The following is a 288,358-nucleotide window of genomic DNA, read 5'->3' as shown; positions in this document are numbered from 1 at the left end:
CACATTGCAGGATTACGTCTCCATTAATGAAGCACCAGTCTCCAATTGCTTGGTGGTCTGGGAGGCACATAAGTCATTCGGGGCACGGTGATCAGAATCGGCTCCCATCTTAAACGGGAGAGAATCCGTCACATGGAAGAACTCCTCGCTCAGATGTGTAGCCTGGAGAGCTCCCATAGCTCCCTTAAGGCCAACCTTGCCTGTTCAACATATCAGGATCTCCTTAGAGTTCGTGAAGAACTCCACTCGCTCTTGTTCCACAAGATGAAGCAAAAACGTACGATGTATGAAACTTCTACCAAACCAGGTACACTGTTGGCTCAGGCATTGCAAGGTCCAGGAGGGTGCAAAAGAAAGCCTGGGGAGAACAACCGGGCCTAAAAGTAAAGTAACAGAGAGCATACAAAAGAACGGATTGAGGAAACAATTAGAAGAAACAGATAACCTCGCAGGAGGAAAGGAGGCACCAGAGGAAGAACCCATAATGGATACTAGGCAAAAAAAAACAGTTACCAACAAAGGATGAAATGGTGGAAATGTTTGCGAAACTGGAAGCGACAATAAAAGGAGAAATAGCAACTCTACATGAAGGTATGAATTATATATTGAAAAGGGTAGAGGACATGGAAGAAAGGTTGGTCACACAGGGGGACGAGATAAAAATGCTTAAGGTACAGATGGCTGAGATGCAAAGAGATCAAAGGAATATACTATATAAAATTGAGGACCAAGTAAATCAAAAAAAGAAAAAACCTTCGGATTAGAGGTCTACCAGAGATAAGAGGGGAAAACGATGACTTACAAGAAAAAATGGACAAAATTTTTGATCATATGGTAAATGTACCGGGAGTAAACACTAAAATTAAGTTCGAAAGAATCCATAGGATTAGGAAGCCCGCTGAAATGACAGGAGATGTCCCAAGAGACATCATTGCAAGATTCCATAATTTCCAAGATAAAGAACAGATAAGGGCATTTATGAAAACTAACCAACCCGCTAAATATGGAGAGACCACCTTACAAATTTTTCCAGACCTGGCCGCGGAGACCTTAGCTAGGAAAACAACTCTAAAACCCCTGTTGGAACAGCTGAAGGTGCACAATATCCAATATACGTGGGGATTTCCTGCCTGCTTAATAGGACGTAAAGAGGGTAGATCGGCAATTTTAAGATTCCCAGAAAACACGCCTAAATTCTGTAAATCACTTAGAGGTCCCAATGTTGGAAATACCGGGATGGTGGGAAAAACGGGAAAACAGAGAAAACGCAGACAAACAGCAGCTGTGGCAACCAGTCACTAAACCTAAACGGCGAGAACTGAAAAACAAATAAGACTTAGAAGAAGAAGAAAAATGAATACTGAAAGTTGATCGAGAACAAAAGGATTAGAGGGGACGGATCAGGAATGGGGGGGAGAGGAGGGAGACGGGGGGAGTTGAGCAGGGGCGGGCACCCCCAAAACAATCTGGGGGGAGCACGGGTGCTGCCTAACAATCACATCTTGAGCTCAACCTCTAGGGGGTGAACCGTAGGGCCGGGAGGAGATCAGAGGGCCACGGTCTTAGGGGCCATGGGGAGGCCAGTTCCCCCAGAGGGAGTAGGATGGGGGGGGAGGGCTCAGGGGGGTGGGGGAGGAGGGGGTGGTAGGGACAGGGTGGGTGGGAGAAATAGGGGTAATAAGGAATATCTACCGGGTACTGTTCAATTGGAGGTACAGAATCCTTCTTCCACTAGTTGTAGGGTGTGAAAACTCTCGCTCCTTTGTTTGCCCGCTACATGCCATAAGAAACCTTATAAACAAAATGGGTAATGGTACCTAGCATAAAAATTATTTCCTATAATGTAAGAGGTCTGAACGCGCCTATAAAAAGGGCGAATATATTAAGTGAATTAAAACATCTTAAAGCAGACGTGGTTCTCTTACAGGAGATTCATCTCTCCCAGGGCTCGAATACTAGAATATTCTCTAAGGACTTTGAAGGATAGAAAGATGGACCCAAAAGGGCGCTATTTGTTCCTTAGAGGTAAATTAAATGGAGTTGAGTACTCCCTGGCGAACATCTATGGCCCTAATAAAAACCCCATTGGTTATCTAATGGGAGTATTAGCTGAGTTCATGGAATTTAAGATGGGGGGGCCATTATGGCAGGAGACTTTAACTTCTGGATGGAACCTAGGAAGGACAGTACGTTGCAGGTACGGGAGACTGGAATGCGTTTGAGGAATAAATTAAAAAAGAAATTGCATCAATATCAAATGGTTGATGTGTGGAGGTCGCAGCACTCTAAAACAAGAGATTACTCATTCCAATCCCTCGTACATGGGACATATTCTAGACTGGATTTTTTTTTGATTGAGCATAGGCTGTTGGAGGCAGTGGTCAGTACGAACATAGGAATAATGACCTTCTCGGACCATGCGCCTGTGACATTACAGCTAAAGTCAGGAGAAGCCCAAGTAAGGAGTAATACGTGGAGGTTAAAAGAAGAGCCATTACAAGATAAAGTAATTGAAGCACGAATTAAAGAAGAACTAGTGCAGTTTTTTGAGATTAATTACACGGAGGGTATCTCAGAAGCCCTAGTGTGGGAAGCCCATAAGACTTATATCAGGGGTATCCCAGAGAAGAAGAAGAAAACTAAAGAGAACAAACTAGCCTTAATGGAAGAAATCCACAACTTAGAACAGTTACATAAAACCACGAGAGACACTGAGCTGTTACTGAAACTCAGTCGCAAAAGAGAGGCTATGAGAGACTTAATAGAACAGGAAACGCCAACGGCCTACAAGTTAGTTAAGAGAGAAAGGTATCAATATGGAAATAAGCCTGGGAAACATCTGGCAAGAATCCTAGGGGGAAAAAAAGCTGCTAACTACATCGAGAAAATAAGTTAAGTACAGGGGAACTGATATATAGGACAGCAGAAATTGCCAGGACCTTTCAGGAATATTATAGCAGACTTTACTCAGTAAACAAGCAGGGCACCAAAGAAACGTTAGAACAAAAACAGGAGAAAATCAAAACATTTCTTAAAGAAACCCGACTCAAGAAAATAACTGAGGAACAACTTAGATTATTAGAGGCCCCCATAAAAGAGGAGGAGATAATAAAAACTTTAAAAGAGTCCCCGTCAGGGAAAAGTCCCGGACCTGATGGCCTTACGACTTTTTACTATAAAAAATTCAGGGACTTCTTATTTCCTAAAATGTGTTCCTACATGAACATGATAGGGGACAAATGGGAAATGCGTAAAGAGGCATTGTAAGTGGTTTTTGCTGTCATCCCAAAAGAGGGGAAAGACAGCATGTTATGCTCCAGCTATAGACCTATCTCCCTCCTAAACTCGGACACTAAGATTTTTGCGAAAATTCTTGCAGGTAGGATGAAAACAATTATGCAGGACATAATACACCCAGACCAAGTAGGTTTTGTCCCAGGAAGGGAGGCGAGGGACAACGGAATTAGAACATTACTGGCAATACAGAAAATCAAAGATAGTGAGGCCCCAGGACTACTCCTGTCAATCGACACCGAGAAAACCTTTGACAGGGTAGACTGGGGCTTCATGCAGAGCACATGGGAAGGAACGGGACTGGGAACGAAAATGATCAGATGGATAAAGGCACTGTATAACAGACCCCCAGCAGGGGTAAAGGTAAACGGGACAGTCTCAGGATTGTTCGAAATGCACAAAGGCACCAGGCAGGGGTGTCCATTGTCCCCCCTACTGTTCGTGATGGCATTGGAACCACTCCTGACTAGGATAAGGCAGAATATAGATATCAGGGGGATAAAAGTCGGTGAGGAAATCCATAAAATTGTGGCCTACGCAGACGACATTTTATTTTACATAACACAGAAAATAAAAATGCAGCGCTAAATATAAATCAAACTGATATGATACACACATGTGTGACTATCAAGCGTGCAACGTGATAGTGTAATAACAATATATAAAAAGAAAATGATTTTCATGAAATAATAACTTAGTCCATGTCCATATAAATGTCCAACTGAGTGAACGTTATGATCGTGTAAGTGTCCAACAATGTGAAACAGTATGTGTATTTTTAGGTTAACAAGAAGATTCTCTTGGGTGCCATATAAGTCACAAAGATGGTGTTCCAGTACTCGGTATCCACAAAAGGGAATAGAAGGAGCAAATACCCTTACTGGAATAGGTGGACACGTTTGCCATACGGCTAGGTGTCATACGGGCTTGTGGATCAACCGATCCAAATGGATGCTCAATGGAAAGGCGTGTACAGGAGGTTCCCCTGGTTCCTTTATGGCAATCGTGGATGGCCTGGAGGAAACGGATGTTCCAAGTCTAGGTGTGGATACCTCACCAGCCGATGTGTAATAGGAGAGTACATCCTTCATTCAGCCAGCCTGGGGACATGTAAAAGGAGAAAAGGACCCCACATGGTGCTTGAATCCACATAAAATAGGCTTATTTTAAACCAAACCAAATAAAATCCAAATGACAGCGGTCAAAGTTAAAAGTGATCACAATGAAAATGGTAAAAATATTACACATCGGCCGGTGAGGTATCCACACCTAGACTTGGAACATCCGTTTCCTCCAGGTCATCCACGATTGCCATAAAGGAACCAGGGGAACCTGCTGTACAAGCCTTTCCATTGAGCATCCATTTGGATCGGTTGATCCACAAGCTCGTATGACACCTAGCCGTATGGCAAACGTGTCCACCTATTCCAGTAAGGGTATTTGCTCCTTCTATTCCCTTTTGTGGATATCGAGTACTGGAACACCATCTTTGTGACTTATATGGCACCCAAGAGAATCTTCTTGTTAACCTAAAAATACACATACTGTTTCACATTGTTGGACACTTACACGATCATAACGTTCACTCGGTTGGACATTTATATGGACATGGACTAAGTTATTATTTCATGAAAATAATTTTCTTTTTATATATTGTTATTACACTATCACGTTGCACGCTTGATAGTCACACATGTGTGTATCATTCTAGTTTGATTTTTATTTAGCGCTGCATTTTTATTTTCTATTCTTTCACATTGTCACTACATTGTTGATGTTGGCTGCTGCATGCGTCATCTTATAATTTTTTTTGAGTGAGAGTAGCGCAACATTACTGCATGTTCCTTATTTTACATAACACGCCTGTAACCTGGGGGACAGGTAGCAGGTACAAAGCTCCCTGGGATGAGCAGTCTTTCAGGCACAGATACCAAATCCAGTGAAATAGTGACAAACAGTGCGGTGTTTATTTGTGATATATACAAGTCTATATACAGGTGCTGTACAATGTTCCAAAAAACAAATAGGAACAAAAATAGCCAAAACAAAACCTCGGCACTAACTAAACAATATTTACAGATCCTAACTACCAGGCTGAGCAAGCCTACAGCTTGTCAGCTTCCACATACCTTTTTGCACTCCTACACAGAAGTTGTCTGAGTATCCCAGGCCAAGAGCAAAGGCTGTCTGCTCAGGTGAGCTTAAATTAGCCTGGGGGAGAGGACCAAGACCTGAACTGGACCCTGGATCAGAGATCCCTGAACGTGTATGAGAGGAGCCTGGGAGATGTATAAACCCCGAACAGGACTTTTCCTGGCTCTCTCTGGGACGCTCTGCTACATATCCCCCCCTTGTTTCAACCCCAGGGTTGGAACACCTGTAGCCCAACAGAAGTGAACACGGGACAGGGCATCTACATTTCCCATCTCAACACCTGGCCTGTGTTTTACAGTGAAGGAGTAATCCTGTAGAGCCAAAAACCACCGGTTTACCCGTCTATTAGTCTCCTTCTTTTGGGCCATCCATTTCAGAGGAGCATGGTCAGTTATTAACTCAAACTGGCGCCCTAACAAATAGTACCTGATTGCGTCCATGGCCCACTTTATGGCTAAACACTCCTTTTCAATGACTGCATACCTTTGCTCATGGTCATTGAGCTTTCTGCTTAGGTACACCACAGGGTGTTCTTCCCCATTGTGTACCTGTCCCTGAATGTGTATGAGAGGAGCCTGGGAGATGTATAAACCCCAAACAGAACTTTTCCTGGCTCTCTCTGGGACGCTCTGCTACACGACCCATGATAACTCTCCCAGACTTAATGAAAATTTTGAAAGAGTAAGGGGAGATTTCTAACGTTAAGATGAACTCGGCCAAGTCAGAAACCTTAACTTTTAATATACCAAAAAAAGAGGTGGTCACCTATCAAAAAGATTTTCCATTTGTCTGGGGAAAAAAAGAAATGAAATACTTAGGCGTCAAGATAACAACCTCTAGCGAGACACTATATCAAGTTAACTTTATCCCATTATTCAACAATATCAAAATAGAGTTAAATAAAATCACACCAGGACAATTATCTTGGGGGGGGGGAGAATTAATATCTTTTAAATGGTTATTCTGCCTAAAATCATGTACAAGATGCAGACGCTCCTGATCCCTCTCCCACTGGCTTTTTTTAAAATAATACAAACAATGTTCCTAAGGTTTATATGAAGAGGGAAAAAATCACGAATAAAATTGACACAGTTAACTAAGGATAAGGTGAGAGGAGGGTGGGGGGCACCGGATATCAGGAAATATTATAATGCAATTATAGTATCACGAATAGTAGAATGGGTAAAAAATAATCAGGAAAAGAGATGGGTTAAGATGGAAGTACAATAAGTATGGTCACATTGGGTAAAATTATATGGATCCCGCCACAATATAGGAATCTTAGTAAAGATACACACACTATCACGAGTAATGCACTAAAAACATGGGATAATATATATAAAAAGGAGAAGTGGGAATATATATATAATTCACCTTTAATACCTCTGAAAAACACAGATTACTTCACACTGGGAATAGCAACACTGTTTGGTAATTGGATAATACAGGAGAATGCACAAATAAAAGACATAAGGCAAAAAGGTAAAATACTCACTTCTCAGGAACTAAGAAATAAAAGGGAGTTTATGGTGATAGATGTATGGCGGTATAGCCAACTGAAACACTTCATCGAGACCCTGCCCCAGCTCATCAGACCAGTAGAAAATCTCCTCCCCTTGGAGAAGATCTGTGTAGGTAAAGAGAGGAGGAGGGTCATTTCTAGGATTTACAGAGTGCTGAACGATGGAACAGGGCCGGAGTTACCGCCATACATCGAGAAGTGGGAGAGGGAACTGGGAATACCAGTAAATAAGGTGGAGATCAGGCAATTACTGAGACGGGCACATATTACTTCAGTTAATAGCAATATAATAGAGTTAAACTATAAGTGCTTGGCCAGATGGTACATCACCCCCGATAAGGCACACAAATGTCAAAGTGAAAAATCACAGTTTTGCCGGCGAGGGTGCAAAGAAATAGGGACCATGGCTCACATTTGGTGGCACTGCCCTGAAATTAAAAAATTCTGGGGGAAGATTAGGCAATTAATCAAAGTGATAACCAACATAGAGGTCCCCGATGACCCGTGGGGGTGCCTATTCCATGGGATAAGAATGCCAACTAAACAATATATAAGAACGTTACTTACTATACTTACTTATATATAAGAATATATAAGAACACAGCTTTTAAATGCAGCCTTATACCTAGACATTGGCATGAACCAAAATAAATGACATTAAAAACTTAGAATATCTAAGGTTTAGTGAAGGAGAGGGAATAGAGGAATTTGAAGAGAAATGGCGGGATTGGGTAGATTTTAAGCTAACAATGAGATTTTCAGAAATAATGAAAATGCTTGCCATCTGGTAAGCAGGCTCTACTATTAGGGTGGATTGTCACTACTGCTTAGAAGTGCACGGTGGTGGTGTTTTCACTTTGAAATAAGGACTTGGAGAAATCCCCTTGATGTCATTTATATGAACTTTTAATAATTTTAGCGCAGCTTTTTACAGGACTCTAGATTTTGGTGTGATCGCACTATATGCTGCTGCTTATATGTTTTTGTGTTAGCGCGGTTCTTCCTATTTTACATTATATAATATATAGCAGAGGGAGTATATGACAGACACACAGTGGGAGAGGAGGAATAGTGGAAAAGATTAGGATTAAGCTGAAATGAGAACGGTAGATGGGGAGAGAGGGGGATGGTGTGGGGGGGTAGTATTTGGGTGGGGGAGGTTCTGGGTTGGGAGAGGGGGTTTGTGTCAAGAATGAATCAAGAAACTGTGTATATTGATGTTACAGCGGGGTTGCATCCACGCAACGTGTTTATTTTTTGATACAGAAAAAAACTAATAAAGAAAATAAAGAAATTGAAATTAAAAAGATTCTATGTTCCCATGATTTCATCTGGTCCCACCGCAGGCCATGCATTAGGCTTCAACTTCTCCATCTCTCGAAGTATAGGGGAGGGGTGGGTCTCCCAGACGTTAGAGCCTATTACAGAGATGCCCACCTCACCAGGCTGGTGGACTGGCATTGCCATGCAGAGGCAAAACAATGGGTGGCAATGGAAGACTCTAGAAGACCAAGAGCTGGCCATGGATCACCTCATCTCTGCCAAAAAACCTCACTGATCACCCTACACTGGGCAGTACACTATTGGTGGCCAGAGACGCCTTTCAACATTCCTCAGTGGCACCACTATCCTCACCTATGGTGCCAGTTCTGAGCAATCCTGAATTCGCACCTGGCCTTCAGAATCCTCAATTTAAGCGACTGGCTGTGTGTCCGTCTCCATCTATGTGACTTTGTGGGATCCTATGGCCAACTCTCATCAGCTGCTGGGGTATTTGCTACAGACCCCCCTCTGGACTTCTGGAGTGGCCTACAGCTGCGTAATTTCCTTTGCAGCTGTTCGCAGATCCCAGGCATATCTCGTCAGCTCACGGAACTGGAACATATCTGTCACCGGTTCTGCCACAGTTTTTCATCTTTGACTCAAGAGGCTGAAGATTATGTACCTCCATTCCTCTCTAAGTGGGAATCGGATCTTGGCACCCAATTCACTCACTCCCAGAAGGAGAAGATCCTCCGCTTTGCTCAGAGGTCCTCCATAGCTACCAGAGTTCAAGAGACGTGTTACAAAATCTTGCCCTGATGGTATAGAGTACCCACTACTCTGCATCATTTCTTCCGCAAGTCCCTAGTCTGTGTTGGCGATGTGGCAATGTGGAGGGAACTGTATAAGGATTATAAGATGATCTTTACAGGATCATTGTCAGAAACCATGAACCAGACCGAGACAGAAGTACAGTAAAATCACACTTGTTTATTAATAAAAATAAAAAGGTAAATAGAGTAAGCGTAGTCAAAGCATAGCCAGAGTCTAGTAAGCAGATTGGGTAGTCATCCAAGCCAGAGTTCAGTAACCATATTGGGTAATCAGCCAAGCCAGAGTTCAGTAACCAGATCGGGTAATCAGCTAAGCCAGAGTTCAGTAACCAGATCGGGTAATCAGCCAGGCCAGAAGTCAGGGATCCAAGTAGAGGAACAGCAAGCAGGATAAGGAGCCAAAAGGGTTGTCAGCAAAGCCAGTCTTTAAACAGGAACACAGGAGATGGTTTCTTGTGATGTGACCAAGGCGAAGGTAGGAATGAAGTGAGCTGGAGATCTTTAAGTAGGCGGGACTGATGAGCAGATCCACAACAGTTGGTTAACTGTGGAGAGAGATGAGAGCTGGCAATTAGCCGACAGCTGAGCGGCCAGCTCAGAGAAGGAAGGGCAGAGCCAGCCCTGACAATCATACATCTTTGTGCAAAGCATGTTTATAGTCAGCTTTATATGCAAAACACACAATAATAATGCTTGTTATGAACATTATATAAACTGTGGTTAAGCAAGATAGAAACTAAGATGGCGATTATGAATTTGGTTGAGAGTGCCATGTTGCCATGTACTTATCTCAAGAAAATATGTTTGTAAAAACATACCAAAGAGCGCGGACGAGCATGGTACTTTCACTCTGCAGCTTCTGCAGCTGGGCTTGGGTGACTTGCTGATAACACAACCTATAAAGGGGATATCAAGCTGTATTGAATTCAGAGCATACTGTGATGGCCTTATGTGTGTATGCTCTCCGTTAGGGATGGGCCGAATACCCCCCGTTCGGTTCGCATCCGGAACATGCGCACAGGCAAAAACTTAGTTCGAACACACGAACACCGTTGAAGTCTATGGAACATGAAAAATCAAAAGTGCTAATCTTAAAGGCTTATATGCAAGTTATTGTCATAAAAAGTGTTTGGGGACCTGTATCAGTGCAAAAAAAAGTTTTAAAAACGGACAGTTTTTCGGCAGCAGTGATTTTAATAATGCTTAAAGTGAAACAATAAAAGTGTAATATTCCTTTAAATTTTGTACCTGGGGGGTGTCTATAGTATGCCTGTAAAGTGGCACATGTTTCCCATGTTTAGAACAGTCCGAGTGCAAAATGACATTTCTAAAGGAAAAAAAAAAGTCATTTAAAAGTACAAGCGCTATAATGAATTGTCGGTCCAGCAATACACATAAAAATTCATTGATAAAAATGGCATGGGATTTCCCCACAGAGGAGCCCCGAACCAAAATTAAAAAAAAAAAATGCGTGGGGGTCCCCCCAAATTCCATACCAGGCCCTTCGGGTCTGGTATGGATTTTAAGGGGCACTCCGCACCAAAATTAAAAAAAAAATGCGTGGGGGTCCCCCTTAAAAGGAAAGGACCCCACATGGTGCTTGAATCCACATAAAATAGGTTTATTTTAATCCAAACCAAATAAAATCCAAATGACAGCGGTCAAAGTTAAAAGTGATCACAATGAAAATGGTAAAAATATTACACATCGGCCGGTGAGGTATCCACACCTAGACTTGGAACATCCGTTTCCTCCAGGTCATCCACGATTGCCATAAAGGAACCAGGGGAACCTGCTGTACAAGCCTTTCCATTGAGCATCCATTTGGATCGGTTGATCCACAAGCTCGTATGACACCTAGCCGTATGGCAAACGTGTCCACCTATTCCAGTAAGGGTATTTGCTCCTTCTATTCCCTTTTGTGGATATCGAGTACTGGAACACCATCTTTGTGACTTATATGGCACCCAAGAGAATCTTCTTGTTAACCTAAAAATACACATACTGTTTCACATTGTTGGACACTTACACGATCATAACGTTCACTCGGTTGGACATTTATATGGACATGGACTAAGTTATTATTTCATGAAAATAATTTTCTTTTTATATATTGTTATTACACTATCACGTTGCACGCTTGATAGTCACACATGTGTGTATCATTCTAGTTTGATTTTTATTTAGCGCTGCATTTTTATTTTCTATTCTTTCACATTGTCACTACATTGTTGATGTTGGCTGCTGCATGCGTCATCTTATAATTTTTTTTGAGTGAGAGTAGCGCAACATTACTGCATGTTCCTTATTTTACATAACACGCTGTAACCTGGGGAACATGAAAAATCAAAAGTGCTAATTTTAAAGGCTTATATGCAAGTTATTGTCATAAAAAGTGTTTGGGGACCTGTATCAGTGCAAAAAAAAGTTTTAAAAATGGACAGTTTTTCGGCAGCAGTGATTTTAATAATGCTTAAAGTGAAACAATAAAAGTGTAATATTCCTTTAAATTTCGTACCTGGGGGGTGTCTATAGTATGCACATGTTTCCCATGTTTAGAACAGTCCGAGTGCAAAATGACATTTCTAAAGGAAAAGAAAAAGTCATTTAAAAGTACAAGCGCTAGCGCCGGCTATAATGAATTGTCGGTCCAGCAATACACATAAAAATTCATTGATAAAAATGGCATGGGATTTCCCCACAGAGGAGCCCCGAACCAAAATTTAAAAAAAAAATGCGTGGGGGTCCCCCCAAATTCCATACCAGGCCCTTCGGGTCTGGTATGGATTTTAAGGGGCACTCCGCACCAAAATTTAAAAAAAAAATGCGTGGGGGTCCCCCCAAATTCCATACCAGGCCCTTCGGGTCTGGTATGGATTTTAAGGGGCACTCCGCACCAAAATTAAAAAAAAAATGCATGGGGGTCCCCCTTAAACCCCACGCCAAATTTTTTTAAAAATGGTGTGGGGTCCCCCCAAAAATCCATACTAGACCCTTATCTGAGCACGCAACCTGGCAGGCTGCAGGAAAAGAGTGGGGGCCAAGGCATGTATCCCCCTCTGCTGGAGATCGGAGAACCCGCCATCGAAATCCCTGTGGTTTTCTAAGGTGAACGAGCTGAGAGATATGAAGGATCTCACTGCAACCCTGCACAACTGGGAGGAGATCTTTTAAATACTGTGTTTCCATTCATGCCATCCATGCTGTGTAATGCCAGGACAGTTGATATGTTGAACACATTATGTGATCCTTCCTGCTATCTGGTTTTATTATATATAATTTTTACTTACTTTGGCTGTGAAATGCACTTTCTATGAAAATAAAGGAATTACAAAAAAAAACTCAATACACAGCCATTAATTTCTAAACCGCTGGCAACAAAAGTGAGTACACCCCTAAGTAAAAATGTCCAAATTGGGCCCAAAGTGTCAATATTTTGTGTGGCCACCATTATTTTCCAGCACTGCCTTAACCCTCTTGGGCATGGAGCTCACCAGAGCTTCACAGGTTGCCACTGGAGTCCTCTTCCACTTATCCATGATGGCATCACGGAGCTGGTGAATGTTAGACCCCTTTCACACTAAGGTGTTTTTCAGGCGCTTTTGGGCTAAAAATAGCGCCTCTAAAGCACCTGAAAAACGCCTCCTCTGCATTCCCAGTGTGAAAGCACTCAGGCTTGGTGGGCTGGCAGGATGTTAAAAAAGTCCTGCAAGCAGCATCTTTGGGGCGGTGAAGGAGCAGTGTATACACCGCTCCTCCACCACTCCTGCCCATTGAAATTAATGGGCACTGCTGCCGAAGCGCCTGCAAAGCCCTTTTAACCCATTATTTGGCCGCTAGTGGGTGTTAAAAGGGCCCCGCTAGCGGCTGAATAGCACTGCTAAAACTACGGTAAAGCGCCGCTAAAACTAGCGGCGTTTTACACAGTCAACGCCCGGCCGCCCTGCGTGAAAGCAGCCTTAGAGACCTTGCGCTTCTTCACCATTCAGCTCCGTGGACAGGTAATAAAGTTCAAATCTGCTATTAATACAGCCCAGGCCATGGTGTCTGGCCTGGTTTAAATTGTTTTAGGTGGTTTTGAAGTTTGCAATCCGTTGATCCTAATACATTTTTTTTCAAATATTTTATTTAACCAGAAGAAGGCAGTACAGGAAGTCCCCGAGTTATGAACACAATAAGGACTGTAGGTTCATTCATAAGTCGAAGTTGTTCGTAAGTTGCAACACTGCATTTGTAAGTGTAACTTTCGGTCGGAACACTGCATTCGTAAGTGTATGGATGTGGGATGTTCTGGGCGCTTGTTATGTTATCTGGGGCTCTTCTGGCCATGCAGTACATGTAAAACTGCGGTATGGGATGTGTCCGGAGGTATCCAGGACCAGCGTGGAGCACAAGTGGCCGACATTTGAGGCCGTCCGTAAGTAGGAGTCGTTCGTAACTCGGGGACTGCCTGTATCCATGTCAACAAGATAACATACATAGTGAGTCATACACCATAATACAATCCAAAGATGGCAAGAGAACAGCTAATGATGGAAATAGAAGGTCAGCATAAAACACTCCGGTACCTTCATGAGAACCCTATATGGTACAAGTCTGACAACGAAAAATAAAAACCAACTGCCTAAGCTTATTTATTGTTTTTGAGAGGAAAGTGGAAGAACAGACAAGGAGGAGGGGCATAAAACAGAGACACAGAAGAGAAGGGAGATACAGTGTTTGGGGGGGAGGGGGGTGAAAGGGGTTATTGAATAAACAACCCCTATGCTGTAGCTGTTGTCCCAAAACATTCACCTGGGAGCTTGTGGCGGCCAGTAGCTTACGTCAAAAAGAGCTTTCCCCTCTTCAGAAAAGAAAAACATGTTCCACAATGTCCAGGTTGATCCTAATACATTTTAGATCTCATTTTAAACCAATAATAAAGGGTAGCGGATGAGTTTTTTTCAGCATTTTGTCTGTCTGCATTTATTTATTGCATGATTTTTGCCTACTGCCTGCAATCCCATAAAGACTTCTCATGGATTTTTCTCCACACTACTTCTTCATAGTTTTCCCTTTAGAATGTCTTGCAGTTCAGGTATAATCATCTTGTTGATTAGCTGTTGGTTCAGCACTTTATTAACAGCTCTGAGCATTGTCTGTAATATTTTAAATGTTGAGAGACATTAGGCCTGAGCTTTACAGTAATACAGTGGCAACAGGGATCACAACCAACATCAGGGAGACAAACTATTACCCAATTATGCTGAGAGCAAAGACCAAAATGGGTAAATAAAATTCATACAGTCTTCAACAAACAAGCAAATCTGACCTTTTCATATAACTTTCAAGTTGAATATAAACACCTGAAGTTTGTTTGATGGTACATGAAGTAGCTTTATAATGATTCTGAAACCATTTATGTCTGCTGCAATGACAAGCAGCTATTTAAATGAATGAATGAAGCGCTATGGCTTCTTGTTATGATCTATAAAAAGCAATGAATAAACTGCTATAATGAAATCTGTGCTGGAACACACTGTTACCATACTTAAGGGAATTTCTAAATGCCTAACATATTTATTTTGCAGTCTGCCTGGTTATTAACTTGCCCTTAATAAATAACTGTTTTGTTTATGTTTTAGGTACCCATATATTATGTCAACCTATATATTCCCATCCTACAGGTAGAAAATATCTATAATTATGAGTCTAGCCAAAAATGTTATTAGAAAAAAAAGTACATATTTTATATGCCTGTCTTTATATAATGTTTTCTCTTTGAACAATTGAACTGTTTTTCATTCAGCTATTGGTTATTTTACTACTTACCAGGAATGCTGGTTTGTAAAAGAAAAAAAAGGTCTATGGTATTGATTTACTGAAACTGGAGTACTCGGAATCTGGTTCAGCTGTGCATGGTAGCCAATCGGCTTCTAACATCACCTCGTTCAATTAAGCTTTGACAAAAAAACCTGGAAGCTGATTGGTTTCTATGCAGAGCTGCACCCTCCTGTTTTAGTAAATCAACCCCATGGGCCAGTTTAAGACCATATAGGCAACCCCACTTCAGTGTTCAAACACAGAAGCATATTTTATTACAGGGTATATCTGTCTTATATTTCATGCTCTGCACGCCAATGGTTATTAAATTTATAGCTAACAAACAAATCGATGCAGACCAAGATCTAAGCTACATTGGAATAAATAATGGAAAGGTTAATAATAAATAAACAAAACTTAACACCACATAAATGAGGCTGCATCTATTTATTGAAGTCTAAAGCTATATTTGTTAAATCAAATCACAAAATAACATTTACCAAAAACCTAAAAGCTAAACCTCCTGCTCCATAAACTCCAGATACCATATTTCTTTGACCTTAAATTTATTGGAACAAGCCAGATGAAATTACAAATTGATAAAATAAACATCAATAAGTACAAATTTGCATACAATAAAGAAACAATGCTCTATAACACAGAATAGGATAACAAAAACTCACTTTTTAAGCTCGCTAAGGGGTGATGGCGAGAGATTGAAGAAACATGCCTTGCTGCCTTGCTGTAGATTCTTAAAATGGTGACTCACCTCCTGTAGAGAATTCTCCCAGAATGCACTGGTTCCTAACAACTTTATTAACACATTCTAATGTCCTGTACACACGGTCGGATTTTCTGACAGAAAATGTGTGATAGGACGTTGTTGTCGGAAATTCCGACCGCGTGTGGGCTCCATCACACATTTTCCATTGGAATTTCCGACATACAAAGTTTGAGAGCTTGCTATAAATTTTCTGACAACAAAATCCGTTGTCGGAAATTCCAATCGTCTGTGGACAATTCCGACGCACAAAATGCCACGCATGCTCAAAATAAATTAAGAGACAAAAGCTATTGGCTACTGCCCCGTTTATAGTCCCGACGTATGTGTTTTACGTCACCGCATTTAGAACGATCGGATTTTCCAACAACTTTGTGTGACCGTGTGTATGCAAGACAAGTTTGAGCCAACATCCGTCGGAAAAAATCCATGGATTTTGTTGTCGGAATGTCCGATCAATGTCCGACCGTGTGTACAGGGCATTAGAGATTACAATTCGAAACTTCTACAAACAGCAAAGCTATAACAGAAAGGGAACAGTAGGTGGCACCTGTGCTCTGCATATAACTAGCTGGTGTAAATCAAAAAAACCCAACATGTTATTTTAGGCAACATAAACACAAGTAAACTGAATAGAAGCCCGGTGGGCAGATCACTCCCCATCCGAGGTCATGTGACGTCACTAACAGAGTCTTCTGTAGAAAGCAACATAACAATTTTGGAATACTTTAGGAATACTTTGGCCTCCTTCTACTGGAAGATCTTGACTTCAACTTTACGGACATGCTTGTCCTCACTTGGCAGTACTCTGGTGACCAGAAGGTATTGGCAAGGGTTTGTACTTGTCTTCACTGATGTTTTTAAAGGTACTTTTCACACAACTCTATAGCTGGAGAACCAACAAGGCCAGTGTTCTGAGTGAGTAATATAGCAGATGTGAGAATCACTGGATCCTCAGAGTCACTTGAAATTGATGTCAAAGGTCTAGCATTAATGATGGCTGTGACCTCTGCCATAAAGGTCACTAGGCAGGCATGGGTAAGCCTTGCAGTTCCTATTTGCAAAAAGATGGAGTCCAGAATTCTGCGGGCTATGCCTTTCATACTTTCCCAAACACCTCCCATGTGAGAAGAGTGAGGTGGGTTGAAAGTCCATGTGCAGCCTTGCTTACTCAAGTATCTTTCTACACTGGGAGTGTCCAAGTTGGAAGGAATTTGCAGTTCCATTGCTGCTCCTAAAAAGTTAGAACCTCTGTCAGAGCGAATGAGTTTCACTGGGCCTCTGATTGCAATGAAACGTCTAAGAGCATTAATGAAACTTGAAGTGTCCATTGATTCAATCACTTCAATATAGACAGCTCGGATGGACATGCAGGTGAATATGACTGCCCAGCGTTTTCTGTTTGAATGTCCCCCTTTGGTGTACCGGTTGGTGACAGACCAGGGACCAAAAACATTAAGTCCAACATTAGTGAAAGGCAGATCCATGCTAAGTCTGTCAGATGATAAATTGGCCATCTTTTGTGTCTGTAACATTCCACAAAGTTTACGGCAGATACAGAGGCGTAACTAGAAACTTCAGGGCCCTGGTGCAAGAAATCATGAAGGCCCCCCCCCCGAAAAGCATGATTTTGATACTATATTTTTTTCCACTGTACAACAAAGTAAAACATTTCTGTTTCTGATTTCAACTGGAGGGGAGGGGTGGTAGCGGTTGTACTGTGGTACTCGAGGGGGGTGGCAGCATTGGCAGTGGTGGTGCCATTCTCTCCCACCACCACCTCTGCCCCTTACTGATCCCATCCCCCCACCACTGATCTCATCCCTATCCCCCCATCATCACCTCTGTTTTAGTGGTGATGGATGGGGGATAGGGATGAGACCTGCGGTGGTGGGGGGGGATGGGATCAGTAAGAGGCAGAGGTGGTTGAGGTTGGGATCGATTGCAGTGCAAAATGTCACTTGACTTACTGCTAATCAATCAATTCCCCCTCAGAAATGATCCTTCAGCGTGCCTCCTCAGGAATGCCTTGCCTCATGGGTAGACCATAGACAGGACAGCAGGTACGCCACGCAGTCGCAGAGGGGAGAGCTCCTCCCCCACCTTCACTCAATTGGTCTGTGCTGACTTTATTTTTCAGTGTCCGCCTGCCTCCCTACATTCTCTCTGTCTCTGGATAGGCGGGGGCGGGGCGGTCCACACACAGTCTCTCAGTGCTGCGCTGCCTCTGCCTCCTCTCTCTCTCCCCTCAGTGGGCGAAAGCCCCCCTCCCCGCAGCATGGAATGAACCACCACCAACACATGAGGAATCATCACACACTCACACTGGACAGTCAGGTGAGCCCCTCAAGTGGGCGGGCCCCTCACACTGACGAACAGGAGGTTGGCGGGCCCCCCCTGAAGTGGCAGAGAACAAGCAAGTGCAACTGTTGCGACCCTGATAACTCCACCACTGGGCAAATAACACACTTGAAAAGGAACCTTCTCACATATCTCTTAGCTCCAACTATCCACAGTCCAGCAGCTCGTAAAGCTCCTTCAGTAAACAGTCGGCCCTGGTGTTTTGTTTGGTCATGGTAGTGTTGAATGAGTAAGAAGGCAATATGATGGTGACCTGGAATCACTAAAGGATGTTTCTCTGAAATCTCTAACTTGCCTTCTTTTAAACAGCCTCTTACTCTCAGCAGGCCATTTAAATCAAGGATTGGATCAAGCTTCTTTAAAACACTGTCTTTAGGAACAGGTTTCCGGTTGGCAATGCAGTTAATTTATTTGGCAAAGACTTCTCTTTGTACAGCAGATATTATCCTGTTTTTAGATTGTTCTAGGTCAGCTACTGTGTAGACCAGTGGTTCTCAACTCCAGTCCTCAGGGCCCCCCAACAGGCCAGGTTTGCAAGATAGCTGAAATACATCACAGGTGATATCACTTGCTGCTCAGTGATTGCAGTATTCTAGTCTGCAACTCCCCAAGGTAATACTTAAAATCTGGCCTGTTGGTGGGTCCCGAGGACTGGAGTTGAGAACCACTGGTGTAGACCTTTTTACAGAGGTGCCAACCTCTAGAGTTGTCATGAGTTAGTTCAATCCTACAAAAGTGACCCACTATGTGGATTATGCAAGTGATAGCCCGAACAAGTGACTTCCAAGTGAGAAAAGTTGATGGAACTGAGGTAGAGACCTGAGGGCAGATTTCCTGATCCTTGTCTACATCTATTAAATCAAATGTGGCAAAGTAATTAGTGTTGCAGTCTGGACTCTGCAGAAAAGTGGGACCTGTAAACTATGAAGTACTTCCAAAACGAGTGGCTGCAACAGATCTGGTTGCTAAGTCTGCAGGATTGCAGTCTGCAAGCACAAAATGCCATTGTTGTGGGTGGGTGGACCTCCTTATCCTCAACACTCTGTTATTGACATAGACATAGAAACGTCTAGTTTCATTGTAGATGTAAACTAGAACTACTTTACTGTCTGTGTAAAACTCAGCTTATTAAATCTGTATGTTTGTCTGCGCTGCAATTAGTTCAGCTAGCGCTACAGTCAATACTGCAGCTTAAAGTTCCAATCTAGGTATGGTGTGTTCAGGGAGTGGTGCAAGTTTTGCTTTACCCATTACAAATCCTGTATGGCATTGCTCTTTAGTGTCTATGGTCTTGAGGTAGGCTACAGCAGCAACTGCCTTAACAGAAGCATCAGAAAACACACAAAATCTTTGCATCTGAACTTCTGTAGATGGCACGGGGGCATATGCGGGTGGAACTTTGAGGCTAGATAGAGCTGTTAATGAGTCCTTCCACTCTAGCTATAGGTTCTTCCTGTCAGTAGGGAGAGGGTTGTTCCAGTCTAATGTCTCACAGGTTAAGTCTCTAAGTAGTGCTGTAACCCGGATGGTAACAGGTGCTGCAAAACCTATGGAACAGAAGGCAGCAGACATCTATTAAAGTTTATATATAATAAATTCAGTCCAGACAAGCAATTTTAATTTTGAAATAAATAATTTTTTGGCCGTGGCTGTTTTTTTTATTGGTTAAATAAATTTCTAAAATATTTATAAATAACGTTATTATGACATTAACTTAAAATATAAATAAATAAAATCAACCTAGCCACTACGGCTCAGGCTGAATAAATTCTCACTTCTGAGTAACCAAAAACAATTTACCCCATGGAAAGGATTGCACACCACATAAAAAAGCCGCAACAAGGGAGAGGGGGGTGGGGAGCTGTCCTCTTCAATTTCTTCTGGCAATTGCCAACTGTCATAAATAGTAGCCCGTATTTATAGGGGGACCTTTGCTGTATTTAAACATTCATTGGTGGGTTAAATTGACCTATCTTTTGTTAACTTTGAAATTGTATAATATGTTATTGGATAATTCATGCTATCCTATGAAATTGTCTTAATTTCAAAATGATTTAAATAACATGTTGCTGCCTCAGATCCCATAAGGAAAGGGGGGGCCTATAAAATAGGCATATTTCCCCCCTTTTTCCTTTACATGGGATAGAAGGCAGCAGACATCTTTTAAATTTATATATAATAAATTCAGTCCAGACAAGCAATTTTAATTTTGAAATAAATATATTTTATTGGATAAAATATTTCGGCCGTGGGTGTTTTTATTGGTGTAATACATTTCTAAAGTATTTATAAATAACTTTATTATAACATCAACTTAAAATATAAATAAATAGGGCATGGCTTGGACATGGCGGAGTGAAGAAGCTCATGGCTAGAGCTCCCGATACCCGACCCGCCAAAATCAGCTATTAAACCGGTACTTCACCCTCTTTAACTGGCAATGACATACCGGAGAAGAGGAAGGACCAGGGGAACAACTAGAGCGAGTCCGGCAGCCTCAATCAGCCGCTATCTCCAATATCCAAATCAAACGGCGGCAACACCCGCAGCTACACGTGGTGGAAGAGGGACAGAGGACTCACCTTCCACATCCATGGCAGCTTCTAGGAGCCAGGCATCAAGCTCACTGAAGGGGGTGCCCTCACTTCTGGCACCGCCGCCTGGTAGCCCGAGCGGATCGGAAGATTCAGCGGGGTCGAGACGGACTGACGCTGACATCAGGACTTTGCTACTCACACTACCAACTAAAGCTGACATCGAGGCACTGGTAAGACGGATGGAGGAGAAACACAGTCATGACATCCAGGAAATCCGTAATGAGGTCCACACAATCAATGATAGACTTTGCACGGAAGAATCAGAGGTGAGCTCACTGGGGCTGCGGGTCACTCAGCTGGAGAGGGGACAGACAGCCCTCCAGGAGCACATGACGGATCTCCAGCTACAGGCTGAAGATTTTGAAAACCGCAGCCGCCGCAACAATTTGCGGATCAGGGGACTACCCGAGGCGACTGGCCCTGAAAACCTCCAGGAATCTATCACGGCAATTTTCCAACAGGTTCTAAGTCCAGACCCCCTCGCCAACATGGAGTTCGATCGGGTCCACTGAGCGTTAGGGCCTCGATCACAGGACCCAGATCGCCCCAGAGACGTGATCTGCCGTGTCCACCTCTACTCGCAGAAAGAGCGAGTGCTACGAGCAGCCCGATCCAGAGACCAAATTGATTTTGATGGAGCCAGCATTACCATCTTCCCCGACATCTCACGGGCAACATTAATAAGACGGGCTATGTTAAAGCCTCTGCTTGAGAAGCTGAGGAGAGCTGAGCTGCCTTATCGTTGGGGGTTCCCGCTACAACTTACAGTGCGCAAAGGCAGTTCTTCCTTCACAGTGCGGCGTCACACAGATCTCCCAGATCTTTTCTCGTTCCTGGACATGGATCCTTTCCCCCTACCTTACTGGTTGCAACCACTACCGCCCAGGGACGCTCGCTCAACACCTTCAGCCCCTGGACCAGGCTTACCCCGGCGCTCTGCAAGATGGAGGAGAGGAGACCACCGGCCAGTTGGTGTACAAGATCCTGAGCTATAACTACCAGTATCTGTGAGTGCTTGATTATGTTCTAGGTTAACACAAAGTTTGCAAAGTTGCTTGTCCCCGTTGTCGCCCCGGTCCCACAAGGAACAGACGTGAGAAGAAACCTAGTGAGCATTGTTGATCAATTGCACAGTACCCTGACGTGATTCTATATGCTGGCCGTGTGTTGGGGGAGGAGGGGGGGCCCTTTTCTTTTATGCATCAGCCTGAAGTAACCCGAAATCTATCCCTGCAAGGATTGCAAGTGGACTCCCCCCCTCGGCCCCTGATCTGTGAAAAATGGTTTGGTCTCGTGCTAACTGGACATCTGTGAATCCCACCCAGAGGGGGTTCGCAAAGCCTTCACCTTCTGCTGAACTCCGGTGCTTGGGGGGGGGGAGATCAGTCTCAACGGGACTAACGCCACATTTGCAGGCATAGGAAACTAATAATGGTGATCATTCTATAAGTAAAACAGTGACTCAATCCTGCTTTCTGAAGCAACATGAGCTGGGGGCTGTGTCAATTTGCTATTATACATGGGTGGGACAGGAACCCCAAAGTGGTCATCTACAATAGAGAGGGCAGTGAATGATGGTTCTGTCGTCTCCCTTCATTTTCCGATCCTCCCCTCCCCTGTGCTGGTCCCCCCCTTCCTCCTCCTTCCCTGTCCCCCCCCTTCTCCTCCCTCCCCCTTCCTCCTCCTTTTCCCTCCCTCCTCCCCCCCTCTTTCCCTCCCCCCCCTTTCCTTTCTCCCCCCCTCCTCTTTCCCTCCTCCCCCCTCCCTCTTCTCCCTTCCTCCTCCCCTCCTCCTCTTTCCCTCCTCCCCCCCTCCGGCCCACCTTCTTCTTCCCTCTCCCCTACTGCCTCCTTCTCCCCCCCGGCCTTCCTGTGTTCCCCTCCCCCATCTGGGAGTGGTCCTGCATAAGTCTGGTGATTCATTCCTCTGGACTTTCCCAGCACCCCCCTTCATTACTGCAGATATGTGTGTGGAGGGGGAGGGTCTGGGTTGATTGTGGTCCAGACCACGGTCTGGGTCACACCGAAGTGTGGGGAGGGTTTGCAGGGACTAGGGTCTCCGCCCCCCCCTTGCCTGCAGAGGGGGGATGTGTGGGGGTTGGGAGCCGTGTGAAACCATGACAAATCATCTCCGTCTGGGGCTGGGGGGCTGGGGCTATGTTCAAGCCTATGTTTATATGCAATGTGTTATAATTGGTTCGACTTTACCGATTTGTGTTTTTCTTTTCTCTTTGTTTTTCTTTTTGCTCTGCTATGTCATGTTAAAGTGCTTCGTTATTTGGTTTGATGGCTATGTTTCTAGATTCGGAGCGGGCGTTATCTTTGTGCCTGAATTACCACTCACTAACAGAGTCTTACTTATGGGGGCGGGTCGCGCCTGAATCTGGGTGGACATGGTGGTCACGCCCGTGTGGGCGGGGCTGGTCTTCCATTTGGCCCGTAACGAGGAACTCCCGCACGCATGGTAACGTTTAGCTCCAGGAATACTGCAAGGTGGGTCGGGAAAGGGAGCCTCCGACCCCTGCTGTGTCCGACTACTCCCCACACTTAGGACTGCTCCCGTAAAGTGGCCTTCTCTTCTGGGAGGCTACTGGGGTGCATTGAGACTAGGTCTCATATACGCCCTTGGCGTATTAGAACCCTTCTCCATCTTATACTTACCCTTCCTCTCTGACTTCACTTTCTTTTCACTTTCTTACTACTACTTTCTACTATCTCCTCTCCCCCCCTCCTTTTTTTTTTTCCCCCCTCTTCTATCTCCCCTTGCCTCCTACTCCGGCCGCTGCCATGCCTAAAGACAAATCGAAACCTGTCCGCCTGGTCTCTATTAATGTGAGAGGACTAAATACTCCCGAGAAGCGCACCATGGTACTTAATAACTTAAAACATATGAAAGCCCAAGTATGCTTCCTCCAGGAGACGCATTTCCGTGGAGACAAACCACCAAGACTCCATGACCGCTTATTCCCAACAGCATACCACGGTTGCTCTTCTGATTCCAAGTCAAAAGGAGTGAGTATCCTTATTCGTAGCAATACCCCTTGGATTATGAAGGATCACTGGGATGATGCAGAGGGCAGAGCACTTTTCGTAAAGGGGACGACTGGAACAACTCTGGTGACCCTGGTAAACCTATACCTCCCCAACTCTAACCAGATAACATTTCCGGAGAGGACAATGTCCACCTTGGAAGATTTTGCTGAGGGGGAGATAATTCTGGGGGGAGACCTGAATTTTACATTGGACCCGACTATAGATTCCTCCAAAAACACATCTCAGATCTCATACGCGGCACTGAGGCGTCTCAAGAGAAACCTACATGCTTTCCACTTGATAGACGTGTGGCAGGTCCTCCACCCCAACCATAGGGACTACACATTCTATTCGCATCCCCATGATTCTTACACGAGAATCGATATGTTCATGATACCACAGTCGCTCTTATCCAGGGTCACTTCGGCCTCAATTGGCTCTATTACGTTTTCAGACCATGCACCAATCTTCATGGAGTTGGACTTGATTCAACCTACCACGAAACGATGGACATGGAGAATCAATGACATGCTGATACAGACCCCAGAGATAGTTGCGGAAGTATCAAAAGAATTGGAACAATATTTCTCCACCAATGTAAACCCAGAGGTACACCCAACGATTGTTTGGGAAGCCCACAAAAGCTATATAAGAGGTCTCCTGATCAAAATAGGATCCCGTGTAAAGAAAGAAAGAGCTACACAAATAGTGGACCTTCTGAGAAAAATCAGAATCCTAGAGAGTACCCATAAGCAATCGCTGGCATCCCAGGCCCTAGCAGAACTGACAATCCTGCTAAATCAGCTTCGAGCCTTGACACTAGTTAAAGCTAAGGAGATGATATCTAAATGTCACCGTTCGTTCTACGAACACGGTAATAAATGTGGAAAGACTCTGGCAAGAGCGCTGAGAGTCCAGAAAGCACGCACATTTATCCCTGAAATGCTGAATAAAACACAAAATAAGGTTCATACTACAGAGGGAATAGCAGCTCTTTTCCAGGAATATTATAAAGACTTATATAATCTACCATCCCCACAATCGGATAAAGATAAAGCCACCGAAAAAAAAACAATTCAGATATATCTTCGCAACTCAGGCCTCCCGCAAATTCCAGAAGATGACTTGAGCGAACTGGAAAAGCCGATCTCCGCAGCTGAAATGCATACGGCAATGGCACAAATGCAGCTGGGTAAGGCTCCGGGCCCAGACGGGTACCCCCTACTGTATTATAGGACTTTTGGAGGCCTGCTGACTCCTCACTTTATGTCGCCCTATAATGCAACGGGGGAAGGAAGGATCCTTCCTAGAGACACACTGAGAGCCCACATTTCAGTTATTCCTAAAGAAGGAAAAGACCCACTACATTGTCAAAACTACAGACCAATATCCCTATTGAATGTAGACTTAAAAATTTTCACTAAAATCCTCTCCATGCGCATGATTAACCTAATCCCATTATTAATCCACTCTGACCAGGTAGGATTCATCCCAACAAGAGAGGCGCGTGATAACACGACAAAGGCAATTAACTTGGTCCAAGCAGCTAGAATGAGGAAAATCCCTATGCTGCTGCTCTCAATGGACGCCGAAAAGGCGTTCGACCGAGTAAGTTGGCCTTTTCTATTCGAAACACTAAGATACATTGGACTGAGAGATAGAATGATGAATTTGATTCGTGCTATCTATTCATGTCCATCAGCCCAGGTTAAAGTCAATGGACACCTATCTTCCACTTTTAACATATCAAATGGGACGAGACAGGGGTGTCCTCTATCACCTCTGATTTTCGTACTCACCCTTGAACCTTTCCTGCGAACCATCCGGAACAACCCAGATATTGAAGGCATTAGCCTAGACGCCACCCTATCCCCGAAAGTAGCAGCCTTCGCCGGCGATCTTCTATTCTTCCTGACTAAACCTTTGCTGTCCATCCCAAACCTACTCAAGGAACTAAAGACATACGAGGGTCTAGCACATTATCGTATTAACTATCAGAAATCGGAAGCACTAGATGTGAACCTACCAACCTCCCTAACTTCCCTACTCAGATCGGACTTCCCCTTTAAATGGGCCAATTCACATATTAAATACTTAGGAATACTATTACCTAGCAAGACGGAGGACATTTTTCGTCTCAATTTCCCCCGCTCTTGACAGAGATTAAAAAAGATTTGCAGGAATGGCACCGTGGCCTCTTTACCTGGTTTGGACGCTGCAGCATAATCAAAATGAATATTATGCTCAGACTTTTATACTACTTCCAGGCACTCCCGATACAAATTCCTATGGCCTTTTTGAAAACGGTCAATAGAGTGATAACGCAATTCGTCTGGGCCAGTAAACCTCCTCGATTGGCACAAACAATACTCCGACTCCCAAAAATGAAGGGTGGCATTGCCCTCCCAGACGCAACCTTATACCACACAGCGTGCCATTTGACCCGAATACTAGATTGGAGCAGACATGAGACCTTGAAACAGTGGGTAAAAATAGAAAACTCCATGACGGGGGTTCAGTTAGACCAAATACCCTGGTGCCAGCAACCTCTACCGAAGCAGATTTTGTCCCACCCCACAGTGGGAGTGACAATCTGGGCCGCGTGGAGGGTTTTTAGAGACTTACCTCTCGCACCTCTCCCGTCCCCGATCACCCCTGTAATAGGTAACCTGGCTTTCACTCCGGGACTTAGAGATCCTAGATTCTGAGAACTAAAGGGAACAGAGAAATCGCAAGCCAGACATTTTCTCATAGACGGCCATTGGCAAAGTAGACAACAAATTATAGAGGATCCAGCACTGCAGGGGCTCTCTTTCTGGAAAAGGGTTCAGCTCTCCCATTTCATTAGCTCATTACCACCACCGTCCGCATTCAGGAGACAACTAACTCCCTTTGAAATGCTATGTTTAGACCGGACTCCACTGAAACGCACGATTTCCATAACATACCAGCTATTGGTGTCCCCGCAACCAGGAGTAAAACCTAAATACATAGACAAATGGGAGCGAGACTTAGGACTAAAATTTACAGATAAACAGATTGACCTTATAATCCTTTTCTCCCAAAAGACTTCCATCTGTGCAAGACACTTAGAAGCAGGATACAAAGTGTTGTCCCGCTGGTATTGCACGCCAGATAAGATACACAAAATGTTCCCCCGGTCCTCGGACCAGTGCTGGAGGTGTGGGGAGGAAGTTGGAACATTCCTACACGTTTTTTGGTCTTGCAGGTTGATACGGCCCTTTTGGACAGAGGTACACAGGATCGTCCAGAGATTCACGGATCGGGACCTGCCGGACTCCCCTGAGTTCTTCCTTCTGCATCATCATAAGATCCCAACTAAGAGCTACAAGAAATCAATACTACCATTTTTGCTCACCGCAGCAAAAAGTTGCATCCCACTGTATTGGAAGCAGACCCAACCACCGACGGTAGCTGTATGGCTGAACAGAGTAGCTGACATACATGCAATGGAGGACTTGGTGGCCACGGAAAAAGGTCTAAGGTCTTTTTTTTTTTTTCTCCCCTACCCTCTAAGCTCCCACCTTGTCTTCTTTCATCCTCTTCCCCTTATTCTAACCTCCCATTTTCTATTTTTCAACATTTCCCTTTTCTATTTCTTGTGCTACCCGATGTTTTTACATCGGTCGTAGACTTAAGGGGTTGGTGTGTATTCACGCCGGCCCCTTAACTAAATCCTTAAAACACAGCTCATGCCGGGAAAAAATTACAAGGGTCATGCGGGATACGGAGGCCTCCTCTCTGCTAGGCATACATCCAGCCTCTATTCAGATGGGAAAAATTTTTTTGTAACAAAACCTTAGGTATATACATAATGGAGCTACTGGGATGTATATCAGATATTGTCTTTGTAACATACTTTGTTGAGTGTTCTGTATTACCGCGTGATATACCCTGATAAATAAAGAATTTACAAAAAAATATATAAATAAATAAATAAAATCAACCTAGCCACTACGGCTCAGGCTGAATAAATGCTCACTTCTGAGTAAACAAAAACAATTTACCCCAACAGACAGGAAGTATGATAAACATACTGACTGTCACCTAACCCCAGCCCGCGGCTTTTTCTATGCATGTCTGGAAATCATTGTTTATAATATCAAGTCCAATATCAGATAAATGGACACCGTCTCCACAGTATAAACCACAAATACCACCCTCCAATTCTAAGTGCCTAAAACTAAATCCCAAAGGATGCAATCGGAACTTATTAATAGATCTATTCACTCTGTTTCAAATTTTCTCGAAAGGACGTAAATATAAAGAATCAAGACATCAGAGACGTGGTATAATTTCTGAAAATACAACTTTTAAATCAGGAAAAAACAAATTAATGAGATTAATAGTCTGTTGAATATCAAAAATTGAATATAAAATCTTCATCTGACCTATGTCATTACCTCCTAAATGAATAAGTAAAATATCAGGCTTAGGCCAACAGTCGAACAATCTATAGAACTCTGATTGCAAGTCATTCCATCGCATACCTCTCCAGCCACTCCAGTATACTTTAAAAGAAGAATCAAGACCCAAATCAGAGAAATAAGATCTCACTGATGCTCTCTTCTGAGCCCAATAAATAAAGGAGTGGCTGAGAATCCAAACCACAGTCACTTGACCTGTAATAAATTAAACCAAAGAACCAGGACCTATATATAACTGGTAAAAATCAAATCAAATCTCCACCTACCCAATTTTTTAATAAAATTCTCTTGTAAACCAATTTTTTTTTTGTATCCATTTAATGGAGAAATATCAACAGGGACAAACAAGTTATTATTAAAAACCGGATGTACCAGAAAATATTGTCTCAAAAGTCCAATAGGACAAATGTCACGCAAAGGACACTGATTCAAGAGCTTCAACCAGCTATTCCAATTGAAAGAATGGAATTTGACAGAATCGACATAGCCCTTACAGCCAAAAAAATTGATGGACCCCCACGCGATATAATCGTAAAATTCTATTGCTATCGTACAAAGGAACAAATTTTGACAACCGCAAGAGACAAAAAAGATTTAAGTTTTCAAGGATACAAATACCAATTGTTTGCCGATGTGTCCCAACTAACCATCACTAAGTGGTGAGCAATGAAACCGCTACTAATGGAACTACAGCGCCACAATATCATCTATCAGTGGGGTTTTCCATTCTCCATTCACTTTACCCACAATGGCTCTAAATACACCTGCAGATCTCCTGGAGAGCTTCAACAAACCCTTCTAAACCTATGCTTGATTGAACCTTCTTCAAAATCTGCCTCCACTCGTAGAAGATCAGAATCACCATCACCCACTAACAATTCCACCCACATCACGATGAAAAATGGCATCCACCAATCCCACAAGAGAGGTCGACTTGCCTCTCTTCCACAAGACCAAGAAGACCCTATGGACTGATGATAATCATCAATAAGGAATTCCTAACTACTCTTTTATCCTTCTTGTAGCCTTTATTGAGTCTTTATAGTTCCCTGATTGGCTACTTTATCCATTATTATATTCCCTAAGACGTCTTGCACTTCCTAACCTATCTCTATATGTTTTGAATTTCACTGATTCACATAACCTCAAATTATCAATATACGGTATATTCAAGAATATCTTTGGCCTCAGACCAGGTGTATAATGTTAATTAATTTTAGTTCATCATTTATTGTCAACCGACATACTATCATTAAATATGAAGATAGTATATTATTTTCTTGAGTAAGTAATTCATTTATTAGTTACCTTAAGTTGTTTTGAAGGTTCTTATGTTATTACTTCATTAATTAATTCCTTTTTGGCTATTAGGATGAAGTAATCCTCAATTCTTAGCCACACTTTCAGGATTGTTCAACCACCCCTTTATCTATTTCCTCTCCCATTTTCCTTTTAGGCTATTAGGATGAAGTAATCCTCAATTCTTAGCCACACTTTCAGGATTGTTCAACCACCCCCTTACCTATATCCTCTTGACCCTTTTCCCAATCCTTCCATCTACAATCCTGTCATGTCTATTCTCATATAGACCATATTTAATAATATTTCTTCCCTGGAACATCTGGGACTGTTTATCAGATATCATGGCACCATTAAACATTATTTCCCTGAATGTTCAGGGTATTAATATTCCTCAGAAACACACTAAAGCGTTCTGAACCTTTCATGCTCAGAAAGCACACATAGTGTGCCTACAAGAAACACACTTTACTAATAGCTCCACTCCCAAATGTATGTCTCACTTCTATCTACAAGTTTTTACAGCCTCAGCTACCACCAAACAAAGGGGCACTCTTGTAGCTTTTCATCACTCCACCCCATTTACTCTTCAATCACAAATTAAAAACCCAGAGGGACGTTATATAATCCTTACTGGACATATAATGGATACTCCAATCACTATTATCTCATACTATGCACCAAATAAACAACCAACAGCATTTTTATCACACCTTTTACATGTAATACACAACCACAAATTAGGAACAATTGTAATGTGTGTTGATTCCAAGTCCTCCTTCCATTTCTAGACAAATCTCCATACACCTCTCCCAGAAACCCACCTAAATTATCCTTCTCCCAACTCATGTCTAAACATAACCTTGTCGATTCTTGGAGAGAAAATAATCCAACAAAACGAAGATATACTTATTATTCACATCCTCACCAAACATTCTGTCGAATCGATCACATATTTTTAACTACTGGCATGCTGCCAGAAATACTCACAGCTGACATAATTCCAATCTCATGGTCGGATCACGATGCAGTGTTCACCACCATTGCTTCCACTATACCTAAAGGACATGATACCACTTGGTATCTTCCAGATATTATGCTTAAACATCCAAACCATCACAAACTTATTGATCAAGCTTTAAAAGAATATCTATCAATCAACAATAGCCCAGATATCCCATCACTAACGCTCTGGGAAGCTCACAAACCTGTGCTGTGTGGTATAATTCAGAGGCAATTTGCATTATTTAAACGTGAACGCAAAATTCTTGCTCGTAAATTAGAATCTGAATTCAATACTACTTTTACATCTTTTCAAGATAATCCATCCTCAATAACAAAAACTCGACTAGATAAAGCCCACATAGCGTATGATCTATTCCACAGAATCTGTGGATAAATCTTTTAAACGATCTAGACATAACTTTTTCATGAATTCTAACAAACCAGGGACACACCTGTCGCGCACTCTTAACTCATTAAATAAATTGTTCAAACCAATCCGCTTGAAACTGTCAAAAGATGTATTCACTAGTAATTCTATCAAAATAGTTCACAAATTCCACTTTCATTTAGCATCTTTGTATGCGTCCACAAACGATTTTGATTCAAACGCAGCAGACACCTTTTTCTCATAAATAAACCTACCAGAACTTTCCCAAGACCAAAAAAGTTTACTTGAAGAACCTATTACGCCAGTAGATATAGCCAACACTATTAAAGAATTCAAAATGAACAAAAGACCAGGTCCTGATGGATATTCGACTTTATACTATCGAACATTTACAGAAACCCTTTCTCCCATCTTAGCCGAAGCCTTTAATGTAATATTAGACGGACATTCCTTTAGGCAAGAATCATTAACGGCCATCATTTGCATGATCCCTAAGCCCTCCACTGATGACACATCTTGTACAAACTATCGCCCCATCTCCCCTCTAAATTTAGATATTAAAATTTTAGCAAAAATCCTAGCAAAACGCCTTAATAGAATTATAGGTAGCCTGATCCATAGAAATCAAGTGGGCTTCATACCAACCCGCCAAGCTGGTGATAATGTACAACGGGCAGTCCTCTAAGCACATATTGCTAAAACTCGACACATCCCCACATGCTTCCTTTCCCTTGATATCAGAAAAGCTTTTGATTCTGTATCCTGGCCATACCTACAATATCCTTTACAGAAATGGGGTTTTGGGCCATATTTTATAAAATGAATCACAGCACTTTATAACAACCCCAAAGCATACATAAAATATGCAGGATATAGATCTGATTCTTTTGATGTCAAGAGGGGTACGCGTCAAGGATTTCCACTCTCCCCCCTGTTATTCGCCCTTTTAATAGAACCCATAGCCCATCATATTAGAACAAATCCAACGATAACCGGTATAGAGACAGGGGGACATCAATACAAGATTTGTATATTTGCAGATGATATTTTGTTATTCCTGTCATCACCACAAGTATCAGGTCCTAATCTCTTGCCCATTCTCAATAAATTTGCAACATTTTCTGGCCTCTCAATCAATCCTAAGAAATGCCTGGCCCTTAATATATCCCTCTCTAAGATGGAAATAAATACCTTACCCTGGTATCCATTTGACAGCCTTTTATTCTGACCTCTTCTCGACTAATTACCCCCCTATATTGAAACAGATAACAACCTTACTAGGACAGTGGTCTAACCTCCCATTGTCGTGGTTAGGTAAAATCAATGCAATAAAAATGACAATTTTACCAAAACTGTTATACCTGTTTAGAGTCCTACCAATCCAAATTCCTTCCTACTATCTAAGAATAATCCAGAAAAGAACAACAACATTTGTTTGGGGTTCCTCCAAACCACGTATTCCCCTACATACTTTATATCTCCCTAAAATAAGAGGAGGCCTTGGCTTCCCCAATTTTGCTAATTATTATAAAGCAGCACATATTGCCAGTCTTGCCAAATACCACGCAGCACAGGAAATCCCTTTATGGGTGATCATAGAAGCATCAGAGTGTGACCCTCTCTCAATCTCAAACCTGTTATGGCTTCACCCCAAAGACAGACAGGGTTTGCACAATTCTATCACCAAATATCATATAGCCTTATGGGATAAACTTAAATTTAAACATAACTTACAATCTCCACATAATTCTTTACTATCATTCCTTAAAAATCCAGCTTTTTATCCAGCATGGGTCGCCCCTAAATCATTCAAAGCCCGGAAGCCTGGATACATTTTTAGGTTACATAAATATGTCACTTCCAACTCTTTTCTCCCTTTCCCAACTTTATGTGATAAATATAACTTACCACATTCTGAATTGTTTAGATATCTCCAAATAAAAAACTTCTACATGTCCCTTTACTAATACCAATACCTCTATATCCCTATTTACCAACTTTGAATCTATATGTATGAAAGATCCCCACTCTAGAGGAATGATCTCAACCCTATACATCCAACTTTCTATCAATCCTGAAATGGAAAAACCATCCTATGCACAGAAATGGGAGGAAGACCTAGGACGAACTCTTGATATTGTCGATTGGTTGGAAATCTGGTCTAAAACCAAATCACTTTCACCTAATGTCCTAGCAATAGAAGCTAACTATAAAGTGTTAACTCATTGGTACCTGGTACCACCTAGAGTAGCCGAATTCGCACCTAACCATTCAGCTCAATGCTTCCGAGGTTGCTCTGATCCGGGTACACATCTACACATATGGTGGTCCTGTCCAATAGCTCAAACCTATTGGATAGAAATTTTTGAAATTGCATCCAGAATGTTTAAACAAAAAATACAACCAGATTCAACCACGGCAATACTCAATCTGAAACCAAATTTTATAACACACAATCAATTCAAACTATTTGTTCAACTTCTCACAGCTGCAAAACAAACGATTGCAAAGGGCATGGAGGTCCCCTGTCCTGGTGATGGCCAACTCCCCATATTTAAAAAAAATATGGTACCCCTGGATAAAATATCACTTCCCACCAACATTTAATGAATCCGTTTTTTGCCATGGTAGCTGATTTACGTATTAGATACTTGTATACTTAGTTATTTGAGTGTCTAATTGCTTAACTATAATATATATAAAGGGTTTTACTCAATACTACAATATGTATTTAAACCCATACTAAACCCCCAGACTTTTTCAAATAATCAAATGTTTGTATAATTATTACATACATATCTTTATATTCACAGTTTATATATTAATCAGCTTTCTTATGTTGTTAATATTCTCTACTATATACTGTTATTATTCTTGTCATTGAACATACAATTAATAAAAACTTTTGACAAAGAAAATCAAATTGACAAATGGCTTTACCATTAAAATGACACAAAAATTGTATCCAGATCAACATATCCTCTTTAACGTCTCCTGACAATCGGACATGAGATGAAGGATTCTTCAATCCAGAAATAACAGAATAAAAACGTCTAGAAAAAATTCTACCTATCGGAAGAATTCTAGTCGCAAACGCCAACAATCCGAGTAAAGAGTGCATTTATTTCAAAGTCACTATTTTACGTCTAATAAATGTAAGCAATAGTTGAGATTTTTTTTTTCCAATTTATCTAACGTAAGTCTAAATTCCATATTCAATGAATCAATAGTTACTCCCAGAGAATCCAAACAAGCAACAGGGCCGACAGTTTTTTCTTCAGCTAAAGGAACATTAAAATACTTACAAATACCAAAAATTAATTCAACAAATTACTACAATCCTCAGAACCACATTTACCTAAAAATAAAAAATTATCCAAATAATGTATTACGCAATTTGAACCACAGATCGTTTTTACAACCCATTCCAAAAATGTAAAAAACGCCTCGTAATAATAACATGCCAAAGAGCACCCCATGGGTAGACATTTATCAATATAATATTCACCTTAAAAATAAATACCCAAGGAGCAAAAAGAATCAGGATGTATAGGAAGAATCCTAAAAGCGGACTTAACATCTGCTTTCGCCAACAAAGCACCCTCACCCAACGAACGAAGGTGCGAAATAGCAAATTCAAAAGATGCATAAGTAACAGAAGACAAAGAAGTGTCAATTTGATCATTAAATGAATCATCATAAGGATACGACAAATGGTAAATAAGTCTATACGAATTGGGTTCCTTCTTAGGGATAATTCCTAAAGGAGAAATTCTCAAATTAGTTAACGGAGGATCCGAAAAAGGGGGCCGCCATGCTCCCCTCATTAATTTCTTTCAGTAATTTTGTTTTAACAATAGATGCCAACGAGTAAACAGAAGGCAAATTACGCACCAACTTACAACCAAATCCATTAAACTTAGGAAGATGAAAAGCTTGTGAAAAACCTTCAATTAAAAGCATTGCCTTCTGTTTGGGTAAACCAGAAGCCAAGGCAGCATGTTTTCCATGTTCGCCAGCGTTCTGGCTTTTACTATTAATGTCTCTAGGTTGTTGTGCAGACTGTGTTGATAATTTACGAAAACATTTTACTACCGGGTGCGCACCAGAGCAAACTGCACATTCGTGCTTATACCTGCAGGAATTAAGCCATTTACAATGGCTATCATTATAAGCGAAACAAATCCCTTTTTTATAAGGCGTGTTATAAGCACTAGAAGAAACAGCGGAAGGGCAAGGTGGAACCGGACGAGGAGGGAGAAATAAATTCAACCAAAGTCCCACATCTTTTACACCCCACTGTAAAGTAGGGTGAATACTTAATTTATGTCGGAATGCCTCATCATAATTAAACCAAAAATAATCACCAAAATTACGATAAGCTTCAAGTATAATGTCCATATGTTGGAAAAGTCCAGTACTTGCGGTGGGAAATTTTTCACAAAGAACACGAAAAAAGCCTGAAGCCAATTAAAAATAGACTTAATAACAAGCTTTTTTCTGTCATTTTCCTCAAGTCTATCCTCTTTTTTTATCCAATTTAGACAGATAGTCTTTAGAAGATGGCAATAAAGACAATAAGTCAATATATTCCCCATTCCAAATGTTTTCTTTGACACCCATAGGTAAATACAAACCTAACAGGGAAAGTATACAAGGCATCACTTCTTTTCCATACAAATCTGACCTTCATGAAGAGGAGTTAGTAATTTGAACAGATGAATCTGAACAATGAAGCACAGTTTGAAGCACAGACTATGACCAACAACATTAGCAGCACTGATTGAATGCAAAGGTTGTGCAGGGGCATCAATAGCAGACCAAACTAAAGCTGCAGGATCATAAACACCTGCGCTAGAAGCCGAGGAATCTGCGGGCACAGAAATACTAGCAATAATATTTTTCAAAGAGAAAGACAAATCAGTTAACAAATGTGAAGTTTGAGACCCACCTCTTAAAGGAACTTGAGGATTTAATGCTGGTGTAAACTGATGCTGTGACAGTAGCACAGGAATCTGCTGAGAGGACGGTCCAGGGGCTGAAGGAGAGGGAAAAATGACTGTAGAAACATTGCTGGCTGAAGCAATAGGAGAAGATATGGCGACAATATTTTCTAGCAAGCCTAGAGGATGCTCTGCTAATTGCGTCAGACACTGTTAGACGATCCCGCACCGTTGATTTCTTCGACACCGCAGCTGAGCTGGCAGGCACTCTCTTACCTTTCAAGGAGGCCAGCCCAGCTGATTGGTGTGACATAGATCTGTTCAGGGACGGACTGTAGCTCCGTCTCTGGAAACGTCCCCTCTTACTCAGACTTCCGTTGTCAGTCTCGCAGATGGAGACTGACGGAACTGAATTAGCATACGCTGGGTCAGCTGGTATGTTTTCGGCAATCTCCGGAATTAGAACGCTGTCATGATGACACTGCACAGAAACAGAAACGGAGGGGACGCTGTTACTGGAGCCGACAACTTCACTAGACATCGAAGTAGAAGGTAGGGAAAGACAGTTCCTCAACCAATGTACATCGTCATAATCTGCCTTTTCAAGAAGTTGAGATAGCAGAGACCATATAGTGCCAGACGAGCCCTCGGAAGCCATGGAAACGGTAGCAGAGTTGAAAGGAGCATAGAGCTGTCCTCTTCAGTTTCTTCTGGCAACTGCCAACTGTCATAAATAATAGTCCCTATTTATAGGGGGACCTTTGCTGTATTTAAACATTCATTGGTGGGTTAAACTGACCTATCTTTAGTTAAATTTGAAATTGTATAAGATGTTATTGGATAATTCATGCTATCCTATGAAATTGTCTTAATTTCAAAACTATTTAAATAACATGTCGCTGCCTCAGATCCCATGAGGAAAGGTGGGCCTATAAAACAGGCATATTTCCCCCCTTTTTCCTTTACATTAGATCATACAGGCTGTTTATGGTAGACAGGACACCTCTATGGGTAAAGGGCTTTTCCTATGCATTTACTTGAAAGGTAAAAGTGTCCAATTTTAAATCCCAAAGCAAACCAAGGCTGCGTTGTATGGGAAGTGAGTCTGCGCCCAAATCAAAGTCTTTTACTCGCTAGAATGATCTTGGGCAGGAAAGCCTTCTATAACTTCCCTACTGTTGGAAGCAATTCTATGGAATCTTAAGTTAGAGCAAGCAAGCATTGCCTGAGCTCTTTTGAGGAGACTGATTGCAGCTTCATTTGTGGGTAGTGATTTCAAACAGTCATCTACATAAAAATCATTGTCCACAAATTGTCTGACATCTGACCCATACTCAGTAGAGGCAGTCCCCTAGTTACAAACATCCTACTTACAAACGACTCCTACTTACAAACGAAGGGAGACAACAGGAAGTGAGAGGAAATCTACTCCATGGAAGGGAAATTCACTCCTGTAAGAGTTATTATGGGAAAAGGTACCTCAACTGATGCTTTATCACAAAGGCTTGTTTTCACAACAACCCAAAATTTTCAAAATACAATTGTCATTGGGACAGAAAGTGAGGTGAAATCTTCTGAACAGGGGCACAGACAGCAAAACAAATATTACAGGGGTGTTAACCCTTCCCTATGCTATCCAAAAAGTAAAAAAATTGTTACTTATTGTATTTTGGCTGAAGCTACACTTAAAAAATGTACCTATTCCGACTTACAAACAGATTCATCTTAAGAACAAACCTACAGACCCTATCTTGTTTGTAACCCGGGGACCGCCTGTACATGACCTGGAGCTGAGTGAAACTAGGAGGAGGGCCAGCATGACTGGGGCCTGCAGAAGAGGCGGAGTATTAGTGGGTGATTTTGATATGCTTCAGTCTGCTTAGCAGATTGAAGAGTTCAAGGCAGAGGGTGTGTCCTGTAGTGGGTAGAAAGGAGGTGGTGCTGGAAAAGTACAACAGAAAAGTTGTTTATAAACTGACTATATACTGCATATGCATTATGCCTGTCTAAGCAGCAGGTGGCGCTGTAGTATTATAGTGTATAGTTATGTTATCTATGGTATAACAGGATGTTTGCCTATCCTCTCTCTGTGTACTTGGATGCTCCTTGTTCCTGTGTTCATGTTTCTCCATTCTGTAAAGACATTGATAAGCCGTATTACCGCATACAACAAACTTCCAGCATGATTTCAATACTCACAGCTCAGTCAGAGCTCATCACAGCATCAGAGAGTTTTTTCCCACCCTTTGTTTTGGTTTGGGGGAGCCTCCTACTTTCTCAAGGTGCTGGGGTATCTGTAGTGGGTTTTTGGGTTTTATGTTAGCTTGCCATTCAATTTCTTGGTCCTTTTATTTTCTCGTCATAGCAGCAGGCATGGGGTCTATTGGGTATTTGAAAGGCGGTGCTGGTTAAATATCGGTGGAAAAATGTGGGTTGGGCCCATGTGAGGTATGGGTGTCCCTTCCCAACTGTGGAAAACTGTGGGTTGGGCCCATCTGTGGTATGTGTGTCCCTTCCTAAGTGTGGAAAACTGTGGGTTGGGCCCATCAGAGGTATGGGTGTCCCTTCCTAACTATGGAAAATTTTGGGTTGGGCCCATTTGTGGAATGGGTGTCCCTTCCTAGCAATATCTTGGTAACATCAGGGTGCTTGGGGGGTGTCCTAAGTTAGCCTGTAAAGTAGCACATTTTCCTTGTGTTTAGAACAATACCACAGCAAAATGACATTTCTAAAGGAAAAAATGTCATTTAAAACTACTCCCGGCTGTTATGAATTATCGGGTCCCGGCAATATAGATGAAAATCATTGAAAAAAACGGCATGAGTTTCCCCACCCTCCCCCCAGTCCATTACCAGGCCTTTTGGGTCTGCTATGGATATTAAGGGGAACCACGCACCCAAATTTTTAAAAAATGGCGTGGGGGGCCCCCCAGGCACTATATACTCTGAACAGCAGTATAAATACTATACGGCCTGCCCTATATACTCTACAGAAAATTGGGCCTTAGGTGTTGGTGGTATCAGAACACTGTAAGCCCTTACAGTTAGTCTTGGTGGGAGCAGGAACGGGCCCTGCTGTGAAATACTACATCAAAAATTGTGATTACATGCCCCTGTTAAACAGGGGCAGAAAAATTAGGCCTTGGGTGGTGGTGCCACAACACTGTAACCCCTCACAGATACTTTTGTTGGGCACAGGAACGGGCCCTGCATTGAAATATTATATCAAAAATTGAAATTACATGCCCCTGTTAAACAGGGCCAGAAAAATTGGGCCTTGGGTGGTGGTGGTGCCACAGCACTGTAACCCCTCACAGATACTCTTGTTGGGTGCAGGAACGGGCTCTGCTGTGAAATATTAGATCAAAAATTGTAATTACATGCCCCTGTTAAACAGGGGCAGAAAAATTGGGCCTTGGGTGGTAGTGGTGCCACAGCACTGTAACCCCTCACAGATACTCTTGTTGGGTGCAGGAACGGGCCCTGCTGTGAAATATTAGTTCGAAAATTGTAATTACATGCCCCTGTTAAACAGGGGCAGAAAAATTGGGCCTTGGGTGGTGGTGCCCTAAACTAAAAATATTGTTGGAAGCTAGCATCATCAAGATTGAGGAGGAATAGGATAGTCAACATAGGCAGTCTTCAAGAGATCCCACATCCATAGCAAATTCAATCAGTTACATCAACATCAGGTGCTTGACAGCTGCTGATCCAAGACTGATTCATTTTTATGAATATAAGCCTATTACATGCAACCTATGATCACTTGATCTGTAACTTCCTCCTCCCATCCACGTACAACTCCTTGGGTTTCTGGGGACTGAAAGCCATTCATTGAAGACTGTTGCTGAGTGTTATTCTCTACATCCATGTGGACACAATCCTCCTCCTTCTCCTCCTCCTCTTCTTCCTGTGTGTTTGGCAGGCCCTCAGGAATGCTATCTGGATAAAGGGGGCCTTAAGAGGTAAGGAAGTCCTCCTCTTCTTCCTGCTGTTCTGCCTCAAGTGCCCTGTCCATGATTCCACGAAGCGTGTGCTCCAACAGGAAGACTAGAGGGACAGTGTCACTGATGCATAAATTGTCGCTGCTCACCATCCTTGTGGCCTCCTTAAATGGTGACGGGACAGTGAATGCATCCTTGATCAGTAGCCACTGCCATGGTGAAAAGAAGCCAAGCTCCCATGACCCTGTCCTGGTGCCATACTCGCACAGGTACTCATTGATGGCCCTATGCTGTGTGTGCAGCCACTGCAGCATTGCCAATGTTGAGTTCCACCTGGTGGGCATGTCACAAAGGAAGCAGTTGGTGGGCAGGTTGCATTCCCTGAATGTCAGCCAGCCGAGCACTGGCATTGTATGACCGGCGGAAATGACCTCAGACTTTTCTAGCCTGCCTCAGGAGATCCTGTAAGCCTGGGTACTTGCTCAAGAACCACTGCACCACCAAATTCATTACGTGTGCCAAACTTGGAACATGGGTCAAGTGTCCCTGTCGGAGGGTGGAGAGAAGGTTGGTGGCATTGTCGCATAGAACCATTCCTGGCTGAAGCTGGTGCGGCGTCAACCAACTCTGAGACTGCCCCTGCAGAGCTGACAGAATCTCTACCCCAGTGTGGCTCCTGTCCCCTAGGCAGACCAACTTAAGCACCCCATGGCATCTTTTAGCCTGACTGCTTGCGTAGCCCCTTGAACGCTTATGGAGCACCGCTGGTTCAGAGGACAAATCTGCAGAAGAGGCCATAGAGGAAGAAGAAGAGGAGGGGAGCTGTGGCAGAATCACCACTAGCATTTTGGAGGTGTGGTGGCGGAACAAGCTCCAACAGCACTGAACCCTGTCCTGCATCCTTACCAGCTGCCAGCAGAGTTACCCAGTGCGCCGTGAAGGAAAGGTAACATCCCTGCCCATGCCTGCTGAACCATAAGTCAGCAGTAATATGCACCTTACTGCTGACCTCCCTGTCCAACGAAGCCAAAAAATTGCCTTCCACATGCCGGTAGAGAGCCGGAATGGCCTTCCGTGAAAAGAAATGGCATTTTGGAACCTGCCACTGAGGTACAGCACATTCCACAAATTCATTTTCCTGCTAAAATCAGATGGTGGTGTACTGCTAGCAGATTGGCTGCAAGTACTTGGGACACCTATTGCTATACCTTCATTCCTCTCAGTGCAGGTTTTTGAGAGGACTGGAGGTATAGTAGGGTTGGGGATCCCAGATGAGGAGCAAGGAGAAGTCCGCCTTTTTCTTTGATGTTGGTCTTTAAAGTGCTGTTGCCAATGGACTGCATGGCAGGTCGTCATATGTCTGGTCAAGCAGTTGGTGCCCAAGTGGCTGCTGTTCTGGCCATGCTTGATCCGCTTCAGACATAGGTTGCAAACAGCAATGGTGCGATCTGCTGTACACGTATCGAAAAAGGCCCACACCAAGGAACTTTTAAAAGTCAGCGGGGAGTCAGCAGTGACCTGCACCTGCGGAGCTCTGTAGTGTGATACAATAGGGTGGCTGCCCTTAAGCTGCACCCTAGAGGACATCCTGCCTCATTGGAGTTGTGCCTCCTCCTCCTCTCTTTTCTCAAAAACCCAAGTACAGTCAGTGACCTCATCATCCCCTCCCTCCTCATCACTGGAGAAAACTTGCCAGTATGTTGCAGCTGGGGGAACATGACTGAAAGTTTCTTGTCCTTCTTGGGCACCCCCTCTCTCTAGGCTCACGTTACTCCCATCCTCAAACTGGGAACCAACATCGGAGTCTTCAAATCGCTGAGCATCCTCCAGCAGCATGTACCCAACACTGGTCAAATAATTCTGGGAAGTCCTCCGTGCATGATGGTGGGGCTACGGAAGGAGTGACTGTGGACAAGGAGCCAGTGGAATAGGCCGCTTTGGCAGCTGCGTTGGAAGGCAAACTACTCTGAGACTCGGTGACAGACGATGAGGAGGATGAGGACGGCTTTGTTATCCACTCCACCAACTCTTCTGCGTGTTCTGACTCAATACCACGGCCAGCAGCAGAACAAAAGGACAAGCGTGCCCCACAGCCACCTGCAGAGGATGCACCATGTCCACGACCAGCACTGTTGACTGTAGACACAGAGGCTGCTTGCCCTCTTTTAGTGGCCTGTGAGGGTCTGCCTCTCCTTGGTGGCCTTCCGGACATGATGTATATTTTGTTTTGCAACACCACACTACTCTGTATTAGGTAAAATGTACACCGCCTGCACTGTATTAGCAACTGTACTATAGCTGCACTGTATTGTGTACTGTGTACACCACCAGAAGTGTAGTAGAAACTCTACACACTGTATTAGATACTGTGTACACCGCCTGCACTGTATTAGCAACTGTACTATGGCTGCCTTGTATTGTGTACTGTGTACACCACTAGAAGTGTAGTAGAAACTGTATACACTGTATTAGATACTGTGTACACCGCCTGCACTGTATTAGAAACTGTACAACGCCCGCACTGTATTTTATACTGTGCACACCACCAGAAGTGTAGTAGACACTGTACACACTGTATTACATACTGTGTACACCGCCTGAAGTGTATTAGAAACAGTACACCGCAGAATGCACTGTAGATCTAGGCTACACTGGATGCAGAATATACAGTATATATATATATATATATATATATATATATATATAGATAGATATATATACACACACACACACACACACACACAAGACTGTATATTTATGTGTATTTATTAATACACTGCCTGCACTGACTAAATATAGAGTAAACACTGTAGTCTATATAAATATATATAAATATATATATATATATATCTATATATATATATATATATATATATATAGATATATATATATATATAGTGGCATGGGGGATTGTTCAGCTCAAGTGGATAGATGCATTTTTGTGCAGTGAGTCCACATCAGGCAGGCATGTATAGTTAAGGGCCTGGTAGCCCACGTTTATTAAAGGGAAAAAACAAAAGTCTATCCAGAAATCCTACGCAGGGGTTTATCTTCATAAAGCACTCATAAATGAAAACATACTAAGCCACCTGGCTCTCTCTTGTCAGCAGTTCCTCTGCTTGCTCTCAACAGAGTTGATTCTTTCCAGCCCCCTGGACTCACTGGCTTCAGTAGTCTTCCAGACTCTCAAGGCTGGCCAGTCTTTCCCAGTCCCTGGGCAAAGAATCCCCCTTACATGGGCTACAGTCTCCCACAGGGCAGACCACTCTCCAAACACAGGTTTGTCTTCACACAGGAGCAGCAAATTGCTCACACTCCACCATCCTCCCAACTTCTGCTCTCACCAGCCCCTCGTTATATGGGCTGTTTGCTATCCTCAAGACCAGGGTTGGAGATCCCGTCCCACCCATGACTCTCAGGGATCTCCAAACTACAGAATCCAATCTGGAACTAGCAAAATCTGGAGAAAACTGACAGAGCAGTTTTCTCCATTTAAACTGTACATTCTGTACACTTGCAGTCCGCAGATATGCAAACTCTGTGTCTCTTTTACCTCCAATTTCATAGGAACAGAGCCTTGCTCTGCTACAATATATATATATATATATATATATATATCTCAAATACACTGCCACTAACTGAATAACCTGCCTGCTTAATCTAAATCAAGCTATCTCTCTGTCCACACCAACAATACTACACACGGCCGCCGTGTAAGCACCCTTATATAGTGTGGGACATGGACTTAGTCCCCCTGAGCCATGATTGGCCAAAGGCACCCTGCCTTTGGCTAATTATGGCTCTCTTAGCAGAGGGTTGTGATTGTCCAAAGCATGCAGGTCAGGTGCATGCTTTGACCAATCATCATACAGAAATGCACTGCGATCTCACAGTGCATTATCGGGCACTCCGCGATGCTCGAATTTGCCCCAAATGCCCCATAATGTTCGCTCTTCGGCGAACATTCGACCTGAACATTAAGCTCATCCCTACTGTCTGCTAGGCATCTTGAGGCTTTTTCCAATTTGCAAAAGAAAACATCTCTCATCATTAAGCCTGCCGACAAGGGTGGTAACACTGTTGTGATGGATCAGAGCGATTATATTAGGATGTGCCTGAACATTCTGGATAATAGAGACTGGTATCGTCCAGTCCCTGAAACACAGCTGGAGCTTTTGGGCCATAATTGCACAGGCATGCAGCTTTGGGATTATTTCGTCCAACACTTGTGATTGTCTACACAATAAATTTCCTAGGGTTCCTGCGTTTTACGCACTCCCTAAAATCCATAAGGGTCATGCACGTCCTAGACCAATCATTTCCGGCAATCCTACAGAAAATGCCGGTTGGTGGGTGGACTCCTTTCTTCAACCTTTTGTTTTGAGCTTATCATCATATGTAAAGGATACTATGCACTTTTTGCAAATTATAGATGATCTCATTGTCCCCCCGTATGTGGTGCCAGTCACGACAGACGTGGAAACCCTGTATTGTTCCATTTCTCATTTCATAGGCATCCAAGTAGTAGAGAGGTTTTTTGATCAAAGCAGTGCACACCCTAATGCCCTGTACACATGATAGGATTTTCCGACAACAAAATCCACATTTTTTTTCCGACGGATGTTGGCTCAAACTTGTCTTGCATACACACGGTCACACAAAGTTGGTCGGAAATTCAGAACGTCAAGAACGCGGTAATATACAACACGTACGATGAGCCGAGAAAAATGAAGTTCAATAGCCAGTGCTGCTCTTCTGCTTGATTCCGAGCATGCGCGGCACTTTGTGCGTCGGAATTGTGTACACACGATTGGAATTTCTGACAACAGATTTTGTTGCCGGAAAATTTGAGAACCAGCTCTAAAATTTTGTGTGTTGGAAATTCCTATGGAAAATGTGTGATGGAGCCTACACACGGTCGGATCACACATTTTTCGTAGGAAAATCCTAACGTGTGTACGGGGCATTAGGCTTTATTTGACTTTGTGCTGTGGGTCTTGGATTTTATTCTAAGACACAATATTTTCATCTTTAATGGTTCCCATGTCCTCAAGGTGCAAGGCATAGCAATGGGGACCCGCTGTGCACCATCCTACACCAGTTTGTGTCTGGGGGAGTGGGAACGTTTCTTTCTGCTTTCAGACAGTACATCTAGGTATTCCATGTGTATCTTGACATGGTTAGGATACATAGATGATGTCTATTTGATCTGGGATGGCTCCCTTGAACTATTGCAGGAATGTCCAGCAGCAATGAATGCAAATAACTACAACTTGACATTTACAATTTCTTACAATCGACATAAGGTTACAGTTTTAGACCTGAAGATTGAGGTTAATGATGATAGAACACTTAGTAGTAATCTATATTGCAAGCCGACTGCGAGCAATACTATTCTTCAAGCACAGAGCTTTCACCCTAAGCCTCTTGTGCAATCCATACCCTACTCGCAGTATTTGCGCCTACGATGCAATTGCTGCGATGAGGCCAAGTTCAGGAAGGCTGCAGATGAATTTAAATGACGCCTGCTGGAGAGAAGCTACTCCAAATCTTGGAGGGCATATAATCGTACAATTATGTGACCATGATCACAAATGCTATTTGGGCCTCGTCCTCCTCGAAAGGAGGAAGCCACCTTACATATTATAACTCCCTATTGTGAGCAAAATTCTGTTATTCGCAAATATACCCATAAGTATTGGCACTTGTTGACCTCTGATCCAAAAATAGCCAAGATTGTTTCTCCGCATCCTCAAATTACCTTTAAGTGGGCCTCATCACTTCGCGACAAGTTGGTTTTTAGCAGCTTCATGGCTGGGACAGGGTTGCCTGCTACGCACACTATGGCAGCCACTTTTCTCTGTGGCTCATGCAATTATTGCAAATACATTTGTCCAAACCCAACTCCTCCCCTCCCAAATGGACACACATTTATCCCCAAAAGGCATGTGGATTGTCAAAATATACATCATGACCTGCCCTTGTGGCGCTTTTTATATTGGCAAGACCATTCACGAGAGTTGGAGGAACATATACGATCACACCCATGCTGCGGAAATTGGGAATATTTATTCCCCCATCGGTCGTCACGTGGTCAACACACATGACTAGTATGTACCTGAGCTCCAATTTTGGGCTTTGGGACGCGTGGATCCAGACATCAGAGGTGGTGACTGGAACAGGCGGGTCCTGCAGAAGGAATTTCATTGGATTTTTGGCCTCAAAGCCAATAGCCCTCCAGGCCTGAATGAAGTTCTCAGCTATTGCCCCTTTCTTCAGGGCTTTAGCTCTGGTAGAACAGAACATCTTATGTAATTAGATTATTGTACATTTATATACTGGTGCATTATTTTTGGGCTTTTTCATTGGGCCTGTTGTGTGCATTGAGACATTTTCTCTTTTCTCTTATTTCCTTTCACCAGTCAGGCTAATTTTTCGGTAATATAATTCAAAATAATTGATTATTGGTAGTTTGATGCAGTAATAGCTGGGTTTGTAATAAACACGTTTGATCTAGTCTCATAATAATAATGATAACTCTGGACATAGTAAATATCCAAGTTGGCAAACAATTGGATAAAATTTGATATTAGCAGTTTAATGGGGTAATAGCTGGGTTTGCAGAGCCCCCTTTTTTTCTTTTTCCTTCCCCCCTCTCCCCTCAGTATTCATTAGGCATAGGTATAATTAATATTTCATTTATGTTTTAATAACGTTAATAACATGCTTGAAATTGTACATCTATGTTATGCATTTAGGCAGTGTTGGCAACAATACAAAAGTGGGTAGTGCACACATGCTTTGGCGTGGGACGCATGCGTGTGATGGCTTCCGGGCTCTCCCTTACTGCCCCCCCTGTAGGAATCCATTCCCAGCACTCATCTGGAACAGGGGCTTTCTCCCTATCCACTTGCCAGTCCGTCTGGTTGGTTTTCTACCCTGGTTGATTGGTATGGCCACCAGATGGCCGTGGAGATGTTGTGCAGCCTCGGACCTTCAGTGATGCACTTCCTGTGCGCCTCCTGGTTCTGAGCCTGCGCATTATGTATGCATCCTTTGATGCACTCGCCGCAGATTCGTCGCCTCTGGAAGTGACGGCTTCACTGCAACCGTCGACCGGAAATTACGTTACTTCTGCGGCATGAGGTGGGGGACTCTACGGCGGCTCTTTTACATGCCACATGCGGACACTAGCAGGATTTGTTCCTGCTTTGAGTGCCGCATTAGTCCAATTAGGCTGTTTATCACCTTGTTTGTGCAGCATGCAATTGGGTGGGGTGATTTCTCATTGGTGCATGACACCGCTCCTCCCTTTTCACCATGCCTTATTAAGGTGTTCTGGTCAGTTAGAGACAGGTTGCTGAACCCTTCACTACGCTTTTAGTCCAGGAGTTTGCTTTCTACTCCTTGGAAAGCCGTTCATTTATTTTCTATTTGCTACTCCAGTGGATTTATGCTTATAGGTTTTGACATTCATATGCCCTTATTTTGGGTTATTCATTAAGGTGTTATAGACATTTCTTGGAGTATCTTTTGGCTACTCTACAAGTGGATACAATACAATACTATATCTGGGATGAGCATCAACAACTTTACCAGGGAGGTTGTGAGGAGTTTCCCCTATGGCCATGTGCTCTTGATTCATCTCCCCACCCTATGCTGCACAATGGTGGTAATTTCTATTATCCACGTGACTACAGGGGCACAAATGTGAAATTTAGGTAAGTATCTTCAGCTTTTTTGCTATGTTTGTGCCAATATACATTTGCATGCAACATACAACTCGACTCCATTTGTTCATTAAGCCCTTATTATTCATTAGGTTTAATGTCCTTGACTTTTTTTCTACTTGTGGAGGCTTTGGAGGGATCCTGGTGCTTTTGCATGCATGTGTTCTCTGCCATATGTAGTAAGTTAGTAGAAGAAAAAAGAGTAAAGGAGCGCCCAATATACAATAAGGTTAGTATATTTGTATTTTATTTGGAGTGTCAGCAATAAAAAAAATGCCAAGGCGTTTCGGGGAACTAGAGACTCCTCCTTCATCAGGGCTGCTAGTAGAAATGGTCTTGTTGGAGGGTGCCTTTGGAATATAAATCTGGACTGTCCATAGCACTGGCTGTGCATTCAGAGGCAGCAACATATGTAGTAAGTTGCCTTACTTGATATATTTTCCTATATACATGTTATTATGCACATTTTATAGGGATACTCACTTTTATTTTGGGATCTAGAGCTTTAACTTGTATGAAGAAAGTCCTATCATCCTGTGCAAATTTTGCATTTACTGTTGCATGTATTTTATTAGTGTCTTAAGATTGTATTTGATAAAATTATATTTGTATTAGTGGTGCCTTTCCAAAAAGTCCCTTCTATACACCTCCTTTCTGTTTTTAATTCTCCTTCTGCTTTAGCAACTTGTAGCTCCATATACAGGTCACTGAATTCTCTGAGTCTCTGGTAGCCCCTGCTAGGTATTTTTGGGAAGTCCTCTATCCTTTTAAATAATGTACTCTCTATAGCCTTTTGGACCATAACATCTATCCAGCCTGTTCCAGATGTTTGTAAGGCCTATTTCAGGGTGGTTTATATTAATGTCTCTGATTCTCTTGGCATGCTCAGCAGAATCGTTGCCAAGCCACTTTACAAGGAGATCTATCTGTCACCCGCAGGATAGATCTAGACCTTTGATGGCACTCTGGAAAGAAGATCGTCATGCCCTGTAATGCTTGGGGCGATCACTGAATTTGACAAGTCCTTGGGTAACTAATTCATGTTTAGCAAGGAACTTGCAGGCTGGGGTCATACCTGCATAAGGTTGGCAGCTTGTACCAGCTTGTTTCACACTCCCTTGGAGTGAAAGCAGGTGTTCGATTCTTGTAGGAAGGCTGAGTATCTTGCTGAGTAGAAGGTTTGGTTGGAGCTGGATAACCTGGATCTCGGTCAGATTTTTCTTGCTTGTAGCACTGAGGTTTGAGGTCAGCCTCCTGCTGCTTTGCTTGATGTGACTCAACAACATCATATTTCATTTCTTGCTGTGGAGTACTACTTGGGTTAGGGTGCTGATAGACATAATCTGAAATGCGCTGTATAGAATCTTGGTGGCCCTCCTCTGGACCCAGTATGCTACTACCTACTCTTGACTCACTGTAGGCAGTTGCTTCTAATGCTTCTGCAATGGCGGTGGGAGTTTCTCTGTCCACTGCCAGCCTCTCCATGTCAGTTTCTAGGATAAAATATAAAAATATAGTGTGGCGCTAGAAGTGATATTCCATAGAAAGTAGTATTAACCCTATTGGGTGCATATACATAAGAAAGAAATAGAGGGGTTCGGAGGGAGGGAGATATCACCTTCCCTACCCACACTTCCCCATAAGTGAATGCAACCTGAAAGGAAAAAGTGCAACAATATATCTATGTCCGTGTACTAAATAAAAAATATGGAGAGTAAGTGTTATATATCGTGAGAAGATAGGGAACACTTATCAGGCTGGTATCTGGAGGTTAAGCTCAAGATTCTAGTTTTACATCAAGAAAAATATAAAAGAACAAGTTATTATCAAGGTTGGTACAGTGATGTGTCCCAAATAATAGATTATTTAAGGGGGACTGAAATAAATGCATATAATAATAAAAAGTCCATCAAAATCATAAATGTATATATATTTGGAGTCCACTATCTTAGGTATAGGGTTGCCAAATATCGATCATGGTGTAAGAAATCAACAGGCAGTGGTAAACCGGAGCTGTTGGACGTGTCTGTACTCAGAAACTGGGTTCTTCCCTTGGAGTGGTGACTTTGGCCCAAAAAGAACAGGTATATAATGCCCTTACCGGATCAGGTGGACTCACAGGCCCTTGGCGGTGAGTCTAACGAGCTTTATACCGTCAAGCGGTGTGGAGCTGTGAAGCCGTATGTTGTTCCCGGGTGGGGGATCCCTGGAAGGCACGTCTCTGGCTCAGTCGGTTGTCCCAGAAGTCATCTGCTGGTACGTCCTTGGTAGGAGGCAGCTGGGAGCCGGGGTCATCCGAAGCTTTCAAGTAAAGGGAGCCTGTTTCTCAGTAGCCAACACCATTTAGGTAGGTGGAACCAGAAAAAAAGAGAAACTTCCACATGGTGTAAATCTTTCACAAATGTGGCGACATTTATTAAATAAAATTTTTTGCGGCAAGATACAAAAAATTATTTGGGCAGTAAAAACTAGGCTCAAAAAAATAAAAGTCACAAGGTTAAAAAGTATGCGCAGTAGGTGATGGTAGGGGTAAAATCCACAGGATATAGAAGGCTAAATGAGTCCTATCAATATATCCAGTTAATTAGAGGGAAATCTCAATGACTAATCAGGTGTGAGGAATAGAAATCTGGAGAAACGGGGTAATTATATTCAATCTCACTTAAATAAGAGGTGTTTTGACAAGCTTAAACGGTTTACAAAACTGACAGTGTTATATCAGGATAGACTTCACTGGCTTCACTATAAGTAAAGTGGGGGGAGGTGGAATTCTGTGGTGAACGGACCACGTGACCATGACGCGATCACGTGTGCCGACGTCCTATTGGTGATTGGAGATTACAAATGAGGTCTGGTCTTAACCACAAAAAATATGATACTATTGGCCACCTCAGCTACACATGACCTTTTGGTCACTGCTAACGCCGCCCAACCCGGAAGTCATGCCCGGCCCTGCTACCAATCGGAATTTCCACATTATTTATTCCTACATATATAAGCGCAGTAGATGGGGGGCTATTCCATACCCCAGCAGAAGCCTTTGGAGGCGAAACGCGTCGGGTTCCTGTGGATTTTACCCCTACCATCACCTACTGCGCATACTTTTTAACCTTGTGACTTTTATTTTTTTGAGCCTAGTTTTTACTGCCCAAATAATTTTTTGTATCTTGCCGCAAAAAATTTTATTTAATAAATGTCGCCACGTTTGTGAAAGATTTACACCATGTGGAAGTTTCTCTTTTTTTCTGGTTCCACCTACCTAAATGGTGTTGGCTACTGAGAAACAGGCTCCCTTTACTTGAAAGCTTCGGATGACCCCGGCTCCCAGCTGCCTCCTACCAAGGACGTACCAGCAGATGACTTCTGGGACAACCGACTGAGCCAGAGACGTGCCTTCCAGGGATCCCCCACCCGGGAACAACATACGGCTTCACAGCTCCACACCGCTTGACGGTATAAAGCTCGTTAGACTCACCGCCAAGGGCCTGTGAGTCCACCTGATCCGGTAAGGGCATTATATACCTGTTCTTTTTGGGCCAAAGTCACCACTCCAAGGGAAGAACCCTGTTTCTGAGTACAGACACGTCCAACAGCTCCGGTTTACCACTGCCTGTTGATTTCTTACACCATGATCGATATTTGGCAACCCTATACCTAAGATAGTGGACTCCAAATATATATACATTTATGATTTTGATGGACTTTTTATTATTATATGCATTTATTTCAGTCCCCCTTAAATAATCTATTATTTGGGACACATCACTGTACCAACCTTGATAATAACTTGTTCTTTTATATTTTTCTTGATGTAAAACTAGAATCTTGAGCTTTACCTCCAGATACCAGCCTGATAAGTGTTCCCTATCTTCTCACGATATATAACACTTACTCTCCATATTTTTTATTTAGTACACGGACATAGATATATTGTTGCACTTTTTCCTTTCAGGTTGCATTCACTTATGGGGAAGTGTGGGTAGGGAAGGTGATATCTCCCTCCCTCCGAACCCCTCTATTTCTTTCTTATGTATATGCACCCAATAGGGTTAATACTACTTTCTATGGAATATCACTTCTAGCGCCACACTATATTTTTATATTTTTTCACATTTACACAGGTCAAGTTGTTGTGTTGGCTGCTTTTTTCTTCTGAGAGTTGGCGCGAATCTCTTTTCTTACAGTTTCTAGGATAGCCTGCTGCATTTTCAGAGATGCCTCTTGCTGAGCTAGTTCAGCCTCCAGGCGCAGTTTTTGTTGTTCTCTCTTGCTCTCTCTCACGCTGCTGCTTCACCTTTTCTGCATCAAGGTGAGCCTTTTCTCTTCTCATCCGCAACTCTTGGTCTGTGAATGCAGCTCTGGCCCTCGCTGCTTCGGCTTTCGAACGGGCAATTGCTGCTGCATTTGAGACAGATGACTTGGATGAGCTTGCTTGCAACTGTGTTTTGTAAGAAGGTGCTTGACTGTGAGACATGGTTTGCAGTGGAGAAGTGGTCCTGCCGTGTAGAGATTGCTGTAATGTCAAGTGTAGTGATGCTGCATGACAGAGCATGCGTAGCCCTGGGCTGTACAACTTCCAAAGTCAGCTTTTCTTCAACTCAGAGGTCAGCAAAAATGTCACTGTTGTCTCTAGGACAGAGAGCTAAACCTCTCTGCTCCATGAACTCCAGATACCATATTTCTTGGATCTTAAATTTATTGGAACAAGCCGCATGAAATTAAATAAACAAAAATACTTTCCAAGGAGGGTCACAAAAGACCAGACCTCCCCAAGAAAGAAAAGACGGCTACCAAGGCGGGCACTAAAGGATCATGGCGAAGTAAAATAACCTCATATTTTATTATGTATCAAAACTACAATAATTAAAAGAATAACTCCGCACATAGAAGCTATGAAAACTGGTCTTGCTGGGTAACAGATTGCTTTGCATCTACAATACATCAAGATGTATAGTGCAAAAAACAAACAAACACTGAGACAAAAACAAACATAAAACAAACAGATAACAAAAACGCTCTGGGAACCTATATCGCCACACATGCAGTGAAACCCTGCAGGCAAACTACCAATATTAAAGTTAACAGAGAATAGTGTTAAATATAAAGGGAATCAGTGCATGTGTGACCCCCAGGGGTGTGGAAGGGTAGCAGATACTGATGTGCATAGCTGACTAATTTTCCAGTGTCCCAGGTAATTTCCAAGCTGGAAAACAATTAGTTCATCCTTAGTTCTAAATAGATGGAACGTATTTGATCAAATACCTATATGGGAATCATTACGCCTGTACTTTATTCACAAATGATGCAAAGCAATCTGTTACCCAGCAAGACCAGCTTTTCATAGCTTCTATGTGCTGAGTTATTCTTTTAATTATTGTAGTTTTGATACATAATAAAATATGAAGTTATTTTACTTCGCCTTGATCCTTTAGTGTCCGCTACAGCCTTGGTAAGGGTCTTGGGGAGGTCTCGCCTTTTGTGACCCTCCTTGGAAAGTATTTTTGTTTATGCTGTTTTTTGGTTACGCAGTAGCCTCTGTAATAAGGGGAGTGGCATCGGATCGGCAACCATCACTACGTAGGCTGACATATGGTGGGAGTTTGGTCTTTTTTTCTTGTTTTGAACACGTATGAAATTAACGATTGATAGAATAAACATCAATCAGTACAAATTTGCATAAAATAAAGAAACAATGCTCTATAACACAGAATAGGACAGCAAGAACTCGCTAAGGGCTGATGGGGAAACATGCCTTGCTGTCTTGCTGTAGATTTTTAAAATGGTGGCTGACTCACCTTCTCTAGAGAATTCTCCCAGAATGCACTGATTCCTAACAACTCTATTAGCACATGCTAAGAGTTTACAATATGTAACTTCTACAAACAGCAAAGCTATACCAGAAAGGGAATAGTAGGTGGCGCCTGCACTCTGCATATAACTAGCTGGTGTAAATCAAGAAAACCCAACATGTTAATTTAAGCAACATAAATGCAAATAAACTGAATAGAAGCCCGGTGGGCAGAACAAAACATAAAATAACTCTATAGGGAATCGCTGCCCTCTACTGTCACTGTCACTTCGCTAGTGTCACAAGTGGGTGGGTTCAGGGCACAGTGCTCTGCGCCCCAAGCCCAACCTTTTTCAAGTCAATTAGAGCCTTAGGCTCTAATCATGTGCTTAAAAAAACCCCTCATAGACAGCTATGAGTCTGGCGCCCTGCATGCAAACTAGGGGGATGGAGCCCCTGCACCCCATTATGGACCAGCCGCTACTGGGAGTGCATCTATATACTTATGGTTAATGTTATATGCTGATTGCAGTAGTTCTTCTGCTTCCCATTACTGTGTTCAGATTACTGTTTTTTTCCCAGGAAGGGAACCCCATCTGTTCAGAGGCCCTTTCCTGTGTGGAGGCACTGACAACTTTATTATCAATCCAATTCTTCCACTTAGCGAATGTTCTAGTTCTCTTATTGACCTACAGGTTTAGCGCAATATCCTATTTGGGGAGGACCATTTCTCATAACCTCTCCAAAAGAGGGCTACAACTGTTAACTAGAAGCTCAGTCACTAAGACTAAATCTGTTTAACATTAGTTTGACAGGTCTTTCCAGCAACAGCTGCTTATACCTTCTTCCTGCCTAGTAACAGCTAAGGAGGAGGCCAAAGGTAGAGCCAGGACACCTTAAAGCAATTTAGTGAATCTATGACTGAATAAAAAAAGAGGTGCAGGCTAGGGTTTGCATCCCCATGGAGGCACTTCATAAATTTTTGTGGCCCTGACATTCTACAACCTGCTGGGCATTTTTTTCAGGTAAATTAAAGTGTATTGTATATAAACCTGAAAAACACAATAATTTCTAAAATCCATGTTAACCCTTATTATTTAGCCATTTTCAAATAATATTTCTGCCATAGATGTTTAAATAACTGATCTGGTCAATCAATATCATGGGTTCCCTAAAAGAAGGTTCCAAAAAAAAGTAATTTTTTCAGAATACCAGACTTTTGCTAATAAGTGTTTTCCTGAGCCCAAAGTAGGCGCATGAACATGGGAAGGGGATTGTTTCTCCTAGGCCTGTGATTTCTTCACATGTTTTGTGCTCATCTTGAGTATCGCCTGCTATTCTGTGGATTTGTATTCCCTTCCATTGCTTCTTGGCCTGCCTCCCAGTTTGCTTGCCTATATATTTACACATGAGTTCAGTCCAACCTGCATATCCTGAGCAACTTCACAGTTCTCTGAGCTCCTGTTTGCTACTACTTGTGTATCCTGTGTCTGACTATCTGTGTACCGATACTGGCTTTGTCTACCATCCATGCTTGTTTGCTGCCCATCGGGACCTTGGCTTGTCTCCTGCTGTTTGTACTCTGCACAGGCAAATGGTTTCTGCATCCTCAGCTAGGCATACCTGGGGGCCGCAACCTGGCTCCAGCTTGCTGCAAGTCCATTCCCACCACCAAGGGCCCTGGTGAAGTCTCTATGCCCCGGAGAACCCTAAGTTGGTGATCCACAAGGGCTCATTACCATGGCTGCTTGAGATTTGTTACCCTTTGTCCCAGAAAAGTAGCATTTTAAATAGCAGATTAACAGGATCTGTCAGGAAACCTAAAGCAATGTTAGACCTTGTTGTAAGACAGCCCAGCAGGCTTTACAAACACAGTGTCCTGAAAACGTGACACTTCTTCAAAAAGAATTAAAATTGAATGAATCAAAAACCATTATAGTTGGGGCGGAGCCAGCAGCCAGAGTGGATGGAGCTGTGAGAGGAGAGCTCTGACACACCGAGTTCTATACAGCTACTCACAGCAGCGTTAGAAAGCCTAATTGCAGCTAGATGAACGACGGAAGGCCAGGGAAGCAGACCACAACCCTCCAAGAGGAAGGAGAGAGAGGGACCAAGAAAACTGACAGACTTCTTCACGACTGTCCTGGCCAGACCGATCCAAGATGGCACTGGCTCTGGGAGCCACGCTTCTCATCCTCACTCTCCTCATAGCAGCATGCCCTGTAATGGAGCTGGTGAGTCGCCTGATACAGGCAACACACACACATCCCCACACTCGGCCTCAAACAGCCCCATTGAGCAAAAAAGGAGGCTGACCTCACCAGATGACACTGACATTGAGAATAACCCCGGGGAAGATGATATGGAGCAGACCTCTGAATACAGACAAAAGCTGGATGCATTTCCCACCTCAGGGCTGCCCATGACAGACATCACCATGAAAGATATGATTCTTACCCTCAGAGGAGCTATCCAGCAAGACATAGCTAACTTTATGTGCTCCACAACCAGAGAAATGTCTGCCCTGGGAAATAGAATTGACTATGTGGAGAATAAAATGGGACATTTCACAGCAGCCCATAATGAGCTTGTGGATGCACATATGGATGTAGAGGATGAGCTTAAATTCCTCAGGCTAAAGGTTACTGACCTCTAGGATAGGTTGCGCAGGAACAACATTAAATTTAGGGGGATCCCTGAATCAGTGAAACCAGCAGACCTGCGCCCCTTCTTCCAGCAGCTCATGGTGAAAGCTCTCCCATCCCTCACGCCTGCAGATGTCACCAGTGATAGGGCCCAAAGGCTGTCCAAACCACCTCACCTGCCTGAGAGAATCCCTAGAGATGTCATTGCTAGAATTCATTTCTAGCACATCAAGGACCAGCTAATGAGAACAATGTGGAAAACAGCGTTGGAAAAAAACTGTGATGTGCTATGTGTGCAGGAGACACACTTCTCCAGCTTGAACCCTCCAAAATGTTCCCACAACAAATTTCCGCATATCTTCACAGCGAATGACTCTGATAAACATAATGGTGTTCTAGTAGCTATTAAGGAGTCTATCATATTTACTTTGCTGGATAAATGTATTGATGGTCGTGGTAGGCATATCATTCTAGTAGCTGAAATCAACAACAGCCTCTATACCTTGGTAAATTTATATGCTCCTAATAAGAGGCCGGCGAAATTTATCCGTAAAACCATACAAAAAGCAAAAAATTGAGGAAGGGCAATTTATTGATTTGTGGGGATTTTAATGTGGTCCTAAATGATGAAGTGGACTCCTTGGTGGGGCGGAGACGACGGCCATCCCTAGGACCTTACTACCTTACTGTAGATATAAATGGCAACATTAATAAGGACATGGCCTGTCGTTGCCCTATTCAGTCCTCTATACAAGCACTTACATTATAGGAATTTGTAATAATCCCCATAATAAACCCTAGAATTTACAAACTCCAGCGAAGTTAGAATAAATGCATGGAGTGCCACCCACCCCCTGATTGAGCCACCAACCCCTGAAAAGGTGCTGGGATCCTTACTGAGAATAACCAAAGGCCCGGGCTGGGTATCAAGCCATAGGCGCATACGATCTCCTGTAATTAAGAGATCCATACGAGCTGGTAAGCGGCAGTCTGTGTGAAGGTGGAAGACAGATCCTAAGGACCAAGGATATCGATTGATAATTTGAATGGACTCTTAACCTTTCATTATTTTGATTAACCACATCTCTATCTTTACATACAAAATAATACAAACTTCGTAGTGCATATGATAAATGTAGCTAAAAGAAAGGAATTTGCGCTAATCAAAAAAAAAGGAAAAAAGAAAAAAAAGGTGCAGCTACTTAGCCTAAATACAAAAAAGCTCGAAACATATATATATTCCAAAAGAAAACAAGCGCGCATCCACTATTATTTCACTAATACTCAAAAACCGTTCCCAGAAATGCCTTTACCATTCCCAGTTGATGCCTTCTATGGGGAAACGCGTCAGTTGGAGCGTAACTTGTGATGTCATCACACTGAACAGCCGGCTGGCTTGAGCCACGGCGGTTTCAATTTGTCTTTTTTTTCGCTTTTATGAATGTAAAGTCTGTGTTATCCTTTCAAAATAAATCTTTTTTTGGAGCATACTACACCATGAAGCCCTCTTCTTTTGTCCTCTACTAAATGAGACTTTTTAGATTCCTCTAAATCTGAGAGCGATCTTTGGAGTGATTTTTTCCTTCTAATGGTTCGTTTGTAGAGGGTGGATTATTCCTTCTTGTAAGAACATCACAGGTGGATTGTGAGCTTGCCAACAGGCTGATGCACAAGCGCTTTTGATCTCTATCATATGAGATCCTACAAATCTGGTAAGCAGTTTGTGATTTTACATCTTGTATCAGAATGTTGGAACACTCTATCTATTGAAGAACAGATGCTTCTTTGGAACTCAGAGATTAACATATTGACTTTTTATTGTTTATGGTTTAATACATCTGTTTATAGATTTTTTATGGTCTAACACATTTTTTTATATATTTTTCAATTTTCACATTGAAGGATTCTTTTTTGATAAGTCTTCACACATTTATCATATGCACTGCAAAGTTTGTATTATTTTGTATGCACAGAATTATTTATATATTTTCATATATGTGTTTTTTTGTTTGTGCACTCTTTTTTTCTTTTTCCATTTATCCTGAGCTTTTAGTATTTAAGCTATCAGAGCTGCTGCATACAGTCATGTCACTTTTTATTTTTTTTAGGTTAGCGCAAATATCCTCTCTTTTATACATCTCGATCTTTGATACATTGAATGGACTCTTAATCCTTCATTATTTAGATTTATCACATTTTTATGCATCAGTTTGCACCAAGTCACATTATTACATGTATTAATTTGCATGGACTTTGAATCCTTTATCATTTTGATCAATCACATTTTTATGCATTAGTTTGCACTAAGTCACTTTATTATATGTATCACTAGTTTAGTTTACAGCGCAACTTATTATTGGTAAATTGTTTGTGTATGCGTGTATCTAGCAGCAAAAGTCGCAGCTGTTCGTGTTTTATCATTTTGTGTATTTAACTATATATATCTGATATCATTTTAAGTATAGGACAGCGCAGTAATTATAAATTATACCTATAATAGTAATGATACCAAAGCCCGGAAAAGACCCCTGACACCCCCAAAACTTCAGACCCAAACACTTACCAAATTCGGTCTGAGGGGATTTGTCCACTCAGCAATAATGTCCCTATATTCCAACCCTACGGCTAAAGTATACACCTCAGGAATGCTATCTGATTCTTTCCGTCTGACAAACGGAACGCGTCAAGGATGCCCACTGTCCCCAATAATCTTCTCTTTAGCCATAGATCCACTAGCAGAACTCGTAAGATCCAATACATGCATTGAGGGAATCAAAATAGGGTCCAAGGACCATAAATTAGAGCTCTTTGCTGATGACATTATAATAACGCTGTCTAACCCTGAATCCTCCATACGTACAGTACAAAAAATACTATATGAATTTGGAAAAATAACCTACTACAAAATTAACACTACTAAATGCTATGGTCTCCCCTTAAACCTATCTATGGACAATATCCGCAAGCTTAAAAAAATATTCCCATGCACATGGGACTCGTCCACCATAACATATCTGGGCATACAACTAACCCATCCATTCTCCAACCCATTATTATCTCAAATAAAGGCAGAATTCTCCAAACTCACCAAAATTCATGTTACATGGGTTAGGTTGAAAAGCAGCTTACCAGATGCCAATTCTCCCTAAATTACTCTACTTTTTCAGGACTCTCCCATACCCCATCACACAAAAGTTATTTTCCGACTTGGCGTCAAGCTTAAATGAATTTATTTGGCAAGACAAAAATCCTGGAGTGGCTCTAGCAAGTCTATATAAACATAGGAAAATAGGAGGGAGTGGACTACCTAACGCCCAAGCCTATTACCAGGCATCTTTGATAGATCAACTGAAATACTGCTTCTCATGCCAAGAGGATAATCTGTGGTCTACCACTGAACAAGAAATCACACTAGGGATGAGCTTTATGTTCGGGTCGAACATGAGTTTGACTCGAACATTGGCTGTCCGCCCGTTCGCCGAATAGCGAACAATTTGGGGTGTTCACAGGAAATTCGAAAGCCGCGGAACACCCTTTAAAAGTCTATGGGAGAAATTAAAAGTGCTAATTTTAAAGGTTAATATGCAAGTTATTGTCATGAAAAAAGGTGTTTGGGGGCCTGTTCCTGCCCCAAGGGACGTGTATCAATGCAAAAAAGTTTTAAAAACAGATGTTTTTTCGGGAGCAGTGATTTTAATGCTAAACAATAAAAGTGAAATATTCCTTTAAATTTCATACCTGGGGGGTGTCTATAGTATGTCTGTAAAGTAGCGCACGTTTCCCATGTTTAGAACAGTCCCTGCACAAAATGGCATTTCTAAAGGAAAAAGTAATTTAAAACTACTTGCGGATATAATGAATTGTCAGGTCTCAGCAACACAGATAGAAGTCATTGAAAAAAACCTCATTGGATTCCCCCACAGTCCATTACCAGGCCCTTTGGGTCTGGTATGAATATTAAGGGTAACCCCGAACCAAAATTAAAAAAAAAATTGCGTGGGGATCCCCCCAAATTTCATACCAGGCCCTTCAGGTCTGGTATGGATATTAAGGGGAACCCCATGTCAAAATTTGTAAAAAAATGGCATGGGGGTCCCCCTCAAAATCCATACCAGACCCTTCAGGTCTGGTATGGATTTTAAGGGGAACCCCACACCAAAATTTTAAAAACATGGCGTGGGGGTCCCCCCAAAAATCCGTACCAGACTTCTCTTGCTCTGCTGAGGGACCGAAAAAGAAAAAAAAAAAGCCGCACGGACCCACCTCCATGGGAGGCACCCGCCATATGACGCGTCCTCGCAGGTGACAGTACTTTTATAACTGAGGGTGGGGCCACCCGGTAATGTAGCCGGGTGACCCCGCCCCCTCTGACGCTACAGGGAAGCCATAGGGATGTCCCCGTGCATCAGAGGGGGGCGGGGTCTCCCGGGGATGTCACCGTGTGGCCCCGCCCTCAGTTATAAAAGAACTGTCACCTGCAAGGATGCGTCATAAGGTGGGTGCCTCCCATGGAGGCGGGTCGGTGTGGCTTTTTTTTTTTTTTTTTCGGTCCGTTGGAGGAGCAAGAGAAGAAGAAGACTTCGTGGGACATTTTTATTTTTTTATTTTTTAATAAAGGACTTGTCCCAAGCCATTCAGGGTTCTCTCATCCCCCCTCTTTTCCTGCGGCCTGCCAGGTTGCGTGCTCGGATAAGGGTCTGGTATGGATTTTTGGGTGGACCCCACGCCATTTTTCCTTTTAAATTTTGCCGCGGGGTTCCCCTTAAAATACATACCATGCCCAAAGGGTCTGGTATGGATTTTGAGGGGGACCCCCACGCCATTTTTTTAAAATTTTGGTGTGGGGTTCCCCTTAATATCCATACCAGACCTGAAGGGCCTGGTATGGAATTTGGGGGTACCCCCATGCAATTTTTTTCTTAAATTTTGGTTCGGGGTTCCCCTTAATATTCATACCAGACCCAAAGGGACTGGTAATGGACTGTGGGGGAATCCCATGCCGTTTTTTTCAATGAATTTTATGTGTATTGCCGGGACCAACAATTCATTATAGTCGCGAGTACTTTTAAATGACTTATTTCCTTTAGAAATGTCATTTGGGCAGGGACTGTTGTAAACATGGGAAACATGCGCCACTTTACAGGCATACTATAGACACCCCCCCAGATACGAAATTTAAAGGAATATTTCACTTTTATTGTTTCACTTTAAGCATTATTAAAATCACTGCTCCCGAAAAAACGGCCTTTTTTAAAACTTTTTTTTTGCATTCATACATGTCCCCTTGGGCAGGACCCAGGTCCCCAAACACTTTTTATGACAATAACTTGCATATAAGCCTTTAAAATGAGCACTTTTGATTATTCATGTTCCTGTCCCATAGAATTTAACGATGTTCACATGTTCGTAGAAATTTTTTGCCTGTTCGCGTGTTCTGCTGCAAACCGAACCGGGGGGTGTTCGGCTCATCCCTAACTGGGACATGACCTTACAGCACTATTAATGGCCTCTACTATACACCACAAACCTTTCACTCCCCCCCTACCTGACTATTCAAGCCACAATCACGGCGTGGTCCTCACCATAAAAGAAAACGTTTCCAGAGGAAAAACTCTTTTGATTAAACATACCTTTAAGAACATATGAATACCTCATACGAACCTTTTCAACTCATCATTGGAATCAGAAGGGTATCCATTTCTCTACTGAAGGACTAGTAAATCCAACTACCCTTGACAACTTTAAAATCCAACAAATTAATCATTACAAGCAGAAAAACCCAACCCCTCCTACGGAGGTACCACTTCCGATATGGAACTTTCTAATGAACAAAACTAATCCCAGCAATAAAGGTATATTCTTATGCTATAAATATTGCACCTATCACACTACTAAAATACCAGTTTATGGGTAAATGGGAAACAGAACTACAAATGTCATTCTCCTTACCACAACAGCAAATCATCAGCGTGCGTGGATCACTGGGATAATACACATAAAATACTTCACATGTGGTACATGACCCCTGTGCGTCTACACACCATGAATCCTACAATATCTCCGTTATGCTGGAGAGAATGCCAACACAATGGCAACCTACTACACATAATGTGGAATTATTAAGCTTGGGTATAGAATCTTTTCCTTATTTATCCAGAAAAGTAGTCGTACACATACTATATACAGTATGCATCTCCATAGCAAAAAAATGGAAATCAAAAACCTCCCCAGAAATTGAAGAAGTAATTGCTAGAATAAACTCACAATGTCTCATGGAGCGAATGCTAGCATACAAAGAAGGCAGAATGTGTATATATACTATAAGTTCTGGGATATATGGTTGTCATCCAAAAAAGCATCTAGTGCTGTTACATGAGTACTTCTAACGTTACACATAGTTGATAAATGTAAATCACATCTAAAGCTGTCAAAAAAGAATATATTGTAGCTTGAACTGAATTAACAAAGATGATCTGTTAGCTCTGAGTATCTGTCTTAGTTCCCTATAGACAGCATCTCATTTCCTTTATACTGTTTGGTTTCAGTATTATTATATTGTTTTCTTTCTTGTTTTTGCTTACCATTTCTGTTTGACAATTCATGTTATCTACTCCAAGCGATCGGTACATGGGTTTCTATAGCAGTTCCTGAATATAAATCTGACTAGCCTGCTCACAGTATTTTTCCAATAGGGGTGACAGGCTTCTCCTTTAACTGAGGATACCCGAACTTATTATATTAGGCACCCTGGAAAAGTATAGGAAAAACAAATGCTGAAATAGTCTATGTATATTCTTTTTACTTTACATGTATTGCTCCTCAAATGTACAATGTATTGGTCTATGAATATTTACCTTTTATTGTACCTGTGCATCTTAATACTTAAAAAAAACCTCAAAGTTAAAAAAGAAAAAATCAAAATGTAACAAAATAAACAAAACAAAAACCCATTATAGTTACTCTTTAAAGAAAACCTATAATGGGTTTGGGTTAGCTATGAATTAGTTTCACTATCTGTTGTGATAAATGGTGGCAGTGGATACCAGTGACAATAGTGGATGGAGTATATGTGCCACCCAGGCTCTGGAGATACTGTAGATTAGTCACCAGAGGGAGAACGACAGCAAAAGGATTTCTTTATTAGGTCTCCAGAGCCTAGCCATGGAAAGAGCGGGTGAGCTTCCTGTCTACCACTTCATTACAGGTATTGCACCTGACTTGTTTTCTAGGCAAACAAGAAAACTAGGCAAACAATGCCATAACAATACGTTTAACCTACATCCCAGACATGGCAGTCCTTATGCTTTTAATTGATACCACTGGCTTTTTCAGCCAATGCATTTTATAGCAGTTTTTGCCTAGAATCTCAAGTTTACCTTCTTAGTAGTATTACATACAGTATCTCACAAAAGTGAGTACACCCCTCACATTTTTGTAAATATTTTATTACACCTTTTCATGTGACAACACTGAAGAAGTGACAGTTTGCTACAATGTAAGGTAGTGAAGGGTAACATCTTGTAGAACAGTGTATATTTGCTGTCCCCTCAAAATAACTCAACACATAGCCATTAATGTCTAAACCACTGGCAAAAAAGTGAGTACACCCCTAAGTGAAAATGTCAACATTTGGCTCAATTAGCCATTTTCACTTTCCAGTGTCATGTAACTCGTTAGTGTTACAAGGTCTCAGGTGTGAATGTAGGTGTGTTCAATTTGGCATTATCGCTCTCACTCTCTCATACTGGTCACTGGAAGATTAACATGGCACCTCATGGCAAAGAACTCTCAGAGGATCTGAAAAAAGAATTGTTGCTCTTCATAAAGATGGCCTAGGCTATAAGAAGATTGCCAAGACCCTTAAACTGAGCTGCAGCACGGTAGCCAAGACCATACAGCGATTTAACAAGACAGGTTCCACTCGGGACAGGCCTCGTCATGGTCGACTGCAGAAGTTGAGTGCACATGCTCAGAGTCATATCCAGAGGTTGTCTTTGGGAAATAGATGTATGAGTGCTGCCAGCATTGCTGCAGAGGTTGCAGGGGTCAGCCTGTCAGTGCTCAGATCATAGGCCACACACTGCATCAAATTGGTTTGCATGGCTGTCGTCCCAGAAGGAAGTCTCTTCTAAAGAAGATGCACAAGAAAGCCCGCAAACAGTTTGCTGAAGGCAAGCAGGCTAAGGAAATGGATTACTTGAACCATGTCCTGTGGTCTGATGAGACCAAGATAAACTTATTTGGTTCAGATGGTGTCAAGCATGTGTGGCAACCAGGTGAGGAGTATAAAGACAAGTGTGTCATGCCTACAGTCAAGCATGGTGGTGGGAGTGTTATGGTCTGGGGCTGCATGAGTGCTGCAGGCAATGGGGAGCTACAGTTCATTAGGGAACCATGAATGCCAACATGTACTGTGACATGCTGGAGCAGAGCATGATCCCCTCCCTTCAGAGACTCGGCCACAGGGTAGTATTCCAACATAATGACCCCAAACACACCTCCAAGACAACCACTGCCTTGCTAAAGAAGCTAAGGGTAAAGGTGATGAACTGGCCAAGCATGTCACCAAATCCAAACCCTATTGAGCATCTGTGGGGCATCCTCAAATGGCAGGTAGAGGAGCGCAAAGTCTCTAACATCCACCAGCTCTGTGTTGTCGTCATGGAGGAGTGGAAGAGGACTCCAGTGGCAACCTTTGAAGCTCTGGTGAACTCAATGCCCAAGAGGGTTAAGGCAGTGCTGGAAAATAATGGTGACCACACTATATAATATTGACAATTTGGGCCCAATTTGGACATTTTCACTTAGGGGTGTACTCACTTTTGTTGCCAGTGGTTTAGACATTAATGGCTGTATGTTGAGTTATTTTGAGGGGGCAGCAAATTTACACTATTATACAAGCTGTACACTCACTACTTTACATTGTAGCAAAGTGTCATTTCTTCAGTGTTGTCACATGAAAAGATATAATAAAATATTTACAAAAATGTGAGAGGTGTACTAATTTTTGTGAGATACTGTAAATCAGGGGTAGGCAACCTTGGAGGGGTCGAGATCTACCTGAACAACATGGGAGAAATCAAGGATCACCAGGCACAGTGACCTACTTTTAGGCACTGTTCATTTTTGGGTGTAGCAGAAACACAGGCAGAAAAGAGTGTTTCTGCAAACGTGAGAATCCCTTGTATTGCTATTATTTAGCAGTGCAATATTTATTATATCACCCCAAATGTGGGTAGCAGCTTTTTAATATATGACAAAACCTGCAAAAATGCGCTATGGAAAATGCGCTTGGCTCTTGTCCAAATTTGGTACATGAACTTCTTTTAGCACGTTTCTTGAGTGGAGGGAGGCCCGTTCAAATGAATGGTGCAACTACAAAAACATGCTAAAAATGTCCAAAAAACCCAACACAGTAGCATTGCTAAATAACATAGCAAGGCCATACATAGCACAGAATTCACAGGTCAGCAGTACACAGTTCAAAGTTCACAGGTGAGCAGTACGCAGTGCAGAGTTCACAGTTCAACAGTATGGTAAGGTAAGCAGTAAGCAGTACAGATTTCACAGGTACGCAGTGCTGAGTTCAGACAGTAGCTGCTAACCTATATAAACCAACGTAGATCCTGATATGTTCCCTTTGCCCAGCTGCCAGTGTCCCCCTTTCATCTGCTCCTGCAGTATAATGATTTTTTTTTAAATTACTGTTTTGATCCTCCCTTAAGTAGCTTGTGAAGCAGCTTACCTGCTTGTTCTGGTATCCTGCTTTCTTTGTTATCCATCACATCTATCATGCGTGCCTGTATAGCACCCTCTAGTGTGCTAGGTTTGTTAGGAAAATCTAGTTTAACTCAGGGCTAAGCCTGAGCTGTGAATCTGAGTCAGGATTCAGTGATTTAGGGCTGGATGACTGGATCTTAGCAGCCTCTCTGGTGCCTCCCCTTGTTTTCTGGGACACTGGAGAATGTTCTAGACATAGTGGGTGGAGGCTGGGAGGAGCTGCTTGGAATATTTATGAGGGCCTCGGACAATCCCCAGTAAAGGACTGGCAGGGGGCAGGCAACCTCATAAATAGGCATGAATCATGCCAGCGGGTGGAAGTTGGGTGGAAGATGGAGTGCTGGGGAGGCTGTCAGTGGCCCTTAAGAGTGGGTGACCTTGGGCCAGGGCTCAGGTGCTGAAAGGATCCTGCCAAAACACACACAGAGCAAGCCCTTCCTGGAGGTATGGGAGCAAGGAGAGAGGACAGCAGGTCAGCACTACTGGGAGATCCCCTGATAGTCAGACAGGTGGCTGGGAAGTTTCAGCCTGGAGGACTGTGTGTTGAAGTTAGTCTGGAGAGCTAGTGAAAGAGGCATCTGCAGCCAGGTGGGTTGAAAGAGGTGGGGCTGGTGACTGAAATCCTTTGCTACACAACCAAGGCTCATTACGGGTTCTTGCCCATAATGGGCTAATGTCTTTAGTCTGACTGAGTGACTGTCAGATCTTCATACAGTGATCCAGTTGGGTTCTGCAAGCAAGTGTGTGATGGAGGAAGAAGTGGAGTTGTATATAGAGACTGTATATGGGAAGTTGTCCCTGAAGTTGTTGAAGTCAAGTGGGCATCCCATAACCTCCCATCCCTATCCAAGTTTATAAAAAAACAAAAACAAAGTCACGGACTGTTCTCTGACTCTGAAGTGCCAGTAAAAATTTGGTGTGCCTGGCTATGCAGGGTGGGGGATCCCAGTTCATCTGCAGCCCTTAAGGGGGTGTGCTACACCTGTGTGGTGACCTAGAAAATGGATGGGATGGATGTGAGTAAAGGATTGCAGGAGCCAATGTACATGTGCAGCCACGCAGCTCAGGCAGCTGCTTGTGTGTGTTATGTGGGGAAAAGTTCTGACAGCAGGTCGGCACTGCAAGGACACAATCTACCCTACACACTAGCGATCGACAAGTAGATCGTGATCGACGGGTTGCTGACACCCAACACAAATTATTTTTACATCACTTTTATATTGTATACCAGGTGCAACAGTTCTTCAAGCATTCATATATTATATCCACAATGATCATTTTAATCAAGTTGTAGCAGTTTTTATCAAATTTTATTTTTTTTAATTTTTTTTTTTACTAAAAGCACAAACATTTTTTGTTTGTTTTTGATGTTCAAAGCCCTTCCATGTGCACCTTACTGCAAAGGCTAGTTATAAATTGGGGTGGTTGCCATCTTTTTATATAGCTTGTTCGCTGCATTGGGCATGGGGACATATTGGATGTCTTCAGCTGCCATTATGCTCATGCTGGGAATCTAATGTGTCCCTTTGCCTTTAAGGATGAATGAGCTAACCTTAGGCATAACTGCCCTTTATTTATCCACTGCTATATATGCTCCAACGTGGAGACTCTCAAATTTGGGGTTAAGACCACAGAATACAGAGAAGCCTTGGCGAGGCATTGCGGCTTCCACAGATATTTGCCAATGTATGCAACAAAACCCACTGTTTTTAATGTAAAGTGATATGCTCACAAAATAATTTGGTATCTATATCACCTCCGCTGGCCGGGTCCCTGATTTAACACCTGCTGAAGTTTCTAAATTCTTCACCGTCCCCGGTTGGTAAGAATACTGCTCCGGTACTTGCTTCAGCTACTCACAGTGGTCCCTGGTAAAAAGGTGGATGGTCCCTTAGCTTCCCCTCTACCTCCAACCACGACAGGTTCTCCGGCGGGCAGAACCATCACTTCTGTTTGAACTGCAAACCACAGTCCCAACCCTATACTGCTCTCTCTTGCTTATGGATTGGCCCTCAGACAGACTAGCAGCCAGATGTCCCCGGGATAGGCCTCAAGCTCTGGACTAGCAGCCCTGCACAGCACAACACATGTCCACCCAGACAGCCATCCAGGTGGCACAGATCCCCGATCACCTGACCTCACCCAAATAAATGGGCTCTCCCAGCAGGCCAAGGGACCCAAGAAGATCCCTGCCCATTGGCTGAGATACCCCATCTATTCCTAATGATACCCGGCCACCTAGTGACAGAAGGGAGAAGTGCAGCAATTCCAGAATTCCAGAATTAGGGTGGAATCACTTGATCCCCTATCAATTGGCCAAGGCAACTATACCTGGCAGGTAAATGTACTAGCAACCCTGCCTAAACATCAGGGTGCTACAATTGGAAAAATAAAATAAAAATGAATGGAATTTAAAAAAAAAAACGTGCAAGCATTTTCTTACTTGAAGAGCTCCAGTGAAGCGCTGCCAAAATGTACATTGGGAGCTGCAATTCTGGCTGTCGTATCAAAATGGTGTCTATAAAAGACACTAGCTCTTGTATTTCGCTTCCATCCCTTCCCTTTTCTTTTCCATTCACAAAGCACAATGCTGCTATGATTTGTAAATGGCAAAGCAGCTGAAGGGAATTGAGGAATAGACAGAACACCAGAAGCACAGCAGCCTAAAAAATAGGCAGCTATGCTCACTAGTCCCTGAATGCTTCACTATGAGAACCTCTTGAAACAGCTGCAAATGTGTTAGGGTGGTAGGGCCAGGTGGGCAGAGTGAGCGAATAGCAGGGTCCAGAAAAGTCTCAGGTCCTGAAAGAAGTAATCTGTGTCAATGCAAATGTTTAAAACTAGATTAATCTGATATATTTCCTCTTAATCAGTAGGTATGCTAAAAAAAAAATGGTACTGAATCAGTGCTGCTGGAAGGGCTGAAACATTGGTGCTTACATGTACTGTATGCATTCCTGTGCATTTTGTGATCAACAACCATCCTATGTTCACACAAACTCACCTAAGTCACGTCCTAATGAATAAAAAGGAAACATTGCACATTATGTTCATTAAACATTGCTTTCCTTTCTTCCAAGATAGCAGAGAATACAGGATACATTTCCGAGGTGTTACTTGCTGTGCTCAGCACTTTGACACCTATGCAGTGATTCTATTAAAAATGTGTGTAATTAATTTTTTTAATTGATTGATGATAATAAACTCTGGATTAGACTAACTCCCTTACAGTCAATTAATTTAAGATTCTAGACAAAGCATTGTTCTTTTGGAAGCACTGCAACACAAATAAACATCTCTTAGCATTGTTTAGCTCTCATGTTTGGGAGACAGAAATAATGAGTGACTGCCAACAATAAAGGCTATAGAATGTAGCATTCATTTGCAAAATAATTTTCGTAAATTTGTGTTTTGGTAGGCACACATTTTACTGATAAGTGCAACCTTTTCTGCCATACAGGTTATTTATGTTAATAAAATTAAGAAATGGTCGCACTCTGAATTTCCAAAAAACTTGCTTGATGTACCTTTATTGTCACAAGTGTATCAGACAAACACAGGACAAGCAGTTGACATGTTTCACAAGCGATAGCTTGCTTGTTCACAAAAAGCTTGTGAACAAGTTGTGAACAAGCAAGCTATCGCTTGCGAAACATGTCAACTGCTTGTCCTGTGTTTGTCTGATACACTTGTGACAATAAAGGTACATCAAGCAAGTTTTTTGGAAATTCAGAGTGCGACCATTTCTTCACTTTATTTGCATTGGACGGTGGTAAGCCGGGGTCTGCACCTGTCATCCATTTGCACCTGAAGATTTGCCTGGAATGGTGTGTGCTCTTCTTTTGGTTCCTGCCGAGGTTATTTATGTTTATTGTTATGTACAGAATCTTGTAGAACAATACATGATATAGCAGTTCTGTCAGGGCCGTCTTTAATATGGTTTGGACCCCGGGCAAACATTTTTTTTGCCCCCCCCCCCCCCCCCCCAATTCAATTTTGCTCTTCACCCCAACATCTCAAAAAACAGACACACACATAGATTTATATTTTAAAAAAAACTTTAATAATGTAAACATAAAAGAACTGGTCCACAAACGTATTCTTAGCGTGATCTGTAACAGTACGTACTCACCAACTGTAGTAGCACTTATATGTTAATATATCTTAATAACTTTCAGTAATAAAGTGCAAATCAACATTATGTTTTGTGTGTAAAACAAAGAGCCATGTTGTCTAGTAACACAAACATAAATATTCATAAATAATAGAACAATTATCAACAACACATAGCAATTAAACAAACAGTATTAAAACTTACAACCCGTAGAATCCAAAATCAAACATTCAAAACAAAGTGCGTATGCTCCACTCCAATTTAGAGAATAGGTAATCAGGTAGCAGAGTTACATAATATACTACACTAAATCTGGAAGCTATGTGCTTCTGTGCTAAATGGGTGATAAAACCACCCTTTCATCAGCTTTCGGTCCACAAAAAAGCCAACCACTATTATAAAAGTGCAGATAACTTTTTACATAAAGTCAAGAAATACTTTAATTCAATTTATACCACCAGTCTACGTGCTTTTTGAGCAGCAAATGTCTTTGTAATGTTGGTGAAGTCAAGACTGCGAAGTATATCTGATTCAGCAGACATTATAGACAGTTTGGTGAGACGACTTTGGCTCATGGTTGTGCGTTGTAGATTTTTGATCCGTTTCATTTTTGAAAAAGATCGTTCACCTGAACAGTTAGTGATCATTAAAGTGAGATACATTTTTAAAGCAATTTCTGTGTTGGGAAAGGTATCTTTTACATCCTTGTCAAATATGGTATTGTACATAAATTGCTCTATGCTGCAGTCATCTGTTTTTTTATCGAGAAACAAAGAAATGAATGACTGAAACTGAATTAGCTCGTCACCAAAGGTTGTGCCCAGATCATGCTTGTAGAAAGCGGACAACTTTTCTGCTGCAATTTTAATGGAATCAAAGTCCATCACTGGAAAGTTTATAAAGAATCCAAATAAATCACACACTTCACTGTAAGCTCCTAGTCGATGCTCCAGACACACTAAAAGTTTGTCAACACATGGGAGAAAGGCCTTAATATAAAAGGTCTCCTTGGGTGTTAAGTGTGCTTCTTCACTGTGTCCATAGTCAAGTGGCTGCTGACGGACATTCCGGCGTTGAAGTCGACGATGTTGCACAGTATATTCTTCAGTATCTGGGAGACGCTTGCCAGCTTCTTCAAATGCATCAAATTTAGTACGTTGTTCATTCATAAAATCTTTTAATGATTTCAAAACGGCAATTGCTGAATTTAGGTTGAGTTGAACGGACTGCAAAGTTTTGCTGCTGCTGTTAAAGCGCTGTAAAACAGTGTTCCAGAATTCTGCAAAAATCCGGTCTCAAGTTTGCTCATCTGATCAAACAGTCCTTTTGCCATATTACGGCACTCTGACCTTTCTTCACAGTCAGCTGAATTTCCAACAAAATGTCCATTATATTTTGATAGCCATGGACTAATGCCTGACAAGCATCAGTACGACATGACCAACGTGTGTCACTTAGCTTTTTCGGCATGGACACAGAGAGGTCATTCTCATCAAGCTTGTCTTTAAGCTTCTTGTAGCGCATGGTTGAGCCAGTAAAGAATGCATACAGAGCTTGTATGAAATCAAAAAACTTGACAGCCTCACTACACGAATTTGCAGCATCCTTTCCAACAAGGTTTAGTGAGTGTCCAAAACAAGGTATTTACATTGCATATTTATTCAGGGTAACAATTTTTGCTTGCATACCCTTGTAGTGACCAGACATGTTGCTTGCATTGTCGTAACTCTGTCCACGGCATTCTTGTATGGAAAGTCCAACATTATTAAGGAATTTTAGAAGCGCATTCGCCATCTCTTCTCCTTTGTGCCCCGTTGAGGGTAAGAAGGTTAGAAAACGCTCCACGGGTTGATTTCCTTCTAAGTATCGTAAAATCACTGTGAGCTGATCAGTATGGGAATAATCTTCAGATGAATCTACAGATACTGAGTAGTACTTTGCCATTTTAACCCGGTTGATGACATCTTCCAAAATTTTTTCCCCTGTAATCTGTATAAGTTCTTCACAGACATTTGCTGATAGATAACTTGTAAATCCTTTGCCCTTGTTTGCCTTGGTTTGGATGTGTTGTGCTAGGAAAGCATCATACTCCGACAGTAATTCCAAAATTCCAAGATAGTTGCCATTGTGTTTGGATCCAATAACTTGGTCATCTCCTCTAAAAGCCAATCCTCTTTCGGCAAGAAAAATTATGACACTAAGCAACCGATTTACTAGATTTTGACCATAGCTTGTCAGCTCTTCAATCTCTTGTTGCATTTTATGGTCAATCCGACCCTCCAGTTTTGGAATATTTGGCTGTATCAATCACAGCATGAATATGGTTTTGAGACTGTTCATGTGATGAAATTCGTTCACTGGCATGTTTCCAGTCGCTGAAACCATCATTGGAAAATGCATTTCGTGATGCACTAAACAATTTGCAGTCAAAACAGTAGATTCTGCCCATGTTTTTTGAGTAGCAAAGCCACTTTCTTTCAACCTTGTCTCCATTGGGACAGTTACGCATAAACATGTCGATAGTACAGCAACGTCCGTCTTTAAATGACGTTGCAAAACCTTCTTTCTTCAGTTGTTCCAGAGGCTTTCTCACTGACACATTTCCATTTTTTGACCAGTACTCCCGCATCTCAATAGTAGATATGTTGGGCCACAAACCAATGTCAGTCATGAAACCTGACCACAAATTCAGGCACTATATCAAATGCTTCCACAGTAGGCTCCACAGTATGGAGGCTAGGCAGCAAACCAGTATTTTGGAAAAGGCCTGGTTTCTCCATCTCCATGGGCACTGGTGTTGTTTCTAGTGGTGTTAATGGATCAGAAGACACTACTGCATCAGATTCAGAGACTATGTCAGAGGTACTTTGAGCAGGAATCACTTCCTGAGAAGATGTACCAGCAGGTTCCTCAGAAGATCCACTTCTAGGTATAAGAAAACCAGTAATTCTTGGTATTCTGCATAGTTTTTCCTCCAACTCCTGCTTCTTCTTTCGCTTCTGTGCACCACTCAGAGATTTTGACATATTGAGGGCTTATAGGCTCTTCAAAAAATAGATGTGACTGACACCTGCATTATAAAAATAAATTATGCTCTGTGCAGTCTCTTATTACCTTATAATAAATGCTTATATGTTGTAGCGTTCAGTAGTAAAATGCTAGACTCCCAAACCACTTTTTTCCCCCCATGTTCAAGTCATGTACACTGCTCTATGCACATTACCCATCCAATAGTCCATCTTAGGAGTGAGCAAAAGAGGGTGGCTACATTCCTTCACATAGTACAGTAGGACCATGAAGAAGGAACTCATACATCCTCTAACAGAAAGTCAGATCATAGCATCCACAAAAGGGAGATTTGGAGGAAGCTGAGAGCAAGAGAATGATTTTTTTTTTTTTTTTGGTTCAGAATATAATGTATATACCAGGGGTCTTGAATTAAAATTTATGGAGGTCCAGTTGTTAAAATATTCATTAGTCAGAGATCTGAATATCATGTTTGTACTATAACATCTCAGCAGTGCTTACATCACATTCGCAGACCCTCTTCACAGCAGTCCCAAGGTGTCCTCAGTTCCTTTTCATGTCACAGCACCCCATTACATTGCAGCCTCTTCACATCACAGCACCCCATTACATTGCAGCCTCTTCACATCACAGCGCCCCATTACATTACAGCCTCGTCATATCACAGCCCCCATTACATTACAGCCTCTTCACATCACAGCGCCCCATTACATTACAGCCTCTTCACATCACAGCGCCCCATTACATTACAGCCTCGTCATATCACAGCCCCCATTACATTACAGCCTCGTCATATCACAGCCCCCATTACATTACAGCCTCTTCACATCACAGCGCCCCATTACATTACAGCCTCGTCATATCACAGCCCCCATTACATTGCAGCCTCTTCACATCACAGCGCCCCATTACATTACAGACTCGTCATATCACAGCGCCCCATTACATTACAGCCTCTTCACATCACAGCGCCCCATTACATTACAGCCTCTTCACATCACAGCGCCCCATTACATTACAGCCTGACCATATCACAGCCCCCATTACATTACAGCCTCGTCATATCACAGCGCCCCATTACATTACAGCCTCTTCACATCACAGCGCCCCATTACATTACAGCCTCTTCACATCACAGCGCCCCATTACATTACAGCCTCGTCATATCACAGCCCCCATTACATTACAGCCTCGTCATATCACAGCCCCCATTACATTACAGCCTCTTCACATCACAGTGCCCCATTACATTACAGCCTCGTCATATCACAGCGCCCCATTACATTACAGCCTCGTCATATCACAGCCCCCATTACATTACAGCCTCTTCACATCACAGCGCCCCATTACATTACAGCCTCTTCACATCACAGCACCCCATTACATTACAATCTCGTCATATCACAGCCCCCATTACATTGCAGCCTTGTCATATCACAGCCCCCATTACATTACAGCCTCTTCACATCACAGCGCCCCATTACATTACAGCCTCGTCATATCACAGCCCCCATTACATTACAGCCTCTTCACATCACAGCGCCCCATTACATTACAGCCTCGTCATATCACAGCGCCCATTACATTACAGCCTCATCACATCACAGCGCCCCATTACATTACAGCCTCATCACATCACAGCCCCCATTACATTACAGCCTCTTCACATCACAGCGCCCCATTACATTACAGCCTCGTCATATCACAGCCCCCATTATATTACAGCCTCTTCACATCACAGCGCCCCATTACATTACAGCCTCGTCATATCACAGCCCCCATTACATTACAGCCTCTTCACATCACAGCCCCCATTACATTACAGCCTCGTCATATCACAGCACCCATTACATTAAAGCCTCGTCATATCACAGCCCCCATTACATTACAGCCTCATCACATCACAGCCCCCCATTACATTACAGCCTCATCACATCACAGCCCCCCATTACATTACAGCCTCGTCATATCACAGCCCCCATTACATTACAGCTTCGTCATATCACAGCGCCCCATTACATTACAGCCTCTTCACATCACAGCCCCCCATTACATTACAGCCTCGTCATATCACAGCCCCCCATTACATTACAGCCTCGTCATATCACAGCCCCCATTACATTACAGCCTCTTCACATCACAGCCCCCCATTACATTACAGCCTCATCACATCACAGCCCCCATTACATTACAGCCTCTTCACATCACAGCCCCCCATTACATTACAGCCTCGTCATATCACAGCGCCCATTACATTACAGCCTGTTCACATCACAGCCCCCCATTACATTACAGCCTCGTCATATCACAGCGCCCATTACATTACAGCCTCTTCACATCACAGCGCCCCATTACATTACAGCCTCGTCATATCACAGCCCCCCATTACATTACAGCCTCGTCATATCACAGCGCCCATTACATTACAGCCTCTTCACATCACAGCGCCCCATTACATTACAGCCTCTTCACATCACAGCGCCCCATTACATTACAGCCTCGTCATATCACAGCGCCCATTACATTACAGCCTCTTCACATCACAGCGCCCCATTACATTACAGCCTCGTCATATCACAGCGCCCCATTACATTACAGCCTCATCACATCACAGCCCCCCATTACATTACAGCCTCATTACATTACAGCCTCATCATATCACAGCCCCCATTACATTACAGCCTCGTCATATCACAGCGCCCCATTACATTACAGCCTCATCACATCACAGCGCCCCATTACATTACAGCCTCTTCACATCACAGCCCCCCATTACATTACAGCCTCGTCATATCACAGCCCCCATTACATTACAGCCTCGTCATATCACAGCCCCCCATTACATTACAGCCTCTTCACATCACAGCGCCCCATTACATTACAGCCTCGTCATATCACAGCCCCCCATTACATTACAGCCTCGTCATATCACAGCGCCCATTACATTACAGCCTCTTCACATCACAGCGCCCCATTACATTACAGCCTCTTCACATCACAGCGCCCCATTACATTACAGCCTCGTCATATCACAGCGCCCATTACATTACAGCCTCTTCACATCACAGCGCCCCATTACATTACAGCCTCGTCATATCACAGCGCCCCATTACATTACAGCCTCATCACATCACAGCCCCCCATTACATTACAGCCTCATTACATTACAGCCTCATCATATCACAGCCCCCATTACATTACAGCCTCGTCATATCACAGCGCCCCATTACATTACAGCCTCATCACATCACAGCGCCCCATTACATTACAGCCTCTTCACATCACAGCCCCCCATTACATTACAGCCTCGTCATATCACAGCCCCCATTACATTACAGCCTCGTCATATCACAGCCCCCCATTACATTACAGCCTCTTCACATCACAGCGCCCCATTACATTACAGCCTCGTCATATCACAGCCCCCATTACATTGCAGCCTCGTCATATCACAGCGCCCCATTACATTACAGCCTCGTCATATCACAGCCCCCATTACATTGCAGCCTCGTCATATCACAGCGCCCCATTACATTACAGCCTCTTCACATCACAGCGCCCCATTACATTACAGCCTCTTCACATCACAGCCCCCCATTACATTACAGCCTCTTCACATCACAGCGCCCCATTACATTACAGCCTCTTCACATCACAGCGCCCCATTACATTACAGCCTCTTCACATCACAGCGCCCCATTACATTGCAGCCTCGTCATATCACAGCCCCCATTACATTACAGCCTCTTCACATCACAGCGCCCCATTACATTACAGCCTCTTCACATCACAGCGCCCCATTACATTACAGCCTCGTCATATCACAGCCCCCATTACATTGCAGCCTTGTCATATCACAGCCCCCATTACATTACAGCCTCTTCACATCACAGCGCCCCATTACATTACAGCCTCGTCATATCACAGCCCCCATTACATTACAGCCTCTTCACATCACAGCGCACCATTACATTACAGCCTCGTCATATCACAGCGCCCATTACATTACAGCCTCATCACATCACAGCACCCCATTACATTGCAGCCTCTTCACATCACAGCGCCCCATTACATTACAGCCTCTTCACATCACAGCGCCCCATTACATTACAGCCTCTTCACATCACAGCGCCCCATTACATTACAGCCTCGTCATATCACAGCCCCCATTACATTGCAGCCTTGTCATATCACAGCCCCCATTACATTACAGCCTCTTCACATCACAGCGCCCCATTACATTACAGCCTCGTCATATCACAGCCCCCATTACATTACAGCCTCTTCACATTACAGCGCCCCATTACATTACAGCCTCGTCATATCACAGCGCCCATTACATTACAGCCTCATCACATCACAGCGCCCCATTACATTACAGCCTCGTCATATCACAGCGCCCATTACATTACAGCCTCATCACATCACAGCCCCCATTACATTACAGCCTCTTCACATCACAGCGCCCCATTACATTACAGCCTCATCACATCACAGCCCCCCATTACATTACAGCCTCGTCATATCACACCCCCATTACATTACAGCCTCTTCACGTCACAGCGCCCCATTACATTACAGCCTCGTCATATCACAGCGCCCATTACATTACAGCCTCATCACATCACAGCCCCCATTACATTACAGCCTCTTCACATCACAGCGCCCCATTACATTACAGCCTCTTCACATCACAGCGCCCCATTACATTACAGCCTCGTCATATCACAGCCCCCATTACATTACAGCCTCTTCACATCACAGCCCCCATTACATTACAGCCTCGTCATATCACAGCGCCCCATTACATTACAGCCTCATCACATCACAGCGCCCCATTACATTACAGCCTCTTCACATCACAGCCCCCCATTACATTACAGCCTCGTCAAATCACAGCGCCCAATTACATTACAGCCTCGTCATATCACAGCCCCCATTACATTACAGCCTCTTCACATCACAGCCCCCCATTACATTACAGCCTCATCACATCACAGCCCCCATTACATTACAGCCTCTTCACATCACAGCCCCCCATTACATTACAGCCTCGTCATATCACAGCCCCCATTACATTACAGCCTCTTCACATCACAGCCCCCCATTACATTACAGCCTCGTCATATCACAGCGCCCCATTACATTACAGCCTCTTCACATCACAGCGCCCCATTACATTACAGCCTCGTCATATCACAGCCCCCCATTACATTACAGCCTCGTCATATCACAGCGCCCATTACATTACAGCCTCTTCACATCACAGCGCCCATTACATTACAGCCTCTTCACATCACAGTGCCCCATTACATTACAGCCTCTTCACATCACAGCGCCCCATTACATTACAGCCTCTTCACATCACAGCGCCCCATTACATTACAGCCTCATCACATCACAGCGCCCCATTACATTACAGCCTCTTCACATCACAGCGCCCCATTACATTACAGCCTCTTCACATCACAGCGCCCCATTACATTACAGCCTCTTCACATCACAGCGCCCCATTACATTACAGCCTCGTCATATCACAGCGCCCATTACATTACAGCCTCTTCACATCACAGCGCCCCATTACATTACAGCCTCGTCATATCACAGCGCCCCATTACATTACAGCCTCATCACATCACAGCCCCCCCATTACATTACAGCCTCATTACATTACAGCCTCGTCATATCACAGCCCCCATTACATTACAGCCTCGTCATATCACAGCGCCCCATTACATTACAGCCTCATCACATCACAGCGCCCCATTACATTACAGCCTCTTCACATCACAGCCCCCCATTACATTACAGCCTCGTCATATCACAGCCCCCATTACATTACAGCCTCGTCATATCACAGCCCCCCATTACATTACAGCCTCTTCACATCACAGCCCCCATTACATTACAGCCTCTTCACATCACAGCGCCCCATTACATTACAGCCTCTTCACATCACAGCGCCCCATTACATTACAGCCTCATCACATCACAGCGCCCCATTACATTACAGCCTCTTCATATCACAGCCCCCATTACATTGCAGCCTCGTCATATCACAGCCCCCATTACATTGCAGCCTCGTCATATCACAGCGCCCCATTACATTACAGCCTCTTCACATCACAGTGCCCCATTACATTACAGCCTCTTCACATCACAGCCCCCCATTACATTACAGCCTCTTCACATCACAGCGCCCCATTACATTACAGCCTCTTCACATCACAGCACCCCATTACATTACAGCCTCTTCACATCACAGCGCCCCATTACATTGCAGCCTCGTCATATCACAGCCCCCATTACATTACAGCCTCTTCACATCACAGCGCCCCATTACATTACCGCCTCTTCACATCACAGCGCCCCATTACATTACAGCCTCTTCACATCACAGCGCCCCATTACATTGCAGCCTCACCATATCACAGCCCCCATTACATTGCAGACATTTCCACATTATAGTGCCCCTTTACACATCACAGCGCCCCTGTTACATTAGAGTCCCCTTCATATCCAGGGCTGGACTGGGACAAAAATGTGGCCCTGGACTTCATCCAGACCGGCCCAGGGCATAAAACATCAGGGGACAGCACATCAGGGCACAGGACACAGAACATCATGACACAGCACATCAGGGCACATCATGGAACAGCACATCAGGGTACAGAGCCCAGCACATCAGGGCACAGGGTACAGCACATCAGGGTACAGAACCCAGCCCATCAGGGCACAGGGTACAGCACATCAGGGTACAGAACCCAGCACATCAGGGCACAGGGTACAGCACATCAGGGTACAGAGCCCAGCACATCAGGGTACAGGGTACAGCACATCAGGGTATAGCACATCAGGGCACAGCGCATCAGGGTACAGGGTACAGCACATCAGGGTACAGCACATCAGAGTATAGCACATCAGAGTATAGCACATCAGGGTACAGGGCACATCAGGACACAGCACATCATGGCACAGTACATCAGGGCACAGTACATCAGGGTACAGTACATCAGGGCACAGTATATCAGGGCACAGTACATCAGGGCACAGTACATCAGGGTACAGTACATCAGGGCACAGTAGATCAGGGCACAGTAGATCAGGGCATAGTACATCAGGGCACAGTACATCAGGGTACAGTACATCAAGGCACAGTACATCAAGGCACAGTACATCAGGGTACAGTACATCAGGGTACAGTACATCAAGGCACAGTACATCAAGGCACAGTACATCAGGGCACAGTACATCAGGGCACAGTACATCAGGGCACAGTACATCAAGGCACAGTACATCAAGGCACAGTACATCAGGGTACAGTACACCAGGGTACAGTACATCAAGGCACAGTACATCAGGGCACAGTACATCAGGGCACAGTACATCAAGGCACAGTACATCAGGGTAGGGCTGGGAAAAAAATCGATTTAAATCTTGAATTGAGTTGAGAGGTCAAATCGATTCAAAATTTAAGCAAATCGATTTTTTTAGATTTTTTTTTTTTCACTGCGCCAGTCCAGAGGCGCTGCGGACATGAGTTTTTTGGCGAGGCCGCGGCTTCGGCCTAGTCCGCGGCTACGGCCGGACGCCGCGGACTAGGCCGAAGCCGTGGCCTCGCCTTAAAACTCATGCCCGCAGCGCCTCCGGACCGGCGCGGACACCGCGCCGGGCCTGAAGAGCTGCGGGCAAGGAGTTTTTAGGTGAGGCCGCGGCTTCGGCCTAGTCCACGAGGCCTGACGCCACGGACTAGGCCGAAGCTGCGGCCTCGCCTAAAAGCTCATGCCCGCAGCGCCTCGGGACCGGCGCGGTTCCCAAAAAAAAAAAAACTTGAATCGTGAATCGAGTTTTTTTTAAGAGAATCGAAGATTTTTTTTTTTAAGAAAATCTCCCAGCCCTACATCAGGGCACAGTACATCAGGGCACAGGACATCAGGGTACAGGACATCAGGGCACAGGCCACAGTACATCAGGGCACACAACATTGGGGCACAGCACATGAGGGCATGGGGCACAAAGCACATCAGGGCATGGGGCACATCAGGGCATGGGGCACATCAGGGCATGGGGCACATAGCACATCAGGACACATCAGTGTACATTGGGGCACATCAAAGCACATGGGGCACATTAGAGTACATTGGGGTACATCGCCGCGGACCTCACCGCAGAACTGGGAAACCCCAGTTAAGAAACGATGTAATAGGCAAATGTATGTGTTTTGGCGGCCCACATTTGCGCAGCCACAGCAGCCCATTCATTAGAATGGGCTGCCATGCCTGCGTTTCCTGCAGAAAAAAAAGGTGCATGCAGCATTTTAATAATGCATTGGCCTTGAAATTCATTCGGCTTTTGCACCATGCGACTTACCTGCAGTTCCTGCGCACACAAACATACTGTGTTTTTAAAAGCGTGGCCTAAACATCTAAAAATGCAGCAAGTTTGCCTGAGCAGGAACAGCAGGTAAGTCACATGGTGCAAAAGTAAAATGAACAGACAGTGCTGTATTTCATTGCTTGATGTGCATAGGTGTGTGCAGCCTATTAAATGCTGCATGCACCTTTTTTTTGCAGGAAACGCAGACATGGCAGTCCATTCAAATGAATGGGCACTGTGCCTGCGCAAATGTGGGCCACCAAAATACATACATGTGAACCAGCTAGGCCCAAAATAAGCCCATCAAGCAGTTCACACTGAGGCGCTTTGCAGGCGCTATAGCGCTAAAAATAGTGCCTGCAAAGTGCCCTGAAACAGCGGCTCCATTCACATCAGAAAAAGTCCTGCCAGCGGCTTCTTTGGAGCGCATTAGGAGCGGCGAACTCACCGCTCCTAAAGCGCCCTTGCCCATTGAAATCAATGGGCAGCGCCGCTGAACCACCTGCAAAGCGCCGCTACGGCAGCGCTTTGCCGGCGGTTCAGCAGTGCTGCCCATTGATTTCAATGGGCAAGGGCGCTTTAGGAGCGGTGAGTTCTTTTAACCCTTTTTCGGCCGCTAGCAGGGGTTTAAAGTGCCCCGCTAGGGGCCGAAAAGCGCCACAAAAACGACGGTAAATCGCCACTAAAAATAGTGGCGTTTTACCACCAATGCCTGGGCGCTTTCAGTGTGAAAGCAGCCTAAATACAGTATGCCATGTTACTGTAAATCATGCTGTGTGCTCTCCTCTGAGGCCTCACTCAGCCTGGACAGTGGACTGCAGATCTGCTCATTTTTTTTTTACTTTCCTTTAATACACAAGACATGGCATGGGGATAGGGGGAGCGGGAGCCAGGGGAGGAGAAAAGACCTTACCTGGTCGTGAACGGTGGAAAGCTCTGCTAAATTCTCCACACTGCTGCTCCACACAGGCTTCAGTGCACTCTCCACTCTGCGCTGCCCAGGGCCCTGTCTCACTCCTCCTCCGCTTCACCGCTCCTCCGAGTCCGATCACTGGTGCACAGCACTGTCCCTGCACACATAGCAAGGGGCGGGGCCAGAGCATCAGTGGAGCTCAAGGCCCCGCCCACCCGCGTCCCGCTCCCCAAATTAAGAAAAAAAAAAAAAGGCACTGGCACTGTGGGCGCCGTGCGAGCCGCCGCGGCTGACATTATTCAGCGCCGATTTGCGGGCAGCACGCAGGGTTAACGGGCAGCTCTGCTTTGGGCCCCAAGAAATGACAGGGCCCTGGGCAGCTGCCCCGTTTGCCCTGCGCTAAAGACGGCCCTGAGTTCTGTATCTTCAGAATTGACTAAAGAGCTTTATAGTTTGGCTCAACAAGGAAAACTGGTATATTTTCACCTAATATGTAAATTAAAGCGGAGGTTTGCTGAAAAAAAAATATTAAAAGATAGCAGCTACAAATACTGCAGCTGCTGACTTTTAATATATCCGTCCTTCGGCTCTCGGCTGCTGCCGCTGCCATCCTCGGTAAAGGAATAAGGAAGTGAAGCCGTGCGGCTTCACTTTCTGGTTCCCTACTGCACATGCGTGAGTCACGCTGCGCGTCCTCTCAGGTCCCTGCTGTATTCCGTACCTCACAGAATACAGCGGGGAAGGACAGGGTAGGCGGCGGAAGTGGCGTAGGTCACCGCAATCTATGCCAGGAAGTGGGAGCAAATACCTGTATTAGACAGGTATCTGCTCCCTCCTCCCCCCTGAAAGGTGCCAAATGTGACACCGGAGGGGGGGAGGAATCCAAAAAGTGGAAGCTCCATTTTTGGGTGGAACTCCACTTTAATGCATTATAAATTGTATGTTGATCCAGTAAGAATTTAAATACCTATTAACTAAGACAAGATGAGACGTCTTTAATTCCTCATTAAAGTCGGGACAGCTACCTACAACTATGTCCAGGGAAAATATTATACTGTTACTCAAACCAGGAAAGGACCCAGTGGATCCGAGCTCTTACAGGCCCACCCCCTTGCTTCAAAGTGACGTAAAAATACTAGCCAAAGTTCTAGCCTTAAGGGTTAACAAGGTTATTTTGTCAATCATTCACCCAGACCAGGCAGGCTTCATGCCACGAAAATCCACTGCGACTAACCTTAGAAGACATTTTTTGAACATGCAGACCCCAGCAGATGAAGTGGGCCATAGGGCACTGTTGTCTCTTGACGCCAATAAAGCATTCGACAGTGTCGGCTGGTGTTATCTCTGGGCTGTATTGTCCAAATTAGGGCTTGGTCCTAGATTTATCTCATGGACACGGTTACTGTATAGTTCTCCACAGGCCGCCATACGCATGTCAGACAGAATGTTTCCTGTCTTTGCACTGGGCAGGGGGACTAGGCAGGGCTGCCCCCTGTCTCCCCTGCTCTTTGCACTGGCCATTGAGCCTCTCGCTGCCCAGGTGCAGGATTGTCCACAAATCAGAGGATTTCGCTATGGTGACCTAAATGAGAAAATAATGATCTACGCCGGCGATATGTTCCTCTATATGGAGTACGTGGACAACTAATTGTCTCATGCAGTGCCCCTCATCGCTGATTTTGGCCACTATTCAGGCCTTACCCTTAATTGGTCTAAATCCGCATTGATGTTTCTGGATGAGGCACCTGGGTTGAGTGCAGAGCTTCCTTGCCCTATCCCTATAGTGACTTCCTTTAAATACTTAAGCATTTACATATCCCCCAAACTGACTGATTATTATTGTCTAAATATATACCCCTCACTGACTCGTTTCAGAGACAAAATAAATATATGGAACCGACTTAAAATGTCCTTAGCAGGGAAAACAAACCTTATTAAGATAATTCTTAACTTCTATACCTGCTCCACAACACACCGGTGTTTATTCCAATGAAAATATTTTGAGTGGTCTCTTGTTTGCCCAGGTGGAGTTTGTACCGGAGGGCCTGGAAGCTGTTTCAACGGCCCAACAAACAAATGCTCACTTACACACTTCTTCAGAAGGTGTGGAATAAGGTCAAACAATTGCAGCAAGTAATGCGGTATACAGCTTATAGCCCACTTTGGGGGAATAAATCATATGAGGAACTGGCCAAACTCTAACAGGGACCAAGGTGGCGCTCCATGGGAATAACTCACCTCAGGCATGTCTTTCACAATGAGAGACTGCTCTTTTTCGCAGACCTGCAATCTAAGTATGCACTGCCTTCCAGATTGCTATTGTTCTACTTACAACTAAAGCATGAGGTTAAAGCGCAAGGTAGCGCAGTAGAATGGGTACAATCCCCCACCCCTGTTTTCCACATACTGCAAAACGCAAAGGACACAAAGGGTATAATATCCCAATGCTATCTTATGCTCCTATCTGCACTATTGGAGGGATACCCCATGAAAGCAGTGACCTAGTGAGAGGCAGACTTAGGCCCTATTACAGGAGAGCTGTGGGAAGAGGTCCTTCAGGCTGTTAACACTTGTTCGCTGAATGTATCACAAAAAGTATCCCAATTGTATATCCTGTTGAGAGCACACTATACCCCAGAAAAACTCTATAAAATAGGCAAATTACCTGACTCGTTGTGTGGCAAGTGTAAAATAGTGCCAGGTGACCTGATACATCTCCTCTGGTATTGCCCCAAACTCCATAGATATTAGACAGGGGTCCTGGCTGCACTTAACCAGGTATTCCAAACAAATGTCCCTCCTGATCCACTATGTTGCCTTCTAGGTGTACTGGAGGGGGCAATCGCAGAGGAAATGACAAGGATGGCCTTTGCCAGAGCCTTATTTCAAGCTAGGAAAATAATACTTATGAGCTGGAAATCTGCCATCCCACCGTTGGTTAAATCCTGGATTCAGTACATAGGTAATACTCTTATCATAGAAAAATACATATATTAACATAGGGGGAATCCTGGAAAATTTGACAGATTATGGGCAGCATGGCTTGATACACCAGGTATTAGTCCCAGAGAAATGGTGCAGATGAAGCTGCTCAGATGCCCATAGACATAATAGATGCCCGGGGAAATGCTTGCTTGAGAAATATGTAACATTGTAGGGAAAAAGTGGGGATGTTATGGCTGTGAGTACAATTGCAAGGGTTTGCAGTGTATCACCATATGGAATTAAATACGGTATGTGCCATACAATGACTACTCACAGTTACCTGTTTATTGAAGGGTATGCCTAATGGTTATGTAACTGATTCTTCACTGACAAATTGAAGTGTAATGGGAGATTTGTTTGGATTTGCTTTGTCTTTCTTGTGCAATAAAAACCTTTTGATATAAAAACAAAAAACTAAGACAAGGTGTTGCATCAGACCTAGTCAAGTTTCCGAAAAGATCATATACCACCATATAACTGCCCTGGTAATTACATAACTAAAGTGATAGTGCCAAATCATGAACAAAGTAAAATTAGTAAAATCTGCTTCAAAGTGTAATTGCACTTTCAATGTAGGTACAATTATTTGGTAACCTCAACCCCTCAGTAGATCCAGAGGAAGGCAAAAAACCATATAAAGCCTGGTCCAATATTCACCAAGAGGAAACCTTTTTGATCCCCTAAAACAGTCAGAAGTCCCATGGATCAGCAATGTATAGTATTATTTATGACTTCTAAATATTATGTCAGTTATTTTCTTTACCTTCAGACACACATTAAGATTTTTTACTGGGCTGGCTAGAACTAGCTCTTGAGGAAGTCTATTACACATTTTCATAGTTCTTACTGTGAAGGAGCTTTTCCATAAGTGGAGATTAAATGTATTTTCCTCCCAGCTGCAAAGAGAGCCCCCTTTTTAATGAAAGTCTTGAAATTACCTTAAAGTGAACAACTTTGCACCAAGTTCAATGCATTGACTATTTATGTGTTTATACAAGGTGATCATACTGTATGCCCCCTAATAACCTGTTCTCAAGAAAGAATCAATTAAAGTGTAACTCCACTTTTGTTGAGAAAAAAACATTCCCCTCTGGGTGATCAGTGTACATTGCAAGGAGTATAACCAACCTAGTTGCAGATTCCTACCTTTTGTTATTCTGAAGAAATACATGTGTGTTTTACATAGTTACATAGTAGGTGAGGTTGAAAAAAGACACAAGTCCATCAAGTCCAACCTATGTGTGTGATTATGTCAGTATTACATTGTATATCCCTGTATGTTGCGGTCATTGAGGTGCTTAGCTAATAGTTTTTGAAACGATTGATGCCCACCGCTGAAACCACCGCCTATGGAAGGGAATTCCACATGCTTGCCGCTGTTGCAGTAAAGAACCCTCTACGCAGTTTAAGGTTAAACCTCTATTCATCTAATTTTTTTTGAGTGGCCATGTGTCTTATTAAACTCCCTTCCACAAAAAAGTTTTATCCCTATTGTGGGGTTACCAGTATAGTATTTGTAAATTGAAATCATATCTCCTCTCAAGCGCCTCTTCTCCAGAGAAAATAAGTTCAATGCTTGCAACCTTTCTTCATAACTAATATCCTCCAGACCCTTTATTAGCTTTGTTGCCCTTCTTTGCACTCGCTCCATTTCGAGTACATCCTTCCTGAAGACTGGTGCCCAGAACTGGACAACGCACTCCAGGTGAGGCTGGACCAAAGTCTTGTAGAGTGGGAGAATTATCGCTTTATTCCTGGAGTTAATCCCCTTTTTAATGCATGCCAAGATTCTGTTTACATTGCATGCCATTGCTGAGCCTTTCATCTACTAGGACCCCCAGGTCCTTTTCCATCCTAGATTCCCCCAGAGGTTCACCCCCTAGTGAGTAGATTGCATTCATATTTTTGCCACCCAAATGCATTATTTTACATTTTTCTACATTACATTAAACCTCATTTGCCATGTAGTTGCCCACCCCATTAGTTTGTTCAGATCTTCTTGCAAGGTTTCCACATCCTGCTGAGAAGTTATTGCCCTGCTTAGCTTAGTGTCATCTGCAAATACAGAGATTGAGCTGTTTACCCCATCCTCCAGGTCGTGTATGAACGAATTAAACAGGATTGGTCCCAGCACAGAACCCCACTTACCATCCCTGACCATTCCAAGTATTCCCCATATATCACCACCCTCTGAACTCACCCTTGTAGCCAGTTTTCAATCCATGTACTCACCCTATGGTCCATGCCAACGGACCTTACTTTGTACAGTAAACGTTTATGAGGAACTGTGTCAAATGCTTTTGCAAAATCCAGATGCACCACATCTATGGGCCTTCCTTTATCTAGATGGTAGCTCGCCTATTCATAGAAGGTTAATAGATTGGTTTGGCAAGAACTATTCTTTATGAATAAGAAAAGAAAAAACTGCGCTGAAATCAATAAAATAAATAAAAGAAAAGAAAATAGAGCAGCGGCTATCAGTGGGGTAAACACCAAAAACCAATATACATGGAAAAGCCGCGCTTGAATACTAAATAAATGCACAAATGAATAAATAAAAAATAAAAGAATTAAACTGGTGAGAAAAATTGGTGAGAAAAATTAGTGAGAAAAATTCTTATCAAAACAAAACTAATGAAAGTCCAAAAAAAGGAAAAATCCAAAACAATTCAACTGTCCAATTGATAACAATCAGTGATTGATTGAAGCAATATAATTTTTCAACTGATGAGTGGCATGCTTACCAGATAGCAAGCCAAATCGAGCAGGTGGCTTAAACCCAGCCTAGACCTTTAAGGGGACCAGTCACAGTGGGATATGGCAATATTCACTCGCGTGGAATAGGCATGAAATCCACGAAAAATTAACCCAAAAAATAAAATAACAACATAGCCTAATACTGACATACACAAAAAGAAGAGAAGAGTGACACTCACATAGTGGTGGTGTTGGCTTTTCTTCAATCATCTGGTACCATTCCAGTCAGTAGACTGTCAGTAAAAATTAGGAACAATGGTCTGGCAATTACTTGACTGAGTTCCCTAAGTATTCTCAGGTGCAAGCCATCTGGTCCCGGTGATTTATTAATGTTAAGTTTCCCAAGTCTATTTCTAATTCTGTCCTCGGTTGAGGGTACTTCCTGTGCTGTGTCATGAGAAAAAAACACTGCAGTTTTGGTTACTGTACTGTACTGTTCAGAACTGCTGAATAATAAAGAAAGATTTTTAACACAATCTGTACTTTTCAAAGGGTGTAGAGAGGGGAAGACTGCAGATATACAGTATCTCACAAAAGTGAGTACACCCCTCACATTTTTGTAAATATTTTATTATATCTTTTCATGTGACAATACTGAAAAAATTACACTTTGCTACAATGTAAAGTAGTGAGTGTACAGCTTGTATAACAGTATAAATTTGCTGTCCCCTCAAAATAACTCAACACACAGCCATTAATGTCTAAACCACTGGCAACAAAAGTGAGTACACCCCTAAGTGAAAATGTCCAAATTGGGTCCAAACTGTCAATATTTAGTGTCGCCACAAGTAAGTCCCTATGCGTGACGTCACACCACACATGACTTCATCAGGGGATGGTCACGTGTGGTGTGACGTCACGCGTAGGGACGGGACAGGCTGCATTTCACTGCTAGAGGCTTACGAGCTCGCTGCTCGTCGGATTGTATTGCTATTGATTCGTTTTTAATGTGAGTACCTGATTTTTCTCTAATAAAAACTAATATTTTAAAAAACAGAATTACACTATAGGGATCCTACCTGCTTTATTATTTTATATACCTCCTTGCACTACATCTGAGGGATTTCATCCCGGATCTAGGATGATGAGGGATGCGCAGGAGCCCCTAGGTGGACACCCCCAAAAGCTTTCTTTGGTCATATGCTTTTGCCCTATTACCCTAAGGCAAGGGGCCATTACCCACTTATGTGTATGAACACGAAGATGCACCTGATGTCACTCACTTTGAGCACCTTATCTGCAACGATTGCATGTTAGGACGTTGCTGTCACGTATTTCATTCATATAAGGACATTGTTTGTGAAGCATTTTTTATAGGTGTATTTTTTTCCTATATTTCTTGGACACTTAGGTTGTATCCATTTTGACGGATTTGTTGCACTTTTGTCACTTTATGTGAAGCATGGTGTGCTGATTTTTATATCTGATTGATTTGTATACACCATTGCACATTGTCACTTTTCGATTTGTCTTTTTGCACACAATTTGTACTTGCTTTTTTATATTTATTCACTTGCACATACTAATGAACGTTATATATAGACTATGAGTTAATTATATGTTACGGTGGTAATTTGTAAATATGTGTGTTCTTATGAATATGGGCTCGCGCTTATGATATATGATTATTATTTTTGGTTAGTACCACGTACCACTGTATTTTTTAATCAATTTATGGTGATGTAATTTTGATTTCAAGTTTCCCACTTAGTTTCTTCCTGTATGCTTTTAGTCCTAATTAGGATCAGCGCAGCACCACCCTTTTACATTTATTTATCCCCAAGGTCAGGTGTGTACCGATTTGGTGTTAGCAGCTTTTCCACTCTTAGCCGTTTCCATATCAGATAGCGCGGGAATAATCTCATTATTACTGTACAAGTAAAACTTACGTAGGAGGGTTTGTTTCATCTCTGTGTATCATCTGAGGCTGTTCACTTCACTGGGTATAGGAAAGGGTTTGCAGCTATTTTAAATGTGTGTGTGTGTGTGTTTTAGTAGTAGTAATACTTACTCCAGTTGTCAAAAGAATCCTGTGCACAAATGGAATCTTCTTCTCTCAAAAGAACATCCTGCAAGAGATATAGTCGTAAACATTGTTACTACTTGATTATGAGAGATCCTGAAGCCTAACCATATTTTACTAAGACAAGAAACAATTGTATTTAATACAAATTGATTTGCTGAAATAGAAATATTAATATCTATTATCCAAAATTTTTACACCTATTTTGCACAGACCCATAAAAATTAACTAAATTAATACACGCCAACAATTTTACAGTACATAGAAAATCACTGCAGCTGCCTTCAATAATTGGCAGTCTACCAAACTTAAAAAAGGAAAGTGCAACCCACTGCTCCTCTAATTTTCAAGCAGTCCACTTTTGTTGCACAGCTTGGCTTGTTAAAGGAAGATGAAAATAACAGCAGGATCAGCAGGTAAAAAATTAAGTTACATGGAGTATTTAGAAAAACAGTCTGCTTTGTTATTGCTAGTGACAGACTGCATCATATACAGTGCCTTGAAAAAGTATTCATACCCCTTGAAATTCTCCACATTTTGTCATGTTACAACCAGAAACTTAAATGTATTTTATTTGATAGACCAATACAAAGTTGCACATAATTGTGAAGTGGAAGGAAATGATAAATGGTTTTCCAATTTTTTTCCAAATAAATATCTAAAAATGTGGGATGCATTTGTATTCAGCCCCCTTGAGTCAATACTTTGTAGAACCACCTTTCACTGTAATTACAGCCGCAAATCTTTTTGGGGATGTCTTTACCAGCTTTGCACATCTAGAGTGAAATTGTTGCCCATTCTTATTTGCGAAATAGTTCAAGCTCAGTCGTCAGATTGGATGGAGAGCATCTTTGAACAGCAATTTTCAAGTCTTGCCACAGATTCTCAATTGGATTTAGGTCTGTCCTGCTAGAAGTTGACACTAATGCCGCGTACACACGATCGGACTTTCTGGCATACTTGGTCCGGCACACTTTCTGACGGACTTTGTCCGCCAGGTGCGCCGGACTTTAAATTGGACGGACTTGCCCACACACGACCAGACTTTCCGGCGGGCTAAGTTCGCCCGTCTTTCCGACGGACTTTCGCCGGAGTTACGGCGGACTTTCAGATTGAACGGACTTGCCCACACATGGACAAGTCCGTTCATTTTGAACGTGACTCAGGTGAGACGGGACTAGAAAAGGAAGTCAATCTTGCCACTTTTATCGGCGAGATTGACACCTTGCGAGCCCCGTCACGGGTCCTACCAGGCCCTTAGGTCTAGTATGGATTTTAAAGGGAAGCCCCTACGCCAAAAAAACAGCGTGGGGTCCCCCCTAAAATCCATACCAGACCCCGATCCAAGCACGCAGCCCGGCCGGTCAGGAAAGGGGGTGGGGACGAGCGAGCGCCCCCCCCTCCTGAACCGTACCAGGCCGCATGCCCTCAACATGGGGGAGTGCCTTGGGGGAGGGGGCGCCCTGCGGGGCCCCCCCCACCCCAAAGCACCTTGTCCCCATGTTGATGAGGACAAGGGCCTCTTCCCGACAACCCTGGCCGTTGGTTGTCGGGGTCTGCGGGCAGGGGGCTTATCGGAATCCAGGAGCCCCCTATAATAAGAGGGCCCCCAGATCCCGGCCCCCCACCCTATGTGAATGAGTATGGGGTACCCCTACCCATTCACCTAGGGAAAAAGTGTCAATAATAAACAGCTCCGGGGGGGTCTTCCTCCGGCTTCGGGGGTCTTCTTCCGGCTTCGGGGGTCCCTCCGGTTCCTCTTCTCCCGGTGTTCCAGTTCTTCAGCCGGCTCCTCCGCTGTCTTCAGGCTGCTCTCTTGCCAGCGGAGGTCCGGACTTCTGGGCTTCTTGGCTTCTTGTCTTCTTCCCTCTTCTCTTCTCCAGATGTTGACACGACGCTCTCTCCGGCTGGACTGCTCTCTGAGGGCTCCGTTGTGACTTATATAGGCGGAGACCCCACCCCCTTATGATGTCACAGTCCCTGGGCATGCTGGGACTGTGACGTGTTTAGGGGGGGTGGTCAACATCACCGCCCCTTTAAATTATTTTAAAAATCTTTTTTTAAAAATCTGTGTAGTGTGTTTTATTATTGACACTTTTTCCCTAGGTGAATGGGTAGGGGTACCATGTACCCCATACTCATTCACATAGAGTGGGGGGCCGGGATCTGGGAGCCCTCTTATTATAGGGGGCTCCCGGATTCCGATAAGCCCCCCGCACGCAGACTCCGACAACCAATGGCCAGGGTTGTCAGGAAGAGGCCCTTGTCCTCATCAACATGGGGACAAGGTGCTTTGGGGTGGGGGGGCCCCGCAGGCACTCCCCCATGTTGAGGGCATGCGGCCTGTTACAGTTCGGGGGGGGCGCTCGCTTGTCCCCACCCCCTTTCTTGACCGGCCGGGCTGCGTGCTCGGATCGGGGTCTGGTATGGATTTTAGGGGGGGCCCCACGCCGTTTTTTCGGCGTAGGGGCTTCCCTTTATAATCCATACCAGACCTAAGGGCCTGGTATGCCCCGCGCTCGCCGCAATAGGAATTTTTTTTTTCCTATTGCAACGAGCGCGAAATGCAATACCCTGCCCTCGCGTCGTATCTGGTCCGTTGGACCAGCATACACACGAGCGGGCTTTCCGTCGGACCAGCACACAGACGAGCGGACTTTCCGCCAGAAACTGAGTCCGACGGAAAGGTTTAAAACTTGTTTCAAATCTAGGCTTTTGGGAAAATGTCCGCCGGAGCCTACACACGGTCGGATTGTTCGGCGGACTCTGGTCCGCCGGACCAAGTATGCCAGAAAGTCCGACCGTGTGTACGCGGCATAACAGGTTTTCTTCTAAGATTACCCTGTATTTGGCTCCATCCATCTTCTCATCAACTCTGACCAGGTTCCCTGTCCCTGCTGAAGAAAAGCATCCCCACAACATGATGCTGCCACCACCATGTTTCACAGTGGGGATGGTGTGCAGGGTGATGTGCAGTGTTAGTTTTCCGCCACACATAGCATTTTGCTTTTAGGCCAAAAAGTTTAATTTTGGTCTCATCTGACCAGAGCACCCTCTTCCACGTTTGCTGTGTCCCCTACATGGATTCTCACAAACCGCAAACGGGACTTCTTATGGCTTTCTTTCAACAATGTCTTTCTTTTTGCTACTCTTCCATAAAGGCCAGATTTGTGGAGTACACAGCTAATAGTTGTCCTGTGGACAGATTCTCCCACCTGAGCTGTGGATATCTGCAGCTCCTCCAGAACTACCATGGGCCTCTTGGCTTCTTCTCTGATTAATGCTCTCCTTGCCCAGCCTGTATGTTTAGGTGGACGGCTATGTCTCGGTAGGTTTGCAGTTGTGCCATACTCCTTTCCATTTTCAGATGATAAATTAGACAGTGCTCCGTGAGATGTTCAAAGCTTGGGATATTTTTTATAACCTAACCCTGCTTTGAACTTCTCCACATCTATCACTGAACTGTCTGGTGTGTTCCTTGGCCTTCATGATGTTTGTTCAATAATGTTCTATAACAAACCTCTGAGGGCTTCACAGAACAGCTGTATTTATACTGAGATTAAATTACACACAGGTGGACCCTATTTACCAATTAGGTGACTTCTGAAGGCAATTGGTTCCACTAGATCCATTAGATTTTAGTTAGGAGTATCAGAGTAAAGGGGGCTGAATACAAATGCATGGCACACTTTTCAGATATTTATTATTTATTTATTTATTATTTTCCTTCGACTTCACAATTATGTGCCACTTTGTGTTGGTCTATCACATAAAATCCCAATAAAATACATTTACGTTTTTGGTTATAACATGACGAAATGTGGAAAATTTCAACGGGTATAAATACTTTTTCAAGGCACTGTATGTCATTTTTTATTTTGTCTTTAGTACCACTTTATGCCACTTCATATATTCCTAATTTACAGCTAGATACTAATATCTACCAAACTAAAAGAATGAACACCATTTCGGGTACTGTCAATTCTGGTCTTCCAGCTTGCAAACCACAGGGGCCGGCAGAGTACATGCACTGCAGACATGGCTTAATGTTCCTCCTGTCCCCTATTCACCCCAGGCTGTTTCTGTACTTCACCACTCCTTCTCGATTGATCACGAGTATTGGGTATTGTAGAGTCGCCATATAAACACCATATCACATTGCTGCTGTGTAGTGATGTGGGAGAGACCTCCATATTCTTGAGTGAACTTTGATTACATGGATTTATGCTTCTTAATAAAGTGAACTATATTATTTTATTCAATTCAACTCCATTTTGGGTGGTTTATACTGTGTGCACATTGCCCGGTGGTCACCCTTTTTAATGAATGGACACAAACCTTTTTTTTTAACAGAATACACACTTATCCAGACTTATTTTTGGGTATGCCAGAACAATTAATCAATACAGCCATACATCATTGTGTGCTGCTCTTTTTGTGTTTTGTTTATTTATAACCACCAACAGGGTTCGGTTGTTAGTGACAGCTGCATGAGGGAATGAAATTCTGTTACCGTGGCTGGAGTGGATAGCTTCCTGACACACAGACTGGAGTTTTTTTTTGTTTTTGTTTTTTTTTTAACAATTTTTATTACATTTTAAAATATTACAAAGTTTAACATTTTTAGAATCAGTGAAGACTTTTTGACACTGGGCAATTTGCTTCACAATTCCCTCATAGTATTGAGATTTCCACAGATTCAAGTGTAGCACCCTCCTAGATAGGTGCTAGGATTAGTTAGATTTAGTGCTGGCTCACTGTGTTCAGTGTTCTCAGCTGCTGCCATTCTGACAGCTTCCTCTGCTTTCCAGAGAGCTGTGAGAATTCTCTGGAACATAGGTGTGGAGCTATGCAGATGGCAGTATGAATATGTATACAATGCCAGGGAACAGGGCCCTAAAGGCTGCTGGGAGTCTGTATATATTCTGTGGGACACTAAGCTCTGAGTCTTTTCCTGGAGTTTCTGACACCATCCGCCAGCGCTTGGATCTATAAAAAAACACCAAAGCTGCAGTATCCAAAATGCAGTACAGTGTAAGCACTTAGTACATATAATAATCAACTCTATACAGCGCTATACGTCAATGTATACAAATCTTTGTGCATTTGGCTCATATATATATCTATATCTATATATCTATAGCTATATCTAGATCTAGATCTAGATCTAGATCTAGATCTAGATCTAGATATATATATATATCTATATCTATATATATATATCTATATATCTATATCTAGATATAGATATATAGATATCTATATCTAGATATAGATATATATATATAGATATCTATATCTAGATATAGATATATATATATTTATATATATATATATATATATATATATATATATATATATATATATAGATAGATAGATAGATAGATAGATAGATAGATAGATAGATAGATAGATAGATAGATAGATAGATAGATAGATAGATATAGATATATATAGATAGATATATATATATATATATATATATATATATATATATATATATATATAGATATATAGATAGATAGATATATAGATAGATAGATAGATAGATAGATAGATAGATAGATAGATAGATAGATAGATAGATAGATAGATAGATAGATAGATAGATAAATATATCTATATATCTATATATATATATATATATATATATATATATATATATATATATATATATATATATATATATAGAGAGAGAGAGATATATCTATCTCTCTGTATATCTATATATATATATATATATATATATATATATATATATATATATATATATAGAGATATATCTATCTATCTGTATATCTATATATAGATATAGATATAATATATATATAGATATATAGTGGGGACAGAAAGTGTTCAGACCCCCTTAAATTTTTCACTCTTTGTTATATTGCAGCCATTTGCTAAAATCATTTACCTTTTTTACATGTACTGTGTCCATTTTTTTCCTCATTAATGTACACACAGCACGCCACATTGACAGAAAAACAGAATTGTTGACATTTTTGCAGATTTATTAAAAAATAAAACTGAAATATCACATGGTCCTTTTGCTCAGTATTTAGTAGAAGCACCCCTTTGATCTAATAAAGCCATGAGTCTTTTTGGGAACGATGCAACAAGTTTTTCACACCTGGATTTGTGGATCCTCTGCCATTCCTCCTTGCAGATCCTCTCCAGTTGGTTGTAAACGTTTGTGGACAGCCATTTTTAGTCTCTCCAGAGATGCTCAATTGGGTTTAAGTCAGGGATCTGGCTCGGCCATTCAAGAACAGTCACGGAGTTGTTGTGAAGCCACTCGTTCGTTATTTTAGCTGTGTGCTTAGGATCATTGTCTTGTTGGAAGGTAAACCTTCGGCCCAGTCTGAGGTCCTGAACACTCTGGAGAAGGTTTTCGTCCAGGATATCCCTTTACTTTGCCGCATTCATCTTTCCCTCGATTGCAACCAGCCGTCCTGTCCCTGCAGCTGAAAAACACCCCACAGCATGATGCTGCCACCACCATGCTTCACTGTTGGGACTGTTGGGACTGTATTGGACAGGTGATGAGCAGTGCCTGGTTTTCTCCACACATACCGCTTAGAATTAAGGGCAAAAAGTTCTATCTTGTTCTCATCAGACCAGAGAATCTTATTTCTCACCATCTTCGAGTCCTTCAGGTGTTTTTTTAGCAAACTCCATGCGGGCTTTCATGTGTCTTGCACTGAGGAGAGGCTTCCGTCAGGCCACTCTGCCATTATGCCCCAACTGGTGGAGGGCTGCAGTGATGGTTGACTTTCTACAACTTTCTCTCATCGCCCGACTGCATCTGGAGCTCAGCCACAGTGATCTTTGGGTTCTTCTTTACCTCTCTCACCAAGGCTCTTCTCCCCCGATAGCTCAGTTTGGCTGGATGGCCAGCTCTAGGAAGGGTTCTGGTCATCCTAAATGTCTTCCATTTAAGGATTATGGAGGCCACTGTGCAATTAGCAACCTAAAGTGCAGCAGAAATTTTTTTGTAACCTTGGCCAGATCTGAGCCTTGCCACAATTCTGTCTCTGAGCTCTTCAGTTAGTTCCTTTGACCTCATGATTCTCATTTGCTCTGACATGCACTGTGAGCTGTAAGGTCTTATATAGACAGGTGTGTGGCTTTCCTAAGCACGTCCAATCAGTATAATCAAACACAGCTGGACTCAAATGAAGGTGTAGAACCATCTCAAGGATGATCAGAAGAAATGGACAGCACCTGAGTTAAATATATGAGTGTCACAGCAAAGGGTCTGAATACTTAGGACCATGTGATATTTCAGTTTTTCTTTTTTAATAAATCTGCAAAAATGTCAACAATTCTGTAAAAAATGTAAGGGGGTCTGAATACTTTCCGAACCCACTGTATATATATATATATATATATATATACGCTGCCACTAACTGAAAAACCTGCCTGCTTAATCTAACTCAAGCTATCTCTCTGTCCACTACACACTTCTATTTACCCAGCCTTATATGGTGTGGGGCGTGGACTTAGCCCCCCTGAGCCCCTGAGGGAGCGCTGTGATTGGCCAAAGCATGCAGGTCAGGTGCATGCTTTGGCCAATCATCATACAGCAATGCACTGCAATCTCACAGTGCATTATGGGGCGTTCCACGGTGCTCAAATTTTCGGTGAATACCCCATATGTTCGGTTCATTTTAGAACAAACACCCGATGTTCGAGTGAAACTTACGTTCGACTCGAACCGCTGGCTCATCCCTATTGTTAAGGATACATACGTACATATGCAGATTATAATTAGTACAATAAACATTGTGAACTCAGGTGGGAGGGGAAGGGGTAGGAATGGGAATTTGTTAGGAAGGGTAGGGGTAGGGAAGGAACAGTCATTACAACATAATTGGTGAACAGGTAACAAATCAAGCACCAATTACCGTTATTATTTTGCTTTCAGAAATGTTGTCATACTAAAACCGTACAGTTAGAACTTTGGAACCATACAGCCCACGTTTTAGTAAATTTAGGAGGGAAGAAGACCTTAGAGTGAACCACCTTTCCATATCACATTGGTAGTTGGGATCTGAGATCATATTGGGGAGTGAGGGGACTTTGTCAGATTTCCAGAGTCTAGTAATATTGATTTTTGCTGCATATAGTAAGTGTATAGTAATCATTCTGGAGTTGGTAGGGAATTGTTCCAAGCCCTGGTGAAGTAATGCTACTTTTGGATCTGGTCGGGTTACTTTACCCGAGATCTCAGAGATTAATGTGAAGATTATTTTCCAGAAAGATTTAATTGTTTTACATGACCATAGGACATGCATTAAGGAGCCTGTTTCACCGCAGGATCTCCAGCAATGAGGTCAGTGAATAGGGTATGTTTTAGAAAGTCTAGTAGGGGTTAGATACCATTGGTGGAGAATTTTCAAGAATGCTTCCCAGTGATTGGCACAGAGAGATGCTTTAAATGATGATATAAAGGCTTTGTGCCACGTTGGTTCTGGGATGGTCTGTTCTAGGGTATTTCCCATTTAAACAAGGAGGGGGTTTTGATCAGAATTGTTTTATGGGCAAAGTGGGAATAGTACTGGGATATCCCTTTCCCTGGGTATTTGTGTGGAAGAATTGGTAGGGTAGTAATGGAAGAGTAGTCTCAGGAGGATTTTTTGATGTTGTAAACAATCATGGATACTTAGATTTGTAAAGTAATCAGAGGGGAGAAGGCTAAACTTGGCTTTGGAGGTAAGGGAACGATGCTAGTTTTATTGTTTATATAGAGGTCTTGTATAAGTCATATTCCTTTGAATTTCCATGAGATTATATTTAAGCCTTGTGTCATACCATATACTATGTCAATGTTTAGTGGTACCCGTCTGTGTTCTGGAGTTTTATAAGAAAGGAGGTTGGACCAAGCTTCAAGAGACGCCTTAATACACGGGTGGTGTATGTTGGGGAGATTGATGTTTAAGGATCTGAGAAGTAGGGTGTCATGAGGTGATAGAGATTTAAATTATAGAGGTTCAATCATGGACCAAATTTTTTCTTTAGTGGGGTGCCACCAGAAGTAAAGTTGGTCTAGAAGGGCAGCTTGGTGGTAATAGCGGATATGGGGGAGACTTGCACCTCCACTGGTTGTGGGGCATAGTAGTAAATGGGTGGCACATCTGGGTCTTTTGAGAGGTTTGTAGTTGTCATCAAAAAGCTGGGTAGTGGTGGGGGTTAAGTTGATTCCTAAGTATGGGATTGAGTGATCAGCCCATTTAAAAGGGAAAGTCTTGGCGAGGGCTTGCTGAGGTTAGGGTTGATTGTATGATGAGGAGAGATTGGGTAGGGTTGGTGACCATTAAGATGATTTCATCTGCGAACAGACTAATTTTATGTTCAATGTCTCCAAACGGGATGCCTGAGATTAAGGGATTTTCTCTAATTTTTGTAGCCAGTGGTTCTATAAGGAGCACAAATATGATGCGGGAAAGCAGGCATCCTTGCCTCGTGCCGTTGGTGATGTCAAAAGGGTTTGACAGTGCACCATCCTATAGTACTCTTGCCGAGGGAGAGGAATGAAGGGAGAGAATGGCTTTTTTTGGAGCCAGTCAGTAATACCTTACTTTTGTAAAACTGCCTGCAGAAACCCCCAATGCACACGATTAAATGCCTTCTCTGCATCTAGAGATAGAAGCAGAGAAGGCATTAGTTGGGATTCTAGGTTATGTACGAGGGAGAGCAATCTTCTAGAGGCATCAGGCACTTAATGGGCAGGTATAAATCCTACCTGGTCGGGGTGTATCAGAGATGGGAGAAGTGGGATCAATCTTTGAGCAATCACTTTAGTGTAGAGTTTTACATCAGTGATTATAAGAGATATCGGTCTGTAATTCTGTACATGCTCTGGGTCCTTACCTCGCTTAGGTATAGTTGTTATCACAGATTGTAACATCTCTTTAGGTATGAAGCCGATGGTCACAACAAAATTGAAGAGGTCGGATAGGAGGGGAGTAAGGATAGTGGCAAATTGTTTCTAGTACTCACTGATATAACCATCACCTCCTGGGGCTTTATTAGAGGGAAAAGTTTGAATAACTTTTTCTATTTCTGCTGATGAGAATGGGTCAGATAGAGTTTGAATTTGGGATGGGGATAGAGTGGGAAGTTGTATGGAATGTAGGAAGGTCTGTATTGAGGCAGGAGTGGTCTGGTGGGTAGATAGGTCATCTTTAAGATTATAGAGGGACTGGCAGTAGCCGCTAAATGCATTAGCTATGTCAAAAGGGTTGCAGACTGGAGATTTGGTGAGAGGGTGATAAACACGGGCTATTTTGGTTTTAAGGTGTTGCTGTTTTTATAGACTTTGCTAGAAGGGATCCTGCTTTGTTCCCTAGGGAATAGTAATTTTCTTTAGATCTTTTCAGGTGACTAGCATATTTTAACGATAGTAGGGAGCGGAGTTTGTTTCTATCACTAAGTATGGAGGAGGAGAGGGATGGGGAGGGAGAATGTTTATTTTTTATCTTCTTTGTTTTTGATGGACTCTAGGACTTCATCAATCTGTCGCGACATCTGTCTCTTAACAAAAGTTTGCAATTTAATTAAGATGCCTCTCATGTAGGCTTTATATGTGGCCCATATAGTTGGGATCGATATGTCAGTGGTGGAGTTTGTCTCAAAGAAGACAGAGTGGGCTTCTTCAATTTTCTTGTGGTGCTTAGGTTCTGTAAGGAGGGTTGGATCAAGCCTCCACAGATGTGGGAGAGAAATATTTGTGCAGGTACCTATCTCGATACTCACGGGGGCATGGTCAGACCATGTTATTGATCCAATCAAAGTCAAAGTTGTAATTTGTTGAATAGTCCACTTGTCCATGAGGAAGAAATTGATTCTGGACTACGAAAGGTGTGAGGGGGGAGAAGTAAGAGTAGTCTTTTTCGACTCCATGTTGACATTTCCAAATGTCGTACAGGTCGTTGGAATGCAAAAGGGTGGCACAGTGGTGTAGTGGTAGCACTCTCGCCTAGCAGTAAGAAGGGTCACTGGTTCGAATCCCAACCACGACACTACCTGCTTGGAGTTTGCATGTTCTCCCTGTGCCTGCGTGGGTTTCCTCCGGGTACTCCGGTTTCCTCCCACACTCCAAAGACACGCTGGTAGGTTCATTGGATCCTGTCTAAATTGTCCCTAGTATGTATGAATGTGAGTTAGGGACCTTAGATTGTAAGCTCCTTGAGGGTAGGGACTGATGTGAATGTACAATGTATATGTAAAGCGCTGCGTAAATTGATGGCGCTATATAAGTACCTGAAATAAATAAATAAATAAAAAGGGAGTTGAGAGTATGATAAGTGGGTCTTCTACTTGATGAGGTGTCAAGTTCTGCATTGCTAATGATGTTAAAATCAACTCAGATGATTAGATGACTGCTTTTGGAGGTCGCTATTTGTGCAAAGAGGTTTCTACAGAAGCGGAATTGTTTGGTGTTTGTGGCCATAAATGTTGACGAGAGTATATCGGGTCTGGTTGATATCACAAACAAGGATGTGGAAGCGTCCATGTGGGTCTATAGTTTCCGAGTGTTTGATGAATTGTACTGAATCGCGGATAGCTGTCAAGATTCCATTTGTTTTTTTGGTGTTCGACGTCATGTAGATATTAGAATATTGTTTCAGATGGAATTAAGGAGTTTTAGATGCAGCAAAATGTGTTTCTTGGACAAAGAGAATGTCCGCTTTAAGTAAACGGGTTAAAAAAAAAATTAAAAATTTTTTTTTTAAAAAAGTAAACGGGTTTCCCTATTGAGTAAGGATCTTTTTTGCAGAGAGTTAGGGCCCCTCATGTTGAGATAAGTGAATTTAACTGTCATGATGAGATAAGTAGATAGCTTTATATAGGCAGTCTGGTGGGTGACTGGTGTTGCTTGGATAGTACAGAGGGGTTTCATAAGGTGGTAATCCATGAGTAGAGTAAACGGTGGGTGGAAGGGGTTTAGTTCTGAGGATGTCGGATGGTACTTTGAAGCGGTAATGACCGGAAGGATGGGAACAAAAAGGGATGGAAACTGAAAATATTAAAGGTATTAGATAAGAAATTGCAAAAAATGCAAGTAAAGCAGGTAGCGAAAAAGGCTCCTGACATAGGAGGGGAGGTTGTTAGCCATATTAACAGGTCAATATGGAAGAAAAACATATTGGTCTTCTAGTACTACTGGTAGGCCAAAGTTCTCCAGCTTATGAGTAGAATTAGGACAAAGTGGTAGGGTCCATGCATAGGACTGAGGGATGGTGTTCATATCTATTGTGTCTCCATTTGGTGGGGCTGGTGAGAGTTTGGAGGGTGAACGTCATCAGGAACAATGCACCACTCTTTAAGTAGGTCAAGGCCTGCTTCCAGGGTTCTGATTGTAAAAGATTTACCCCAAAGTTTAACAGTGAGCTTGGTTGGGAAGCCCCATTTGTATCCTTGCCATTTATAGGTAGGGCTTTGGTAACAGAGACCAGCTTTTTCCTGTTGAGTAAGGTTGCTTTTGATAGGTCGGCGTATAATTTGACACCTGCGTGCAAAGATGGAATTGGTTGTGCGTGTGTTATACTGCAATTTTTTCTTTTATGTGGTAGAAATGCAACCTAGCTAGCACATACCTGAGTACTGAAGCAGAAAGGAAGTCCGGTTTAGGGATTCTATGTGCCCTGTAGATGGCTAGTTCTAGGTCGGAGATTGAGGGAATGAAGTGTTTCATCAGCTGTTGAATATATGGGATTAGTGCATCAGAAGTAATTGATTCAGGAATCCCGCAGAATTTAATATTGTTCCTTCTGGAACGATCTTCTAAATCCCTTATTTTCAATTTAAGTTGTTCTATCTCAGTTTCATGGTGAGTGTGAGCGTCCACTATATTATTATGGGCTTTGCACATTTCACTCATCTTTGTTTCTACATGAGTCAGCCTTTGCTCAAGATCTTGCACTGTTTGGGAAATTGGATTTACAGCTGCTGTGAGATCTGCATGCAGGGATTGGCTTAGAGAGAGAAGCATGTTTTTCATAGCTAGCTTTCATACAGGCTGGTCAGTGACAGGGAAGGCTTCTAAAGCAGATTGTGTATTTACTGCAGACATGGACAGAGAGAGAGCACTGTAGGTGCTGACAGGCAGGAAGGAGGATCATCTATTCATGGTTTGGATTTTACAGGGCTCCGTGTTGATGGAGAGAGAGAGGAGGAGAAGACTCTCCCGGATCGCCCTCATAGAGGGGCATGGAGAGCCTGCGGTCTGGCAGGTATTTTCCTTCCCTGTGCTGTCCGTATAGGAGCCACCACCAGCGTCATCTTGGCCGCATGAGGAGCTCCGGGCTGGATAGAAGTCCTTCAGCTTCTAAAGCTAGAACAGGGATTTTCGGCGTCAGGGCATGCCGCCCTGATGTGGAAGAGGTTGTGCCAGGTTTGTGGGTGAGAGGATGACCCTAAAGTCGGATTGTCACCGCTGGTAAGCTGGAGAGGAGCACTAGGACTGTGCGACCATCAGCTCCGCCGGCCAGACACATCCCCTCTGGCAAGGCTGTTTTAATATGCCTTAAGGCTTCATGCACACGAGACGCCAGTGCAAACTCTGCTGAACACATGTTTTCAAAAGCTGAAACTGCGTTTAGAAACGCCCATTTTGCCGCATTTGCATGCCGCGTTTAGCAGCGTTTTACCGTGTTTGCGTCTAGAAGCGTCTACAGAGCAGAGAATGACATTTTGCGACCCAAATTTGGGGCCCCGTATCTCAGGGCCACTTGGTGCTAAGAACTCCAAATTTGGTGTACTAACACAGTGGAACACTACAACATATCCAAAATTGGGGTTCCTAGCACCAAGTGGCCCCGAGATACGGGGCCCCAAAATCGGGTTGCAAAATGTCATTCTCTGCTGCAGAAAAGTGCTTGACATTTTGTGACCCGACTTTGGGGCCACTTAGTGCTAGGAACCCCAAATTTGGATATGTTGTAGTGTCAGTTCTACTGTGTTTGTACACCACATTTGGGGTTCCTAGCACCAAGTGGCCCCAAGATATGGGGCCCCAAATTTGGGTCGCAAAATGTAATTCTCTGCTGCAGAAAAGTGCTTGACATTTTGTGACCCTGTCATTCTCTGCTGCAGTTTACCATCATATTTCTGTGTTTTCTGGTCCAAAAAATAGGGTTCCTTTAAAAACACTTATAAATGCAAACGCGGCTAAACGCGTTACCGGCGTTTAGCAGCGTTTAGCCGCATTTGGCGTCTGAAACGTGGAAAACTTTTGCGTCTGAACCCATTTTTTGCTTCTGGAAAAAGGAGGTTAAACACAACTGCCTAAAAATGCCAAAAAACGAGACTGTGTACATGAACACATAGGATAACATTGAATGAGTTCACGGGCAGTTGAAAAAAGTGTCCAACTGCCTCTAAATGCTCGTTTAACAGCGTCTCGTGCGCATGAGGCCTAACACCAATCTCTCGAAGCATTTCATTACTACTGAGGTTAATGCTATTGGTAGTCTTTTAGACTATTCACATTTGCTGTTTTTGGGATTGGAGCAATGATGGATGATTTTAAACAAGTTGGTACAACAACTGATGTTAACGATCGATTTGGTATCTTAGTAAAGACACCAGCATGTTGATCTCCACAGGCCCTGATGACCCTCCCCAGGATACCATCAGGACCTGCCGCTTTCCTAATGCTCACAGACTTAAATGCCGGTCGCACCTCATATTCTTGCACAAGGGGTGTAATGTCATTCAGACCCAACTTAGAGTAATACAATTCCTGAGGGCCTGCGACCTCAAAACGTGCAAAGAAACTATTCAGTTCTTCAGCCAACTGAACACTCGGCTTTGCATCTGCATTCATACACTCCCTGCGATTAAGAATATGCTGCAGCCCTTTCCAAACTTCACGCGGATATCTATTAGCCTGAATGATTTTTGGCCCGAAAATTCGATAAGGGGGGGCCAGCCCGTCCATATGTACCACCTAATATCTCTATTTTGATGTGGAATATCTCTGAAATGATGTGAGATCTAACGTTAAAACCACTTGATCTTACCAGATCTAATGAATATCTATTAGCCTGAATTATTTTTGGCCCAAAAATTTGATAAGGGGGGCCAGCCCCCCCTCATTAATCACTTAATAAGTCTCTAATTATGTGAGATCTAACGTTAAAACCACTTGATCTTACCGGATCTAACGAATATCTATTAGCCTGAATGATTTTTGGCCCGAAAATTCGATAAGGGGGGGCCAGCCCGTCCATATGTACCACCTAATATCTCTATTTTGATGTGGAATATCTCTGAAATGATGTGAGATCTAACGTTAAAAACACTTGATCTTACCAGATCTAATGAATATCTATTAGACTGAATGATTTTTGGCACGAAAATTTGATAAGGGGGGCCAGCCCGTCCATATGTACCACCTAATATCTCTATTTTGATGTGGAATATCTCTGAAATGATGTGAGATCTAACATTAAAAACGCTTGATCTTACCGGATCTAATGAATATCTATTAGCCTGAATGATTTTTGGCCCGAAAATTTCATAAGGGGGGGCCAGCCCCCCCTCATTAATCACCTAATAAGTCTCTAATTATGTGAGATCTAACGTTAAAAACACTTGATCATACTGAATCTAACAAATTGCTTCCAAAATAGCTAACTGTTTGGTCAATTTTTTGATAAGGGGGGCTGATGACGGGTTAGCCCCCCCAGCAAATAACTGTTAATATCGCTTCTTCTGTGTGAGATCTAATGCAAACAATGGTTGATCTAACCTGATCTAACAAAGATCTAACAAACTGCATAAGATTTTTTCAAAAATTTTGATATGGGGGGGCTAACCCGGCAGAGGTCCAGTTCTCTTTTCTTTTTTTGGTTTATATACTGAGAGAATGGGGATCTGAGCCTGGAGTGAACGAGATTATCAACTACACAATCACCATCTAAAAGGCCCCGGCTGGGTTGCAAGCCATCTGCTTTTATTGCTTGCTGTTTGGTAAGCTCAATCTACAGCTACGGTGGTCGGGCACTTCATCTTATCTATGTGTGCACATCATGGCGTTTGCAAGATCCTAAATGTTTCTGTTGGATGCTCATAGATAAAGCCTTTTGGACACTTCTTTTCTAGCGCAACGTTCGTTTTATTAATACTTTGTAGAACCACCTTTTCGCTGCAATTACAGCTGCAAGTCTTTTTGGATAAAATATATATAAAACACAAAGCGCTGTGATGCTAAATAGCTGATAATTAAACATAAAACCAAGTGAGGCTGCTATCAAAAGAGAGTGTTTTCAGAGTCACTTAAAAAGAATAAATAATGATATTTGAAGCGCTTCACAATGTAGATGAAAATGAATATATAAGAATAAATATAAATAGTCAAATAAATCCAGCGGTGAGTAAAAATTCCTAAAAAATCCAGCAATCAAAATAGTGTAAGATTATAAAAAATTAGTGACACCAAATGTGTAAAAAAATTCAAATAAAAATAAATATATAGGGATGTATTCAGAAGGTTCAATTATACAGGTGTAGAATCCTGATTGGTATAGAGCTTTTGATCACTAGCAAAGCTGTTTAAAAACACTTGCTTAATTAAGGTGCTCATTGATAGTACCAATGTGTTTTTTGCTTCTATTCACAACCAATGTGAGAATCATAAACAGGCAGATAAGAGAAAAAACCAATCATTGTGCAATAGTTAGGATACCAAGGTACACAGGCAAACTTCAATCCACTCACGTGTGCCTTATAATGATAAGGCGTATGCAGGTTTTACTATAGCAGTCAGCCGCCTTAGACAGGAGCAGATTCAGTGCAGTACACTGTGTGAAACTGCTGATCTGCACAGAGCGTCCTTGGCTCCTCCCACGCGTTACATCACAGTCACGTGACTTTTTCAAGGATCCTTGAAAAAGTCACGTGACTGTGATGTAACGCGTGGGAGGAGCCAAGGACGCTCTGTGCAGATCAGCAGTTTCACACAGTGTACTGCACTGAATCTGCTCCTGTCTAAGGCGGCTGACTGCTATAGTAAAACCTGCATATGCCTTATCATTATAAGGCACACGTGAGTGGATTGAAGTTTGCCTGTGTACCTTGGTATCCTAACTATTGCACAATGATTGGTTTTTTCTCTTATCTGCCTGTTTATGATTCTCACATTGGTTGTGAATAGAAGCAAAAAACACATTGGTACTATCAATGAGCACCTTAATTAAGCAAGTGTTTTTAAACAGCTTTGCTAGTGATCAAAAGCTCTATACCAATCAGGATTCTACACCTGTATAATTGAACCTTCTGAATACATCCCTATATATTTATTTTTATGTGGATTTTTTATGTGAATTTTTTACACATTTGGTGTCACTAATTTTTTATAATTTTACACTATTTTGATTGCTGGATTTTTTAGGAATTTTTACTCACCGCTGGATTTATTTGACTATTTATATTTATTCTTATATATTCATTTTCATGCACATTGTGAAGCGCTTCAAATATCATTATTTAAGTCTTTTTGGATAAGTCTCTACCAACTTTGCACATCTAGAGAGTGACATTTTTGCCCATTCTTCTTTGCAAAATAGCTCAAGCTTTGTCAGATTGGATGGAGAGCGTCTGTGAACAGCAATTTTCAAGTCTTTCCACAGATTCTCAATTGGATTTAGGTCTTGATTTTGACTGGGCCATTCTAACACATGAATATGCTTTGATCTAAACAATTTCATTGTAGCTCTTAGGGTCGTTGTCCTGCTGGAAGGTGAACCTCTGCCCCAGTCTTAAAGCGGGGGTCCACCTATCTATCGTTTTTTTTTTTTGGAGTTCATTCACAAACTTTTCTTCTCATGATTATCTACTCACATGCTCTGTGTAATAAGTCCGCCCGTGTCCAATTTCGTTGTAAAGAATAACTTATAAAATTCACTGAAGGCGGTTTCCATCTTCATTGTGGGCATTTGAAGCCCACAAGCATGTATTTCCTGGATGCAGTGAATGCTGTGCTCCCAGCATTCACCGAGATGTTGTGATGACGCTGTTGCACAATGCATGCTGGGAAGCCTGAGACTAGCTCCCAGGGGACTGTGGGAGGTCTGGGAGAGGCTAGAAACACACCTACTCCCATGGGAGGAAAACCAGGAAGTGCTAAGAAGATTAGAAAAAAAAGGTAATTACGGCGATTTAAATTTTTTTACACAGCATGTCAGCATCTAGGCAAGGAAGAGAATGCATAGGGATAATGTTCAAAATTTGGGTGGAACCCCGCTTTAAGTCTTTTGCAGACTCTATCAGGTTTGTTTCTGAGATTGCCCTGCATTTGGCTACATCTAACTTCCCATCAACTCTGACCAGCTTCCCTGTCCCTACTGAAGAAAAGCACCACCACAACATGATGCTGCCACCACCATGTTTCACGGTGGGTATAGTGTGTTCAGGGTGATGTGCAGTGTTAGTTTTCTGCAATACATAGCGGTTTGCTTTTAGGCCAAAAAGTTCAATTTTGGTTTCATTTGACCAGAGCACCTTCTTCCACATGTTTGCTGTGTCCCCCACATGGCTTCTCGCAAACTGCAAACAGTACTTCTCATGGCCTTCTTTCAACAATGGCTTTCTTCTTGCCACTCTCTCCCATGAAGGCCATAATTGTTGAATGCACAACTAATAGTTGTCCTGTGGACAGATTCTCCCACCTGAGCTGTGGATCTCTACAACTCCTCCAAAGTTACCATGGGACTCTTGGCTGCTTCTCTGATTATTGCTCTTTTCCAGGCCTGTCAGTTTAGGTGGACGGCCATATTTTGGTAAGTTTGCAGTTGTGCCATACTCTTTCTATTTTCAGATGATAGATTGAACAGTGTTCCATGAGATGTTCAAGGCTTGAGATATTTTTTTATAACATAACTCTGCTTTAAACTTCTTACAACTTTATCCCCTTAGCACTGACCGTACGCACATATGGGGTGATGCCTGTAGCTGCACTGTACCGTTTTTTAGAGCGGGCAGTCGGCTCTTTAGCGATAACAAAGCCACTCGGCTGTTATCCTAAAGGAGCCGGAGGGGATGCCCCCCCTCCTGCCGCCTTCTGCCGCTCTTCCCGGCCCTCCTGTGCTACCGGGAGACCCGATCCATGATTCGGCACTTCCGCTGGCTAGAGCGAGACTGGAACAAAGCCAGAAACAGCTACATTCCAATCTCCTATGTAAAAACACGGAAGCGACGTCACAACGTCACTTCTGCTTTACTCAGCTGCCCGGGGGACAAATTTTTTAAAAATGACAGTATTCAGAATCGCCGTTTTTGCTACAAACACTGTAGCTGCTGACTTTTAATATATGGACATTTACCTGTCTAGGGAGCCCGCAATGTCGGCACCCCAGCCAATTTTTGGATCGGCTGTTGGGTGCTGCCACTGCCATTCGTCGTAAGGCAAACCGGCAGTGAAGCCTCTCGGCTTCACAGTTGGTCAACTACTGCGCATGCTCTTGGCACGCTGTGCTTTCAAACTTGCCCCGTGGCGAAGGGATGGCACCGCCTCCTAGAAATGGGGAAGGGTGCCTGTCAAAAACATGTACCCATTCCCCCCCCCCCCCCGAAAGGTGGCAAATGTAGCACCAGAGAGGAGGAGGAAACAGATAAGCAGAGGTTCCACTTTTGGGTGGAATTCCGCATTAAGGAACTTTTGCATATTTTCACTTAAGACTGTCAGTGTCTGGAAGTGAAGAAACTGATCTTCAGTGCTGCAGAGAGAAGGAGAATAATCAATCGGAGTTATACATAGGGAGGAAGTTGTCCCTGGTCTTGTTGCTATCCAGTTGGGCATCTCATAATTCCTATTCCCCATCCAAGGTATTACTGGAACATGACCAAGATGGCAACCTGAGAGGAAGCATATGCTGGAGCTCTGCTGGCTTTCACTGAATCCTCTCTAGTTTCTGAGCTCTTTTCTCCCTGCACATCAGCCTCTGACACCTTGATGTGCCGCTAATCGTCTGGCACATCTTCTGGATGGGGAAAGAAGTTTTGGTTCCCACCACTGACAGAGGAGACTCTCCTGGCCACTGGCAGCCACGTGGAGACCTCCAAAATAGAAACAGTGCAGCTGGATGTGGGGCTACTCCACCAGGACCTTGATAAAGTGCGCTCCTGGCTAGCCTCAGCAGAGCAGCAACTGGGCCAGGCTGAAGATGTGGTCACTGAGCACACTACTGCACTTTGCTCCTTGCAGACAAAGCTTCGGTCACTGGGATAAAAAGCAGACGATGCAAAGGACTGCGGGGCGGGGGTGGGTTGCTCATCCACAGCTGTATTTGTGATGGGGTTTGGGAGGGGTGTTGGGTTTGTTTTTCTTGTTTTTGTATGTGCTTTATTCAGGTTCTTCATTTGTGACATGGAAACTGTCCACTATATGTTTCTACACATTACATACTGTACCTTGGATTCCTGGTCCGTCCTTCTGATTAGTTGCTTCTTGGGCAGCTGCCCCCACGAGCCTGCCCTCTGTATTTCCATATATTTTTGCTCCCTTATGTCTCAATTCATGATCATTTCCTGACAAGTCCGGGGCCTAAATTCCACTGTTAAGCGCTCGCTAGTGTTTCGGTTCCTGCAGCGATACAAACCTCATGTTTGTATCCTGCAGGAAACACACATGCAAGGTTTCAGAATTGTCAATCTTAACCACTTCAGCCCTGGAAGATTTTACCCCCTTCCTGACCAGAGCACTTTTTACAATGTGGTACTGCGTCGATTTAACTGACAATTGCGCGGCCATGCAATGCTGTACCCAAACAAAATTTGTGTCCTTTTTTTCCCACAAATAGAGCTTTTTTTGGTGGTATTTGATCACTTCTGCGGTTTTTCATTTTTTGCAGTGATGGCAATGGCAGTGATCTGCAATTTTTAGCGATATTGCAGTGGACAGATCGGACACTTTTGACACATTTTTGGGACCATTGACATATAAACAGCGATCGGTGCTATAAAAATGCACTTATTACTGTGTAAATGTCAGTGGCAGGGAAGGGGTTAACACTAGAGGGCAATCAAGAGGTTAAATGTGTGTTCCCTCAGTGTGTTCTAACTGTATGGGGATGTGACTTACTAGGGGAGGAGACATATCGTTGTTCCTACTTAGTAGGAACAAACGACATGTTCCCTCTGCCCTGACAGCACAGGGATTTGTGTGTTTATCCCCTTAGCACTGACTGTACGCACATATGCGGCCTCGACATGACGGGGGTAATACCGGGGTGATGCCTGTAGCTGCACCATACCGTTTTTTAGAGTGGGCAGTTGGCTCTTTAGCGATAACAAAGCCACTCGGCTGTTATCCTAAAGGAGCCGGAGGGGATGCCCCCCTCCCGCCGCCTTCTGCCGCTGGCGCTTGTGCACGTGATTGCCGGCCACGCGCATCAGGACCCCCGCCGTGCAGCTGCGCCGCACACGTGCCCTCCAGCAGCCACTAAGGGGAAGTACGTACCCATATGGGATTTCGCCCAGGAGAGCCATTGTGCCGCAGTATATCTGTGTGAGCCAGTCGGGAACTGGTTAAAAAATCATGGGTGGGTATGCATTATCATGCTACTTATTCCACATACATTCATGGGGTCAGCATCCTGGTCCGGAAATCTCTCCCGCTCCAGGCCCTGGACGTTCGAATGGACCCACAAGGTAGATACATTATACTACATGTCCGTATATATGATATAAATGTGGTGATTGTAGGGTTACATGTTAGGCGAGGTTGATAAAAAGACACAAGTCCATCAAGTCCAACCTATGTGTGTGATTTTATGTCAGTATTACATTGTATATCCCTGTATGTTGTGGTCGTTCAGGTGCCTATCTGATAGTTTTTTAAAATGATCGATGCTCCCCGCTGAAACCACTGCCTGTGGAAGAGAATTCCACACGCTCTTACAGTAAAGAACCCTCTACGCAGTTTAAGGTTAAACCGCTTTTCTTCTAATTTTAGTGAATGGCCGTGTGTCTTATTAAATTCCCTTTCGCTGAAAAGTTTTATCCCTATTGTGGGATAACCAGTACAGTATTTGTACATTGAAATCATTTCCCTTCTCCAGAGAGAATAAGTTCAGTGCATCTAACCTTTCCAAATAACTAAGGTCCTCCAGTCCCTTTACTAGTTTTGTTGCCCTTCTGTGGACTTTCTCCAGTTCCACCACATCCTTCCTGAGAACTGGACAGCATACTCCAGGTGCAGCCGGATCAGATTCTTGTAGAGTGGGAGAATTATCTTTTTATCTCTGGAGTTAATCCCCTTTTTAATGCATGCCAATATTCTGTTTGCTTTGCTTGCAGCAGCTTGGCATTGCATGCCATTGATGAGCCTGTCATCTACTTGGACCCCCAGGTCCTTTTCCATCCAAGATTCCCCCAGAGGTTCTCCCCTAGTGAGTAGATTGCATTCATATTTTTGCCACCCAAATGCATTATTTTACATTTTCTACATTAAACCTCATTTGCCATGTGATTGCCCACCCCATTAATTTTTTCAAATCTTCTTGCAAGGTTTCAACATCCTGCGGAGAAGTTATTGCCCTGCTTAGCTTTCCACCCCGGACCATTCCGAGTACTCCCCATTTATCACTACCCTCTGAACTCAGCCCTGTAGCCACTTTTCAATCCATGTACTCATCCTATGGTTCATGCCAACGGACCTTAATTTGTACAGTAAACATTTATGGGGAACTTTATTAAATGCTTCTGCAAAATCCAGATAAACCACGTCTACGGGCCTTCCTTTATCTAGATGGCAGCTCACCTTCTCTTAGAAGGTAATAGATTGGTTTGGCAAGAATGATTCTTCATGAATACATGCTGATTACTGCTAATGATACCGTTGTCATTACTAAAATCTTGTATATAGTCCCTGTAATTCCCAGGGATGTATCTTGGCCCTTTTTTAAATATTGGTGCTACATTGGCTTTTTTCCAATCGGCTGGTACCATTCCAGTCAGTAGACTGTTCATAAAAATTAGGAACAATGGTCTGGCAATTACTTGAGTTCCTTAAGGACCCTTGGGTGCAAGCCATCTGGTCCCAGTGACTTATTAATGTAAAGTTTTTCAAGTCTTTTTCTAATTCTGTCCTTTTTTAGCCATGAGGGTGCTTCCTGTGACGTGTCATGAGGATAAACATTGCAGTTTTGGTTACTGAAGCCCCCCGATTCCCTCGTGAAGACTGAGGAGAAGAATCAATTCAATACCTTCGCCATCTCTCCATCCTTAGTAACCAGATTCCCTTCATCATTCTTTATGGGATCAATATGATCTGACCTCCCTTTCTTACTATTTTTGTACTTAAATAATTTCTTGGGATTTTTTTTACTCTCCTCCGCTATGTGCTTTTCGTGTTCTATCTTAGCCGCCCTGATAGCACCCTTACATTTTTTGTTGCATTCTTTGAAAAGTTGGAATGCTGATGATGATCCCTCAGCCTTGTATTTTTTGAAGGCCTTCTCCTTTGATTTTATATGCATTTTTCGTTGGAGTTAAGCCACCCAGGACTTATATTAGCTCTTTTAAATTTATTTGCTATTGGGATGCACTGGCTATTGCCCTTATTTAATATGCTCTTGTTCATATGTTCATTGTTCCTAAGATTTTATCCCAATTATTATCTTCTAGCAAGGATTGTAGTTTAGGGAAGTTGGCTCTTTTGAAATTCAGTGTCTTTGTATTCCCCTTATGTTTCCTATTTGTGTGATTTATACTCTTTCCAATATTGTCCAGTATTTCCACATCCGTGATCAGGTCTGTATTGTTGGTAATCAATAGTTCTAGTAACGCTTTGTTTCTAGTTGGTGCATTTACAGAATGACCCCTGAAATTGTCCTGCAAGACATTTAGGAACTGGTGAGCCTTAGATGAATGTGCGGTTCCTTCCACTCAGTCTATGTCTGGATAAATAAAATCCCCCATTATAATGACACTTCCCATTCTTGCCTCTAATCCAAATTGTGATAGAAGGTCCGCCTCCACCTCTTACCTCTGGTTAGGGGGCCTATAGCATACTCCCAGTATTACTTTTCCCTTAGTTTCCTCCCTTTGTAGCTCTACCCATTGAAGGGTGAGAAAGAGTTAACAAGACTGAGACATTAAAAATAGCTGATAGACAAATATCTTCTTTTAGGGTCTTGTTTGTCATAATGGCCACAGGTTAAGTGGGTTCCAGTAAGAACTGGTTGTGAAATTATGTTTTCAGACAAAATCAACCGTCAGCATCCCATGACCTATATGATACTAAGTTTAAAGCTAAGATGTCATGTTACATGTTTACATAGGATTTATGTCTCATGTGATGAACTCTTCCTCCCTCCCTCCTTTAAGTTGTGAAATTTTCTTTGTCTTTATCCTGTATAAAGGTAGAGCCCATCCTAACATTAAAGCTAAGCATTCTTTGAAATGGCTATTTTGTCTTGTATGCACTGAATGCTTCCAGAGCGCAGACAGTTTCTCACTGATCGTCCAAACATCTAAGCAGAATTGACCCTTACAACACTGTTGGCAGTGGGTGGAATGTGATGATCATCTGAGGTAAGTGAATCGTGTCTGCTTTGTTGACGCTGTTCTTCTTGCCGTGGCTCTGACAATACCACATCCTTGTATAGTGCAAAATTGTAGAGAGGTTAATTGTAAACTGCTGTGCTTTTGGGAAGCACATTAACCGCTTGCTGACCAGCCGCCGCAGTTGTACTGCGGCAACATGGCTCGGCTGCGCGAATCGCCGTCATGTTACGTTGCTTCCAATTTTGGCCACTGGGGGCGTGCGCACGCCCCCTGCTTGCCCACGAAGCTGATGTGAGTGCCCGGCTCCCGCAACTGCTCGGGGCACACCGAGAACCGGGATCCGCGTGTGTAAACACACAGTTTCCAGTTCTCTGAGGAGAGAAGAGACAGGTCATCTGTTCATACAGAGCATGAACAGCGATCTATCATCTCCCCTACACAGTCTCCTCCCCCTTCAGTTAGAACACACACTAGGGAACATAATTAACCCCTTGATCGCCTGCTAGTGTTAACCCCTTCCCTACCAGTGACATTTTTACAGTAATCAATGCATTTTTATAGCACTGATCGCTGTATAAATGCCAATGGTCCGAAAAATTTGTGAAAATTGTCCGCCATAATGTCGCAGTCCCGATAAAAATCACAGATCGCTGCCATTACTAGCAAAAAAAAATGCCATAAACCTATCCCCTATTTTGTAGACGCTATAACTTTTGCACAAACCAATCAATATACGCTTATTGCGTTTTTTTTTTTACCAAAAATATGTAGAATACATATCGGCCTAAACTGAGGAAAAAAATCGATTTTTTATATATTTTTGGGGGATATTTATTATAGCAAAAAGTAAAAAAGATTGCGTTTTTTTCAAAATTGCTGCTCTTTTTTTGTTTATAGCGCAAAAAATAAAAAACGCAGAGGTGATCAAATACCACCAAAAGAAAGCTCTATTTGTGGGAAAAAAAGAATGTCAATTTTGTTTGGGCGCAATTGTCAGTTAAAGCGATGCAGTGCCGAATCGCAAAAAGAGCTCTGGTCAGGAAGGGGGTAAAATCTTTCGGGGCTGAATCGGTTAAAGTAATAGTCTTTGGGAGACTAATTTGAAAATAGTAAAAGTAGAGGTTCGTAAGGGAGGAGCCGGATGGACAATCAGGGGGATTCTGCCAACCTTTTGCTTCTCTTTCTATCGCTGTATAGAGTATAAGAATATTGTTTACAGCTTATATTATTGTACATTGCAATAGGGTCTTGTAAGGTGAGACAACGACCCTCTGTAAGTTTGTATAAGTTGTTTTGTAACCAAATTAAAAATGGGTAAGGGAGGAAGTAAGGAATACCCCCCACCTAATCCCCTAGAGACATGTAAAGACTGTAGGGGCGTGGCCTGGTAAGCTATGGAGTAGGTCGCAGGCTGTGTGAGCTCCGCTGACCCAAACTCCGTTTTTGTCATCCTGTGGCCATCCTTGCCATCGAGCACTTTGGAACACCCCTGGGGATAAATCCTGCACTACATCTGGAGCTTGCTGACCGGTCAAAACACCGCCCGAGGATCCCAGACCGCTATTAGCCCTAGGAAAGGCCGCGGCTTCGGCCTAGTCCCCGGAGAGGCGGCCATCTTGCTGCACCCGGCGGCGGCCTGGACGAGACTTTCGGGAGACCCTGATAGCCAGGGACTGGCCCCTGTCCTGGGACCACCTCCGGACTGCCTGAGGAGGCTATTAAAGCGCACCCAAGACCGAAATCAATCCCAGGAGGGACCGCGGAACTGGCCTGTGATCCGGACCGGCGGCCATCTTGCTACACCCGGCGCTTCCCTGGTGAGTCTTTCTGGCTTATCTGTATACCCCAGGTCCGAACCCATCTTAGAGGGGACTTTTGGCAGTCTGCCCTTGCCAACAAGATACACCTATAGCCTGAAGCCATCTTGTGAACGGAACGCAGTTCCGAACCCAATTATCCGGATCAGCGTCCATCTTGCTGAGTCTAAAGTAGGCCTGGTGAGAGATATACCGGAGCAGTGGGGGACTATGTCACCGCCGAAGAGGACCTCTGAGGCGGTGGACAAGCTGGCGAAATACCGCCATCAGGACCAAGATCCGCAGGCCAAAGAAGGAGACAGCTCGTGCTCGGCAGAGGTCCATCAGAGCGCAGACACGGCCAAGGTCTTAGATGCCATTGCATCGTTGCAGGGAACACTCACTGCCAAAATAGATGAGGTCAAGATTGACATTTCCCTCCTGCACCAAGACTTATCCAAAGTGAAGGATAGGGTGACTGAAGCTGAGACACGCATTGGAGCGGCAGAGGACATCCTGCACCCCCTAAGCCACACCACGGAGGACCTACAGCGCCAGATTCATCAACTACACGCACACCAGGATGATATGGAGAATTCTTTGCGGCGATGTAACCTCCGGTTCATCGGTTTACCTGAAAAGGCGGAAGGCACCAATCCGGCAGAATACTTGGAATCCCTTCTGATCAAACATTTTGGAAGAGAGGCCTTTTCCGTTATGTTCGCAGTGGAACGGGCGCACAAAATCCCAGCTAAACCTCCACCTGTGGGTGCCCTCCCCAGAACCTTTATTGCCAAATTTCTTAACTTTAAAGACAGAGATAAAATCCTGCGGCTGACCAGAGAGAAAGGCAATATCACCCTGGGCAACAATCAGGTTGCAGTGTTTCCTGATTTCTCCAATGAAGTCCAAAGAAAGCGTGCACAGTTCCAAGATGTTAAGAGGCAGCTTAGGGTGATACATCTAAAATATGTCATGCTGTTTCCGGCCAGGCTGAGAGTGGAGGATGATGGTAAAGTCCTATTTTTTGAAGACCCCAGGGAAGCAGCACAGTGGTTGGATCAACGTGGACATCTGGATGGATGATCGGGCAATCGGCCAGTTAATGTGAGTACTGTTGACATTGACAGGTTGGTGGGCCCCATCTTTGCTTTATCAGTAACTTCCGCTGTGGGGAGATAGTTCTACATCACCGCTCATTTTCTATACAAAGGCCTCACCCCCTTCCCCCCCCCTCCTTGGGAGTCTGAAATCTCCCCCATTTTGAAGTCAAGAGACCCACTGCCTAGGTTGGACACTTTGGGGGGAAGGTGGCGTACAGCGTGTTGATACCCCTGGACACGAGACTTTGGGGATGAGGCCCATAGAATGTACTACCCTGAATACTATAATATCCCCACAGCGTGGCAAAGTTCAGGAGATTTTTATAGGGCTGAGGCCCCACAACACTACTTTACCAGGATGACTGTGTATCCTTGCAGCGCGAGTACCACTCAGAGACATGTAAAGACTATGTGACCAGAGTATTTGGAACGGATTCTTTTTTGATAAATCCTTTTATAGACAATCTGGCCGGATGGGCTGAAAGTATGTACAGTAGCTCACCCTTTCCACGTACATGCGCAAATGACCAATTCCATACGGATATGGTCAGGGGACTCGGTTTGGGGGATAAGAAAGCTTTCCCATGGTACACAGCAGACACCGAGTGGGACATGAAGTACATGAAGGAAGCAGGGGAAAACTGACTAATTTTAGCTCCTCGCTGGTATGACACAGAACCCGAGGATAGGAAGGAGAATGGTACAAAAAGAATAAAATGGATCAGGAAAATGAGAATAAAAAAACGTTTTCCTTGCCTTTTACTGCATAACAACTGCACCTGGTAGAGGTTAAGGTAAAGCGACCCCCATACAATCTAATATTAATGTTTCTGACCTCTCACCTACCAACCCGTTGCTCCCAACAACAGTTAGTGCACCTCCACTTCCTACCACCCGCTTACACACCCCTGTATCCCAGCATACCTGTTTGCAAGGTTGCAGGGGATGACAAGGTAATAATCCAAATAGCCTCCCTTGCTATAGGTAACCCGACACACCCGCCCGCAGCACCGCCTTACCACAACAACAGGCACAGGCAAGTGGTGGCTCAGGCTCCGGAGACTCTGATATAGAAAGCGAGGCAGGTTCAGAAATAATTGTTAAAAAGAAAATGTTAGAAACCCTTATGCAAAAAGTAGAAAATATCTCATTTCAAGTTACTGAATTACAACAGAAACAGAGTGGCCCAGGGAGTAGTATAACCCCAGAGAGAAAGAGTGACATTAGACAGAGCAGTAAAGATTGCAGTAAAGCAAAAACTAACTAAAAGGAAACAGGGACCCCCCACCACTCAAATAGGCCAAGAGGAAGCCACCTCTTCGGCAGACACGATCCTTGATAGTGAGGAACAGGCGGGTTGGAAGCATCTGATACAGATGAGTCAGCACCAGCTAAAACAAGTCTTTCCATGCCATATCTTTTCATGGAAGACCAAATGAGCTTGAAGCCATTCGATTTTGAGGAACTTACCACTATAATAAAAAGAGCACCCAAACCTCAAATCAACCCCATAGCTTGCTTCGCTTTCTTAAAGAGGGCATACAAGGGTAGGAATTACACGCAAGAATATATAAAATGAATAATAGATGGTATCATGGGATATGATCAAGAAAGCAATTGGGATTGGAACAAAGTCACCGGTATACACACTATATAACCTGTCGGCAGCTAGCAACTACAACCTTAACTCAGAGTCAAGTCTTACTACTATGTGGACCCAATTAGAGGCAGAAATGAAGAAGGTTTTCAAAGAACGATCCTCCCTCTCCACAGCCATAGCCTGTAAGCAGAAACCCAAGGAAGAGATAGCAGACTTTCTTAAAAGGTTTATGAAAGTGTGGAAGGAAAAAGCAGGTATAGGAACAGATGATGCAATGGGACCCCTGTTTATCCTAACTTTCATTTCTAGCTTGAGGAATGATGCCGGTCTGGTAGTGAAACAATAAATCTCAGATTGGCCTGGATTGACGGTGAAACAGTTCACTGCGAAAATAACAGAGAAAGACGCAGCAGGTTGTTTTAACTTTAAAGGGGTCACCACAATGCATTACCAAGAAAATTTACAACACTGTAACCCCTCGGATGCTAGACCCCGGGACGACATGAGTGAATTTAGACAGTGGGGCCGTGGGGGGAGAAGTAGAGGCAGGGGCAGGGATCACAGGGCGTTTTCAACAATCGACCCGGACCCCAAAGTTGGAACCACTGTTTTAATTGTGGACAGGAAGGACAATGGAAGAACCAATGCCTTACTCCCCCAATCAGGGAACGCAACCTTGCCCAGCCCAACCTGCCATTCAGCCTGCCCCCACAACACAGCAAACATCACAAGACAGATACCCCTAGCCTGGAACCAACAACAACATTAACATGCATAGGGATGCCCAGAAGGTGGTGTCCTGGCATTCCCACTTCTCCACCAACAATCATACTGAATCTCCTATTATCCCTTTGGAGGTAAACGGGAATATTCTACCATATCTTCTAGATACAGGTGCTTCAAAATCCACTATGTCCGAGGAAATTTATAAAGGTGAGAGAACAGATGCTGAACCTTCTAAGGGAATTAATGGGATACCAAACAAAACTTACAAAACCCCACCACTCTCCATTACTGACTTTGTCACTGGAACTGTACTCTTACATCATTCATTCAGGATAATACCTTCATGCCCAGTAAATCTTTTAGGAAGAGATTTAATAGGAGTCTTAGGAATTGAAATTTTCTTGACTCGAAGAGGGGGAGTAGCCATAAAATCACAGCTGTTCTTTCAAACTGAAGTCCCGCCCCCATTTCCACAGGACCACCCCCTCTGGGCTAAAGACAGTCTTGATGTAGGATACATTTCATGTACCCCTTCCAAGTCCAGACTAAAACAAGGAGTATCCCCAGTTTACCACAAGCAGTACTATCTCTCCAAAGAGAAGGAGTAAGGCATCAAACCCATTATTGAGAAATTCCTGGAACAAGGAATTTTAAGACCCATTATATTGCCTTATAACACTCCTATAAACCCCGTCAAAAAGAGTGATGGATCATACAGGTTTGTGCAGGATCTCCGAGCCATAAATAACCTTGTGATTCCAATTGCCCCTATTGTACCTGATGTGCCATCTCTCATTACCTCCATACCTGCCTCGGCAGTGTGTTTTTCAGTGATTGATTAATGCTTTTTTCTACTACTACTAGCTTTTTCCTACAGAGTGCGCCAGATAACCTGGAATCGATTGCCCCATGGATATGTAGACTCACCTGCAGTCTACTCAATAGCTCTCCAGGCCACCTTACAGTCTCGGGCACCTAGCCATGGTTCCGTCCTTCTTCAGTACCTCAATGACCTACTGTTGTGCAGTCCCTCCCAGGAAGCCTGTCAGAAAGATTCTGTTTTACTGTTAGAACATCTAGCACAGACAGGGCACAAAGTGTCCAAGAAAAAGCTGCAATGGTGTCAGGAAACTGTTGAATATCTTGTTTTACTCTGTCCCATGGTGAAAGGAGAATCGGTCTCCAAAGAGCTGTGGCTCTCATGGGTCTGCCCTGCCCACATACCAAGAAGGAAGGATTGGTTACTGCCACCAATGAATACCTGATTGCTCCTACTATGACAACTTTCTGAGACAAGCTGCTCTACCTGACCTTGTGAAATGGAATGATGAAATGGTTAATGCTTTTGTGTATCTTAAAACTGCTATGGTAATGGCTCCTGGTTTAGGATTACCTGAATATTGTAAAGTGTTTAATTTGTTTGCAAGGGACAACTGTAAAACCATGGCTGGGGTCCTTACACAAGAGCATGGAGGAAAGCCGAGACCTGTAGCCTTTTTTTCTAGAGTAGTACCAGTTCCGGTACAAGGCATGCCGGCGTGTCTGAGGGCTGTAGAAATGGCTACATCATTTACATTAGGTCACCCTATGAAATTACACACCACACACCAGATTGTGTATCTGCTAAAAAATCTTAATACCCAACACATGTCTGCACAGCGACTAAATGGGTATTCATCTCACAGTACCATGGCATAGGACATAAAGGATGGAAAGCTACAGCTGAAATGTTAACAAAAGACTTCTACATTTATTACCCCTATGTAAATCGTTTGTGTCCCGATGCATTGAATAACCCAAACACACCAAACAAGCTCACCCACATCTTCCACCGTTAACTGAAATTGGGATCTGCCTGCTGTCTGTATGTGTGTGTCTCTGGTATGTGTCAGCTCACCCACATCTTCCACCGTTAACTGAAATTGGGATCTGCCTGCTGTCTGTATGTGTGTGTCTCTGGTATGTGTCAGCTCACCCACATCTTCCACCGTTAACTGAAATTGGGATCTGTCTGCTGTCTGTATGTGTGTGTCTCTGGTATGTGGCCTTCTCTATCTGTTGCCCTGTGCGCACAACCATGACATTATTTGTTGCTCTGGACTGTCTTACCTAAGTTTTATGTGTTGATCTTATCTTGGCCTCTTGCTATTCTGACTTTTGAAGCAAAAAGTCCACTTTGATTGTTAGGCATTCTTATAGTCACTCATTATTAATTAACGAACTTCAACCCCACCCTTATAACAGTATATATTTGAGCATCCTTAAGGGGTGAGCACATTGCTCGGGTAGCACATTGCAGGGGCTTCTATCGTTAAGGCTTCTTTCTCTAAGTGATTCTTTCTACAAGTGATATGCACTTCAATCTCTGCACTTCAGCGATTGCACGAAACAAACAAATACAGCAATCTGCACTGGAAAGCAGCTAACAGACTGCAGGTGACCCTGTCTCTCTAATAGGCTCTCCTTCCGCTCTGTAACATGCACTCTCTACCACTGCTTCTGACACTCCTCTCCTCTCTCCTCAAACTCTCTTACCTTCACCCCCCCTCTCCACCCGCCTGCTTATACATATCACCCTGCCTTCTCCCTACTACTGCTCCTACCAACTCTCGCTCATTCTACATCCATACACTGATAAAACCTCCAGTACTCTGAGACATGCCCCTTCACATAAATCACAGTCCCACATTACCTCCCTCACCCTCCTGCTTCTCCTAATCTCTGGTGACATATCCCCAAACCCTGGGCCACCATCATCTGTCTTTGCCCATTGCTCCCATCCCCCTACACCCTCTGGCAGGAGCCGTAACCCACAGAACTTGGTCTCTATTCCTCTTTCCAAAACCAGCCCCCCCTTTTCCTGTGCCCTGTGGAATGCACGTTCTGTCTGCAACAAACTCACCGCCCTTCACGACCTCTTTATCACAAATTCCTTTAACCTACTTGCCATTACTGAAACCTGGCTTCATGAATCGGATACTATTTCTCCTGCTTCCCTCTCCCATGGGGGCCTTCTCTGGACTCACTCCCCCAGACCAAGTGGACGGAAGGGAGGTGGAGTGGGAATCCTTCTAGCCCCATGCAGCACCTATCAGGTTCTTCACCCACCTCCCTCTCTGACACTCTCCTCTTTTGAGGCACATTGCATTCGTCTTTTTTCTCCCATTTCTCTAAGAATTGCTGTCATCTACCGGCCCCCTGGACCAGTATCAGTCTTTCTTGATGACTTCTCTGCCTGGCTACCCTACTTTCTCTCTTCTGAAATCCCCACAATTATTCTAGGGGACTTCAACATCCCTGTCAACACTAACACTACTATTACTTCTAAACTTCTCAGTCTAACCTCATCGCTTGACCTGAAGCAATGGATACAGGCTCCTACCCACTCCAACGGCAACACCCTTGACCTTGCCTTCTCCTATCTGTGCACTCCGTGCAACCTTTCCAACAATCCACTCCCACTCTCTGATCACCACCTTATTAGTTTTGCTCTCTCCTTGTCTTCCACCTCTTCTCCCTCCAACCGCCTAACAATTACACGTAGAAACCTTCGCCACCTCAACCCTTCTCTTCTCTACTCTGCTACTGATCACCTCTATGACAAAATCTCACCTCTGTCCTGCCCCAACCTAGCTACTTTCATCTACAACAGCTCACTGTCTTCCTCCCTAGACAAGCTTGCCCCCCTCACTACACGCAGAATTAGGCCCCGACTGCTACAACCCTGGCAAACAGATGACACCAGAAGTCTCAGAAAACGTAGCCGCGCTCTTGAGCGCCTGTGGCATAAGACTAAGACCCAGGAAGACTTCACACAATATAAATCTGCCCTCCTAAAATACTACTCCTGCCTTCACACTGCCAAACAGACCTACTTTATCACACTCATTAACACCTTCTCATCCAGTCCACGTCAACTCTTCTCTACCTTCAACACTACTCTGTCCTCCACTGCCTCCACCCACCAACTCACTCACTGCCCAGGAGATTGCCAATCACTTCAAAACTAAGATTGATACAATTCATGAGGAGATCACCAATGCGCAAAAACCTCCCCCATGCATCACCCCATGTCCACAGACACAATCATTACTTCCCTCATTCAACCCTGCTACTATTACTGAGGTTGCTAAACTTTTATCTAGCACTCATCTAACCACTTGCCCTCTGGATCCTGTTCCCTCGCAAATGCTACGCTCACCCTCTGACTCGATTCTACACTCTCTAACTCACACTTTCAACCTCTCCCTCTCTTGTGGCATCTTCCCAAACTCTCTAAAACATGCGCTAGTCACCCCCATACTAAAAAAGCCCTCACTGGATCCCACCAATCTCAACAACTTACGTCCCATCTCCTTACTCTCCTTCTCCTCCAAACTTCTTGAAAGACTGGTCTACAACCGACTAAGCGACCATCTGACCATGAATAAACTTCTTGATCCCCTTCAGTCCGGTTTTCGCCCTCAACACTCCACAGAAAACTGTTCTCCTTAAACTCTCAAATGATCTACTAATGGCTAAAGCCAATGGACACTATTCTGTACTACTTCTCCTGGATCTCTCTGCTGCCTTTGACACAGTGGACCACCCCCTCCTCCTCAAAAAACTCCACTCCTTCGGTCTCCGTGACTGTACTCTTCGCTGGTTCTCATCCTACTTATCCCACCGCTCCTTCAGTGTCACTTACAACTCTACTTCCTCCTCTCCTCTTCCTTTTTCCGTTGGGGTCCCCCAAGGTTCTGTTCTTGGACCTCTCCTTTTCTCAATCTACACCACCTCCTTGGGTCAGTTGATTGCCTCCCACGGCTTTAAATATCATCTCTACGCTGATGACACCCAAATCTATCTCTCCACCCCCCAGCTCTCTCCATCTGTCTCCTCACGCATTACCAACTTACTAGCAGACATATCAGCCTGGATGTCACATCACTTTCTCAAACTCAACCTATCCAAAACTGAGCTCATGATATTTCCTCCCTCAGGTGCCACTTCCCCTGATTTCCCTGTCAAGATCAACGGCTCAACTATCAACCCATCTCCCCACGCCAAGGTCCTAGGTGTAATCCTGGACTCTGAACTAACCTTTCGACCCCACATTCTATCACTATCCAAAGCTTGCCGCCTCAGTCTTCGCAACATCTCCAAGATACGCCCCTTCCTAACCAATGGCACCACAAAGCTTCTAATCCACTCCCTGGTCATCTCCCGCCTCGATTACTGCAACTCCCTCCTCATTGGTTTACCTCTAAATAGGCTATCCCCACTTCAGTCCATCATGAACGCTGCTGCCAGGCTCATCCACCACACATACCGCTCAGCGTCTGCCACACCCCTCTGCCAATCTCTCCATTGGCTGCCACTCAGTCACCGAATTAAATTCAAGATACTAACTATAACTTACAAAGCCATCCACAACCTGGCCCCCAGCTACTTCTCTAACCTAGTCACAAAATACCAACCTAATCGTTCTCTTCGCTCCTCCCAAGACCTCCTGCTCTCAAACTCCCTTGTCACCTCATCCCATGCTCACCTTCAGGACTTCTGCAGAGCCTCCCCCATCCTCTGGAATGCTCTACCCCAATCCGTCCGATTTTCTCCTACTTTATCCACTTTCAGACGATCCCTGAAAACTCATCTCTTCAGAGAAGCCTATCTGTCCCCCACCTAACAACTGTAAATTTATCTTCTCAATCAGCACATCACCCATAGTTATTACCTCTTGTATGTCTTGACCTTCCCTCTTAGATTGTAAGCTCTAAGGAGCAGGGCCCTCTGATTCCTACTGTATCAAATTATATTGTATTTGTACTGTTTACCTTCAAGTTGTAAAGCGCTACGTAAACTGTTGGCGCTATATAAATACTGTATAATAATAATATAATAATAATAATCCTACCTCTCTTTTTACACATCTACAAATTGATTTCACTCACATGCCAAAATTTGGCAAGAGACAGGAATATTTGTTAGTGATAGTGGACATGTTCTCCAGGTGCGTAGAAGTTTTTGTATGTACCCGGGAAGATGCAAGGACAGTTGTAAAAATCCTGACACAAGAAATAATACCCAGATGGGGATGTCCATTGCAAGTAAATTCAAATAACGGCCCAGCCTTTGTCTCCAAGGTATGTCAGGAACTAGCTAAAGACTTTACAAATAGAGTGGAAATTCCACATTCCATATCACCCACAGAGTTCAGGTATAGTGGAAAGAATTAAACAAACAATTAAAGACAAAATAAGGAAGGCTACAGGTGGCACATTTGCCAAATGGAAAACTGTGCTGCCTGCGGTTTTAGCAGAAATAAGCATGACCCCTTCCAAGACCAATAACTTGTCCCCTTTTCAGACCCTGATCCGGGTCGACCTTTTCCCACGCCCTGGATTAAGAAACTCTTGGTAATAGAGCAGGGAGATCTGAGTTTGATACAGGAAGAATATTGTAGAAACTTGATTATGAAGCTGAATGGCATCTATGGTAAAGTATTCTCTCCTTTTCCATTACTCTCACAGGAACCAACACACGAGTTCCAACCCAGAGATGTGGTCGTAGTGGAACCGGACCAAGAAGCAAGATTACCCTTTTGGCCCATGCACTAGCGTAGTCACAGTGACCAGAACTGCTGTCCTCACGGAACAATCCAGAACCTGGATCCACGCCTAGAGGATAAAGAAAGTACCACAAAGGCCCCCGAAGCAAGACACAGATAAAGGAGGTGAAGCAAGTGATTCAAATCCTCGAAGAACGAGTGAAACAGGCGAGAAAGTCTCTGAAAAAGATGACCTCACTTCTCTCACCACAGACTTCTGGGAAAGCCTTGTGCCTACTCTGTATGCTGGCACTGATGGTGTTTCTGCCCACATGGATCATCACTAACTGTACCTATCATCCTGAAGACTTGGGTGCGCTAAAGGCCATATGCAGCCCCCCTTCTAATGGAACAGTAACTAGACAAAGAAGGGAATCCAACGTGGAGGGCCCAAAGGACTCATACCCCCCTACTGATAAAATGTTGTTACTTCAGTATAAGTATTCTTATGCTCAGAAGTCAGGTCATGACAAATGCTGGGTGTGCAGTAAATTCCACTCGAGCACACTTCGAATTCCCGTTAGCTGTCCCTGTGAACATAACTCCATTTCTGAATGGTACTCCTCCTGTAACTATAACCAATATATCAGTTATATATGCAAATAACACAATTACCTTCCCAATAATTTGTAGAAGCCACTCTCCAGATTGGTGTGTTAACTTGGGACATTCCTTAAATAAAGGTCAAAAGATATGCTGAAGCTCACAGTTTAATATCTCTTTAAACAGAGATTTGTCCTCCATGTTTCACGCCAATAACTCAGAAATTAATACAAATTTAAAAACCGCCTTGAATCGGGGGGGGGGGGGGGGGGGTTGGGTTGATATCAACAACCCTGTGAGTTTCGTTTTGAACCAGTTGACCCTGGCCGCCTATGATGAAAGTTTTCGGGATGCTATAAGTCAATGACCATTTTCCCTAGAGAATAGTGTATACGTATGTTGCAGCAAGGAATGCTACCCATGGATACCGCTTGGTACCTGTGGGTGGTGTTATTTGGCTTCATTGATTCCAGTGATGGGAATCATAGGGGATGAAAAAGGAAAGCACCAACATCTTTTGAAAGCTAGCGCATACCCCAGGTACCCCTTTAAAAACATAGAGAAAAGAGAGTTGTTTCCTGATAAAGACCAAGCCTGGGCATGGTTTCCCTCGTGGACCGGATAGGGAATATAAATAAGGAAAAGATGAAATAACTACTCCAAAATTATGGATGAAATTATGGAAAAGAATTCTGTAGACATCAAACTGTTAAGTATCGAACAAAGGGCTATTCGTAAACAAATAGATATGCACAAAGTAGCCATTGAATCCATAAGTGCTGCCCTGACTGGACTCTGAAGTATCAGAGGACTATGAGTGCTGCACATGGATTTATAATACCAGTGTTGAAATACCCGATTATTATGATATAATTGATAAACACCAAAAAGAGCTGTCAAACCTTCAAGCTGAAGCCAGAGATATTGCCAAAGATGGGTGGAACCCCTTTAAGGGACTAGGAAGTTTCTGTGATTTTTTTGGTTTCAATTTCTCTTGGTTCCGACAGGTAGGAATGTTAATTTTATTGTGCCTGGTTTTTATCCTTGTTATATATATATATATATATATATATATATATTGTTCAAGCTTATTCAATGTATCTGTAATTATACAACGCAACGAAAGGATCCCACACAGAGAATATTAAATGATCATGGTGAAATCACTTTGTGATTTAAGAGGGGATTGAAGGGTGAGAAATAGTTAACAAGACTGAGACATTAAAAATAGCTGACAGACAAATATCTTCTTTTAGGGTCTTGTTTGTCACAATGGCCACAGGTTAAGTGGTAAGAACTGGTTGTGAAATTATGTTCAGACAAAATGAACTGTCAGCATCCATGTTACATGTTTACATAGGATTTATGTCTCATGTGATAAACTCTATCCTCCCTCCTTGCTTTAAGTTGTGCAATTTTCTTTGTCTTTATCCTGTATAAAGGTACAGTCCATCCTACCATTAAAGCTAAGCATTCTTTGAAACGGCTATTTTGTCTTGCGTGCAAAGAATGCTTCCAGAGCTCTGACAGTTTCTCACTGATCGTCCAGATATCAAAGCAGAATTAACCCTTATACCCATAAGGATTCCACCTCTTCCCTTGTTCCCTTAGTGATGTCATCTCTCACATTCACTTGTACATCAATTTTGATATACAGGCATACCCCTCCCCCTTTTATTACCCTCTCTATCCCTGCGATATAGGGAATACCCTTGAATGGTTGCCAGCTAATCATGAGAACTGTCGAACCAAGTTTCTGTAATTCCTCCAAAATCTAAATCTTCCTTGTACAACAGTAGCTCTAGTTCTCCCATCTTTTCCGCCATTGGTGAACATGCCACATAGTTTGGACTGGTCGCATACTATCTCCTTATTGGGTGCTCTGGGGTTGCAAATAGGACTTGTTACTATACTTACCCCATGTTTAGGTGCTTTAGTCAACCTACCACTAATGGTAAACAATGGATTGTGCCTCATTTAAAGTCCCAAAACTCCCCCCTCTCAAACTACAACTAATGCCCCAAATACTACCCTCTGGAATATGTTCCACACTGACTATCTCAAAGGGTTGTCTATAGCACCACCGGCCTCTACCCAGGTTCTATATACAATTATAAAAACTCTGGTACAATTTGATGATGAAATTGTTTTATTGTTGGGCAATTTCAATATGGTCTTTTGCTTGTCCAAATCTGGACAGATTACATGCTTCTCCTGACCTCTGCCAAGGGGCTTCGACTTTCACCCTAAATGATGTTTGGAGACACGTGAACCCGACTCTAAAAGAATTTACCTGTCATTAAGCCACGTAGAAGACGATTTCCCAGATTGACTTGGCTTTTGCCTCTTCTTCTGCACTCTGTTATGTTAAGGTGTCTATACTCCCTCGCAGAGTGTCTAATCATGCCCCTTTTATGTTTAACTCCTACTATCTCTACACCCCCCGGGTCTCACCTGTGGCATCTTTCCAGATTCTGGGCAATAGATGAGCCATTAACTGCATCTATTTGTAATTATGGTGTGGTAAATGGTGCCTCTGCATCTCCCTTGTTGGTGTGGGACTCCTTTAAGTTATGGGCTAGAGGGGAATATATTTCCCATATCGCACATCTTCAGAAGGAGGCGTCCCACTCATTAGATGAACTGGAGGAGAAGGCAACTAGGCTTGAAACAGCATATGTTTCTAACTGGGATTGGGATCTGGCATGGTGGCATGTTTTGTGTAACCTCTCCACTAGTAGGGTACATCAAACTAACAAGGCCCTCTTATACTCCTCTCAGAAGGTCTTTGAGTACTGGGACAAAAATTGTAGGTTACTGGCCTGGCTAGCTGGGGACAGATCCCAACTACACCTATAAGCTATATCAAGAATAAAGAGGGCCATATGCTCTCATCCCCAGAACACATTAATGCCTGTATTCTCAAGTTTTTCAGTTTTTTCAGGATATCTACTCCTCTTGTGTAAGTTTTTCGTTGGGAAGGATGGATGGAAGGCGCGTGATCAGACACTGGCATAAAATCCTACAGTTTAGTCCACATCTGAGCGCTCTATAGCAGCAAAGGTGTGCGTGCAGGGTTGTCCTTCTTATAGGGATGGGACTGTCCGGTGGACCTGTGACAGGTGAGGAAGCTGCAGCCTGCGGACGTCCTTCGGAGGCCAGAATCACCATATCGTGGGGGATAAGAGGTGTCTCTAAATGTGTCCAGTCATGTACTTGTAAGGCGCTGTGTCCGTCGCTGTCCATGAAGAACATGGATAATGTCACAGGTCCACCGGACAGTCCCATCCCTATAAGAAGGACAACCCTGCACACACACCTTTGCTGCTATAGAGCGCCCAGATGTGGACTTACATGGAGTTAAGCAGAACTAACTATTCTACATTTGATAAGTCTCCCCACTAACCACTCCTCCTTATGCGCAAATGCATTGGTCCATATGTCTATACAGACTGGTTTTCACCCTTCAAAGCTCTGATGAAGAGGTTATCCTCGAAACGCATCAGCCAATTTTTTAGCATTTGCCCCCGTTTGGGCACGGTCCACTTGTAACACTACAAGCGTGTGTATATATATTTTGTAAACCCCTTTTTACAAAATGTAGTATGTTTTTATTATTATTTCTTACATGTATGTATTTTATTATTTATGAATAAACTGTAGGATTTGATGCCAGTGTCTGATCACACGCTTTCCATTCATCCTTCCCATACTATCATCTTCAGAACACCCCGGGTCAGTCAAGGCAGCGGGACATACTGGATCACTTTTTTTCAGTTTGGCCACCATAACAGTACTTCGTACCCATATTAACAACACCCTCACGAGCGCAGGATTATATCTTTCTTTTGTTCACATTGTAAGTTTTTCGTTGCCTGATCTATGCACCTTCCTGGATGATATCCCCTTCCCCACACTAGCCAATTCAGTTAGCGAGCAGTTGGAAGCATATATCACTCTGGAGGAGATTTAGGAGGCACTTGGGCGGTTGCACGGTGGTAATATGCCAGGGGCAGACGGTCTTTTGTCGGAATTCTACTCTAATTTTATAGAATTGTTGGCCCCCAAACTTACAACCCCGATCTCTGATTTTTCTTCCTTGGAGTCACTGCCTGAATCCATGGAAGAGGATATTATTATTGTGTTGGTTCTCATGCCTGGCAAAGATCCTCAGGACTGTGCTTCTTTTCAGCCCATATCCTTATTAAATGTTAATGCAAAGATTTTTGCTAAAGTATTGGCTGGTCGCCTTTCTAAGGTAATTGAGGACCTAATAGATGTGAATCAGACTGGGTTCATGCCAGGCAAGATAACTGACATAATCTTTCCATCCCCCATGATAATTCTGGTACCAGAGTCATTGTTTTGCTGGACGCCGAAAAGGCTTTTTATTCGGTCAAATCTGTGGGAGGGTCCTCTGCCATTTTGGGTGTGGCCGAAGTTCCTTCATGGACTCCAATTGCTCTACAGCAGGGGTCTCAAACTGGCAGTCCTCCAGCTGTTACGAAACTACAAGTCCCATGAGGCATTGCAAGGCTGACAGTTACAAGTATGAGTCCCACAGGCAGAGGCATGATGGGACTTGTAGTTTCGCAACAGCTGGAGGGCCGCCAGTTTGAGACCCCTGCTCTACAGAGCCCGCAGGGCACGGGTTCGCACCGATAACTGGCTCTCTGACTGCTTTCTTCTCTCTCGTGGCACGTGTCAGGGCTGTCCATTGTCCCCTAGTCTGTTTGCCCTGGCTTTGGAACCCCTGGCTATTCTAATCAGGAAATCTCCAGATGTCAAGGGCCTGTGAGTGGGGAATTTAGAGGAGGAGTTGTCCCTATACGTGGACGATGTCTTGTTATACCTTAGTGATGCTGGTCCTTGGAAGTATGACAAAGTTTGGTCCCCCTGGACTTCTAATTGAGGTGGCAATTAGTGTGTTTCCTATTGCTGTGGGGATGTGGTGCATTGGACAGGGTGACGGGCTGGCCAATCTTTGGATCTAATTTCCTTTTCTCTATGCCCCCCCCTGCCCGTTCCCCCTTGACCACCCCCCTTCCCTGCACCTCAACCTAGCTTCAGGGTACATAATACTTGGCTGTTGAATTCTTTATTATCTATACCTTTTGTATGATCCTTGTGTTTTCATTGCAATTGTGTTTTCTTTTTGTGCTATCAGTTGCTGGATATGTCAGGCACTGTACCATGTCATTGTGTACACTCTTATATTGTTATAAAATAATTTTCAATAAAGCACTCATATCTTGTTATAAAAGTTATTACCCCTAATAAAACATAAAAAAAACAAAGCTCAAAGACTGTTCTTTGTCTCTGGATGAAAGCTGGAAAATGCTATTTGCCTGGCTGCGTAAGAGTGGGGAACCCAGTAATCTGCAGCCCCTACGGGGGTAGTGCTACTGTGTGTTAATCAATATGGAAAAAACAAACATACTACTTTTTACACAAATGAACATACCAGGACTGTCTTGCCAAAAAAAAAAGGTTGTATGGCATCTATATAAGGTAGAGGAAAGGGCAGGGAGATTTGTACAACATGCAACTCCAGAGACAGGGTTAAAAAAAAAATAAATAAAACTGGATGACTCCCTGGATTTTATGTTGAGCCTAGGCCAATCCTGTGAAAACTATTCTAGTTGGGGGGGGGGGGGGGGGGAGCTATGTTAGATTCTCAGTCCAGCTCTTAGTACCTACTCAGACTTCTTGTTCTCTGCATTCATACAGCCTCTTGGAGCTCCAATGTTTACGTCCCTTCAGTTAATTCTCACCTTCACAGAGCTCTAAGATCCATTAAACACAACCCCTGCTAAATGCTGTCCCCTTAATAAGCTCCAAGATTCCCCATAGCCCTGGCTTGGTGGTTATGGGAGTTGTGGGGGAGACTTCTCACAATCTGGAAGCCCCCCTTGAACATAAGATGACCCCCAGATACTGGCTCCCTCTACGTGAATGAGTAAGTAGTTACTCATTCAGAAAAAATAATCAAATAGTAAAAAAAAAAAAAAAAACCACACTGAAAGCACAACAAAGTCCTTCATTGGGAAAAAATAACATACAAACCATGTTCTTTATTAACCGCTTCAATACCAGACACTTTTACCCCCTTCCTGTCCTAGCTAGCTTTCAGTGCTGTCACACTTTAAATGACAATTGTGCCGTCATGCATATGTACCCATATAACATTTTTATTATTTTTTTTCTTCACACACATTTATTTTCGGTGGTAATTAATCACCACTGGTTTTTTTTTTACAATTTTTTTGCTAAATATTTGTCAGTGTTAAAAAAAAATATTTATTTTTTTTTCGTTTGTTATAACATTTTGCAAATAAATAATCTTACTTCATACATTTAGGCCAAAATGTATTCTGCTACATTTCTTTGGTGAAAATAACCCAAATCAGTGTATATTATTTAGTCTGTAGGAAAGTTATAGAGTCCATAAACTATGGTAAATATATCTGAAAACCGATCAATTCTAATGCTCTGATTTAATTACCTGAGGCATAAAAATGCCAGGACAGTAAAAATATCCCCCAAATTATCCCTTTTGGAAAGTAGACAGTCCACGGTATTTAGTAAGAGGCATGGCGAGTTTTTTGAAGTTGTAATTTTTTTGGAAAATGAAGAAACTAACAAAAAAAGTTTTCACAATTTTTTTTTTACATACTGTCACCAGTGCAGTACAACATCATCATATAATTGATATGGCGGTGATGAGTGACACTGGCTGGTGACTGACCATAGTAACAGTGTACTACTCTTTTTTTTACACAGTATGATTGCTTATTACTGTGACGTTTACAGTTATAAGCAACCATTTTTTCTGAATGAAAACTATTCATTCAGTGCTTACTAGTGTGATTAGCTGTGATTATTCACAGCTAATCACATGGTATAGATGAGCTGTGGTAGGCCCTTGCTGTACTGGGTGATCAGTGTGACCAATCACAGAGCTCATCACAATAGTACACAATGAAAGGCATGAATCAAAGCCTTTCATTGTGTACAACTGTCATGTCATCTGCTGTGATTGGCCACAGTGATCACTGTCAGCAGGCTGATACAGTGATCTGTCATCAGTCATGTCCATTGGACACAGTGGGTGACAGCCCGTGGCACGAGGGGCGATCATGGGAAGATGTCATATAACATCCTCTCAGGATAATAGGGCAAGCAAGGTGTTAAGAAAAAACCTCCACCCCAAAAAGAAATGTCCCACAATGTAAATCCATAGTCACTCACATTGTCCAGCGATTACAGATCCACGTCAGTCACAATGGTTGGTCATATATGGTTGGGTGGGTCATCAGGATCATTGTTCACTGTGTCGTTTTTATTTACATTATTCCTTCCAACAACCATTAGGTGTTGTGGGGAAGCGGCTCTTGTCCTCATCAACATGGGAGCAAGGTGCTTAGCCCCCCCCTCCAAACAAATCATGTTCTCATGTTGATGAAACAAAGGGCCTCTTTCCTACAACTGATGTTTATGGGGTCTGCAGGGGGGACCTTATAAGAACCTAAAATCCCCCTTGATATCGACCCTCCACATGAATGAATGAAAAGTAAATAAACTTTACTTAATAAAAATGAAAATTAAATAAACATGCCTCACACCAGTGATGCAGAAACACGTCAACCATCATAATAAAAGATGACTGCTCACCTGCATATTACCACTGTTTGCAGTATGACAGCTCTTGGCCCCTTAGTTGAATGTAAAAAAGGGGAAAGCACCCTAGGTGACATTGACCAAAAATGGCCACCACCAAATTTGATCATGTCCATATTTAGTCAATGTCATCAATCGGGATACTCCTTCCCTGTGTTACATTCAGCTAAGGGACTAGTAGCTGTGTATTCAGTGAGCAGTCATTGGGAGAGGACATATTGGTGGATCTGTTTTTTTTTTTTTTTGCCTGGTAGATAGCCAGTGGTCATTGCGATTGACATGGTTCTACATCCATGGACAATGTCATTGACAATGGATTTATCCAAATCCTCTAAACAACATGCTTAAGGGATGCCCTAATTTTTATTTTATTTTTTTACAATTAGCTTGCCTTACAGCAGCATTCCAAACTGGTGCATTTCAGTTTGAAAAATGGCTATTTTCAGGTATTTTTAATAGTCACATACTAAATGGTAAAAGACCTGCTGCAACCACCCAACAGAAAATGGGCATTAACTTACTGTAGCTGTCCCTGTTCTCATTAATGCAAACCTGTTCTGCAACTGGCCAATTTCTGTCAAGCACTTATTAAGTATTAAGAGACTGCAAATAATATAGCAGTTTAAAATTATCCAGCAGGATAGCTTAGGGATGGTAGGCCTATCTTTTATATGTGGATAGAGGCGTGCGGTGAATGTGAGGTGGTTAAGGTGCACACTGCTCCTGCAAATGTTTTTTTTTTTTTTTCTTTCAAACTAATCAGCTACATGCTGCAAACAAAAGGCAGCTACAAGAATAAATGGCCAATAACAAGCGAATGCTCCACTTTGAAAACCTTACACTTAAAGACCCTATCAACATAATATAAAAAAGTTTAGAACAACCCACAAACGAAATTAGAACCCCACATTACCAACCCCTGAACCTCCCATTTTTTAATCAAAGCCTTGCAGCAAAAAAAAAGAAAAGTTTGCTATTGGCATTACAGCTGCTAACAGTGACCTCAAATAAACCCCAGAATTAAATTAAAAAAAAAAAATTAAAAGGTAGTGAATGGGTTGATTGCCTAAAGAGTTAGCAATCACAAATAAAGTGCACTTTCTAACTGACCCCAATTTTTCTGCAGATTGTAAATTACCCTTTCATTTGTCTGAAACAGCTTCCAATTCACTGACATCATGGCTGCTTTGTGACCTCTGCTGGCTAGCCTGGATTAAAGTGATTGTAAACTCACTAAAAAAACTCACCTGAGATCGAAGCCCTTGCTGCGGTGCCCATACACCGCACTGGCTGGCGACATCACTCCTGGGGGTTACTTCCGGGTATTGTGGCTCTGGCGCTGTGATTGGCCGAAGCCACAATGACGTCGCTCCCGCACATGCGCGCGGTAATGGCACACTCACTGAAGCAACGGCACATACGTGCCGTTGCTTCAGTTTGTGTCAGTGCGCATGTGCCGATGACATCGGTACGTGTAAATACAGGGGATATCTCCTAAACCAGGTTTAGGAGATATCCTGGGTAGCTACAGGTAAGCCTTATTATAGGCATACCTGTAGCAAAAAGTGGTCAACCACTTTACAACCACTTTAACTAAAAGCCCTCTGTTTAGCCTTTCTAAACTTGCTGGCCATAGTTCATAAGCCATGTAGTGCATTCAGGTTTGAAAAAAATTCTCCTTGACAAATCTGCACATGAATTCGCATCAGCCTCATTGTAGTGCTGAACCAGCATCTCATCTCTACTATGCACTAAAATAGTATTTTTTAAATGAAAATTATTAATTTTATTACATATCCTTCTATAGCAATTAGTATCTATTAAAAAAATATTATATACATCAAAAATAGGTGAAATAGACACTTTATTAGGTACACCTGTTCAATAGCTTGGTTACACAAATTGCTAATCAGCCAACCACATGGCAGCAACTCAATTCATTTAGGCATCTAGAGGTGGTGAATACAACTTGCTGAAGTTCAAACTGAGCATCAGAATGGGAAGAAAGGGGGATTAAAGTAACTTTGAACTTGACATGGTTGTTGGTGCCAGATGGGCTGGTCAAACTGCTGATCTACTGTGATATTAACACACAACCATCTCTAGGGTTTACAGAGAATGGTCCGAAAAAGACAAAATATCCAGTGAGCGGCAGTTGGGTGGACAAAAATTCTTTGTTGATGTCAGAGGCAAGATGAGAATGGGCAGACTCATCCACTTGTTACAACCAAGGTATGCAAAATACCATCTCTGAACGCACAACACATAGAATCTTAAAGCAGATGGGCTACAGAAGCAGAAAACCACACCAGGTGCCACTCCTGTCAAGAACAGGAGACTGAGGCTACAATTCATACAGGCTCACCAAAATTGGACTGGTCTGATGAGTCTCAATTTCAGCTGCGACATTCAGATGGTAGGTCAGAATTTGGTGTAAACAACGTGAAAGCATGGATCCATCCTGCCTTGTATCAATGGTTCAGGCTGGTGGTTGGTTGTGTAATGGTGTGGGGGAGATTTTGTTTGGGCCCTTAAGTACCAATTAACCACAAGCCGACCGCCGCACGAAGATTTACGTCGGCAGAATGACACGGGCAGGCAAAAGGCCATACCCGTACGTCCCTTTGAAATACCCACCTAGCGAGGGTGCGTGACGTGGAAGTGTGCCCGCGAGTCCCGCCAATCTCGATGTCCACCAGCAGCCTGCGATTGTGGTGAGGAGAGGCAGAGCTGGATGCTTATATAAACAAGGCATTTCCCTGTTCTGCCTAGCAACATGACAGGGATCTACTGCTCTGTCATCGGCAGCAGCGATCTGTCACGTTGTAGGTAGCCCACCCCCCTTACAGTTAGAACAAACTGAGGGAACAAACTTAACCCCTTGATAGCCCCTAGTATTTAACCACTTCCCTGCCAGTGACATTTATACAGTAATCAGTGGCTATTTTTAGCTCTGATCGCTGTATAAATGTCAATGGTCCCAAAAGTGTCCAATCTGTCCTCCGCAATGTCACAGTCACGATAAAAATCGCAGATCGCCGCTATTACTAGTAAAAAAAATAAATAATAAACATGCCATAAATCTGTCCGCTATTTTGTAAACTGTGGAAGAAATTTGTTTTTTTTATATATTTTTTGGAGATATTTATTATTATAGCAAAAAGTAAAAAATATTGCTTTTTTCAAAATTTTCGCTCTTTGTTTATAGCGCAAAAAATACAAACCGCAGAGGTGATCAAATACCACCAAAAGAAATATTTATTTGTGGGAAAAAAAGGGCATCAATTTTGTTTGGGTACAACGTTGCATGACCGCGCAATTGTCAGCTAAAACGACGCAGTGCCAAATCGCAAAAAATGCTCTGGTCAGGAAGGGATTAAATCCTTTCGGGGCTGAAGTGGTTAAGCATTGTTTAAAAGCCACGGCCTACCTGAATATTGATGCTGACCATGTCCATCCCTTTATGACTACATTGCACCCATCTTCTGATGGATACTTCCAGTAGGATAATGCACCATGTCACAAAGCTCAAATCATCTCAAACTGGTTTCTTGAACATGACAATGAGTTCACTGTATGCCAATGGCCTCTACAGTACCCAGATCTCAATCCAATAGAGTAGCTTTGGGATGTGGTGAAATGGGAGATTTGCATCATGGATGTGCAGCCGACAAATCTACAGCAACTGCGTGATGCTATCATGTCAACATGGACCAAAATCTCTGAGGAATGTTTCCAACACCTTGTTGAATCTATGCCTCAAAGAATTAAGGCAGTTCTGAAGGCAAAAGGGGGTCCAACCCGGTATTAGCAAGGTGGGCCTAATAAAGTGGCTGGTGAGTGTATGTTAAGAAAATATATGTAAAACGTACAGAACTGATTTGTACCATTAACTGACTTGGTAAAAATAAATCAGTTTCTATATTTCCTAGCCAAAGATTATTAGACACATTTCTGAATAGGATTGTGCATCAAATCATTATATTCTATGTCGATAAAGAGATAGAAGACTGTAGGCAAGGATAGGTAATGAAAACCTACTACATTTGGGAGTATTTATAATGATTCACTGTACATTCACCCAAACATGCTCCTAGTGTATGTTATACAATTACCAGATTGAGCATTTAATGCCTCAAAAATGTGGTGACTATTGAGAAGTGAACCCATCGAATGATTATAAATATGCCCCAATACATCAGCTGTGCCAGTTAAATGCTTAAATTACTAGATAAACTCTGATTGTAAAGAATTTTTAAAACAGTTTTCAGCACATGCATACATGATTTTTAGTCCTTAGATTATTGATGCTGTTATCTTTTCCACACAGCTATCAGAATTCCATGTTTTCATTTCTGTCTCAAGTTACTGGTGCCCTCTAGGGCCTGCATGATGATGGTGCATGTGTGGAATAAGTGTTTGGAATGCACTGAATGGAAAGGTATAAATAAAAAAAATTGGTTTAACAAGCAACTCCTTGAATATTTTTTTTTTCTGCAGCAACCTTTAAAAAAAAATAAATAAATAAAAAAGTTTATAGTAGCAAGTTCTCATTTTGGAAAAGTGTAAGTCCCCTTGATACTAAGTTATGGCCATTAGTAACTATTGTCAAAAAAGGACCTGAGAAGCTGGCCACTGTCATTTGAAAAGTACCATATAGAGTGGGGGGGAGTGGGGTCCTTTTAATATGACTTCAAGGACGACATGGGGAAAAAAAGCCTATCCATTAAATGTTTATGTGATCAATGTCTTTAGCCGTTCCTGTCCGGCCAGCTGCAGCCATGATCCAGGTATCACTGTATGTACGGTGGTCGGGAACAACATACAACAGTGCCAGCCAGCTTACTGTGTCCTCAAGCACTAACCCTTAGTGTAGTGTGAATAAACAGTGCAGCCAGACACCTATCACACCTGCCCCAGTGTCACCAGTAACACTGTAAACCTTATCACAGGCTACACCAATGTCCTTGATTGCAGTGACACCAGACCAATATACACCAGTGTAGGCAGGTGTAGTCCATTTTCTTCACTATGTGGCACTCGACCACAGCAGCATTGCAGTTGAAGGGACGTTTCCTCTATGGTTTCCTGGGTCACTGAGGAAGCCATAGGTTGGATTCTGCTGCCCCATGTGGTTCTGGCAGCCATCTTGGGTCAGGCAGAGCCTATTTAAAGCCCTGGCTCCCAAGCTTGGTGCACATTTTGCGTATTGGTAGTGTAGGGACAGGTCAGGCACAGTAATTTGTGGCAGGGAGAAGTTCCAGACAAGTAGGGAAAGGATAGGGACACACCATTATATATGGACACCTCTCCATTTGGATATAGGCCAGCCAGGTTCCATTCTGCCCCTCGAGAGAGATACTATAGGCACGCATGAGACCCGCTCTGCTACACATCGCTGTTGCATTCTGACAGTGAATGAATGACAGAAATTCCGCGCTTAGGAATGTGGAAAGAAAGGACTGCTGCCCCCCTTATAAGTGAAAATCACCAAAGTGAGATCCAAAAAATTAAAGTGGTTCTGAGAAGGGGAATTGGCGCTGTCCAACTGAGTGTGTATGATGTTACTACCAAAAATAACAAATGTGTCAAAGATCACTAAATTGTGGATGTGAATGAGTCACCTGTGAAGTAAAAATTTACATTAATTAGTTTACATTAAGATTTTTTTCTCTCAGGTCTCCACTTTTCATATGTTTTTATGTATTTTAACCACTGTTTATGCGGATCACCATAATTGTTTTCACGATTGTTTACATATTAGGTTGGTTCCCTAGCTATATACATATTTTTTAAGACATAGGGATCACTTTCAAGATACAGATATTTATTTCACTGTATATGAGGTTTTTTCACATGCGTTTTAGAGCACTTTGCATTTTTTATTTTTACTTCACAGGTGACTCATTCACATCCACAATTTAGTGATCTTTGACACATTTGTTATTTTTGGTAGTAACATCATACACACTCAGTTGGACAGCGCCAATTCCCCTTCTCAGAACCACTTGCATTCTGACAGTGTTCCCAGTCAGGCACCTTCCAGCTGGGCTTGTTGAATTGCTGAACTTTAATATAAGTTCTGTTCTCGGCAACTGGACTCGTGTTTACTGCCGCCACACCACACTGCACCTCCCCACACCAGCACCAGTGTCCTGATCACTGCCATACTAGAGCCAGTGTCAACAAAGTCGGTATCCCGAATTGTAGTGAAGTCATAGCAGTATACGCTAGCACCAGTGCTAGTCAGCAGGGCCAGTCAAGCCAGTAACAATGTCCTGATCACCACTACACCACACCTGTGCCAGTGTCAACAGAGCCAGAGTGTCGGAATGCAGTGGTACTAGAACTGTTCACACCAGCACCAATGTCCTGATCACTGCCACACCAGTGCTATTGTCAACAGAGTAGTGACGCCAACAATATTATTCCGATTAATAGCAGAGCCATTTAAGCCAGTAACAGTATTCTGATCGCCATCACACCAGTACAACATCACCCCAGAACCTGAACACCCTTGCTGTTGCATATTCCTTTTTATGTAAGCATATTTTCAACTTTTATTTTATTGGAAAAATTACTACACTATGGATTTGGCATCTTGGTTTTTTTCATAATTTCCTGGAGTGACCTGGGACACAGATGGGTGTTTAGAAGGTCAGTCTGAAAGACAGGAAGTGACATCTAGTGGGCACACTTTTACTTGTATCATACATTATATGACCCACTGGTCTCCAAGTGTCTTATTATCTGGCGAGTCCAATTAGCGAGTCCAAGTGGTGCACTGCATGGAGATGATATCCAATGGTGGGAAGAAATAACTTCATGGAATTGGAAACATTGTTTAAGAGCACTATAATTACGTTTACCTTTGAATGGGATCACGATTTTGACAATAGAGTACTGGTAATTTTTTAATAATGTCTACCTGCCCAGGGGGACAGGGCCATTCCAGCTGGTTGTTGCTATATTATACAATTTATATTTCCCAAAAACATATGGCTAAAAAAAAAAAGATAATTACCAAAAGACTCAGTATGCCTCTAAAAAAATACCTTGGTGCCTTTTCTTTCCAAAAAGTAGTAATTTTTGGGTTGTTTTCACTGTCCTGGTGCTCCAGGGCTTCCAAAAATGTGATAGACAGTCAGGAAATTAGATACATAACTTAAGGCCCCTTTCTAATTGATTAGAAAGCCTGAAGGTGCTTCTGGATTTTTAGCCTCTATGTGGCTAGGCTGTGAAAAAGTCTCACATGTAGTATTCCCATACTCAGGAAGAGTAGCAAAATTTGTTTTGGGGTGTAATTCGAATTATGCCTGTGTGAACGTTTTTAACTTGGCAAACTGAAAATGTTGTGTAGAGAAAAAAAAAAACATTTTATTTACTTTAGCATTTTCCAAATCATTTTGCCAAAAAACTATTAAAAAAAACTGCCAATGCCTCTTACTAAATACCTTGGACTGTCTAGAAAAAGGGGTCATTTTAGATCCTCAAGAAATAATAAGGCAGTAATAACACACACCAGATTTTTTTTTCTCACCAAAGAAATATAGCATTTTGGCCTAAATTTCTGAAGAAATAAAATTATGCAAATAAATAATCTAACATAAACTAAGAAAAAAATGTTTCTTTTTTAATTTTCAGTCTATTTCCTTTATACGGGGGAAAAAAAAAAGAAAAAACCCAGTGGTGACTGAATGTCACCAAAAGCTCTATATTTCTCAAAAAATGCAATAAAATGTGGGTACAGTGTGCTGTGAGTAATTGTCGAAGTATGAAAAATGGCCTGGACTGGAAGAGGGTGCAACAGTACGGTATTCATGTGGTTAAAAAGAGTCACTTATAAGAACTGACATTCCTTCCATTAAAATGTAGAAATAATTTATATAGGAGACCCTTATTGAAAAGTCGAAAGCTTCCAGTTACTATTACCAGATTGTGACAAATACTAATTATCTTGAATTTTTACTATGGTAAGCTTTGGTTAAAAAAAAAAAAAAATAATAAATATATATATATATATATATATATATATATATATATATATATATATATATATATATATATATATATATATATATATATATATATATATATATATATATATATATATATATAAATATAAAAGACAACACAGGTATTGACAAGACCAAATTTATTGCACAAAAGTTGCCCACAAAATTGGGTACAGTTAATATGATACAATGCATATTATGGAAAATATTTACAAAAAACAGGAAGACTGCTCTGTACATTATACACATGGTTCATCTAAATAATTTAAGCAAGGAAATAAAGAACACCACTATTTTACAGCAATCCCTAAGAGAGCATATATTACTCACACACACGCAGACACACATAGGATGAGCCGATGTTTGCTGCCAGGGCGTTAAGACATAAATGAAAAGATTTCATTGCCAAAATTTTGGTCAACAGCAGGAAAATTGTAGAAAACATTTTAAGTACTAGAGAAGGATAAAAAGAACATTGTTAGTTTGCATTGAGTACACTTCAGTGCACAAATGATGTTATTTGCGGCAGTTTCAAAAGCATTATATACAGAGTTTGTTTTTTGTTGTTTGTGTTTTTTTTTTTGTTTTTTTAAGAAAACGATGAGCACATGAATTTCCCAGATACTTCAATTAAAAAGCAATATTATTCTTTTATAAGGTGATCATATATGGTAATAAAGTACCACCATCTCATTACCAGGTGAAATATGCAATTACTGTACACATTACTTTTTTTTTGCTGGTATTCAGAATAGGCGTTAAAACTGTTCTGCAAATGTGCACCAATTTCATGCGCAGTTATGCAAGCACTTCTTTATCTAAAATGTATATTTAAAAGGGGTTGGACTTTTATCAAAGTTGTGATAAGCCTGTTCACTTGTGTCTTCGTCAGGATCCTGATGTCTGCCCTGCTTGAACATAACACAAGTGGTCTTTTTTCCCCACAACTCTCATGACTGGATTCACAGAAATTGAAATTCATTTGCCGACATCCAATATATGGATTTCATTTGTTAGGCGTGTTAGGCATCCAATTATAAAACAAAGGAAAAAAATCTAGCTTTAGCAAAAAGTGAAAATGGTTATAAGGGAACAGTTTAGGAACTCTTATCATCTGGATAATGTGTACCAAGCATGGTTTTCCTACACAGAGATCACATTTCACAAGAACAAAAATATTAGCAAAAAACTAGTGATAACCTTTACCTCAAATGGCTGGTTTCAAAGGCTTGTAAGGACTTTTTTGAGGTCCAAACATGAAGCATGTCACGGATGTCACCGCAAAGTAGTAGCATTTATGGAAAATCCAAGAATCATTGGGTATTAACAGCTGGTGATGCCCACAGGGCTTATCTGCAAATGCAGCTTTGAAAATTTAAATATATAATCTGTTCTCTATCAACCTAAATTTTACTGCTCATTTTTCTGTACCGATAAGCTAAATTTGATGATCTAATAGACATACCGGCAGTCCCGAGTTACAAACAAGGTTCTGTAGGTTTGTAAGTTGAATTGGTATGTAAGTTGGTACATTTTTTTAAGGGCAACACCAGCCAAAATATTTTTATGTACTTTTTTTGGATAGCATTGGGAAGGGTTAGAACACCCCTGTAACATTTGTTTTGCTGTCTGTGCCCCTGTTCAGAAGATTTCACCTCACTTTCTGTCCCAATGACAATTGGTTTTTAAAAAATTTGGGTTGTTGTGGAAACAAGGATTGGTGATAAAGCTTTAGCGGAGACACATTTTCCCACAATAACTCTAACAGGAGTGAATTTCCCTTCCTAGGGGCAGATTTCCTCTCAGTTTCTGTTTTCTCCCTCCATTTATAAGTATGAATCATTTGTAAGTCAGATATTTGTAACTCAGGGACTGCTTGTATCAAGCTATCTGCCCTCAATGTTCTTAATTTGGTTATATACACGTCTCTAAATAGGTTATGCAATAGGTAATGTTATCTCTCTTCAGATCATCTTTTACAGACTGGCATTCCATTTCATAGCTCACTTGACAGAACCAACATATTGGTTAGTAGAATTTGTATGGTTTTTTTTGTTTTTTTTTATAAATCTATGTATGGTTATAACAATAAAAAAGATCAAAATATTAAATATTTAGCATCTTCCATAATGGTAATAAAAGTGAAGACTATCCCAATTATGAGCAATGAAATTTAAAATATAATCGAATTAATGTAAATGTTCGAAAAAGAAATGCTCACTAAATACAAACCATAGTCTGCAATATACTCAAAACAGGATAACAGCATAAACCAAACTGACCCTAATCCAGACATATTAAAAATTTAAAGGGGAATCAAATGCTTTTTCACAAAAATAAGAATTACACTATATTAACCTCTATTGCAGTGTGTGGGTTACATACTAAAAATGGTTTGGTCTACACAAATGTAGCTAAATCTGAGAAAAAAAATAGTTAGAGTATTAATAAGATAATTATGTTGAAATTCAAGAAGTACTGTAAAAATGTTTACAAAATATAGGTCATACTGCTTTCATGCGTGCAGCAGCACGTACACTTGTGCATATATTATATGTCTGTCTATAAATAAAACAGAGGAAAGGATATTGCTATACTAGCACTGGGGAATTATTAACAGTATTATTGCATACATCCTTTCCTTGGAGCAGATCTATATGTAGAAATTGTATATAGTGCACTCATACCCCAGCATAAAGGAGCAGTAATTAAACCAATGTCCCAATTTAATAAGTGGAACTCATTATGGGAGATTTTTACTGAAGGCCACGTATGCAGTACATGAAAAAGGGGATTTCTTTAGTGAGGTGGTCTCCAACCTCTATCTGCGTTTGAGACATGTTCAAATATCTATTAGCCAGGGTCCGAAAAACATTACTCTGCATTATGCTCAAGTCAAGTTTTTCCCGTATGTCAAAGGGAAGCAGTGACATATTCTGATGCATCTCAATAGATCTCACAACAGCTGATTGGAGGAAAGGCACACATCCTCTCTCCTCATAGGTAGAGACTTTCAGCAAGCTACTAATCTATTTATAGCATCCTCTCCAACACAAAACCCGGCTGCTTTTATCATATGTGTCAGAGAACTTGTCAGGAGTTATTATGCTGATAACAGAAGAACGGAGCAGGAGACAGCTATGGGACATAGAGAGATAAAAAAAACACTGCAGAAATATGTGCCCAGCTCAGATTTCATGAATCGGGTTTACATCCACTTTAAATGACTGAGAGGTTTAAATGTTAATCAGTTGTGCACAGAGTTTTGAAATAAGAAAATGCTTCCTTCCTGAGGCTGCCGTGAGCCTGCCAGTTGGCCCTAAGCAGACTTTGTGTACAGATCACAAACAGCAACCTAAAAAAAAGTATTTTGCAATGGCAAGGTGATGAAAATGGCAGAAGAGGTATTTCAATATAAAAGAGAAAATTTACAAAGAATTCTAAAAGTAAACTGAAGCTCAAATTATTCATTGCTGCTTTAGTACACAAGATTATTGCAGACTAGAATAATCCAAAACCTGTTTTCCATAAAATGATACGAAAGCATTGGGGCTATTAATCAAACTGTCTAATAATTCAGAGAGCTAAATCTTTTAAGGAAACAAGTTATAAAAAAATGCAGGTTGCTTGCCTGCCATGCTAACCCTCTTGCTTCAGTATTGGGTCACTCACCTGAAGCAAGTATGCGGATTTCAAACTTTCCTGATGTGCATACTTTTTTTTGACCAGAAAGTGATGAAGTCAGTCAGCTAGCATTTTCTAGACATCAGCAATTGCATCCCCCTGTACCAATCTGACAACAGGTTTGCTTTAACACATTTTAGATTTGTGTAAAAAGTAGGGTTATAGCGGAGTTCCACCCAAAAGTGGAACCTCCGCTTATCTGCTTCCTCCCCCCCTCTGGTGCAACATTTGGCACCTTTCAGGGGGGAGGGGGGAAAGGGTACCCTTTTTGACAAGTACCCTTCCCCACCTTCAGGAGACAGCACCACAGTGCCGTCCCTCGGAGGTCCGGCCCCCTTCCTCCACTGCCGGGCCAGTTAGAAAGCGCAGCACGCTTTGCACAGTAGGGAACCAGCTGTGAAGCCAAAGACTTTACTGCCTGTTTCCCTTAATGGAGATGGCAGGGGCAGCACCCGATAGCCGATCTGAAAATTGGCTGGGGTGCCAACATCACGGGCTCCCTTGACAGGTAAATGTCCATATATTAAAAGTCAGCAGCTGCAGTATTTGTAGCTGCTGACTTAATTTTTTTTTCCCAGGCGGAACACCGTTAATAGCCATAGGCATCCCTTAAAACACTAATGTGATATACCTGTAAAGCAGGGGAGCTTTCCCTTACCAACTATAGTTTACTTGGAAGATATTTATTTTAGTTTATAAAGTGCAGGAATTGTGCAGAGTTGTAAAAATTGGGAAAGCGCAGCAATATTTCAGTAACACTCTTTGAAATAATCTGTGCACGTATAAAATATGAGAAAATATGTGAATTTCGCAAACAAACAAAAAAGTCCCTAAAAAGTTCAAAAATTGCAGAAGGACTTACATGGTGAGGTCCCTCTAGAGTAACATCAGTAAAATAGAAAGGCCCCTAAAGTTAACAAATATGTAAAAATAGGGAGACAAGAAAAGTGGATGAACTACTGAGTTTACGCATTGATAACTGTGTTCCATAACTTTCCTGTATTTTTATGAGAGATTGGCACACTAATGAGGTAGTACAACATGCTAAATTCGATTTCATTAAAATGTTCCTGCTGCCCACAAAAATCATGGCTGTCATTTTGTAGGGTCAGCAAATTTTTTTTAGGAATTTCGGTCTAAGTGAAAAGTGATACACAATAACAAATGGCTGGGTTAATTGTGTGTAAGGGACAGGGGCACTTCAACATTAAAGAGGCACTGTACTTTGCCCATTCAGGTGACCGTGCCTGCAGACAGCTTACCCCGGGCTTATATACATGCTCCCCCAAAACCACTGGAGCTCTGGCTAAGAGAGTGGGACTTCCCACACTGGAACTTGGTCTTGGATGCCACAGCAGGAAGTGGCGAGGGAGCGCACCTCTGATTGGCTTCAGTACACCATTTTTGCTCTTTAATGCCTTCCTTAAGGCCAGCACAGTTCATTAAAGTGACTGAACAGTAACGTGTACGTTTATAAAATGTGCCATTTCAAAGGGTTTGATATGAAATGCATTATACATTGCCAATGGGTACAAAAAATACAGATAAAAAGCACTGCTCTCATAGAAGTCACCTGACAGAATTAGTGATTTTAGATGTTTTTTTAGTATAAAGCAAACATTTAAAGTCATCCTCAACATTTGTTCAATTCCTCTTAGTCTATTTACAATATAATCAATAACCACCCCCCAATCCCCTCAAAAAAAAAAAAAAAAGTCTCCATCATCTTCAAAATTTGGAACAGGAGTCTGAAATGTTGCTGTAAAAAGAACTCAAAATAGTGTTACTCTGAAAATGAGTATACTTTTCTTTTTGAGATTTCTGTTCAACAGTCTTCAATACTTTTGTCTGTATGACTCTCACATATACAGGAGTAAACCTTCTCCTCTGTGATTATCTTCAGGGTTTGACAGATCACAAAGTGAGCTGTCATTGTTACCAGATTCTGAAAAAATGACACTGTCTTTAATTGTACTTCTGGCAATTCAGTCCATCTAATGCAGCTTCCATTACAGAAGGATCTGAGCAACATATGGAGAGTGGGTGCTGGCAACAGCGGCAAGCAAGGGAAGATCACTTGATTCAATTCTGCAAAGAAACAAACAAAAATCACTAAATTAAATCACTGAAGAGAAATCTGACCCCCCAAGCTCCATCTTATATGTAAGGGCTCATGTATATAGACATGATAAAATACAGATATCTAGAGAGGATCTTGCTGGTAGAAATTGCATTTAATGGTCCTTAAACTGTTTCTGCTTAGAGGCCAGTATAGGCAGGGACAGATCTTGGGGATTGGAGCCCTAGAAGGCAGGGAACAGGCAGATCAGTAAGCACACAGAGAGGTTCACTGATAGAGGGCAGAGAGAGCTGTATAGGAGCTGTATAGGAAGGCACAGAAAAGCAAGGGGAGAGCTGCAAGGATGAGAGATAGAGAAGATGGGTGAACGTAGTACAGAAAAGGGCAGGAGGAACACCTGAGGGCATCACATCAGAGGGCACACAGCAGGGGACCTGATCAGCAGCACATACTGAGGTGGAAGAACTGTCACAGGGCACATTTCAGTGTGGCTGGCGACAGTGGAAAGGGTGGGGTGGACACATTTGTAATGACTGATCAGGGGTTTGTCAGCCACCAACAACAGCAATTTAATTAACCAGCAAAGTCATGGGCTTATGGGCAGAAGGAAAATCCGAGGACGCAAGGTTTACTGAGCTGGCAAGCTAGAAGCAGTTTTGCTCCGGCGTAAGCCCTACGTCCTGGGCAGCAAAAGGGTTAATACATTTTTATTACTGTAATCTGATAAGTACAGCATTAAGCAGGTGGATACTTTAGCCAGAAGGTGGCAGTGGTCATCTAAAAGCTGAAGGCTGTAATTCTTTCCAGCTAAGCCTCTTATCTTGCATGTGATCTATACATTATAGCGAACATAGGGATTGCATGATTATGAACAATTCTCATTGGTTTCTGCTTTTCAGTGGGAACTGACCAGTTGGTCAGTTGCAGTCCAGACAGCTTTCGGCTGCACTAAATATAATTTGGCACATCTGCAGCATGGAGGCATCAAGCTGGGGAACTTAAATATGGTAGGCAGAAAGGTGTTATTTATGTACAAGGGTTAAAGTGCAGTCAGATGAGACTATAAGTTTGTTGGTACATGTACAACTTGGTGCACACGATTAGTGGAACTCATCTCACCTTGTGCAAAACCGGTCTTAGACCTTGCAATCTGTTCAGCTACGAGGAACCAATATAAAAGGTTTAGGAGTTTCAGCGCTCTCGCTCTTAGGGCGGCCCCATGCGCATTTGTCGTTCCAAAGAAGCTCAGGGATCAAACTTTGGCCCTGAGCCGGGGGCGTTTTTATACACAAGTTTTGTCACATTCTCACACGTTTCGCTGCATGGCAAAAATCACACTGAGTTTGGGGTGCCATTCGTGACGATTTCACCCACGGTCGGTTCCTAATCACCCAAATGTGAACAAAGACCTTACTGTTCTTAAGCGTTGCTTTTCAGTTGATGAATGAGAATGACTCTAGAGAATCTTACCCTAACACCATGCTTAGCTCCTTTACGTGGACTCTTGTTTGTCCTTTTAGGTATTCAGACAACATTCGACTCTTGAAGTACAGCTCCTGTAACCTGTCCTCCAGGTGCATGATACACTAGAGAAAAACAAACCACTGTAAATATTTTTGACCAAAGCTCTATTACACAGGATATCACAAGACCTGTCAGTTGGGAGGGAAAAGGCAGACTTGGGGAGGTAATCTTGTATGCTATATCTTATGCTGTTTCATTCATACGTTTTCAGGAAGAACATTAGTAAATCATTGTTTTATCAAAACCAGAATACTCAGATAATATTTGCGAAATCATATGACTGAAGAAATCTGTAGCCACAGAAAGAACATTGACATTCAAAGGAAACCAACATCCCAACTAAGTAAATGAAACTTGTTAGCATAAACCTCTGCCCAGACTATGCACACTAATTGATTTACATATTCTAAACAAACAGTAAACCAGGGGTAGGCAACCTCGGCCCTCCAGCTGTTTTGAAACTACAGGTCCCACGAGACATTGCAAGACCCTAACAATGACAGGCATGACTCCTAGAGGCAGAGGCATGAAGGGATTTGTAGTTTCACCACAGCTTGAGGGCCGAGGCTGCCTACCCCTGCAGTAAACAAAGTGCTCATTCACCCCCACAGCTGAAGGGGGTTGTGGAAAAATCTTCAAAGTTCACAACATCGTTTTTTCTGCCACTTATTTTACAAGAAAATCTTGGTAGGTTGTCAAGCCCTCAAATGTAAACACACAGCAGTCGTTTCTAAGCTGCCAATAACTGACTAAAAACGGACTTTAGAGTTGTGATATTTTAGTCCTCAATGAACTACATGTGTGCTGATTATTGCACTCACAGTCCACTGACATGTCCTCCAGCTTTCTAACTGAAAGCCCATATGGAGATACTGGCGGAGAGATGGAGGAAGTGTCTGCAGGTACCCAACACTGCACTCAAGATCCACTTATTGCAAGTGCAATGCTTTGCATGCCTCTTTGGAAAAAATAATAAATGCACATTTTTTTCCTGCAAAAATATGTGCATTTATTATTTTTTCCTCAAATGTGACCCTTAGCCTTTAAAATGATTGTAAGGCTTTGTTTTATTTAAACAAACATGTCATACTTCCCTCCAATGTGCAGTTCGTTTTGGCCCAGATTCTTGTCTCCTGGGGTCCCCTGGCGGCTCTCGCGGCTCCTCCTCGCATCATATAATCCCTAGGAGAAGCGCTCTCCCGGGGGGTTACCTTGCGGACGCGCTCCCGAGTCCAGCATTCAGCGTCCATAATGTACACCGAATGTAGGACTTGGTCATTGTATTTGCTTGACAGCAGCGGGAGCCAATGGCTGCGCTGCTATCAATCTATCCAATCAGGACACAAGCCGGAGCTGGTGTGCTCGTTGTTGTGAATTTCAAGGCTCAGGTAACGAGCCGAGATTAGGAGCACTCTCTTAAAAGGCAGTGCTCCTAATCTCAGCTTGTTATAGTGCCTTGAAAAAGTATTCATACCCCTTGAAATTATTGGTATTTTATGTGATAGACCAAAACAAAGTGGCACATAATTGTGCAGTGAAAGGAAAATGATTAATGGTTTTCATTTTTTTTTACAAATATCTGAAAAGTGTAGCGTGCATTTGTATTCAGCCTCCTTTACTCTGATACCCCTAACTAAACCCCAGTGGAACCAATTGCTATCAGAAGTCACCCAATTAGTAAATAGAGTCCACCTGTGCGTAATTTAATCTCAGCTGTTCTGTGAAGCCCTCAGAGCTTTGTTGGAGAACCTTAATGAACAAACAGCATCACGAAGGCCAAGAAACACACCAGACAGGTCAGGTCAGGTAAAGTTGTGGAGAAGTTTAAAGCAGGGTTATGCCCCGTAGACATGATCGGATTTTCCGACAACAAATGTTGGATGTGAGCTTGTTGGCTGAAAATCCGACTGTGTGTATGCTCCATCGCACATTTGTTGTCAGACTTTACGCCAACAAATGTTGGCTAGCAGGTTCTCAAATTTTCCTCCAACAAAACTTTGTTGTTGGAATTTCTGTTCGTTTGTACACAAGTCCGACGCACAAAAGTTCACGCACGCTCGGAATCAAGCAGAAGGAGCCGCACTGGCTATTGAAGACTATTAAAAGAGTATGGCACAACTGCAAACCTACCAAGAGATGGCCGTCCACCTAAACTGACAGTCCAGGCAAGGAGCACAATAATCAGAGAAGCAGCCAAGAGGCCCATGGTAACTCTGGAGGAGCTGCAGAGATCCACAGCTCAGGTGGGAGAATCTGTCCACAGGACAACAAACAGTCATGCACTTCACAAATCTGGCCTTTATGGAAGAATGGCAAGAAGAAAGCCATTGTTGAAAGAAAGCCATAAGAAGTCCTGTTTGCGAGAAGCCATGTGGGGGACAAACATGTAGAAGAAGCTGCTCTGGTCAGAGGAGGCCAAAATTGAACTTTTTGGCCTAAAAGAAAAATGCTGCATGTGGCAGAAAACTAACACTGTACATCACCCTGAATACACCATCCTCACGTGAAACATGGTGGTGGTAGCATCATGTTGTGGGGATGCTTTTCTTCAGTAGGGACAGGGAAGCTGGTCAGAGTTGATGGGAAGATGAATGGAGCCAAATACAAGGCCATCTTAGAAGAAAACCTGTTAGAGTCTGCAAAAGACTTGAGACTGGGGTGAAGGTTCAACTTCCAGCATGACAATGACCCTAAACATACAGCCAAAGCTACAGTGGAATACAAATGCATGCCACACTTTTCACATATTTATTTGTAAAAACTGTTAAAAACCATTTATCATTTTCCTTCCACTTCACAATTATGTGCCACTTTGTGTTGGTCTGTCACATAAAATCCCAATAAAATACATTTACGTTTTTGCTTGTAACATGACAAAATGTGCAAAATTTCAAGGGGTGTGAATACTTTTTCAAGGCACTTTATCTGTATAAAAGACACCTGTCCACAAAAGCAATCAATCCGATTCCAATCTCTCCACCAAGACTAAAGAGTTGTCCAAGGATGTCAGGGATCAGATTGTAGACCTACACAAGGCTGGAATGAGCTACAAGACCATCGCCAAGCAGCTTGTTAAGAGGGTGACAACAGGTGGTGTGATTATTCGCAAATGAAAGAAACACAAAATAACTCTCAATCTCCCCCGGTCTGGGGCTCAATGTAAGATCTCCCCTCTTGGAGTTTCAATGATCATGAGAACAGTGAGGAATCAGCCAAGAACTACACGGGAGAATCTTGTCCATAATCTCAAGGTAGCTGGGACCATAGTCACCAAGAAAACAATTGGTAACACACTACGCCTTGCAGGACTGAAATCCTCCAGCGCCCACAAGGTCCCCCTGCTCAAGAAAGCACAGGCCCGTCTAAAGTTTACTAATGAACATCTGAATGATTCAGAGGAGAACTGGTTGAAATTGTTGTGGTCAGATGAGACCAAAATCAAGCTCTTTGCCATCAACTCAACTCGCCGTGTTTGGAGGAGAAGGAATGCTGCCTATGACCCCAAGAACACAATCCCCCACCATCAAACATGGAGGTAGAAACATTATGATTTGGGGGTGTTTTTCTGCTAAGGGGACAGGACAACTTCACTGCATCAAAGGGACAATGGACGGGGCCATGTAACATCAAATCTTGGGTGAGAACCTCCTTCCTTCAGCCAGGGCATTGAAAATAGGTCATGGATGGGTATTCCAGCATGACAATAACCCAAAACACACGGCCAAGGCAACAAAAGAGTGGCTCAAGAAGAAGCACATTAAGGTCCTGGAATTGCCTAGCCAGTCTCCAGACCTTAATACCATAGGAAATATGTGGAGGGAGCTGATGGTTCAAGTTACCAAATGTCAGCCTTGAAACCTTAATGACTTGGAGAGGATCTGCAAAGAGGAGTGGGACAAAATCCCTCCTGAGATGTGTGCAAACCTGGTGGCCAACTACAAGAAACGTCTGACCTCTGTGATGGTCAACAAGGGTTTTGCCACCAAGTATTAAATCGTGTTTTGCGAAGGGATCAAATATTAATTTAACTCATTAAATGCAAATCAATTAATAACTTCTTTGAAATGCGTTTTTCTGGATTTTTTTTGTTGTTATTCTGTCTCTCACTGTTAAAATAAACCTACCCTTAAAAATTATAGAATGATCATTTCTTTGTCAGTGTAAAAAAATCAGCAGGGGATTAAATACTTTTTTTCCCCCTCACTGTATGTATATATACATATAGAGATATATCTATCTATATATATCTTGGAGTGCGTCCTGAAAAAAAAAAAAAAAAAAAAAAAATTTATATATATATATATATATATATATATATATATATATATATATATATTTTTTTTTTTTTTTTTTTTTTTTCAGGAGGACACACTCAGATATAATGGTGGGCGGGGATTGGGGGCAGGGATTTGAGACCGAAGGAAAAGTAGAAATACATTTCTAACATATATAGAATAAAATTTATACAAACAAAATACAAAAGATGAAGGCAAGTTTACTTACGAAATTTGCTGACAGATTGTGTTTGTAAAGTTGGAGGGTGGAATGAAGCAGGCCGGAGACCAGGCTGGATACCAGCACTTCCTTGCCTAGCTTATTGTCTGTTGTCCTTCTCTGGCTACTAGCAACTTGTACAGACCACTTGTCTACGTCTGCGATAATGCAGACAGCCTCTGCAATGGGCTCATCCAAAACTGGATGCTACACAATAAATGAGAGAACAAAACACATCAGTAAGTAAATATGACATTTAAAGGACATGAATAATAATGTTTACGGTATTTGACATATGATATGCCTACATACCTGTACAGCATGTGACAGATCTGACATTAGGCACTGCCTCAACTTCTCCTCACTTGGTATTCCTTGCAGAACAAAGTCTGGTACATAAGATGCACAGTAGCCTGCTAATAAGGATCTTCCAAAGTTGGCAATATTAGGCTTCACACAATTGACTTCCACCAGCTTTGACCTAAATGAAGATTAGCATACGGGAAATGTACTTAGAAATATTTTTCTGTGTGAGAGCTTTTATATTATATATATATATATATATATATATATATATTTTTTTTTTTTTTAAATAAGCTGTAAAGCGGGCTACCACCAACAGATAATATCTTAAGGTAACACTAAACTCGGTCTTTAAAAAAAAAAAAAAAAATATTGAATTATTTGTTTTCTTAGTTAAAAAAAAAGTACCTTCTACTGTTCTTTTCACTTTTTTTTTTTCTTCACATCTCTTATCAGACTTCCTGTTATAGGGCGGCTATATTTGTTCTTCATGCTGCCACTGTATGTAGGTGTGTAGTCACCCTTTCTTGCTAGGGACTATGGGGTTTATTTACTAAAGCTGAAGAGTGCAAAATCAGGCTCACGTCTGTATAGAAACCATCAGCTTCTAAACTCAGCATGTTCAGTTAAGCTTTGGCAATAAAACCTGGAAGCTGATTGGTTTCTATGCAGAAGTGAGCTTGATTTTGTACTTTCCAGCTTTAGTAAATAAACCCCTATGTGTAGTATGCCTAGAGCAGTGTAAATGACCGCAACTAACGTCCACTGCTTGTTCCAAACAAATGGAAGTGAGGAGGGAAAAGGAGATGTTTTTGAGCTTGACGTTACAAAGAGGCAGAAAAAATACAGGAAGAAACAATTTCATAAATAATTGTTTACAAGGCAACAAAAAAGAAAATATGTATGGATGAATTTGGGGGAAAAAATTATATTTAGTGTCACTTTAATATGGCAGGGATGCTTGCATGTTAACTTGATCTGTTTGTTTATTTCTGCAATTCAAAATGTGTGAAACCAGAAAATTTCCCTGAATGAAAAGCATAGAAACTACCTGACCAATGAAAATACCCCAACGCATTATCAGCTACTTAAAACTGTCATTATTGCCATGCTCACAAAACAAGAGCTGACATATTATAAGCTTCAAAAAGGTAGTGTACATATCTGCAATAGAAAAATCTGTTTCATCACTGTGTGGCATAAAACAGATCCAAAGGATAAAGCTGGTCATACAGTAGTAGAATTTAATTGAATTTTTTTGTTTCAGGAACACTCGCTCGATTTTTTAATCATCAGTGTGGTCAAAACGTTGTTCATTTTAAACCACAGTGCTGAGAAAATTTGAAGGAGCAGGGTGGATTTTTTTTTTCCAACAAACAAATTTCTAGCAGTGTATGTGTTAACAGTGTAAGCACTTTCGAAGGACATTCGTCAAGCCATCAAATGTACCAAGAATTTTCATACGAATGTTTGTATACTTTGTGAAGTCCATGAAAAACTGTGGGTGGGTGTATGACCCACTTCAGGGATAGAACAATGAAGTAATAATAAATATAGTAAAAACACCAGATATACTGTTTGTACCTGTAAAGCTCAAAAAGCTTTCCATAAAAATGGGCATAGTGGAAAAAATGTCTATTCAAAAGAAACAATTTCACAGGTTATATCTCATATATACTGTATCTGTATTAACCTAGGAGATAGAAAAGGAACTACATGAATGTTAGGTGCTGATATACATACCCCGGGAAAGTAATCTCCTCTTCTTCCATCCAGTCTACTTGTTCTGCCCCGTAGTAGTTAATACTTGGTGCATGAAGCTCGTGACCTGTGTCCTCACTCTCACTGTCACCAAGGGCACTATCTGAACTTTCGTTCCTCGGAATGTCCCAGTCAGCACCCACCACAACCTTATTCTCAGATTTTTCTTTATCCCCATGGGGGACAGATACAGAGACTTTGTCTCTTTGGTCCTGTTCAACGCAGCAGTTTTTGCATAAATTTGGAAGAACAGAAGTGTTTACATTACTAGGTGCTTTATTTGTTTCACACAGTCTTTGTGAGCACCCTGTATTCTTTTGTTTTGCCTGTGGAATATCATCAATTATTTTTGCCTCAATAGAACCATCTTCTGGAAAGTACTCATCAAACATGCTAATGTTCTCTTGATGAAAAGGATTCCAGTTTTGAAGCTTGCTTGCCACCCTGGAAAGCTTCTCACTCGGCATACTACTTTTTTGGTCCTCAGCACTCTGCGTTGCTACACTGACAGAATCAGAAACACGTGTCCTCTGTTCCTGCACCGGTTTCAGATGGTGCTTCTGGATCTGATCCACTACATTTTGGCTTTTTATTTCTATATCAGAGTCTGGTGACATAGAATCCCCTATCTGAAACTTCACCTTGTTGAGAAGCTGACCAGCACCGCACGGCATTGCTGCAGTTGGGATCTTATCTGGAGGTTTCTTCTCTATGCAGATTTCATTAGTTCTCATACCTTTTACTGATAGACTTTCCTCATGCAAGTTCTCATTTTCCACCACTTGAACTGATGGCTCTAGGCATGCAATCGACAAGGAGCATTTCTCTAGTGGAGCTGCTCGAATGTTAATGACAGTCTCTATTTTTGTTTCCAGGCAAGTTCTTGATTTGTCTTTGTAGACTTCAGTATAACCAGCAACTTCTTGGCTGGATGTCTGGCTTACACTGGTATCTGCTTCCAATGATTCTTTCACTGACCTTGGAGGGTCCTCCTTTTCCTCTTGTGATTCCTGCTGGTCAGTAATGGGGCACTGGCAGCAGCAACATTTATTTTCAGAAGTCCTTGTTTCATTTGAATCATTGTTTAGCAGGCAGCCCTTATTCTTGTGCATTGTAATGAGCACATAGTCTGACTCCTCCACTTCACCCTTTTGCAGCATTGTAGTGATCACTGTACCAGGCATAACGATGGCTTCATCCTCGCCATTCTCCAGGAGGTGGGTCTCTTGAAGTTCTGAACACCTTATAAAGTAGGTGAGGAAATAAAGTAGCCTTTGCACAAGATCTTGCCTTTTCCCAACAACAACTGTTCTTGCTAATCGCACTGGTGACCCAATAGCTCCATACAAATCTCCTAAAGAAAACACATATATTTTATTACTCTAAAAGAAAAACTATCATACAAAGTATAGGTTTGACTTATGTTTATTAAATTGCTTTCCAACTGAAGGCCCTCTTGGGTGAGTATTTGGTTGTTTTATATTTTTACAATTTTTGGAGGGTTGGTGCAAATAAAGAGCTGACACAATGCAAATCAAAGCTCTGTGTAACTACTGCTACCATATAATCATTGCCTGTGTTTCTTGAATTCGTAAGAGGAAGGTTAGAGCACCGATGGCATATTTGTAAGCATAAACACTATTGAAAAAAAAAAAAAAAAAAAAAACTAAAAATTGATATATTTTAATTTCCTAAGAAAAAAAAATATTTACTAAAACAAACAATTTAAATGAACAGTGCATTGGAAGATGGCATTTGGGGACTATCACATTTATGATCATTTCTTTCCACTGCTCTTTAAAGAACACATGTTATATGTAGGAAACTTCAGACTAAAATACTGCAAAATGTCTATTTTTTACTACTGAGCACAACCCAATAGATTTATTACATCTAAAAACCAGAAAGTGAGGGTGAGTGTTTTCTTACCGTGTCACTTGTGGATTTTTGAAGAACAGCACCATGACTTGTCAACTGAAAGCCACAAGTCTTTGCAGTGGGGACATGCACATTTGATAGTTTTCTATCAAATCAACTTTTCACAAATATAAGGAAGCATTTCTGGACTGTTCTGGACACACCTCACACCACACCATGCTGTGCATTATATACTCCTTCCTCTGCATTCAGTAAATACTACTAGCACTCTGCATGCCATTCTGTACACACATGTTCTTTGTGCACTGAATTCATCAAGTCCCTCATCCCTCTGATATCAAACTTCTCACTCTACGTGGTGTTTATATTTAAAATGCAAAAAAAAAAAAAAAAAAGGCTATATGCAAGCTCCCCCTCACATGGAGGAAAAGGAAATATTTTTCTATAATACTATTCTATAATACATACACTAACCAAGATAGGATAAATTAACCACTTCAGGATAGAGAGGCTGCTCAAACATAGGCTGTAAGAAACAGGTCAGCAATTTGTCAAGTAGGTTCCTTATCTGACGGCGCTGCAGGTCCTTACGATGATTTCAATTATGTCACAGGAATGCAACTCAATTATACTTTAATTACATTCACTATAGGCTAGTACTTATAAGGTTACATTTTTTGGAAGGATATCTATCTTTCTATATATATATCTATATAGATATATACGCATATTCCTTTACTTGCTTTGAAGGGGGTATTCAGGTGTGGGAGCTGTGGGAATGGATATACGTAAAAAAACACTCAAAAAAGGTAGTTTACTATTTAACAATTTTTCTTTTCTGCCATATTCAAAAACAACCATAGATGGCAGCACAGCTCACAAAATCAATATAACCATGCCACACCCAACAAAGCTGCTAAACTGACAGTACAATCTCCAGCTCTTAGTTGTTTGCTGTAATGCATTCGTGCTATTTGCTTGCTAAAATGTTATATTTTAAATATCTCTCTCAATCATTCATCTCTCTCTCTATATATATTTATATAGCTATTTTACTGGTTGTAAGTGTATACTCACTGTGCTGTAACCCCCTTGTAATTATATATATATATAAAGGAACACCGGTCATGTTAAATGATGTTGCAGGCAGCACAACGTTCTCCGCGGCTTCTCCAGACCCTTTCACATCTGTCACATGTGCTCAGGGTGAACCTGCTCTCATCCGTGAAAAAAAAAAGGGTGCCAGTGGCAGGCCTGCCAATTCTGGTGTTCAATGGCAAATACCAATAGAGCTCCATAGTACTGGGCAGTGAGAACAAGGCCCACTAGAGAAACTTGGACCCTCAGGCCACCCTCATGAAGTCTGTTTCTGATTGTTTGGTCAGAGATATTTACACCAGTGGCCTGCCGGAGGTAATTTTTTAGGGCTCTGGCAGTGCTCATTCTGTTCCACTATGCACAAAGGAGCAGATACCGGTCTTGCTGATGGGTTAACCACTTGTCGACCGGCTCATGCCGATATAGTCGGCAGAATGGCTCTCCTGCGCAAACTGACGTACCTGTACGTCAGTTCGTAAAAGCAGGAAAGCGAGTGTGCGTGTGCCACGGGAGCGTGCCCGAGGGTCCTGCGGATTCAATATCCATCGGCGGCCTGCGAACGCGGAAAAGAGAGGCAGAACTGGGAACTGCCTATGTAAAAAAGGCATTTCCCGTTCTACCTAGTGACATGACAGGGATCTTCTGTTCCCAGTGATTGGGAGCAGTGATCTCGTCATGTTTTAGTAAGCCCACCCCCCCTACAGTTAGAACACGCTGAGGGAACAAACTTGACCCCTTGATTGGCCCCTAGTGTAAACTCCTTCCCTGTCAGTGTCATTTTTACAGCACTGATCAATGTAATAATGTCACTGGTCCCCAAAAAGTGTAATTTGGGGTCAGATTTGTCCGCCAAAATGTCACAGTCCCGCTAAAAATTTGTAGAGCGCCGCCATTACCAGTAAAAACAATAAAAAAAAAATAAAAGTCCCTAAATCAATCCCATAGCTTGTAGATGCAATAACTTTTGCGCAAAACAATCAATATACGCCCATTGCATTTGTTTTTACCAAATATACGTAGAAGAATATATATCAGCCTAAACTGATGAATACATTTGTTTTTTTATATTTTTTTTTGGATATGTATTATAGCAGAAAGTAAAAAAAATAGTTTTTTTTTTTCAAAATTGTCGCTCTTTTTGTTTATAGCACAAAAAATAAAAACCGCAGAGGTGATCAAATACCACCAAAAGAAAACTATTTGTGGGGAAAAAAATTCCGTCAATTTTGTTTGGGTACAGTGTTGCACAGCTGTGCAGCTGTCAGTTAAAGCGACACAGTGTCATATCGCAAAAAATGCTCTGGTCATTAAGGGGGAAAAAAACTTCCAGGGCTGAAGTTGTTAAGGACCTTCTACGGCCCTATCCACCTCTCCTAGAGTAACTACCTGTCTCCTGAAATCTCCTCCATTCTCGAGACTGTGCTGGGAGACACAGCAACCCTTCTGGCAATGGCACAATGTGCCATCCTGGAGGAGTTGCCTGTACAACCTCTATAGGGCCCAGGTATCGCCTCATGCTCAGTAGTGACACTGACCCTAGCCAAATGCAAAACTAGTGAAAAACAGTCAGAAAAGAGGAGTAGAGAAAAAAAAATGTCAGTGGCCTCCACCTGTAAAACCATTCCTGTTTTGGAGGTTGTCTCTTTTGTGTCATCTAGTGTACCTGTTGGTAATGTCATTAACACCAAAGCAACTGAAACAGCCCCCTCTGCTACCTAACTGACCAGATCAATATCCCAGGAGTTTAAATGACTTGATGCTATACTCGGATTAAAAAGTTTTCCTTTTTTTGAGCTCGCCCCCACCCCCTTTACTGACCGGCCAGGCTGCGTGCTTGGATAAGGGTCTGGTATGGATTTTGGGGGGACCCCCACGCCGTTTTTTTTGGCGTAGGGGGTTCCCCTTAAATTCCATATCAGACTGAAGGGCCTGGTATGCTCTTGGAGGGGGAACCCATGCCGATTTTTTATTTAAAATTTGGCATGGAGTTCCCCCTCAAGATTATCAGAGCACAAGTCGCATACCAAAGTCGGATCATGCAAGACGGTGATCCGACTTTGATCCAACTTCAATGATAGTCAATGGGCTGAAGTAGGATCAAAGTCGGACCAAAGTAGTACAGGGAGCATTTTCAAAATCGGACCAACTTGTGTCGGACCAGTTAAGACGGCTCCCGTAGGGAAACATTGATTTTCACACGTCATGCGACACGAGCTCCCAATATCGGAGCATTTGGCGCACCAGTGTAAACCCGGCCTTATACAAGGGTTGTCACATGAAAAGAGATAATAAAATATTTACAAAAATGTGAGGGGTGTAATTTTGTGAGATACTGTACTATACACAAACGTTATTTTCTGTACAACACTAGCATCAAAAGGTAACATTATTTCATTATTTTTTTTTATGTTCTAGCTTATATGCCATATTGAATTTTGCAGTAGTTCCTGATTACTCAGCCTAAAGCTAAAGAGGGGTGCTGAAGATCTTGTCACTGGATGCAGGAGAGTTACACGTGAGAGGCAGCAATACCTGTTCAGGACTTACCTAGCTGTGCCCAAAGAGGGTTGTACGGGTGGGTCTTTGCCAACATATTCACACTTTGTGACGAGTGCTTTTCTAGAAAGATTTTAATTGGTGGTTGCCCGTTGGGCATGACTGTTGGTACCCAGGCAAGATGATTTGTGAGGACAGCTGTAAGGAGCGCTGGAAGGAACCTGTAAGAAGGAAAAGGTCACAAACATCTTTAAACCTCTTTTTTTCCCCCTGATTACCAATTAAAAATATGAAACAGTTAAAGTTATCAAACTTGGGACTGTTTACACACACTCATACACAAAGGTGTTAAATGAATAGCCCAGTGCTCACTAGGTTTCTAAATCAAAATCAAATATCTGCCTTCATTTTCTAGAACCACAACATAAAAACTATAGCTGGAATTTTAATAGTTCATGTGACCAAATCCTCCACTACTCTGATAATCCAGATTTACAGCCTACGCTTTTGTTTATGTTATGATCGGTTACTAGTATATACAGATTTTAATAGGTGTTTTAATATGGTTTACCATACAGTGTGAACCCATTTGTTTCCCCTAAAGGTTAGAAACCCAGCCATTTCTGAGTTTGCCAACTGTATTTAGTAATGCAATCTATGCGCAATGAGTTAATATTTAAAGAAGAAACACCCCAGGGCTTTCATTTAGCGGTGCTAACAACAGGATTATGATCTGAAACTAACTACTATAGAGGAGCAGGGGAATACATGACATGTGGAGAGCAAACTAATGATAAATGTGACCATCGATTTAGCTGATCTAACCATCTATGGAACAATTAATTGCAGTTCAGGAGAAGAAAACACTGACTTATAGGTTTATCAATTGTTACAAGCATTTTTATTTTATGCTTTAACTGCCTCTTTTGGTGGCAGAGTGACAGATCTAACTCAATCCAATTAAAGAGACAGCAAAGTCCATAAAAACAAACATTTCATTCTACCAAAAACTTTTTCATTAAAGATGAGCTGGGCTGGCAGGCAAAGCCTGCTGAATCAGCAAACTGTCACCTTTTGCGGTTTAGACAACCGATAGAAGGGAAGAGGGGTAAGCTGTAGTCAGATCTGCCTACAAACAGATTTATATTCAAAGTAAAAAGTAGATGCTAAAAAAAAAAAAAAAAGCAAAAATAAAGTGCTTATAGTGTTCCTAATTACTCTGGAACATTTTCAAAAATAAACCATATGTAAGCACAGATATACAGAGAGAGGGATGTGACAGTGGAACTGACACTTGGCACACAAAATCTCTCCTAGTGTCACATGATTAGCTAGCCTGCCCTGCCTTGGCTCTACACTGGAAGATAATATGCTTGGTCTAAAAGAGTATACAGGATTTAGTAGCAAAAATAAGCAAGCTTGATTGATAGACTATTTATTATACCCACTTAAATCCTGGATGCCTGTCAAACAAATGGTGCTGAAAAAGTATCACTGTGTAAACATAGCCAGCTTTATTTTTACTGCATCTAAATACTGAAAACATTTTTTTTTGTTTTAGAGTGGGTAAGGATTAGAACTCCTGACAGGTAGTATTGCATTCAGCAGCTCAGTAAAAGAGATTCATTCACATCCTGTCTGGGAGAAAAGTTAGGGAAAGAATCTCTCTAGCAGGAAGTAAACCCATTTCAGCTTTTATTGTTGTCCGTTATTGTTTTTTATTGTTCTCACCCTGTAAAGGTTGACCCCAGAACAGAAAGCAAGGGTAAAATCTGACGGGGGTTCTAACCTTTCCCCATTCTATCCAAAACTAATAAAAAAAAATTTTAAAAATGGGGGGAAGATACCCTTAAATATCCCAGTTGTAATTTTATAAAAATACAACCAACTAAAACGCTCAGATGATCTTGGAAAACATTATAGATTTGGACAATGGTATACAGAATAAATGCCATATTTTAGCCACATATCCTATTTCAAATTTTAATACTATTGCAAAAATTACAAAATCTAGTAAGCGCTAGTTCACACCATAGAAACGCAGTCCGGATGAGATTCAAATGCTTTCCTGTCTTCGTGTTTTTGACGCATTTTTGGTGCGTTTTTTGATGCAGTCCAGTGCATTTTCCCCCCTGTTTTTTCTTAACCTCAGATAATGACATGTGTGCGTTAGGTGTGTTCTGGTGTGTTCAAGTGCTTTTTTGATGCGATTTACACCGTTGCAGTATAGTCCAGTGCAGGAAAAACCGGAACGCACTGGAACCACAAGCACTGGTGTGAACTATGCCATTGAAAACCATATAACCATGCATTTTTAATGCAGAAAAAAAAAAAAGGCACTGGACTGAATGTGGTGTGAACTGGCCCTAAAAGAGCAGTAGTAATATCTCCTGAGCCCTGACCGCCCTTGCATCGCTGTACAGCTGGGAGTCTTAAGCTTACCTTATTTGCAATGTAAGACATTTGTAAAGGTAAATATCCCGTAAAGTATCTATAATAGTTAAAATAAGACAAACAGCAACATGGCAAGTGCTGCAATCAATCATAAAATCTACTCTTCACAGTAGGAATACAATGCACTGCTGAATGCTGAAATTTTCTTGGCTTATAATGGTTTAGTGCACATAAGTGCTCTTTGCAATATGTATTTAAAAAAATGGCCACTCTTTTCCCCCCAGCACTATTTGTCTATTTAGACTGGGCTTGTTGTGCAGGTCACAGTGTAGATTAAAATACTCTGGACTTTAGCTATTTACCACGTGGCATACTTGGAAAACCTTTAGAGCTGGAGCTCTTCCCATGCCTAAAAATAACTACCAAACCGTAATAATGAAAACCCTTTTTTGTTTTGTACCCTCACTCTTTATCTCCCAGAGTAAGAAATTTGACAATTAATCAACTGTAGCTAAACAATGAGGGTCCGTGCACACTAGGTGGCAGAAAAAAATGTCAGAAGTGGCACTTGAAACAGCGTTAGGAGCATCAAGTGTTTTTTCTGTCTGAAAGCTCCTCTCAAAAACGCACTTGCAATGTTTTTTGGGGTTTATTTTCAGCCTGTAACTGCTCATCTACAAATATGCCCATCAATGCCCATATGTGCATGTATGCATAGGCTAACATTGTGTTGCTTCTACAGGCTGAAAAAAATGACAAATACTTGTATAAGCAGCAGTTTTATGCCCAGTGTTCATGAGGCCTAATTCATGACTTCTGTTAGTAGTACTGGAAGTAAAGTTGCCCATACATGTCATTCAACCATCAGAAATCCTCTCGCTGAACTTCCCCGCTGTCAGTATACATTGATCAGTGCTGCAGTCTATAGCCTGCAGTGCTGATCGATCAGCTAAAATCCGACAGGGTGGTTTAACAAGTGTCGATCGGGGGAACAACTTCTGTTCAACCAAGGTGACAATACAAGGATCAAAATTTGGTCCGTCCCTGCTTAAATTGGCAAGATTTTGATTTGTGTATGGCCAGCTTAAAAGAGAAGCTCCAGCCATTTTTGAGTTTATTAAAAGTCAGCAGCTACAAAAACTGTTGCTGCTGACTTATAACTCACCTGTCCCAGAATTCAGCAATTTTCTCACTGGCGTCGTCCCTTCCCTTCATCCTCTTTCCCCGGCGCCGACCTGTCAACTGTGGACACCCGACTGCGACAGTTTGTGGCTTTGCAGCTGGGTGTCCGCCACGCATTGAGAATAGTCCTGCAGTCGTCTGGGACCTGTAACGTGTGCCAGATGAATGCGTGGAAGGGGGTGGGGAAATGGAGAACTTGCCCAGGTGACCTGAGTGGAATTGAGAGTGGGTACCTATCAAAACCAGGTACCTGCTCCCCCAAACAAAAAGTGTCATTGGGAGAAGAGGAGGCCATAAAGCGAAACTTCCCCTTTTGGGTGGAGCTCCACTTTAAAGCACTACAGTAATAAAAGATAAAGCCAAACAGGATTATCAGGTAATATATTCTCTTTAAAAATACTACAGACAGACAAGGAACAAGGTGAATACTTTTCTGCTGCCTGCACAGCCAAACGTCCTCTGTTGAGAAGAATTATCCTCTTATCAGAAAAGAACATCGATTGTTGATCGCCTGATCCCAAGCTGCACTCAGCGGTTCCTGCTGACCCTCCATGTCACTACATTTAAAAGTTCCTAGATACCTTTGTTCTTTTAGGAATTGTACACTTTAATGTTAGCCCTTTAAAGAGTGATCTACAGTGATTTGCTTTTCAGAGGGCACTTTACTGGCAGTGAGGACACATTATGTAATCTCCTCTCCACCTGCTTTAATCCCTAAAACCTGCAGCACTGTGATACAACCGTGTCCATTGCATGTGGTTGCAGTTCGCCCCCATTCAGTAAGATGCGCTGCATCCGATGAATGATACTGCATGTTTTTACCGCTCCTCAACCGTGTAAAAGAAGACTTACATGCACCTTTTAGGATTTTGACATCATCTTTTTCCAGGTCCTGCCTCTGATTACTAGATTACATGGATGGAATCTAGGAACAGAAGAGTTACCTAGTAATAACCTGCACCTTTGGGAATACAGAAGCTGCTTACTAGCCACACAGCACTGCGGAATGTAAACAAAGTGGGTCTAGGCAAAAAGAGCAGCTGCCAAATGCCTATTGTAATTTTTGAACGTAAAAATGTAAATTTGAACACAACTATTTTATATATGCATTTTTGGAACTGTAACAATGAACTGTAAATACGTACTGATTCTTTGATGTGTATTCCATGAGGAAGGCAAACTCCTTCATAAATCGCTGACAAAGGTGATTTTTCTCTGGTGATCCAGACATCATTGTTAGCCAAACAGGTTCCGATATTCTGGGCATGGTGTACAGATTACAGATCGTTGTCCTGTATATGGTAAAAACACAAAAGCAATTAAGATATTTTTTTCTATTAGACTACATAAGAATAGTACATCAACAACTATGTAAATAATTCATTATACAAACTAAAAATACTGGTAATCAAATAGCCATAATCAATTTTTACCACAGGAATTTGCAGAATGTTTGGAATTTACGTGAATTAACTGATTCCTAAAGAGGAAGTAAAGTCTTCCTCTTTAATTGTACCCTACAGGTAAGCCTATAATAAGGTTTACTTGTAGGTACTGTAAATATCTCCTAAACCTGTACAGTTTAGGAGATATTTACTATATATGTTACCGCCGACATAATCAGCGTATACGCACTGACCGGCGGCACCCGCACGCATGCAAGGGAATGACGTCATCGCGGCTCCGGCCAATCACAGCGCCGGAGCCCGGGAGCAACTCCGGGAAATATGTCGGCCGTTGGAGTGGAGTGCGGGCAGCACTGCAGGGCATCGTTCTAAGATAAGTATGTCATAATGAGCTAGTAAGCGATGTATACTAGCATACTAGCTCATTATGCCAAAACTATGTAATATGAGGGCAAACCTAAACAATTCAGACAGGCCCTTGTACTAAATAGTTAATGGTAGATCTAAAAAAGATTGTACAACAAAATTGTATAGTGCATGGTCAGCTTTAGATGGACTTGCCTAACAAATTACAGCAGTTACTGAACCAGTTATTTTTCCTTTTTGGATAACGGTTTTGTTTAAATCCATACAAGCTGATCATTTTAAGCTCCCCTGTCATGGGTAAATGGTTTGTCTTAACCCTCTAACTGCCATATTTACTGGTTAGCTTGGCCTGTTAAAAGTAAAAAAAACAGACTTGCTGGCTGGATGAAAATAAAAGAAGCAAGAGACTAAAACAAATGCAGCCATCGCATCTAAGGATTTGTACTCCACAAGACAAACATTTTTGGGGGTTAGATACACTTTAAGTTAACAAATCAAAGGTATAACCTAAAGCTGAACTTTTGCATTCAAAAGAAAAATTGCTAGCAGAAATCCTTTTATTGCAGAAGAGACTTTTCTGCAATAAAAGCATCTTACCTGCTTGCCAGAAAATCTTCTGAATGTACACTAAACCATGCACAGTCCAAGCATCTTCCAGATGCTAGAATGAACGCACTTCCATGCACATAGACATCACGGGCCTAAATGGTGGCTGAACAAGCCAAACCTGGAAGTAGATCGCAGGAAGGGAGCTTGCATACGTCACACCGCTGTAGAGGAGGCAAGTACCGGTCACTTTAGCTCCCCCTAAACTCCATACTTTCTTTATTAATCAATGGCTAAAGCAGTACAAGACTCTACTACTAAAATAGCAAATCACATCATATGTGCAAGTGCCTGATTTTTTTAAACCTTTTGTCCCCTCATGAAAACTTTTTTTGAACCAAGATGGAAGAAGAAAAAAAAAAATCAACCTGAGCCAGATGCCATAAAATGCTATAATTTACCTTAGTCATGCTTACCCCCCTGCCAGAGCCATCTTAAATTCTTATGCAAGTTCCAACATTCTGACTGCTGCTAAGTCACAGCACTGAGGCCTGACCACAAGTACCCAGTATATAGAAGTTGTGGGTGGGGTGAAGTGTTTTTGTGGACTGGGCAGCAGATTTAGGCAGTAGGAAAATGTAATCTAAGGAACACAATGGTGCCCACTAAGCAACATCCGACTTGCTTCAGGTTTCCTTTCTCCAAAAAAATGACTTGAATACTATTTTAGATGAACTCCAGATCTTCACAACTTCTTGATGTTGTTTTTAAAAATGGAACTGTTGAAATATTTAAACACGGCTGAATAACACTTACCTATTTTCCTGGCTATGGAAAAGCAGTTAAATGTACCCGGGACCCTTAAACTGTGTCTGTGCCCACCCTCAACTATATCCCATTGACAGAGAAAAGAGGAGGAGGAGATATTTTGCCGCATGTCACATCTGGACTTTTTGCTCCCAATTAAAGCCTGGGTTCACACTTGTGCGGTGCAGGATACTGCATGCGATTCACACAAAAATTGCACCACATTTTGTATGACTCAAAACGCCTTCCAAAATGGTGCAAGACTCTTTTTTGCTGCACTTGAATCAGATCGCATGGGTTTTCACACCCATGCAATTCGATTCTGCCAATCGCACTGTGTTTTTTCTTCATTGTGAACCTAGACTAAATGTACTGAATGTTATGGCATGCTGAAAAGGAGAAATTAACAAACGAAAAAACAAAAATGTCATTTTTCTAGGTTTTTCTGTAAACAATAGCTTGGTCTTTTACATAAAGCATTATAGATTTTCTCAAATTTTAGTGTAATCCTGACTTGTGTATACTGGATTCTAGGAGTATTATTCTCCTTCTCATCCATGATTTCAGAAGTATACGATTCATCAGAGAGCTTAAAGTAGAACTATAGGCAAAACTTTTTTATTTTGGATAACATGAAAGAGGGTTGTAACCCCTGAATATTTTTTTTTTCATCCGTGTCCCATTGGGGAAATTTACCTTCACTTCCTGCCCCATAGGCAAAATAAGTAGTAAGAAGAAATCCCTACAAATTATGGGAATCCATTCGGCCCTCCTAGGTCATCAAAACTAGTATCCCCATTGAATATTTCCCCTCTATTACTGTTCTGGGGACAACCCCTACTTTGGGATTTTTTTTTTTTACTTTCATTTTTGATAATGGTAAACAAAACAAACAGAGAAGTCGGATCTCCCTAAAGGGGGCAGAGGTAGAAATAAAAACCCAACCTGTTTTAAATCATCTCCACTCTGTCCAAAACTAAATAAAAAAAAAAAAAAGTTTTGCCTTTAGTTACATTTTAAATGATTTTGGTTCTTGAAGAAGCAAATTAAATCAATATTTATTATAACAAATGGTTAAACAGCAGGTCAGAGCTCCAGAATGATACGACTGCATGACTTGTGAAGCACATGTGAACCGGTGGCAAGGTGGAAAGAAAAAGACTGGGAGATAGCTGTGTGGATTGAGGAAAATTTTTCCATGACACACACATACTCTTTTTGAGCACTTCCTGGTATCATTCCAAGTAAGAGGATATAGTAAGTTCTGGCCAAGCATTCATAGTATGTGTATTGGAAAATTACTCCCCTCAACTGATGACACAAACATGCAACTACAAACCATTTTACTCTGCAACAATAAAGCTCCATTCATACTATAACAGCTCTTGAACTCGCAAAACTACCCATTTATTCACACGTACATAAAATGTGCAAAAAACACAACGCTGAACTTTTTTTTTCACTAGAGCTGAATGAAATGATCAATCTCAGCATAGATCATACCACTATACCATGTTGCTCTGTTGTCTGCAGATTACCTGATATTCTGGGTTTAGTATTGGCTTTGTACCATGTGACACTCTGTATATCCTGACTCTGTCCCTTCCACAGCCACTTCCTGCAGGAGCTAGAGTCTACAGCTCTGATGGTGGGTGGGATTGAATACATCCCAATTAGCATTCAATGCCACACAGTCACACCTACAAAACAAATGGCCAAACTAAGGATGGGCTCAGGCGTGTTCGTAGCTCCACATGCCTGAGCCCACAAGGAAGCTTATGCTGTGCAGCGCTAACTGAGCCCATCCTTAGGCCAAACCTCCCAAGTCCCACATCACAGCATTATTCAAGAAGGAAACTTCTTCATACACAGCCTGTTCTGGGCAGGATTGAATGGATCACAATTAGAATTCAATCCTCCCCAGGTAAATATGCAGAGCAGTGTGAACACAGAGTTTCACCCCTCTGATCCCTCCCTCCCAGAGCCCTGCTTTCTGTGAAGTGATTCATTTACATATGAAGGAAACACCTTCATAATAACCTCCCATAGTCCTTCCTCTGTAGTCTTGCAGTAATCCATTATTCTTTGGCATTATTAAACCTCAGTACACAACACAAGTTATCTTGATGCTATCATCTTATATTGTAATACAACATAAATATTACCAACAAATTAACTGTGAAAAACAAACCTCATCATTTAAATAAAGTGCTCCGGTGCATAAAAATTTTTAAACATCAAAAAAGTGCAAAAATATTAAGTGTTCCATTTCATTATTGAACATAACAGTCCATATAAAAGTGTCTACCATATTTATCGGCGTATAACACGCACTTTTTCCCCCTTAAAAATCAGGGGAAAATCGTGGGTGCGTGTTATACGCCGATCCCTGACGATCTCCACTGATTGTGAGCGGAGCGAGCGCCAGCGATATACACATAGCCGAGTGTACTCGGCTATTCTCGGCTCTACTCACAGTCAGGGGCGGGACTGTGAGAGAAGCCGAAACTAGCTGATTACACTGGGCTATGTGTTTTTTTTCGGCGTCGCTCGTTCCTCTCCTCTCACAATCAGTGGAGATGGGCGGGACTGCGAGAGGAGCCGAAACTAGCAAAGAGACTGGCAAGGCTGCAGAGGCACTGGGCAAGGCTGCAATGATGGACAAGGCCGCAGATGGACACTGATAAGGCTGCATTAATGGGCATTTAAATGTAAGTTTTTTCCTTAAACTTCCCTCCTAAAAGTTTTTTCCTTAAAATTCCCTCCTAAACTTGGGGTGCGTGTTATACGCCGAAAAATACGGTAATTGCTGTCCAATGCTGTTCCTCTGCAAATCAATCAGTGACGTCACTTTACAAAGTGCTCTGTGCTTTAAGTGCAAATATATATATATATATATATATATATATATATATATATATATATATATATATATATATATACACATACACACACACACACACACTCTTCTGTGCTTCTAGTCCTCCACTGTGCTTATGCACCACCACACTTGAAAACTCACCAAATTACATTGGGAGTTATTTACTGAAGGCAAATCCACTTTGCACTACAAGTGCAAAGTGCACTTGAAATTGCACTGAACGTGCAGTCGCTTTAAATCTGACGGGTAGATCTGAAATGAGGGGAAGCTCTGCTGATTTTCTTATCCAATCATGTGCAAGATAAAATGCTGTTTATCATTTTCCTTGCATGTCCCCCTCGGATCTACAGCGACTGCACTTCCAGTGCAATTACAAGTGCACTTTGCACTTGTAGTGCAAAGTGGATTTGCCTTTCGTAACTAACCCCCCCCATGTCATGTTTTGGAGTGGCCAGTCAGTCTAGACCATAGACATGCTGTGGAATGTCCTCAAGTGTGCCCTTCACACCAGACATCCTACAAATGTGTCTGAGCTGAAGCAGTTTTGTAAAGAGGAATGGTCACAAATTCATCCTGAACCTTGTGCAAGTCTGATCCAGAGCTAGCAAAAGTTCTTGCTTAAAATAATAGCTGCCAAAGAAGGTTTGACCAGCTATGAACTCTCCACATATTAGCATTTACATTTCTGTACACCTTTTTCCATCTTAGGTTTAGTAAATACACCCTTTTTGTGTAAATGCATACTTTCTTGCAGATTGCTTATATTACATAGTCCGTGTGACAACTTAACAGCACTGTGTAGTACTTCTCACTAACATGACAAACACTTTAAAGAGGGTCTACACTCAAATTATAAGGCTACTCTGTTCTGTAATTCCTGTACATTGCAGCTAGATAATGGTACAAATTGAGCTCCATGTATGGCTGGCTTATAACAACACATTTTGAAGTAAGGACATGCAATTTCAGCAATTCTTTCTTCAGTTGTCAGTTTAATGGACCAGTATACATTTAAGAAGATTTCCACTATACAACAGAGGGAAATACCGTATTTATCGGCGTATAACGCGCACTTTTTTCTCCTTAAAATCAGGGGGAAATCGCGGGTGCGTGTTATACGCCGATCCCCCGCTGACTGAGCGGAGCGATCGCCGACCACGTTTTGAAAATGGTGCCGCCGGTGCCGAAATACACAGAGCCGGTCCTCGGCTCTTCTCGGCCACTTTCGGCTTCACTCGAGCGCCGCCCGAACCTAGCCGAGTGTACTCGGCTAGGTTCGGCTAGCTCCGCTCACAGTCACGTCCATCCCGGGCGGGACTACGAGTGGAGCCGAAAGTGGCCGAAAGTGAACGAGAGCCGCCGAGAAGAGCCGAGGACCGGCTCTGTGTATTTCGGCGCCGGCAGCGCCATTTTCAAACTGCAGTGACACTGACATGTCACTGCAGTTTAACTGCAGCCTGGGCAAGGCTGCAAAAGGACACAAAAGCTTCAGATCTGCACTGGCAAAGCTGCAAGGCTGCAAATGGACACTGATAAGGCTGCAAATGACACCAAGGCTGCAAATGACACCAAGGCTGCAAATGACACCAAGGCTGCAAATGACACCAAGGCTGCAAATGACACCAAGGCTGCAAATGACACCAAGGCTGCAAATGACACCGGACAAGCATGCAGATGGACGCTGTGCAAGGCTGCATTGATGAGCATTTAAATGTAAGTTTTTTTCCTTAAAACATTTTTTTCCTTATAATTCCCTCCTAAACTTGGGGTGCGTGTTATACGCCGATAAATACGGTATATAATATTAAGCTGACTAAAAACTGTACATTTTTTTAATTTCACATTAAAAAAAAAATGGGAGAAAGGCAAAACCACAATAACATTTTGTCATTAGAAAAGGGCTCATTGTTATTTTTGCAAAGACAGAGCTTACAGGCCGTCAACATAAAACCATCTGAAATTGAAGTAGAGATTCTGAAATGACAGCTGCACATTAACTGCTCTTAATTTTTTATTTAAAATAATTTTAATTGTAATTTTTTATCTAAAATACTTGTTTTAAGCAATTGGCAAAAACAATATAAAACATATTAAAACCCTCCCCTGCGTTTATTTTTATCCTTTCCTATATGGTTAGTCATTACAAAACTGAACAAATGGAAATGCTTTATGTAAACCAACTACTTGTGAAATCCATTACTCTAGAAGCTGTTAAAATGTGTTTGCAACGAGCAAATAGACTGAGTCTTGTGATACATTATTTACTATTCTGGTAACCCTGGCTGAATCTGCTGCTGATAGTGTTGCCTCCAAGACAGATCAGATTGCACTGGCTGCTGTCCAGCAGACATGTGACTGCAATAAAGGGAACCCTCCATAGCAGAAATGAGCGTATTAATGGCTCACAGACCAAGGACACAGCATAGACAGTGTACACAGCACACACCCTATTCCCTATTGATACAGACATCGTTTACCAGTACGTCTGTTTTGCATGAACGAAGCATAGAGTCTTTAATTGTCATTTGAGATGAATTTACTAGTCACTTCTGCTAAATTTGCTAAAACTTTTTCTGTGGGAATTATTATACTGAACAATTCATGAGCTTATATATAAAAAAATAAAAATCGGCCTATAAAATCTCTGTACAATCTTTACATTTACCAACAACTATGTAGTGTAGGAGACCAGATTAGCCTTCCTTAAAGGGGTAGCAAACTCCCTTAAGGTGATTTTTACCTATAGGTAAATCTATAATAAGGCTTACCTATAGGTACAGTAAATATCTCCAAAATGTACACTGTTTTGGAGAGATTTACTTTAGATGCAGCCGGTAACGTCACCAGTGCACGTGCTCAAAAGGATCGGCATAACCGTCCTGTGCCGTAAACTGACTCCCGCACACATGTGCTAATATGCCGTTCATACTAGCACATTATGACTTAAACTGGAGGGCCCAATTTTTTTATTTATTTTTTTGCTGCAGTTTACTACCGCTTTAACCAGGATTCTTTGACACCCTAGGGTTCCTCTAGAGCGGGGGTCAGCAACCTTTAGATCCCAGACAGGTGACTGGTAGATTATGGTCTGGGCTTGCTGACCTGCCATTCCGGAGCATCAAACAGAGTGCAATGCAGAGGGACTACTTGTAAAGCTGGATCTGTAGTAAGGAGCAAGAGCCACATAAGCCGATGCCTCCTCTGTAGTGCTGGCCCCTGTCCCATGCGTAGTGATACCAACTACACTCCACCTCTTATCCTGGCTAGTTGTCTCCAGGTGGGTGCCAGCAGCAGGGAAGAAGAGATCTTCAGGTCAGTGTGAAGCAATACACTGAGCATAATAGTATAGGGCTGCTTTACTATTATGCACTGCCGAATGCCATGAAGGGCTCATTCACAAGTGCTTTTCTGAAAAGAGTGTGTTTGACAGGTGGTGAGGAAGTGATATGTTGACTCCTTACCACCTGAATAATGATTGCTGTGCAATGCATGAGCTTGCGACACGGTAGTACGGCAATTTGAAATTGAAATCGGGAGTCAGGAGGCGACACTGTGTCCAGTGATCTTTGACTTCTCCCATGTTGTTCAGGTAGATCTCCACCTCTCTGCCTACCCCTGATCTAGAGGATGCTCTGAGCAATGATCAATTTCAGACTCTTTGATAACCACTAATGCCAAATTACCTTTTTAGCCATTTGTAAAGAAAGCATTCTTCCCACTTACCACTAGTGTAATGGGGTCCTTCTCCTCTGGCTACCAATATAAGGGTGCACTTCACAACAAACCACCAGTGTAAGGGGACACCTCTAGCACTGATCAACAAAGTAAGGGAGCCCTATATTGACCACAAATGGAATGGGCTCTAATGTGGGGGAACACTACAATTTTCACTGCCTGTATTTCTTTTTTGTCCATATTTATACATTTCATTATAATTACTGAAAATACAGCTCCAGATTTTAAATATGCATTGTCATATTTATTTATTTTTAAATCTCAGTTTAATGATCATACTAATGTCCTGTGAGCTGAAGCTAAAGTATATATTAGCAGGGGCTTCCAAGGCCTGAAAAGTATTGATTTAGTAATATGGAATTGCCTTCTTTCCGGTTAAATAAAATATTTGAAAAAAAAAAAAAAAAGTTAAGAAAGGCTGATGGAACTAAACAATCCATTCAATCTGCATCCAATCAATCAAGCAGGTCTTCACACTACATAGTTGTGATTACATCATACAGTCACACATAAAGCTCACGGATGGCCAGTTTGCAGCTGCATAAACCGTGTAGGTGTGAATGGGGCATTGATGAGCATTATGTGCGACTGTAAACTGCATTAAACTTGCAGGCAGGATTTTTTCCAATTCATCACATGATTTGGGTGCGAAGAGTTAGAAAAAACCCTGCTTGGATGTTTAATGCAGTTTTCAGCAATAGTTGCCCAATACAGGCAGCTGGAAGATCAATAAAATTACGAGAGAGCGCTCGCTAGCGCCCTCACAGTTCATTGAGAAATACAGGTAGTCAACCGCAATGTATGACAGTACTTGTAGTCCATTTACTCACAGGAGACTGTGAATGGGTGGCGCAGTTCTGTGGGTGTTTGAATGCTGATTTCAAATTGTGACAGCTGGTGAGGGGAGAAGATCCCCACCCATTTTCACATAGAAGGGGTGGGGTCAAGTGCCAAATACCCTAAAATACAGGGTACATACATTAACATGTAACACATTCAGGAAAGTGAACTTAGCCTTTAAATGAATGCACTATTTCTTGACATTCCCCTACATCATATACAATGGTATGACTCTACTGCATCTCCAGGCATACGAAAGTAAATGTCTGTTTTCCATTATTGTTTTAACTGTTCTACATAGTGTACATCAATCTGGCGCCAATACCAAGACTGACATGGTATACATATAATATTTAAATCATTACATTAGACTTCTTAATAGCCCACAGTCATTACCAGGTCTTTGACAGACATGGTATATGCAATGTGATGTGTAAGGAATCTGTAAACTCTGACATGGAACAATACTTGTTATGACTGCTTCGCACACGTGTTCTGCCTCATCTAGCCAATGCTTCAGGTTTTCTCCTCTATACGGCCTATGTCTACTTAGGCTACTAATTATTTTTAGCAGAGCTAATTATTTAATCAGTGAATGGTAACAGCGACTGACTCAGCCACATACCAAGACTCCCACATGTCAAAATGGGGCACCTGCTCTACACCAAGATTAGGGCAAGAAACCTGACCACTCATGAAATTAGCTTCTTTTACTCTCATTTAAAGTAGATGTGAACCCTAACGTAATGACAGTTTTCAAAAGAAATGCGTATTAAAACAAATTATATTTTCTAAGTACAGTGGAACCTCGGATTACGAGCATAAGTAGTATGCTCGTAATCCAATGTACTCGCATATCAAAGCGAGTTTTGTCATTGAAGTCAATGGAAATTAAAATAATTTGTTCCGCATTGACTTCAATGGGATGCAAGAGGCGGGGGGGGGGGGGCGCCGGAGAGCTTCGGAAACGGCCAAAAAGGCCCTAGCACACTTCGGCTGACCTTGGAAAGACTCCGTTCACGAGCCTTTCCGAGGTTTGCCGAGGTCAGCCGAACTGTCCTCGGGCCTTTCCGTGCATTTCCGGACGCCGACGATCGGCGCTGTTCGGCTCCGGCGCCCCCCACCTCAGGCCAAAAGCGGTACTGCACACTGCTTTTGGCCTGAATCCTGCTCGTTTTGCGAGACAACACTTGCAAACCAAGTTAGGATTTTTAGAAATACAGTGCTTGTTTTGCGAAACGCTTGTTAACCGTGTTACTCGCAAACCGAGGTTCCACTGTACGGGTTTGTTTTTTTTTTGTTTTTTTTACCTTTATTCCATATTCTGCTACTGCTCATTGTCATTGATCATCTGTAGCCATTCTGCAGCCACTTTGTCTAAATGCAATCTAGCAACGGCTACAGTGGACCACGTCTGCACAATGTGTATTTAAAAACCACTTGTAGTCTTTGAAAGCCTGTGTGACAGGTGACATCACATGAGGACAGAGCATTGTCAACTAAGGCCCCTTTCACACTTGTGCGACCTGAAAGTTGCACAATATTGCAGCGATTTTGATGTGACTTGAAGCAATACCTGTATAATCTTGAGGTCTATGGACCTCAAGTCGCATCAAAGTCAAACCAAATTAGTGCAGGGACTACTTTGAAGCCGCACAGATATGAACGGTATTCAATGGAAATCATGGGGTAAGACTTGTAATGCGACTTTGCAGTCCTAAGCCTGAGGACAAGTAGCACAAGTGTAAAGGGGACCTTATAAAGAGAAGTGTCTGAACTAGGACCTTCCTGGCAGGACACCATGTACTATTTTAATGAAAGAGGCAGGTTTAAAGATTTTGAAAATATTACTTTTGAAGTTGCATCCACATGATTAAAAAAAAAAAGGAAAAGCTTTAGGTAACTGGGATTACATACGCTTGAAGTGAATAGTGATGTCTCTCTTCGTAACCAGACATCTGTCTTGCAAAGTATAGAAAACTAAAGTCACCATTTAACTGCCTGATGTAGTCTAAACAATTTCCTTCAGTCGCTCCAAGATTCATGAACTGGTCATAACATGTTCATATGAAATGGAATACTGTTTTAACATATAGATTTTAAAGCAGTATTAAACCCAAAAGCAAACATGTATTATACTGCAGATTACCAATTCTTAGATGTGATGGCTGCATTTGATTTCTTTTTTAGGCTTTTTCTTTTTTCACCTGATCTGGCCAGCAAGTCTGTTGCTTTACAAAAGAACAAGCTCACCTGCTGATGTAGCAATTAGAGAGATGAAACAAACCATTTAAACACTGACAGGGGTGCTTACAATGACCACTTTTATTTATGTAAAACCTTTTCCCAAAAGGAAAAAAAAAAAAAAAAAACTGTACCTGTAATTGCTTATAAAGAACTAGCTGGAGTTTGGCTTCAATTTGTTAATGCATCTAAATATGCTAGAGCAGTGGTCATCAACCCTGTCCTCGGGCCCACTAACAGGCCAGGTTTGCAAGATAACTGCAATACATCACAGGTGATATCATTTGCTGCTCAGTGATTGCAGTATTCTAGTCTGTATCTCCCCAAGGTAATACATAAAACCTGGCCTGTTAGTCCCTGAGGACAGGGTTGATGACCACTGTGCTAGAGCATTTAACACTCCCCTCCCCAAAATGGATAATCCTGCTTTCCAAAGGTGCCCCTGTTGCTCCTTCAGCCAGTGGGGGGGGGGCACTCTAATACAAGAGGTGGGTTACTGGCTGATCACCAGGTGAACACAGAGGAATAAACAAAGAATACGAATGCAGCTACACAAAAAATGACTGGTGAGCTGCAATAATATTTTATTTTTGGTTTGGGGTTTAATACCGCTTTAAGGGCTTCTGAGGTTAGTGGATGCTTGAAGTTGCCTGATTATTTTGTTGGTAGTGCATTCATACACCTCGTGAGTAGCAGAGCTCAGTTCCTAATAAACAACATGTGATGTGATCTGTGCTAAGGTAAGAAGCAGAATTCTGGGCATCTACCTATCTCCTCTTAAGGGAATTTCTGGTTGTATAGATCAGAGGCCAAGTGCCCTTGACCTTAATAAACACCGCCAGCCAAAACCCAGACCGCCTGAGACCAGGCTTCTGCCACTGATCACAAATGAAACTAGTTTAAATTTAGAGGCAGATTATGGGAAACAGGACTCCAAGCCTAGCTCTTGCCAACACATTGACTGTAAACTTAAGAGGAGGAATTTGTACACCTGCTACCCATATGTTCAATTTCAAAAGTGGAGCAGAGACTTACAAATACAACTCTTCACATACAGGCACTTTTGATTTTATACATTTAAGATAGATACAGCTACATCAGATTTACCTCTAGTCTAAGTGAGTAAATATCATTTTAAAGCAGACCTCTCATTTAACATTTTTTTATCTAAACATACATAAAATGAATCGCTGAGCTGTTATAAAAATAAAATGCAGCCTTTGTTGCAATTCTTGCTTTGTCTCCAGCACAGTTGAATGATTGAATCAAACAAATAGCTGGTCATTTGATAGCTTCTTCATTTAGGAACTTTACTGGTGCACTACAGCAACAGCATAATCCATATGTGCCAACGCATTTCATCCAAAGCCTACCTCATAGCAGGAGTTAAGAAAATACAGCTGCCAGTAAATATTCGTTTTAACCAACTTCACAGTCAAGTAAAAAAGTGGAAGAATGTACAATAGGAGTCGTTTTGGGATGTACTGAGTCTTAGGTTGAGAGGCAAGAACAATAATATGGCCTCGAACAGGGCCGAACTATCTATATTTTACAGATGTGATCTATCACTAGGAGAGGAATGTATAATGGGGGGAGAAGTTAACAGTAGAGGAAAAAAAGAAAAGGTAGGGTAGAAAGGAAAGGACCATTGGGATATGTCATTTAAATTACATTACAGGGAATACAGCAGGACAAGGGGTAAGACCCAAGTGGCAATATGAGCAGAAAATTCAACAAGGAAGCTTCACAAGCAAATATTAGAACCCCCGAACACCAGATAAATCGCAAACATCCACAAACATCCACAAACATGGCAGTCAAAGTCCTCTTTTGGAAAACACTACTAATGCATTTCACAAAGTCAGGGCTTAGTCTTAGAGATCTCTACAATTAAGCATTGATTAGGTGAAATGCATTACAGGGGGCAGTCCTAGGTCACGGACTGTCACTGCTATGTTTGTGGATACTTTACAATAACCTGTGTGGACATTTGTGATTTTATTCGATGTGTGGCGGCTCTGATCTTTTCATCTAGACCAAAGATGGCTTGGCTTGCACTTAGCACCTAGGGTTTGAACAGCAGTGGAGAGAAGCTACCCGGAGTGGAGAGTTTTTTCAGTTTAGAGGGTTTCTTCAATTTAATGTAATCCAAAAGAAAGCTTCACAATTGAGTATTTCAGCCCATCAGCAAATACTAGCAACTAAAATACCTTACTCTAGCTCACTTTTAATATCGCTAAACAGAATGCTGTATACCAGTGGTCATCATCCTGTCCTCAAGGCCCACTAACAGGCCAGATTTGCAAGATAACTAAAATACATCATAATTTGCTGCTCAGTGATTGCAGTATTCTAGTCTGCATCTCCCCAAGGTATTACATAAAACCTGGCCTGTTAGTGGGCCTGAGGATAGGGTTGATGACCACTGCTGTATACTGATGGTGAAAGTTCTAACAGAGCAAAAAGTCCTTTGTAGTCTCAATGACAAAGTAACAGGATTTATGATTAAAGCATATGATCAGACTTCCAATTATAAATATCAATTTTATTTTTTGCTTTTGTGAACCTTGCAGAAAGAGTGCTTAAATAAATCTCTATAGAGGCGAATGTTTCGCTATCACATGTCTGTAAAAAAAATGTGACCAGAACTGCAAATCTATGCATCTCATGACTTAGTCAAGTGCTGATTTTATGCCTTTGAGACAAAAGCATTCAGTGAAAACAAAAGGAAACCAAAATGCTGGTTTAGCTTTCTTCAATCACCAATGGCCAAACTGGCACTTAAACACCATAACTAAAATGTAATTTACTAAACAATTTTTTTTTTTTTTTAAACAAATGTGTTATACTTACCTGCTCTTTGTAATGGTTTTGCACAGAGCAGCACCCATCCTCCTCTTCTCGGGTCTCCAGCCGGCGATCTGGCTCCTCCCCTCTGTCGAGTGACCTCATAGCAAGCTGGTTGCTATGGGGGCACTTGGGCATGCTTCCTTCCGAGCCCCAGTGTGTGTGTGTCCATAAGACACACAGAGCATGGCTCGGCCTTGTGCCCGCTTCTTCCTCACTGGCTACAATTTACAGCAGCAGGAGCCAATGGCTCCCACTGCTGTGTCTGAGCCAATGAGGAGGGAGAGAGCTGGGGGAGCAGCTGCTCTCATGCACATCGCTGGATCGAGATCAGGCTCAGGTAGTTATAAGAGAAGGCTGGAAGGAGAGCTGCACACAGAAGGGTTTTTACATTTAAGCATAGAATGCATGAAGGTAAAAAAGACCTTCAGCCTTTAGAAACACTTTAAGCTTTGGCATTTTAAATGCCAAGTTCACCTTTTTAAAAAAAATGTAAAAAAAATGCACATTTCTTTTGCGGGGGCAATATCAGGCTCCTGCGGTCTCCTAGGATAGCGGTCTGCCTGCACATCATATGGACAGGCAGTTAACTGAAAGCAGCACCCTTGCAGTTCATTAAGGACAACAGACCCACCAACAGAATCTGGAGTTTTGCAGAGCTACAAACAGAAAAAGGGGAGATATTTGACAGGTAAGGAAACATGCAGGAGGCATGTATATCCTTAGAGATAAGCACTATGCCAGTCATTTAGCAATGATGAGTGGGTTTACATCCACTTTAAGGCTCAAGTCTCCTTGTCTTTGAGAAGCAGCGGGAAGTACCAAAGACTCCCAGCCAACAGTTCTCAAGAGAGACAGGGACTGGTTAATATAAAATACTGATCAAGAGGTCTGGTTACACTCCCTAACCTGCCTCTGTAAGTATAAGAAAACATGCTTAGGAAATTTTGGTGTGCTTTTTTACATTTCAGTTAAAGGAGAAGTACAGCCAAAGCTCGTTTAGCTGTACTTCTCCTATTGAACACAGGAGTGCAATTCGTTTTGCACTCCTGCGACCAGTTTTCACAGAAATCAGTCCAGGCACCACGTCATCCCAACAATGGGAGTCTGGATCTGCCAGGTGCCTGGCCTAACACCCGTCTCAGGCTCTTAGCGGGCCACTGAGAGCCTGAGACGGCCGCTCCCCGCCCCTCCACAGCCCAGTGCTCCAATAAGCGAGCAGAGCGGAGAGCTGCTGATTGACAGTAATCAGCTGTCTGCGTGGGGAGCTATGAGAACCGAGCCATCTGTGGTGTTCAATCGCTCGGTTCTCAGTGCAGAGGCACCGAGGGACCAATGCAGCATCCACCTAGGCAAGTAAGATTATGGAAAAACCCCCAAACCCATACTTCTCTTTTAATAGATTATGCCTACACATTTAACCATCCTCCTTGGTCTAAGGCCAGATTTAAATAGAAGACAAGAGATCAGACAAGCAAGTAAAGGAGTGTCTCATAGAAATGTGGTTGGCAGAAACCTCCAATTTGACTTTTCAACAGAATACATAATAGTAAAACTACTTCTATTATTATTTAAAAGTTGGTCATTCCATCACAAGCAACTAGATTATGTGGTAGACAAAGAGGTAATTGTGATGTACTCAAGAGTCCAGAAAACAGTCCCTTCCTTTTCCGATTACCACAGACTAGGATTAAATTATATACAATTACACACAACCACTGTATAACCACTAATGCAGTGTTTGTATTAATTCTCTGTTCACACATCTGGACTACTGATCTCAGATATGTCCACTTGTAGAACTTAAAGTGAATGTAAACTTCACATATACCCAGTGAAGTGAACAGCCTCAGGTGATACACAGAGATTAAACAAATCCTCCTACATAAGTTTACATGTATATCTGCTGTCAACTTGCTATATTCTTTAGAAAGTGCAGATCGTGTTAGAATTTTCTCTTCCTGTTCAGCACTGGAAGTGAAGTCTGGGCATACACTGTGTAACAGCTGATTGGAGGAAAGGCACCCCCCCCCCCCCACACACACACACACACTCTCTCTCTACATAGGCAGAGGCTTGCAGAGCTGTGCTGTGAAAAGACCAGCTCTCTGCTAATCTATTTATAGCAACCTCCCCAGACACAAATTTCAGGCAGGTTTTATCTCCTGTGTCGGAGAGCTTGTCAATACTTATCATGCTGATAACAGAAAAACGGAGCAGCAGAAAGACACAGGACTTAGAGCTTTGGAAAGAGATAAGAAAACACTACAGATATATATGCACGGGTCAAATTTCATGAATCAGGTTTACATCCACTTTAATATGTACTTCCAAGTCACAGCTCCAACCCACAGGGGTGACTTGGTCCCTTATGATTAAGGCTACACTTAAAACACTACACTTACCGAAATTCATTCAAGGCCTCCACAATCCTATTGTAGGCCATGCTTCTCTGGCTGGCATCTGCGGATCTGCGACTCATTTTCATTGCCTTTTAAGGAAAAATATATCATAGATATTAAAAAACTGGATTATATATTTTCTTAAACATGTTTACCCAGGTGAAGGCAAATGTTAATTGAGCTTCTTTAAACACAGCAGCTATTTTATGAATATTCTAAACCATTCTAATTAAAAAACAACTTAAACCAATTGCAGTTTAAAGTAATGAATTTTCTTGTCATCACTTTTAGGCTTCATGTACACAGGATGTTTTTACAACCTCTCCTGAACGATTTAACTTGACAGATAGTAACCCACGTTTAAAATGTCAGTTTTGCTGCATTTACATGCCGTTTTTCTACATTTGCGTTTAGAAGCGTTTTAAAAAATCATTGATCTATTTTTTTTTTTTTTTCAAAATAGCCAAAAATGAAAAAAGCCTGTAAAGGAAACACGGCTAAATGAGAGTAGTCGTGTTTATAAGCGCTTGAAATGCCTCTAAACTCAGTGCCTGAACTCATTTTTTTGCGTTCCAAAAAAAGCCTCTAAACTCAACCGCCTAGAAAGGTCTATAAATGACCCTGTGTACATGTACTGATAAGATAACAGAGGAGAGTTCAGGAGCAGTTGAAAAAAATGCCCAACTGCGCCTAAACATCCGTTTAGCAGCAGCAGTGTACATGAGGCCTTAAGCCTGCAAGGTCCTCCTCTTCTTTTTTTTAAACAGGAATAGAGCTAGATTTTATTTCTAAGCCCAACAGGCCAGTGTCTTCTGGTCTTCATGTACCCCTTTACAAATCACATTTTTCAAAAAGTACCCCATTGTTTTTGTGAGATTTCACTTTGCTTATGCTTCTTGTGGCAGGTGTCACCTGGACAGGAAGTGAAGAAATAGTTGCCCTTATTGGGACAAAAAGCAGCCGGTCGCATCCTGAAATTTTAACAAACTAGGCTCACACCCATGAGGATAATCCACAAATTTAGGCCTGAATAGTAAGTTTTACTGTAGTGAACAAATATTCACATTCGATGAAGGGAGACAATTCTGTTATACTTAGAAACAAGAAACCAAGGGCCTTTAGACATGATCATTTCTCTAACATCTTACATCTTCAAAATATTGCCCTATTCAAAATCAGTATAACCATTTATTGTGCTAATGTTTAGTTAAAAACTAATCTGAAAATAAACTTAAAGGAGAAGTAGGTCCAAAGCTCTTTTGGCCCTGCTTCTCCTGAGAATCACAGGAGCAGTCTTTGGTTACTCCTTTCTAGGTGTAGAGGTATCGTTGACAGATACAAAATCAGACCAACACTGCGTCCACCTAGGTCCGTATGAATTTATTTTTTTATTTTTGAACTTTTTTTTTTTTTTAATTACTGCCCTCTGGACTGCAATTACTTTAAATGTTTAATAAGAAAAAATGGAGATTGTTCCGTGCAGTGCCTGTTTTTATTCCTAAAAGAGCTGCTGCCTCAACTAGGACAACTACCAGGGTAGTCTTAGATATTGAATAGGAAAGAGTGGGTATGGGCGCTGCTCTGCTGAGTATGTTAATTTATGATTTACAGGTATTTTCTATTGTCACAATTTGTATGAATGTCTAATTATAGAGCACTAGGCACTTTTATGTGATTCCATACACATTATCCAAAGGGAACCACACAACTGTATTTAGAACACTCTCAGCAGAGCAATGCCATACCCACTCTTTCCTATTCAACTTTTCATATTTATTAAATAGTAGCAGGGACAAACTAACATGTTTTATACAGAAAATATTTTTTTCAAACAGCCTTTGAAAAACGAATTTTTATCACAAAACGTGTCAGGGTGACACCTGCTGCTATTTAATAAACAAGAAACGTTGTTGCAGCCCAGAGTGCAGAAATGTTCTTTTTTTTTTTTTTCAACCCACTTGCCAGAATGCAACAAATCAGACCAGCACCCAGGTAAAATTACTACTCTGCAACGATTTTTCCAAGAAATAACGTCATAAGTACTTTGTGATTACAACTTTTATAAATTGTGTTTAATGTCAACCCATATATACAAAGACACTGTTTAAGTGTACCTGTTCTATGGCACTCTTCAACTTGTTCATGTGACTCTCAAAGAGAGGAAAGTGAGAGAAGAAAAACTCGTGGAATTTTTCGTTTTCCTCCTCATCAGATGACAAAGAGAAAATTACACCTATGGCGATCTTCTTCTTCCGCACAACACCCAGGCTGGGCCCACAGCTTTCGTCTGACATGTTAAAGCTTTCCTCTACCGACCTGTAAAAAGGAAAAGCCTTGATTTATGCCTATAACCATTTGAATAAATGAAACAGAAGCTCCGTAAAATTAAAACACAAATCCTATAAAACCATTCAAAATAAATTTGTTTTTACAGTGGGGGCGGAAAGTATTCAGACCCCCTTAAATTTTTCACTCTTTGTTATATTGCAGCCATTTGCTAAAATCATTTAAGTTCATTTTTTTCCTCATTAATGTACACACAGCACCCCATATTGACAGAAAAACACAGAATTGTTGACATTTTTGCAGATTTATTAAAAAAGAAAAACTGAAATATCATATGGTCCTAAGTATTCAGACCCTTTGCTGTGACACTCATATATTTAACTCAGGTGCTGTCCATTTCTTCTGATCATCCTTGCGATGTTTCTACACCTTCATTTGAGTCCAGCTGTGTTTGATTATACTGATTGGACTTGATTAGGAAAGCCACACACCTGTCTATATAAGACCTTACAGCTCACAGTGCATGTCAGAGCAAATGAGAATCATGAGGTCAAAGGAACTGCTTGAAGGGCTCAGAGACAGAATTGTGGCAAGGCACAGATCTGGCCAAGGTTACAAAAAAATTTCTGCTGCACTTAAGGTTCCTAAGAGCACAGTGGCCTCCATAATCCTTAAATGGAAGACGTTTTGGACGACCAGAACCCTTCTTAGAGCTGGCCGTCCGGCCAAACTGAGCTATCGGGGGAGAAGAGCCTTGGTGAGAGAGGTAAAGAAGAACCCAAAGATCACTGTGGCTGAGCTCCAGAGATGCAGTCGGGAGATGGGAGAAAGTTGTAGAAAGTCAACCATCACTGCTGCCCTCCACCAGTCGGGGCTTTATGGCAGAGTGGCCCGACGGAAGCCTCTCCTCAGTGCAAGACACATGAAAGCCCACATGGAGTTTGCTAAAAAAACACCTGAAGGACTCCAAGATGGTGAGAAATAAGATTCTCTGGTCTGATGAGACCAAGATAGAACTTTTTGGCCTTAATTCTAAGCGGTATGTGTGGAGAAAACCAGGCACTGCTCATCCCCTGTCCAATACAGTCCCAACAGTGAAGCATGGTGGTGGCAGCATCATGCTGTGGGGGTGTTTTCCAGCTGCAGGGACAGGACGACTGGTTGCAATCAAGGGAAAGATGAATGCGGCCAAGTACAGGGATATCCTGGACGAAAACCTTCTCCAGAGTGCTCAGGACCTCAGACTGGGCCGAAGGTTTACCTTCCAACAAGACAATGACCCTAAGCACACAGCTAAAATAACGAAGGAGTGGCTTCACAACAACTCCGTGACTGTTCTTGAATGGCCCAGCCAGAGCCCTGACTTAAACTCAGTTGAGCATTAGATCAAATTAAATCAAATTAGATCAAAAGGGTGCTTCTACTAAATACTGAGCAAAGGGTCTGAATACTTAGGACCATGTGATATTTCAGTTTTTCTTTTTTAATAAATCTGCAAAAATGTCAACAATTCTGTGTTTTTCTGTCAATATGGGGTGCTGTGTGTACATTAATGAGGAAAAAAATGAACTTAAATGATTTTAGCAAATGGCTGCAATATAACAAAGAGTGAAAAATTTAAGGTGGTCTGAATTACTTTCCGTCTCCACTGTATGTATACCAGAAATCCTATTATGATCATTGTGCACAACAAATTTTACTTTTCAGAAATCTTATTATGCCCATACATACATGGGATAAAACTGGATGATCAATGTCCAATTTGAGAAAATGACCCCAATGAACATGGAGGGAGAAAAAAAAAAAAAAGAAAAAAAAAAAAAAGGCCCAATAAGAGACAAATGGTGATGGTTTTGATCGACCTAAATCGATCATTTGCGGTGGTTAAAAAATAAAAGAAAAATTATATTAAAGATCCAATCGTGTTTTTCGCACCCTTGTGAATCACTTAGGCCCCTTTCATACTGGGGCGGGGGTGGCATCGGTGGTAAAGTGGCGCTATTTTTAGCGTCGTTTTAGCGGCGCTATTTGGCCGCTAGCGGGGCGGTTTTAACCCCCGCTAGTGGCAGAGAAAGGGTTAAAAACCACCACAAAGCCCTGCTACAGCAGCGCTATGCTGGCGGTATAGCCCCGCTGCACCACTGATTACACCGCTCCAAAGATGCTGCTAGCAGGACTTTTTTGAGTGTCCTGCCAGCGCACCGCTTCAGTGTGAAAGCCCTCAGGGCTTTCACATTGGAGAGACAGCAGCAGCTGTTTTAGGGCGCTTTGCAGGCGCTTTTTTTAGGCTATAGCGCACTTGCAAAGCGCCCCAGTGTGAAAAGGGTCTTAGGATCTATTGACTGTGTACAATGATTTCTTTTCCTGCCACAACTGATTGAACTTGATCAATGGAAACCATGCTTGATCATCGTCGGATTCAATCAATTTGTCAAAACGGATGTTGACTGCTCAGTTATCGCACCGTGTATGGCCACCATTACACAAACATTAATTGTCTGGGGTCTGTGGTTGAAGTGGAATTTGCAGGGGGCAATTTTATGAAAGGTAATATTGTTCTTATAAATTAGGACTCCTAGCAACTATGCTATTAAATCTGTACTGTGAAAAATAAGGGGGGGATGTCTTAGCTGGCCTTCTAAAAATGCCAATAACCTGGCAAGCCCCAGCTTCAAAACTTTATGACTCAATGGGGTTGATTTACTAAAACTAGAGAGTGCAAAATCTGGTGAAGCTCTGCATAGAGACCAAATAATGTCCAGGTTTTATTGTTAAAGCTTAATTGAACAAGCTGAAGTTAGAAGCTGATTTGGCTACCATGAACAGCTGCACCAGATTTTGCACTCTCCAGTTTTAGTTAATTAACCCCATTGATTCACAACAACTATATAATAGTGATGTTAGAACTCCCAACCTGAATGGATGTTCAAGGCCAGTATATTGAAGTATTGAAGAAACTGGATAATCATGACAGTTAGGAAACTAACATTTTCATAGAAAAAGATCAGCAGAGGCAGCCCACTTGACTCTCTCAGTACATGTCTGTTTAACCACTTCAGCACCGGAAGATTTTACCCCCTTAATGACCAGAGCATTTTTTACGATACGACACTGCGCCGCTTTAGCTGACAATTGCGTGGTCGTGCGATGTAGTACCCAAACAAAATTGTCCTTTTTTTCCCACAAATAGAGCTTTCTTTTGGTGGTATTTGATCACCTCTGCGGTTTTTATTTTTTGCGCTATCATCAAAAAAAACTCACAATTTTGATAAAAAAGCAATATTTTTACTTTTTGCTATAAAAAATATCCCCCAAAAAATATATAAAAAAATACAAATTTCTTTCTCAGTTTAGGCTGATATGTATTCTTCTACATAATTTTGGTAAAAAAAAAAGAAAAAGTGTATATTGATTGGCTTGCGCAAAAGTTATAGCGTCTACAAAATAGGGGATAGATTTATGGCATTTTTATTTATTTATTTTTTTATTAGTAATGGCGGCGATCTACGATTTTTATTGGGACTGCGATATTGCAGCAGACAGATCGTACACTTTTGATACTATTTTGGGACCATTGACATCTATACAGCAATCAGAGCTAAAAATAGCCACTGATTACTGTGTAAATGTCACTGGCAGAGAAGGGGTTAAACACTAGGGGGCAATCAAAGAGTGAAATGTGTTCCCTCAGCGTGTTCTTACAGTAGGGGGGGATGGGCTACCTAGGACATGACAGAGATCACTGCTTCCGATGACAGGGAACATTAGATCTCTGTCATGTCACTAGGCAGAACAGGGAAATGCCTTGTTTACATTTCCCCGTTCTGCAACTCCTCATTGCGATCGCGGGCCACCGGCGGACATCAAGTCCACAGAACCGTGCCACCAGCGGCGTGCGTGCACCCGGGATTACGAAGGGATGTACGGGTACACCCTTTTGTACACCTGTGCCATTCTGCTGACGTACATCGGCGTTAGCAGCGGTCCGGAAGAGGTTAAAGAAAACCATGTACAACTTTTAGTCACATTCCTACTAAGAGAAATAATGTGCTAAAAATGATTGTAAAGTCTAGTTTTTTTTTAAAATAACAAACATGTTATACTTACCTCCTTGGTTCAGTTGGTTTTGCACACAGCAGCCTGGATCCTCCTCTTCTCAGGTCCCTCTTTGCTGCTCCTGGCCCCTCCCTCCCATCGAGTGCCCCCATAGTCAGCAGCTTCCTATGGGGGCACTGGAGCCAAGTCACGGCTCCATGTGTCCATTCAGACACAGGGCCCCGCACCCTCTCTCCCCTGATTGGCTGACTGACTCCTTTAAACACAAGAAGCAATATGTTTGTTCTTACCATCGAGGAAATACGCCATTCTCCAGGCTGGTAGTTTGACTACGACGCCAGCGTCGCTGGTAGCTACTGGCACAGCTGCTGTTAAGTGATGAGCTTGGAGATGGGAAAGGGGTGATCAGAAGACTACTGAGCGAGGCTGTAGATAGTTAAAATGGACAAACACAGTACAATTCAATGTTTTCAAAATGCATGTCAGTATACATGTTACAGAAATAGTCTTTTAACAAAAAGAGCCTCACCAGATCTTGCAATTCCACTATCTCTGTCATCATTCAACCCCCGGCCAGGCATGTCCATTGGATTGCTATGTACTGTAAAACAAAACCGGTAAGTCATACAAAACAAATGCAGAGACCCTGTGAGCACCAAGCAGATAATTGGGCACCCTTCTAAAGTGAAGTGAACTAAAATTGAAGATAATGTCTAGTGAGGGATTTTGATAACCAAGTGTAGCAGTCATGCAAACCCACCACCAAAAGCCACAGCTCAGCTGAACAAGATTATATCTCACATCAGTCCAATTGAATAGTTGAATATATCAATCCCATTAGCAACAGTGAGTTATCCTAGAAAGCCTTTTATTGGCATTAAAAAAGGTCAGAGTTCTGTATTTGTTGTTTGGATATAATAAAAATGTAGATCCAATTTTTTTTCCAGTACATTATTACACTATGTAATAGTGTATGTGCAGTTCAGAACAATTTACCAAAGCGGTTTGATTAACAACCTCAAATCAGTGTCACCAAATGGCAATATAAAACAATACATCTGACCATGTTCCATTTGTGGAAATGTCCATTAGCACATGAAGGTGACAGTGAAAAAGCTTTACAATACAAAAAGTCATTTTAAAGATCTTTGTGCTGTAATGACTCCTTTGTATAGCTAATATATTGATTTGAAAATGCTGCAATTTTACAAAAATAACTTTGTGGAAATAGTAGCTATACAATTAAGAGGCCTACTTCTGTTCAGCCGGGCTTTTACACACCTGGATTGACAGGCCATGTGTTTGTAAAGGAAACCAGAAACTCAACATTTTAAAACTGACAGAGGCGTGCAAAGGTATGTTGAAAAGAGTGAAAGTCAGCTGTGGAAATAAGGTTTTCCTTTTGCTTTACCTTAAAATGTATGTAAACCAACCTCGTATTTTCCAGTATGTTTGCTATTATGCCTTACTGATTATGGCTTTAAGTAAACCTCAACATTTCTTTCCTGGAGATCCTGCCAGTACCAACACTTCCCATTTCTTGTCTCCCCAGACAGTGCAACACCAAACAGAGAGAATGTGCACAGCAGGCTGATGGCACGTCTGTTAATTGTGAGCCAGTGGCTTAGCTTTGTCAGCCCGCAACAGGAGTGCTCTTACTGGCAGTATCTCCTGGTAAGACATTTTGAAACAGATGGCAAAAACAATTGGTTTAACCACTTGAATTCTGGAAGGTCTTACCCCCTTCATGACCAGGGCATTTTTTTTGCTATTCGGCACTGCACTACTTTATCTGGCATTTGCGCGGTCATGTAACAATGTAAGCAAATTCAATTTATATAATTTTTTTTTCACACAAATAGAGCTTTCTTTTGGTGGCATTTGATCATAAACGAAAAAAAGACCGAAAATTAAAAAAAAATATATATTTTTTTTACTTTCCACTATAAAATATATCCAATTAAAAAGGTTTTCAAAAATCGAATTTCTTCACAAATGTAGGCTAAAATGTATTCTGCTACGTGTCTTCGACCAAAGAAAACCCCAATAGGTGTATAATTGGTTTGTGTGACAGGTATAGCATCCACAAATGATAGTATATATTGCAATTTTTATTTATTCTTTTTATACCAGTAATAGCAGCAATCAGTGTTATAGTGGGACTGTGATAGTGTGGCTGGGAATCTGATGCTGACTGATGCTGGGTGGGAACTGATTAACTGACACTGACATCTCCAGTGACACTAATACAGTGATCAGTGATAATTCTATACATGGTCACTGCACTAAGGACACTGGCCGGGAAGGTGTTAACATCTAGGGACAATCAAAGGGTTAACTGTGTGCCTAACAATGTGTAATGTATGCTGCTTTGACTAAGCGTCATTCAGAGCTGTGTGCTGTTAGTAAACACAGGGCTCTAAACTGTCATTAGTGAAGCCGATCAGCAGGCCCCAACCATGAGTCATAAATGCTGGGACCTGGTAAAAAAAAAAAAGCTTGTGCTGTAGTGAATGATAGCGTGCACCCTCTACCCCAAAATATCCGATCACGTACATTTACGTGATCCAGCACGGCCGCACTGCCATAGTAAATGTGCGCTAGGCGGTGCGCAGATAAAGAAACAATGTCAGCAACTTAAGAAGTTGCAGGTAAAAGCACAAAAATGAAGTATTTTAAATGTTTATTGCTAGTGTTTTTCCTATTCATAAAAGTTGCAATGTGCCTCTGAACTAGAGACTAGTCAATTCCTGAGGCCATCTCCCTCCTTTCTTTCATTTCATAGCCCTGTACTCTTTGAGGAAGATCTAATTACCCTCTGTGCTGACCCAGCTCCTTCATCCATCCTTTCCAGCCAAGTCATCCAAACTATGCTAAATGTTTTTTTTTTTAAATCCTTATTTCCACAGTAGATGCCAAATGTAGCGCATGCAATGGAATACAGAGGCTACACTACACCTCACACAGCACACCTGCAAAAAAAGAAGCACTCCGGATGAGGCGGAGCGGGCCCTGCTCAGAGAATGCCCGCCTGGGGCTGCAGAGCTGAGACAGACCTAAATATTCAAATGCAGAACACATATGGAAGAGAATACAGTTAAAAGGGAAGTATAACAGCATGGAGAGAAAATAAAAAGTACAGGGGAAAAACACAGGCCGTAGACAGTCATTTGATTTAAGTGGAACTCCAGGCAATCTCCTAAGAAGAAACAACTTTGCAGCTTCCGGCATCTCTTATCTGTTTATTGGATAATGAATCGGTAGTGAAAGAATGGTACACAGCAGAAATGGGAAATAACGGTGTCTACTTGCCTGGCTATGTAAAGTGGCAGCGGTATGTGAACTACATGACTGAACATTTTCGCATAGGTTTTGGCAGATAAAACTACATTTAAACTCAAAATTTAGCAGTTCTCCCAAAGATCTGCTTTAAGATGGAAGTGAGCACAAATTTGCTACATAAAACTCCAACTGTATATGATTTTTTTAAAAATGGGGAAGGAAAAAATGAAGTTGCTACCCAAAGCAGCAATGTTCTGTTGTCAGTTCAGATTTAGAATAAAAGCTGAAACTTGATTGGTTGCAGAGAGCAATAACTTTATTGTTCGTTGCACTAGTTTTCATAAATCAAAGTAAAAGATTAAAAAAAAAGTAGTCATTCACAAATCTTTAACAAAAGCATAAGTGTCCCATTGCACTCCTCTAAAAAGAACTGCCACTTTTCTAAAAATATGGATCCTTATCCTGGTATGTTTGTGAATTGAGCATATTGCACCTAGTTCTGCAATAAGACAGGTGAACAATTTCAACATGCATGATGTCAATGTGACGTGCAGAATAAAGTCAGGATGCTGGTGGGACATAAAACTGGGCCATTTTATTGAGATCCTAAAATTAAAGATTTTTGTCTGGAGTTCCACTTTAACAAATTCTGAGAGCTGCTCAAGTTGAGCTTTGCTTTTCCTATGTTAAATGTAAATTGGATAGAAAGAAAGCTCCCCTGTGACAGAAAATACACTCCACTTCTAATAACTCAAATTTCTTTGCTGAAAAAAAACAAAAACTATCACTTTTACAGCTGCGTGAAAATACTCAACATTGTGCTCACTCACATGATTTTAATAATCTGCAAAGAGCAAATAGAGTAGTAACCGGTGACATTTGGATTTTAACATTTAACCATATAATCAGCCAATAGAAAAATGACTGATGGTTAGCACAGGTTACTGCACTGTGCACATTATTGTTTATACTAAATAAATAAGACAACTATTAGACCCCTTTCACACTAAGGCGCTTTCACGCAAAAAAAAAAAAAAGCACCTGAAAAGCTCATGAAAACCAATTTCCATTAAAATAAATTATAAATGATTTCACACTAGGGTGGTGCAGTAAAAAAAATTCCTGCAAGCAGCATCTTTGGAGCATGTTTGAAGCGCTAAAAAAGTGCCTCAAAAGCGCCCCTCTCCATTGATATGAATGGGAAGCGCCTCAAAAGCACCTAAAAAGCGCCTCACAATGGTTCTTTTGAGTCACGTGACCTTCAAAAAAGTGCACCGCTAATGCCTCAACAGCGCCGCAAAAGCACACATGTTTTGTGGGCAGTTTTCAAGCACCTCAGTGTGAAAGCAGCCTTAATATGCTGAATTAAACAAATGGCCAATCCAGATAAACTGCTTTTATACAGATTTATTTTTATATAACTATACACATCAATAAAATAAATATATTTGTATCAGTAAATTGAGTCAGAGGGAGATGTCAGCAAAATAGATACAGTATATTACATTTATCAGGATTAAATATATACTAGAAACAAACATACATTGCTTTCATTACATTACTGGTTAAACTATGCTTTTCTGTAGTAATGGTTATGCTTTCTAAAGGGCTTATTTTGGCTAATAAAAATAAAATATATTTAATTTCTTTAAAAGCCTAAAAAACAGAATGGTCAAGAAATAAGTTTATGTATAACAAGGTTATATATAGTATATACAAATCTGCAACATAAAGCACAAAAAAGCATGTGTAGAATTAAACAGAATTGTAAACCCGAGACTTAAATCTAGTCAAGTAAATCCAGAAAAGCAAATGATTAACACATTATTTATTAGAGCAAGAATGTTTTTTCATATAAATAAAATAATAATGCATAACAAACAGCAGGATTATTGAGGGAAATTGTTATGGGTCAACTTGTTACATTTTTCCCATTGTAAACCAATTTTAGTGTTTTTTTTTTTTTTTTTACTAGATGTATATAATCTGTGCCATATATTAACCGTTTATTTGTAAAACACAGGTTTCCAAAAGAATTGTGGTTTTGCTTAAGACACAAAACAGCAGAAGTAGCTCTTTCTAAGACACATTGAATCATCTCTCATTGAATCTTCCTACTCCGGGGGGGCGCTACTTGTAGGTCGTAGAAATGTTTGTGGGAGACTCTTTCCCATGGCTGCGTGTTACTGTAGCATGAGGTTGTGTCAAAGACTCTTTCGCACTATGTGTTACTGAATGCTGCATGTGATTATAGTGAGTACTATAGTAGGGAAACAAACTATCTAAAAATAAATAAATAAAAATGATAAAGCTAGCCATACTCTAATAGATTTCTAATTAACCGTGTCCTCCATCCGCACAAATGGCATGGGTGGACAAATTCATCCTGCCTCCTCCTGCTGCAAAAATAAATATTTGCTTTTGGATTTAGGGCCCCTTGCACAGGGGCGTCATAATTTACTGATATTTACTCAGGAACTTGTGACATCTTTGTACGAGGGTCCAAAAACTGTGTGTAAAGACCTGAGTAATGTTGAGTATAGACCAGTAACATTTTTCTTCATTGCCAGTATTGTAATAGTCTCATTTATACTTCTGATGCCTGCGTGCAAGTGGCCAAAAACGAGTAAACACGCAAGTAAATTACTGCACACAAATGGAAAATTTTCTATTTTTGTTTTAATGCTTTGTTCTCATTGCTGTATTAGTGATCGTTCCTCAGCTGTGTGCAATGTCCCATAGACTACAATGCATCTCATTTCAGATCAGTAAAAAGATTCCCATGTGCAACAGGCTCAGGACCAAAACTTTCATTTACACCAGTGTGTTTTATTTTATTTTTTTTATAAATGACCAACAATGAAAGTTGTACAAACTGTTTTGGCAACATGAGTTTCTAATTTCCAACTGTCATTGAGAAACGCACTTGAGCAGGCATGAGCAGACTCCTTCTGGAAGTCAGATCATAGGGGAAAGCCCCTCACTCAGGTCAACAGCTTTCTACTTAACCACTTCACACCCAGGCCAATTCTGACATTACTCTCCTACATGTAAAATTCATCAATTTTTTGCTAGAAACTTACATAGAACCCCCAAACATTTTATATGTTTTTTTAGCAAAGGCCCTAGAGAATACAATGGTGGTCGTTGCAACTTTTTATCTTGCACGGTATTTGTGCGGCAATTTTTCAAACACGTTTTTTTTTGGAAAAAAAACAGTTTCAGGCTTTAAAAAAAAACAAAACATTAAAGTTAGCCCAATTTGTTTGCATAATGTGAAAGATGAAGTTATGCCAAGTAAATAGATACCTAACATGTCATGCTTCAAAATTGCACATGCTCGTGGAATGGCGCCAAACTTTGATATTTAAAAATCCCCATAGACGACGTTTTAAAATTTTTTACTGGTTACATGTTTTGAGTTACAGAGAACGTCTAGGGCTAGAATTATTTCTTTCGCTCTAACGTTCGTGGCGATACCCCACATGTGGTTTGAACACCGTTTTCATATGTGGGCGGGACTTACGTATGCATTTGCTTCTGTGTGCGAGCTCACGGAACAGGGGCGCTTTAAATTTTTTTGTTTTTTTTATTGTTAATTTGACACTTTAAAAAAAAGTTAAAAATGTTTTGATCACTTTTATTCCTATTACAAGGAATGTAAACATCCCTTGTAATAGGAATATGGCACGATCTGTTCTTTTTACAGTTAGATATGGGGTCAATAAGACCCCATATCTCACCTCTAGGCTGGTAAAGCCTAAAATCCAAAAAAAAAAAAAAAAAAAACGATCGCGGCTTCCCAGCCGTCACAGTGCCATTTTTTTTTAATGCAGAGACTCCGGCGACCATCTGGTCTGCTGGAAATCTCTATTGTTACCATCCGGGGCCGGCGGATCCGTTCTCCGACTCACCAATGGAAGCGGTGAGTCGGTAAAAGCACCACAGGGCGGCGGGAGGCGTCCCCTCCCTGCTGCCCGTAAGAACGATCAAGCGGCGGAACAGCTGCTATGATCATTCTTATGGTGCAGGGAATCGCCGGCTGAAAATGGCAATATCTGAATGATGTCTGTAGCTGCAGGAATCATTCAGATATCACTGCACACAGTCAAGGATGTTCCTGAACGTCCTATGGGTGCGAAGTGGTTAAATATTACATAAAAAAAAAATATTAAGTAAAACAGACTTACTTTGCCCAAATGTGGACTGTTCCTTTAATGCAACGCTGTCAAGTAAAACATAGGAGCTGCCAATGATCACCTTCTCCATACAGTGCTAATTGGCTCATATATTAATACTTTTTGATTCACTTACCCAGGAACAAGTATGCAGATCAGAAAAATTGAATAAAAAGCAGAAGTCTGCATACTGGCCCTGTGATAAGGCAACCAGAATGACAGCCATCAAACTAGTATTTTCAGGTTTCCAATGGTAGCGTGCCTGTTTCTCTAATGACACGTCAGTCAGATTTTAAGTCACATGTATGTGAAATGTAATTATGACCATTAGATGACATTACTCTATAAATTATTACCTATGTTTCCAAGGAGACCATTCATAATGCTGCTGTTCTCAGCTTTTAGTGTGTTGTTGTCATGGCTTATGTACTCAAGGCTGTCTTGTAATCTGTAGTTGAAAACACATGAAAAACAATTCAAATTACTTTCAAGGTGACACCCACAAAGCTGTCTACAGTGCTACCTTTTGGTAATCTTACCTGCCGATATGCTGAAAGGGCGTGTTTGATACCTAAACTTAACTAACTCACTATAGGTACATATTTTAATGGTTTATGTAGGGTATTGTGCAAAATCTGTGCAACAGCAGATCAGAAAACATTCTGCACAGTTCTGCCTGCTCTACAGTGATAATGGTGAAATCAGACTGAGTGCGCTGGGTTTCCCGTACACGAATACATGTTAAATATACCTGGTAACCTGAGCAATGGTCATATATACTATGGCTTACTAGGTACAACCTGTTTTGTGCCATGCTTTCTATTAACAGAGCAAAACAGCATAAACAGTTAAAAAGCTGATGGCAAAAATGCTTTGGAGATGAAAGCTTGAATCTGTGCCAGTGATACCACAGTGGCTTTCACAATAGATAATGACATAATCCAGCAGCTGTTCTGTTCAAAGCGAACAGTCCAGCAGAGCTAAACTCATGCAATCTTGTTCACGGCATATATAGAATTACTACACCTTCTATTAACTAAGATGCTCCAAGCTAGTCTGTGGATGTGAAAACAAACTCACGTGTTAAGGCTGCCATAGATGCTGCTCCCAGTCCGTGCAGTGAACACTTTGCTCAGCATCAGTTGAGGAGGTGAGCTAGACAAAGATAAAGACTATTAAACTGACTGTTCAAAAGGTTTTACCATAAATGAAGCAAAATGAAACCAGACAGAACATTTACTGTACTATTAATTACAAGCAATTAAGGCAGACAGTATGAATATATACACATTTTCTTAATGAAGGAGCAAGCAAAACAGGAACGATGAACATGAGTAGATGTTTTAAGTTTTACAAATAAACATTTGATACATAACTAAGAACTCTCAGAGCACTGAGTAGAATGATAATTATCTTCTTACAAGCATGAGGTCTCCCACTAAAACCTAAGGGGATTCCGAAGGGAGAGGGAGAGAAGGGTGTCTTTGCTCTTTACTTATAAACGTCACTTTGAGCTACTGAGCTATAAAATCACTTTATAGTAGGGAGTGAGAGAAGGAAAAAATAGAAAACATTTGAAAACAAGTCTAAGTCTCCATTCACACTAACGCAACTCCAAAGTTGCATGATTTCCAGTGCGACTTTGACCTGACTTTACACTCAATGGATCCAAGTCTGATCAAAAGTCGCACCAAAGTGGTGCAGGCACCTTATCAAAATCGCTGCAACTTTAAATTGCATCGATCTGAATGGGTGCCATTGAAAAGAATGGCTGCAACTTGCCATGTCCAAAGTCACATGACAAGTCGCACAAGTGTGAATGGAGCCTTAAACTCCACCCTGTGAAAATAAATGGCAATGCATAATATTGATATCCGCTGTTTTCAAAATGAACTGATTCCCGACCACCGCACGCCAATGTACATCGGCAGAATTGCACGAATGCGCAAAAGGGCATAGCTGTATGTCCCTTTGTAATTCAGGGCTAGTGGGCACGCGTTGGGAGTGTGCCCATGGGTCCCGCGGACTCGACGTCTGCCGGTGGGCCGCAATCGCGTCGAGAAGAGGCAGAACGGGGAAATGCAAACAAGGCATTTCCCTGTTCTGCCTAATGACATGAAAGGGATCTCTACTGCTCCCTCTCATCAGGAGCAGTGATCTCTGTCATGTCCTAGGTAGCCCATCCCCCCCACAGTTAGAACACACCTAGGGAACACAGTTAACCCCTTGATCGCCACCCTAGCGGAATCCCCTTCCCTGCCAGTGACATTTATACAGTAATCAGTGGCTATTTTTAGCTCTGATCGCTGTAAAAATGTCACTGGTCCCAAAATAGTGTCAAAAGTGTCCAATCTGCCGATCTGTCGACGCAATATCGCAGTCTCGATAAAAATTGCAGATCACCGCCAATACTAATAAAAAATAATAAAAATGACATAAATCTAGCCCCTTTTTTGCAGACGCTATAACTTTTGCGCAAACCAATCAATACTTATTGTGATCTTTTTTTACCAACAATATGTACAGGCCAAAACTGAGAAAGAAATTTGTTTTTTTATAGATTTTTGGGGGATATTATAGCAAAAAGTAAAAAATATTGCTTTTTTTCTCAAAATTATCAGTCTTTTTTTGTTTATAGCGCAAAAAATAAAAACCACAGAGGTGATCAAATACCACCAAAAGAAAGCTCTATTTGTGAGAAATAAAGGCCATCTGTTTTGTTCAGGTACAATGTCGCACGACCGCGCAATTGTCAGTTAAAGCGACACAGTGCCGTATCCCAAAAAATGCTCTGGTCATTAAGGAGGTAAAATCTTCCGGGGCTGAAGTGAAGTGGTTAAGCAAAGTAAAAATGCTTGTTACATTTTTAGTCTTTAGCCTTGAGCATAAGGAAAGAAAGAAAAAAAAAAAAAGAAAAAAAAAAAGAAGGAGACACACACACACAAAAACCACTATATTATGTTTTTCATACAAACCCTTTCCTAAAAGAGGTGTGGAAGTTACCATTGCAGAGTTCACCTTACAACTATTTGATTGGCTGTAATGCTGGCACTCTTCTGTCAAAACGTTGTGGCATATTAATAAAGCAGTGAATCGAAAATTTAGCAAAACATTGTCTGCAGCAGAATCTTCCATGTCTATGTGTTCTATTGATTTTCCACTAGGGAATGTTTGGTGAAAGTCACATTCACTGCTTTATAAATGGACCCTCGTGAGCCATTGTCCTGGAACAAGTATACAGACAAGGATTTCTGACATTACTTCAGCTTCCCTCGTCTCCATGCTTGTTCTCCAACACAGACTGGGAAAATACTAGAACCTATTAGTTATCTTATCAGCCAGGAACTAGCATTTTAGGAAGAAATTCAGTAATGGCAGTCCCATATTTCCTCTGGGAAAAGTTCACTTTGAATTGAACCCTCAGTAAAAATATGAACTCCTATTTTGTTGTACACCAACTGCATTCTAATTACATGATCTAAATCAGGGTTCAGCAACCTGTACATCGTGGACAGGTGACTGGTAGATCGCCGTCTGGGCTTACTGACCCACCATTCCAGAGCATCAGAGAGAGTACAATGCAGAGGGACTACTTGTAAATTTGAATCTGTAGTAAGGAGCAAGAGCCACATAAGCCGATGCCTCCTCTGTAGTACTGGCTTCTGTCCCATGCAGAGTGATACCAACTACACTCCACCTCTTATCCTGGCTAGTTGTCTCCAGATGGGTGCCAGTAGAAGGAAAGAAGAGATCTTCAGTGCAGTGTGAAGCAATACATTTAGCATAATAGTATAGGGCTGCTTTGACACTGATGTGCTGTGGTTTACCAACACTGCGGGTGCAGTGCAGTGTACCTGCAGCTTTCCTGCGGGTTTGCTGCGCTTAGCCACAGGTTTCTAATATATCCTGCTGTTTTACCACCCCCCCCAACTTTAAGTGTGAATGAGCCCCAAGGGTGCCACTGCCAAATGCAACTAAGGACTCATTCACAAGTGCAGCAGGCACTGCTGCTACTCTGAAAATCTGAGTGTGTGTTGACAGGTGGTATGTTGCCCTCCTTACCACTCGATTTAAACCCATGATTGCCGTGCAATGCACACGATTGCGACAAGGTAGTATAGCAATTAGAGGTTTAAATCAGGTGTGAGCAGGCGACACTGTACCCGGTGATCTTCGACTTCTCCCATGTTGTTCAGGTAGATTTCAATCTCTTTAAGGTTGCCTACCCCTGATCTGAATACTTCAGAGATATATTACAAGTAGTTACCCAATTTGCACAGAGCAGCCCAGATCCTCCACTTCTCAGGTCCCTAGCTGGGGCTCCTGGCTCCTCCCTCCTGTTGAGTGCCCCCACAGCAAGCAGCTTGCTATGGGGTCATCCAAGCTGAGCTCCAGCTCCGTGTGTCCATTCAGACATCGAGCTGCAGTTCAGCCCCCCCCTCTCTTCTCCTGATTGGCTGAGTTTTATTGACAGCAGTGGGGGCCAATGGCACCACTGTTGTATCTCAGCCAATCAGGAGGGAGAGTCCAGGACTTACAAGGCACTCATGGATATCACTGGATAGAGATGGGGCTCAGGTAAGTATTAGGGGCCCGAAGGGGGGCTGCTGCACACTGAACGCTTTTCATCTTAATGCATAAGGATAAAAAAAACCTTCTGACATTACAACCACTTTAACTCCAACCTATTCCTAAGCCTAAAAGCCCTTTCACACTGGGGCGGGGGCGACGGTAAAACGCCGCTATTATTAGCGGCGTTTTACCGTCGGTATGCGGCCGCTAGCGGGGCGTTTTTACCCCCCGCTAGCGGCCGAGAAGGGGTTAAATACCACCGCAAAGCGCCTCTGCAGAGGCGCTTTGCCGGCGGTATAGCCGCGCCGTCCCATTGATTTCAATGGGCAGGAGCGGTGAAAGAGCGGTATACACTCCGCTACTTCACCGCTCCGAAGATGCTGCTAGCAGGACTTTTTTTACCGTCCTGCCATTGCATCGCTCCAGTGTGAAAGCCCTTTCGGGTCGGTTTGCAGGCGCTATTATTAGCGCAATAGCGCCTGCAAACCGCCCCAGTGTGAAAGGGCTCTAAGCATTAAAGTGTAACTAAAATTATTTCTTTTTTTTTTTTTTTTTTTTAAAGATTTGGATACAGTGGAGATGGATTAGGACACCTGTCAGTTTTTTTATTGCGGTCTGTGCCACCATTAGGGAATTTCATCCTCTCTATTTGTCCTGTTGACTACCATCATCAAAAGTGAAACTGAAAGAAAATCCCAAATTATGAGTTAACACCAGAACAGAATTAGGGGGGGGAAACTTCCACTGGGGACACTAGTACTGGTGACCCCTGTGACACATCGGGGCTCCCTCACTTTGGAGGGATTTTCTCTCACTGTTTTGTCTATAGGACAGGAAGTGAAGGGAAATCTCTCCTTTGGGACACAGATGACAAAAAAAAAAAAACTGACAGGGGTTATAACCATCCTTTACTCTATCCAAAAAAAAAAAATGTTTTGCCTTAAGTTAAACCTGAACTCCAGGCAAGCAGCTAAATAGGTATTATGTCCATCGAGCCCTCGGATTTCCACAACTCTGCCCACCCTTTCTGACACAAAGAGCCTGATTTTTTTTTCACTGCTGCAGCTACAGTAAGTGACACTTACAGATCTTGTCCCTTTTTCAACCTGTGACAGTGAAAATAAAAGCGGAAAACGTAAAGCTCACCTCCCTGTCACTCTGCTCTCTCCTCCTATCAGCATGTTACCTTTTAGCACATTAGCACTGCAACACAACTGGCTGTCTCTTTGTGCGGCTTCTCCCTTCCCTAGTCTAGAATCTGCTGTAAGAGGATTGCAATGAACAGATATCAAATCCATTTGTTGATGTAATACTGAATTCATTTTACTGAACACAATTTTTGTCCTTTATTTTTTTCTGGAGTTCACCCTAAACTCATACATTATCACTTGTGCTATCATGACAATACAAAATTACCAATTTAACTGAAATATTAGGGCCCTTTCACACTGGGGCGGTTTGCAGCCACTATTGCGCTAATAATAGCGCTGCAAACCGACCTGAAACAGCCGCTGCTGTCTCTCCAATGTGAAAGCCCCGAGGGTTTTTAACCCTTTCTCGGCCGCTAGCGGGGGCGGTTTTACCGACAGTAAAGCGGCGCTTTACCGCCGACGCCGCCCCCGCCCCAGTCTGAAAGGGGCCTTATTCACATTTAATATCCAAAATACAAACACAGTGATGCTGAAATTACTTCACATAATACAACTGTCCTCCCACTGGTGCCATTTGTCCTGGCTATGTTTAGCAGTCTATGAAACCACTGCGTAATGTGTATGACTACATCCTGGAAGAATATGCCTAATCTGATTGTCATCTTAACTGATGAATTGGACGTTTCTGCTTCTATGGACTCCAAGAGCCATTCTGGAAAGAACACATTTCTATATGGACGATTGCAGCCTTCATTGTATTCACTATGGCAATTTTAGAAGGGAGTAAGCACATCAGTGCCACAGGGAGGTAAAAGGCAGAGTAGCTTATAAACCATACAGTGTAATGACAGACATTACATATAAACCTATGTCGATGTAGAGGAATAATATATATATGGTCCTTTACAGGCCAGTTATAAAGGTAGCACAGCAAGGTGATGGTGGTACATGGTTAAACAAACTGGAAAATGCTGTTCTAATAATATTCATAACACAAACCTTTTTGAAAAGAATGGTGCAACAGAACACACAATATTTATACAGTAAGCTCTTCTACAACAGATAAAACGAATATAGATCTAAAAGCCTACCGTATCTGATGAATTTTTAGGGTCGAGCCTTTGTAGCTCATGGCCACAGAACCAAACATCATTTCTCCAAGCATGTTGCAATCCGAAGAACATCGAGAACTCTATAAATTGAAGGAGACATAGGATTACAGTTGTATTTTTTTAGTTTTACAAAAAGCAAGCGGTCTTATACAAATAATTTGTACTTTGAAGCCTTGCAAAATGTCCAACTTAATTTCCATGTACAATTAAGTCCAACGTTCCTATTATATTATCTTGATTTATTTCATTTTTTACATATTACAAGTATTTATTTAGCACCATACAGTTATGCTGTAATATATATATATATATATATATATATATATATATATTTATTACATTCACTTTAGTCCCTGTCCTCAAGGAACAATCTAAGGTCCCCAACTCACATTCACAATACTAGGGCCGATTAGACAAGATCCAATTACGGTAACCTACGAGCATATCTATGGAGTGTGGGAGGACACTGGAGTACCAGAAACCCATCCAGGCAATGAGAGAACATGCACACTCAATGCAGGTATTGTCTTAGTAGGGATCAGAACCAATGAACCATTAGATTCAAGTGTTGTGAGCAGAGGTGCTAACCAAAAATAATCTGGTAAGTATTAAACTTTACGAACCCATATAAAACTGTTAAAACAATAGAACAGTAAAATGACAGGTATTTGATAGAAGTGTTAAGAAACCTTATTGAGCAAAATGTAATGGTGCAAAGAAACACATAGCATTAAAGTCTAACTATAGATAAAACACTTTTTTTCATTTTGGATAGAGCGGGGGGGGGGGTCAACAACCTTGTTAGGTTTTTTTATTCTCGTTATTTTCTCTGCACTTCCTGAACCATACCCAAACAGGAAGTCAGAGGAAATCCCAAAAAATTAAGGGAATCTCTTGGGGACCCCCAGGTCAAGAGAACTAATGTCCCTCTGGGAGATTTCCCCTCTATTGCTTTTCTGGGGACAACCAAAATGTGGGATTTTCTTTTACTTTCACTTTCAGTGATAACGGTAAACAGGGCAAATAGAGGGGGTGGATCTCCCTAATGGGGACATAGACCACAATAAATTGACAGGTGTTCTAATATTATTGTTTATTAATTAATATTGTTTGTAATTAATATTTATTGTTTTTAAGGTTGAACTGGATGGACTTGTGTCTTTTTTCAACCTGACTAACTATGTAACACCTCTCCACTCTATTCAAATCTAAAAAAAAAAGTTTTGCCTTTAGTTATACTTTAAACAGAACCTTTTACTGATGTTGTTAAGTTAACAAATGTCACTGACTACACCCAAATTTATAAAAAAACAGGCTTCAGTGTGCTTTGTCTAGCTTTATTAAAGTTGGATGTAATCTGACATCATTCACGTGCAACTTCCTGCTCTCCTGCTGAGTTTGTAAAGCATGTGGGGGATTTTAATGCAGGCTTGGAGGTTTGAAATCTCTCTACATGTCTAAAATATAATTGGCGGTCACAAATGCACCGAGTTCACACTTCCTTTAGTAAGCCTGGTATCTTATTTGGTTACACTTACTGTTTCTTTTTCCCACAACAAAAATAAAGAACAAGCAAATTAGCAGAGCTGCCAGCCACCACTTGATATGCAATATATGACACTTTTACTGCTTTGGGCTAACTAGAAAGAAAGAGTACAGATTGCTTGTGGTTTGCAGCTCACTACTCACATCCCATAACTAAGCTCACAGTTTGCTTTCGGCTGTTTACTGTTCTGATTGTGCTCATTGCTGCACAGTAACAATTTCAAGAGTGGAAAGAAAAATAAAACTGGTATAACTGGAACATTTTCTAATATGTTATGCAGTAAAGACACAAATTGTAACATATTAAATCCAAAAGACATCAGTGAGTGAGAAAACATGCACACCAATCAGCCATACCAGTATGACCAATTTACCTTTTTTCCGAATGATCACACAGGTGACAAAAAGTCCCCTATATGATGATTTTTTGGTGACAGGTTCTCTTTAAAGAGACATCCGGGGCCTAAACTATTGCACTGCATTAGATTCTTCCACGGGCTGTATGGCTGGAAAAGTGAGAGGGGACCCAGAGGTGATGTCATACAAGTCACTTACAGGTCAGAAAGAAGGAGAGGCGAGCAGTCACGTCCACTCAGATCCCTCCCCTCTACCTGATGGCAGCCACCATGCCAGTCCTGAGCACACAGATGAGCAAGCAGAGCTCTGGATACATGGTGGGGGTGCGCGAGGGGGGGGGGGGTAATGTGATCGCTCAATTCTCTGTCTTCGAGCCTAGTCGATGCTGCAGCCACATAGTAGGAGTAAGAATTTTTGTATTTTTTTTTTTTTTAAGAAAAAAAAAAAGCCGCACTTTAAGGTTTCTGGTATCCGTGTTCTCAGAACCCCACAATGTGTATTGTTCAAAGACTCCCAGACACTCCCAAACCTTAATGTTCTGTATACTACTGGCAGCCAATATCACAATCGTGACCTGAAAGAATTCAGTGACCTCTTATTCTATGGTCAAACATAAGGTGTCTTGGATAATGACCCATGAAAGGTTAGCCAGTACATGCCTTGTTTGTTTCCTAATCCAAGACGATATTATTGCCCTTCTTCTTACTGCTTTTTCTCTTCTACTTTTCCTTTGTTCTTTACATGGGCCTCCAGCCAAACTTCAGTTTTACCCATGGTCCTCTTTTGTGACAACCATATTTCCTTTTATTGATCAAAAAGACCTTTATAGCAGCCTTGATATTGCATACTAGCAATCTTTTTGGCTGTACTGTGTAATATTTTATCATATATTTTTGGGTGCCATTGTAATGAGATAATCAATGTTATTCACCGGTCAGTGGTCATAATACAATGGTTGATCGGTGTAAGTCCTCCATTTAAATCTATTAAAGAATACAGAGGTTTTCTGGACTACTATGTCTATATGACTGTGAGGTCCAATCTGTCAACATGTTATCCTTTTCTAATTTTTTTTTTCTTCAAAAAAATGTAAGTGAAAGAAAAAGAATGCGGAGGTGTCGTACACAACAACCAACCAATAAGGTTGGAGGTGTAATCTTCACAGGGATAATTAAAACACAAAACAGAGAATATGACTCTAGAGAATCAATCACTGCTATTTAAGGCCCATTCACAACAGCGACTATATACACCAAAAAGATTTCTAAAAACTTTTTTTCCTTTTAGATAAAAATTCAGCAGACTAAAATGTTTTGGCAATTTTCTTCCCCTTGTAGGTTTTGTTCAAGTAATGAGATTCACCCCAGTTTGACGGAAACAGCCATTTGTGGACTTGTGATACAAAGTATCCCAGAGCAGTGAATAGTTTGAGCCAGCATAAAGCACAAGTCAGGGAATGATGTTGTTACGGATCAGATCATATTCTTAAAGCAGCATAATAATCAATCTTCAGCTTCACTTAAAATAACACAAACCTGAATTGTTACAAAGAGATAGCTGCAGGGTTACTATTTTAGGGACGCTGTAATAAGATGCTTGTGATCTCTGCAGGTTCTCTTGACAGGAAGAATATTTATCTGCATCAGATGACTGCCTTCTCCTCTGGCCAAAACCCCTTCTCTTATGCAAAATATAACTCAAGCCAAGTGAGGAGATCCCAAACCAAGAGCCAGAAGAACAACTCAGCATTCAACAGTCACATGTGCTTGCGGTTTAACTCCTTGCCTGCCGTAAGCATGAAATACCAAATATATTTGGAATGACTGCCAAAGTCAGCATTCCATTGTTGATACTAAACCCTTTAACTAATGCTAGGACATACAGCTTGTTTAACAACATTCAAACTAAACTGTGAACCCGAAAAACACAAATTGCTTAAATATATCCATCTGTAGCTGTCTCCCACCTAAAAAGAACCTCCTCCTAACCATGGGTTTGTATTAATTTCCATTGCACGCCAGATGTCAGCTTTCAGCCTGCAAATTGTAACCCAGTACTGTAGACAGATCGTTTTTAGGTACAAACAATTACGGGATCCAAGATGTGTGTACCTGGAGTCTTTTTTGCTGTAATAGGAAGATGACATTAGTAAAACAAACTGGAATTCACGGGAAAAAAAATATATGGTAAAAAGAGATCTTGTTTCCAACAATAGCCAGATTATTTTATTTTCAAGACTGTACTAAAACTTGGTTGGAATGTGCCTCGTTGTTAAAGAGGAACACTAAAAGCTGCGCCCACCCCCCCCCCCCCCCTCCAAAAAAAGGCAGAAGGCAAAGGACTAGCCAAAAGTAGACAGTGGGGTTGCCCTGCAGCGGATCTTTTCCCCTTTAACCCCTCCATGACCAAGCCCTTTTTCTTTTCCACATTTTCCGTTCAGGTACTCATTACACAAGTCTAAAACTCCCTTTCCATGCTCAGATTGTGCTTCAGAGACCACTGACAGGTGGTGAGGAAGCGATGCGACACCTCCTCACCACCTGCTTTAACCCCATTTTTGCTGACAAACGTTCCACAACCGTGTGCATTGCTCACGGTTGCAGAGCATTTGTGATGCTCCCCTATTTGCTTGAATGTGTAAGTGTTTGGTGGGCATGCCACCCGCCGATTGCTACATGTCGGGTTGCGAGACTTTGCAGCAGTTGCGAAGCATGAACACAGCATGTAAACACCCCCATCTGCTGCCTATTGCAGCATAAAAGGGGAGGGGCAAACATGCAACTTTTGCCGCCCCCCCCCCAACCACATATCTTAATGGAGCCTAACAGATGTGTTTCCTTTGTGCTAGTCTTACATTACGGTATTTAGTATTGAGGTTATAAATTGTATATTAAACTACCATTTCACTAAGATTTTACTGCTGCTGTTTGAATAATTTCTCAACAGAAACAAACAAAATTAACTACCTGGTATTTGGGGCATTGTTCTTTTGTGTCAGAAGAGTTAGCCGAACTATCTAAAGATGAAGAGCTGTCGCCTCCAGGTCTGAGCTGGCAACACTTCCCGAACACCCTCACTGGAGCATCGCTCACAAGTTTCTGTGGAAACAGAATGGAAAAAAAAGAAATGTTAGCTCATTTCTGAAAATCTCTGCACAGAATGAAACAAGACACTCAAACATTCATTTCCCAGAGTCACCCACAGGCCACAATACATTCTATATCTCTATACAGGGCAGAGCAGGTGCAGAATGCCTTTCTAGCTGGGTCTCACGTGCTTCTTTTGTATCTCCTGATCTCAAACTAATTCCACAGTATAACCAGAGGATGAAGAGCATTAGAGGTTTCATCACATGAGGTCTTAGTGGCAGGGATAATGGGAGATACTTCTAAAACTAACACAAGGTACAAATAAAACATTTAGAAAAAAAATACATTGCATAAAATGCTTCTCTAATGGCACCAAATCACTTTTACATCAAATGCATCTGTTCTGATTTCCAGGGGATCAGTGAACAGTTGCCCTGCGGAATTGTTGTTGAACTGTACTTTTGTGACGCCTGTGTCTGTTCAGTTTGCCCTCTAGGAGTTTAAAATGACCCATGTCTACGGGCAGACAAATGTAACAAAAGTGCATCCACTTACATCAGAGTACATCAGAGTACCTCAGATTTATCACCTTTCTGTCCAAAAAAATGGAGAAAGATGCAGATCTTTTCCATTGTTTTCTTTTTTTTTTGTACCTAGATGAACTTGCCTAGAATCTGGTACCTAGAACCTGCATGGGATCAGGTAAGCTACACATAACCTCCCCACTCCTGCATAGCGAAGTACAAGTGATATAGAACTGCCTTTGGCCAGTTCTTACGTTGTGAGGAAGATGCCCAGTTTTTTAGTACCCCTCTTTAAGCATTTCCTTTAGTTTTGGTAAGAAATTAGGTTAATAAAATCCAGTGGCGCTGCTTCTGTATTTGGACATACTAAAGTAAAATGTATAACAATGTTATAAAAATGACTATGCTATATAATATAATGCTACACTATGCTATAATATAAACATACTTAAACGTACGTTCCACTCATCAAGGAAGATTCAAAAGCAAATGAAATTATGAATTAAAATAAAATCTATTCAAGTATGCAAGCTTAACGCAATAAAAAGTGCCTTCTATCGCTCTCAGCCTCCACCACATCTCTCTGTTAGAGGGTGACTACATTCGTTCTCCATGGTTCTACTGTAAGTGGGAATGTGGACTACTCTATTGTTGCTCGCTCTGGAGATGGACTAGGGATCATGGACTATGGGATTTGTAGAGTGAATAGAGCAGTGCACATGACCACAACTAATGCACACTGCTTGTTCCAAATAAACAGAAGTGAGAGGGAAAATGAGACTTTTGGGAGCTCACAGAGATAATTACAAGGAGGTAGAAAAACAAAGACATGACAAAGAATATTAAAGGGCCTTTAACCACTTCGGCCCTGGAAGATTTTACCCCATTCCTGACCAGTGCACTTTATACAATTTGGCACTTTGTCACTTTAACCGACAATTGCGCGGTCGTGCGACACTGTACCCAAACGAAATTTGCGTCCTTTTAATTTCCCACAAATAGAGCTTTCTTTTGGTGGTATTTGATCACCTCTGTGGTTTTTATTTTTTGCGCTATAAACAAAAAAAGACATACAATTTTGAAAAAAAATAAATAAATACATTTTTTTTTACTTTCTGCTATAATAAATATCCCCCCAAAAAATATATAAAAAACAAAATTTCTTCCTCAGTTTAGACTGATATGTATTCTACATATTTTTGGCAAAAAAATAAATCGCAATAAGCGTATATTGATTGGTTTGCGCAAAAGTTATAGCGTCTACAAAATAGGGGATAGAATTATGGAATTTTTATTATTTTTTTTTTAATTAGTAATGGCTGTGATCTGCGATTTTTATTGGGACTGTGACATTATGGCGGACAGATTGGACACTTCTGATACTATTTTGGGACCATTTACTTTTTACAGCGACCAGAGCTAAAAAATAGCCACTGATTACTGTATAAGGGGTTGAGTGTGTTCCTTCAGCGTGTTCTAACTGTAGGGGGGATGGGCTACCACTGACACGGCAGAGATCGATGTTCCCGATGACAGGAAATGGTAGATCTGTCATGTCACTAGGCAGAACAGGGAAATGCCTTGTTTACATAGGCAGTTCCCTGTTCTGCCTCTCCTCGCCGTGATCACGGACCGCCGGTGGACATGAAGTCCACAGGACCCGCGAGCACGCTCCTGCTTTTGCGGACCAACGTACAGGTACGTCAGTTTGCGCAGGCGTGCCATTCTGTCGACGTATATCGGCGTGAGCCGGTCGGCAAGCGGTTAAGTAGTGAATGTGTATAGATTATTTTTGGAGAATACAGATACTATTTAGTGTCACTTTAACTAAAACTGCCAGGGGGGAAAAAAAAAGCAGTGTTCATTTTGTCAACCAAAATATTTTCGTCATAGTTTTCATCAGCTGCATGTTTTTAGTGACAAAAACTAAACGAGAATAAAATTTGAGTCAATTGATGAAAACCATGACGAAAATCTATTCCAATTTTCATTTAGTCACGTTTTAGTTGACTAAAATCTAAAGGGTTTAGTGAAATTGTAATGCATTATTTAAGCATTCCTCTAGAATTTCCAAACTCATATACTTCTGGAGTAAAAATCTAACAAGTTATTATTTATACATGGGTCAGTCCACATACATGGTAAACAGTATATACGAGTTTACCATGTATGTGGACTGACCCATGTTCACATTGTATGCATATTTTATCGGCCTGTATTTATTGCTGTTGTGTCTTACATATGCAGCAAACTGTAATAAATCTACTTTTACACTATCATGATATGTTTTTTGGCTTACCATATTCACCTCATTTAAAGTCCCAGGGCAAACCCCATGTATATATGTATTGTAATATGGATGGAGGTGATGTTGGGGTGACACCAGACCTTATATTATGTTACTAAAATACAACTAAAACAATTCAGGTGACTAAAACTAAAATGGCATTTTAGTCAAAAAGACTGAGTAAAACATAATTAAAATTTGACGTCAAAATTAACATTGGAAAAACAACACCCGATATTTACATTCTTGAACAACACTGACTGGTTCTCTTTAAGAAACTTAACATTAGAAATGTTTTGACACACTATTAACAAGATGCTGTGAAGGCATTTTTGGACAGTCAGTTATCTGTCTGGTGACTTTGCCAGCTTCTGTATCCACATGGAATGCAACTGGACAGGTCTCGCTTTCAAGATATGTATGAGCCTGGTACAAGGTTACAGAACCATCGGCTACATTCCATGTCATTGCCGTCCATCAAAGAGCAATCCTAACTTTCATCCATTCCTTTCAGGACTGCTCGGCAATAAAAATGACACGTACATTGCTGCTGTTGCACAACAACACATCTTCTGTGTCACGTTCCTTCTCAATCCACAACTCGGAATGGAAAATCCCATTGGATAATAACCGCATCAATTTTTGTATGCCTTCATCGTGTGATTGGATTCCTTGTTTTATAATGACCTAGACATTCTGTATGTATAGCACAGATTTTGTGAGCAAACTAAAATCCAATTCACCCTTAGCTTTTGAACCAGCCTGTTAAAAAGTACATAAATGATGCAATGTGAAAATGATCTGATCTTTTACATAATATTTTTGTTCTCTTTCAAGTAAATGCCAACACTGTTTTGCTCACACAGCACCCACATATGTTCCAGAAATAGATGCTGGCTATCAGAATAGTGAATTATGTTTCGGAGCCTGGCACAAGCCAGGAAATCCTGGCCACTACAGCCATGCTTAGTACTACATGGGTATCCTCAAATTCTGGGGATAGGTATCAGGCTTTGCTTTAAACAAATTTTCAGGTCACTGATATTGAAGAACACGAATAAAAAGCATGGTCTTGTTTAACAGGTTAGTATGAATAAACCTAAAAAAGTTGTATTGCCAAATAACACTTTATGTGCTCATTTGGACAATACATTATAAAAACTGTGTGGTCATTTAAGTGCTTGTAACATCCTTCTCACATAGCCCGTGCCCACTGGTCACCATGAAGGTTGACGCTCATACAGAATATTCTTTTTAAGGTCATATGTGCCCAAAATGGTTTGCTTCCAGTCATGTTCTTTCACTGCTTTTTTTTTTTTTTCTTAACTGACCTGCTGCATAATAAGCATTAGAATAAAGGAAAAACAAGTGTACAATATACATTTTTAAACCGTAAAAACCTGTAAAGTGTAAAAAGAAATCTAGTAAATAGATGTCCAAATAATTTCCATGCAAAGTATCTTTTCACAATGTTTAGTACATGTTGTTCAGATGGACCGATATATGAAGTGTGTGTGTCATAATTAGCCAGGCCTGCCTAAGCAATGCCTTGGGTGACTCATAGATAACATCTGCTCCGAACAGCCAAAAGGAGTTTGAAGGGAGTATATGGTGCTGGGGCAGATAGGGTAACATGAACCTGACAGAACACCCCTCCTATATGGGCAAATCACAGGTTCACACCCTTACTTACTTTTCGTCCAAGATAAGTTGCCCTGTAATTAATTCCCCTACCTCTTCGAGTGAAGGCTACCCAGTAACATACTTACCTTCAGCCCTGATCCAACAATATTCACTGTGTAGCTCTGTAAGGTGTACCAAAGCCTTTTCAAACAAACATTGCCTTCCCAGGGGGCATCAGTATGCCCAGGACTACATCAACAGTGCCTTCATGGAAACCAGAAAGTAGACACAGGAGATATTGGTAAATCGAAAAACGTAAAAAAAATTAAAAAAACAACACAGTGATAGAGGATTTCACATCAGTGTGCATGCTGTATTAATTTTAATAAAATAGTGGAAAGCAGCATGGTGAGCCAAGACTGAGTCAAAGTACAAAGTACAAGGTTGGATTTTCCAAAATACAATATATTATACCAAAACATTGGAGGCTGCAAACATCTTGTTTAGCGGTCTTCATTTTCCAGGACCCGAATTATGCTCATTTATGAATCAGTCTTACACATGGGCAGCAGAAAAAAAAAAAGTCTAGTTGGCTACTAAATGAAGCCTTCATTTTCCGTGCATTGTAAGGCTGATTACCAACTAGGAGAGGAATTTAGTACAGTGTAATGAGAAATCCAGACTAGCTGTTATAACAATGGCTCATCTCACATGTTCATGTATGACTCATATTCTCATGTGATTCCACAGATCAATATAGCTTCCTACGCTCCAAAAGCCAGCTAAATCCTTGTGGAAGATTTGGTTGGATGCCCATTAAACTATTATCTAAACATATACAATAACTGCCCTTTAAAGCAAACAGGTTCATTTTAATGGCTACTTATACGAACATTCTTCTGACTTAGTTTGGCTGCCTTGAGTGAACAGAAGATAATGTAATCCCAAAGTGACAGTGAAGGTATCTGAATAGACAGAGAAGAGCTGTTATGTGACAGGAAGGAGAGTATCCTGTGCCAGGTACCTGGAAATAAAAAATGAACCTGCAGTCAACAAAGCAGGGATAAGGGATGGGAAGGTACATATAAGCTGATGGCGGCACCCCAAATAAAATGTATGCCTAGTTTTCTAGTTTTGGAAAAAGTGAGGAAGGATTGAACTATGGTCTTATTTTTTTATTGTTACCCTAGGATTCTGTTAGAGCAGTCTCTCTCAACCAGGGTTTCAAAAAGACCCTAGGGATCCTCCAGAAGTAACCACTGGCACAAACTTTTTAGCCATATGTAAAGGGGGGAAAAAACATTTTAGGGCCCATACACATTAGGGGGCTGGGAAAAAAAAATCCAAAATCTCTGGGAGAAAAATCAGCATAAAAAATGCTTACAGTGGCTCATATTGCACAAGCGTTTACTGTATATACATTTATGGGCATTTGCTTTTATAAGCTTTTTTTCCCCCCAAAAAAATGCCCGCCCCCCCACTCATTTTTTCACCATAATCAATGTACACTTGAAAATGCTGAATGCTCCTAAGCACCGTGTTTATTCGCATCAAGCATTTTTTTCTGCCAGAAGCCCCTCTGAAAAAAACCCTTGTGATGTTTTTCAGGCTGAAAACACTCCTCTGCAAATATGCCTGTAAATGCCCAAATGTGCATGGACCAAAAGGAGTGTGCTTGAGGCCTTAGGTAATTTTCACCTCTAAAAACATCTCTTAAGAGATTAGCTTTCATGTTTCCTGGATACTATATTACAACGGATAATTTATAACAATATAGTAATGTCAATATCTCCTTAAATATGCAACCCTAGAGTTACACATATTTTCTTGAAGCTTGTAACCGATATTGTCTATTTGTTTATTATGCAAAATTTATAATAAAAATTATTGAAACATAAAAAACAACATCTTAACAAATATAAAATATTTGATTTTCTCAAAAGATGAAAGTCAGTTTATATAGAGATACTTTGGAGTGTTAACAGAAGCTTTTATACATAACCCTTTTCGGTTAGTTTTAGGTTTCCTGATCTATTTAGAAACATATTTGCTCATGTACCTATTTACACACACACACACACACAATCTGGTTATTAATTAGCAGATGCGAACCACCCCATTGCTCACACACAGGCTGACACACACAGAGCAAACAGGGTGGAGTCTGAGAGAAGCAGTCATATGATCGCTGTAGAGCCTCGTGAACTAACACTGCAATTTATCTCTGACCCGACAAACAAAATTCTGGCTACGCTCAGCAAGCATGTGACAGACACCACACTGATTTAGCTGGCTACTAGAAACCAGCACACTCTCCAGATCACAAACAACTGTCTTCCCAGGGACAAGGTGGTTATTGCACAAGAAATTTTAGTAAACCCAGTACATATGAATTGCAGAAGCAAAGCTGTCAGAAGTGGTTAGCTACGTACATAGAGGGAAGAATGGGGAAATCTGGGATTTTTAGTTTAGGCAGTTTTAAAAATATAGAAAACTCCAAGCCCGATAATAGATGCTATCTCTTGATTTTAAATGCCATGCCAACATTGTCCCCTAATGCTGGCTACACAAACTGCAATTATCAATTTAAAGCAACTTTCAGTTACAAAAATTAAACAGATTAGTGCAATTTACCAACAATGGTTTCTGAAGCTGAAGTAAAATTATTTCAATCATTGGAGCAAGGTAGCTTTGATTCATGTAGTTGCCTTTCCAATTGAAAACTGACTGAAATTACCTAAAAACGTAATTTATGAACAGCATTAAATAGTACACCCTATTTTTCCAGGGATAAGATACTGATGGTAGGACTTGCTTTGTGGTTAGCTTCTTCTGAAATGTTTCCCTTTCTTTGTTATCATACATCCTTGATTGCTGTCCTAAATTTGCAAAGCCTTGTACACACGGGCTGAAAATCAGTAGATGTTGGCTTCTGTTGAATGGGCATACTGGAAACCCAGCATTCGATCGAAAGACCACTTCTGGGCAGACTTCTCTGGGCAGTAGATGGGTGTACCTGGGTCCCACTGCTTTCCACCAGTTCTGCGCTGATGGCACTGCTGGACTTCTTCCGATGTGGAAGGGAAATAAACATGATGTGTCTTTCATCTGCTGCATCAAGTTTCCTTGGCTGACCACTGTGTCTACAGTCCTCAACGCTGTCCGTTTCTTTGTGCTTTTTCAAAAGAGATCTTTAAACATTGGCATTGGACTTTACTGGCATGAAGTAGAACGCAATGGTGCATAAAAATATACAATATTTTATTGCAGAACAATAAAATACATCTAAGACCAAAAAAAATGTTGATACGAACATATTGTATTTGTTGCATAGCTAAACACCACATTATACGCTATACAGTATAAAATATTTTATTAACACAGAGGCTAATTGCCTTACAAAAAGGCTTGTGGGAAAAAGTCCTCTGGGGTCAACACGTTTCCCATTTCTACTTCTTCAGGACACGCACAAAATAGCAGTGGTAACTGAAAAAGTAAAAAAAAAAAAAAAAAAAAAAAGTCTACCTGCCTGGCGGTTCTCCCTGTGATGCACTTGTCTGCACTGTGGTCTGCTTAGGTGAGATAGCTAGTCATCTGCCATTTTTCTATTTAACTTGGTCCTTTCTGCTGTGGGGTCTTAACTGGCTTTTCATTGTGCTATGTTTTATAGCTGGCATGGAATTGGTGGTGCCTACATTGCTATAGCCCCATGTGGGGAGCCCTTAGCAACTGGTATGCTGTAATGGTGATGATCTGTGCTTTTGTGTTTTTTAATAACCTGCATGTAGACACCACTCGCTATATAATCCTTATTCCAACATTTGGTGGATTCCACATCAGACTCATAAGGTCAGCATTTTGTCTTGTTTCCCCTCGTCTATCCCTGTGGAGTATTCATCATAATGTGGTCCAGGCTAATTAATTCTTTCATACATGAATTTGACATTTATATTTTTATTATAGATTTGTGTATCATGGGGGTTGATCTAAGACCTGTTCAGATTGGTGTGGTAATTCTATGAATGAAGGTTTACCATCTACCCATTTTTAGGTATGTGTAGGTAAAACACTGGGGAGTTGATTTGCTTACAGGTTTGAATTTTTTCCCTTATTTATGGCACCATTATGTTGTGTTGCAGTATTCATATTGACATTTTGACTGCCGCCTCCCTCGCCTCCTAATACTCCGGTGCCCACCCAGGGGTATCTTGCATACTTCCAATCCCACACATATGTAAGGTGTTAACCATATGAATTGAATTCAGCTGTAGAGCCCATTCACACAGGGGCAACTTTGGATCCGACTTCAAGTCGCCTCTAGTCGCTTCAAGTCGCGCTACATGAATAAATCAATGTAAGTGAATGGATCTGTCTTAATGCACACTACTGCAGTCGCTCCGACTTCAGAAAAGGTTCCTGTACTACTTCAATCCGACTTGAAGGCAACTTGTACCCATTGATTTCAATGGAAGTTGCCTCCAAGTCTGATCACTGTTCATACTGAGGCAACTTTACAGGAAGCAGAAAGGAAACAGAAAGTAATTTCCTCCACTAAACAGCCAGCCCCCTCCTTCTCACACACAGCTGATAAGCTCTGATTGGCCACTTGTAAAGTTCCCTGTCCTGGAGGCGACTTCAAGTTGTGTTGTAAGTTGCCCCAAGTCGTGCTGTGATTCATACTCAAGTCGTGTCCAAGTTGCCTCCCAAAGTCGTGCTGGAAGTCGTGTTGCCCCTGTGTGAATGGACTCTTAGAATGTAAATGAATATGCAATTTTGACATACATACATTTCAATTATTCTTTTACTTTTTTAACTTGTTCAGGTACCACTGCTAATTTTCTCATGTGTCCTGAAAAAGGGGAAACGCATTCACCCATGAGGACTTATTTTCACATAACAGTCTTTTATAAAGCAATTAGCCTCTGTGTGAATACAATATGAAACTGATGATCATTAGCACCTGCTTGCTATAACTGGTTAACCATATATCTGACTCTGAACCTACAAAATCCCTGACTTTACGCAAGTGTTCAAACTGTGCACGTGTAAGAATTCATGCTGGTTTGAAGCCAAAGGGTAGTCACAGCAAATATTGATTTGATTTAGATTTTTGGTCTGTTCGCTAAATTTCCATTTTGTAAATTCATAAAAAAGAAACAAACAATTAAAAGATATTTTTGAAAGCATTCCTTACTTTACAGCATTTCTTCACACCTGCCTAAAACTTTTGCACAGTACTGTAGAATAAATAGATAGATAGATAGATAGATAGATAGATAGATAGATAGATAGATAGATAGATAGATAGATAGATAGATAGATAGTTTTAGACACACAAGATCAAGTGTCTTGACAAGGTTGCAAGGTGCGATGTGGCATTATAGAGACAAGTCCAATAAGCACATAGCAGTTCCTCCCCGAGCCATATGATCCTTAGTGTGGAATAGCTGAATCCAGCAGGGCAGCAGTCAGCATATTCCGGATACTACCTGTCAGCGACTTCCAAGCTACAAATCATGCTTAAAACGTAGAACTCTGGCAATCGGTGCTGACCAGTACTTACACCTTTCTGCTGACTGATGCCTATGAACAAAGTGAATTATTACCACCCAAGGCCAACAATTTGGTCACAACCAACATGAGGATCAGTTCACTTTTTATGAGCCATACTAGCTGAAAATGTATACGGGTTCACAAACCTTTAAGAACTGAGTGTTCAGTGTTGCCAAAGTTCCTCCTTCTAAATTCAGATTGGCCACCTTTTATCCTGACCAGCTGGGCCACAAAAGCAGTGGCAACAGCTGCAAAGGCAGAACGCCTGCACCCTCGGCCAGGTCATGAAATGCGGTTTTGTTTTGAAAAATGCAGACAGAAGCTTAAAAATAGAATTTTAAATATATCTTAATCTACAGGGTTTGGCTTCTAGCAAATATACATGAGGCTACACAAAAAGTTCGGAAGTGTCTGGTTATTTGGCAGCTTGGTTTAACCCTTTGCAGTAGGACGGAGTGCTGTAAAAACACTGGAGACTGACAGGGTAACAGAACTGTAATACGGAGCCACATCAATCATAGCAAGATGTTAATGATGCAAAGTGATGCAACAAGGTTTAACTAGTAGATAAACAAGAGTCTGCTAAATAAAAAAATAAAAAAATGCCAATATATTTAAAAACAATCTGATTCATTACAACAATTAGCATCCCATGACATTGACAGAGTTATGTGAGCTTTTAAAAAAAGCCAGTGATCAATTACCTCTCGCTGATGGTCATGGAATTTTTGGAGGAGTTCTGAATGTCTTGTGACAGATCACATCCTAAAAATAAGGTTTAAAAAACTCCACACCTACATGCAATAAATTCTACTTTGGTCTGAGCAGAGTGAATGAGTCCAAAAACACAGGCAATGAAGAAGAAGGGCACAAGGATTCTTACACTGAATCCAAATCCTGCTATGTCAAATTAGCACAGATACTTTAAAGTTGGCACCAAAAACCTAAACAGTCATGTGCAATGTTCATACCTGTGGCTAAGATACTTCACAAAGATCATACAGCAATTTTTCAAGATGCACATAATTCACAAAAAAACTTTTGGCATAAATATGGTCTACATTATAGAGTTCATTTTGATGTCAAATTTCTATTTAGTTTTAGTCATAGTCTTTAGGCCCCTTTCACACTGGGGTGGTGGGGGCGTCGGCGGTAAAACAGCGCTATTTTTAGCGCTATTTTACCGTCGTTTTTGCGGCTGTATTTAACCCCCGCTGGCGGCCGAAAAAGGGTTAAACCCGCTCGTACAGCGCGGCTATAGCCGCGGTATTACCGCGGTATAGCCGCGCTGTCCCATTGATTTCAATGGGCAGGAGCAGTGAACACACCGCTCCTTCACCGCTCCAAAGATGCGGCTTGCAGGACTTTTTTTACCGTCCTGCCAGCGCACCGCACGGGCTTTCACACTGAACAAACAGCGGAGGCTGTTTAACGCCTGCAAACCGCCCCAGTGTGAAAGGGGCCTTAGACTTAAATGCCATTTAAATGCCATTTTAGTTTTAGCCATATTTCAGTCATCTGAATTGTCATAATTTGAGCGGTATTTTAGTCAACTAAAATCTCCAGTATCATAAACAAAAATATTGCTTTTTGACAAACAGAAGTGCAACTTTATTTTTTATTTTTTAAATAAAAATAAAATAATGTGGTGTCATAAGTGTGCATAAGTGCACACCTGCCATCATTTAGAGTGCCTCTGATTAACCCCAAATAAAGTTCAGCTGTTCTAGTAGGTCTTTCCTGACATTTTCTTAGTCGCACCCTACAGCAAAAGCCATGGTCCACAGAGAGCTTCCAAAGCATCAGAGGGATCTCATTGTTAAAAAAGGTATTAGTCAGGAGAAGGGTACAAAAGAATTTCCAAGGCATTAGATATGGTACATATGGTAGACATGGAACACAGTGAAGACAGTCATCATCAAGTGGAGAAAATATGGCACAACAGTGACATTACCAAGAACTGGACGTCCCTCCAAAATTGATGAAAAGACGAGAAGAAAACTGGTAAGGGAGACTACCAAGAATATCTGACAAGTACTGGCTGTGTGGCACATGTGACAACAAGCGCCGTATTCTTCATATGTCTGGACTATGGAGTAGAGTGGCAAGATGGAAGCCTTTACTTCCAGGCCCGGCTAAATTTTGCAAAAACACATCTGAAGTCTCCCAAAAGCATGTGGGAAAATGTGTTGTGGTCCGATGAAACCAAGGTTGAACTTTTTGGCCATAATTCCAAAAGATATATTTGGCACAAAGACAACACTGCACATCACCAAAAGAACACCATACCCACAGTGAAGCATGGTGGTGGCAGCATCATCCTTTTCTTCAGCTGGATCCAGGGCCTTAGTAAAAAAGGTAGAGGAAATTATGAACCGTTCCAAATACCAGTCAATATTGGCCCAAAACCTTCAGGCTTCTGCTAGAAAGCTGAACATGAAAAGGAACTTCATCTTTCAGCATGACAATGACCCAAAGCATATATCCAAATTAACAAAGGAATGGCTTCACCAGAAGAAGATTAAAGTTTTGGAATGGCCCAGCCAGAGCCCAGACCTGAATCAGATTGAAAATCTGTGGGGAGATCTGAAGAGGGCTGTGCATAGGAGATGCCCTTGCAATCTGACAGATTTGGAGTGTTTTTGCAAAGAAGAGTGGGCAAATATTGCCAAGTCAAGATGTGCCCTGCTGATAAGACTCCTACCCAAAAAGACTGAGTGCTGTAATAAAATCAAAAGGTGTTTCAGCAAAGTATTATGCCCCGTATACACGGTCGGACTTTGTTTGGACATTCCGACAACAAAATCCATGGATTTTTTCCTACGGATGTTGGCTCAAACTTGTCTTGCATACACACGGTCACACAAAGTTGTCGGAAAATCAGATCGTTCTAAACGCGGTGACGTAAAACACGTACGTTGGGATTATAAACGGGGCAGTGGCCAATAGCTTTCATCTCTTTATTTATTCTGAGCTTGCGTGGCACTTTGTCCGTCGGATTTGTGTACACACGATCGGAATTTCCGACAACGGATTTTGTTGTCGGAAAATTTTATATCCTGCTCTCAAACTTTGTGTGTGTCGGAAAAGCCGATGGAAAATGTGTGATGGAGCCTACACACGGTCGGAATTTCCGACAACAAGGTCCTATCACACATTTTCCGGCGGAAAATCCGACCGTGTGTATGGGGCATAAGTTTAAGGGTGTGCACACGTATGCAACCATATTATTTTGTTTTTTTATTTTTACTTCTCTCTACCAAAAAGATTTCAGTTTGTTGTTCAATTGAGTTGTAAAGTTTATAGGTCACATTAAGGGACGGTTCCCACTGGTGCGATGTCCAACATCGCATGTGATTCGCGCCGCACTGCAAATCACATATGATCTCTGTGCGATGCGATTTCAGCCATACAGATAGTCCTTAAGGTGGAAAAAGTTCTGAAATTATTTAGTTTTGTCTCATGTTTTTACATCACAGAAACCTGACAATTTAACAGGGGTGTGTAGACATTTTTATATCCACTGAATTTCCGGAATATTAAAACGTTAACAGTTCTCGGTTAATAATGAAAACAAGTATCATCTTTATAAATAAAACCAAGTTTCGTAAAAAAAAAAAAGGATACGCTAGTGCTTTTTGACCACTGTTCATTTTGATGTCAAATTTCGATATAGTTTTAACCACTTACGGACCGCCCACCGCAGTTTTACGGGGGCTGTTTGAAGGAGGATATCGTTGTTATGGCAGCAGCTAGCTGCCATAACCCCAGTATCCTCGTCTCCAGCAGGCGGTCGGCGACAAAATAAAAGTGGTCTCTGCGGCGGATTCGTCGCAAGATCACTTTTAAATCGGTGGCGGGAGAGGGGGCCCCGATCCCGCCGCGAACCGGTGCTCTCCGCCGCTTACCAGAGCCGTCGGCAGCGGCGGAGGCGACTGCGTCTGACACTGAAAAAACGTCACTTCCGCCCATACCACTTAAAGCCACATTTTTTCAATGTAGTTTTTTCAAATGACAATTTCTTTTTATTGCATTTAAGTCCAAATATGAGATCTGTGGACTTTTTGACCCCAGATCTCATATTTAGGAGGACCTGTCATGCTTTTTTCTATTACAAGGGATGTTTACATTCCTTGCAATAGGAATAAAAGTGATCCAATTTTTTATAAACAGTAAAAATAAAATAAAATAAATAAGAAAAAAAAAATTTTAGAACACCCCGTCCCGACGGGCTTGCGCACAGAAGTGAACGCATACGCGAGTAGCATCCGCATATGAAAATGGTGGTCAAATCACACATGTGAGGTATCGTCGCAATCGTTGGAGCAAGAGAAATAATTCTAGCCCTAGACCTCCTCTGTAACGCAAAACATGCAACCTATAGAATTTTTTAAATGACGCCTATGGAGATTTTTCGATTCCACGAGCAGGCGTAATTTTGAAGCATGACATGTTGGGTATCAAGTTACTCGGCGTAACATTATCTTTCATAATATATAAAAAAAAAAAATGGGCTAACTTTACTGTTGCCTTATTTTTTTATTCAAAAAAGTGATTTTTTTCCAAAAAATGTGCGCTTGTAAGACCGCTGCGCAAATAGGGTGTGAAAAAAAAAAGTATCGCAATGACCGCCATTTTATATAATGTTTGGGGGTTCTAAGCAATTTTCTAGCAAAAAAAACTGTTTTAAACATGTAAACACCAAAATCTCAAAATGAGGCTGGTCTTTAAGTGGTTAATCATAGCCTTTTGACTAAAATGCCATTTCAGTTTTAGTTGTACTTTAGTCATCTGAATTGAAACTGAATTTTATTTTCATTTAATTTGCATCACTGAAACAATGCAGCTGACAAAAATATTTTTTAATCAACGAAATTAACGATGCTTCATTATTGCTTGTTTTTTGTTAATTTATACTTTGCCATAAGTATAATTGATGCTTGGATTGGTCCAATTACTGACACAAATTGTACAGTTAATGGTTGCCCTTACAAAGTACACTTACATATATAAATGAGCTATAACCAGAGAGTTCTTCACAAAAACATTTATAAAACATGGATGGTAAAACAAATGATTACCAAAGTCATCTGAGGAATATCGGAGGTGACTTAGCACAATAGATGTCAACCTGACCACTCCATCTGTTTGATACTGGGCATTAATATGTTTTTTATTACCTACTTGCTTACTGGGCACTTTTACCCTCTTCCTGCCCAGGCCAATTTTCAGCTTTCAGCGCTGTCACACTTTGAATGACAATTGCGCAGTGATGCAACACTGTACCCAAACAACATTTTTATCATTTTTTGAGACAGATAGAGATTTATTTTGGTCATATTTAATCCCCACTGGGTTTTTTTTATTTTTACTGGGTTCTTTATTTTTAACAAAAATGCAAAAAGACCAAACATTTTGGAAATAACAAAAAAAAGTTCTTTGTTTCGGTTACAAAATTTTGAAAATAAGTAATTTTTCTCCTTCACGGATGTGCGCTGATGAGGCTGCACTGATGGGCACTGATGACACGGCACTGAAAGGCATCACTGATGGGCACTAAATGGCGCTGCACTGATAATCAGGACACTGATTATCTGTGCCGATCTCCCCTGTGAGGAAATGCCACTGATCGGCTCTCCTCACACGCTGTCAAAAAAGGAATGCAGATAACCGGCAATTCCTTGTTTACATGTGATTGAACACAGCTGATCACATGGGTAAAGAGCCTCATCATCAGCTCTTTACGGAGATCGGTGATGCGCCGTGTCCCAGGTACAATGTCATATGACGTCGTCCCAGAACCAGAGAGACGCTGCCTGCATGGCATTTGACAATACAGCAGGCAGGAGGTGGACCTGCAAAAAAATGTGTATTTATTATCTTTTTCAAAAGGTGAACGTTTCCTTTAAACCTGGAAAAGAACTTTATGGATTACCACACAAATTCAACCTCAAGTAAACCTCAAACCGTAACAAAACTATTTTATATTTTACAGTTATTTTTACTTATTCCTATAGATCATTCTGTAACTTGGTTTACAATTAGTGCTGTTCTTTTGCATACAATACACAATTCAATTTTATTACTCACAGAGCATACTCACACGTATATAACTCATACTCACACTCTTAGAACACAAACACTGCACTAACATCAAGGAGGGGTCTAATCTAGTGTAATATTTATATTAGGAGAAAATCCCAAATGGTAGAGAGGAACAAATTACAAGATGAATAGGAATAGATTTTTTAATCAAGCTTTTACCACTGGAGTTCATTGTAATGGCCACAGAATGGCTCAGGACAACAGATTCCCCCAATGTCACTTTTGTACAGATTGATCCATTAGCATTATAGATCTTACTGCCAAGAGAAGATGTTTGTAAATTATTAAAAACTATAAATAGTAAATGGAGGGATTGGGAGATTTTTCAGGTGCAGGAAACAGGAAATTATCAAATGTATATAAAAAAGATAAACAATTTTATTGAACAATTAGAAAGATGGAAATTCATCCAGTAAAAACATCGAAATAGGACATAAATTATGGCAAGTATAGTTTGGCACATAAACAATGATACAGCAATATAGAATGGACTTCCCTACATGTTTTGCCCCTATATCGGGCTTCTTCAGGGGATGCTGATCACAGTGGTACAGTACGGTACAGTGCTTTCCATATCTCCTATAGATAGGGGACAGGTTTCTACTGCCAGGGCGATTAGTGGTAACTGCTACATCAAATTGCTCAAGTCCTACAGGTGACCATAGACGGCAAAATAGACCAAAATAGTAAATGTAGCAATTAACTTGATGCTATGGGGCAACACACCACCAGATGATGAATCACTGGGCAAGCATATCTTGGTAGAGCAAACTTGTGTGCGTACGTCCTATTAGGAACTATAATAAGGCATTGATTACCTCAAAGTTTTCAGGTTTTATTGCCACAGAACCACAAATTCCAACTCCACGTGATTAAATACAGATAACCTGTATGTTCTCATACACACTGAGCATTTGCTCTACTCCCCTGAATGCCTTTTCCCCTGACAGGAGAAAAACTGCTTAAAAAGGTGTTAGAAGGCGCATATTGCACACAATAATGCATTCTATTGGTCAGAATATTAATTAATCCGGGCATTAGAATGCATTAACCCACCAACACACATTTTCTGCATGTAAATGTTCTTTTTCTAATATGCCTGTAAATACCTACAGCCTTGCATAGGAGGTGCGTTTACAGGCAGGAAAAAATAAATAAAAAGCCAAAGTCCTGTAAAAGCTGTATTTTCTAAGCCATGTGTGCATTAATCCTCAAGAGGGTTTTAATGATTGTAGTATAAATTAAATATACATATATCTGGAAGGTCCAGCATCTGGCCATTCAGTATCATGGCACAACCTACACTATTAAGTTAAAAAAAAAAAAAAGTCTACAAGCAACTTCATGAAGAAGTGATTGGGTGCAAAAATGACCAAGTCACTGAACTAGAACAGACAGACACAGGCTCAGCTTCCCCTGATCATCACTTTTGCTTAATCAATGTGAAGAGTGGCCCCATTGACCAGTAAGAAGCTTGTGAGGTTGAAGATCTTAGGAAAACAGTAGCAGTTGGTATCTGCATCAGATTTTCTGCAGGACTATAGAACATAACTGACATGATGATGCTACTTTACATTAACAAAATGAGTAAAATTGTCTAGAATGACTAATACAACTTAGATAAAGCCTCCAAAGGTTTTACAAAATGGGCATACACTGACATAATGTGACATTCTATCAATAATGTTGACAGATGATTGATTATACAAAAAAAACACAAGGAAGCATTGTTTAGTTTGCAGGGAAACATGCACACATTGGACCCACTGGGTCTGATGACACACTAAAACCAGGCCCTGAAAAATCTCCTTTTGTTTTAAGATGCTTTCTCCATGGCACTATTAAAAATGTAAATTATGGAGAGAGGCAACTTACCGAAACAGAAAGCTCCTCAGTCTTTCTCTTGGCATTGGAATCAAACAAGACATTTCGTCCTCGCTTCTCACAGTCCTGGTACACAATCAAGCGGATCTGACTTGGATCAAACTCATATGATGGCCAGCTATAAATAAATAAATACAATTTGTTCACATAAGAAAATAACTTTACAGAAATAGGATTACAACCTCATAATGAAAGATCAACAGTTTTTTTAGTTTTTTTCCCCCCTTACAACCAGATATTAGAAAATTGTACACAAGAACAATGATGCGAAACCCCTATGAAAAGTTGATCTTGATTTGCAACAGATTTGAGTAGGACTATATTACCTTTCAAATAAAGAAAAGTAAGAAACGTCCCCTATACATTTTATATCATCAGAAGATGCCAAAAAAATTCCTAGATTGCAGCTTCAGCCCAGTTGGACAAGTTGATAAAAAAACTCATTAGAAGGAACTTTAATTTTAAATAGAGCTTTCTTTTAGTGGTATTTGATCACCTCTGCGGTTTTTATTTTTTGCGCTGTAAACAAAAAAAAAGAGCAACAATTTTGAAAAAAAACATTTTTTACTTTATAATGAATTTACAAAAAAACAAAACAAAAACGAATTTCTTCATCAGTTTAGACCAATATGTATTCTACATAATTTTGGTAAAATAAATAAAAAAAAAAAAAATTTTGCAAAAAAAGTTATAACGTCTACAAAATAGGAGATGGATTTATGGCATTTTTATTGTACAATTTTTTTTACTAGTAAGGCGGGGCTCAGCGATTTTTAGCGGGACTGCAACATTGCCACGGGCAGATTGGACACTTTTGACACTTATAAGGGACCATTGACATTTATACAGTGATCAGAGCTAAAAATAGCCATGGATTACTGTATAAATGTCACTGTCAGGGAAGGGGTTAACACTAGGGGGCGATCAAGAGGTTAAACGTGTTCCCTGGGAGGTTTTTATAACTTTGAGGGAGTGTACTGACAGGGAGTAGAGAGAGCGCTGTTCCTGATCACTAGGAACAGCAGATCTCTCATTACTTCCCTGAAAGAATGGGGATCTGTCTGTTAACATGGATAGATTCCCGTTCTGGCTCTCTGAGGAGCGATCGCGGGTCACAGGTGGAAATCGCGACTGCCAGCCACGTGCACTGGCTCTGGGGTCGCACCGCGCTCCCTATAGCCCTTAAAAAAGCGGCTGCCATACAGCTACAGCGGCTAGTCGGAAAGTAGTTAATGAAGGTCACAATGCCAAAATAATCACATACCAGTTGGTATAGAGTGTTTAATTTTCTAAGTGAGAAGCCATTGCTGGATTTTTTAAGACATCTATGTGTTTATATAAAGAGCTGAGCAGGGACTTTTGGGAGTCATGTTTGTTTAACTGACACCTTTTTAATGCCTCATGGGACTTGTAATTCTGCAACAGCTGGAGGGCCACAGGTTGAGAACCTATGCAGCCTAACTGAACACATATTGGTATCAAATCCACTACATTCCCATGTTAGCTGCCAGATCCACACTGCACCCTTGATCCCCAAACATGCCAATAGGTTTATAGTTTGCAGATCTCAGAAAAAAAGCTAACATAATACAATCGCCATTCAGTCAGGAAATTAATAGAGATGCCAAAAAAATGTGAACACACTTGGAAATGTTTTTGTTTTGCAACCTTGCAGGCTTATAGGAAATGTTATTTTGCACCAAATGTTTATATGTCACTTTAAAGACATTTTAATGCTGAATTCAATATAAAAATAGAATTCAAATATATGCAGTACAAAAAAGTTATGCTTACTTTAGTCTAAAAAAGAAACACAAAAGTGTGAAGAGCAGGTCTTTTCTGCTACTTTTTGTTTACACGTAAAAATTATTTTCTTTTGCTAGAAAATTACTTAGAACCGCCAAACATTATATATATTTTAAGCAGAGGCCCTAGGCCTAGAGAATAGAAATGGTAGGTTTTGCATTTTTTTTTTATTTATGGATTTGCGCAGTTTCTTGAACACAAATTTTTTGTAAAAAATTACGTTAATGAATTTTAATGCACACAACCACAATATAATACCCAATTACTTGGTAAAATATAAAACATGGTGTTATGCCGAGTAAATAGATACCCAACGTAACATAACATATCGTCTGGTGGGTCGGACATCCTGAAGAGACACTAGTGGGTGGCAGGAGGGGGCGACCCCTCCCATTGCCTGTAAAAGCAATCAAGCAGCTAATTAGCTGCTCAAGATGGCTTATTGCCTCCTGTAAAAAACAAAACCGGGATGATGCCTGTAGCTGCATATATCTGAATTCTGGTTTTTGTATTGAATTCAGAATTAAATGGTCTTTAAATTGACATTTAAACATTTGCATTTTGCGCAAAATAACAACATTTCCTACACGCCTGCAAAGTTGCAAAACATTACAATTTCCAAAAGTATCCATGATTTTTGCCAGCACTGTATGCGTCCCGATCTAGAATTCCTCAAAACAGAAAAGTATTACTTTGTATTATGACATGGTTATCACTGTCATAAGACTGGATTGCAGTTTATCTCGTTAAACACTAGAAGGAATTTTGCCAACTATAAGCATGACAACTGATGTCAGCAATGAACTTGTTTTAATTAAACAGTTATACAAGAAAAAAAAAAAAAAATGAAATTTTCTAGGGTACTAGTACTACTGTTCTGACTGAACAGACAGTATGTTAGCTGTTCAATTAGTGCCTAGTTCTGGTCCCCAGTCTGTGACCAGCAGCTCAGTCACGGAGCTTCTAGAGAGAATCCAGCAGGAAGCGTCATTGTGCAGTTATCTCCTTTGACCACACAACGCTGCTTTATCAGACCCTGTCCACACTGATTCTTCAGCAACATACACTTCTGACTTCTTGGAATTCTTTTCCCAACATGCTCCATGTTGTGTGCAGTTAAAGCAGTGAAGTTCCTAAGTATCTATGACTGTGCCACTTTGGGTATGAACCCAGTGCCCTAATGGACAAATCTAAAGACTATTTTTAAAGAATCTACGCACCTACTGTATTTATAGATCCCCAAGGCTTATCTGCTTTGCATGCTTGCCATGCTAGTGCCGTTTCTAAAATTCTCATAGATATGTACATGCTTTAGCTCAAGTCAGGATTTAAATCACCAGAAATAAAGCTTTTTTCAACAGCAATTGGTCTTGTTCAGTAGCTTGCCATAGCAGAAAGCTACTGTACCACCATAAAGACTCAAGGTTTCCACTACAAATGACAAATGTTTGCTTGCCGCATATATTCCAATATGAAACTGGGCTAGTCTAGGAAAAAGAAGAAAAAAAAAAAAAAAAAAAGATGATGATGAGACTGCCACCAAAAAAGTGCTTCACTGCCATTTGAGATTTTATGGATTGCTATCGGAAACAAACCCCTTTTCTCCACAGTTTTAGAAATGAGACCCAAAGCCTCCTTTAAACACTCACGGCATAACTACCAGCAATGACTCAGTAATGAACAAAATTATTTAAAAATGAATGTCACATGTTATTTGCTAAATTAAAAACTATTCTAGTAAAAAAAAATAAAAATAAAAAAAAAATAAAAAAGGAAAATATCTATATATATATATATATATATATATATATATATATATATATATATATATAAAAGCACCAAATGTATTATATGTAAAAATTAAAAAAAAAGAATGATGATCTTTCTACAATCAAGTATCAGCTATACTCTATACAGTTGTACTATTAAACTTTAGAAATATCAGCTATATTCAGAGTACCTGGTCTGCATCTCGCCTTGTATGCAGCTTTCCTCTCTCAAAAAAAGGAGAGGCGATTGAATTAAAAAAAAAAAGAATAAAAAAAAAGGAAAATCACTCAGGAGCCAACCGATCGTTAAAAATAGCAATAGGCCAGATTAAGCCAAAACAAAAAGGTTGGCATGTGATAAACGGAGAGCTGGAGCTTGAACAATATGCTGTCCATGTTGTGTATTAAGCTGCACAGCACCATCGACATCAGAAGAGACACCTTAAAAACATCTGCTGCCAGCGGTACAGTCTTTACTTTCACACCAAGAGCCATTGATTCTTGAGAGGTTGCAAACAGTCGTGCTCTTCTTTAATTCTTGTACGTGATGCTTTCTGAAGGCACCCTAAGACTCTGCTAATTAGCAGAGACAAAACTCTGTGCTGACCGAGCCGTGTGCCAGCTGAGTTTCTCTGTCACTTCTTAAACAAATCTCATGTCTCTTCAACCACCTGACTATGATCTCTTGGCAGATGTGACAGTGCGTGTTCTCAGCCAAAAAGTGTCAGACAGATCAATGTTAAGGGAGTGTGGAGGCTGCAAGCTGAAGATGCCTTTGCTGTAATTCTGTCCCTTCTTATCCTCCACCTCCATGGGTGACATTCTTGGGAGCAGCAGGATGCCTGTGTTCTGCTGAAAGGCGAGCCAGACAAACAGAAAAGCAGGCAACGACAGCCACCATGTGACATGGAGCTGTCAGTGCTTGCCACCTGGATCTGAGGCACTAGTGCCAACCAATCCTTGAAACGCTTTCTGTTCATTTCAAGCACTTCACAAATCTCTGCGCGAAAATGGAGCTTGCTGCCTGTAGCACAGCAATACTTTGGCATACTCAGGGATAGAAATATACAACTGCATTTAAAGCCATTTTTCAGAAAAAAAAAAAAAAAAAAAAAAAAAAAAAAAAAAAGGTACAAGGCATAAATATAAAAGAATTAAGGACAGATTGTTGCAATAAATGACAAAAAGGTGCTTTGCTCCAACTCTGTTGCGTGGACTGTTCTGAATACAAGTTTAGTATCAAATATCTGTAAAAGACGGCAAAACTAAAAATGAAAAGCAAAGAAAGCGCCGGAGAAAACAATGCACTAGCAACATTCCTGAATTCTGACAGGTTTCTGTGACATCACATTCTGAAACCAAGACCTCACACACTTTAAAGCCCAAATGAACCTTCACTATTATGGGAATGCAGTCAGACTGCAGATACAGAAATATATATGCTGGTTTTTTTCGTGAAATTATTTAATATTAAAGCTGGGTACACACAAGCTGAAAATCAGTCAAAAAACAGTTGGTCCAGTAAGAACCGGCCAACTTTTAGCCCATGTGTACAGCTGTCTGATCAAATGGGCACGCCAGCATCCAATCAGCGCTGGCAGCCAATGACTGCGAACATAGATTAGTGTTGTTCTGCACAGCAGGGGACATCACCCTGCACAAACATCACTATTGTTAGTATGGAGATCTGTCAGTTTTTTTTTTTTTGCTCAGCCCGCTAATTTAAATGAAAAAAAGCTTCTGGTGTGTAACTTGCATAAGGCTCCATTAACATCTGTCCATTCCAGGAACACGTGCAGAGCAGCGAGTTTTTGAACACATGAAAAACATGCACCGCACTTGTGGTGCCATTGTTAATAGCACCCCCAAACGCAGCAAACACGCATATTTGCTGCAAGCAAAAACACACAAAACAAAATGTGCAGTAAAAATTGTACAAACCAGAACACCACAAGAAGTTTCGTGAGCTACTTTGCGCTCCTGCCTCTTCCGCCCTGCTAAGTGCCTCCATATTAAGCCACATACTATGAGGGAACTCATGTGGGCTGGATCCCAAAACAAGGCTTGTGTGTGTCAGCCCCCACCTCCCACCCACAGACTTGGCAAAATGCCTAAAAATTGCCCAAAAATTGTGTACAAGCCAGTGGGTGGATCAAAGCCACAGGTTTTCATTAGTAATGAAATATGAGTGGTGTATCCGCGCAACGGAACAGAAAATTAAAAAAGTGGAGAAAATGGAAAAAAATGGAAACAATGGAAGAAATCGCATAAAGGACTGCTGCCTCCACAGATGTGATTTCCACCAAGGTGGAAAAAACAGAAGGTAAGTGAAGGGTTAGTGTGTGGGTGTGGCGCTGTCCTAATTCATAGAATACTTGGTAGATCGTGTGTAGCCAAATCCCATATGTAAAGTCGCATAAAAAGTATAGTCCAAAATTGTAAATAAAAAATTCAACGAAAATAAAACCTAACATAAAACAGCAAAGTGACCCCCTTTGGAGTGTGTAGGTGTAACGTTGTCCTAGTTTAAAAAATACTTTATAAGTCGTGTGTAGCCAAATCCCACATGTAAAATCGCATGTAAATTATAAACAAAATAGCATATAGCAAATTTAACGGCTAGGTTGGCCCCCTTTGAATTGGGGGAGGGGGAAGGGGAACAGGGGATGAAATCAAAAAATGACTTTAGCCAAAGCTATTCCATCCGCATAAAAACCCCATATAGTGATTGACAAACATAACATTGCTGAATAATTACATAGGTTAAATCGTGACTAGTGCTCAGTGCAGCTTAAGTGAAAAACTTGACATCTTTGTAAAACAAGGCAGGTATTTGTATTAATCTTGGTGACCAGGTGCTCGTGTCTTGTGATCATGCGGACACTCACCAGCTTCTTTAACCCCTGCGGGGGTAATGCGCAGTCAGTGTATGCCACTGTGCGGCAATCCACAGGCTGTTTCTGGGTCACAGTGACGTTTTAGGCAGCTTCTTTAACCCCTGCGGGGGTAATGCTCAGTCACAGTGTATGCCACTGTGCGGCAATCCACAGGCTGTTTCTGGGTCACAGTGACGTTTTAGGCATAAGAGAAGAAAGAGGAGATTCCATAGCGTAAAACCATAAAACACTCTTTATTGAATGCAGATGACAGAATGGTACTCACATTTAAGCAGTTTATAATAGGCAACCAAATGTCATCAAAACTGGAGAGCTTCAGATTTAAGTTGGTGATCCTCTGGGAGATGATGCAAAAGCGTCAAAATAGGCCACGCCCTACGCGTTTCGTCATAGGGACGTCAACTGGAGCGTGCCCCCTTTGCGTCACCTCCCCTCCTTTTATACTGTGCGATGTGCTGCATGCCTGCACACCGGAAACCTCCGGCGGCCATTTTCCCTTAGGTTTTTGCGCGGCCATCTTGCATGTGGCTATTGCAGACCGGAGCCATGTGTATAAACCTTTAGTGGAATATCCCTAGTGTTGTAAAAACAGGAAATAGAACAAAGGGAAATCCGTGGCCATTTTGTGAGAGATTTTGCAGACCGAAGCCCAATAGAGCAATTGATAGGTATATGCTATTTTGCAGGCCGAACTCCGCGGCCATTTGCAGAACCTACAAGAAAATGGCCGCGGACTTAAGGGAAAATGGCTGCCGGAGGTTTCCGGTGTGCAGGCATGCAGCACATCGCACAGTATAAAAGGAGGGGAGGTGACGCAAAGGGGGCACGCTCCAATTGATGTCCCTATGACGAAACGCGTAGGGCGTGGCCCATTTTGACACTTTTGCATCATCTCCCAGAGGATCACCAACTTAAATCTGACGCTCTCCTGTTTTGATGACATTTGGTTGCCTATTTTAAACTGCATAAATGTGAGTACCATTCTGTCATCTGCATTCAATAAAGAGTGTTTTATGGTTTTACGCTATGGAATCTCCTCTTTCTTCTCTTATGCCTAAAACGTCACCGTGACCCAGAAACAGCCTGTGGATTGCCGCACAGTGGCATACACTGACTGCGCATTACCTCCGCAGGGGTTAAAGAAGCTGGTGAGTGTCCGCATGATCACAAGACACGAGCACCTGGTCACCAAGATTAATACAAATACCTGCCTTGTTTTACAAAGATGTCAAGTTTTTCACTTAAGCTGCACTGAGCACTAGTCACGATTTAACCTATGTAATTATTCAGCAATGTTATGTTTGTCAAAAACTTTTAAATCAATCACTATATGGGGTTTTTATGCAGATGGAATAGTTTTGGCTAAAGTCATTTTTTTATTTCATCCTCCCCCTCCCCCAATTCAAAGGGGGCCAACCTAGCCGTTAAATTTGCTATATGCTATTTTGTTTATAATTTACATGCGACTTTACATGTGGGATTTGGTTACACACGACTTATAAAGTATTTTTTAAACTAGGACAACGTTACACCTACACACTCCAAAGGGGGTCACTTTGCTGTTTTATATTTGGTTTTATTTTCGTTGAATTATTTACAATTTTGTCTATACTTTATATGCGACTTTACATATGGGATTTGGCTACACACAATCTACCAAAGTATTCTATGAATTAGGACAGCGCCACACCCACACACTAACCCTTCACTCACAGGTTTTCATTGTACAAAATTACAAGCTTGGGCAGATTGGGCCAGCCACCAGAATCCTAACCACCACTGATGTCATCGGCTGATAACAAGGATGTCCCCATAAGCATGCTATGAAAGCTGGGGGGGGGGGGGGGGGGATGAGGGAGAACAAATGCTGAAATTCTAGTCAGTACCAATGCACAAAAGTGTATTTGCTTTGTAAGAATAAATCACCTATAATGTTGGGTATCCTACGTGTGTGGTTGTTGCTGCTGTATGAAAAACTATTAGTTTAAGGGTTTTTTGTTTGTTTTTTTTCACAATGGGGTGCCTTACTTGAGATTGTGCATAATTTTATATAGTGCCTTGACTGGAAAAAAGGTTGAGAAACACTGAATTAGAGAACCAGTTTGTCATGGTTTATTGAGCTGCACTCAATTCAAATATAGAGTATGTCCATGGACATGGAGTACTTACAAAGTGGGAATGAAAATTGGATATCAAATCATGATCTTCTTATGACATCATTGTTTACTTGTTTGTTTTGTTGCCTGCTCTGTACTTTAGCTGGATAGTTTACATATGACGGAACTATTCTAAGTGAAATAACTGAAGTGCACTTGAGTTCTCCCAAGCTGAGATCTTCTAGCAGGGAAAATAAATTTGACTGCATAAAACTGCAATAAAATATAGGGTTCCCAAGCCCAACAAATACGATCCTTGCTGGGTAAAGTATGTGGGTGTTGCTTAACACAGATCCATTATCATAAACTTGAAACCCATGGCTTGCCATACACTACAGGTACAAAAGGGATTTCTGGAAATGCATAAAGCAGCATCCCATACAGAAGGAAACTGTATGCTCATCAAGTGTCATAAGGAAATTTCTACATTCACACAAGGGTAATGCTAAATATAACAGACCTAGAAGTCATGTGCTACTCTAACCTCTACCCTTGCTTGCTGGAAGAGAGGAGGAAGCTTTACATTCACATTATGGCTGCAACTTCTCCAAAGACACCAAGTGACCAGCAGTGTGAAGAATAAAAATAAAGGAACATTGCTGGAATGACACTCGTGATACTAACTGAATTTTCGGCAGTGACTGTACAGGGTTATCAAGGGACAATGACACCCACTGCATTATAATCTGATGAAATAAGAAAATCATCTTTGTATTGCATAACCTAAATAGTAGGATTTTACATAAGCTCACCCACCACTGGTAATAGGAAGCACCACTCTATGTGGGGATTGCTTGGCTACTCTTCCTCACATAGCAGTAGTAACGGTCAAAGAAGAACCAACACTGAGGTGCACTGGATCCAATATTACTAAACTAACACATAACAACCAGTCATAGCTTATTAATCCCATAGTCTTCCATGTACAATGGCAAGGTTACAGTTGTAATCAAAGCATACGATGAATGATAATTGACAAGAAAATGGCTGAAGGTTGTGCTTAGTTGCATCTTCTATGCGATTTACATGGTGCACATAACGGTTCTCAGCGCATATAAGGACCATGGTCCTTAAGGTGATTTGTAATTGTAGCTGTATCCACTGGATGGTACATCCCCAAAAATATATTAGAAATAAACAGTTTCTGGCAATCATCTGTGAAAGAAAGTTGCCAAACTGTTTGATTCTTAAGTCCTAGTGAGTAGAATCCAGAGACTGGTCCATGTTCACAGTAAAACACAAATGAACAGGCAAACATAATACCAGCTGGTACTGGAAGACAATGAAGCATTTTATACCCAGACAAGCCTTTAGCTGTGCCATCCATACTGTAGATTCAGACTTCATGACCTTTCTCAACAGCACATCACAAGCCTTCGCTGCATGGAAACGGAGAGGGTTTATAAAGATATTCAGCTGTGAGGTCATCTCTATAGATAGACAGATCTCCTCTCAAACTGTAATGCTGAGAAAAACTGCATCAACATACAGTACATGCAAATCAACGATCAAATCAAAGTCTGAGGCATATGAAACGCAATACACTTAACAGAAGAGCCAGAATATGCATAAAGCATAACTACTGGCCTTCGTGTTCTGCTAATACTAAGGCCTCACACACACTGGTCGTTTTTTGACATTTTTACAGCAGCTGTTTTTGGCTGTAGACGTTTTTTTCTACAGTCATTAAACTCTCCATCATGTTATCCTATGCGTTCATGCACACATAGGCTGTTATCAGCAGTTTTGGGCAGAGGCGTTTTTGAGCAGTAAAAAAAAAGAACAAAACTAGTGGGTTCTGATGTTTTTCAGCTGTAAAAATGCTCTAGCGATGATAAACGTCGATAAACGCTTAAGAACGTCGCTCACTAGTGTTTAACGTTTTTGATCCATTGAAAAAAGAAAAAAAACATTTTTTTATTTTTTTTTTTGAACGAAAAAAAGATAAAACCGCTAACGCGGAAAAACGCTAAAAACCACTATTGCAAAAATGTTGAAAAAAAAGTTGAAAAACTCACTGCAAAGCTGCTGACGTTTTTATAACGTTAGCTATTTTAACGTCCAGTGTGCATGAGGCCTAAGGAGACTAAATGCTATTCAGAAGGAATAGGCTGAGCACAGACAGTAGAGTAACAGCACACATGGTAGACAAGTCTGGGACCGCACTGGTTCTCCTGTTTGGTTGTGTTGGTTACATCACCTGTTTTGGCTTGCTGGGTGTACAACACTAACCCTTGTGACAGATCAGATATAACAATATGAGCCCACACGGTTCAGGTCTCGTGATTCAGGAAGACTTAACTTGTAGAGGATGACATTTTACTATAGTCTCTTGTGGGCTTTATACTTGCTGTGCCATAATCTCTGTTAAATGTAAATGTTAAATTGCCCAGGAGCGTTCACATAAATTACAAATACAGTACCATTTCTTCTTAAAGAGTGTTACTATACCCACCAACAGTAAAATCAGTGGGTATTTGCAGTAAAGCATGCTTGGTATACTTACTGTGAAACCTAAGGGATTAATGCTCCGCATTGTGTAAAGACGCAGTTTGACCCTATTTTCTATGATCCTCCCCTTCTTCCACTGTCCCCAATCCATCTCCTGATAGTAAAGAGCCTTTGGAGTCACTCTGCACATACTTAGTTTGGGGGCGTATTGCTAGAGAGTTTTTTTTTTTCTTGGTTGAGTGCATCTTATCAGCACAGAGGTCCATCAGCACTGTCCAAACAGAGGGCCAGGGGTCCTGCAGCTTCATAGGACAGTCAGAGTAGAATGAAAACTCATCCTTCAAGCATCCACAGATTTACATCGATACTTTGAAGCAGAATATCGTTGTTATGGCTAGCTGCCATAACCCCGGCATCCTCTTCTTCAGCGGGCAGTCCACTTTCAGATACAAGTGATCTCTGTGGCGGATTCGCCACAAGAACACTTTTAATCGGCGGCGGGAGAGGGTCCCCCCTCTCCCGCCACACTCCGGTGCCCTCCGCCCCTTACCGGATCCGTCGGTAGCAGCAGAGAGACAATCGGATCCTTCTCTTGGCATGACATGGAGACAAGTGAGGGGAAGATGGCCCCGACCCATCGCCATATCATTGCAAGGCAGAAGTAATGTCACTTACGCCCATAGCTCTTAGCCATTTTTTGTTTGTTTCCAATGACAATTTTTTTTTTTTTTTTTTTTTTTGCAATTGCAGTTTAGTGTAAATATGAGTTCTGAGGTCTTTTTGACCCGTCATGCTTTTTTTCTATTACAGGGGATGTTTACCCTTGTAATAGAATAAAAGTGACACATTTTTTTTTTTGTAATAGAATAAATGGAATAAAAGTGACACATATTTTTTTTAAAGAATAGTGTAAAAAAATGGAAAAAAAAAAAAAAAAAAGAAAGAAAAAGAAAAAAAAAAAAAATTTTTTAAAACACGTCCCGACGAGATTGCGTGCAGAAGCGAATGCATACATAAGTATCGCTCGCATATGAAAATGGTGTTCAAATCACACTTGTGAGGTATCGCCGTGATCGGTAGAGTGAGAGCAATAATTCTAGCCCTAGACCTCCTCTGTAACTCAAAACATGCAACCTGTAGAAATATATTATATATATTTATTTATTTATTGTTTGGGGGTTCTACGTAATTTTCTAGCAAAAAAAATGTTTTTAACTTGTAAACAACAAATCTCAGAAAGAAGCTCGGTCCTTAAGTGGTTAATAACTTGAATATATAGTTTGGGTGATCACAACTATTTGAACTACTAGTAAAGCAGAGTTAAAGTACCTATTAATCACACCACAGAACACAAGGTAAAGGTCAACTCCACCCAAACTGACATTTAAATTCTGCATGATTACAGATAATTGGCTTTATATATAGCGCAGTGATTCCTGCAGTAAGCCATTCCTACCACAGATCCAAATTCCTCCTAAATTCTACAGCCACAACAAAACCAAATTATTGTATTTAGCTTCATCTACTGGTAACGTAGACTAAACAACCGAGAAGTCCAACAGGGACTTCTAGGAGTGGGCAGAGACAAAGAAACGTGTGGTGAAATCTGACCATCTGACTCAGAGGAATAAGGATCTAGCACAGGGTTCTAACTAGGGTTCCTCCAAAGGTTGCTTAGGGTTCCTTGGGCAATGAAGAGTTTTTAATTCCTAATAACCACTAATATCAATGATCTTTTAAGCTGTTTGTAAAAGGGCATTTTTTCCACTGGTCAAACATATAAGGCCTCATTCACACAGAGTCCGCCTCGGTCCCCTGGCTCAGTGGAAGATCTCTCCGTTGATCTCCGCCGAGCCGGTGGATTACAGGTCCCTCTCTGCTCACTGAGCGGAGAGGGGCTTGTCAGGCGCCGCTGCTGCCTATGGAGGGATCGGATGAAAATGGACAGTAAGTATCAGATCTCACCCAATCCTATCTGCCAGAAACGGATCCGGACGTAGGGCCATCCGTTTGCTTTCAGCGGATCGGACCGGGTCGGATGTCAGCGGACATGTCTCCGCTGACATCCGTCACTCCATAGGCTAACATGGAGCGCCCGTTCAGGTCTGCCGTCAAAACTGACAGGCGGACCTGAAAGGTCCGATCGTGTAAAAGGGGCCTTAGTGTCCCTCTCCCACTGACTTTAAATAAGGGATCTGTCTCTCATTGGCCACCAATGTATAGGACCAGTACACCGACTACCAGTATAAGGCCTCATGCACACTAAGCATTTCTCCAGTGCCCCTGAACGCCTTTTCTTCTAACAGAAGAAAAGCTGATTAAAAGACGCATCTAAAGAAGTAATTTTGCACTTGCATTTAAAAGTGTTTCAGTGTGTCAAACGCTTGAGAGTTTATGGATTCCATTTCATAAATATTCTGCCATTGTTCTGCCATTGGAATGAATGAACATTCAAGTGCTGAACGTGTGTAGAAGGTGTGTAGGTGCATTTACAAGCGCTTTCTATGCTTTTTCTGCTGTTCATCTCCTCTCTCAAATGCGTGGGTGGTAATTTTTTTCCTGTCTGTAAACACTCCTCTTCTAATATGCCTATAAATGCCTATGTGTGCATGGACATACTGTAGGCTAACAAAGAACGCATTTACAGGCAGAAGAAATAAAAATACCAAATGTCTGTAAGTGGCATTTCTTAAACCCTGTGTGCATGAGACCTAGGAAGGACCGACCACCAGTGTAGGGGGCACTACAATTTTCACCATTGCTGGGTTTTTTTCCTCATTTTTTTATTATTTGTTCCATTTCACAATTGTTACTGAAACAATTTTCTTATAGAGCAGGTGAGTGCTGGAAAAAAAAAAAAACAACTACTGTATCTGTTCTGGGTGTCAAACATGCTAGATACACTGCATTCTATATTTTTACATATTATATTTACAACTTACTGACCATGCAAATGTGCCATGAGCTAGAGATGTATCTAATGGGTTTCTGAACACATCGGTGCAGCTACCTATCCCACAAAAATAGCCAATAGAGCACCTCCAAATTTCTGCATATAATGAGAGAATCCCTGTGCCATTTCAGTTTAATTACCCTTTTTTGTGGGTGCACAGTAATGAAATCAGTCAAACATGATCTGTTTACAGTACGCAGGCAATGGAATTGCGATACACTGATATATTTTTCACACCAAATACTGTGAACAAGATAGATAGATAGAAAGATATAACACAACCACACACAGATTTTAATTTCAGATAAGCTGTAGGCAACAATATCTATATTCTGTTGTTCACTTGCATGTCTGGATGTGTAGAAAGGAAAAAAAAAAAGAGGATTGCAATTTGGAGAATGAATGAGCAGACATCCCAAGAACAGTTGACAAAAGTCTATCTCAGGAATTTGTCATTAGGCTATCAAGGGCTTCCTACTCAGCCTGACATGTGACCTGCTAAGTTGAAAGTTGATTCAGTTAGTCATGAGACACCAATTGTGAGTGAGCAAATTAGGACACAAAAAAAAGACACTGAAATAACAGGAACAGTTGTGCGAGATCTATGATTAAGATAAACAGGACACTGAATTCAAAGTAAATGTTACACAATACAGAAGGAATTACATTATTTACATATGTTCTGGAATTGCTAAATAGGGATATCAGTCTATGACTAATTTGCATCACAGCAACAAGGTTTTCACAAAAAAAGTGCACAAAAAGATGTCATAAAAAAGTTGTACAAGCTAGGACTTGGGTGATTCCATGGATAAGCAGTTGGCTAAAGCAGGGATCTCCATGTTGTTCAGGAACTACAACTGCCATAATGCCTAGTCATGTCTGAATGTCAGAGTTTTAAAATGCCTCATGGGGTGTGTAGTTCCACAACAGCTGAAGGGCTGTAGTTTGGAGACCCCTGGGCTAAAGGATAGATACCAAAGTGTGGATGTAAATGGGGGTTCAGTCACAACAGAGACCCGTCACCACTGCTGTACTGTAAGGCTCTGTACGAGGTCCCTTTCTATTCAATCTGTAAGTGATATAACTAAAGGGTTGGTGGGTAACGTGTTTTTTGGTCACGCAAAAGGTGTGTAATAGAGTTGATATTGGAGGTGTTTGTAACATGGAACAAAATTTGGCATTTCTGCAAGATTGGTCAAGTAGATGAAAATGTGGTTAAGTTTCAAAAAGCAAAAATAATCCTCATATAGGGGTACAATATTTGGGGTATAGGCCAGAACTATAAGAGAAAAGGATTTGGAGGTGTATATTTCAGATTAGTGCAAAATGAGCAAACAGTGTGACCTGCCGGTGGAGAAAGCCAATAGAATTCTGGGGTGTAACACTAGATAGATCACCAGCAGGAGAAAGGAGGTCCTGATTCCCCTCTTTAGATCTTTATCACTAGATGGATCACCAACAGGAAAAAGGTCCAGATTTATTTATTGATTTCACCGATTATAGTACACTAAACCAGGTCTTGACAAATCCCAGGTGCCAGGTCGCCATGGCTAGTAGAAATTGTGTCCTAGCGCCTTGGCTTATCAGCTCAGTCACTGCTGGGGTTGCTGGCTGCAGGGCTCAGAGTGTCTCTTTCACACAGCCCAGAGCCTGCACCGACAGTTCCCCCTCCCCATCACAGGCATCTGACAGGCAGTGTCCCTTTTATTTGAATGAGTTGTGTTCGGTGAGTAGGAGTGGGTTGTAAAAAAACAAAAAACAAAACAAAAACAAAAAAAACACAAAAAACACACACAACACAACAGCTCCTAGATTCAAATCAAATTTGTCAAACCCTGCACTAATCACACGATCAGTTCCTGCATTGTAAAGTGCTGGATGGAGGAAAGGTCTTCCGTGCATATAGTTCTTTTCATTGACGGAAGGGATAGTACAGCTTATATTAATTGAGAAGTGGAGCGGAAGGGGCAGGCATAGTGGGCACTTCTGATAGATGAAGCCATTTGTAATAACCCCCACAGCACCCGAAGGTCACAGCTGCAAGGGTAACCAGAGGACAGAGGATCCCCATCCGTCTGTTTTTGGTAGACCAAATTGGATACGTCCGTTTACAAATGGTCAGGCGGACCCGGTCTGTGCACTTGTGTGAAAGGGGCCTTATTAACTGAAATATTAGTGGTATTAAAATGCTCACACTGGAAAACTAGTTGTATTTCTTTTTTTTTTACATTATTGATTTTAATTTTTTAACTTTTCTGATCATTTAAATTTCCTCTGTTCCTCTGTTCACTACTGCTGGTAACACTAGTGAGATAATACTGCCTAGATAAAAGATTGGAGCTCAAGGGCAGCTTTTTAAAAAAACAGAAACTTTTCTGAAAAAGCATTCTGCTGCTATATGTGTATATTGGGACATTTCAGGAATTTATTCGTGCAGACTGGTAAACTTACTGACAGTTTTGACAACACCTTTCTGCTTTCCTAAATAATGGCCACCAAGTGGTGTAGTATAGCGGTTAATCTTTGTTTACAATTCAGCAGCGTATTTCCAGAAGCACAACTTTCCGGTGTAGTAAGAAACATGGGTGATTTCCAGAAACTCTACTTCCTCTAATGACTAACACAAAACGCAGCCTTCATCGCTCTGTGAAGTGGTATTGGTGGTACTGTATGATTTTAAAAGAAAGTGGCAATACAATGTAGTAAATAAAACTTCCTCATTATTGTGAGTTTCACCAACTAAGCCTAGAATAAAAAGAAATGAGTAACCTGAGCTGCCTTCTGAGTTCACAGATTAATAACGTCCGTTTTAATTTCCAGCATGATACACTATGGAAAAGGCCAGTGACAAAGCACACACAATGTTTCCAACAGATTCATCACTTCTTCCAAGATTTTGAGTGCTCTATACAGGACAATACCAGTGAGGTCTGCTAATAAGTACATCCCCAAAAACTTGGTGTGGATACAAAAGCTGTAGAAGGCCACACTGGAAGCTCCATTCACATCTGAGTGTTCCGTGAACGTGCCCAAAAGCTTGCATTTTCGTTGGCGCTCATAGAACATGTGATAAAAATGCGCATCACACTTGCAGTTCGATTCATTGGTAATGGCACTCCAAATGCGGCAAATAAATAAAAAAAAAAAAAAAAAAAAAAAAAAACACATGCGGTTACAAAACACACAAAGCTCAACGCCTAAAAAAAAGGATACACTGGCATTATTGCACGTAGGGTAGCCCGCTCAAATAGGCTGCCCTATGCATGTAGCGCAAAAACGCCTTCAAGAAAAACACGCTCACAATACACTAGGTGTGAACCCAGTGTTATGCCCCGTACACACGATCGGACTTTCCGCCAACAAAACCGTGGATTTTTTTTCTGAAGGATGTTGGCTCAAACTTGTCTTGCATACACACGGTCACACAAATGTTGGCCCAAAATTTGGAACGTGACAATGTGTTGATGTACAACACGTACAACGTGCCGAGAAAACGTTCAATAGCCAGTGCAGCTCCTTCTGCTTGAATTAGAGCATGCGTGGAATTTTGTGCGACAAACTTGTGTACACACGATCAGACTTTCCGACAACAAAGTTTTGTTGGCGGAAAATTTGAGAACCTGCTCTCAAACATTTATGAGCAGAAATTCCAACAGCAAATGTTCGATGGAGCATACACACAGTCGGACTTTCCGACAACAAGTTCACATCGAACATTTCCCATCGGAAAGTCCGACCGTGTGTACGCGGCATAAGACCCCATACACACTATTCGATTTTCTGCAGATTTTTTCCTTCAGATTTACCAAAACCATATAACATGAAGTCAAACCATAAGAGTTTCAATTTGTATGCAATCAGGCACTCCCTTCCACTACATGGATTTGGTAAATCTGAACATAACAGGGGCTACGTGGTTAGTACTTCTGTCTACTAACACTAGGGTGAACAGTGTCAAGAATATTGGAATAGTGAGTGATTCATAATGCTGGGACAGATACTGTTAGGAGATGCTGATGTAAATTCCAACACCTGTCTGTCTGTTGTCTGCTAAAATGTGTATTGTAAATAAGTCTCTAGCATGGGATCTAAGAGTCATTAGATCCCCATTGTTGTTTGTGTTAATAAACTCTGCTATTGTGTGAAGAAGAGTCTATGTTGATTGTGATAATGTTGATTGGATTTTCTGAACTACAAGACGGCCAGTCTGGCCTAAAGGTCATGTCTGAGTCATCTAGGCTGTCTAAGGCTCCATTCACACTAGCGCGTTTTTTGATGCATTTTGCATTTTGCAGAAATGCACGGGAATTTTTTAACATGGGTTCCTATGGAACATGTTCACATCAATGCCTTTTTGTTTCTCTGCATTTTTGGAAAGGGTCAGGGACTTTTTTTCATGCAAAATGCAGCGTTTTGCATGTAACAGAATTCAATGGACAAGCATCAAAAACGCAAGTGCACCGTTTTTGCAGCGTTTTTGGTGCGTTTTGATGCGTTTTTTTTGGTTTTTTTTTGTTTTTTGTTTTTTTTTTAATTTTTTTTAAGACTGTAAAAAAAAAAAAAAAAAACGCAAAACGCAAATCGCAGCAAAAACACTGCTCAAAAACGTGGCAAGCATGAAAAAAAAACCTCCAAAAACGCTCAAAAGCAACATGCATAGGTGTGAATCGAGGCTAAAGGGATTAGTTAATTAGCTCATGTTAATTAGGTTAATTAGGTTACAGCTGTATGGTTAGAGTAATATGAGCAGGAGGTCTGCACCTCCACTTTTAGTGTATAAAAGCCTGTATTTTGCAATAAAGGATTCCTGGTTGAACTTACATACAGCCTGCCTGGTGTTTGTTCTGAGCTATCACAACTGGGTTAGAACGGCACATAGCTGTAATTCTAATCCCGGAGCATTGGATGACCGAGCAATCAGATGGTGCGATCTGCAATCTGATTATATAGCAGCAGAGGAGTGTCGGGAGAGTGGAACCAAGCGAGCAAGGGGCTCGTTACAATCAGTTCAAATCCCAACCACGGCACCACCTATCTGGAGTTTGCATGTTCTCCCTGTACTTGTGTGGGTTTCCTCCCACACTCCAAATACATGTTGGTAGGTTAATTGGCTCTTGTCTAACTCAGTGCCCGCCCGTCCGTCCATTAGGGGCGTACAGGCGCCGCCCCCCCCATCCATGCTTCCGGCCCCCTAATCTACATGCAGGGCGCTGGATGGATGGATTTCAATGGCAGGGGGCATTTTTTTTGTGAAGCACGTGATTAGAGCCAGGACCCACCCAGTTGTGTGACAATAGCGAATGAATATTCGCTACTGTCACACTGAGCCTCCTCCCAGCCAATCAGGAAGCGAGTCCTGAGAACCGTCACCCGATTGGCTGAAAAAACAGATGATCCCTATGGTATGCCTAGGAGAAGAAGGAGGGAGGAGACACACGGTGGAAGCCGCCGTGATGCAGAGGAGGAGGAGATGCAATAGAAGCCGCCACCCACAAGAGCTGAGTGATTTAGGGGCCTTAGATTGTATGCTCCTTGAGAGCAGGGACTGATGTGAATGTACAATATATATGTAAAGCACTGCATAAATTGACAGCGCCATAAAATTCCCTGTAATAAATAATAATTTAAAAGCATTTTTCTTGTTTATGTCTCTAAAGTCAGCTTATTAGCCAATGTATCTATGCATAGTGTGGCCTTTATATTTGTATTCTTGAACAGCCTCAAATCTGCATTCAGAGAGAAGTGTACTGGCATATTTTATTTAATAAATATATATATATATATATATATATATATATATATATATATATATATATATATATATATATATATATATATATATATATATATATAAATAATCACACACATATGCATGATGTAAATTCAGCCTAATGGCCAGACCAAGATTAATATTCTAGTCAAGAGATTAACGTTATGCGAATAAACCCGGATTAAGCATATTTTTTTTATGCTAGATTTTTTTTCAGCTCCTGGCAGAAAGATAGAGGCTAAATTGGCATATTTCAATACACCAATATGCATGAGGACGACAGCTTTTTTTCACCTTAGTGGTATTGCTTCAGTACATGGAACACTACAGAAGTGTACAGGAATGTTATTTTTTTTCCCCCCATTATCTTTTCTTTGATACTGTTGACTTCTGGGTGAAAAGCTAAAGCAGAACTGCACACAAATAGCTCAATACAAAAAAAAAAAAAAAAAAATATATATATATATATATATATATATATATAAAAAGCCACTTTTGCTGCAATACCCACCTTCAGTCTGGAACCCCACACAAGTCTGACAGGTGGCCCCGATTGAAATGCCTGTGTGAAAGGGGCCTATATCTCCTCTTTATCCCTGTAGTCGTGACAACTTAAAATGTTTGACTTTTCCACACTTTCAGTCCCATAGCAATGGTCACCCATACAAAAAGATACATTTCCACAGAATGACCCTTTCCCAAGCTTTTTTTTTTTTATGTACCTCTGCTCATTTTTTTGACATTTTATTAAAAGTAAATAAATTAATAATAAATAAAAAGTAAACATTGCCTTGTATTGTATAAGCGCAAGGCACTGTCCCCAAAGCCCATCCAGCAGAACACATTGGAAAAATTGGCCATTTTCTGTACGGTTAGTGTGAACCATCCCTGAACGTCTCATATTTGTTCCCTTTTGACTGGCAAATGATTAGCAACATTTTGGTATATCTGTTTGATAAAAGGGAACAAAAACATGCTGATCTTGCCAAAAATTCAGAGCGGTCATATGTCCTCTGCACTTTTTTTTTTACCCCACACAGAAGGTTGGGTGTAGGTCTTTGGGCTGACCCTGAAGCCTAGGGGAAGCATTTTTGTCCTTTAGGTTCCCTCCTCCTCTGCCTTAGGGCTGAAACAACGAATCGATTAATCGACAACTAATCGATTATGAAATTAATCGATTACTATTTTCATAATTGATTAATCGTCCAGTAACATAATGGGGTTAAAAAAAAAAAAAAAAAAAACTAAAAATGAGCCCTTTATAGTACAAAAAGAGCAAATAATCACTACTGTAGATGTTACTTTCACAGTTCTACAGTAAAAAAAATGAACCCCTTACAGTAGTGATTATCTGCTTTTTTTTTTGTACTATAAAGGGCTCATTTTAATTTTTTTAACCCCATTATGTTACTAAACGTCTTAGACCTGGTTCACATCTATGTGTTTTTTGGCGCTTTTTTGCAGAAACGCACTGCAGTTCATTAACATGGTTTCCCATTGGACACGTTCACATCTATGCTTTTTTCAACCACTGCGTATTTAGAAAGGGTCAGGGACTTTTTTTTAATGCAAAAACGGTCCTTTTTTGGGTCAATATACTTCAATGGATAAGCTGCAGAAAAGCATTTAATGCGTTTTTGCAGCAATTTGTGTTTTTTAATCTGCCCAACAAATTGAACAAAAAAAAAAAAAAAATGTAAAAAACGCAAATCGCCACAAAATCACGTGCGCAAAAATCAAAACGCACAGCAAAAAGCACTGCAGAAACAGATGAAAAGCAAACTGCCTAGGTGTGTAGTGAGCCTTATGCTGGCCACACGGATCAATTTTCAGACAAGAATATTCAGACGAAAAATCTTTGTACGTTCGCTGAATGAAAGAATGTTGTTTGAAATTTTCACTTGTTTTAAACATTCTGTTTTTAAAATAATTGTAATTTCTGAACGAAAACCACATACACGGTCTGAAAATTCCTTTGACCAAGAAGTATTCTATTTCCAAATTTTCCCGTCATTGTGGTTGAAAATGAACGTTGACTTGACCCCACTAACGATTAGAAAATGGAACGAACGTTCTTAAAATGACATTTTTTTTGAAGGAAGACATTTGATCTCTGAGTCTGATAATATTTATCAGATTCACCCTTTAATAGTATGTACAGTATATCTCTTCTCTAACAGTTTATACAGTATATCTCCTCTAATAGTATATACAGTACATCTCTTCTGTCTGTTATTCTCAAAGTGTATTAGAGATTTTTCTCCTTAACCATATAGTTGGTTATTTATATTTACCACTGCATAGAGATATTTGAGAATAAATTGCCTTTTTTTAAAACTTTACATATTAACTAAATTATACGCCACATTTATTTATTTTTTTAAGGTTATTAACCGATTAATTGAAACAATAAATCAGCCAACTAATCGATTTTGAAAATAATCATTAGTTGCAGCCCTGGTTTGCCGGGTCTTTAGGCTGGGTGGGCCTAGGTGTAGTGTCTTGCCCTCATTAGGAATCTTGTGTGTGTGCAGTCAGGTGAAGCTTCTTCCTCTTCGGAGGTATGGAGGGCTGGGGACCAGTGACACACCTTTGCATGTACATAAACATACATGTCAGGGACACCTATGTACAAAAGCACTATACATGCCGCTCATGCTGGAGTGAGAGCAATAAAGGGTCATTAGATACAACTTGAACTTGAAAACCACATGCAATTTTATGGCTTGACATGTTGCGTATCTATTTACTCTGCATCACCTCAACTTTTAAATCTTTTTTAAAAAAAAAAAAACAGGTAATTCATTGTGTTTATCGTGTGACATGAAAAAGTGGAGAAGCTATGGCAGCAAAAGGGTTAACACACGAACAGACAATCATTTTCTATTTTCCTTGCTCACACCACAATGCCACATAGATGTGCGCTGAAGTGTGTTGTGCTAAAATTCAACACAATGAACCCATGAAAATGAACTGCCAGTGAACTGAAAATAAATAAATTGTTTTTATCATGGCCCTTTCAGGGACCTGTTGCCTTAGGCCTCATGTACACTGCTGCTGGTAAACAGATGTTTAGGAGCAGTTGGGCATTTTTTTCAACTGTTCCTGAACTCCCCCCTATGTTATCTTATTAGTACATATACACAGGGTCATTTATAGTCTTTTCTAGGCAGTTGAGTTTAGAGGCTTTTTTGGAACGCAAAATAATGAGTTCAGACGCTGAGTTTAGAGGCATTTCAAGCGTCAAACGCTTCTAAACGCAGCTAGACGCAGTAACTCGCGTTTAGCCGTGTTTAGTTTACATGCGTTTCTCATTTTTGGCTATTTTGAAAAAAACTTTTTTTTTTCAAATGCTTCTAAACACAAACGTGGCATGTAAACGTGGCAAAACGGACGTTTTAAACATGGGTTACTATCCGTCAAGTTGAATGAATCATTAAGGACAGGTTGTAAAAACGTCCTGTGTACATTAAGCCTTACAATGGATGACTTTGATGTGCATTTTCATGCACTTTGCTATGCATTTCAAAGTGCATGCATTGCAGAGATGCTGCATGTTTTTGTTTTCTTTGGGGTTATTTTGGTTATTGTGGCTTGGCATACTTTTTAAGCAAAACACTGCCTCCCCAAACAGAATGTCAAGAGAAAGCTTTTCATCTAAACATAAGCATATCGAAGTAAACTTCTCACCAAGCTCTTTGCAGTATAAGCTAGTAAAGACCAGTTCCATCCCAAGGAGTCGCAGTAAAATCCTATGTGTCTTCTTATAGTTAATCTTGAAGCTTCACCATCTCTGCAATTAGCAGACTCGCTATCACCTGAGCTATTTGCTGACATAACAGACTATAAGCAATGGAGCAAACAAACCTGTAAAAGCTCCTACTAGCTAGAACCAAAATATATGACCTTCTACTTGGTCTGACACATTTTCTTGGAAGAGATGTTACAAGCAGATGGATCATCACATGGATAGATGGTAAAAATAAGTTTGATTACAATTAAAAAAAAAAAAAAGTGCATATTTGAGAATTTTGTTATGATTAGTGCTCATACGAATAATTTCTGATAAAGGTCGGTTGTGCAGAATTGCAGTGAGTTTTGCATGCACTACTTTTGCTGCGGTTTCAGCCCTTTAAAAATGAATGGGCTGAAATCGCACATTGCATTCCTGTGCAATTCCTGGTGTGAACCGGCCTTAAGCCTAGGTTCACATTGATGAGATTTGGCATGCGATTTGACATGTCAAAAGGCATGCCAAATCGGTCGCTATTGCAGGCAATGGCACCCTCTGACTCTGTAACTGCTTTTGGCGATTTCGGGGTGCGACTTGTATAGACATCTGCGCAGGAACCCGCACAGACCTGAAATCGCCCCCGAAGTTGGACTGACATGCGGGAATGAATTGTGCGAGTGCTGAACTTGCACAATCTCAATCCCGCTGTCAGTGTGAGCCTAGGCTAAATCCATTCCAAGCACATAAAAACGAAAAAAAAGGTGCGCCATATGCAAGTATGCATGTAATATAGAATTTACAATATGTAAGTCATTATTTAACCATTGGCAATTTTTTGCACAAGTTAAAAAAAAAAATCTGGATTTTTTTTTTTTTTTTTTTTAAACTAGAAATGACCCCCAAACAATGATATATTTGTCAAAAGCAGAGACCCTTGCATATAAAAAAAAAAGTGGCAGTTGAAAATTTTTTATATTGCACAACATTTTCACAGCTATTTATAAAATGAATGTTTTCAGGAAAAAAATACACTGAAATGAATTTTACTGCAAAACACAAAATGTTATCAATATTATGCCTTTAGAGCAAAAGTGATCAGGCAGCTCTACAGCCCATGGATCACTTTTATTTGAAAACACCTTGCCAGCTCTAAAAATCAATAGACAAGGGGTTAAGTAAACCACCATGTTAAGCTGCACATCAATGGGTAGAAAACCAAATGAAAAATTGAGTCGGTAGACTAATCATTAAATTTTCATATGGCGAGTGTGTTCATTGCGGCAGTTGATTTCCTTTTCAAGATTGAAAATGTACGCATGAACATGGTAGAATTATTTTAAGTTTAACAATTTTCTAATAGCTTTTTAGGTCAACTGTTCGAAGAAAAAAATGAAAGTGAAATGTGCATAAGCAAACCACCAGTGAGTGAGTGAGTGAGAGAGAGAGAGTGAGAGAGTGAGAGAGTGTGTGTGTGTGTTTAACCACTTCAGCCCCAGGAGATTTTACCCCCTTCCTGACCAGAGCACTTTTTGCGATTCGGCACTGCGTCGCTTTAACTGACAATTGCGCAGTCGTGCGACGTTGCACCAAAACAAAATTGACGTCCTTTTTTTTTCCCACAAATAGAGCTTTCTTTTGGTGGTATATGATCATCTCTGCGGTTTTTCATTTTTTGCGCTATAAACAAAAAAGAGCGACAATTTTGGGGGAAAAAAAAAAAAAGCATTATTTTTTACTTTTTGCTATAATAAATTTCCCCAAAAATATATATTTTTTTTTCCTCAGTTTAGGCCGATATGTATTCTTCTACATTTAAAAAAAAAAAAAAATTATTCGCAATAAGCGTATATTGATTGGTTTGCGCACAAGTTATAGCGTCTACAAAATAGGGGATAGTTTTTTGGCATTTTTATTATTTTTTTTTTACTAGTAATGGCGGCGATCTGCGACACTATGGCGGACACGTCGGACAATTTTGACACATTTTTGGGACCATTTGCATTAATACAGCGATCAGTGCATAAAAATGCATTGATTACTGTAAAAACGTCACTGGCAGTGAAGGATTTAACCACTAGGGGGCGGTGAAGGGGTTAAGTGTGTCCTAACTGAAGGGGGACACGCTTAAAGCGGAACCGCCGTAACATGACGGAGATACGCGCAGCCGAGCCATGCTGCCATGATTTAAAAAGAGTAAACATAGTTGATTGATAATAAAAGGCTTCAGGCAAACACTAACCATGAGTGAAAAAAACGTTTTTGTGTTATTAATATTCTCTGGAAAAAGGCCAAGAAATCATAAATTCTGTCAGGGTATGTAAACTTATGAGCACAACTGTACATACATATATACACACATACACACACAGCATCTCACAAAAGTGAGTACACCCCTCACATTTTTGTAAATATTTTATTAGATCTTTTCATGTGACAACACTGAAGAAACGACACTTTGCTACAATGTAAAGTAGTGAGAGTACAGCTTGTATAACAGTGTAAATTTTCTGTCCCCTCAAAATAACTCACACAGCTATTAATGTCTAAACCGCTGGCAACAAAAGTGAGTACACCCCTAAGTGAAAATCATCCAGCACTGCCTTAACCCTCTTGGGGATGGAGTTCACCAGAGCTTCACAGGTTGCCACTGGAGTCCTCTTCAACTCCTCCATGAAGACATCACAAAGCTGGAGGATGTTAGAGACCTTGCGCTTCTCCACCTTCCGTCTGAGGATGCCCTACAGATGCTAAATAGGGTTTAGGTCTGGAGACATGCTTGGCCAGTCCATCACCTTTACCCTCAGCTTCTTTAGCAAGGCAGTGGTCGTCTTGGAGGTGTGCTTGTGGTCGTTATGTTGGAATACTGCCCTGTGAACCAGTCTCTGTAAGGAGGGGATTATGCTCTGCTTCAGTATGTCACAGTACATGTTGGCATTCATGGTTCCCTCAATGAACTGTAGCTCCTCAGTGCCGGCAGCACCCATGCAGCCCCAGACCATGACGCTCCTACTACCATCCTTGACTGTGGGCAAGACACACTTGTCTTTGTACTCCTCACCTGGTTGCTGCCACACATGAATGACACCATCTGAACCAAATAAGTTTATCTTGGTCTCATAAGACCACAGGACATGGTTCCAGTAATCCATGTCCTTGGTCTGCTTGTCCTCAGCAAACTGTTTGCGGGCTTTCTTGTGAAAGCCATCTTTAGAAGAGGCTTCCTTCTGGGACGACAGCCATGCAGACCAATTTGATGCAGTGTACGGCGTATGGTCTGAGCACTGGCAGCACTCATACGTCTATTTCCCAAAGACAACCTCTGGATATGACGCTGAGCACGTGCACTCAACTTCTTTGGTCGACCATGACAAGGCCTGTTCTGAGTGGAACCTGTCCTGTTAAACCGCTGTATGGTCCTGGCCACCATGCTGCAGCTCAGTTTCAGGGTCTTGGCAATTTTCTTATAGCCTAGGCCATCTTTATGTAGAGCAACAACTCATTTTTTCAGATCCTCAGAGAGTTCTTTGCAATGAGGTGCCATGTTGAACTTCCAGTGACCAGTATGAGAGAGTGAGAGCGATAACACCAATTTAACACACCTGCTACCTTGTAACATTAACAAGTCACATGACACTGGGGAGGGAAAATGGCTAGTTGGGCTTGATTTAGACATTTTCACTTAGGGGTGTACTCACTTTTGTTGCCAGCGGTTTAGACATTAATGGCTGTGTGTTGAGTTATTTTGAGGGGACAGCAAATTTACACCGTTATAGAAGCTGTACACTCACTACTTTACATTGTAGCAAAGTATAATTTCTTCATGTGAGGGGTGTATCCAGTTTTGTGAGATACTGCATTATATACACAGTCATAAAACTAAAATGATCCAAATGTCTCCTTAAAAAAGTGGTTCGCTTTAAAAAAAAACAAAAAAAAAAAAAAAAAAAGTCAGCTACAAATACTGTACCTGCTGACTTTTCATGAACAGGTACTCACCAGACCAAGAGTCTAGCTATGACTTCACCTGGGCCAGTTCTTCCTCCGATCTTTGGATCCCTGGTGCTGCCATCCTAGCTGTGAGAAGCCGACTGTGACTTCCTGCTGGTTTAAAGCCAGCTCCCCACTGTGTACGCAAGAGAAGCGCTGCACTTCCAGACTGGTCCCACAGTGTTCTGGGACTGTGACATGTCCCTAGGGCTGGGGAAAAAAATCGATTTTAATCTTGAATCGAGTTGAGAGCTCAAATCGATTCAAAATTCACAATTTTTTTTTTTTTTTTTTTGAGAAAATCTCCCAGCCCTACATGTCCCAGGATGTTGCAGGTGGAAGGAAGGTTGGGGGGGGGGGGGGGGGTTGAACTTCTACTATTCTTCCCTAGGTGAGAATTGTGGGAATGGATACCTGCTCCCAGAAAATAAACCTTCCAATAAAGTTAGAGGAGGAGAGGGAGAAGGAGGATAAGTAGAACTTTCACTGAAGTTCCGCTTTAACAGACAAGCCCTTCCATAAACAAAAGTTTGATTAAAAAAAACCCCAGAGTTTCTGTCATGATGTGCAATTAAACTTAGTAGTGCTAGTATTGAAAAACAAGAGTGTCTGGATGGAGAGCCAGGACCAACTGCTTCTCACCTACTGCAATCACAAGTGCTAAAAAAGGAAACCGCCGCTTGACTGCACCAGGAGAGCAGCCAGAGGGTCAGTTTATAGTTCTAAGCCATGAACTAGATGAAACTTTTTGTTTAACTGACAGATAACAAGATATGAGGACAACAAACACAATGTTCATTTAGACAGCATGTATCACCATGCCAGTTGACATTTCACAAGTTATGGAATTTTATACTAGAGCAGATGAAGAAAACTTAGTAGGTATCAAAGATGAGCTCATCAACATTGCAATTGAAATTACAAAATGTATTTAGTTATTTATATAATTAATGCCAACTAAACTGGAGTACCCTGAGGTCCCATGATTGTGGAATATGTATGCCAACATTGGTCTAATATGGACCAACGTAACTATGCAGTAAAAACCATACCTGGAGTTTCTTTTTAACAAATCAGTGATAATATACGCAAGTAAGGGACAAGAATCATTTTAGGTGCCTATTCTACATCAGCAGCACAGGGATCACACATTTAAACTCCATGCAGATAAAGTCCTGGCTGGGATATGAACTGGGAACACCAGTGATGTAAGGCAGAAGTACTAACTATTAAGTCACTGAAAATCCCAAACTTTAGTGCGGTGACCAAAACTATACCCCATATTCAGAATGTGACTTTACAAGCAATTTTGCGAGGGTATCGCTACATCTGCATCTTATATCTTACTTTATTATACATCCAAAACAGTGATACTGCAATAGTCAATTCTTCCTCCACCAGAGTTCATGGTACTAAATCTCAAAAGAGACAGTTCATGTCTGAATACAAAGTGATATGGAAGAACTTGTCACTTGAGTCCCAAAAAGATGGGAAGACGGGTGGTTGATTCAACACCCTTGCATCAAATCATAATCAAAATATCAGTTTTCTAGGTTCAACTCTGAAATTAAAGTAAAAATGTGCCAAAATTATGCCCACTAAAGTATCCTGAACGGCACATTTTTAAACAAACCCTCATTCATCTCTATCTACAAGCATTGTGAAGAAAATAATTCCCCATGACCGAGGTCTTGTTTTTTAATAAGAGGAGAACGTGGCAGGCTGCCAGCCCTCTAAGGAAAAACACACAGCATATGTTTATAAGGCCCCGTTCACACAAGCAAGTGGACCGATTGGGCCAGTCTGTCAGTTTTTCAGGCAGACCCGATCAGAACCTCCATTCTCCTTTATGGATACATCAATTTACACCCACAGGAATCCAATCCCCTAAAAACATACAGGTGGGGATCCGTTCCCCTTCTGTCCAGCAGATCGGACCAGATAACAGTCAATAGAGGAGAGCGGGCTGTGTCTGTGTCAGCTCCACTGACACGGACCAGCAGACAGATCCCCCACTGAGCAAGCAAACACCTAGCGGAGTCTGCCCCAAGTGGAAGGGGCCTAAGGCCTCATTCACACATGTTTTGAGGTGCAAATCTGTGCTAGCCTAAAAAAAATCTGCATTTTTCCCCGCCCAGGAAGCCAGAGGTGGTGTGTACAGCTGACCATAGAACTAAATGGCTGTATGCAGCTATACTCTGGTTACGGCTGAAACTTTTATGCATCAGCATTTACACATGCATGTGTGTATGACATACATAATGCTCTTCTTTTATATTATAAGATGGTAAAAAAAAAAAATTGCAAAATTTACAGCGAGATTTTATGCAAGAAAAAAAATATATAGCCAAAGTCAAAACTGAGAGGGCTTTAAACCCTGTCAGTGTTTTTCCCCCATCTGTGTCCCATTGAGGAGATTTCTCTTTACTTCCTGTTCCACAGCCAAAGTATGTATGTAAGTATGCAGATTCCATGCCAGATGGATTTCTGTGGAAGCTGGAAATCACTATAGGTTTCATCCCTACTACATTAATTACTGGCACTGCTATCTTCCAGGTCCTGTGCCAAGCAGCTGCCCCACTGCACACAGCAGGGTAACTCACTCAGAAACATCGCCATTTACAGAATGCACTGTAAACAAAGCGTTTTCTCATTGAATAAGATGGAGATTGTGACCACCACCCCTGCACTCTACCTTGTCCGATCAGTGAATCTGAAAACTCTTAAAAATTATTTTTTCTGTGTCCCATATTCACAAATTTTCCTTTAATTCCAGTCTTCAAACAGAGCCCAAAATGAGCTTAATCCTCTTAGATAGCTGTTACCGGAAAAAAAAGTGTCCGCAATTGGAAATATCTCAGAAGTTTAGATTATCCCTCATCTTCAGACCCAAAGATAATGGTCACAAGGACAAAAAAACAGAGGTTGAATCTCTTCAGTGGGGACACAAACAGCAATCAAAACCTCAAAACACACTTTAACAACTTAACGATGGTGCCATAGCCAAATGACGGCTACAGCGTGGCTCGATAACTCTGGGAAGGCGTACACTGACGTCCTCCCAGGGGCGCACACCCAGGAATATACGTGACCGCCGGGTCCGGAGGACCCAGTGCATCACGATAAATGTCCGCTGATAGCGGGCGTTTACCACGTGAACCCTCCATCAAATGACGGAGCAATCACTTGTAAACAAACCGGCGTCATGTCCGGTTCCTCTCTCCCCTCTTTGTACCGATCAGTGCAGCGTGAGCGGAGAGGGGAGAGATCAGGTGCAGCAGCGCTGTGGGCTGGATCTATAATGCCCACAGCGCTGATATGTGACAATTTCAGCCTCATCCATCCATTCATGCTCAGCCATCCCTAATCAGCAATACTCATCCATGCTCAGCTATCCATCCCTAATCAGCAATACTCATCCATGCTCGTCCATCCATACTCAGTAATACTCATCCATTCTCAGCAATACTGATCCATCCCTAATCAGCAATACTCATCCATGCTCAGCCATCCCACCAATACTCAGCCTTCCCATCCACCCCCAGCCATACTCATTCATGCTCAGTCATCCCATCCATACTCAGCCATCCCCATCCACTCATCCATGCCACTACAGTGCCTCACAAAAGTGTAATAGGTAGTCAAATTAGATTTGAAACCTATGCCCCTAGAACACCTGATGGTGCTCCCTGCATGTTGGGCCTCTCTATGTGGCCAGGCTGTGTAAAAGTCTTCCACATGTGGTATTGTCATACTCAGGAGGAGTAGGAGAATCTATTTTGGGGTGTAATTTTTGGTGTGTACATGCTATGTGTTAGAAATATTGTACAAATGGGCAATTTGTTTAATATATATATATATATATATATATATATATATATATATATATATATATATATATATATATATGAGTTATATTTAAAAATATATATATGAGGATTTTTTTGGGAGTTTTTTGTTTTTTTTGTTTTTTTTTTTTTTTTTTTTTTTACAGAATTTTCTGTCTTTTTTCTTTTATAGTGCAAAAAATAAAAAACTCAGCGGTGATTAAATACCACCAAAAGAAAGCTCTATTTGTGTGAAAAAAAGAACAAAAAATTAAATATAGGTACAGTGTTGCATGACTGAGTAATTGTCATTCAAAATGTGAAAGCACCGAAAGCTGAAAAATGGTCTCGTTAGGAAGGGGGTTTAAGTGCCCAGTGGTCAAGTAGTTAATAAATAACTATGCAGAGTCCTAAGAGCGAAAGTGTATACAAGTATGAGCATGTAGCATTTGTAACATTAATAAATCCTTCACAATATTCAAGTAACACATTTGGTGTCAGTTTACCTCTCAAATTATGTACAGAATGTGCTCTACCTACTTCTTTAGCAGCAGTTCTGTGGTCCCTGAAAGGTGTTGAGGAACAAGCAGTACCCTTACCACCAACTCAGTGGAATGTCCAGCATCTGTGCATGATATGTGTGGTCCTACCACTATACACTAATTTACTGTTATTTACTATGCGTTCCAGTCAGGGCTTTTTGTTTTCAGCTGGACCGTGAAGGAACTCCATTCACCCCACCTGAAGCCTGGATTCTGTGTTTACGATTGACAGCTTACCTCTCCCAGCAGGTTCCACAGATCCCTCTCTGCTGGGTGCTAAAAGGTAAGTCATATGGAAGATGGAGTTTTTGGGAGAATGGGGTTGGACAGAGGTCAGAGACGATTTTCTGTCATCTGTCCACTATGTCAAGCCATAGCTGCCACAATGCCAGTGGTTAACATAAAGAAATAATATGGACAGATATGTATGGTCTCATTCATATGTACACTGTATGTATATCAACTAAAGCCAGAGACTTTGATAGAGTACCCTAGGAGAGGGGGACATGTCAGCCACTTGACTGCAGAGGATCAAGTGCCATCAGGATAGCTGGGATATATAGATCATGGTGGGAGAGGAGAAGGAGAGGAGCAGGAGAGAAAGCTGTATAGGATGACTCTTGGGGTTATGAAATTCAATCATTTTACATACTTAAGTTCTTTAGACATACATAGAATATCAGCCAGCTCCTGGCTAGGAGCTGTATAGCCACCCGGTCACTTTTAAAGTGTGGGCAGCACAGTTCCTGGGGTTCTCCAATTCTTACCGGGTGCCTGAGACCTCATCAAATGTTTTCAGGATGCAGCCGTGAGGGAGACAAAGGAACCGCTGTTCCTTGATCCCCTCTACAGTGAATGATTCAAAGTGATCTTTTTTTTTTTTTACTTCCAGTTTCTGAGCCATCATTGTATCAGCCAGGGAAGCCTCTAACCAAGCACAATCTGTGTTTGGTTAGTTGCATTGGAGGGCATGGGAGACATTGGGAGACCCCCAATGTTTCCATGAAGCATACCAGTCAGATGCTCAATGCTATATGGAGTTTGTGAAAAAAAAAAAGTAAAAATATGTGTTTGATTAACCATTGCACAAATAGCAATTGCAACTAGTATTTTTTTATTTTACAATGTTCTGGGAGTAAATTTAGAACCAAAAATGTACAAATGTAACAAAAATGCTGATTTTTACAGGTGTGCAAAATATGAAAAATTGCTCTACAGTGGTTAATATGTAGCTTCCATCATATTGTATAATGTGGAGACAGTGAGTGAGTTGAGCTGCCATTGAGCTTAAATGACAAACATATGATTTTACATAGAATCTTGCTGGCAGTAAGATCCTTCAAAAAAAACTTTATACATTGTATACATGCATGCTAATTTTGCTCTAACATTTACATAATGTACAGTACAGCACAAATGCCCCTAGCATTCTTGGTTGTTGGGACGTAGGTGGTTTCTGCAGGCAAAGATGCTAGTTGGCAGAAGCCACTTGCTTCCTAGCAACCAAGAGTGCTAGGCAGCCTAAGCCGCCTTCGTCCTAGACTACAATGTTGGTTGCTAGTACTGTGGCGGCCAAGAGTATATTTGTGCTGTAAATTGCTGTGCTATAAGTACACAAGTAAACATTATCAGAAACGTTTACAGCATACAGCATTAAAAAAAGGGTCTGCAGGACTACGGTAGACTTTACCATTTTCTTTTTTAGGTAGCCCTGTGTGCATGTGCTCAGCCTCATAGCATATCATATCATACAACCGAGTTCACAGCCATAAAAAATAAAGGTTGCACTAGAGATCTGAAAGCAGCCAGCGCATTTTGTGCCCATATGCATGATCCCGAATAGATTTCCTGTTGAAATGAAAAAAAATAAAAAAAACACACCTTCCTTTACTGGAAAATAATGACCGCTAGATACACTTTGCAACACAATATAATTGGACTTTATTTAGTACAAACTCCTAGTGTGTAAATGAAAAAAAAAAAAAAACAAAACCAAAAAAAAAAAAAAAAAACAACACACACAATATGGTTTCCAGATAACATACTTTACATATTGATATTCACGGATTATTTTATGGCATGTGTTCAACAGCGTGGGAAGGGTGAAAGACCTTTCTTATATTACTAGTATCACAAGAACTTGAGTAAACTCCTTTTCTTGAAACCACGTGTGTTTCCTGAGACTTCTAGGATTGAAATGAGTGATGCAGGAAATCCCAGCTAATCAAATGCATGCAGCCCAGATAACAAAGCACTCACATGGAGACATAGATTAGTAAATATAGTAGCATACTGCTGGAACTTTTGCATTAGAATTATATAGTCCATGGTTTCTGAGTCATAACTTCCTCCCTCGGTTATTCTAAAGTAACAAGATGACAGAATAAAACCTAATCTTGGCGACTTCTTGGCTGCCCAAGAATATAGATGCAAGGCTCCTAAATACACCGTAAACTTGTTAGAGACTTTGCTTAAGTTAGAGTCCAATTTGCATCTAACCATTTTGCTATTTACTTGAAAAACGTCCTTGAAAGTGTGCAGGTGTGCCTTTCAGACTAGAAGACTAAAGCCAGCCGTAGACAGTTTGAGTCCCCGCTGAACCGGCCGAGATTCAAACCAAGTATGGGCAGGCTGATTGTACCCAAGTTGATCCATCAACCAATTTGGGTACAGCCAGCATGTCAGATTTTTCACGTGATTATAGCTGCTCGCAATAATCACTGGGTTCTCCTGGCAGGGACGGCTCCCCCTCTAGGAGAACACAATAGCTCTGCTGGAGGGATTCCCCAATCCGAACTGAGTGTGTTGATGGGGGGAATTGAACGATTTTCTTTCCTGTAAGCCATTATTGCAGGAAAGTAAATCGTATCATCTATGGCCTGCAGGACAGGTAGGTTTGTGAGCAAGCCCACGTGAGTGTTCTCATAGGAAGCAGTTTTGTTTTTGGGGCATTTGGCTGGGAGGAGGAACAAGAATCACTGACAGGAGACACAGGAATAGGAGGGTTCAGGGCTGTTCTGTGCAATGAAATTGCACAGAGCAAGTAAGTATAAATCTGTTTGTTATTTAACCACTTTCCGCCCGGACTATAGTAGAATGGCGGCCAGGAAGTGGTTCAGTTATCCTGACTGGGAGTCATATGATGTCCAGCAGGATAAGCCGTGATCAGGCACCCACGGGGGCAGGCAGCACGCCGATCGTGGTGCGGTGTGTCAGTCTGACACACTGCATCTCTGATCTAGGTAAAGAGCCTCTGATGGAGGCTCTTTACCACATGATCAGCTGTGTCCAATCACAGCTGATCACAGTGTAAACAGGAAAAGCCATGTATAGGCTTTTCCTCTACTTGCGCTGACAGACACGAGCAGAGGAGAGCTGATCGGCTGCTCTTCTGACTGGGGGGGTGAGGGGGTCTGTACTGATTATCAGTGCAGCCCCCCAAGGATGCCCACCCAGGACCATCAGGGATGCCCACCCATGGCCAGCAGGTAAGCCCACCCATGGCCCCCAGGTAAGCCCACCAGGGATGGCAATCATTGCCCATTAGAGATGGCACTCTGTGCCCATCAGTGATGCCTGCCAGCGCCTCTGATCAGTGTCACCCATCAGTGCCATCTACCAGTGCTGCCTATGAGTGCCCAGTGCCACCTATCAGTGCCCATCAGTGAAGGAGAAAACTTACTTAAATTACAAAGTTTTGTAACAGAAACAAAGAAAAACTTTTTTTTCCTCTTCAAAATGTTTATTCTTTTTTTATTTGTAATGCAGAAAAAAAATAAAAACCCCAGAGGTGGTTAAGTACCACCAAAGAAAAGCTCTCCTTGTGGAAAAAAAAAATGATAAAAATTTTATTTGGGAATAGTGTTGCATGACCATGCAATTGTCATTCATGTGAGAGCGCTGAAAGCTGAAAATTGGTCTGGGCAGGAAGATGTATAAGTGCCCTGTCTTGAAGTGGTTAAAAAAAAAAAAAACCACTCTAAAAATCACTTTAAAATGTAAGCAGTGAAGGTACCTGAATTTGACTTAGTATCAATCTCTTGAAATGTAGTGTATAGTAGAAACTGGGAAAGGAAGATGCAGCACAAGGAGCCAAACAGTTCTGCTGTACTGCTCAAGGACTAACAAGGTGGAAAGAGCAGGGAGGTGAGCTCACCAGTGTCCTGCTTCTCCTTTCACTATCCACTAACAGACTGGGGGAGGGACAAAGCCTGCAAGAGTTACTGTGGCAGAGAAAACTTATCAGACAAGGCTGTGTTGTGTGGCAGAGCTACCTCATCTGTGTATTTAGCAGTCAGTCTGGGATTCTGATTCTTCATATCTTTTGACTACACAGGCAAACCACGGGAAACCAGGGAATGGTTATGTCAGTGCAAATAGTGCTTTGCAGAAATGTAAAGTTTATTTTAGTAACATTTTTAACTTACTTTCAAAGTAGCACAGTGGGACAAGGCGACATTTTCTCACAGTGGTACCATTATATTTATTATGCTGGTTTTTAATTTTGTTTCCACTGTTTTTGCATCTCTTTCACACTTCTTCATAGCACTGTGATTACTCTGTAAAAACTCCCATCTAGCTAGCAAATTTGGTGAAGTGATTTCCCTGACAGGCTATTTATTACTCCATGCTGGGTATAACCTCACCTTACTATTAAAATATATCTAAAGCCAAAACCTTTTTTTCCCCTTCATTTTGAATAGAGGAGGCAAAATGTTAAACCCCATCAGGTGTTTACACCATCAGCATCCCATTGGGAGATTTCCCTTCACTTCCTGGCCTGAACATGAGAGGAAAACCCTCTCAGAAAGTTTACACCTTTCCCCACACCTCCTACTAAGGCTCGATTCACACCTATGCATGTTGCTTTTGAGCGTTTTTGGAGGTTTTTTTTTCATGCTTGCCACGTTTTTCAGCAGCGTTTTTGTGGCTTTTTTTTCTTTTTTTTACAGTTTTTTTTTTACAGTCCTAAAAAAAAAAAAATTTTTAAAAATTAAAAAAAAAAAAAAAAAACAGCAAAAACGCATCAAAAACGCTGCAAAAACGGTGCACTTGCGTTTTTTGATGCTTGTCCATTGAATTCTATTACATGCAAAACGCTGCATTTTGCAGGAAAAAAAAGTCCCTGACCCTTTCCAAAAATGCAGAGAAACAAAAAGGCATTGATGTGAACATGTTCCATAGGAACCCATGTTAAAAAATTCCCGTGCATTTCTGCACAATGCAAAATGCATCAAAAAACGCGCTAGTGTGAATGGAGCCTAACAATCCAAGACAAATAGAGACTGTGAATCTCCCAGGCAGGGACACCTACCCTCACCAACACATCAACAAATAAAAAAAATATAGGTTTTGCTGCACAGGCTTTAGAGCTGCACAATTCTAGCCAAAATGAGAATCACGATTTTTTTGCTTAGAATAAAAAGATCACGATTCTCTCACGATTCTCGCAACGTAAAATCTTTCACATTATACACAAAAAAAAAAAAAAAAAAAAAAAGGAAAAAAAGGGGCCAACTTTACTGGTTAGATTTTTTTTTTAATTTATTAAAGTAATTTTTTCCAAAAAAGTTGCATTTGAAAGACCACTGCGCAAATACAGTGTGACATAAAATATTGCAACAACCACCATTTTATTCTCTAGGGTGTCTACTAAAAAAATATATGTTTGGGGGTTCTAAGTAATTTTCTAGCAAAAAAAAATGTTTTTAACTTGAAACCAACAAATGTCAGAAAAAGGGTTAGTGTTTAAGTGGTTAAACTTTTTTCACTTACACAGGAAGTCTATTCCTTTGACAAATTGTTACAATGTTTATACAGACTGCCCAGTTTTTCTCTTCCTTTCTTTTGAGCGCTGTGGCTTCAGAAGAGCAGAGAGAATTCTTTGCATAGAAAGAATTGTCAACCACTTTAGTCAAGATCGCGATACCGATTCTTGGCGATTAATCACGATAACGATTCTTGACGATTAATTGTGCAGCTCTAACAGGCTTTATATGTAATCGTTTATAATAATTAGGTCAATTTAAAAAAAACTATAATACGTATAAAATACAATAATATGCAGTACAATCTATCCTAGTGCCAAGAGAACAGTTTACAGATGTTGCAGCAGTTGCCACGATATCCTTCAAAAGGGACTTGGACGTCACACCAGCCACCCCGGTAAATGTAGAATTGAAGAGGGTCCCCAATCAGTCTTTGTCATGGGTTTCCATGCACTAACACATACCACTAGATGTAACATAATGACATTAATGCACAATGTGCAAGGTTTCCATTACAGGCTTTGCAGCACCACCATTCTCACAGACAGCACACATGTCTATAATATATAGCATCTAAAAGTCACAGGGTGACATTCATAGTAAGTTGCATTGGGCCTTTGTCCTATTCCTGTGTGTCGTGCTTTATTTTGCAATTGCATGAAATGTACTAACATTTTTCTCTCTCACATATACATAATTTACAGTAGCTACTGCATACTTGTAAACTGTGTGCATATTCAGCAAATTACCCATATTTTGTACAGGCAATCCTCATCATAACAAGACTAATGCCTCCTACACACGATCGGACTTTCCGACCACAACACTGTGGATTTTTGATCGAAGGATGTTGGCTTCAAACTTGTCTTGCATACAAACGGTGACACAAATGTGGGCCAACAATTACGAACATAGTGACATACAAGACGTACGTGATATCTCCATTACGAACGCTAGTTTTACAAGACCGAGCGCTCCCAGCTCATCCTTGATTCCGAGCATGCATGGACTTTTGTACACACATGATCGGAAAGTCCAACAAACTTTTGTTGGCGGAAAATTTGAGAACATGCTAGCCAACATTTGTTGGCGGAAAGTCCGACAACAAATGTCCGATGGAGCATACACATGGTCGGACTTACCGCCAACAAGCTCACATCCAACATTTCCAGTCCGAAAATCTGATCGCGTGTATGCGGCATAAGTGTATTGCAGCTTACCAGTCCCTAAGATGAGGTAGCTGCATTACTTTTCTTTTTAAAGCTTTTTTATCCCCTTTATTTCTTTTCATATTCAAACTCTTTATTGCGAATAATACAATACAAGTTATATTAGTCAAGAATATTTGAAACAAAACAAGGTGAACAGGTACAGATAGCAAGGCTTCCTAATAGCTTAACAAGTGGTATATGTTATTTTTCATTAAGTTATGCGGTACAGTGTGTATCCTAAGGGATACATCTCTGACTATGGCGGTCACAAATTGCAAACGAAGAAGAGTTAAAACTAAAACCGTGTAATACAATCTTAAAACATGGGTCTGGTGGAGACCAGGTATCCTGTGGGTTGATAGGATGGTTATCTGTGGGATAGTTGGGGGAGGTATGTACTTTTTCCAGGGCCAAGATCCGGCTTTGTGGCTTGGCTCCTGGGGATAGGATCAATAGTCTGAACTATCCCAAGTGTCCCCATTGAAGGTTTGCCATTGAACTATGTGTAGGTGACCTTTATTGTATTAGGTTCTTATGTACAGGGGAACCAAAGTTACAGGTAGGTGTGATGGTTGAGAACAAAACGATACATCAGATGGGTGGGGAGAAAAAAAAAAGGGGGGGGGGGGGGGGGAGTGAGGTTTGGAGGGAAGATGGAGGAAAGGAGGCGTCTCCAGAGGGGATCAGTGGTTCAGCGAACCAGGTATGGTGTATGGGTAGTGGTGTGGTGGGTGGTATGCACCCTCGGGATAATAGAAGTGAGCAAAATAAACCCGGTAGTAGGTGGTGTTCAATCCATGGGAGCCACAGTGATTCAAATTTGGATAGTTTATCTAGTAAGATTGCCTCAGTTTTGGCGTGGATCATTGCCTGTGTTACTCGTTGTTTAACTTACACTGTGCATAGTGTGGTTGATTTTCAGGTTCCGCAATGGTTTGTTTTGCTGCTGTGGTTACAAGGAGTAGGAGCTTGAATTGACGGTGTGTTATGGCTTGTGGTTTGCTATTCAGGAGCGCTTCCGTTGGGTCAGGTGGCTTTGAACATGGTAGAGAGAATGTTGAACACTTCCGACAAAAGGCGTAGGCTATGGGACAGTCCCACCAGATGTGTAGATGTGTACCTGGGTCGCTACAGCCTCGGAAGCAGTGGAAGGGGTTTTGGGGGAGAAATGGTGATATCCTGGAGGGGACCAGGTACCATCTGGTAAGTACTTTGTAATTGGTTTCAAGGACCGCTATGTTTGGTGTGGCCGATTTGGTAGCCTGCCAGATTTGAGCCCAATCCAATGTGCCCGATTGGAGGTTTAGGTCAATCTCCCATTTGGTAGTGTAGGATGAGGGGCGGAAGAGGTTGTGTGTGAGAGTAGCTGGGCATACAAATCTGAGATGAGTCCACGTCTACGAGGGTCGGATTTATAAGTTTGCTCAAAGGTCATGGAGCCTGGAGTCATTGAGTTTGGGGGAGCACTTTGGGACAGGAAGTGTTTTATTTGTAGGTATCTAAAAGTTTCCTTATGTGGTAGATAATGTATTTTGCGAAGTGTAGGAAAAGGTCAGATAGTAGCGGATTTGTAGAAATTATGGGCCCGTATTAGTCCTGCATTTGACCATGCGGAGAAGGAGGATGGAGAAGACCAAGCTGGGTAGAAGGAGGGGTTTCTCAGGAAGTAGAGGAGGGGATTGTGTTGAGATTGGAGACCGAAGCGGGTTCTTAGCCTGTCCCAAATTGAGAGGCTAATGTTTAGTGACAGGGTTCGTGATTGTTCGGTGTTGAGCAGGTGTGAGCCATAGGAGATTTAGTTAGGAGCTAGTTGGGCGGCACAGTAGTATTTGGAGAAACTGGGTACACTTAGCCCCCTGCAGATTCGGGGTGTATACAGAGTAGGTTGTGGTAGACAGGGTTTAAGTTTGCCCCAAATGAATTGGGAGGCTTTGCGCTGAAGGATTCGTAAGAAGTATGCTGGGACCTGTATCGGGAGAACTCTAAAAAGAGAGTAGTGCCCAGAAGTGGCCTATAAGAAGGAATCCCTAGCCGTACTTCATGTAGCCGACGACACAATGCAGACTCCTGGAATATTCGGGCATCTCCCTGACTCCCATAGGCCCCCACATCAACAAATGTGAAGCGCAGATTTGCATCCACCAATGCCAGAAGTACAACTGAAAAGTACTTTTTATAAAAATAACATGACCCGGAGTTAGGAGGTTTTTCACTCGGACATGCTTTCCAACCAGAGCTCCTATACAGTTTTTCAACGGTGTCTTTTCCCAAAATTCCTTAGCCACCCGTTTCCACGTTTCTTCCGTTGGCTCAGGCATCATATCATTATTTAACTCCTCCCACAGAGCAAGGCGGGTCTTCCGAGTCACTTTTGCCACCGTGCTTACACCCATCAGAAAGTAATGATGTAGCGAAGCAAACGCTTGTCCTGTGGCCAGGAACGTACAAAAAAAAAAAAAATTTACAAAATATTGTGAATAACATTTTTACATGTGAAAAAGAGTCAAACTTTAAAAACATTTTTTCTATTCAATACTTATTTGAAAAAAATATATAAAAAAAAAAAAAAAAAACAGCCTGCAATTTGTTTTGATAAAACATTGTCTAAGCAAAAAAAAAAAAAAAAAATTGTCCATTAAAAAAAATATTTGCCATGTATTTTTTTTATTAATACAATTGCGGAAAACATGACGGTTAAAAAAAATAAATGAATGAAGAAAAATCTTTTTTTTTTTTTTTTTTTTTTAACATTTAAATGCATGTGACTAAGATAATGACATACCTGAATGTCACCAGGAGACGTTCGTTTAGGAGACACGCTCATCCTCATCTATTCAAGTAAGATGTGGTCACAGCCTCTCGAGAAGATTACAAGGATGTCTGTTGGCACATTTGGCAAAGTTAAAAAACGTTTCAGGATGGTTACGCAGCTGAACATATAGGCTGGTGAACTATCCGGAAGATATGCGTTGGTCCATCAATGGATGGGTCCAGTACCGACGAACTCTGGTCCTCTCATGCAATTCTCGCAGTCTTCTGAATTGACGCAACAAAATCAGGAGGAGCATTTCCTGCATTGTCTTCAGAGCTGGATCCATAGTGAAAGCAGCTAGCAACAGTAGACAGCTCCCTGCTCTCCTAAAATGGTTCTGAGGGTTAAATTAAATTTTTCCAATGCATTGTGAGAGTTTGGGAGTGTCCTTGGTGTAATTTTACAAAAAACGCCCAAAAATGCTGACGCTAAAAAACGCACATGAACACGATTACAAAATGCTGATAAAAGCGCGTTTTTCAAGCAGCGGTTTCCTGCCAGCAATCCGACATCCAGAAAGTTTCTGGAGCGTCCAGTGTGTATGGAGCCTTAGGAGCGGCGTTAACCCTTTTTCGGCTGCTAGCGGTGGTTAAAAGCGCCCCCACTAGCGACCAAAAAGCACCGCTAAAAAGACGCTAAAAATAGCGGCGCTTTACCACTGACGTCCCCAACGCCCCAGTGTGAAAGTGACCTTATTGAGTACGTTTTGCATTTCCTGGCATTTAGCTGTAAGGCTGGTCATGCTATTCTTTGTTGCACAGTTTGTGTCTTGGTACACTTAAGAAAGACTCATTGTTAATCTAAATATAAGGAAGTTGCCTTGACCTAAACAGATGCCAAAACTCAATGTTTACCTAAATTCCCAATCTAATGTCTCCAGGCAAACTTGCAATACTTACATAACCACTTTCCTCGCTCATGTAAAAAAACGGCCATAAAGAATGTAAGCTTATCACCAGCAGTGCTAGGTCATGATGTAACACACGGCAGCAGCAAATGGTAACATTTTCCCAGCAGAATGGAAAAAATAATTGCAAATGTTTAAACTCTTGATAGGTTACTGCAATTTGCCCTATTAACTGTAAATGGCTAAAAATATAAACAAGACACCATACCCTGAGCCAAAAAGAACAGAAGATTAAAACTAACAACAAACATTACATTCAGACCGTAAAATCTTTCAAGTTTCCATCGATTGACTTCAGTAAAGCCAGCCTGTCGGATTTCTTTTTCATCCAATCACTACCGGCGTCTATAGCAGCCAGCAGTGATCATTGTGTTCTGCAGGGAACGCTCCCCATCAGCAGAACACTGCAGGAGGGATTACCTCACCAACACTGACTGCATTTATGGGGGAATACACAGATTTTCTTTCCTTCCATCTGTGGTGGAAGGAAAGAACATTGCATAATCTGTAGGCTGTTTTAGCACTAATATTTTTCTACCTCTATATGGCTACCTCTGTACAGGACAACAGCTTTGTGGGGGTAGGTAGCAGTTTAGTCTTTTTTTTTTTTTTAGGTGGGCATTTGTTTTTTTGGTGAAAAATACCGTAGTTTACATCGTTGGAAAATGGAAGCTAGGCACACTCATAGAACACATTTACATTTTTGCACTCACAGCTGGAAACTTGATGCTTCGAAAAGCAGAATGCAAAGTGTTCTGTGATTGGAGGACAGAGATTCTGTCATTCCCCTGGCGATCACGAAATGCCTTGCATTCTTGGAAAGAAAACTATGAGCTCTGTGAATGGAGGAGGCGAGTGGAAGAGGTAAGCTAGTGGTGAAACTCTTGTTGGCAGCAGCTTATGCTAACCCCAGGAACTCCAGAAGATCTGGGTTGAGGGGAGGACCTCGCAACAGTGGGGAAAAAATTTGCAGCAGCCAGCCAGACATGGGGCTCTCTTGTTACAAGTAGGTTATGCTCTTGGTGCTGCATAGCAAAAAAAAAAACAAAATAAATAAAAAGCTAAACTTCAGCTTGGAAACCAAACAATTGTTTATAAAGCTGTACCAGTGTTATATCACTAAGCTTTTTAAGAGTGTAGCAGGGTTATCTAGGCTAGGTTCACACCTTTACATGTTGGGAAAAAGCACTGCCCTTTAGCAGATGCACAGTGGTGCCATTAATTGTTAATAGAACCCCCATGCATCTGCTAACCTGCCCCCTAAACCACATGGTGACACAGCACCATGAAGTTCAGTGCAGCACGTAGAAGGGGGCATGCCCCCCGAAACAGGTAAGCCTTCCAACAGTGTCTATACATGGTTAGGTACCATAACCTCATGGCTAGAGTTGATATTCAATACATTTGTTCCCTACTATGTTTGAGTATATAATTGACTTTTGGATCCAATAAACATTGTTGGTGGTAATGCACTAAGCGTTTGCACCCTCTTGTGAGGTTTTGTTTTTCATTATAGCTAAAAAGTGAAAAAACCTGTGTTAAAAAAAAAGAATCATGTTTAATATAATCTAGGACGATCTGTTTGAAAAGCTCCTTCTTTCAGACATACAACTGTACACTGTCAGATTAGTAGCTCCCAGGTAAATGTGAGAGCTCCCTTTACTAAAGATCTGCCAATACTATAAGCAGATTTGTGTACACAGCAGAGGAATGTCACGGTTTGTAAATGGCTGAACTGCTCTGTGAATCCCCGTAAATTCTAACATCTGAGACATTTATTTGTGGGAGTAGGACAAAGGAGAACTTTGTGAGTGACTTTTAGTCACATCACTAACCTGATACAATTATCTGGTGCTGAGATGTCAGAGGTGCTATTTTGAGTAACAGTAAATTCCCCTGTGGAAACCAGAACGCCCTGTGCTGCCCCAAAGCTCAGTTCATTCAAACACTGAAACTGCACTGACTTTGTGAATTATCTGAATAAAGACCAGGAAGAGGAACAAAATATGCTAAAAAAAAAAAAAACAAGCCAATGCATCGCACTATATATTTAAGCTTTTAAAAAAATATAAACTCCACCATGGCAGAAAAAAAAAAAAAAAACACAAACAATCCTCCCCTGCTTAATAATTTACATTGTAAGGATCCCAGCAAACGTCACCGCACAATCATTTCTGCTTCTGTTTGTAGTGGAACTCACGTAGCTTCCACTGCATAATAAGAGGAAACAGCTGGGAACAGCATTAGAACAACCACATATGAAGGAACGAAGGGCAGCCATACATTATACAATTTTCCTTAAGGATTTACCAAAACCATATATAGGAGACCAACCCTAAACACTTTCAATGTGTATGCAATCAGACAGGCCCCTTGCACTACATAGGAGGTAAAGCTAAAGAAAACTGAACAAGAAAATTGTATGGTGTATGGCCAGCTTAACATTTTTTGATGGTGTTCCCTACCAAAACCATGCACAGAGCACCCCCAAAAAAGGAAGCCTCAGGATTTGACGTCTTTGAATTGATTGCCACTTTAGCTGGCTGCTAATGGAACCAAAAGAGCCATTTTGTTCAATTATTTAAAAAAAAAAAAAAAAAAACCTTTAGCAGTTGTAGCTGATGTTGAGTTTTCAACAACTGTAATCCTAGGTATGCAAAGTCATAGCACCAGATTAGTCAAGATAAACAAGTAAACGGAAGTCTGAAAAATGATAATTGATTGTTTTTCTATTTTTTTTTTAAATTTTAGAGACTTAAAACTGTCCGACGAGTTCCGTTCACAGCACTGGACTGCAGTAGTGTGTGCGCTAAAAAACAGACATGCTCCATTTTTATGCGGCACACTACACCATAACACAATGTGCTAAAAAAGCAATTTTGTAACACATTGGTACTGCTCCCTTCAGAGCACACACTTGCTGCTGCAGTAAAATGCAGCCACTTGTGTGAAGGATTCTTTAAAGGGCCACTGAATTTTCTAAACCCCAGAACAACTAGAACGTAATATACTTCAGCTTACCAGTCCTTATATATTGTAGCTACATTACTTTCCTTTTTCCAGGCTTCTTTTCCTTTGTTTTCACCTGGTGATAAAACCAGTAATGCACTTCCTGTCTCACAACACCACTCCCTAGTTCGAGTATATATAGAATTTAATTCCCACCCCCCATTATGAAATTAGGCAAGTACAAAAGCCACTTCTGGCCTTTTTTGGAAAATTCTAGTTGACTCAATACTTTGAAGCAAGGTGGATAAAAATTGATGATTTTTTTAAACAATCAAAATTTTTTGATTTAACCACTTTACACAAAACGACGTACCCGTACGTCAGTACTTTGATACTAAATACCGGGGTTATGGCAGCTAGCTGCTGCCATAACCCCAGTATTTAGTATCAAAGTACTGACGTATGGGTACGTCGTTTTATTTTTATTTTTTTCAAGTGACATTTTTATTTTATTTTATTATTGCATTTTAGTGTAAATATCAGATCTGAGGTCTTTTTGACCCCAGATCTCATATTTAAGGAGGCATGCCCTGGCATGCTTTTTTCTATTACAAGGGATGTTTACATTCCTTGTAATAGGAATAAAAAGTAACCCAAAAAGTGTGTGTCAAATTGTCAAAATAAAAAATTAAAAGTAAAATAAATAAGAAAAAATAAATTTTTAAAGTGTCCTGTCCCGACGAGCTCACATGCAGAAGCGAATGCATAAGTGAGTAGCGTCCGCATATGAAAATGGTGTTCAACCCACACATGTGAGATATCACCATGATTGTTAGAACAAGAGCAATAATTCAGTGTGTAATTTAATGTTATTGTTTTAATTAAATAAAAGAATTTGCGTAGTTCTCCAACTATGTGTGATTAACCTAAAATCGGTTCTGATAGTGCCGTTTTATTAACCTGACAACTTATTATTCTAAATAGGAAACCTTCATTGCGTTTGCAAATAAAGTTTCTAACTACCAGCAAGAACAAGTCCTTTCATTTAAAGAGCACCTGTCATTTCAGATCCATTATGGCAGCACCTGTTAGTGGGCATCCACTCACCTGCTGCCGCCACTTCCCACACCTTGCTGCCACATCACCAGCCATCCCATTAAAGTGAATGGGACTGTTGGTGGGTCAACAGCAGGTCAGAGGAGGAGCCGCTGCAGGGCAGAGATGACAGTTGCTATTTAAAAATTATGATTTAAATTGAATTGATTTAAATCAAGCCTTTTTACTAGTGATTTAAATCATGATTTAAAACAATTTGATTTAAATCAAATCCACTCTGCTTTGAAGTCACAATCTCAGAACAAAAAGGATGCCAGGAAAGTGTTGGACTGCTCCAAGTCAGTGACTCAAAACATTTGCAACCAATGGTCCGCACTGAAGGATAGCCTAAAGGTAAGGGATTTTTTTATTTTAAATTCACACTTGACTAGAAATTCTGACACCAAAAAGTCGATGTGTTTTTAACATTGAAATCCAACAACCTGCCTTATCAGGTTGTCGGTATATTAAAATGAACTCAAATCAAATATTTACTCTGGGATACAAAATGTAAAACTGGGAACATGCTAAAAATAAATCACGTTCATGCTGTGCAGAAAAAAAAAAAACGTGTATTTAATCCCAATACGGTGGTTTATTAAATTAGGTTGTTTTTTCTTCTACCTAAGGGCTTCTTTGCCCCATTGATATACTTATTAAAAAGATCTTTCCCAGTTTATCTTTTAACACCCATCACTGAGCAAATATCAGCCTTCCACCTATACCTCTCTCCCATACACTGGCAAAAGGTTTGAAAAAATATTATTATTATTATTATATTAAAAAAAAGAGAATTGTACAATACAATTTATTAAAGGTTATCTTGTGCCCCCTCTTATATTAAATGAACACTAATAGGCATCACAAGAAAAGTACATGTTTGAGACTTAGCAAATCCAGCCCCTACATCTCATTAAACACCCACTCTACCCTAGTTTCTAATGCAACAAACTTTTGATCTTGATGTCTTCTCTAGTGGAATGACCTAATTAAAAGGCCAAATAAAGCATTGCTCAATCATGGTGAGAACTGGGTGGACGAGATCAATAGCCTGCTAGTTGTTGATCATTTACATATTCTAATAATAGAGATTCAAACTACTTGCATGATTGTTCTTTAGGTTAGTTGTCATTTGAACAATTCAGAGTAAAATAAACAGAGAAGCACTGGGGTCCCAGGTACAACTCAGACACAATTTGCTACCAGCTTTGACTAGATATTGCTGTTCATACCGATGACTCTTTTTGTTTATGCTTACAAATGTTTAATCACACTTCTGGCAACCAACAATAAAAAAGTATTAGACACTACAATCTTCATACAAGTGAAAGGGATATGTCACCTAGTAATGGGAACGCTATGTGAGGGGATCTCATTACCTTAACATCCTACAATTAACTATGGCACAAGCCGAGAGGATACGGGCAAACAGCAGCTGAAGCTGTGTGTGTTTGCATCTCCTGGTGTATCAATGTGTAATACAGCAGAAAACCTGGAATATTTAACATCTAGGTATGCAGGGCTGGTGCAGCCTCACCAGCGCCCATGAAATGCAGCCTCACCAGCGCCCAACAAATGCAGCCTCACCAGCGCCCAACAAATGCAGCCTCACCAGCGCCCAACAAATGCAGCCTCACCAGCGCCCATCAAATGCAGCCTCACCAGCGCCCAACAAATGCAGCCTCACCAGCGCCCAACAAATGCAGCCTCACCAGCGCCCAACAAATGCAGCCTCACCAGCGCCCAACAAATGCAGCCTCAACAGCGCCCAACAAATGCAGCCTCAACAGCGCCCAACAAATGCAGCCTCAACAGCGCCCAACAAATGCAGCCTCACCAGCGCTCATCAATGAATGTTTGCTTGCTTCCATTCATTTGGGAGTCGGACACAGACACAGTCCTCCGCCGCTGCAGCGCCTCTGACACTATGTGCGAACAGATCGGCGGTTGCCTGCGGATGGCAGTACAGTATGTCAAATGGTATTGAAGTTAAAATTAAAGAATGCCAATAAACATTAGCCAAATCTATAAAAGACAGATGATTGATCGACAGATATGTTTTAATAGAAGACCTACAGTATATGTGTCCGTTATTTTCAGCATGCTAGGCTGCAAAGGTCCTAAGCATAGAAAGTATTCATACCCCTTGAAATTTTCCACATTTTGTGATGTTACAACCAAAAATCATAAATGTATTTTATTGGGATTTTATATAATAGACCAACACAAAGTGATACATAATTGTGAAGTGAAAGGAAAACGATAAATGGTTTTCAAAATTCTTTACAAAGAAGTATGTAAAAAGTGTGGTGTGCATTTGTATTCAGTTTGCTGAAGACAAGCAGACTAAGGACATGGATTACTGGAATCATGTCCTGTGGTCTGATGAGACCAAGATAAACTTATTTGGTTCAGATGGTGTCAAGCGTGTGTGGCGGCAACCAGGTGAGGCGACAAGTGTGTCTTGCCTACAGTCAAGCATGGTGGTGAGAGTGTCATGATCTGGGACTGCATGAGTGCTGCCAGCACTGGAGAGCTACAGTTCATTGAGGGAACCATGAATGCCAACATGTACTGTGACATACTGAAGCAGAGCATGATACCTCCCTTTGGAGACTGGGCCGCAGGGCAGTATTCCAACATGTTAACGACCATTGCCTTGCTAAAGAAGCTGAGAGTAAAGGTGATGGACTGACCAAGCATGTCTCCAGACCCAGGGTGAATAAAAATCAGATTTTTTTATTTAAAATCGATTTTTTTCTAAATCAAATTTATTTTAATAAAATGCTTTTGGAGTTGAAATCTATGCAAAGATAGTTTTCTATTCAAGATACATTAATAATTTAGTTTATTCAGCATGAAATGGAGATTAGTTATGTAGCATGAGGCTGTATATTCTGCAATATTTACATTTTTGGTAAACTCATTCAATGAATCCAAGCTCTGCGAGCGGAGATAACACGCACTGCATTGATGCATTCACACAATATCACAGTAACCATGAGATAAAACAAAGTTCAGGAATATTCCTTTATTCCATTGTTTTACAAATCTATGTACACTACAAACTCTAGGATTGAATCGGTTCTGATATTGTAATTTTACTAACCCGACAGCTTATTATTCTAAATAGGAAACCTTCATTTTGTTTCCAAATATTAAAGATTCTAACTGCCAGCAAGAATAAGTCCTTACGTTTAAAGCGCACCTGTCATTTCAGATCCATCATGGCAGTGCCTGTTAGCGGGCATCCACTCACCTGCTGCCGCCATGTCCCACACCTCGTTGTGTCACTGCCGCATCACCAGCCATCCCATTAAAGTGAATGGGACTGTCGGTGAGTCAACAGAGTCAGAGGAGGAGCTGCTGCTGGGCAGAGATGACAGTTGCTCTTTAAAAATCATGATTTAAAATCGACTTAATTTAAATCAAAGCCATCCTGTCCAGACCTAAACCGTATTGAGCATCTGTGGGGCATCCTCAAAACGGAAGGTGGAGAAGTGCAAGGTCTCTAACATCCACCACCTCTGTGATGTCATCATAGAGGAGTGGAAGAGGACTCCAGTGGCAACCTGTGAAGCTCTGGTGAACTTCATGCCCAAGAGGGTTATAGCAGTACTGGAAAATAATGGTGGCCACACAAAATATTAACAATTTGGGCCCAATTTGGACATTTTCACTTAGGAGTGTACTCACTTTTGTTGCCAGTGGTTTAGACATTAATGGCTGTGTGTTGAGTTATTTTGAGGGAACAGCAAATTTACACTGTTGTACAAGCTGTACACTCACTACTTTACATTGTATTAAAGTGTCATTTCTTCAGTGTTGTCGCATGAAAAGATATAATGAAATATTTACAAAAATATGAGGGGTGTACTCACTTTCAATTAGTTTTAAACTTACTTCCACTATCTAAATATGGCTACGATTTCAAATACAGGACAAATTCCAACACACGACCTCAAACATGCTATAGGACAGTGATGGCAAACCTTGGCACTAAAGATGTTTTGGAACTACATTTCCCATGATGCTCATGCACTCTGTAGTGTAGTGAAGCATCATGGGAAATGTAGTTCCAAAACATCTGGGGCGCTGTTATAGGACATATAATGCTGGATAAAATATTATTTAGTAAAAGCCCAACTAAAAAAAAAAAAAAAAAGTGTATAATAGATAGATATTTTGCCTTGCATTAAACTTTTTTGCTACACGGAAAAAAAAAAAAAGAAGAAGAAGAAGAAGAGAGATTACAAAAGTACTAAGCACAGCCAAAAAATGACACTTCAGAGGAAAATATGCAAAAACTGGCCAGTCTTCAGCTTGTGCTAGTTTCAGAAGCGGTCCTAATTGTGTCTGTTCCAAAGGACTATACAGGCGACATCACATTTAACCTGCCTCCTAATTGAAGGCGTCTGATGCATTAACCACTCTTGCTTTGATATGATTCTCCTATATTTCATTAGCAATGTGAAAACCGCTCCAAACGTTACAACAATCTAATGGTTGAAAAAACAAATTCAAACATCTACAACCACTTACATTTTCAGAGGACGAGCCTAAAAACATATTGGATTTATCTCCTTTCCCATTTGAACTTGGGAGCCTAAAACTCTAGTGTTGTACATATTACTCAGGATCTGTGATGAGTATTCAATCAGTTACATGACAAAAAAATAACAGATGTACATCTTTATGCTCCCTTTTCTAAGCAAATTGACATATATTAAACTGAGCGGTCACATAGGAGGTGAGGAGGCTACATGGAAGGTCGCCTACCATTGCTGCAATCGTTATCAACAAAGAAAGGATATCAAATATTACATCAGTACGTCAGTTGGAGGGTGGAGTATTTTTTTTTTTTTTTATTATCTGTGAAGAAATTGGTCAGCCAATGACAGAGATGTTACGTATGTTAACAGAATAAAAAGACACCAAAAATACAACTGGGCTTGTATGCATTCATGAAATGAATAGCTACAGAGCAAACAAATCAGCAGATAACATCTTTATTCTGAGAGCCATAATCTGAAGAATCATTAAAGCTAATCTACTGCAACCAATATTTATTTCCAGTATATAGGGTCATATCTACTGTAACTTTTCAATCCTATCACCTATCCATTTGTAGCATACATATTGCACTAGGCTCGGCCCCTGGACAACCCACAGTATCTATTTTTGTAAATAGCTCAATGTGTATAAGGGAAGGGGGGATAGAAAGGGGGAAGCGTAGGCTACCATAGAAAAAGGAAAGTTATAAGAAGTATGAATGAATTTCCAGTTTCCTGGCACCTACATGGCAGTATACATATGGAAAGTAACTTGCTATACCGTTGGGCATAATGAGAAAGTATGTAATGTTACATAAAGGAAGAGGAAAATGCTAAGGTCTTGGTTCCAAACTCTACTTGGGCAAGTAATGCTGCCATATACGTGAAGTGACATTAAACAATATCTTTATTTTTCAAAGACAATCCATACACATCCACTACTTAAAAGGAGCTCCACTCAAAAGTGAAAGTTTCGCTTTAAGGCCTCCTCCCCAGCTCCTGTTGGTGAAATTGAGCTTTTGGGGAGGAGGGGGGTGGGGGAGCAGGTACCCGATTTTGACAGGTACCCGTTCCCACTTGCGCTTTGACCGCCTAGGCGATCGGAAGCGAAAGTCCCCCCTCCCCCCCCCCCCCACCCTCTCGAAGTCTTCTGGAACACATGGCCTGTCCCAAAAAACTGCAGAGCCATTCACATTGCGCAGCACCACTCATGCATGCACAGTGGGCACCCGGCTGTGAAGCCGCAAGCTGTCACAGCCGGGTGCCCATAGTAAACATACCAGTGAGAGAGGACACAGGGAGAAACTGGCTGGGTTGAGCACACCGCTGGATCATAGGACAGGCAAGTGGATGTTTATTAAAAAAGTCAGCAGCTACAGTTTTTCACTTAAGAGACTGGAGCTTCTCTTTAATGACCCTGAAAATGTTTCTTAAAGTGGATGTAAACGATTCAGAAATTTGACCTAGGCACATAACTGTAGTGTTTACTTATCTCTCTCCAAAGCCCTGAGTCCCGTGTCTTTCTGCTGTTTCGTTCCTCTGTTATCAGTATGATAACTTCTGAAAAGTTCTCAGAGATGGGAGATAAAAGCAGCTGGAAATTTGTGTTGGGGAGGTTGCTATAAATAGATTAACAGAGAGCTTGTCTTGTCACAGCACAGCTTTGAAAGTATCTTTCTTCCTCTGCCTATGTGGTGGAGGAGTGTGCCTTTCCTCCAATCAGCTGTCACACAGTGTGAGCCAAGAATCCACACCTACTGCTGAATGAGGAAGTAAAAATTCTAACACAATGTAAGAATTCTAAAGAATATAGCAAGCTGAAGACAGCATATATGGCAAGTAAAACTTATTTAGGGAGATTTGTTTTATCCCTGAGTATCTTCCGAGGCTGTTCACTTCACTGGGTATAGGAGAGGGTTTAAATCCTCTTTAAGCCAGCCATAGTCAAAATGAAATTCGGCCAGTTCCTGCTGAACCAGAAAAATTTTGATACAGCTATGGGCAGGCTGGTTGTACTGAAGTCAGTCTATCGATTGACTTCAGTACAACTTGACCGTCTGGCTTTTTTAGTACAATCACTGCCCAAGGCTAAAGATGCTAGCAGTGATCATTCTATTCTGGGATAGATGGGAAGTCTCTTGCTATCGGAACATAATAATGCAGTGGGAGGGAGCAATTTTCTTTCCTACAATTTGTGATTAATGAAAAGAAAATTGCATAATGTATGGCCTGCTTTACTGTGTTTTTTTGCCTCCTTGCAACATGAGCGCCCAAACCTTTTTTCCCCCTCTTACTTCCATTTGCTTGGAAGTAGCAGTGCACATTAGTTGTGGTCATGTGGACTGCTCTATGCACGCTACACATCCCATTGTCCATCTTGGAAGCGTGCTAGAGAAGGTGGCTACATGGAGAATGAACATACCCACCCTTTAACAGGAGGGTGGATCAAAGCAGCTAAAAAGAAAAAAAATGTAAATCTAAAAATAAATATATATATATATATATATATATATATATATATATATATATATATATATATATATATATATATATATATATATACACACACACACACACACACACACACATACATACATATACACACTACCGTTCAAAAGTTTGGGGTCACCCAAACAATTTTGTGTTTTCCATGAAAAGTCACACTTATTCACCACCATACGTTGTGAAATGAATAGAAAATAGAGTCAAGACATTGACAAGGTTAGAAATAATGATTTGTATTTGAAATAACATTGTTTTTACATCAAACTTTGCTTTCATCAAAGAATCCTCCTTTTGCAGCAATTACAGCATTGCACACCTTTGGCATCCGTCCACAACACTTTTTTCCAGTCTTCCTCTGTCCAATGTCTGTGTTCTTTTGCCCATCTTAATCTTTTTCTTTTATTGGCCAGTCTCAGATATGGCTTTTTCTTTGCCACTCTGCCCTGAAGCCCAAAATCCCGCAGCCGCCTCTTCACTGTAGATGTTGACACTGGTGTTTTGCGGGTACTATTTAATGAAGATGCCAGTTGGGGACCTGTGAGGCGTCTGTTTCTCAAACTAGAGACTCTAATGTGCTTATCTTCTTGCTTAGTTGTGCAACGCGGCCTCCCACTTCTTTTTCTACTCTGGTTAGAGCCTGTTTGTGCTGTCATCTGAAGGGAGTAGTACACACCGTTGTAGGAAATCTTCAATTTCTTTGCAATTTCTCGCATGGAATAGCCTTCATTTCTAAGAACAAGAATAGACTGTCGAGTTTCAGATGAAAGTTCTCTTTTTCTGGCCATTTTGAGCGTTTAATTGACCCCACAAATGTGATGCTCCAGAAACTCAATCTGCTCACAGGAAGGTCAGTTTTGTAGCTTCTGGAAGGAGCTAGACTGTTTTTAGATGTGTGAACATGATTGCACAAGGGTTTGCTAATCATCAATTAGCCTTCTGAGCCAATGAGCAAACACATTGTACCATTAGAACACTGGAGTGATAGTTGCTGGAAATGGGCCTCTATACACCTATGTAGATATTGCACCAAAAACTAGACATTTGCAGTTAGAATAGTCATTTACCACATTAGCAATGTATAGAGTATATTTGTTTAAAGTTAGGACTAGTTTAAAGTTAGCTTCATTTAAAAGTACAGTGCTTTTCCTTCAAAAATAAGGACATTTCAATGTGACCCCAAACTTTTGAACGGTAGTATATATATATATATATATATATATATATATACACACACATACATATACACACACACACACACACACACATATACACACACACACACTATCTCACATAAGTGAGTACACCCCTCACATCACATTTTTGAATGAAAACACGTAACAAAATATATAGTAGGTGTTATCCAAATTGGGCTGCACTTTAAGAGATAATAAAGAGCCACTAAGATGAGCTGAATGGTTCAGTTATCTGCAAAAATGAAAAAGGATTGTAGAGGTGCAGATTGCGAAGGATTGTACTTTCCATGGAAGATCAGAAAACCTTTAGGAGACAGGGAAACTTCAGCTGATACAACATGATTTAGCTTACATGAGCAAAGCAAAATAATTGTGTCCCCAAAAGCGTCCTCATAAACGGACTGCACCCATGACAGGTCCCTTGTGTTTGTTAAGGAAAGGAACCCAATTTCACATGTTAGCTGCCAAGCACGTTAAAAGTTCTTTACAGAGTAGAGGACATACTGGTGTTTATTTGCTAAAGCTGGAGAGTGCAAAATGAGTCTCACTTCTGGATAGATCAGCTTCTAACCTCAGCTTGTTCAAATAAAATGATTGTAAAGTCTCATTTATTTATTTATTTTAAATAACAAACATGTCTATACTTACCTGCCCTGTGTAGTGGATTTGCACAGAGCAGCCTGGATCCTCCTCTTCTCGGGTCCCTCTGCTATGTTCCTGGCCCCTCCCTCCTGTCGAGTGCCCCCACAGCAAGCTCCTCTACCGATTGGCTAACTGACTTTGACAGCAGTGCTGCTGCTGATTGACAATGGCGCCGCTGCTGTGTCTCAGCCAATCAGGAGGGTGAGTCCAGGAAGGCCGAGGGACTTGTGGACATCGCTGGATAGATAAGGGGCTCAGGTAAGTATTAGGGGGGCTGCTGCACACAGAAGGCTTTTTATCCTAATGCATTAATATAAAAAACTTTCTGCCTTTACAAACTTTTTAAGATTTGGCAATAAAACCTGGAAGCCTTATACCAATATAATGCTGCACTATCCAAATATAATCATACGGTAACCGTACTAAATCATAATATTACTGGTTGCAGTTAAATAGTGGTGAGATATTCTGGAAGCCGATTGGTTTCTATGCAGAAGTGAGCCTGATTTTGCACTTTCCAGCTTTCGTAAATAAACCCCCATTATGTCTCTACCACACTGGTAGCAGTTGAGAGGAAAGCATGAACTAATCTATCAGGATTGTGAAATAGAGCCAAAGCACCCAGCAAAAACCTGTGCAGATTCTGCCCACTTAGTAGCCATGTTGCCCATTCTGGGTAACTCAGCAGGGCTGGACAACTGCTAGGAGCAAAGTATCCAATAAGTATACAAAATTGCCATATTATATCTTCATTGGCCATTTTATTTGACAATAAGAGTTCCTGTTACTGTACCTAGATTCTTCAAAATTATGCATTAATCTCTCCACTTTTTATTCCAAGTACATACTTTCCTTAGAAGATAAAAATAGAACATGCTGAATACACATAAATTCATACGCCAGATAGCAATACAAGAATTCCAACAAGTTGGATGACACATAATCAACGCATCAACACATGGATGCAAATCACCTGACAGACCTGTTTGAATTATACGAGACAAGTCTTGTCACAACAAATGAATACATATAAAATTCCACATGATACTGAAATCATCAGGTAAGAAGTCTTTTTCTCAATATTCCCTTTGACAACAGAGTGACACACTCTTTATTGCTATATTACATACTAGTCATAGGCTATTCTGATACTTTATGGCAAAGGTGTGACACATTGATCAAAAACGGTATATTAAAGTAGATCTACAGCCTTTCATTTAGGTTTAGATCGAAGGGTCAGAAAGTTTATCAGGTTTAAAGCGGATCTATGGTCAATATGTACAATCATATAACCATTTCACATTGTATTTCAGTAATTTCCAGTCTACTCCTAATCATCTGAACCATGTTGAAGTGTGTAAACTAAAGCTGGGTATACACGTTCAGATTTTTTTTCATTCAACCGGCGAGTTGAATGGAAAAAAAACAAACAAACACAACACTGACAACAGATTCCCACCCTCAAACCCCCCCCCCCACCATCAACACAACACAATTTCAAAGCCGCATGTCACTGCGACTTCAGGTACGACTTGGAAGACATCTGTATGGCTTCATGCACAGATGCCTATGCAAATCGCACCTGAAATCGCCAAAAGTAGAGCAGGAACTTCTTTTTCAAATTGATGCGGCACCACAAAGTCGGCATCACACTGATTTGAACAGTGCCATTCTCGACAATAGGGTGCGACTTGTCATGCGATTTGACCTGTCAAATCGCACGACAAGTCGCTCCGGTGTGAAAGGGGGTTAAGGGCAGATTCACACCACAATGCATTTCTGCAGGTTCCCGCAAGGTGTGTTTTTTTACGGCCCATTTTAATGGGCTGCCAAAGGTGTGGGAATGCACAAAAAAAAAAAAAAAAAAAACAGCAAGTGCAACTTTTAAAATCGTACTGTACCACTGAATTTGGTGCCCCAAATGTGCAGGCATTTGGTAGATGCGATTGGGGAGCCATTAAAAATTAATGGCACCTGCACACATCTAAAGAGAGCAGCGTGCACCCTGCAAACGCACAGGGAAACGGGCATTTCCCACACCAGAAGAGGTGTGAATGAGCCCTGAAGGAATTGGTTTTGCTTAGGAAATAGATGCATATGGAAGTAGAAAAAAAAAATCGGGGCTCATCCTTGTACAGCATAAATAAGAAGACACGACCCAGCTGACCATCAACATAAGCGAACATTTGTTCAATGACCACCAAAGGTAACGCTACAATTTGTATTAGCTGTATCTCTGTTCTGGTTACTACTAGCTTCATTTCATTATTATTACTGAAAACTATTTTGGAGTACGAAGCAGCTCAGGGTGTTAAATATGCTTAGCTGTACCACATTCCTTATTCTTTTATCGATTTGTATATCTCAACTTCTAGCTCATACTAATGTGGTGTGAGCCGTACATACAGTAGTTATCAGCAGGAGTTCCCTGAAATCTGAGAATTATTTCAAGAGTTCTAAGATGTAAAGCAAGGATAAGCATGATAGATCCAAGGGCATGCACCTTTAAAAGTATACAGTGGAAACATCCAATGTCTTATCAGGATGGTGTGCATCATCCTGAATGGCACCCCTATGCATCTTCCCACCAGACAGACTATGCAGTTCACCACAATGCACCGTGTTACAGAAAATAGTACTTGCGCTTTTTTGATGAATTAGCGCAGCACAACAGTAAGAATGGAACCTGAAATCCACACTTCCAATGCAGAAGATGTACACTGTCCAGGAAGTTAGTGACTAGGTTCCCACAGAAATTTAGAGCAGGAGTCTCAGGCTGCAATTGGGTCCTGCCTTCAACTTGCTTGCACTCGGGCGGGGATAAAAAAAAAAAAAAAAAAAAAAACTTTTGCAGCTACGTATTTTATTTATTTTTTTAAGTATGGATCTAAATACAAAGTGCAATGTTGTCTACTGGACAGTAGACAACACAGCTGTGTAAAGATCTGGATATTAACATTTTTACATTTGAGCGCATTTAGTAAATTTACACACATACTCAAATATGTATGGGCTTATAAGCATACATTGAAACACTGGTGCCCTAAAGAGGCTATAGAAACATTTTCTTTTTTTATACACTTTTACGCATGATCTTCATGGAACATAACTTGCGCTTTATACTTAGGATCCCAACAATCACGTCTGTGAGCAAGAAGCCCAATAGGAATCAATTACATCCCAAGGGCTAAGTTCACGAGGTCTCAGCACTTATGTTTCTATGGAAACTGGCTTCTGTGTCAAAAAGGTACTTTCTATTCTAGAATGATCAGAGGGGTTCTTTGGACATAAAGAAAATACATATTTTCCCTATCATGCACGTATACTTTAAGGGCTTGCTTACACCTGCGTTGGTCTTCGAAGAGAAATTCACAATAGATTGCTCTTCAGAGATTGGTGCAGGCATGGCTGGCAGGCATTTAGGAGGTGATCCTGTCGTTTTTTGTTTTCTTTTTTGGTTTTTGGACAGTCAAACCATGAGCCTAGTGTTCACGCCACAACTGTAGCTCAGCCCTATTCATCACTTGCACAGGTCATGTTTGGCAGCGGTACAGCCTGCCAAACATGACAGAGGGGCTCATTTTTGTCATGTCACGAGCAAAGCATCACAGCCATGACATGTTTACAACCCTGCCTGGCTGCATTTGCAGCTTAAGAGGAAGGTCTGGAGATCAACCACCTATTTTTACCACCCAAGTATAATATAAGCCCAGATCACCAGCACAGTCTCCACTAAATAACATCAATATTTGGCATTTAACCATTATAAAATTGTTGGCCTTTTGCCTAGAGAACTTCAAAATATTACACAAGATGTGTGTAAACATTTGGACTTTAGTATTTTGTATTTATGCCTCAGATTATTTCCTATACGTTACATCTGTATCTTCCCCCAATACTAGAGCAGCTGATATTCCAGCCATTGTCAATGACACCCTCTCAACCTTTTTGCCCCAGAGGAACCCTTGAAATCATTTTCAACTTTTGGGGAACCCTTGCTGAAATCAGTTCCTTGATGGCAACTGAGAAAAAATGCCCCTCGCGCTGGCGGCCAGTGGGGAAACATGCCCCTCGCGCTGGCGGCCGGTGGGGAAACATGCCCCTCGCGCTGGCGGCCGGTGGGGAAACATGCCCCTCGCGCTGGCGGCCAGTGGGGAAACATACCCCTCGCGCTGGCGGCCAGTGGGGAAACATACCCCTCGCGCTGGCCACTGGTGTCATGCCACTAGCTCAGCTAAGTGGTGTTGGCCCCAGAACTACTCAGGTACCTTCATATAGGAAGCCAAAGGGCAGGAGAAGTGTGGTGTGCACACTATTAATCAACACATCCAATGATCACACATAAATACAATTCATGAGCAGACAAGCTGCTAGGTCAGGTTAATTTGATGAAGAACATCACCAGGACATCTTCTGGTGGCCATACACACTTCAATTTTATTACCCGATCAATCAAAACAATCTAATTAGAAACCAATTGATAAGCCATGACTTCCCATCTGATCCATTTAGAACAGAGTCAATTGCCCAAGGCAGAAAATAATCAATAGTTTTGCATCATTCGGCAACACTGAGATAAATTTGATAATTTTTCGATCAATTGGATTACAGCTGCATGGTAGAAACAGAGATACGATTGATAACTTACAATGCTATCTTGCAGCTATCGATCGTATTTCATTTCCCTATGTATGTCATAGCAATTGATTATTCTGCTGACTATAGATATTGCTGTGAAAATTAATCGATCATGTATTGAAGTGTGTATGGTCACCATGATGAGAAGATGCAAAGCAGAGCTGCTCCTAGATAAGATATCCTTCTAGATATTGCAGGTTCTGTCATATCATATGATGACAGTTCCAGGTTATCCCCTACCCCCAGCAATAATAATAGAAATAATGGAGGTACCTGAAGGCATAGTCCTCTCTGTGGTCTCTGCTTGGGGACAGCTGCCCGTTCCTCTTGCTGAAAAGCTTCTGGAAAAGTGTGGGCGGCATATTGCTGGAAAGTCCCAGCTACAAAGTGACATTAAAGTGTCAGCATTGGACACATAACGCCAGCCGCCACTACCAACTATCTCCAGCAACACTCCATCACTGTCTCTAGTCATATGACTGCACACATACACTCCGCCCGATCACAGCACTCCCCGCTCTGCCAGCCACTTCCTGCCCTGGAACGACTACAAGCGCTCTCATTGGTCGGCTCCACACTGCTAGCAAAAGCGCACATATCAGGCATCCCTTTAGACGTGCTGTACTTGCGGCTGACGGCCATTAGGGGGCTGCCGACTGGCTTCTGCACTCTATATACAGTATACTGTATATTTAGATTGTCCAGTGTTGTGTGCTATTAATAAAAAAAACTAAAATAAAGATTGCAGTAAACCTAATCATTTATAGATTCATTGATTTCATTTAATTGATATTGTCTATAAATGGGTCAAAACTGCCCACCCTACAGCTTTAACCCCTGCGTTAGGGTTGCCACTTTTTCTTCAAGTCAAACCCAAACACTTTAGCGGCGCACAGCTTTTTTTTTTTTTTTTAGCATACTCTATATGATTGTAAAAGACCTGGGACACATTTGGGCGCTCCAAAGAGAATAATAATGTGGTGTGCATAGTGCCCCCTCACCCTCCTGTCAGGCACTGTTCTTAGCTACATTCCTGGTTGAATAATGTGTCCGGGTTTCCTGTGGACTGAAACCCGGACACATGATTCAAAACCCCAACTGTCCAGGTAAATCCCCGGGCAGGTGGCAACCCTACCCCGCATTCAGTGTGCCATTCCACATGTATATTTTCATGCATTTGTAATATGTTTGCATGCGTTTGCAGTGCTCTTTTTTCATTTTTTTTTCTTACCGAGTTGCATTTAC

The 288,358-nt window shown here is 41.5% G+C and overlaps 1 protein-coding gene across 2 annotated transcripts; it reads right to left on the bottom strand.

Annotated features, from left to right (window-relative positions):
* Positions 1-142,497: 142,497 nt before the first annotated feature.
* On the bottom strand, positions 142,498-287,658 carry FNIP1 (folliculin interacting protein 1). 2 transcript variants are annotated; one of them, XM_073620691.1, is made up of 18 exons: positions 287,387-287,658; positions 226,938-227,064; positions 208,848-208,979; positions 203,959-204,059; positions 198,225-198,299; positions 197,501-197,592; positions 192,657-192,740; positions 190,214-190,285; positions 189,975-190,110; positions 185,457-185,658; positions 183,346-183,431; positions 166,414-166,560; positions 161,744-161,913; positions 156,203-157,574; positions 154,469-154,637; positions 154,166-154,363; positions 149,609-149,724; positions 142,498-148,146 (listed from the first exon to the last, which is right to left on the bottom strand). In XM_073620691.1, exons 1-18 carry the CDS (start codon positions 287,473-287,475, stop codon positions 148,068-148,070), a joined length of 3,447 nt encoding a protein of 1,148 aa, XP_073476792.1. In that variant the 5' UTR covers positions 287,476-287,658; the 3' UTR covers positions 142,498-148,067. The 2 variants fall into 2 exon arrangements, with proteins under 2 accessions (XP_073476792.1, XP_073476793.1); XM_073620692.1 differs by lacking the exon at positions 192,657-192,740.
* Between the last annotated feature and the right edge of the window lie 700 nt (positions 287,659-288,358).

Source organism: Aquarana catesbeiana, linkage group LG03, assembly GCF_042186555.1.
Source record: "Aquarana catesbeiana isolate 2022-GZ linkage group LG03, ASM4218655v1, whole genome shotgun sequence".
NCBI lineage: Eukaryota > Metazoa > Chordata > Amphibia > Anura > Ranidae > Aquarana > Aquarana catesbeiana.
Note: the sequence above shows the minus strand (reverse complement) of the source record. Positions and strands in the feature narration are given on the sequence as shown.

What these genes read in the sequence shown, in the direction of transcription:
- FNIP1 (XM_073620691.1), bottom strand. Translation starts at nt 287,475, where the DNA reads ATGCCGCCCACACTTTTCCAGAAGCTTTTCAGCAAGAGGAACGGGCAG. An exon ending in AGAGAGGACTATGCCTTCAG is followed by an intron (nt 227,065 to 287,386) that starts GTACCTCCATTA and finishes ATTTATTTATAG; the next exon opens with CTGGCCATCATATGAGTTTG. An exon ending in TGGTCTCCTTGGAAACATAG is followed by an intron (nt 192,741 to 197,500) that starts GTAATAATTTAT and finishes TTGAATATTTAG; the next exon opens with GTCTGTCTCAGCTCTGCAGC.